The sequence below is a fragment of the Nyctibius grandis genome, chromosome 8 (assembly GCF_013368605.1).
Source record: "Nyctibius grandis isolate bNycGra1 chromosome 8, bNycGra1.pri, whole genome shotgun sequence".
Classification (NCBI taxonomy): domain Eukaryota; kingdom Metazoa; phylum Chordata; class Aves; order Nyctibiiformes; family Nyctibiidae; genus Nyctibius; species Nyctibius grandis.
The window spans coordinates 46,924,117-47,151,281 of record NC_090665.1 but is presented as its reverse complement, the minus strand read 5'-3'; the positions used below and the strand labels follow the sequence as shown (position 1 = coordinate 47,151,281).

General features: G+C 44.3%; 5 protein-coding genes and 1 long non-coding RNA gene across 23 annotated transcripts; 3 read left to right on the top strand and 3 right to left on the bottom strand.

The window, feature by feature from the left end:
• Positions 1-23,690: 23,690 nt before the first annotated feature.
• ATG4C (autophagy related 4C cysteine peptidase) lies at positions 23,691-49,995 on the bottom strand. 3 transcript variants are annotated; one of them, XM_068406756.1, is made up of 11 exons: positions 49,915-49,995; positions 46,183-46,313; positions 44,810-44,893; positions 43,924-44,157; positions 40,659-40,989; positions 38,662-38,732; positions 37,051-37,187; positions 33,478-33,556; positions 32,737-32,813; positions 28,361-28,480; positions 23,691-24,959 (listed from the first exon to the last, which is right to left on the bottom strand). In XM_068406756.1, the coding sequence occupies exons 2-11, from the start codon at positions 46,256-46,258 to the stop codon at positions 24,789-24,791; spliced, it is 1,380 nt and encodes a 459-aa protein (XP_068262857.1). In that variant the 5' UTR covers positions 46,259-46,313; positions 49,915-49,995; the 3' UTR covers positions 23,691-24,788. The 3 variants fall into 3 exon arrangements, with proteins under 3 accessions (XP_068262857.1, XP_068262858.1, XP_068262859.1); XM_068406757.1 differs by lacking the exon at positions 49,915-49,995 and adding an exon at positions 49,741-49,816; XM_068406758.1 differs by lacking the exon at positions 28,361-28,480.
• Positions 49,996-50,193: 198 nt separating this feature from the next.
• Positions 50,194-54,942, top strand: LOC137666630 (uncharacterized). The gene is made up of 3 exons (XR_011048674.1): positions 50,194-50,544; positions 52,155-52,282; positions 53,835-54,942. It is a non-coding gene; the product is annotated as an uncharacterized lncRNA (long non-coding RNA).
• Positions 54,943-59,554: 4,612 nt separating this feature from the next.
• Positions 59,555-165,675, top strand: DOCK7 (dedicator of cytokinesis 7). 14 transcript variants are annotated; one of them, XM_068405849.1, is made up of 50 exons: positions 59,555-59,606; positions 69,885-69,990; positions 84,965-85,140; positions 85,339-85,407; positions 88,081-88,210; positions 88,317-88,529; positions 89,377-89,462; positions 91,605-91,671; positions 92,741-92,890; positions 94,925-95,005; positions 97,671-97,836; positions 98,504-98,646; positions 100,972-101,065; positions 102,681-102,843; positions 119,443-119,560; positions 120,153-120,223; positions 121,023-121,161; positions 121,354-121,455; positions 121,727-121,813; positions 122,568-122,799; positions 124,107-124,271; positions 125,175-125,344; positions 130,424-130,513; positions 131,519-131,614; positions 131,718-131,858; positions 132,014-132,127; positions 133,148-133,318; positions 134,098-134,237; positions 137,817-137,986; positions 139,089-139,243; positions 140,130-140,312; positions 140,791-140,926; positions 142,104-142,200; positions 142,636-142,653; positions 144,595-144,691; positions 145,440-145,574; positions 146,272-146,424; positions 147,601-147,759; positions 148,027-148,127; positions 149,091-149,283; positions 149,860-150,003; positions 150,971-151,102; positions 152,117-152,131; positions 157,437-157,562; positions 158,999-159,088; positions 159,746-159,982; positions 160,946-161,089; positions 161,976-162,082; positions 163,626-163,793; positions 165,213-165,675. In XM_068405849.1, the coding sequence occupies exons 1-50, from the start codon at positions 59,569-59,571 to the stop codon at positions 165,253-165,255; spliced, it is 6,321 nt and encodes a 2,106-aa protein (XP_068261950.1). In that variant the 5' UTR covers positions 59,555-59,568; the 3' UTR covers positions 165,256-165,675. The 14 variants fall into 14 exon arrangements, with proteins under 14 accessions (XP_068261950.1, XP_068261949.1, XP_068261956.1 ...); XM_068405848.1 differs by having other exon boundaries at positions 157,428-157,562; XM_068405855.1 differs by lacking the exon at positions 130,424-130,513 and having other exon boundaries at positions 157,428-157,562.
• ANGPTL3 (angiopoietin like 3) lies at positions 104,984-112,911 on the bottom strand. 2 transcript variants are annotated; one of them, XM_068407047.1, is made up of 7 exons: positions 112,414-112,911; positions 111,450-111,560; positions 110,472-110,589; positions 109,654-109,767; positions 108,275-108,370; positions 106,130-106,402; positions 104,984-105,165 (listed from the first exon to the last, which is right to left on the bottom strand). In XM_068407047.1, exons 1-7 carry the CDS (start codon positions 112,909-112,911, stop codon positions 104,984-104,986), a joined length of 1,392 nt encoding a protein of 463 aa, XP_068263148.1. The 2 variants fall into 2 exon arrangements, with proteins under 2 accessions (XP_068263148.1, XP_068263147.1); XM_068407046.1 differs by lacking the exon at positions 110,472-110,589 and having other exon boundaries at positions 111,323-111,560.
• A 2,677-nt stretch (positions 165,676-168,352) lies between the features above and the next one.
• Positions 168,353-181,367, bottom strand: USP1 (ubiquitin specific peptidase 1). Its single transcript, XM_068406196.1, has 9 exons — positions 181,237-181,367; positions 180,678-180,916; positions 179,461-179,584; positions 179,024-179,131; positions 178,277-178,437; positions 177,083-177,798; positions 176,159-176,329; positions 174,815-175,016; positions 168,353-169,950 (listed from the first exon to the last, which is right to left on the bottom strand). The coding sequence occupies exons 2-9, from the start codon at positions 180,845-180,847 to the stop codon at positions 169,218-169,220; spliced, it is 2,385 nt and encodes a 794-aa protein (XP_068262297.1). The 5' UTR covers positions 180,848-180,916; positions 181,237-181,367; the 3' UTR covers positions 168,353-169,217.
• A 13,960-nt stretch (positions 181,368-195,327) lies between these two features.
• On the top strand, positions 195,328-219,024 carry KANK4 (KN motif and ankyrin repeat domains 4). 2 transcript variants are annotated; one of them, XM_068406973.1, is made up of 10 exons: positions 195,328-195,389; positions 206,338-206,422; positions 207,683-209,638; positions 210,594-210,705; positions 212,072-212,302; positions 212,897-212,984; positions 213,396-213,615; positions 214,990-215,132; positions 216,252-216,452; positions 217,458-219,024. In XM_068406973.1, the coding sequence occupies exons 2-10, from the start codon at positions 206,407-206,409 to the stop codon at positions 217,557-217,559; spliced, it is 3,069 nt and encodes a 1,022-aa protein (XP_068263074.1). In that variant the 5' UTR covers positions 195,328-195,389; positions 206,338-206,406; the 3' UTR covers positions 217,560-219,024. The 2 variants fall into 2 exon arrangements, with proteins under 2 accessions (XP_068263074.1, XP_068263073.1); XM_068406972.1 differs by having other exon boundaries at positions 207,680-209,638.
• The last annotated feature ends 8,141 nt before the right edge of the window (positions 219,025-227,165 follow it).

Here is a 227,165-nt window from a genome sequence, read left to right as displayed (position 1 = left end):
TCATAACCCAAACATGTCCCCACCAAAGGCAGCACCAGGGGAAGCCGGAGGCAATGCTCAGGGTCTTCCCAGAACACTGTTCTCCTGGGTTCTCCTTCTAGGAGGTGAATCCACAGATCAGTTTGGAGGGTTTTTTACAAACATTCAGTTCTCCCTTCATTCATCAACCACGTTTCATTCATCTGGACCAAAGTGTTTCCCTCAGAGTGATTAATTCAGGAAAAAAAAATCCAGTGGGACAGTGGATGAACTCTGAGCCTCCCAAAGCTCACTGAAGGTCATCCTCAGCACCCGGGAATTTTGCCTTGCCACAGGACTATTACCTTCCACCACAGTACAATTAAAAATGGAAACTGAAGACCTTACTGATTTGTCACATTACATGTTACCATAGTACATGTCATGGTAAATATAAAATCAGACAATTCTATTATTCTTTAAAAAAACAACTGATCCGAACTAGTTCTTTTTAAAGAATCCGCTTCACTTTACATTGTTTTGTTTTATAGGAATCTTCATTTTCCCATTTGCCATCTTACACTGGCAAGAGAAGCTGAAACCCCTTGAAATTCAAAATGCTGAGAAGTGAATGTGAGGCAGACTATTCTGTTTTCATTTCCCAAGGTGAGAGAACAACAGAAAGTAAGTAACTTAAAGAAATGTTGCAACATATTTTTAGTCTGGTAGAATTCTTACAGTTCAAGGGCTGTTGATCATACCGGGCAAGAAAATTTGCTTTTGAAGATAATACATATCATTTTTCAACCTGATAGTGACCACTCAGTAAACACATAAATCTTAAATAGCTAACAGCATTTTAAAAGGAATGAACACGCTGCCATTTAGTATAAACACAGACAAAAATATCTTCTGTCATATTTTGGAAACCCATTTTGCAAACAGGCTATTTTGGGTGATACATATATATTTGTGAGAAGTACCTACAGCCATGTATATTTGAATGGGAGGAGGAGAAGGGAGGACCCACCGACGAGGAGCTGGGACGATCCCTGTCTGTCCAGCTACCTCAGTACGAGAGGAAATACTGTCAGTCCCATTTTACAGATGGAAAAGTGAGATTTAGATTAAGTGTCTTGCTCAAATTCACAAAGGCAATCTTTGATACCACTTTGGGTCCTGCATCCTATTTCAGCCTCTTAATGTAACTACCCTTCCCTGCAGTTATTACAAGTCCTTCATCCATTTATTTGATTTTTCTGAATATTGCAAAATTACTCGCTTCGCAACTGAAGGGAATTCCTGGGGTTAAATGGCCCCAGCACCTTCTGCTATTCCAACATCAAAACTAAAAAAATACATCTCTTCACACTCATCAAATATTTTGTTATGATATTATGTATTTGATCCAAGAAATGTCAGAATACAGTGAATACACTGGTGATCTCAGTGGGCATGCTCATCTCAGATGCATAATTCCAAAATCTTTTTGAGTAGCATGGTCAGGTAATGTTTTTGCAGTGTAATTCTTTTAGTGATGCAGCAATCTATAAAATGACATTAAAGCAAAAATATCCCAGAGTGGAAAAAAAGAGAAAATACTGATGCGTGACCAAGGTGTGCTTTGCTGGAAAATACAGAGCTTTTCTGCTGTGAAGAAATAGGTACAACTATTCCATATTTTTCTAGATTTTTATCCATAATCAGGTCTGTTGAACCTGAAATTTCTTTTTTTATTGAAGGATCAGCTTCAAAGGACACTCAAGTGAATTCAAGGTAAACATTTATATTTTTCTTTTTATAAAAAGAGTTGTTATAAAATCTGTTATTTTGTATTTATTTCAATAATTTTGTCATTTAAATAACCATCAAAGTATGATAATGCTTTACAGACTACTATGAGTACAGGACTTTTCTCTGAGGTTTACATTTTACACATGAGGTCTAGGATGAATGATACTGTTCTCACGACATTTAAAAAAATCAAAATCAGTGAAATGTCTGCTCTGAGTGTATGAGAAAGATACAGAGACTAAGACATTACTCTGCATCATTTTAAAGCTAAACAGGAAAGTGTCCGTCCTAGTACTCCAGAGCCAGAAATAAAAATAAGCAGAAATAAAGGCAGAGCTGATCAGTGTCATTTAGCTGCCTAAAATTAGCGAAATGCAAACAATAAATTAGATTCAGGGTTTAAAGGAAAGTGTATTTTCACAATTCTATTCAGTGCCAAAAACTATGGGTTATTAGTAATAAAACAAGCAAGATAATAAATTTTTTCAGCATAACTTAAAACCACACTGTTAGCCTTAGACCCAAGGAGGAAAATACAAATAATCTACCCAGCTTCATATGTTGTTTAAGCAAATGAAACCCCCTAACTGGACTGTTTATTTTTGTACAGAGATTCACACGATGTACACATTCTTTGTGATCCCTTCACATCTCAGTGCTGCTCTCTTGACTAGGAAAAAAGCAGTAACAAGTCGTACTGCTGATCTTCTTCTCTTTTTTTTTTATAACACCTAAATGTTTTAGCAAATGTTACAACTGAGTATTCTGTGACCAAGAAAAAAAAAAGGCACAGTCAAGTCCGTATTGCTTCCACGTTAATTTGTGTTTCTGTGGTTGGTTTACATATTATTAAAGCCACCCATCTGATCTCTAATGGCAGCCCTGCTGACACTGCCTGACCCAGTCTGACAATCTGGATAGAAATTGTAGGGCTGGCTGTTCAGTGTCTGTGACTTTAACAGCATCGCTTTGGGCCTGGAATCAATTCTCTCTGTTTACAGACCATTTCACAGCCCTTTACCTGCAACATCACTTGTGTCAGTCCCATAAATACTTTGGTGTATATAATGCTTGAATTAGCATAATGGTTTAGGCACAGAGCTTTAAGCACAAAGAAGGACATGTCAACATGTTCTCTTCACTTAAGCAATTAAGAGCCATTATGCTGCTTCAGTGGAAATATCATCAAGGTTAAAGACAATCCCAGACACCCCTCTAACCTTTTTATTCTAAGTCTAATAAATGAGGCATAGAAATTGAAATGTTAGTAAACAGTGCTACTTGCAAGCTCTTTTTGTATCATGTTTAATCAGACCTCTCATTCACCGCTTGTGAAGTGTGAGGAAATGGGCACCTTAACCATGGTCGGGAGTTAAAAGGGTTATTTGTCTTTTTGCAAAAGCTCACCTCTCTGCAAAGGTTTGGTTTATGTCCAGTGTCAAGTTCTAGATGCTCTGACATGGCAGTGTAAAAAAAATAAAGTAAATGTGTGCACAGGTAACACACTGACTGGGTCACACATCATAATTCTTGCCAAAATCTTTCTCTGTATGTGTCGGTGGGTATTGGCTGATTTTTTTGGTGTTTACTCGAGGCTTTGTATTTTTCTCTGCATTTTACTTAGGAAAATGATCCAGTGGAAATTCTTTATTATAATGGCTTTATTTTTATTGTAAGCTGGCAAGATTCAGGCAAGCCCAGAACTAAGCTGCAGTTGCTCATGTGCAATCCTGGTGAGATGCAGCACGGAGGAACCTCAGCACTGAATTTTCATTTTGGTGTGTGTGGTGGTTTGTTTGAGGTTTTTTTTAAAAATTCATTCATAATACTCAGTCGCTTGATTCTGAAGGCTTTGAAAAGTCTTAGGAAAAAGTGGGGGAGAAAGCGAACAGCTGTAGCAGAGAGAGAGAGAGAAAAACCTTTGGTAGGGAAAGGCCCTGCGAGCGCAGAGGACAGAAGCCCAGCGACACTCCTACAGAGGACCCAGCAGCACCCTGCCTGCAGCCAGCCGAGCAGCCTGGCAGAGCATTCGTGCCAGAAGACAACAGAATAACCGCCTCAAAGTCTGGTGGAACTGAGGGAACCCCTAAAGCATCGTGATTCAAAGGGGAAGAATTGCTTCCCTTGGAAAGGTTGACTGGCACGGCAGACCCCAAAGTCCGTATCCCCCCTCCTGCAGCAGCACGTGCAGCCCACAGTGTGTCATTATATCAGCGAGGCAGCCCAGCACCAGCTTTTGCACCTCACAAGCCTCACCTTTAACCAAAAGGGACTACTTTGGTGGTCAAAAGAGCCACTAAGTCTCCAAGCTCAGTAGTCTTGAGTTGATAACACCCAGGATGGAGTTACCTCAGTGCTTTCCTGGACTATATCTATCTACCAAGCAGCCTCCTAAGCTAAATCCTTCGTTTCCTACTGAAGTATTTGAAGTATTTCATGTTTGGGAAATACTTGAGCTCTGTTGTAGGTTAACATAAATGTTGGAGATGAAACAACTTTTATTAATGCTTTGATTAATTTTTAATTTTTTTATTAATGCTTTTATTACAATTTTAACTAATATTTTGAGTCCCTTCCCCAAATCTTTTGGAAAAAGAGAGGGAGTGGGCAGCGTGAGCTACCTCAGTTGTGTAAAGGCTGTAACAGTTCTATGGCAAGTGCATGTGGTGGCTAAAATCCAGGCTTCTCAGGCTTTCATTGCAGTAGTGGCTCTCTAACAAGTACATGCCTCCTACTAGCACCTCTGTAGGCTGTACGTGTGTTAGCTTTCCTACCAGGAATCTTGCTGGGCAACTTGGCTACCAGAAGTCTCACCTCCATTCTTAGACCCTTTTTTTTCTCTCTTTTTTTTTTAAACACATGGTTTTTATATGCTCCAAAGAGGTCAGTTTGAATGACTCTAATTTCAGTTTTCAAGGAGCTCACCATTCTCCAGGAGAACATGCTGAAGTTTTGTATGGATCATCTCATCCCACCTGCACCTAAACTCCATTCCCCCTCCCTGCTGCCACTCCACGCTGAGATATGACAGCAGATGGAAATGGCTGTTTCACTCCAGAACAGGTTTAAACAAATCTCACCTTCATTTCAATACCATCAGATGAAGCTGCAAACCCAGAAGTCTGATGGAAGTGAATCGCCTTCTTATTTTATGCTACCCCCTCAGGACCATCCTGAGAAGATTGCCAAATTACGGCAGAGGTTTCCTCAGAACGAGGCAGAGCTGAAATTAAGTTAGGCTCACTTCTAAAGAGAGCCAGCTATGGTAACTTTATAATTGAGCCATTCTGTTCTGCTTTCCATCAGCTTTAAATCGAAGGACAAATTGCTCAGAGATAGCATAGGTTGCAGTTTGAAAACTGACAATAATAAGCAAACATTACAGTCTGATTTGATGTGCTCTCACTCCAGTGCAATAACATTCTTTGAAGGTTGGTTTGAGATACGTGGAGGCCAAGAGCTTGATTTTGTTCTTCTTACAAGTTCTGGGCGCTGCAATCTCTGTGCTATATATCAGAGGATGCTCGGCAGCTTCTGTTGACTAACCATGAGTGTCCTCCACATTCTTCAGGTGAGAGAACCACAGAGCATAGCCAAGCTGCGCTGAGGCATCAGTGCGTAGCCACCCATATTTCATAAATCATATGGTTTGATAAAAAGCTGCAGATTGCACATCCAAAGGGTGCAGGAGCACCAGGGAAGCTCCTGCAACAGGATTTCTGTCCCGTGTTCAGATCTCATGAGGCAAATTGTGTTCCTTCCCATGAAGTGATGTTCGTCTTCCATTGCAAGTGTGCTCCCCAGTTTCCCGAAGAAAATAGGCTGGAGGAGAGTCATTTGGTAGTGTTTGGAGCTTGGATGGGAAAACTGTTTTACAGAGATGAGAGTTGTACAGAAGGGTCATTGCAGAAAGGTCTCTGCTTTCAGGAATCGAGGTGGTACATTATACACTCACCCTGTACGCTTCGTACAGCCCCTTCCAAACTGACAGCTAGTTAACAGTCCCTTTTCTCTTCTATGTTTAGAGCTACAAAGATTGTTTTTAGTATATAGTAACACTTTAGCACCTTTTGAGGATCTCAAAGCGGATATTAATTAAGCTTCCTAGCACCTATGGGAAGGGAGTAAATAGCCCAATTGCCACTTTATAGAAAGGAAATGACTAGCCAAGGTCATCCACTGAGGCAGAGCCAGGAGTAGCGTGGAGGCGATAAAACAAGAATTACACAGCTGCCTTTTCTCCAAAGACGGCCCAAAATAAGATCTCACCTGAACTTTTACTCAAATTTGGGAGAAAAAATGTGCAAAACAAATTCATAAGAATTTTCCCATCTACACCACAAAATCTCTGTTACATTTTCCAGCCCTAAATCTGAATGCTCACACTCCATCTGAGACAGGATCTGTGCTTGATGAATGAATACAGCAGATATTATACTCCTCGTAGGAGTCTTTGATAAGTAATTTTATTTTTTTCTTTTAGCCCGATTTCCTAAACATATGGATGCATGAATATAATATTAATTCTGATATGTTTTCTGTGGCTAAGTATATCTCATTTATCTATTACAACAGCCTGCAATAGATCCAAAATTATGAATCTGCAAAATACCTAGGAATTTCCTAAAGAAAAAGAAGTCAATCGCAAAGGATTGTGACTACAACTGAGGATAAATGAAAAGAAGGACTTGTGAAATGTATGATGTTGCAAGCCCTTTTGGGACCCAGTGCTGACCCATCCCCTAGAAGTTACAGAGATACAGCTATATTTGCTTCCAGCCAGCTGCTAGGATCCAAACTCCTGGGTAGAAATAAGAATCAGAGCAGCCCCTGCAACACTGCGGGAACTGTTTCTTCTGTTGTCTTGGGCCGAAGTAGTTCGGTAGTTTCTTTTCAGGGTTGTTCTCAGCAATGGAAATTGAGAACTAGAAACAGAATCCAGAAAACATTGTGAGCAACACAGCAGATCTTTGGCCATTTGAAACTTTCTCGTTAGAGCTCCATAAGAGCAGTTGTGACTGAGATGGTGTCTTCATCTTCTGAAGCCTAAATACCTGCTGCTTGCATTCAGGTAGATTTACCATCTTCTCTTGACAGTGTGGGACCTACAGCAAGAAGTCATTCCACCCAGAAGGAAAAAGCAGGCATAGCCACTAACATTCTCATAATTTAATATCTCTCGTTTCTCATTCAAACATCCCTGTCCACTTTCACCCTGTAAAAGAAATAGTAACTGAAAGCACGTTTGTACGTTTTGAGACTAGAGCGACTCTGTGATCATTTAGCTTTATCCAGGCTTTAACAAATGCTGCCACAGATGCTTATTCCACTTTTTTCTGCATGAAGAAATAAAGAGCACTTGTACAAATGACATGTATGTCAATCTTTAGGTCACAATACTTCCTGCAGATGTATCCCAAATAGGAGACATCAAGCTAAAGGCATTTAAGAATTAACAGTCTGTACCCAAGACAGGAAATGGAGTTTATAAAACAGGTGGATGACGACCAGTATTCACTTGCATCACATTAAAGCAAATCCATTTATATTTTATTTCCTCTATGCTGACTTGAATGTGCATTTTTAGAATAATGAGACTCTGCATTTTCTGCAGGATATGTGGTATTTGCAGGTGGACTGGTATGGCCTGGTAGACCTTCCATGTAAGAAATGGTCCATCAGAGGAGAAGAGGGAGACACTGTCCAGACAATTCTGTAGCGATCCACTAACTGTACCAGGCCAAGGGTTTGGCTTTCCACCCTGAATCCACACATAGATCACAGGGTTCTTCTGTAATGCCGTAAGTTGTACTTAAATCCAGGGAAAAGTTAGCACCCAGTGCTCCAGGCAGCGACAGTTCTCCAGATCTTTGTACAACTGCTCGCTTATATTGGTATTGCTATCCTGGGTGCATATTAACCATGATTGAAACAACGCCCATTGGAAGCCTTAAAACCTTAACCACCAGTTTTACTTCTAAAATAAAGTAAACTGCCAAAAGTTCTGATAAAAGTGACAATTTATATTTTTAAGTAGTACATCCAGAATTTTCCTATAGCTGTAGACAAAGGAATTCTTACCCAGATAAGTATAAGAGCACCAATAAATTTAAGGTAGCTTATGCAAGTTAGGCACTAATGAATGTCATCTTCTGTTTTGTCATGAAAAAAGATCTTTCTGCTGCTAAAGGAGACTGATTTAGATTATGAATAGCTGTAGTGATTTGCAAAAATGGTTCCAGAGAGATAGACTGAGATTCCATATACTCATGGCACTTGAGGTTTCTGCCCTTTTTGTTGAAAATTAATTTGTCCTGTGGGTTATTGGATTCTAGCTCAGCCAATGTATATTGCTCAGTCATCACAAATTTATTTAAAATTTAGTGTAGCTGAAGTTCATTCAACAAGACAAAAGTCTACAGCTGAAAGCTTCTAAAAATCTTTTTAAAAAACTGGCTAACAGCGTAATTGAAAGCGCTGGAATCAAAGTAGATTTACAAAACGTTTTGCAGGTATCAATATATGGTTTATTATATTAAAGAGTTTCCTCTTGTGATGGTGAAAACAAATGGGTGGTTTATTGTCCCCTTGAGGCAAGGGGCCTTCAGTGCTTAGCCCCATGCCTTGAACCCAAAACTTACATTCCTAAAATAAGAAAAAAGCACATTGTAACATATCCTACAGCTTCCTACACTACTTTAATTTGACACATATTCTTTTTTATGGAACAGGGAGAGAAACTCTGGTTATAAAATGTCAAATGCCTCCCCTTACATACTATCTCTTTTCTTTTTTCTTTCCCTTTTTTCCCCATTCTTTTCTTTGTTTACCTCTGATGCATGAGTAGAAATTTTGTTTGTATTCTTGGAATCCCCATCTAGTTAGTGCACTTAGTTCTTAGGATTAAACACTGCTGATGCTTGTAAATTCGATGTCCCAAAGACATTAAGATTAAAAACAAAAATTCTAATTCTGTTCAAATCAGCAAGCTTCTTGTTTAAGTTAAAAGGCTGTAACTAATTTGATTGATGGGTCCAAGTCATCTGTTAGGCTCCGTGTTGGTGAATCTGGCTACTGAGCCATCGCCACCAGGGATCCGGAGGTGAGGGTTATCAGCAATACACCACACCGAGGTAGCTGTGGCCAAACACTAACAGGGCAACGATCTAAGGAGGGATGATTAAAGAATAAGCAGATCTTAAACGTTCACAGGAGAGTGGTTTTTCATTAACTATAAAGGATAAAAATCTTCTTGAAGAGAAATAATTCTCCTTATCTTAAGCTTTATCGGAAACAGTTTCATGTCTCATTTAAATGATGGGGATTTTTAAAAAGGAAAATATAAAGGCAAATAGAATGGATGGTATACGGGAAAAGCTCATTTTGTGCACAGCTACTGCGGCTGGTTCCCAAGTAGGAAGTCTATAAACAGTTTGTTTGTGTTCTTTCTACCAGGAATTATGCTTTAAAAAGACAAACAAGAATTTAAAATTCAGTTTAAATTTAATAATAAAATCACTTCATACACATCTCAGTAAAAGAAGAGGAAACATTCTGAATAAAAATTCGTGCACGGTCCAAATCTCTGCTCAGCTGGCTATTTTTTATGTTTCAATTTAATATTTTTTTTTTGTTCCTAGCTCTAGTGATATATCTGAATACAACTGATCAAGTTTAAGCTATGAGTCTCTCATCTCTTTGCTTGATACACAAGGCTTATACAATTGCAAGAAATGAGATACAGTGCGATAACCAAATCATGACACAATGGACTGGAAATTTTAGATTAATAAACCTCTTTCGGAAGAGAACTAAATAACTTTTACAGTTTTATCTATGGCTATTTGTTTCTTTGAAGATTTATGGTCCTTGCAACCGATATGCATCTTATCTTTCACTCTTCAGATTAAAGGAAGATGATTTTAAACAGGCTTCTGACTGGCGTAATCTGGAATTGCAGATGATCTTCCTTTAAAAAAATGCTAAAAGTGAACTTGCAAGTCAAATAGGAATATCATTACCTATGTCAGGGGGTCTGAGAAAAAAATCTGCATACAGCCAAACAGGATCTAATCCTTATTATCGCGACCCAGTGTCATCAGGCAGCGCTTTACCAGCAAGGTGCTGTCCCTAATGCTTAACAAGGAATTAAAACTTTTCGTGCTGCCGCTGCTTTAATTGATTGACGCTAAAAGTTTAGAAAGGAAAATCTAACCAGCTATTACAAAGCTCCTTTAACCAAGCCTTCTCCTTTGAAAGCGGGATCCTCAATTGAAACTGGCAGCCCACATTTTTAGGTTTCAAGCAGCTCTGTCATTCTAGGAGGAATGTGTCTGCCACTTCACACGATAGCTTGAGCTGAAAGACATGTACTTTGGACCAGGGAATCAATAGAACACTTAATGGACAATTAGGAGAACAGCTGTAGGACTGTCAAAGGCCCATCTGTACGCAGCTCCAGCAGCCTCGCCTGGACAGGGCCCGGCGAGCACAGCTCGCTGCCCCGGGGCGCCCGCTCCCATTACAAAATCCCCCTTTCAGTTCACATTTCATGTTAATATAGTATTCTTTTTTTTTCATTACAAATTTGAACACGTGTAGAAAATTATGAAAATTGCTCGGGCCATTTGTCAACTTATATCATGTGAATTGATCAATAAATTTCACCGCTTTGTTGTTAATGTAGATAAATTTTGGCATTTAATTAAGCTCCAGCGAAAATGTGGCCACTTTTAATTTCAGCAGATGCTACCTTTTCATCTGTAATACAGGAATACATTGGCAAATACAATCCAGTCGCTAAATATTTATAGACAACGTGACAATTCCTAAAAGAGTTATCATCGATGATTTTGGTTCTGAAACAATTAACATTGTTTAAAAGAGCTCATGTGGAAAGCTGAAATAAATTCTGAACAGCAGATGAAGTTAAGGCTACGCAGGTATGTTGCATATATATAAAGCACATAAATCTACACATATTATAAACACATATACCCACACTGATTATTATAGGAATACTGTCTCTGGCATATATGTGCACAAACATATGTAAATTCCGATAAACCAAGGTACAAATTACCGTATGCATAAGTACTCATGCACTACACATACATCTTCACAGATATCTCTATAAATTAGATCTGTATAGTGATATTTATCTTTAATGGCACTGCTTTGCAAAAATGTAATGAGAGAGTTTGATCTCGGGAAGTAACATCACAGAAGGAAACATTTCATATATAAACAATTTGTGTAGAATAACTAAGAGTTGACAAAAGCATTGCTGTTAATAATAATAATAAATTAATTTAACTTCTTAAAATACCGAGTAAATTTCTAAACCACAATAATCAGGGATTAGCCTGTAAACTTCTGGATATTTTTAAAGCACACACAGATTTGGCCAGACAATAAGAAACATAAATGAACATTTTAGGCTTTCTATATGGCCCTAGGGACCCCGGGATGAAATCCTGCCTCTGACAGCCAGAGGCCCCAGACGCAGCACTCAGCAGCAAGGCTTGACATGATGAACTGCTGTATCTCATTTGAGTGGGTAGGGGGAGGAGGGTGCCTGGTGGGGATATTACCAGTGCCTCTGGGGTAGGAAAAGCCTTGAAATCCCATTGCTGGGTTTGCTATAATCCCCCTGACCAAGCAGGCTCCCACCCTGACCTGCAATTTTTGCTAAAGAACTTGCTTATCCTTTAGAGGACAACCGTGCTGGCAGCATGGACTTGTGTACAGGAGAAACCACAAAACAGGGAAATCAGTGGTGGTCACACACACCTGATCCTTATGGTGGACTCTCAGTAACTTGAGCAGACAGATTCAGCATCTTCCCCACACTCAGGCAACGAAACAATCCTATATTCAAGCACCAGGTAGATGGGCAGACATCCAGCATCCCGTAGGTAAAATTCCTTCTGGTAGACTTTGTTGTGAATTTCTCAGTTTTCACTGGTAGGTAAAATCATCTAAGTTGATAAGAAAAAAAAGAAAAAAAGACCCACTCAGACACACCAATCATTTTTAAAGTGGAGTTTCTGGATTTGTGGATTTGTCACCCCTGCAGCATGTTTTATTTTCACGTTTTCAGAGAAACTGGTCAGCAGATTTCTTGAAGTTGTTGGGGAGCGCAGGGAAGAGGACTGGAATACTGTTCAAACTGAGACTAACTGGCTTTTAGCCGAGGATTTGCAGTTCACACAGAGAGAACATGGAATCCAAACGCAGTAACTGTGGTTTATGTACGGTATTTGAAGCCCAGGGAAATGTCTGGACAGTACAGAATATACTCAATAAATATGGAACATTCTAACCAAATCTTGAGTCATTGAAATTATCTCATCGGCCTTTCCTCTCAAAGAGAAAGCTGTGTCTCAGCTTACCAAGGCTTTTTTTGCACTTCACAGCAGAGGCGTGTACTCCTCCTGGACTGGATCAACAGAGTTCCCCAGCGCATGCCTGCGGCTCCTGTTCCTGCTGGCACTGCGATGCAGAACCTCCTGCATCATGACAGTGTCACGACATGACACTGGTGAGTGGAGAGAGGCCTGTCGAGGTGGTATGTGAGAGTTATTTTTTTATCTTTTTTTGTGGCACGGCACGATGGCCCATGCATTTCATGACATTTTTTTTCTGGTGAAATTAGAACAACTTTGCAAAAAAAGCTAGCTTAAAGGTCTAAAAAAGTCTCAGTGCCACCCACTGCAGTTAAATATCATGTGAACCCATAGTGGATCGATGGTGATACCCACTGCTGAGCTGTTTTAACGCTCACCCTTTCTCCCCATTTCTGTAGCAGAAGCTGAGGCAGTGAGCAGTGTGTGAGGACCCAGCCCAGCCAGCAGCACAGCACCAAATCCCGGGACCCCGACCTGGCAACTACAGCTCCTACATCGTGCAAGTCAGCCATGCCATAGTGTCTTCTTCAGTGAAGTGAAAAATGCTTGACAGTCTGAGACAGCAGCGCTTGTTCCTCAGCCTGATGGCGTTATGAGGAATATTTACTAAGGTTTTAATGGTGAACACCTAAACTCTGGATCGGAGGGGATTAGAGTAGAATGGACAAGAAAAAAGTGCATTAAACAATCTTTGTTTTAAGATCTCAATAACAACAAATCCATTTTATTTATCTGATTTATTAGAAATGCTCCATTGAGACACAAAGCATTTTTCTAATAAACCTAGAGGTTAGCACTATTGTTTTCAGTACAGCTGACCCTTGGATTTGCTGTAAAACCAGAATCATTAGAAATGCTCCATTGGTTATATTGGAGCATTTCTAATGAATCAGAGGGTCAGCTCTATTGAAATAATGTAAAATATCTAGATTCATGAGAAAAACTCCATTGAAATGCATGGAGCGTTGCTAATAAATCCAGATTTTAGTGGAGCTCAACCCTGAATCCATTAAAACGTTATGAAAAAATAGTTACTGAGCATGCACCTTAAGGACTTTTTTCTGTGTTAATCTCTCATTTATTTTAAAATGCGTTGTAAAAATAGCAAAAGGCATCAGTGAAAATTTGTTATTTAAAGTCTGTCGTTTCCCCTACTTACATACGAGCAGAGAGCCACTGTTGCCACCAGAAGGACCTGGTACCTCATAGCATGTGCTTGGCTCATACTCAAGCACCTTCCAGGAAGGGGGATGCACAGACACAGCACATCACACCCCCCGGGTGCGTGCACAGCTCTGGGTTTACAGCAATCTTGTCTCCCCCACATTAGCCACGTACCAAATGGGAGTGAGTGTTGTGGGAGTTACAGAGCTTCAGGCTGCAACTGTCCAGAGAGGAGCTGTTTTGGAGTCACCATCTCTGGATGTGTTTAAGAAAAGACTGGACATGGCACTTAGTGCCATGGTCTAGTTGCCATGGTGGTGTCAGGGCAATGGTTGGACTCGATGATCCCAGAGGGCTCTTCCAACCTGGTTGATTCTGTTTGTTGAGAGCTCTCAGGTATCTCCATCCCCATCCTTTAGCTGGATATTTAAATGCCAATTGGCTATGGCAGCTGAAGGCAGTTAGTGATCATAAGCACCAGGTTCTTGGGCATTCTCCTCCCACAAGTATGTTGTTCCTGACTTCGCAAAGGGCCAGCTCACCAAGAGTAAGAGAAACGCAGGTATGATGGAGGGCAGGTCAGAAGTGTTTGGCTCGTGTATCCTACAGAAAAAGCTGATATTGAAGTGCCTTATCCTTTACTGAATAATGGATGTAGAAGAGGATCTCTCTACAGCTTCAGGAAGAGGCATCTTAAATAAAAGCCTCGGCACCAGATACAGGTGTGATATACTTAGGGCACACGTCCTGGGATGAGTTGCCAGGTACCTTGAGGGTCCCACAGTTTACTGGTGTAGTTACTGGTGGAAAGGTTATGTATGTTGCCTATACTTAAAGAGAAATCACAGCCTGCCTTCCCCTGCAAGTTAGATGTTTATTCTTAATTTACAATCACAAGGCCAGCAATAGAATGAGATTTTTTTATTACTGCCAAGCTGAATTGGGTTTTTCTACCATTTTTACTGTACAGCACTATTCAAAGCCTGGCAGACTTTCAAGTTTACTTTAAGGCAGATTCAACAGCTGTAATCTTGTAAGAGTGTGTGTCCTAAAGATGAGATGGTTTTGGCTTAATGCAATTTCAGACCTTGCTCTTGCCATACAGCTAAATTACATATCCATGGCAGGTGACGTCTTTAACCAATTTGTCTGTTCAACAGTGTCAGCTTGATAACTCCCTGCCAACTGAGGCCTATGGTAATAAAAATTAGTTATTAACAGTAGCATGTTATGGGCCAGAACATGAAAAAACAAACAAGAAGTCTTTCTAATTTATTGTTTCACAACATAACAAGAAGAAGTAAACACTGGCAAATTTATTTTAAGGGTGTGCATGGGTCAGTCCCTCAGTGCCTTTCTTGGATGGTCAAACCTCTACTCAGAGCAGAGTTGAAGCTAATTTTGTCAATTTTGCAGATGAACTTCTTGCTGTGGCAAGTTTTCATGATGATGACGATGATAATACCCACTTCTCTTTTTTTAAAGCTAATGCTTTATTATTGCACCTCTTATCTTCCAGAATACTACTGCTGAAATGCACCTGCTACAGGCACGGTGCTGCATGTACCAGCCGGGTACAACACCGGGGAAGAGTTCTGAGAAGGGTTTGGATCAGCGACCCTCTGGCAACCCCCTGATCTCAGGTAACACCTCTCAAAAGCTCTGAAAACACGGGCAAAAGGATTGCTTGTATTTATGGGCTCAGCCAATGGCCCCTGAGTGAGTGGCATGGGGTTCAGTGTACCTGCTGCAGTAGGTGAAAGAGCTGGGTTGATCATGGTGGAATTGATTAGACCAGTGGTACGTTAGGCTACTTCTTCCTGGTGTTTATGGTGACTGTCTGAAGAGAGCACCTGGAGGTTTGGCCATGGCTGCTCTGTAATCCTTGGAGCTTTCTAGCCCCGGTCCCAGTTTCAAAGCAATTGGAAGACATTGTAAGAAGCTTCTTTTTAGTTCAAGGGCAAGTCACGTGCCACTGAAAACCAGCAAAGCCGTTTTGGACAAAGGAGGATCTCCTCTATGCTGTGTAACACTGGAACCTCCAATACTGCATATTCATTGTCAAGGGGTCACGGCGGTAGCCACACCAGGGCAGTGGGCACCAGGGCTGTGAAGTCCTGCAGCAGCTTCTCACTTTTGCAGCTTTACAGCCTGCCTTAAATGTATTTCAGAATAGTTTGCTAAAAATTGAGCATAGAAAGACAATCCATTCAGCACACCCCCTTTACAAGGCTGTTCAAGGAACTGGGCTTGTGTGTGTCGTAGCGTTTTATAGCAACGGTCTTTCTATAGGTCCCCACGCTTTCAGCAAGTAACAGAGAAGCCTCAGAGGCAGACTAGGTTCTGTTTATGTTATGAATACACACAGTCAGCGTATCTGCAGCTTCTCAGCTTATGGAGCTGTTCATTTAGCTGCTTTGCACCTGTACACACACACACATATATAAAATGTATATGAAAAGTACATTAATATCATTCTATCTCAACAGATTTAATTCTTAAATGCTACATATACTTGTTTAATCTCTCATTTTAGAAGTAGGAAAGGTTAGATTATAACATCAGGTTAGCTCTCTTTGAAGCAGGTAATAATTAAGTTGATTCACTGTTGCAATTACTGTCAAATCCCCCTTAATTACCACGGATTTTATAGCAGCTTCATTATACGTCTGCTGTAATGCATTGTGGCCCAAAGGAGAAGTGTTGCAGGAAATTCTGCATAGCATGTATAATTCTAACCTGCAGTTAAAGCTTCTAGTGAAAGCCTCTGCACTAAATTTATCTTTTTTTGACATTTTTCCCCCTATTATTTAAAGCAGTTGAACTGAAGTAACACCACTAAAATATACACCTAACTTCATAAGCGAAAATTGATCTCTTCACAGGTATTAGGAATAAAAATGGACAAATTATGAGATTAGCAGTGAGTTATTCTTGGGAAACTGCTCAGCAAAAATGAAGGACACTTCTGGTCTGGTGTCACGGGGGGCAGAAAACTTCTGCCCCCATCCTGCAAATCATATACCCCTGAACAACCTTTCCTCGCTGGAGTAGTCCCACTGCACACAGTTTTTAAGGCAGTAAGAATTTGCCAGATAGGTCTGCTGTACATCAATATTTTCATCCATTGTTCATTTTACATTTTATAAACTGCATTATACAAACATAAGGCACATGTACAACCAATAGCTTTGAAGGTTTTTATTTCACCTGCATATTGAATATGCTGTTACGGTATATTATAAAAATATTTGATGAAAATAGCAATTTGGACAATAGTTAACACCTATTTTATTATCAATCACGCAAGAATTTTTAAAGCAACTCTTCTTTAGAACTGACCTTCCAGCTAACTTTCGTAAAAACGTTGCCTCATGGAACTTCTGCCTTATGGCTCACGTGCCACTGCTTGTTTCCATTGGAAAAATCTTTGCAAATCAGGGTCTGTAAATTGAGCCTGCAACAGTTCAAACCAGATAACTGAATAATGTGTCCCATGGATTCTCTTGTAACGAAGGAATCTACTCCACAGAATATATTAGATGTAGAAAGGGCTTCAGTGTCAGTGACACTATTGGCAGCTGTGTTAACAGTTAAGGAGCTGGCTTTGTACAGCAGTACAGTTATTAAATTTCTCCAGAGACCATGACTCATTAATCAAATATTCATACATCTCTGTAAATACACACTGAACAGAGAATACCCTCAGAGCTGAGCATCCCAGCACAAGTGCTCTTTCATGTGACACTGACAAAATCCTGAGAACATGCGGTCATGTTTTGCATTTCTAATGCTCTATGTACTCTTTAGTACCCCAACTCCTAAAAACAGAACACAAATGATCTTACTGATCGCAAGTGTTGCACAGTCACAATTAAAATTGCTTCACTATTGCTTCATACCATCTTTTTAAAAGTGAAGACAGTGAATCAATTCTTCTGTTCTTTGTTTACCATCAGACAAGTAACTTTTTCCCATACGGATGGAGAAACCCAAGGCCATGCTCGTATTAATACAAGAATTTGTATTAGCATGAAAACAACAAACCACTGGTTGAACTGTGAAGGCCAAAGAACTTCATATATTTGCAAAGACATGAGCTGGTTGTATTTAACAACTACTGCATTTTGGGTTTCCACACTGCCATAAGCCAGCACATCTTCTCACCTGCCCCAGGGGAAGCACAAGCACCTCTGAACTGAAGTTCTGACCTCGGTCACGCTGAGATCACGGTTCGGAGCTGAAGCATCTCTCTGTGATCAGCTGAAGCTCTTTGTAACCCTTTGAAAAAATTCAGTTTTCTCTTTGAACTCCCCATCCTAATGCATTCAGATCTAGGTTTTGACGTTACGAGTTCTGATTTATACTTCTGATTCAGGCTCTCTGCGGGTTGGAGTAGTCAGATGCCTTTATATAGGGTTATTTGTAAATGGGGATTATCATATTGCTGAAGTAGATTTTTAAAACTCTCTACTATTGTGCTCTGCTGAACTCAAGGGACCAAGGGAATGGAAGGGAATGACCTGGCTCTTCAAGTCCAGCTCCTGAAAGTGTGGCCAGCACAAAATCCCACGTGACCTTGATAAGAGAAGGGAGATTTACAGATAAATCCTGGGAAGAGGTGAGTCTCAGATTGTATTCCTTTATAGTTTTTAGAGGCTAGGACATAGAATTCACCCCTGGAACCAATCCCTAACTGCAGGTTTTGAAGGGAAATTTGTAAACTTGCATAATATCCTTACATTCTGTAAGTCAGTTGCAAATGGCCCAGTTTAAGGATTGAACTCTGATCAGAAAATACTTCCTTTTTTAGTTCCCTTTCTAATAAATATACTCTAGCTTAAGCACCTCCACAGTTCCTACCACATGAATTTCAGTGCATTTTAATTTTCTTTAACAAGGCTTGACATTTACATTTTAAAAAAGAAAATCCTCTCCTATATTTAATTAGGGCACTGATTGAGACGGGATGGCAATAACCTCCTTCTTCTGTGTAAGACAAAACCCGTGCCAACAAAGCAGTCGTGGGCATCTGCTGTGTGCCATGCAGAAAACAGCATGAGGCTGCAACTGCAACCCCCCTTGTCCAGCTAAGTACAGGGCCCCAGTCCTGCGCACCCTACAAGCGATCCCACTACCCTGCGTGACCTTATTCACTGACCCAGCAAGCTGCTGGATGTGGATAAATACCTAAAACATTGACTTTAATAACGTTCCCTTGGGGAACAGGATTCACTGGCAGGATCAGAGTGTAGGAAAGGAGGAGGTGGAAAATAAGAATAACGTGTGAATGCTGAGTGAAGAGCCCACAAAGCCTTGGTTTTAACACATGCCTAAACACCCACTAGAGCTAGGCGAAAACAGCAAACATTTATTTGCACATCTTCTAGCATAAATAAAACCCTGCTGATTTGCTTTGATGGCATTTACGACCACATTTATTCATAAACATTAGAGTGAGCAATTTTTTATTTGCAGGAGCGTTCATAGAAAACAAAAGCGTCGTGAAGTCTGGTGTGAATAAATACCAGAGAGCTCTCACACGAGAAGGGCTTCTGCAGTCATTAAGTAAAGCTCTTTTTACTATTCACACCGTGGATTCAAACGATTACAGCTGCCCGTGAACTGCTTACAAACAGGGAAGGGAACTGTTTATAAAGCTCAGTTCATCCAATTAGCCAACAGAAACCATCTCATGAAGATACCCAATCTCAGGGCCAAACGATGGTTACGCAGGGCTCAATCCTGACTCCCTCCAACGCCTCTTTATGCCTTCCTGTCAATGTAAATAAGTTACCAGCATTGTAAGACCCCTTTACATAATGTAGGCATGGCCTAGCCAAGGTGGTGGGAGGCTGTAGCACCTTCATGCTGCCAGAAAGCCTCTATAGGAGCGTTAGGCTGAAATACTGCTGGGTGTTGTACCTGACTGTGCTCCACAGCCTTCTGCGCAGGGCTAGGGAAATGTGCCCCACACACTGGGAAGGAGAAATGCACCCATACTCCCATAGTAACCAACTGCAGGGTGGTAAAGGACTGTAACGTGACCTGGTATATTCTACCCTCTCGGAGGATCCCGGTAGCACAAGAAGGGCTGGTGCTCCAGCCTCCCCAAAAAGCCGTATCACCTTGGATGAAAATGTTTCATAAACAGAATGTGAGGTGGGCTGGCTTTCAAATATGCTGTTTGTGTTCATTTGTGGCATTATTGACCTTTCATAACTCACTGACAGTTGCTTTTCATTCCGTCATTCCAGTTAAGAGCTTGTCAATAACTCCAGAAATAAATCAGATCTCCAGAGTGATTCCACTTCCTTACTGTAATCAATGGCAAACAGGAGATGCCTTCCCTGCCTCCCCGAATACCCTGCTGCGTCCTTCTGGCTGCATCGTGCCTAACTGAACTGCTTACCAATGCTTCTGGGTTCAGAGGGGTAAGTTAAAGACTTTCCTTAAAGTAAAAAATTTGTAAGCCAAGGGCAAGGGCAAAACCCAAGACTGGGGCCTGTTGTTGCCTCTCTAGCACAGCCGGGCGGTGGCAGATTCTGCTTGTGGCCACTGCCCAGCCAGGCAGTGCTCAGGGGAGGAGCAGGAGTCCTTCTTTCACATCCACACTCCCTATTTTCCAACTGCATTTTCGTGCCGATTGCAGATAAATGAACCTGTTGTTTAAGTGGCAGTTAATGTACATAGAGCAATGACTTGTTTGCTGTTACTGCAAGGAGCATCTCACCATGCTAAATGTCAACCAGGTGTATTACCACATTGTTTTAAAAGTGCAAGGTCATGTGGACTCCTCTGGGAGCCAGTGGAGTCACCACGAACAGATCCAGACTCACACCATCTTGCCTTGTACAGGAACTGGGGAAGAGCAGGTTTTGTTCAGAACATGAGGCCAGTGTTGGCTTTGAAAAATCAGGCGAGGAGATGCGTGGTGTCACCTCCACAGCAGTTGCCACCGCACCTGTAAGGAAATACAGCATCTGCTTTTATGTAGTTATAACTGTTGCCTGCTCGTGTTCTTGTTGTTTAGGGGTGTCTCATTAATACCGTGGGGAAAACGCAACTGCCAAGGGAGAGGTGCTTGGGGGACTCCCACCTAGCTGTTCTCCCAGGAGCAGAGCTGCTTGGAGACCTTCAGTAACAAACAAGGGCAGCATCAGTTTTACAGCTCTGCTGAAGCACAGGGGACTGGCGAGAGGGAAAACAGGTCTTCAAGGAAAGCCATCACAAACAAGCAATTCTGCTGGTAGCCACAGATGGGCACTAACTTAGTAACGGTCTTGAATATCTTTCTGTTTCTAGGCCTTCTGGAAGCTGGTCTACAATCCTCCAGGCTCTCTTTCTCTCTGAGGTCAGTTGTCCCCTCTCCTAAATGGCCGCTTTAGAAATTTCCATTTCAGGAGTCATTATGGGGCAAAACCAGCCTTCCAGCCTCATCTTTCCCGAGAGCCATCCCCGAAGGTCTGCTGGCTTCTTCCCTGTGGAGTTAAACCAGGGTTTCTCCACCAGTCTCCAGCCCAGTCTAAGACTTCAGGTTGGAAAGTTGTCAGAAATCAGCCGCTGCCTTTCATGATTGCCTGCAGGGAAGGTGGGTACTGGCCAAAGGCGTTTTTAAAGGTCGTGAGTTTGGCTTGAGATGCCAGTGGCTGCAGAGCCACAGGGAAAGGGATGTGGTGGCTGGTGGGTTTTTCCCATGGAGGAGCTGCACAGCCAGGTCACAGGGAGAGGCCCTTCACCTTACACCAGAAGGGCTGCCCGAGCTCCCAGTCCCAGCTACAGCGCTGCTTGGGGAGGGACCAACACTTTCACCATCAGCTCTGAGGGTGATGGGCTTTTGGTCCCTGGTCAGGTAGAGGCAGGTCAAAGAGGACCCTGAGGTCTCACATCAGTTTGAAAAGTGAGGCCAAGATCTTTACTAGAAGGGGAAGGCAGAGTCCCAGCTAATCGAGAGTCCCGAGGTTGTGTCAAGCTAATATTAGGTATTACATGCACACAAAGAAATGTTCCTTCTAAGGAAAAATGAAATGGCAGAAAAGAAAAAATAAAAGGTTATTAGGTGATTAAAAGCTCAGAGTTTGAAAAGAGCTACTATTGGCCACCTTCTGTGGTACGTGCAGTCTGGTTCCATCAGGCAAGTGAGTAATCAGCCAGTGATTTGTGGAAGTCCTTTAAGAAAATAGGCCACTGCTGGGTGTGTGAGTAACTAATGCTCATTCGGTTTGTGTTTGAAGGCAGCAGCAGCAACAGTGATGACACAAATTAATTGCACAGTTTTCAGGAGCTAATGCAGATGAGGTAAAGAGAATTACTATGCGATTAACATAGTTTCCAATTAAAGTCCCCTGTAGTTACCAAAAAACATTAATTTCTACTAACTTGGTCATTTAACTTGTGTCACCACTGTACATGAGTGCACCAGGGCAACGTATGGGCTTGTCTGTGCTTAAGCCTTGTATGAAAAACATGAAAAAAAGAATCTGAAAATGGCCATTAGTTTTTAACAACTATTTGTGGCAGACTTCAAATAAAACACCACTGTGGTAAACCAAAGGACTTGCTAACAGATTAAAGGACCAAAACCCAGCTGCTGTTCCAGCACTGAAGTCTTTCTTGCCCTTAGTCAAAAAGGGAAAAAAAAAATCCACCATTGAAATACACTCAGCAAAGGTGTTTCAACCATTAACTTTCTTTATCAACAAGTTGCAAAAAGACTGAGACGAAAACTATCTCACCCTTCCAGAGAAGTTTGCTGTTGGGATGGCAGCACTAGAGTTTTCTTTTTAACACTTATGTACTATACCTCTTATATTTCCATTTGAGCATTTCTGTTACAAGGATCACAGAATCACAGAATCAATCAGGTTGGAAGAGCCCTCTGGGATCATCGAGTCCAACCATTGCCCTCACACCACCATGGCAACTAGACCAGGGCACTAAGTGCCATGTCCAGGCTTTTCTTAAACACATCCAGAGATGGTGACTCCACCACCTCCCTGGGCAGCCCCTTCCAATGGCTAATGACCCTTGCTGAGAAGAAATGCTTCCTAATGTCCAACCTGAACCTCCCCTGGCCAAGCTTGAGGCTGTGTCCTCTTGTCCTATTGCTAGTTGCCTGGGAGAAGAGGCCGACTCCCACTCCACTACAACCTCCCTTCAGGTAGTTGTAGACTTCAATAAGGTCACCTCTGAGCCTCCTCTTCTCCAGGCTGTCACCCTGCCTGTCCCAAACTGTCAGTGTACTTGGCGAGCAGCATGGGAAGAGCCATTCCTCTGACGCCTTCCCAATGGCCAGGCTTGTTCCCAGTAACAACAGGAAGGCTGAAGACTGCAGTGGGGTAGGATGGATAGTCTTTCAAAAGAGATGTGCGTCTTTGTTTCTATGACTTGAGACATACATTAGTGTTGTACAGTAACTTTCATTTAAAAAAATAAAAACACCACATAATCAGGAAAATAGTCCACTGTACAACTATATATTTTTCTTAGTTTCACGTAACTCAGCATCACTTTCAACTTCATCACAAATATTGCGGACTCGTGTGCATTAAAGCCTCTGAAGCTTATTACGTTTTGTTATTAACTACAACAACAGAAGCTGTAAATGGAAAAGACGTTATTGATTCAGTTTTTTTTCAAAAGCAAAGTACAACTTCACGTCTAATTTCCTGTCCCCTGTTACCCAAAGGAACCACTCAACGGTTTTGCATTATTTCTGCTAAAGCTGCATTAACTTGTGCTTCACTAAACAGGCATCTTCTCTTTTCTAGCTCTCACTGACATTCACAATTCTCCTCATTTTGACATCTAAATTCCATAAATATGTTGTTTACTCCCTCTTCTGGGCTATTAATGAAAAATATTAAATAAGATCAAGCCAAACATCCTCACATACATGCAGCATCTAGAAGTAATATTATGCCAATTATTAGTAGGAATCAGCAGTGCAGAGGTTACTAATTTAGACAAATGATGTGTGGGGTTTTTTTTTCCTGAAAACAAGTGAACACAATCTCATTCTGACTTTTCGGCATATTAATTAACACATGCAAGTGCACACTCCGGCCCTGACACGTATCCATACTTGATCTAGTTCTGCCTGCAATCTATTAGTCACTTCTTCCTCATAAAAGGAAAAAAAGGTGCTTTAATGAATACACGTGATGCTTATTATTTGGATCGGCAACATTTGTGCCTTCTGTGCCTGAACGGCACTTAGAATAGGTTAACATTTGGTTTACAACACAACAATAAAATCTGCCTTTATTGCAAATAAACATAGTATTCACACCTTACAATATTGTTTTAGATGCAGGATTATATTCACTCTTAGAGGATCTAATAGTAATATAAAAGGCACATGCATTTAATGTTTTCACACCTTTTTTATTTCCCAAGCAGCGTTAATACGTATTTTAAATACTGCATTTACTTTGTTAAAACATGAAACTATTTATGTACATTTGTTTGCAATCTGAGAACACACACCATCAAGTCATCATTTGTACAGTAATAACATGTATCAAAAAAAAAAAATCACAGCCCAGAATTTTGGACATCCACTCCTCCCTTTGCTTTGATTTAAAAGCTGCACTACCAGGAGAGAAGCCTCAACATTATAGTAGTTGAAACAGGAAACAAACACTGCTCTCTTCTAATAATTGTCTTAAGCTGCTTTGATTGGTTGCAGTTAATATTAATAGTATAACCTTTAAAAATTGTGGGGAAAGGTAATACTTTATCTTCACTCCTCATATTACGGCTCCAAAGCAAGCTTAATGAGAAACCATTATAAAATCATACTGCTAAATAGTATCTTAACTCACAATTCAGCCTATATAATTATATCAGTATTGCAACTGACAATTACTGCTGATATATCAAACTCACCTTTCTCACACTGTGCTGCTCAGGGTGGGTGTCACAGGTACAGCACTCACTATTATTTGGGCTTACGTAGCAAGACAGACGAGTTCTACCCTCACTGCACAAATAGAGAACTCAAATTTTGCTTACAAACAGAAATATTATGGTCTCAAAACCTATGGATATGCATCCATAACAGAAACCCCACATGTATCTGGCCGCCTCTGCTCCAGATTTGTCCTGGACTAACACATGAGGGTCACAAGTTGGGCTTTAGGGACTCGCCAAGCTTTCCAAGAGGGCAAGACCAGGACGTAGGCAATTTCAGCGTACCTGGCTCCAAACAACGCCTTCTGTATTCACCAGCACAACGTAACATTAAACTCAACCAACAAGTAGAGAACAAAAATAATTAGTAACTACATTTATAAATGACATTTCAAAGACTATTAACATATAAAACATTATCGTCTTTACGAAAATAGACCGATTTCAGCACAGCTTGCCTTTTTGGGGGAGGATGACACATACATTTTTTATTTTTTAAAAAGCAAGTGTTCTCCTGGACAGCTGCCAATAATCTTGTGTAAAACGTCCTTAAAGCAAGACAAACTCCTCTGTACTAAATCTTTTTAATCTTTTCTTTTCATCCTCAGAGAAAAGGTCATGTTCTTCATGGAGTGGACTGGAAGCAAAGTCATAGTCTCTAGAATGACCCTTTACAAAAGTAAACACAGGATATTTCTCCTTAGATGAAGACTGCAGCATCTACAATGTAAAACACATACCAGATAAAACGTTAACTGGAACAGAAGAAATACAGTAAGTAGTGATATTTATCTGATGGTGACTGCAAAGTAAAAAATGCATTTTTAATTTTTATTATCATCATATTAAAACAAAAGCACAGTACAAGTTAAACATCCCCTTCTCCCATTAAACATTTACTTCCATTTCTTCTTCAGGTAGCTGCTAATTTTATGCCTAACCCTGCATCTTGTTCCACACAGATCACCTCTATGTGCTGTTTCAGTGCAGCTGGAGCTCTTGTAGGAAGATAAAAAATTCTGCAGAATAGTTGATGGCCATAACGCTTTCCTCAAGCACAGGTATGAATTCTGTGGCAACTAAGCATCTCAGGGAGATATTGTTATTGTAGAATCAGCATGTAGAATAATAAATGTTTTTATTAAAAGTTTAAACACATACACCTATGTAAATAAGCCAATCAAGAGCACATGGCTAAGAACAGATTGATGACGGTAACAGACTGTGGTGACTAGGGTGCCAAAAATCTCCATTTATAAATAAGAAAACTGAGCATGTAGAAAGCGGTTGGTGGGGAATGAAAAATACTAAGGAAGGAGAGGAAGAGTAACAAATGAGCATTAGGGAAAAAAAGTTTGTAAGACGTACAAATGCTTTGTTTCTTGAGCAGACTAGATAATTGGATCCAAACCTTTTCATCTCTAGGGGCTGAACACAAGCTGGCTGAGCAGGAACAGGAATTGATAGCCATGTGAAGGCTGTTTGCTGGTCTGTGGACGGGTGGACTTAGGCCAGCTCCTACTTGCAAGTTTGCAACAGAAAACTCACCCGACTACTGCATCTTGGGGAATGCACGGTGAGCAACCAGCCAACGCACCTTTAAAGATGGTCCCTCCAAGACAGGACAGAAACACACCTGCAGTCCCACTGCCGTTGTCTGTGTTCAACTCTCCCTGAAACTTCCTTCCCTACAGGTACATGTAACACCTCTCTCTGTGTGCTGAGGGAGGTGATGAAACACTAACTACAGGACACGAGCTGGACAGACAAATGCCTACACAAGAGTCGAGCTGAACTTGGTTAAGATTAGTGCAATTATTATCAACCTGCCTTTCACTCAGTGATTACAGGTAACTGGAAACTAAAGAACCTGCAAGTTCTTTAGATACCGCTGTGATGATTTCTACAGAGAAGTTTATTGATAAACATCAATATTTTTTAGCATTTCGGTGTTAGACTGCCACTGTTGTCACTGCAATAATTAATTCTTTGTGCTGAACCACGTCCAAGTTCAGCACTCATCCAGTCCAGTTCTTCAGAGAACTTTTAATTTCTGCTAAGAAGCTGGGCCACAAACAGGCAGATGCAGTTGTAGCCCAAGGGGATTATTTATTGGCCGTCATGGGTTTTGATAGGGAAACAATTCCCTGCATTAACAGAAAGACAAGCCTGGTACCAGTTAAGTAACAATGTAAAGTAGCAGCAGAGGCTGCGGCCAGGAAAAGGCAAAGCCATTTCAGGTGCTATGCAAGGCCAGAGCTTCTTTCTAACCTCTTGGATCTGCCACATGGTGTTGAGAAGCCGGACAGAAACTGCCGTGCCTGCTCGGTACGTGTGCTGGAAGCGCAAGACCTAAGTTGGTAAATCCAGCCTTCTCAAGTCTAGATGTGTTTCCAGGTCTCCTTAATCCATCAGCTATTTAATTCTCAATATTATTAAACTACTTAACAATAGCTGCCTAACTAGCAAGTACAGCAAGAAAGGGTAACTTGAATGTGATTTGGATGGAGTTTCACCAGTTGCTCCATTCGGGCCTTTGACTTCAATGCCCTAATTTCTCTGTCACCGAACATACGGCTCATAAGGTTTATTCTCAAATAATAAAAGCTAAATCTTTCCTCCCACCTCTTATTGCCCACAACAGCAGCGAGGGCCTGAATTTTTTAGTCTAGCCTACACAGGGCACACTGGGAGTATACTGTGCTTTATAGTTCAAGAGTTATCGCACTCAAATTGCAAACAAAGGGAAAAATAATGGAAGAGCAGGAAAAAACAAAGGATGTGAAGGAAGGATTGAAAGATCATAGAATGTTTCTCACATTGTACTTGTATCCAAACTTTTCTCTCCTTTCAAACTTACTGTGCCTGAAACATATTTATATAAAATAATGTCACTAATACTAAAGAACTTCTGTCTAAAATACCAGGATAACAGGCCCAAGACTTAGATCAGCCATGAGTATTTTCACAATATATGTTCGGAAAAAGAAATGTACTTAATCCCAAACTTGAAAGAAAAGAAAGAAGGAAAAAAGAGAAAGAGAACTTCCAAGAAAACTGATTTTGTAATTAGATTTTTTTTTTTACCATGTTATTACACTCTTTCTCATACATGATAGAACAGGAAAACATGGAAGAAGAATAGAAACTTCACTATTTAAACTTTCCATATATCTGTTGCTTAGGAACTTCTATTTCTTCAGATCTGTTTTCTACCTCTCTGTGTAAGAATCAGAAACGACTTCAGATCAATCAATATCTACTGAAGAACATATACAGTATTAAGTTTAAAAATGCTTTTTTGGCTATAATACTAATACCACTTAACAGGACATTCAAAATGCTGTACAAACGTTAATTCTTTGCGCTGTTGTGATAACTACACTGTTAGAATATTAATATTGTGACCACCTTCTGCTGCCACTGCATCCTTTCATAGGCTATTTGGTAAAATCACAACACACAGGTATTTGCTACCACGTCGAATACAACATATTAATAATGCTGCATTTCATACACTCACATGCTGTAATAATCAAGGGGAAAAAAGTCAGTTACATTTGAACTTAAATGAACCTATACCAGTGTTTTTAAAGTGGAAGGACACGATCAGACAGATTTGCTGGGTGATACCTGCTCTGTAGACTTCAAAACCTTGTTCCCAAATCACACACACAGCTTTACACAGAAATGCCACCTGAGAAAGCACTTACGCTAACAAGAGAAAATACACAATTTTGGCTTGATCAAATACTTCCATTTAAGAAAAAAACAAAATCCCTCCCGAGGGCCTGACTGCCCGCTCACCACCCCCTGGGGCAGGGGCCAGGGCTGGCTGTGGAAATATTCCCACTTCACGAGTGCCACCTCGTGGGCCCGCCCCGGCCCCGCTCCATCGCCTGCTCCACGGGAGACGCCCCTCCCAACGCAACCCTGCTTCTCCCGGGTTTTACGTATTGGTTCAATGGGATGAAATGAAAAAAACCCTAGATTGCTCATGATTACAAAAGCAGCAAGAAATATCAAGAGAAGAACGATGCCTGGAAGAGCGAAGCCGACTGTCTCCCCTTATCCGTACACTGTTCTGGCTGAGGAATCGACTCGGTAACTCCGACACCCACCTTCGTGATTTCTTCAGAAGCCTTCTCAAAGTCCTGCACAGTCCTACAATAAAATCCTATCGTGCAGCTCGGGTCCATTTTTTTGAATGACATCTTTTTGGGAGAAGGACAGTGGAATGACTGCAAGTTTCAAGATTAAAAAACATGAAATACGTAGTTAAGGCTGAGAATGGTACAGATCAATGCACCTACTTTTTTTTCCACCAACAGCTCTAACATACAATCCCCTGGATCACTTGAATTAAAACCCAGCACATGCTTTTGAAGTTATTTCTTCCACCCCCCCCCAAAACGTTCAAGTAATTCCACTCTTCTCCACACGTATAAAACCTCCTGCTGTTTACCCTGCGTTCACCAAACTTGCACACACCACCGTGTTAGTTTGAAATCTGCCAAAGCTCTGCCGCTCCGAGCGGTACTTTATGAATATTCCCAAGGCAGAGGAGGGGAATGCTTTTCTGCAAATTGAATTTGTAACAGCTTTTGCACTATCCTACAATTACCGCTTTCCTACCACCGCCCATTGCCCCTTTCCCTCCTCCAGCCTCTATAAAAGAGACATAATGGAATAAACCAACCTCATGCATTTTCCTTTAGTAAATGAAATGGGTTAAAACACCCACAAAAGCCACAAAAGCAAAACCATATTACAATAATCCACAAGTAGGAAAAAAACCAAACAACACACCCTGCTTTATAAATGTGGGTTTTTTTCCCTAACCTGAAATCTCTTTTCATGACAGATGATGCTCGGGCAGTGCTGTGAACTGCTACTATCAGCAGCCATGCTATAAGGAAAAACAAACAACTACAGAAAAGCCTTCCCCACACTCCTCATTCACAGCCCATGAGAGAAAAGGTATGTATATGCTATTTACCCTGATTATGTGTTGATTTACTACAGGAACTGTAGCTTTGGTGAAGCTCATTGTCTAATAACTGAAATTATTTCGTCACCACTGACTGTCTCTCAAAGGTAGTCCTCTTTATTCTGCTTCTAACATACAGGACTACCCTGTCATCCTACCTCTATTAAATCACGAGCAATCCTGCTACAGCACCACGTCTGCACCACACTGCAACGGAGACACCACTGCACGAAAACGCAGATGCGGTTTTTCATGAACTTCCCCCAGTGATCAATATTCTCCAGTGAACATTCTGTGCTATTTCCCTTCACATTTACATCTAAGCTGTGCACAGCCCACAGCTCTGCCGGCACAGGACCAGGACAGCTCAGTAACACAACAGTAACACCAGGACAGAGCAACACGGGAGATCTCTTACCCACACCGGTGTGTTTCCTCTACAGAGGGTAACTCACAACTGCTACAATCTAATTTGACTATAGCAACAGCATCCCCTGAGAGCTAACATCAAGCAGTCTGTATATTAGAAACCCATTTTATCTTTTTTTTTTAATTTTTTTTTTTTACCAGTCAGAAAAGTCAATCTACAGAAGACGACAGCGCTAATTACCTAATCTGAGAGTATCTGTCAGTGTAATAGTTTTACATATTAAAGTATATTGTTCTTTACTTGTGATTATAAACCTAAGAGAGGTATTTCTGTTAAAGCTGCTAAAAAAATATAAGCAAAGATGAGAAGTACTATTTCTACAAGACTGATTTCAGTCACTGCTTTTTCTCCTAATTATGTTCAAATCTTATATGCAGAAATTGTACGTTGAATATTCATTCCTGAGTCATCAAGTACATAAATTGAACCCTGCCTTGCATATCACATTGCAGCAACAACGTTGTAACTCCAGTCGTGCTGTGCTGGTCAGGGCAGTAGAACGCTACACAAATCACTCCACAACAAAGAGAAGTGGGTAGGCATGGGGATTTTTTTCCCCACTCCTCCAAACAAATGGATTCTGGAAGCCAATAGAGAGTGGATTGATTTCCAACCTATTCTGGACAATTTGTCAATTTTGAAAATACTCCCTACAGATAAATCTAACAAGCAACTATCCACACTAAGAAAGCAATTTCTGTTTACTTTTGACATTTCTGGACAAAGATATAATACTATTAAATGCACTAAGCATTAAATTGCAATATATTTTCCGTCTGCAGAAAAGCATTAGGATGTGATCAAGCCAAGCTAGCAGCTTGCATACTTTCAAAATACATTTTAAAACCTTATTATTATTTGGAAATTCATGTTAATGCCAGCCTGCAGCATCTGGAGGATTAGTCATGGGAACAGAAACCAAAAAGATGTGTATTTTTTGTAGTTTGGTCACTGAGCTATAGTGTGACCTTAAGGAAGTCACTTCAGCTCTGCATCTCTGTGCCCTTCCCACCTTTTGTCTGTCTTACCCAATTAAACTGTAAAATCTTCAGAGAAGGCACTGTATTTTACTACAGTTATTAGCATAAAGCAGCAAGGATCTTGGTTATAATCTCTGGCTGCTGCCACAATAGGAATAGGTAGAGCTGGAACTCACCAACTCTTCTTCCAAATACCTCAGCAGGGTAAATCCAAAGGTGTCTCTAAAAATAATGAGAGTTTCTGTCTACGATATTTTTTGATAAGTTTTGCTGCTATGTTCTTTTTTTTTTTAATTCAGAACCCTCTCATTTTCTAGATAATCTTATACTTCTATATTATGTGTCACGCTAATTAAAGCACCCTGTTAAGCATAAATATTGAAAAATATGTAGTGTTTGCTTGAAGTCAGCCCTAGGATTTAACATTAGTCCTTTGATATATATAAGCACTTTTCCTAAATACTATTTGATGGTATTTTGATTAAGGTATTGTGATCAATGTATGTTAACAGATCTTTCTTTTAATGATAACAATAGATAGGACCATTGCAGCTCACTGTTCTCAGTTTAAGTTAACTCTTAGCTGCTGTACAAAACAGAAGCCATGAAGATACAGAACTTCGTTACACACCCTTTGACTTGGAATGTTAAGAGTAAAGAGTCAATTTAAGATCACCTACTCAGTCCTCAGGTGTGAGTTTGAGAGTTGCATATGACTCACTTCCACTGTTTATAGGACTTTACTGCAAAACTTTAAAAATTCCCCATTAAGTAACTATCATTTCAGGGGTGGTGGAGATAAATACATATTCCTCTTCCTTATTTACATGCAATATGTTTTTTCCAAAGCTGTGTTTCCACATTTAGGAGTACTTAACTTCACAGAACACAGTGGCGTGAGGAACCACTACTAATAACCAACTCTGTTCTAGAGCAGCCGATGCTGTCCTAAGCAGTGGATGCACCCAGAGAGTGTTTCTACACTGAATGAAGAGTTGCTCCGAGGAGGCTGGAAGTTCATGTGGCAGGTGGACACAAGATCAAGAAGGAGAGTTTGTATGGATGGCACTGAGTACCTCTACTGTGAGTACTGTGGCCACTGAACACTTCTACAACTGATAATGTTTTCCCATGGTACTTGTAAATCGAGTTCTTTAATAACCTCTATTTATTTTCAATGCAAGTTATTTGGCAAGAGGTTAAAGAAAAGGAAAAACACTATTATAAAAAAAAAAATCATGCTTGTTAAGACCTAGGCATAGCCTGAAAAGATGCATTCACTACATCTAGATGCACCCAGAAAGTCATGGCCTAGAAAGGGGTGGAGGGGAAAGAAAGAACAAATGCAGCATGTACATTTCAGCCCTGTCAGTTTCTTGGAAACTGCTTCCATAAAAATAGCTTGATTAAAAATAATAATAAAACTCGTTAAAAAGAAACAGTTCAGGAGACTTGAGTAAAATTCATCTAGTCAACCACAAACCTCACTGACAAGCCGCAAAAATGTCCACTTGTGTGAAGCTATAAAAGTGACCTGCAAAGTTGGTAGGAGCAGAAGTTACCTTTAAAATGATAACCACCTACTCCAGTATAGAAATCTCACGCATTCCTGGATAAAGAAGCAGCAGGTAAACCTATAGGAACTCTGATTCCAAACTGACAACAGGCTCCTACTATTGAATACTACAGTAATTCCCTCCATGATGTTGACTGCAAGTTGAATTTAAAATAAAATAAAAAATTACCAAAAAGACAAACTAACAAAACCAAATCCAAATAACTCAGGTTTAAGATCTCCAAATATTCTCTATTTTCTTCGATGGAAAGTTACTTAAATGAAGTGATCATCAGTTTTTGAGGCTTTCTGATCATTAAAAAGAAACAAACAAAGATTAATGGAGTAAAAATTAAAACCTCATATTGAGTTTTTAACCTCTGGTCATTTTTGTTGATTATGGGCCTATAAAGAAGGGCAGAACTTGGATAAATAACATGTAACTGTAAACCCATAAAGATGCAGCTAGCCAGAACATCTCTAAATAATTAGTGTTTGATTCATATGGGAAGAAAACAGTGCCAGGTCTATATCCATACTACCTCAAGAGGGAAATCCTTTATGCTGACATCTACAAAAGATTGGCAGTAATGAGGATCCATGTAAATCAAACTGTCATCTACAAGGACAAAACAGAAGACAAGTAATTCAAAAAACACCTTATTATTACACTGCTTACAATCCAATTTCTATGCAGAACAGCTGAAAAAAAAAAGCCAGCAAGTAACTGCTTGCCAGGCTGATATTCATTGACTGAAGCATAGGTTTTTGCAGGACAGATTAACTTTTGCATAATCAAATATGCTTGTATAAGCAGAATTTTTATAAAGTGATGAGACTGTCATTTAATTTTTGGTGATAAAATTACTTTTACAAACACACAATTATATTCTGGAGTTTGCATATGAAAAATGTATTGTGCTACTTCATCCTGACAGGAAGAATATATTGCTTGTCATTTCAGCATCAACTAACACCACTTAAACTAGTAAAAAGTAAATACATAAATAAGAACTGCCAGATAGGAACAGCAAAGGCTCCTGAAGTTTGGTGAAACAGATAAATTATGCCTTGTTTATGCAACAACGGAAATTAAATGTACATTTTACAGAATCCAATTACTATATGGGGTAAATGACAAATGACTGGACTTGGGTAGATATGATGAATTAATAAGGTACTCATTTTGCTATTTTAATCATGCTATTTCCCACTGGTTCGATATTAACTTCCTAACTCTTAAAGAAAAATATTGAAGAGACGTAACATATTAAAACACCAACCTTGAAATCCAGCAAAGTAATACGACTGCTTGGGTTTGCCACCAATAATACCAACACAATACTCAAGGCTTAGAACTCCCTATAAGCAGAACATCAAATAATTAGGACAGTGTTAAACAGAACAAGTATTAAACTGAATTAAAATCTTTGCTCTTTCTTTACTGTTTTTAGGCAAATAACTTTTTTTTTTTTTTAAAGACTGGCTTAATGATTTTCTGGGGCTTGACTCAGTTTTTAGAAGCTTACAACTGATCAAAGTGAAAACATACCACCAGATATTCCAGAGAAAGTCCTCCCTTTTCATGGGATGCCCATACAGTGAGAGAATTGGCAGTGTCATTTTCAGGGAGGAGACAAAACATAATGTCATACAAGTTGAGCACAGGTTGCTTAGTCAAAAGACACAAAAGTATTCAGATTTACTGAGTTCACATACATTTACATTCTGTGGCCCTGGGGCCTCTCTTCTTTTTGCCTTCAAATGCAGAAGTCTGTCTAGAGTATGAACTTTTACACCATAGGGAGAAATGCCAGTTGAAGCAAAAGTAATTACAAGATACAGCTCTAAAAACAGCAGCCCAAAACATGGGAGGAGAGAGAGACACACAACAGACAAGCCCCATAAATCTTACTGGAGTTTGACTGTGAGGGTAATCAGAGCCATCAGGATGTAGCAACTTTGAGAGAGACATTGCAAATACACCGAAGGGCATTTAAAGAGGGACGTGGGGTGAAATACAGGGATCTTGTCAGTCTGGAGGTGTAAAGGAAGAAATATACTCCTCCAGCCACTGCAAAGCTGGAGCCACCAAGGACAGGCAGACTTGGGTTATCAACCACACCAGTGCTGCCAGTGTATTTCTGCTCATTCAGGTTGTGAAGAGCTGGGTTCTGTAATCCACGTGTCTGTGTTAGCACACAGACCTAGCAGACTTACCACTACATAACAAAATGTTGATTTTATGGATATACCTTCTAGTGCCAGGGAGAAGGATTTACCTGTATACACACAATTTTGCCAAGGTAAGAACATTTCAGTAGCATAATTCACTGAAATGCCTCCATCACCCACAAGCTCTGGGTGCAGTCAGACAATGGACACCAAAGAAAGCAACTGTGTTCATTTCTCTATTAAAAGAAGCACCTGGCAAAGGAATGGAAGAAGGCAAGGAGGACTTTCCTCCTTCTCTCCCTTCTTGCTTTCACGAGGTTCTGTTTCTTAACAGGGCTCATTAAGATTTTTGTGAGTATTCAGTCTTGGCTTACCGTGGTTCTCCATTAGTTACCCACCAGCTCCAGTGGGAGCTGAATTTTGCCAACATTGAGCACTTCAGAAAGCTGAGCCCAACTGTGCTAATGCAACTGAAGTCCAAGACCATTAAATACTCCGAAAACTGAACAGCCTTTAAACAGCCATAAATCACAGTGGTTTTCTTGTGGCACTAGACAAGTGCTGGGTCCAAAAATTTGGACGCTGGCCCAAACTGAGACAGCAATCCAGAAGACTATCAGCTGAGCTAGGCTGAAATCTCCATCAGCTGGCAGTCATATCTATATCCTCTCATCTGAGAGATCAACCATTAAAAGTATAACCATTACATTATCGTTGTATAAGTAGGGAAAATTTCTCTCAACAAAATGATTGATATTTCACATATTAATAAGACCAAAGCTTCTCATTGAGATAAGATTTTCTCTGCTTAGACAACGTTAAAGTAATGTAACATAACAAAAACTGCTGTACCCCTAACCTGACATGCTAACAGTCAGCTTTGGCATGTTTTATGCAGGTTAAGAGAAAATGCTGCTTATTTAAACTCTGAATAAGAAGGCTTTTTTAGAAAATGCTCCTCGATGGCTGAGCATTACAGAACTTTTAGGCAGGTCAGAGGCAAAGGCTGAAACAGCCAAGGAGGACAGATCCTCTGCCAGTGAAACAGAAAGGGAACAAAGCTACTTAGAGTAATGAATAACTGTTTAATCTATGGGAATTTTCTTGTAAAAGTGAATTATAAAAAATTTATCAATTTTCATCCATAAATATAAAATCCTTTGTAAAAATTACCTCTCGTACTACAGTCTAAAATCTGCATTTTTAACTTAAATCCAGACCCCAAGAAATTTAGTCACTTCTTGTGAACAGTCAAGACAAGAGATTGGAGTGACTAATATAGGCAATTGAAAGCCCTCTTATCACAGTCTCCATTACACCAGACTGCAAAAGGCAGCACCCGCCTTGGTAAAGGAGAGGCAGAAATCACCTCGGCAAAGCCAGCTGTATGAGAAAGCCTCTGCAGGGTAGAACTAGCCATGGATATCTGTCAATAATAAAAGCCAGTATTAAAGAACTGGAGTCACTTCTCTTTCGCTGAGAAAGCCTTATGAAAGCTGCAGAAGCAGCTGTTTGTCAGCTCACAACCGAAGGCACCGTGTGTTTGCCTGGACCTCACTGGTTCAAAGGCTTTTTTGAAGTTAACATTGAAAGGAAAGTAAGGTGGCTGTAGACCACATCTGCAACCACAGGCTTATCTTAGCTGTGTCAGAATTAATCAGAAAAGAAATAAAACTTTTCCAAAGACAACTGTCTGAAAATAGAAGGAAAAGAATTAGGAAAGAAAAACAATTTAATAGTTCATCACTTAAATAAAAAGCTTCATCACTCTGTCTCCCCATGCCATTAAAAAACAAAAATATTTTCCTAAAATTTTATAGAGTCACAAAAAAAAAAAGGTGTAAGACTCAGATCTTGTTCATGCTACAACATTGTGGTATTTTAAAAATTAAAACAAGAATTTGAAGACAGATAAACAGCAGCGTGGAGAATGATGAAGGAGCAGGGCTAAGAGAACAATGTCTTCACTGAAAGAAGTACTCTTGTGCTCAAGAGGTGGGATTACAGCACACCTGCAGGTGTTAGCACCATATGCAGAACCTCTGCTGAAAAAAGAGGACAGCTTAGACCTTCCTCCCCTTCGCTTTCTCCTTGAGTTTTACTTTTTTCCAGTTCATTTTTATTTGTGGTAACTGCTTGCTACTGTCCTTACTGTCCTTAGAAACATTCATCCTAATGTCCAGAGAGCGAAGAAACACCTGAAGTAGTGACTAAAGATATGAAAAAATTCTATCCCCTCTCTGAAGGGGAAGAAAAAGGCAAAAGAAAATGGGAAGAACAGACAAGTAACAACCTTAAACCATAAGGCATTTAAGAAATTAAGAAACAGAATTTGGTATATTTATATTTTAAAATGCTGACTGATACTTAAAATAGCACAACTCTAACAGCATATGTAACTAAATTACCATTTGTAATTTGAGCCACTGCATTAATATCTTTTCAGGTAGCTACTTCAGGAGTAGGACAGTTATCACTGCTTTACCAAGGGACATCATGTGCTCTGCAATTATGTCTGATCTTGTAATAGGGAAATTTAAAATCTGTAAAGTCAAACTTTACAACCTTCAACTGTAAAATCACCACCACACATTTAATAGGTAGAAGATTACCATCATGAAGTCGCTTTTCGTATCACCTAGTGCTACTATTTGAAAAATGATTGAACGGTCATTTCATACCTTTACAAACTCTAAGTAGTCCATGTTTGTTCTCTCTCCACCAAGTCTCACTGGAACTAATATAATTACAGCTTTTGTGTCTGCTTTTCCAGAATCCATAAGAGAACACTGTCTGTCAATAACATCTGAACTGTAGACTGAAAGGAGACACACGGAAATATTAATATTTAAAATACATCCGCTAGCTTTTACAAAGACACACCTACAACATGTCATCACTTAGTCTGACAAACTAAAACTGCAGTCCTTCAAAATATCACTGTCCTCCTGAAACAGAACTCCTGAGGGACTCTGATGACAAACAGTGTTATGCCTCCTTATTTTCAGCAGTGTTTTGTAGAACGGTAATCTGCTGCTGCTGAGCTAAGACACATTGCCCAGGAAATGCAGAAGGGGTAGGCTAAGAGAAGGCCAACAAATATTTATTCACTTCATATAAACTTCTTCTAAAATAAATAATTTAAAACTTGAAAGCCCACAACTAACAGAAACGTCTACATGTTAAAGGAAAAAATATAATAATCGATTTTAATAAATACTAAATTTCACTGTCTAAAGTTAACACAACACAGTCACTGAAAATGAGTGAAAAAACTTAATGTAGTATTATTGCTTATTGCCTCCAAACTAAGAGATGAGAAAATCATCACCAGAACAAAAAAGTGAAAAATTAATAGAATTTTAAGTTTCCACTGTCACTGTAAGTCAGATAAAACTGGTTTCTGGTGTATGATTAAACAGTGCCTCTTTAAAACCAGTTTGATTGATTACCCAGGGATGTTGGTCTCGTCTGTCCTCTCGTCTACCCCAAGATCAGTTATGACATAACTAAAATTTCTGGCCGCTAAACATGGCTACTGAGGTAACACATTGTGCTCAGATTGGAAAGACTAATCATTAGTGTAAACGTTCACCACACGTTTAGTTTAGTTCATCTTGTCATTGTTTTCTGCTCCTGAATATCCAGAGCTCTAAGCTGCTCTGCCTGTTATTGATTATTTATTCGAGCAGAAGAAAGGTTACCACTGACTCTGGTTCACGATCCTGCTTGCATCTTTGAACTCCAAGTGAAAATGGCTTCTTACTATTCTAAGAGACTCATGCAGTGTTTTTTTTCCCCACTAGAAAAATGGGTAAAAGAATCCTGTGATGCAAAAGGCAAATAAAATGTAACAAACAAACCCAACTGAAGTATTTTTCAGTTGTTTGGTTGTTTTTTGGGGGTTATTGTTAGTAAGATACGTAATTTCTTACTAGCTTATTGCTAAAACAACACTGAAGCAAGTATAAAACAGATTATTAACTGATTTAAATCCAAAATAAAAAGTTACAACAGGCAGACTGTAAGGAAAAGTTATCTTGCTGGACTTGGAATTTTACTATAAGATACCAAAAAAGCAATGTATGAAGCTTTCAGGTTGTGATGTCTCATTCTCAAAGAGAACAAACATCTGCATATATCAAGAACCCCTTTGTCTACATAATCTCAGTTTTGTGGACCCATTTTTGAGTTTATTTTTTTCTCTTAGAGCTCTATTGTTAGGTGAAAAGTGAAAGGCATAAAAAGCATCTAAAAATGTTTGCAAAAATCTATGTAATCACAACATTTACCTGTACAATCCTGAGCAACATAGACTGTTACTCCTTGTAGCTCAGGGTCTCTTGCTTCTTCAACAGCTTTTCTAAGTACAAACACAAAACTATTTAACTCATCTCAGATTTTAAAGAAATTAAGAGTAAAGAAACAGAAATTATTTGATTTTTAGAAACAGGTTGGGTTTAATTGTTTGTTGTTGGTTTGGGTTTTTGTGGTTTTGTTTTTTTTTATTCAAGACACCTTCTACTCCTGATAAATACAGATGGGGGAGAGGTGGGTGGTTTTTTGTTTGTTTGTAAACACTGGGTACTAAGATCCAGTGTATATGGCAATATGTTTTTCCCAAGCAAAGATGACAATGTCTGGCTATTTAGAAGAAATAATGAAAACCACAAAAAAAAACCCTGAAGAAACACATTAACTTACAATTAAATTCATATTAACTACCTCGTTTCTTCCTGTTTATAACAATTTTCTGTCACGTATATTGGGATAAGGAGGGCTAAATTTGCTGACGTAAAATATTATTTTCAACTTGACAGATCTCTTTAGTTGACCTCAGTTCATACAACTAGCCACAAATTAGCACCTCATGTCTATGGAAATAAAGGCTGGCACATAAAAAAGCTGTAAGGTTTCACCAAAACTTTCAAAAAGATAATTGCAATATTAGGTTAGCCTCAAAAGAGTAAGAGTAATGGATCTAAAAACTAAAAAGAAAATATATGTCGATAGTCTGAAGCATGAACATCAATCAAGGACAACATTTGTAAAGAAATTAAACTGTTCAAAACAGAAGATTAGCCTTTGACTTCATGACACACTTGCATTAAATGGTCACTATCCCTTTATTTCACAATATATTTTGAGGAATGGTTTAACGCAGTCGTTCTCAAGTTATGAGAGAGCTATACATTGTTAGTGCTGCTGTAAGAGAGAAAGGAGATCTAGGAATGGAAACCTTTGCAGCGTTGGAAATCACCAGTGGGTTTGTGTCAAATGGAGCTCTGGACCAAATCCCCCCCTGCTCCCATTAGGTAAACAGGCTACTGCAATTTACAGCAAGGAAAAAAGACTTCTGACAGTTTTCATCTTCAGAAAAAATAGAAGAAAACATGTAAATAATGCTAACCTCTCACATCACTGCATGCATTTGCTTGTATGCACACATACACACCTGATTGTTGCAGCACAGGTTCACTTAAGATTAATATACTTTTATACTAAATACCAAATTCTTCTATTCACATATATATAGATAAACATATGAACTTTGGCTTCTGCTGCTTAAATGACTTATTATTGATTCAGTTCATAGGTAAACTGGAATTCACTAAGAACATAAGCACATAAGGCTAGAAAACAAAAGCAAACAAAAAATTGGTAATATTCAAAGAAATGCCATATAAGGGCTCATAGTATGGAGAAATTTGACTTTCGATTTTTTTTTTTAACCACACTGAATGTCACAGACCCTTTACTTTTACTGTGATATAATTATAATATTAATAGTCCCATACATTTACAGTTTCACAAGAATTTGATGTGTGCAAAGAAATGCTGAAAACATCAATTTTAGCTCTGACATTTCATTACACTATCAGTACATTACAGCCCCCAGGTTACAGTAAAAAAAAAAAAAAAATCTATAATGTTATGCATGTTCCAAGGTTGAAAGACTGGTTAGTTTTTAGAACATTTCATTAAATGCAGCTCTACTTAAAAGCCCAGGTTTGGGAGAGGTACTTGGGCCTTCTACTGCCCAAAGTACAGGAAAACAGGAATGTTGGTTTTTTTTCCCTGAAAGAAGATGGAACAAAGAGTTCAGTTCCTGCCCCTACTGCTGTTTCCCTTCCTGCGTCTGAAAAGAATTGCTACTACTATGGACACTTCACAAAGCCAATAATGAAGTTAGATGCTCAATTAAGCTGAAGTAATCTCATGACACTCTGAAATGCTTCTCCTGTAACGTGTAAGGCACGGTAACAACAAAGACTAAAGGTATTTTTACCTTAAAATGTGTGCAACGACTGCAGGCCCGTACCAGTCGCCAGCAATTTTCCCAGACTTCTTTCCATGCTCTATCAGCTGATGTAAGCCAAAAGCTGCCAGCGGAGAGTCGGCAAACCAAGAAATTATTTTTCTATGATAAACTTCATTTCTCCTTTCGTTGTCATCACAGTTTCTCTTTAATGGTCCCCGATGATGATTTGACAGGATCTTGGGTTCTCTCTCTGCTGTAAGCGATGCTTCGAATGATGCTGTCAGCTTTTTCACTGTGTGGGCTGTCCATGATTCAGAATCTGAATTGTCAATGTCCAACGCATCTGGCCAGACCCAGGCTGCAGCAAGAGATTTTAAGACATGTATTAGGCTTAATATTAACTTGGTATAATTAGCAAAGCACATCCCTTTCTCCCCCATGCTCCCCAAGCCAGTAATGTATACTTCACATACCGAGATGCAAACGTCAGTGTTAAAACATAAAACAAAGAATTGAAGTGGAATATGATTTGTTTTTATTTTCTGCTGTATGATAGGTGAAATGAAAGACTACCAACAGTACATTTGTTAGCAATTTATGCTGACATAGTAGGTCAGACTCCATGATCCCAGTCAGTTAAGATATACAAGGCACAGGTCAGAACTACCTTATCTATTAAACGTTTGAAAATTAGCTATTAAGGACCATCTAAAAAGTTTTATCCAAGTCAAACAAGAAGTTCCAAAAGCTGTTTTTAAATTCTTCTGGTTTGTGACGTTATTAAACAATAGACAAACCTGAGGAATCATTCATGTAAAAACAAACACTTCTTCCTGCAAAATGTCAAAGCAGATGAGCAGAAAAAAAGACAAGATTTCTTTATTCACTAAATTTGTGAATTCTTTGCCTGGATTACAAGACAAACTTGTTTAAATATTATTCAGCTCAGTATCTGCAGTCTGCATTTCACAGAATCACAGAATCAACCACGTTGGAAGAGACCTCTGGGATCGAGTCCAACCATTGCCCTGACACCACCATGGCAACTAGACCAGGGCACTAAGTGCCATGTCCAGGCTTTCCTTAAACCCCTCCAGAGATGGTGACTCCACCACCTCCCTGGGCAGCCCCTTCCAATGGCTAATGACCCTTGCTGAGAAGAAATGCTTCCTAATGTCCAACCTGAACCTCCCCTGGCCAAGCTTGAGGCTGTGTCCTCTTGTCCTATCGCTGGTTGCCTGGGAGAAGAGGTCGACTCCCACTCTGCTACAACCTCCCTTCAGGTAGTTGTAGACTGCACTAAGGTCACCTCTGAGCCTCCTCTTCTCCAGGTTAAACACCCCCAGCTCCCTCAGCCGTTCCTCGGAGGTCAGACCCTCCAGACCCTTCACCAGCTTGGTCGCCCTCCTCTGGACTCGCTCCAACACCTCAACACCCAGGCAACAACACAGGCCTTGCTATTCCTGTGAGTGACTTTCAAATTTAAGTCGATGCCTTAAGCACAGGCCTTTCAAAGTAAAACTTACCAGTATCTTAATATTTCAAATAAAAACTAATTTACAACATCATTCAGCAATATCTGGAACGTTCTACATAGCAGTGGAAGTGTAAGTATTCCAGCTAGTAACTGCAGTCAAGTTTTGCTTCGTAACAGAAACAATACTATTAAACTGTAATGAAAACATCTCTGGGAAAAGAGCAAACAGCGATGAAAAACTTCATGTAAACACTTAAATATGTTTCAAAAGCTACCCAGACCTCATAAAAAGCTTTTCAAGAGATAATTCACCAGCTGTCAGAAGACTAGGTGATGAGAAAAGTAGCCCAGCAAGACCATACATATTCCATTTTCCTACACATTTGGATTGCCACAGAAACACTAGCACTCCGGAATCACCAAATCACCTTCCAATTTAGGATGCATGGGGGACAGCGCAAGGAATTCTTTGTAACCGTGGATTTTAAAGATATAAACCTGGGGCTTTTTTGTTTCAGGTTACTTCAGAACAAGCCGTTATGCATTCCTACTCATAAGCAGTCGTCTGATCAGATTTTTTTTTTTTATTTCTTTAAATGTACATATAACAAAAGTTATATTTAAGGGATTTGTATTCTCAGCAGAAGTATTTTCATACGTTTTGATATGTGCAGTCAGTTGAAAGGTATAATGAATGTTTTATGACTTAAATATCTACAGCAAAAGGAACATTCAGTAAGCCAAGCTGACAGTTCAGTCATGACACTGCCAAGAAAGAAGACTTTGTGATGCAGCTTGTTTGGGACTATGTTCACAGCTTACATCATATTTGCACAGTAACTACAAATTATTATCAAAACAGGCTTTCAGAACTATCGTCTGCTGAAGTATTCCTGGGATCCAACAAATGGCTGAGCAAACAATACACTGTATTCTCTCTAACATGCCTGGGTGGCTTCAGGCCATGTCTTGGATCATTTTGACAACAAGCAGTGGTGACAAAGGACAGGACCAATTGTTTGAAAGGAGCAATGTGGTAGATTACGAAAAGGATTGAGAAGAGGGTGAAAAGAAAAGGAGGTTAACAGTGAGAACCAAAAATACCTCTATGCAGGACATGGCTCAGCTTGGAAGAGTGGGAAGGACATGCAGGCTCAGCCTTTGAAACCTGTTCCAAGTCTCCTAAAGTTACTTTTTGAAACAACTGTGACTGAGGGAGTATTTGAGATAGACAATGGCAAGAACAAAAGGGAAGTTCCTCTGTAAGTACATGAGGGGGAAGGGAGGAAATGAAATAGTGAAAATTTCAACACAAAGAATGATGTATTGAAGTTAGATGAGATTCCTTCTATTAACTCAATATATTAATACTAGAAGAATTGAATAATGTACAACTTTAAAACTGATAAAAGAACATCACTTTTGCCATAGCCCACAGCTATGGGCTGTGGAACTCAGTTCCACACCTTGAGTTCAAGAAGTGAGGCAGATTAAAGAGAACTGGATGCTTGCATGGATAATAACAATACCCAGGTATGGGATCACAAATTTTTGTGGTATTTTACTTCACAGTTAGCTTCTGTGGAGTTTCCAGTATCTTCCTTTGACACACCTTGGTATTCCCTTTTTCAGAAATGGAAGAGTAAGACAGCTAGATCACTGCTCTGATGCAACGTAACATTTCCAATATCAATGAGGAGTCCAGAACCAAAATCAGCTTGCACTTTAGATCTGGGCTACATAAAGACCATCACACTCCCTACAGAACACTCAGGCTTATCATGCTGAACACAGAGATCTTCTCTTGTAACTTACCTCTACCGAGAAAATGAAGCATAAGACCTTGAGCCAGCAGCATTTGACCAGTTCTCAGTGTGCAACCCCAGCCACAGTCTGTTGTTAGTGCAGACCCCTTTATCTGAGGAAATTCCTCTCTGTAAGTCAGCCATATTCTAGAAATAAAATCTTTACGGAACTCCTCAACATTTCCTGAAATCTCCACGTTGATTTTATCAAAATTGGACCCATCTGTAGAGAGTTCACCGGATTCTGCAAAGCACAAATTTCAGTTAAAACGTGGTATGGCACTTCTGTTATTAGAAGGAAAGTAACACTGTAGAAGGAAAATACAACTGTTCTATTAGAAAGACAGGGCAAACTTGCAAAAAGTAACAATCACTTCAAATACAAGAAAGCAAAATTGGAAGGCAAACACCATAGAAATGGGCCAGCTGAAAAAAAAAAGAGCAATGCAGCCAACTGTGCCAATGGAATTGCTGACTTGCAAGTAAGCGACTGCTTATTTCACCTAAAAGTAAATGGTCAAATAGAGAAAAGATTCTTAGAACACCAGAAAATGATAACAAAGGTGTTGGTGTAGTGACTCTCTGTACAGCTATTGCCACTATTTCATTTAGGAGGTTTTAGAAAGAAAATCTCAAATTGATAGGTAAATAAAGTGCAAATTACAGCACTAATATTTACAGAAAGAACAAGACTTCAGTGTAGAATCTGAATGAAGCAGGTTAGGATGGGTTGCATTAGTGGTGGTGTTGGACATTTAAATTAGTACTTTCTAAGCTTTTCATATTTACATTTTGAATTTGGTAATTGTTAATGAGGGTCTTTCTAGAAGATTAAAAATATATCCACAGAGCTCCTGCTGAACAAGATTGGAATGAATTAAGTGGTATGTACGTACCATCAGTTTTGAAGTGGTAACATTTTCCCAGCAGAAAGACTGGAGAGTTTCTACTGAAGTAAGTTTTTGTTTTCAACACCCAACCTAAAATAGATGCAAAAAAATACAACTTTGTGACCGAAGTATCCCAAAAAGGAATTTCTAATAGCATCTGGTTAAGCCAAAAGTAACCCATGGAAGAGGAATACAGAGAGAATGTACTGAAATTGGGGTTTGCTTTCATAAATAACAAGAAGTTTAATAGTTCTACAAACACAATTAAGAGTTATGGTTTAAAAGTAACGATATTACCCATAGATGAATGTTTAATGTTAATACTGGTACTACTGTGTAGAAATTGTTAGGACACAGAAATGCTAAAGCTGAGCTTAAGTTTCTTTGTCTCTACTGTGCATTCATTACCACATAGTTTGATTCTGTGAGGTTTCCAACCCCTATAATAACATACAATAAGCTTCACATACGACCAGTGAAAATGCATGAAGAGTACTGCTTTTCCCATAGGATTAATTAAACATAGCTTATCACAAAATTTAATTGCAGATTTCAGACACAAAAAAGGGTAGTATATGCTGTACAAATTCAAAGGGCCAGAATTCAGTTTTTAGGTTTTGACAGTGTCCCAGACCTTAGCTTTTTCACTTAAGTCTAAATCCTGTGGTGTTTTATATCTTAAGTCCATAGAGTTTCTTGAACTCTTCCTATCACATATAGGGTGTAGCGACTACTATTCCCCTTCGGCCACATGGTAGCCTTAAAGAAAGCAGAAGAAAACTATCTTTTCATCTTGCCAGACATCTCCAAGGCTCAGTTATGAGAATTAACAAAATTTATCAGAAACCTGGTGCTAAATCTGAGCAACCTCAGTCCTAGAGGGAAAGTAGAGAAATTAAGGTTAAGAACAGATTAGTAAAGGGCACACTTGAAAATTTGGTTGCTTATAAACAAATTAGTGATGTTCAACTGTGGAGAAGTATGTTACTCAAGTATGTGAAGTAGATTCTTCAGTGGAGTTTGTATTTCACACACCATCCTATTTTTTCCAGAAAAGTACATATAAAGATAAAAAAATCTTTGCACAGATGATTCCATATTCTCCCCATTTAAAGGTCTATGCAAATCTAGTGTCATTGACATAATGTATTTACTCTTTTCAAAATAGGAAATTTTAGAAGAAATTATGCAAATTTATTTGAAAAATGAACAACTAAAGTTTGTTTACTCTGGCTGTTTATTATACAAAAGTAAAAATGGCTTCAAGGGCCATATTGCATTTTTATTATTAATATGAATCGTGATCCCACTCATGACAACAAGAAACATTCCACTCATTTCAATGGAGACAGGATCTTACCATCCACTGTTTCACTTACTGTATTTCATGTTGTGCCATGCAGACATAAACTTCGATTTTATCTTCTCTACTTCATCTGTCCCTGTGGCCTCCATATTCAAATTCTAGGGAAAAAGCCATCGCTGTCTTGTAAGACGTTCAATTCTGCTACTGTAAAAACAGAAATATAAACACATCCATGGACACTGAGAACACAGGGTAGACTATCACCACCAGCCCACTTAGGTACTTAAGCCTAACATGACCAGAAACAACAATAAACTTGCAGAATCCTCCACTACCAGGGACTGAGAAGCAATCACATGTTCCATGAATAAGTAATAAAACCATTTAATTCCAAATATACACCAATAAAATTACTATACAAAGCTAAATAAAATATAATGTTCTCCAACAGCTCTCTATTGCACAACAAACTGATCTAGAGCATATAACCTGTGCTGGCAGACGAGCACACTCGTTCTAACTGGCAGTGAAATAAAGAGCTACAATGCATTCACTAAATAGAATAGATGCTGTTCTTTTCTGATGAGTAGAATACAAGCAGCACTTTTTCCCCCCCCCATCAGGGGTTCTGAGCACCAATAAACAAATCTGGATTTTAAAACCAGCATTAGTTTCAGATTTCTAATCAAGAATTTTCTAAGCCAAAGTTTACAGGCGTTGGAGGAACTGGAAGACAAAGTGCAACACGTTTTGCTCTACGTGTGCAAGGCAGAAAATGCGTAGTACTGAAAATGTGTGTAGTAATAGTGACATAATTTTGTATAGAATTAACTTGCTAGACATCAAAACATCAAAAGATGAGTAGAATACTGTCATAAAAATCAGTGTTTACTTCATCTCTTCTAATTAGTGCTCGCAGTGCAATAAAGGCTCTCTTCTCAACTGTATCACAAGAGTGAGAGTGGTAAAACGGTGGTAAAAACCGCTACAGTGCAAACTAATTTTGTAACAACTGCTTATAAATTTTCCAAGGGGGAAGGTGGGAGGGAATGCACTTCTACCGACTCTTTCTGAACTGCAAGATGAACATCACCTTAAAAGCAACCTAAACTGGTAACAATACAGCAAGAATCTATATACTACCTTTATCCCTAAGAAATACGAGGAAATGGGACAGAACTCCCTTTGCAGTCCACCTGTACCATTTAGTAACGGGAAGTTTGTTATTAATTAATAGACCTTCCTTCACTGCATGTATTCTGTCAATGGTTCACTTTAAAATAGTTGATATAGGAGGTTTTCTGGATGACACTTGGTAGCCCAAACCCTTGCAGAGATAGCTGAAAAATTAAGAGCTCCCGCTTCAACAGCTCTTGTGTGACATCAAAAGTTGATCAATAGTGGCACATCACTGCAACCTGCACTGAATTTTTAGCTCAGTTCTGATAACACCAGATGATGCTGTGAACAAGTGAGCTATCTCATTTAGTGAATAAACTTGGACCAGGAGCACACACCACCACTGATGCTGTACATAACCTCCTTACTTTAATAGAACTGTATTTACCTTTCCATGTGTTATTCTCCATTGAACGGGCATAAAAAGCGGGACAAAGACTAAACCATGTTCCTTCTCTCCCCTGGGAGCATATTTTAAGTAAAACCTAACCCCTGAGAGTGTCACTGAAGAGAGTGTGAAGATCTTGGGGTGCCAATGTCTTCAGAGCCTGAGGGTACCTGCACAGATGCCCTGGTTCTGGGACCTGCAGGTAGGGCAAGGAAAACATCCCTCTACTGCCCGAGCCAACCCTAGCACGGTTCTACGCTGTTCCATTGTATTATTTCATAAAAGTCTGTCAACAACTTTTCGACAGAACAAGAGGTAACTCAAGCTCTCAAACATGGGGGAAGACTGATGGTTTCTTTGCTAGTGAAAATAACAAATGGCTACAACCCTGCTATGATTAGCCTCATCTTAAGCTGGGGTTTTGTAGGGGAAGGAAGAGAAAGACGATTTAAGGTTGCGGTTTAATTTCCTGCCTTTTTTCTCCTCTTTTCTTCTTTAGGAAAAAAAAGGAAAGACTGACTGTATCACTGACTCTAGCTGGCAAAGCTGGTAAGATGGACTTCTTCAGGAGGTGTGTTTGGACCAGTCTGTCCCCATGTGATCAATCAGCCACAGTCAAATGCAGAGGCCACTGATTGCCTTAAAAGCCAATACCTATAAAAGCTCCCTCTGGCTAAAATTAGCAATGAAACAAACTCTACTGTTCCAAAAGGGCCTGAAGGAAAAAATATTGAAATGAGAAAGCAGCTCATTTTCCTTTAAAAGACAATGGTCATCGCAGCACATTTTTCTTTCATCCAGTTACATTTCTTCCCTAGCATTATGTTAAAGACGTGAAAAGGACTTCTAAGAAGAATGCTGACACAAAAGAGGCACATTTATTCCACTGGAAAAACGCAGGCTCTTCCCATCAGTGTTAAGAAGGCATCAGTAATAGTTCCACTGAAATTAATGGAACAGCATCAGGAGAAGGTCACAGCGAATACAGATTCAAGCCCAACAGGCACGATGCAACCCTCATTATTAAATCTAAAGCTAATGGTTTTATACTGAAGTTGTCTCATTTAAGAAGTTATCTAGAACATACATTACTAGGACGATGTTACTTCACAGAGCGGCAGGACACACCGCTCAATGAAAAACGACGTCTTGTCCACTCCGAGCCCCGTTACCCAGTCTCTGAGAGGGGACAATTGCAGCGAGGTGGCTGTTTGTTAACAGTGATGGGAAAAAACCTCCCTAACAAGAAAACTTGTTTTCATCAAGAACAGAAAAGCAACCTAACCTGCCAATGCAACCGCAGCGAAAGGGACGAATGAAGTCTAAATGTGACTATCTTTATTAATTAATTTAAGAATGAAGACCCTCTTCACTTTTTTCTACCTGGAAAGACACTGAACTAGCAGCGATGACAGCCAGCAAAACCCACGCAGAAGTCCCTGACAGACAACAATGCCAAGAGGTCGTTTTTAAGGAGTCACCCCTTTCCAGCTGTAAACACACACTAAGACAGTTAGAAATAACACTCTGTAAAGGGCAGGTAAAGAAAAACAGATTTTTTTTTTTAAACCTGTAGCAGAGACCGAACATTTTACCCATCCAGGATTCGCAGCCCAGCGAGCGCTGTTCGCAGAGAAGCCGCCTCTCCGCTCGCTCCTCCGGCTCCCCGCAGCCGGGGCTTTGTACCCCCGCACAAGGGCTCCCGCGGGCTTTGTGCGCAGGCGGCCGGGGGGGACCCGAACCGCCTCCCGCCGCGAAGCGCCAGCGGCCCCGGTTATGCCGTGACCCGCCGCCGCAGCGCCGTTACCGCAGCCGCCCGCCGGCGGTACGGGCACAGGCCGCCACACCCGCCCCGGGACGGGGCTCGGGGGAAGCGGGAGAGCCCCGAGCGCGCTCCCGGCCCTACGGGACACACACGGACGGGCCGGCCGGCAGCGCAGCCCCGGGCCGGACCGCCGCCCGCGGGTACGCCCGGCAGCGCCCGCCTCTTCGCCGCCACCATTGAGGCGTTTCATCCCGCCCGGCGCCGCGGGCCGCGCTCCCCCGCCCCGCGTCCCTCCTCACCCCTCACGGAGCCGCCGCCGGTGCGGGGCGGCGGGCGCTTAACGCTGCCCCGCTCGCGCCATCGCCGCGGCCCTCCGCGGCCGCCGTAAAGGGGGCGGAGGAGCCGCTCGCACGGCGACTCGCTGCGAGACCACCGCCCGCAGGCGGAAGGCGGGGGGGGGGGCCGCCGCTTACCCGCCCGGTGAGCTCCGTGGCGCAGCCGGCCGGGGAGCGGCCTCCCGGGGCTCCAGCCGTGCGGGAACCGCGCGGGACTACAACTCCCGGCGGGCGCCGCTGCGGGAGCGGGCCGGGCCGGGCGGCGGCCCCGCGCGGGGTGTGCTGGGAGCGGGAGGGCGGTGGGTGTTGGGCCTGCGGAGGAGGGAGGAAGGGGCGCAGCGGGAGGCGGAGGCGATGGGGCTGGGCCGAGGCGGGCCGGCTGCCCCGGGCGGGCCGGGATGCGGCCAGAGGCGAGCCCCCGGCGGGGCGGGCGCAGGGCGGCGAGCCCGAGGCTTGGCGCGGGGGGTGAGGCCGCGCCGTTAGGCCTCGGCCCCGCCGTCAGGGGCGGCCGCAGCGCCTCACGGAGCCTCCGGCTGTCGGTTCAAGGTGTTCGGGGTTTTGTTCGTTTCTTTCTTTGTTTTTTAATTTTTTTACCTTTTTAACTCTACCACAGCAAAATGGTTCCCAAATCTCCAGCTTCTCTGGAGGCCGGTAGTATTTAAATCCCCAGGTGTTTGTTCACATGCCAGCAGCGTTTTCCGGTTCAACTTGCTGCTTTATTTCTTTTCTAAAAGTACATCAGAGCAACTGCATCTCCTCTTTTGTAAAGTAGGTTCATCATTAATCTGTTTGTCTTAAGCTGCTTAAAAATAATCATTGGCTGTATCAGGAGCCAAGGGTTTAAAAAAAAAAAGTGCAGGATTTGGGAAGGATGTGACTTTTCTTGAATGTCTGGAACTGGCATTACTGGTTAACATCCTATAGAAGGACGATGTCCCTGTGTTCTGTGTGTACTTGGGACTCAACAGCACAAGTTTGGGTTCATGAAGAAAGTTAGGTGTTTTTTCCCATTTTGTGATTTTACTGCCTTCTGCTGGTCAAAGATGATCAGACCGAGTTTAATTTTTTATAATCGGCACATGATTATAGCATGTGATCGAAAATTAAGCTTCAGTACAAATACCAACAGTAGATGTTTCATGTATTTCATGTTTTTTGTTATGTAATCTCATGGATATAATATATTTCACGTAGTAGGGTCGATCAGTAAAGAGGATCATAGGTATTACGAAGGTGCAAAGCAGATGACGTCTTGTTTCAAAGGTCTAGCTATTGGCTTGAAGTGGGAATGTAGGAGATCGCCTTTCTAATCCTGCCTCTGCCTTTCAGCTCACTGTTTGCCCTTGCTAACAGCAGTTCACTTCTGTGTTCCTATAAATCAGTGATCACAGTCCTGATCTCTTTTAGGAATCCTTCAAACTCTAGCAGCAAGCATCTCTGCACAGCAGAGTTACAGTAATAACACTACCATGATAGAATTTAAAAAATCCAGAGGAATGGTCACATGTAGTTACTGTTCCTTTTCAAAACTGGAAAGGAGAGGTAATACACAGAAAGGGGCAGGTACAACATATATGTCTTTATATTCCAAGCAAATATAAAGATTTAAAAATAAACATTTGCTGTTGGTACTAAACTCATGAAAGACCATGGCCCCACGATAGCGGGTAATCTGTCAGTGCAGAAGGAAACAGTCCCCCTGCCTTCAGAATTTTATGATCTGTTTTAGGAATAATAGTTCTCTGAAGTTTCATCTTTGCTTTTTTTCTCAAAGGCAGAGATGAATGCGCTTGTCTGTGTATGGTCTCAGATATTGAGAGCTGAGTAGCTAACATGGATTTGGCCAAATGTTGAACACAGAATTATTCAGTTGATCAAATGAAATGACTATTCCCTTGCCTGAAATCAGTTGCCTTCACCTTCCTGCTCTGAAATTTAATAACCATGCCTTGATTTGACAGGCCACACAATATGCCATCTGGATATACATTGTAAATCCCTCAGGCAATCAGGTTATGAGAATGAAGATATTTATTTTCTGCTTTTCGCATCAGTCAGATCATGCAAAACAAAGCTTTGATTGCAAAATAATTACTCAGGCAACCATAAATAACTATCTGTAAAGAGAGAATTTTCTTCGCATTCACTAATTCCTATTTCTGTAGGCAAGATTTGCAGAGGGAGTGGGAGAGAACATATTGCATTCAACAAACTTCTAACAAATGTCACAGAGTTTACACTTCCAACACTTTAATGGCATAAAGGCCATGCAAACCGCCTTTGAGCTCTATTGGTGCTAAATTAGTATAGTACTAGTAAGGAAATATTTAAAATCTGTGTTCATGGAAAATATAATTTATCTTTTTTTTTTTTAATAGATAAACCAAGTGGGTAACAGCAAGTGGCAACGCCAAGAAGACTAAAAATTAGAGAAGACACTCGCTGCTTTATGGATCTTAGAGATACGACGGTTACACAACATTTACCCACCAAATACTGCAGAATGGTAAGATAACACAGAATTGCTGGGCAGTCAGGGGGATGAAGCTTCTACTCCTGTACCTGCCACTAGCCTTCTAGCTCACCTCTGGGAAGTCATCTAAGCATTCATCAATAATCTGCAATATATTTGGAAAAGCCCATTAAACATTTAGCCAACAGTATGTGCTTTCCAAAACACCCGTTTGTCTGTTGTCTAAAGAGAGCAGACCGTGGGTCAAGGAGCTATAGAGAAGGGAATTTTTCCTCATTTATTTTTAGTTTCATTTCCTAGGGAAGTAAGCCATCCGTGGCCTGTTTCCCTCTGGGAAGTTTTGAAACCGCTCTGCGATTTGATCAAGTTTGCAGAGCCTCAGAGATACTAAATACCTCCAGTTTTTGTGGAAATAGCTGCTCAGGTAAAAAGAGACCCTGGAATAGGATAAAGGGAGAACGCTGGAATCCAGGCTGTGTTAATTCTGCTGCTCACAGAACTACTTGTTAAAATAGGTTACAACAAGGTTGCTCCCACCCATTTAAGAACAGAAAACCTCATATGTGCTTGTGGAAGGGTTGCTTGCGCTTAGCAACACTACTGGAAATAGAATGGTTAGATAAATGATACAGAGCTTTATAAAGATGAGAAGGATTATTAATTGAAAACTAAAAGCTATGACAACTATTTTGTCTCTGAAGGAAACCCGTTACTTCAGAATGTCACGGGTTTCGCAAAGAAATCGGCATCTCCAAGGTTAATAGTCAATGCATGCACACTGTAAAGCAACAAAGCAGCATGTACGCTTGAGAGATACTTTCAGGGAACAGTGGATTCTCCCAAGCTGCTTCTTGAGATGTTCCCACCTGCATGCACAGACTCTGACTACACTGTCTGTGAAGGTGGCCCCGAGGTCCTTCTCCATAGACTCACCTATCTACCAAAGTGCCAGTCTGCTCACGTGTGCCTGGTGTGTCAGTCTGCCTGTGGAAGGCATCCTGGCAGTAATTTGTGCATCATCCTTTCAAGCAGTAATGCAGGATAAAAGGGACAGAGTGAGCACTAGTTGCTGTTGAGGTGTTTGTCTCCACTGATTTAGCCAGCATGCTTCTGCTCGTACCACTCACTCCATCCAAAACTGGATTTTCTTACTCTGCCCCAGGATTAGGCTAGGGAAGAGGGGCCTCCAGTAGGATACATGTAAGAATCTGTGCCAACGCTACCCTTAATTTAAGAACTTAGTTAAATATCTGGAAGAGAAAATAAAGAGCACATTAGTGACATTTACAGAGTATTAAACTGGGAAAGATTGAAAGCTGTATTCAGGGTAGAAACATAAACTACCTGAAAATTATAAACGTGAGCAGAAATTAATGGAAGCTCAGTTGGGAAGACTGCGAGTCCTTATTTGAGGAGATTTAAGTTCAAGAGCCTATCTGTCAAAATGAAGAAATCTGAAAGTAATAATGCCAGGAGACAAAGAATAAAGGCAAAAATGAAGCAGACATCAAATACTGCCATAAGAAGAAGGCTGCAGAAAGGCTAGTACATTTGAGGATTCAAATTTCCATTTCTTCCTCAAAAGGAACTTTTCCTGCTGTAGAAGTATGAGCCTGGCCACCATTGCTGCCGCAGCATCTGCTGGTCTACCCAGCTGCTCCACCTGAAGTAGTGGAGGTAAGTTCAAGAGAAAGGAGGAACCAGACACCACTGCTGCTTCCCCATCTTCAGAGAGCCCGGAACTGCGTGCTTCTCCCTGGGAGAGGAAGCGTGATCCTGCTGTGAGTCAGGCTCTCAGGCTGGGAGATTTTGCTGTAGGCACAATGTTTTACACACAGCTTCATGCAGTAGCTGATACGATTTGATTTGGTATCCAGAACTACAAAGTATCTCCCTTCCTTGCTGTGAGGATCCTTTGTGATCTTCTGATGTCTGGGATGACGAATACCATTCCCTATAAAACTGGTCTTTGAAATGCCGTGCTCAGGGCACCTTGACTCTGCTTCCAGCTCTGCTGCCATTAGCTTTTGCTCTGCCTGGCTTGAGCCATCTATAACAGAAATAACGTGGATGTGAGGGATGTAGTGAAGGCTGCAGGCACTTGGAGAGCACTCGCTCCTCCTTTACTCTCCCAGTTTCTCATCTGCCCAGCAGAACCTGGGCACTGGGCAAACGAGGCTGCTCCTTCTTGCTCTGAGAAAAACAGCATCTTCACTCTTGCCATACAAGTCTTGAGAAGATAATTATGCTTGTACAGTTCACGTTACCCATGTGTAGTTCCTTATCTTTAAAGAAATTATTTGCAGAGAGGCAGAAGAGATTTGGCCCATAATGAATTTAATTCGTTTCACTTAGGTGCCAGTAGATGGCTCTCTGAATTTGCAGTCCCTTATTTACTACATTGTTTATTGAATTACGTTGGACACATTTTCAGTGGAAAATGTTTTCAGTGTGTTTGCTTTGAGGAAGTTTACGTCAGAAGAACAAGGAAGCAATGGACTGAGTAAATAGACTGCTAACAAACAAGGCACAGGATTGGTTCGCTTTTTGCAGGATGTTTTGGGGCTACAATCCAAAAGATTTTTCTTGTGCAGGACCTAATCTTATAATTATTGGCCTCAATGAGTTATGTCTGTGTTTGCAGGATGCATTTACTAATTTTTATTATAATCGAGTAAAATTCACTCTCAATAAAAAAGCATTTTAAGTCACGTATTTTAAAGGATGCATGTGGTTCATGGACAGGTACCCTGGTGAATTGGTTGAAATGCTTCTTCATTCACACCCCTTCAGTGTGAGAGATGTTGTTTCATGGATACACACGTGTTGATAGAGCCTTGTGTCTAGGCCATGAACTTCAGACAGGTGCTTAGCCCAAACACAGCTCACAGATGTAGACTCAGCTGTTGATTCCTCACCTTTTTGTTACACGGTTTATCAAAGACTAACAGGTGACTTTCAACATGACAGTCCATGTTTTGATAAATTGCTGGGCTTTTCCCCCACCCCCCAAATCAGCAAGGGAACTAGAAGTGAAATGCAGCAGCCACAGTGGAGACTCATCACCTTTCACAGTGTCCCTCAACTCCCACTGTAGTATATGCTCAGTCTTTGTCGTGCTGGAGTACTAATGCGTGCAGGACAAGTGAGGATCACCCCCCAGCTTCTCAGAGACCACTTACCCAGAGCAGCAGATGCTTACTGATGATGGCTGCGTAGATGGGCTAACTCCTTTTTGGAGCAGTGATGTCTTTCAAAGGCTGATGCATTCTACCGTTGGAATCCGGTGTAGAACAAGCTGGGTTCCTTCTTTGCTTTCTAAAATATGAAGAATTACAATGTGTTAAAGCAGAGTAACTGTTGAGTATCCTCATAATGCTGATAAAGTTCCAGGTTTTAAATTGGTTACTAGGAATATGTAACCTCTATCCAAACATTAATTTAAATTAAGTTGGGCTGTATGGAGGTATTAATTGCAGTGTGCACAGTCCCTCCGCTGAAGTTAGTCTTGATTTGTCCTCACCCTCATTCTGAGATACCAGTCACCCTTGAGGACAATACATATGCACAAACAACGTTATGAAAAACGAGCTTAACACTCCAAATATATCATCAGTTGCATACAATTTCGCCCTAATTTAAAAGAAAATAGTTCTCTTTTCTACTGCAAGTAAAATTTTCCAAACAACAGTTGTTTTTGAATCAGAGGAAGCTGCTAGTTCCCAAACAGATGCCTAGAGAAAAGTATTTTGCAGACTGAAATTCCACGTAACAGGCCTCTCTGTCCAATTGGCCACATTCTCCTCTTTGCAAAGCATGAGTTAGTTTCTTCAGACAAAACGTTTCCTTCAATTAATTCACTTTGAAGATGAGAAAACAAGAGGCAGGAAGGTTATGTGACTCAGTGCCTGTCAGTGGCAGTGCTCACTTTAGTACTCAAAATAATACAGCGACACCACGTCAGTCCTACTGACCTGCCAGCGATATGGAGGCAGGGTTTGGTGACACCATGAACTTTAGTGTTCGGCATTATTGGATTTATAATGATAAAAGACTGCATTTTTTTCCTTGTATTTCTTCACTTTTTCCTTGACTTCTTTTGGTTAATGCTCCACGCACTGCAAAATTTAGAGTCAATCTACAGAAGCTCTTGCTTCTCTTTACAAGGTCATGTGTACATTTCTGCCAGCCTCAGTGATCTCTTACTAGTTAAAGTCATTGGCACTGACTTAGGAGACTTTTGCTGAGCTGTTACTATCTGAAAAGTAATGGGGAATCTTTGTTATTTTTCTGAAATTCACTTGCTGATGTTGACTCTGAAATGAATTGAGGGATTTTGTTCATATTTAGACCAAATATATAGAGAAAGCCTATTTATTTGCAAAGTGATACCCTCCCATTGAGGGCATGTAATATACACTGTATTTGACCGAGATCTATTTTGTATCTTTGAATTGGAAATACGTATATTTTTAATTTTTGTACATAGATGTTCCACATTAGATAGGGTGGAGTTAGGGTTTTTTTTTCATCTCTGTTGATACTTCTGTACATTTATATGCTTCAAGAAGATGAATAACAAATCATTCACAGAGAGGTGGGCTCCTGTCCCCTGCTCCATTTTAGCTCTGTAGCCTACTGCAGAGATGACCTACAAGTAGTCCAAAGGCCCTTCACTGGCAAGGAGAGACTATTGCGGTGGTTTAAAGCCCGCTTGCTCCCAGCTGTCCTGCTCTTCCAGTGAGGCTATGGCTCTCTGGCAAGGGTGGCAGAGCAGGATGCGTGTCCCCACCTCAGCTAGCGGTTTCAGACTCTGGTATCCGTGCACTTCCTCGCAGTTTCAGATGTCAGAGCACATCTGTCAGGCGCGGCCGAGGTGCAGGCACGTCTCATCCGACTGCCCTTCCGTCGGTCGCCTCCAGCACAGCGGTGGGTGGGCGCCTGGGATCAAGTCTGCCAGAGCTCTAAGCTGCAGAAAAAGTCAGTGGAGAGCAGGGCACTGACAGATGAGCAAAGGTGACATCAAAACTCAGCCACTAGTCACCTCAAGGCCCTGCACTGTAGACTTTGGAGCTGTAGGAAGCAGCTGACGTACAGCCAGGGCGCCTGTGCAGGGCGAGGCAGGCAGTAGGGGTGGTGGGTGGCTGTTTCAGGCTAAGCCATTCCTGCTCATCAGACAGAGACCTAAAGTCACCCGTGTCATTACTGCGGTTTGAAGTGTACCCTTGCCTTTGAACAGCCCACGCTAACAAATACCCTTGCAGAAGGCTGTTAAATAAGCTGTACATAGATTGTGGAGGTAATACTGAGCTGACTTTACGTGTCCCACAACTCAATCAAGTTCTTCCATCTGTGGTAGTAACTGACAGGAGGGGAAAATGAAACCTAAAATCCAAGAGGTCTCTTGATCGACTTTGGATACTCTGTGCTCTCTATGTCAGGGCTTCTGGGGCTGGACTGCTCTTTGCACCTTCGGGCAGCGATAAGAATTTCGCTTTTCAGACATACAGGATTGCCAGTTGCGGTATAAAAGAGTTGGGCAGTGACGTTTTCCCTTAAGGCAGGACTAAATTAGTCCTCCTGCATCTCAGACTGATGCTGTTTTGGAAAGGAACTTCCATATGGGATGGGGGATGGGAAAGAGGAAACCTTTCTGGTGGTCCCTCATGCTTAGGTCTGTTCTTATAAGCAGACACACTATGAATTTATTCATTGAATCATAGAATGGTTTGGGTTGGAAGGGACCTTTTAAAGATCACCTTGTCCAACTCCATGTTAGGGGCAGGGACACCTTCCACTAGACCAGGCTGCTCAGAGCCCCATCCAGCCTGGCCTTGAACACTGCCAGTGATGGAGCATCCACAACTTATGTGGGTGTATGAGCATAAACAGCTCGTTGGCTTATCCCGTCCACTCCATGTGATACAGTCTCATGCACATGAGATTCGCTTTATGTACGCGCAGAGTCCGATTCAGCCCGGTGGGATTACTCACACATGTATATATTTGCAGATTTTGGGGTCTGACATTCCCTGATGTAAACACATACAAACAGAAGAGCGGAATAATTATGTGCAGCTGGAAATCAGTGGCTTCTGCTAGTGGAAAAATGGGCGTGCTCAGATTGCAGTCGCAGTGTGGTAGAAACATTCACACAATGCAAACAGATGGAATCGGATGAATTAACGCTCGCTACTTTTGGACACTTCCTGGATTACTATTAATAGTTCTCAGGTTTAGATTAATGCACAGCATATGCCGTGTAATATTGAATTATCTGCTAGAATGTGTCCTAGGCTCAATCTTTTTTCGAAGTCGCAAAATAGCTTGTTTTTTACCTCCCCACCCTCTACCTCCTCTTCCAGTTAGGATGACCTCCTCAAGTGCAACACATCTGTGGAGGGACTGGTAGTAATGACCACTTTGGATGGCAAGATGGTTGTTACACTATTCCAGCCATCTTCTAAATCACCGTTAGGGAGGATTTTTAGCCTTTCTGAGGGAAAAGTCGGTACCATACAGGGTATGATAGACGGAGAGCCCAGTCCCGTCCCTGCAGGCCCATCCAGCGTACCGGAGCACGGGAATCAGTGGCGTCCCTCGGTGCCATGATGCCTGGGGATGTGGGTGCCCAGGGGACCGGGCCATGCCGTGCAGACCCGTGACAGCCTGGAGCTGTACAGCAGCCCAGCGAGGCGCTTCCAAGGGCTGGCACACACGAGACCCCGGCAGCGGGTCTGAGCCGAGGCCACCGCTGCCCACACCTCCCAGCTGAACTCTGCGAGTCTCGCTCGACGCCGGGGTGAGATGCTGGGTGGTGTGGGCCGGGTGAAGAGCCATTTCCCCTAACCGCGAGTGGATCTCAAGTATTTGCAAGTAATAACCCCAACCCACCCCGTTTTTAAATGGGAATAAAGCGGCGTGGCAGCAGCGAGGGCGAGCTGAGCCCACGGCGCGCTCAGCCTGCACCACGGCGGTGACGGGACGCGCTCGGTGCAGCCTGTCCGAGCCCTGCGGGATGCAGGCGGCTGCCGGTGCGGGTCCCGGGCCGGCTGCCCCAGCCCGTCCCGAGGGCCGAGGGCCCGGCACCGGCGGCGGTCACCCCTCGCCGCGCCGCGGCCGCCCGCCCCGCCGTATGTCTGCGAGGAGCGGCCCCCGCGCGGCCAGGGGGAGGAGGCGCGCGGGCGCGGCGAGCGTTGAGGGTGGGAGCGGGGCCGGCTGCGCCGTGCGCGCCTCCGCGGAGCATTACGGCGCCCGCTCCCGGCTCCCCGGCTCCGGCAGCGCTGAGGAGCGGCCGCGCGGAGCCCCGCAGCGCGGCCATGGCCGAGCGCCGCGCCTTCGCCCAGAAGATCAGCAGGTAGCGCGGCCGCGGAGCGCAGCGGCGCGGGGCGGGGGGGGCGCGCCCGGTACCGGCCCCCGGCGACGGCTGTGGGGAGGGGCGGGCTGCCGGGCCCGGCCGGCGCGGGGGGCACCGCTGCGCCCCTGGGGGGGGGGCGAACGGGCCCGGCGCGGCCTTCGGGCTGCTGAGAGGGCGGCGGGCCGGGCCGGGCCGGGGCCGTGGCGCTGGGCCTGCCGTGAGCAGCCCCCGGCCGGGCCGCCGGGCAGGGTCCGCCCAGGCCGGCGCCGCGGGGCTGCGGTTCCCCAACAAAGGGGTGGGGGGTGTGCGCCGTGCCCGCCCCGCGCGGTGCCGCTTCCCCGGGGAACGGCAGGGGAGGAAAGAAAGGAGGAAAAGAGCTGTTTAACTGAGCTCCCTGCGAACAAAGGCCGGCCGGGCGCTTCGGGCAGCCCCCTCTCGCCGCACAATGGGCGGCCCAACGCTCCCGGCAGCGCGGCGAGCGTTTTCCTGCCGGTGCGGGGCTGCTGGAGCCTGGCCCCGGCCCCGGCCCCTGCCCCGGCCGAGCCGGCGGCGGGGAGCGCCGGGGAGGGGCGGCCGGAGCCCTGCCCGTGCGCTGCACCCGCACCTGGGAGCAGCGAACCCGCCTGCTCGCTTCCCTGCTGCCTGCAAAATGGAGAAAATAGTGCCCTTCCTTTTGTGTGTAAGGTTAGTGTTAGCACAGCTCCTTGGACGGGCAAAGCTGTTTGATACTCGCAGTGTTAAACACCCAAGTTTTGGGTTTGTGGTTGTTTTTTTTTTAAGAGGAATATTTATAGGAAATTGCCTGCTAAGTACAGGTTTCTGCAGATCTGTATTCCAAGTTAGGCATGTGGTTCCAGGTAGGAACAATTTTTCTGTTTGCAGGTCTGCCTGTGGTACCTCTCCTAGCTGTATCTAGCAGCAGAGTGGAAGTGGGAGCCACCAGTGGAAATTAGTGTCATTTTCATGCCATTGATTGAGAAAGCTGTAGGTACAAATAGTTGCTGTTATGGAAGCTGTGATGGAGAAGAGCCGTGGTCAAAGGAAAAAGGTGAGGTAGGAGGTAGAGGAGTGGCATCAATCGCACCCCACTGAAGATGGGTGAAAACATTGCTCCTCACTCATGGTCCTCTGCAAACTTCGATGTGAACCAGCCAGGGGTTAATGTGACAGATCAAGGTTTCAGGAATGGAGAGAGCTGGATTTGCTGCCAGACCATTTTTCCTGGTTCTTGATTGTAGTCATAGAAATAGTCACATGCGAGACAAGTACTAGAAGTAAGAGCGTAAGAGTTCTGCAGCCTTGGCAGGACGTTAAACAGGATGGTCCTGGTGTGACCACTGTGGAAGTTAAATGGAATGGCCCTGGGGTGACCACCGTGGGTGCTCCCAACGTTTCTGCCTGCGTCAGGCACTAGCTCGGTGCAGTAAGTTCATCAGGTGGTAGCACAGACATGCCACCTTTGTGTACCTTTTGATCTAACCCACTCGTATTTTTACACGAAGCAAGCGGCAGCAGTGTGTGTGTGTGGGCAGAGGTGGTCTTTTTGACCTGTCAGATTAATTTGTGGAGCATACTGTTCATGCAGGCACCCGGGTGGTCTGCCATGAGGTCAGCTCCTCCTGGAGCAGGGCTGTTGCATCTCCAACTTTTTCTTTTACTCTCATTTATAAGACTGACGTATTTCTGTCTGGGATTTCCCATATTGTAGTGTTGTCTTCTGAGAAATGTAAAGTTCCTGGTTCATGAGCTGCACATCCAGTGCATGTGAAGGCAAAAACTTGTGGGCAGGAGAGATGGTGTACCCAGAGGTGCCCAGACAGAGCTGTAGCCCTTCTTGTGCAGACACAGAATGCTGCTGCGAATGTTACTCTCTTCAGAGGATGAGAGATTCAAGCAAGCAGCACACGGAAGTCCCAAGAGCTGTGTTGGTGTCTGCTGGAAGCCCTCCCCAGTCCCATTGTTTAAAGAAGAATAGATCCATCGCATTTTCACACTCTGCCCTCCGGTTTGGCTTACTCATCGAGGTGGGATTTGTCTTATTCACAGGAAATAGCCACGCTGCTCTTGGTTTGGCCGATAGCGTGTAATCCAAATGGGATGTAATTCAGATCCACGGAGGTAAATTACTTTAAGGCCTACCTACCAAGCAGGTGCAAGCTTCTAAGCTGGTTGTTACAGTAGTGGCAAGAAAAATAACCGTGAGGTCAGCTGTTCTGTTTCTTAGAAAGACCACAGATGTGGGCTTCACAGCCCTGATTTACTGCCCGTGCTTTCGTCAGCCATTGCGGTGAACCTCAAGGGTACACACAGAACTCCAGTGCTACGTGGTGTCTCTTTATTGCTACTGGAGCCTTTAAATACTAGGGATAGCAGCTATCAGTGACTGCTGCAGCGGTTTCAAAACATCTTTTTAAGACTGTCTGTTACAAGGTATCCTTCTGATTAGGTCATGCTGCGTCTTGTTGGAAGCCTTTAAACTAGAACAGATTTTTAGCCTGAACTTTGACCATCACATGTACTTACTAATTCTCCTTAACTCCATCACAAGAAACTCCTGAGTTAAACTTACTTTAGTGGGTTAATAATACCTGAAATCTTGCCTGAACTTGTTAATTTTTAATTGGAAATATATTGGTAATAATTTTTTAATGAAACTGCATTGGAACGCGTCCTTCTGCAGCATCATAATACTTCTGTAGCTGCATGTACGTTATTGTTTCCATCTCAGTGTGAGAACAGATGTACTTCTATTTAGTACTTCTTTTCAGCTCGTATGGTATTTGGGGGACTAGAGGAGAGTTAGCAGAAGGCAAGATCCACACTGGCAGAGATGAAGTTCACTCATTAAGATGTCTCGATAAAAACCAAACAATCACTATGTTTTTGTGCAGGAACCAGCTGAGCTGCCTGTTCGCTCTCAGCAGGGGCTGGGTGTTCAGTACCGACCAGGCTGAGTGCCATGTCTGGCCCCTCTGGGGCAGTGCTGCGCTGTCCCCACCGAGCACTCACCCCTTCACCCTTGTGCACTTCAGATTCCCAGTTGCATTATCCCAGTACATTTTCTGGGTACGGGGCAGCTTGGCAGAGAAGCAGGACCACCAAAAGGGTCAGTTCCGAGTTCCTGGATGTCCCAGTAACTGAAGTGTGTTGTATCCCACACTGCAGTCTTTCCGGGGAGGCAGAGGAAAAGGTGGGCAGGTTTTTTAGAGTTCAAATACAGAAAAAGAAAAAATCACCCTTTAAACATCACGCAATGTGCACAGTTCAGGCAAACTCATGTAGCCTTTCACGTGAGCGCCTGTCTCAGTGCCTCGTCATTGCTCTTGGACCATCCTGAGTTATCTAGTGAATCCAGAACTGCTTCTTTGATCAGACCATCACCATTTGGAAGGTGTTTTTCCTTGGAAAGAGTTTTGCTTTTCCTTTACTGCTCCCACAGTTAAAGAGGATCCTTCTGACTTGGGATAACATACCTGCCTTACCCTCTGTTTCGATGTGCATTTCAGCCTCACACAAAGCCTAGAGTGTGATTTTTCCCACTGGTCTTTATTCTCTTGCTGAGAATTTTCAGTTTTCCTGTCCCCAGCTCTCGATGGAGTCTGGAGAAAATTGTTTTCACCCTCGTGGGTCCAGTCCCTTCCAAGGTGCTTCCGTGTGAACAGGAACGTCATGGTGCCACGAGGCGCCGCTGCCTGGGGCTGGGGGTCTTCAGCAGAGCCCTGGCTGAAAGGGGCTGACCCTGCTCTCAGACATTCAGTGATTTGGAAATTTCCCATCATCCAGGGCTCTTGTGTTGTATATGGACAGATTTCTGGAGTAATCACAGCTTGTTGTCTTTATGGGTTTGAATTGAGGGGAAAATACTTCTGTTCACTAAATACAGAGCTAGCATCTTATTTCTGCTGAAGCTTCCTTTACGCTGATGGGGTACTGTAAAAGGTGACTTGGGAAGACTAAATTTACATTTGTGTTCATTTAGAGCCCTTTTACGTTGCCTGAACTATGTGTCAGGGAGACTGACAGCCGCCTTTGCCCTGCCTCAGGGGAAAGAGGGATGGTGTGAAACCTGCGCCCACTGAAACCGATAGCAAAGCTGTCACTGGCTTCCACGAGCACCGACTCAGGCCAGAAATGTAGCGGTCGCAGCAGGATATTCATCGCAGTTTATTCCCTTCTCACATCCAAATGCCGTTTGCATTGTCAAAACATTATCGTGGATAATTGAAAGTATTTTTAACAAAACTTCAGAGCGGCTTTTTCCCATTCTCCAAGAGTCTTGTTGTCTGTCCCTGTTCAGCCATCGTGGATGCCTCGTGCGGGAGCTGGCAGTGCTCTGGGAAGCCTAAGAAGATCTCTGACTGCTCAAAGCAAGCGAGAAGGCAGAACAGCTCATCTCTAGGGCTCCTCTGCAGAGCTGCTTCTTTGTACAAGGCTTCCCTGTTTGGTTGGGTTCTTTTTAATGTGAGATGTGACTTTGATCTCTCCTGAAGAATCCAATCCTGTGGTGATTTGCACAGTAAGGTGTCTTAGTAGCTCATTCCCTTCGTGGCAGCCTGGGGGCAACACTTCCAGCCTTAATAATCAAGTATTATCAGAAGAGCTCCACAGGTAGCGTTGGTGTTTTCTGTTTTAATCAATGGTAAGGAAAAAGGGAACATGTTGTTGCTCATCTTCTGTGTTAAGAACCCACACTTACCCCGCAGCAGTCAGGATCAGGCTGGGTATTTCCTCGGCTTCGGGTTGTAAATCCAACCCATTTCACTCAAAGGGGAAGAAGTTCACTCTGAAGGAATCAGGACTCAGGTTTAGAAGGAAGGCTGCGTCCAGGGCACGGCTGAGCTGGCAGGGCAGCTCAAGGCCAGAGCTCCCATGGAGCAGGTTCCCTCACCCACCAGGCCGCATACCTGGTGACTCACACCGTGGGTCAAGCCTGGATGGAGCCATCTGTTCCGCAGGCAGGAGAGCCCAAGCAGAGCCTGTAGGGACAGAGGGACAGGTCATCTCAACTGTGGCGGCAAGACAGACACAACCGGCCAGTGCCGTTTGGCTTTGGGGCTTCAAACCCTAGTGACTAAAGGAGGATAGATGCCTCCAGCCATGTGCAGAGCTGTACACGAGTGAGCTGGCTGAGCAAAGGGCGATGCTTTCCCTTTAAAAAGTGAACTGTGTAAGTACAGTTTTCTCTGTGCCGAGAGAGAACAAGCAGCTTTGCTATGGATGGTGCAGATGCCTCACTGTACCAGGCTGTCCTTCTCAAGAGGCAAAGGCTCGCTGAATGTAGTCACTGCATGTGACACGCAAGATGAAGAACAGGCAGGAGCAACTGTTTTGTAATTAGCGGGGTGGGGAGAAACAATTTGCATTGCTCTTTCAGAATGGGGAGGGCTGTGGAAAAGAGAGACTTCCTCAAATCACTGCAGCAGATGATCCAGATGACTGTGTCCTGACCCACCTTTTCTGTGGAAGGGAAGAGTCCATAACCTTGCTTGGCACAACTGCGCAGGTCTTGGTGAGCCTTTTTTTGCGAAGGCAAAAAGAAGAACTGAAAAAAAAAAAAAAGGAACAATTTTTGGTTTTGACTGGGTAGAAACAGACGTGATCTTGGCGTGTAGTAAACATGGAAGTGCAAACAAATGGTTTCGTTTTGTTATTTACAGCTCAGAGTACTGTGAGAATGACCCGTCTTGTTTTGCTTTAGAAGCCAGCTCCAAGGGGATTTTTTTTCCTCTCCTTTGTCTTTTTTTTTTTCCCTCCCTGTGTGAACCACGAGCACACGCAATAATTAACCAGTGAAGAAGGTCAGAAAGGAAGTGACTGGGGAAGATGTACTTTAAACACCGACATTCATGAGGCTGTGGGCTGTAATTAACTGGAGTGTTTGTCTAAGGATCCCAGGTTACATGTTGAATATAAGATAGTTATTAAAGAGGCAGTTTTTTATTTGTCCTTTTAATTATCAAGAGCTTTAATGGCTCTTCTGTTCTGCCAAATGGATTTTTTTTTTCATTTGGAGACTATTTTGAGGTTTATTTCTCTTTTCTTGTTGGGTTTGGTGTAATACACTTTTTTAACCTAAGTTGGCTTAGGAAGCATAGCTTCTCGTTACAAATAGTGTTCAGGGTTCTACTATAACATGAAGTTACTAATCATGAATAGATGACATTTGTCATGGACAAAGAGCTTTTGGAAATGGAGGAGGAGGAGGCAAGTGTGTTATCAGTTGTAGGGAAGCTGTGAACCTCTGTGATGAAGCAGTGAGAAAGCAGTCCTAAAAGTAGTCAGCCAAGGGGTTTTCTCAGTAGGAAAATCCTCGTTTGGTTCTACAAAGCCCCGGTCAGGCTTTATCTGGAGTGAGGGATCAGGATGAAACACAGTGTGTTAAAAGGTGTGATTGCCAATGGGGGCAAGTGTGGAGAAGAGCTGTCAGGGTGGTCAAGGGAGCAGAGAGCCTGTTGCAGGATCTGGCCTTGCTTAGCCTTGCAGAAGGAGGGCTGGGAGGGGATACGACTGGGTTTTGTGAGTACCTTGCAAGTAGGAAGGAGTGGGAGGAGGGCTGTTGAACCTGACTGATGATGTGGGCACAAAACCAAATGGGTGTAGATGACCCATAAATACATTTGGAGATCGGATTATGTTAGAAGATGGTTTCTAAATGCCAGAAGCGTGATGCTTTCCAGTAGGGGCAATGGTGTTCGGTACATTTGTGAATGCAGCGATACAGAAGGGGAGCCAACAAGACCTGTGGGTTAGACTGCAGGAGTAAGTAGCAGTAAGTCCTGCAGACTCCACTCAGGCATTTTGAGGTGTAGACAGTAGCCAGTTACTTTGTGTGAGGAGAGGTTTGGGTGGTAGTTGTGAAAGCTGGAGAGGAAGGACCACTTAAGACTTGAAAGTAATGATGGTGTCTTGGTCAAACCGATTGGAGGTTGTTCTGTTCTGACTTTCTGTGATCATGCTTCAGGGGAATTTTTAATATCCAGTGAGGTTATTAATGGGACAGCAACATGGGGCAGCCATCGATGCAACATGGGACAGCAACATGGGGCAGCCATCAGAAACCGTGCTGATCAGTGCCACCCTTTTGTTTTACCATGCTCCTTCCCCTATTGCATCAAATGACCTTTTCAGCAGGGATGATGTTGGGCAGCTTAACAGCATCCATGCAAACTCATAGCGCTCCTAAGCAATGCTATAATTACAGCCGAGCTTGCTTCTGCTTCAAGTTGGGGCAAAGCACAATCGTAGCTGGAGTTAAGGGTGTATTAACAGGCTGTGCTCCGAATACAGCACAGCTCCCAGCCGCCGCAGGGCTGCCCAGCTGAGGCCAACGCGCAGAAGGAAGGGCTGAGAACCCCTCTGGGGTCTATCACAGAGCGTGTCTCAGCTTCATAAGGAGCTACCGCACGCAGGAGGAGCAGCGATGGGTAACGTGATGACAGAATCACAGAATCAGTCAGGTTGGAAGAGCCCTCTGGGATCATCGAGTCCAACCATTGCCCTGACACCACCATGGCAACTAGACCATGGCACTAAGTGCCATGTCCAGTCTTTTCTTAAACCCCTCCAGAGATGGTGACTCCACCACCTCCCTGGGCAGCCCCTTCCAATGGCTAATGACCCTTGAACGTGGCGAGGCATCGGCTGTGGTTTCACAGCTGAGGATGGGTTTCCTCTGGCTATACTTTCTACCTGGAAACAGTGTGTATCTCTCGAAAATGGGGAAAGATTTTTAGTTTTTCCTGTGTTGTGCTGCATGGTAAAATGTGGGTTCTGGTGTTTCCTGCCAGCCATGCAGTGAAGGGCTCCCTGCTGTGTATCGTCAGGAATTACACAAAACGCACCGAGTAAGAGACTGGGGTTAAAGCAGAGATCGTCTGCAACCCGGGGGCAAGTGTTTAAATCTCATCAGCCAGAGATGCGCAGTGTTTTCTGTGCCAAGCAGCCATTTTAATACATTCCCAATTCTCCTATAACGCTTGCAGCACGCGTGGTTCGTTCTCACGTGTGCGTGTCTGTGAGCGCGTGCGTATGCGTGGTGGGAGCGGGGAAGATGGTTTTTCCGAGGGCAATCAGACAGCCTGAATGTTGTCTGTCCCCAGCAGGAGCTGTTTGGTCTGCTTTCAGAAGCCACCCTCCAGAAGTGAAAACATAGTCCCCTGTGGATAAACGCAAAAGCAAACATGAAGCAAATGGCAGAGTAGAGGGGGAGGAGAACCTCTCGTGACCTGCTAACCACACCCCTTCTAATACACCCCAGGATGCCATTGGCCTTCTTGGCCACAAGGGCACACTCCTGGCTCATGGTCATCCTGTTGTCCACTAGGACCTCCAGGTCCCTTTCCCCTACGCTGGTCTCCAACAGGTCTGCCCCCAACTTGTACTGGTACATGGGGTTGTTCTTGCCCAGATGCAGGACTCTACACTTACCCTTATTATATTTCATTAAATTTCTCCCCGCCCAACTCTCCAGCCTGTCCAGGTCCCTCTGAATGGCTGCGCAGCCTTCCGTTGTGTCAGCCACTCCTCCCAGTTTTGTGTCATCAGCGAACTTGCTGACAGTGCACTCTATTCCCTCATCCAAGTCATTAATGAATATATTGAATAGTACTGGTCCCAGTACCGACCCTTGAGGGACTCCGCTAGACACAGACCTCCAACTGGACTCAGTCCGGCTGCATCTGGAATATTGTGTCCAGTTCTGGGCCCCTCAGTTCAAGAAGGACAGGGAACTGCTAGAGAGAGTCCAGCGCAGAGCCACGAAGATGATTAAGGGGGTGGAACATCTCCCTTATGAGGAGAGGCTGAGGGAGCTGGGTCTCTTTAGCTTGGAGAAGAGGAGACTGAGGGGTGACCTCATTAATGTTTATAAATATGTCAAGGGCAAGTGTCATGAGGATGGAGCCAGGCTCTTCTCAGTGACATCCCTTGACAGGACAAGGGGCAATGGGTGCAAGCTGGAACACAGGAGGTTCCACATAAATATGAGGAAAAACTTCTTTACGGTGAGGGTGACTGAACACTGGAAGAGGCTGCCCAGAGAGGTTGTGGAGTCTCCTTCTCTGGAGACATTCAAAACCCACCTGGACACGTTCCTGTGTGATATGGTCTAGGTAATCCTGCTCCGGCAGGGGGATTGGACTAGATGATCTTTCGAGGTCCCTTCCAATCCCTGACATTCTGTGATTCTGTGATTCTGTGACTTCTTGGAGCCGGAATATGTAAACCTTTTTTTTCCCCTTCTACAGTCCACTTTTCTAAAAGACAAAATAACGCTTCCTCTAGCTAATCTTACTCCCATCCCCTGGCCTGAGGAAACATCTGCTCTCCACGGTAGGCTTCGTTGTCCCAGCTAGTTCCCTTTTAGAGTTCCCTTCTCTTCCATTGACATCAGTTGCCTCCACATGCCCCCATTCCTGCCCACCAGCGTTCACTACCACAGCGGTCCCGAAGCGAGGAGCCCACCCTGACGTCAAGGTTTTGCTCAGGGCAGGTTTAACCATCTTTACTTGACCGGGTTTTAGCAGCTTGTGCACCATGCTGGTACGCAGCACGTTCCCCTGAGTGAGATCAGGAGCGAGTCTGTTAGCCACGACGCTGTTCCCACAACGATCGCTGATACAGCTGAAAAAAAGTCACCAGTGTCCTTGCAGCCTCTTCATCTGTCTTGTGCGCTACTTAGCATCTCTTTGGAGCTGGGACTTTGTTCTGGGGGACAGAGCGGACTGCAGTGGGGTAAATGACAGTTGGGAGAGGGTTTGTCACTAATGAATCGGTCATTGACTCCTAGCCAGTGTGTTGCATGTCCCCTCTGCTAGTTACCATAGTCCCACCTCTACCTTTCCTATGTGAAAGGGGAAACAGGTTTGTGTTCTGCCCCAGCTGGTTGTTTCCCGTGTGTCGTCCCCTGGACATTTCAACCCACCCTGTGTGGGACTGCTTTTCTGCCCCTGAGCTGGGTGTTGAAGGGGTTGGCTGTTGGGTGGAAGGTGTTTGCCCGTCCTCATCTCTGTGACTGAGAAAACCAAAAATAGGCAAGGGATGAAAATGAGGGAGCATTTGTAATTGCTGTTAAGAATGTGTATATGCAGCCTTGCGAGAACTTTGTGATTCTCCAGGAATTTAGTATATGAGGTCTGTTCTCACTGGCCAGTGACACCCTTATTCCAAGCAGCACACTAAGAGTTTGGTTTCATTCCAACAGCAGTGTAAAGCGTGTTTGACGTATCATCTTCGTTGTGATTCTTTTACAGAGATAATGTTGTCCCTGTCTCGTTTCAGAACTGTAGCTGCTGAAGTCAGGAAGCAGATCTCAGGGCAGTATGGAGGCTCTCCCCAGCTTCTCAAAAACCTCAATATTGGAGGCAGCGTCTCTCATCATACAACTGTAAGTAATGTTGGGAACATGGAAGACTGAAGGTGTGCATAGTTACTCTGATTACCATTTGGAAAGAAATTGCAGTGCTGACAGGTTGGTGACCTAAGTGTCCCTGATAATGCTGAGGAAAATAATTCCATGCAAAACCCGCTAATTTTGGAGATCTCTATCTTGCAGATCAGTTGGTGTGGCTGGGAATTTGTTTCTGCAGAATCTTTGTAGGACAAGGGGCTCTCTTGACCAGATGTTAGTTGTTTTATCCCAGAACAGCTTGGATTGGGCATTAAATTCCACATGCATGCGTGGTTCTCTCCATGGAGAGCTCTTTACAAGCTCATCCACTTCAGGTAGCTGTTTTCTTGTGTTTCTTGTCACTCTTGAGAGTGGCTGATCCACTCTTCAGAGGTGTTTTAAATGTTATTGTGAAAGTTGAATGTGGTTGTTCCTCAGGAATGTATATTTACTTACAACTTTACAGTCCACTTTCAAGAGCGGCTGAAATGTAGGCCACGTTGTCAGAATCACCCTTTCTGAAGTCAGATTTTCTTGCGCGGCCTACCAATAACCTTCAAAACTCATTGTGCGTGGTGGTAAAAATGTCAAGAGTTCAGCTTTTCAGGCTGGAATTGTATTTTTTGGAAGCATTGCTTTGATTTGGGTTATTGCTCTGGGTCATAGCAGTTTCTTTTGCAGCAGTCAACTCAGAAACCAACTACTATAGCATCTTGTTTTCTTTGAAGAGGGTTGATTAGGTCAGGCAGTACTGAAATGTGCCCTGAATTTGATGGTCTGTACAAGTGTTCGGGGTTTACAAGAGTTCTTCTCTTGTTTTGGAATAGGATCCTGTAGAGTTTCCTCAGTTCATGTGCTGTTTGGTGTCCAACGTAATGCGTTAAAGCTTTCCCATACAGAGCACAAATGTGTCCTTGGAGCCAGTATCATCTCAAAAGGGATCTCCAAGACTTAAGTTGACCCCTAGCTTAGAAGAATGACTTCCCTGCAGGCTGGAAGTTCATCTTTAAGGAGATCCGGCTGTGCCAGAGTCACTGGGGATTGGAGAGGGCTGGAATTCCTGTCATTTCCCTCTGCATGAGCTGTGTGAGTACAAGGAGACCAGAAGGCTGGCTGTGTCAGCGGTGTGCCCAGCCTTAATGGTGAGGGAGCAGAAGGAGGAGGGGTTGATGAGAGCGGTGTGTCCAGGGCTAATGCTTTATCGCAGCAATCTCTGTAGGGGTGTGGAATGATAATGCAAAGCCCTGACTTGGCAGTTCTGTATGGTCTTTTGCATAATCCTGTATTAGGTAATAGGGAGGGACCCCTGCTATTAGCACTCAGGGTCATTGAATCCTCCTCCCTGCAGCAATAGATAGCTGAGGAATAGACATCTACTTCTGAAAGACCCATTGGATGTCCACCCCACAAGCTTCTGTGCCTCACTTGTCTCACATGTGGTTTCACCTTGGAACAAGTTGGCTGAACTGCCTTTCTGCTGCCATTGCTTTCATAAAGCAAGATCTCTTCTGTGTACCTCTCCCAGCTGTTCCTCAGCCAGCCATGTTTTTGATAACTGTTTTTCCTTGTATCACCTCCTTTCGCTCTGAATTGTCTCTTCCACTTTTTCTTCCTGTTTCTAAGGTTCCTCCATTCTGCCATGATCAAAGTGTGCATGCTCAAAGCTTCAGTCCTGTTGGTGTTCAGATGTAATTCTTAATGCAGGATCAGATTTGTTGGTCACAGTATTGTCAGCCCTGTCTTCAGTTCTGGTATCTGTCATTATTGTGGTTTTTAGTAAATATATGCAAGAATCTATAAAAATCCTGGAAAAGGTCATGCTACCTGGAAGCAGGCTCTGAGCCTTCCCTATCAAACTGCATTGTGACAGTTGATGTGATAAGCTCCTCATTTGTCATATTAAATTCTGTGCTGAGCAGAGATGCTCTTCAGAAGCACGATTAACATGGAGTGATAGTTTGTAGGAGGTTGTCTGTAGGAAAGGTACATTTAGTTAAGTCCTAAGTCTGTATCCTGAGGCTACGTAATATGACAGAGGTTTGCTTGTACTGAATCTTGGGTTAATTTCTATCCCTTTGGCATCAGAATCTGCTGTGCCTGCCTGTCCTGGTTTGATAACAAACATTATGCAGAGAGAAAGCATTGCTGCTGTGAAGCTGAAATAGTTATTTGCTCTGGAAAAGTTCAGAAGTTTGTGTGTTGTTACACTTCTACAGAGAAGAAACAGAAGGGCCTGAATCTGCATGGCAGTTTTGTGTAGCCATGCTGGTTTGGAAGCCTAGAGTAGGGCGCGTAGTGTGGGTTTAAATAGGAAATTTATGCTAAAATGCATGGATATTTTAATACTGCTGTGTGATGGAGGTTCGTGTGAGCATCTCCACAATGGCAGCAAGTTGCACTGTGGAGTGTGCAGCGTGGAACTGGAGGACATTTAATGATAGTGCAGATGTGTTCTCTCCTATCCGGTGCATCTTGCTCATCGTGTTGAGTGCTTCCATAGATAGTTATGATCCAGATAAGGCCAGCACTGATTCTCTGTTGGCAGTTGACAACAGTAGCTGCTTATGGTAATTCGTCTGAGAGTCTCAGCACACGTGGCCCAATGGAGACATTTTTATGGAGAGTGTTTTTGTGAATGAAGGACCCTCAGCTCTGTGCTTGGTTGGGCCTTTTGTTTCTTGTTGACTGAAACCGGTGCAGGGACTTTTCACACTCGGCAGACTTGCGTGTGGTTGAACTTGGGATAAATGCAAAGACCCGTCAGCTGAATGTTAGCAAGTCTCTTCCCTTTTGCTTCACGAGCAGCAGGCAAAATGCTGCCAGAACTGTTTCTAATTTGGTATCTGGTAGAGCTGGGGAGAAGACGCTGCTTTCAAATGACTGTACAGGAGCTTGCGGTTTATTATTGTCGGCCTCCACCCTCTGCTGCTTTAGGAGCAGCTGATTTTAATTGCGCATCCCTCAAACCACAGATGCAGGTCCAAAGCCTTCAGAGGCTTTGCCTGTGGAACCTAACGCGCTGACTGGGACTCCTGGCAGGGTGCAGTCCTTGCAGCACTGAGCTTTTATTTTTGAAACCCAGAAGGCACTGACAATTTGTTACTGAGAAATAGGAGCTGGTAAGGCCTTAGAGTTAGGGGAAGGAGATTTTATTTTTTGAAGTTACTTTTGCAAGTCTCTCTAAATCCACTGGTGAATTGAGCGTGCGTTTGCACCTTGCTGTTTGCATCCTGGCCTCTATTAGGAACAGTGTACCCAGCCGGTCTGGGGAAGTGATCGTCCCTCTGTACTCGGCACTGGTGAGGCCGCACCTTGAATCCTGTGTCCAGTTCTGGGCCCCGCACTTCAAGAAAGATGTTGAGGTGTTGGAGCGAGTCCAGAGGAGGGCGACCAAGCTGGTGAAGGGTCTGGAGGGTCTGACCTACGAGGAACAGCTGAGGGAGCTGGGGATGTTTAGCCTGGAGAAGAGGAGGCTCAGAGGTGACCTTAGTGCAGTCTACAACTACCTGAAGGGAGGTTGTGTAGCAGAGTGGGAGTTGGCCTCTTCTCCCAAGCAACTAGCAATAGGACAAGAGGACACAGCCTCAAGGTTCGCCAGGGGAGGTTCAGGTTGGACATTAGGAAGCATTTCTTCTCAGCAAGGGTCATTAGCCATTGGAAGGGGCTGCCCAGGGAGGTGGTGGAGTCACCATCTCTGGAGGTGTTTAAGAAAAGGCTGGACATGGCCCTTAGGGCCCTGGTCTAGTTGCCATGGTGGTGTGAGGGCAATGGTTGGACTCGATGATCCCAGAGGGCTCTTCCAACCAGACTGATTCTGTGATTCTGTGATTCTGTCCTGGGTTGTAAAGCACGTGCTGTGCTCGTCTTTGGTGCATCAGGAGGTTCAATATTCCCTCATGGGAGCTGGGGCTTCTCACCACCAAACTCACTGGTGAATGCACTGGGAACAGAGAGCTTGCACTTCCTTCCACAGAATTCCCCAGCATCTTGCAGGACGGAGTATTCGCTTTGTTTATTTGATGAACTGGACTGTTTACTATGGGCTATTATAACCCCTCGTGACTAACCACTTTCTTTTCTTTCCAAATTTATTTTTGCTGTTGAGCAACTCCTTGTGCTGTGGTGGTTGTTAACTCTGTCTGCTCAAGCCGGTCTCTGCTCATTGCTGCGTGCTGCATTTCTGCATTTCTGCAGCAGCTTTACCTGGGTGAAGCTGGGCTGTGGGTTGTCAGAGAGAGCATGAGTTACTGCTGGAACGACCCAAGCTTTCTCTCAATCTTGGTGTGTGTGCCTTGGTTTGCTGTTTAGTGGTTCCTTGTTACACTGCTGTGGTGTAGGAAGAGCAGAGTTTTGGTTTGTATCTGCAAATGGACTCGTAGTCTGTTTTTTCCCTGTGTGTGCTCTCCTTTTATGGGGGCAGATGATGTTATCAAAGGACAGAAAATAATCACTGGGTGTCTGGACCTGGTGATATTTAAATATAAATAATGATATTTATATTTTTCAAGTTAGATAAAGACTTAAAAAATCTTGGATTTCTGAATGCTTCATTTTTGAGTGCCAAAGATAGTCATTGAAATGTTCTTGGTTGTTGTCCAAAACTTGATTTTTTTTTTTTCTAAGAAAATAAAATTTTCTGCAATTTTTTCTTTTAAACTTTAGAGGTGTATTTTAATTAGAAGAGCAGCATTTCATTGAACTTGCAAATAATCAGAATAATGTATACTCAGTTGTTTTACAGAAAAATCACAGCTGTTTCCAAAGGGTGAGGGGTAATATTTCCTGTTTGTTGGTGGATGTTACAGCATAGTTGAGCGTTAGTTTGAGGAGGAACATTGTTATAAGAAGTACTAATTAGTCTGGGAATAAAGGGGTCTGGGTTCTTGGGCATGATGTGATCTGACCATGTCTGCTTTCAGCGCTCCTTTTTCTCCATGTAAAATAAAGGTGCTGACATTTGCATATCTTTGTGAAGCACTGCTGGGTTTATGGGCATTATCTGGGCTAATTGAAGCCTTGTCTTGGATTTATTGGATGTCAGGCTTTGGTTGTGTATTCAAAGATAGTATCTAATTATTGAATAAGAGAATATAGGTTCCTTTGTATATTTTCATTGTTTCTTTTAGCATCATTTAAAAGAAGAAGAAAAGATAATTTGTGCAAATGAATGGAAAACACTGCAAGGGAAAACATGACAGCATCCTGTGTGGCCTAGAAAAGGGCGTGTTGAAGTGTTCAGAGCCAAGTAATTTTATCATGAAAATCACTAAAATGAAAAGGAAAATGAGCCAAGTCTTAATGCTCTCTCAAAGCTGATTAAGGCTTTATAGTGACTCCCATTATATGTGTTTCCTGGAGGTTTTGCCCTGCCTGGCTGAATGGTCTGTCCTCATCAGGAGGGAGGATGGGAGAGGCATCCACATCCTCTTCCCTGCCTCCTCCCATTAGGGATTACTCACAGTTAACTCTGCTCTGGTGCAAGCACTTGCTGTAGTAAATTAAAACTTCCACATACTATTTCTAAAATGAGCAGTGAATCCTGTTGCAGAGGTCACGAGCATTTCAAATGTTAAGTTGGTGAGTCTGGTGTCCATTGAAAGGTTGCTGAGTCTCATTGATTTGCCATAACTTAAACAGTTTATACGTTAGCAGAAATAACTAATCTTAACTAAATGTTATTATACCAAGTAAATTCAGTTCCTTAAATGAAGCATTCATGACAAGCCTGTTAATAAATACTCAGAATCTAAAAATGCCATTAAAACATACTCTTTATTAATTGTGACACGTCTTTTTTGGGAATAAAATGCATAAACAAACTGATCTTTAGTGGAAATGCAGCTAATACCCTAAACTGCAAAAAATTCTTGATACTGGATTCAAATTGCAATGTAAAATTTTCCAGTCTAAGCCCCCCTTGGTCTGCTTGCAGTCTTTCGTGCCAATGCTGCCACAGTCCCAGCAAGCAGCGATGGGTTGGAAGACCTTTGCTTCACGATGCTAAATTACAGGGCTGTGAGAGTGCACCAAGGAGTAAGCCTGTGTCAGAGGACACATGAGCGTGTAAGGTGTAGATGTGCTGCTGCAACAGTTCCTTTGTGCTTATGCACTTGCAGTCTTGTGCAGTTGTGAGGCAGCTGAGTCCCTTTTAGCCTTTTTAGCGCTGAGCCAACTTGAATGAGACCCAGGTCTCTTGTTACCTGGGCTAGCAGGGCTGGGTGGATGTGCCCAGGTTTTGCACCAGTGGCCAATGCTGTCACCGTGCAGGGGCACTCAGGTGGCTCTGCAGAGCCAGCTCTGAACGGCAGGCAAGGAGTCTCGAGGCTGGAGGTCCACTGTGGTCCCCAGAGCTTCGGTCGATGGGCTGAGCCTTGCTGCGTGATGGCTGTGCTGCTGCAGGGCTTAGCTGTGTGCTGGGGCTCAGTGCTGGCGTCTCCAGGCAGGGCTGCTCAGCTGCACAGAGCTGAGACATTGGGAGTGTCTGTGCCTGAAGCTGGCTCGGACGTGCGTGGTTTGTTAGGTGAAGCTTTGCTCCCCGTGAACGTGGCACAGTAATTTCTTCACCTGGGCACGTACACAAACCACTTCAGCTGTCCTGTAGTGCTGCTCCTGAGCTAATAGCATAGGCAGCTCCACAAGACGCCAGCTCTGGCGTCTTCGTGTGTCTGGTGGTTAATCCATACCCTGGATAAATTGTCCACTGATAATTGAGACGTGACTGTGGCAAGTATTTTCCACTCAGAAGAGCATGCACGTCCGTGGTTACCACGGTTCAGCTTGCACAGTTCAGAGCCTCCTTGGTTTGCCTGTGTGAACCCTGAGGGTCCGGAGGGATCCATCTCCGCTGATCTGGTGTGGTGTTTATGCCAAAAGTGGGAAGTCTGTGATTTTTCTGCAGTCTCTGGTCAAACTGTTTGGCTTTTTCATTTATTTAATAATGGAGCTTTGATGTTTTCGTTGTCTCAGTCTCTGCGCTCTCCGTTTTGGCGCAGTTTAACAGAGGGAAGCTCGCTCAGATCCGTCTCAGCACTTGCATTTTCTATATCAAAGTCTTAGTGTTCTTGGAATACTCTCTTCATGAAATTACATGATTCTCAGTCATCAAAGAAGATACTGTCTTTCTTCTTACCCATCCTTGGAGGCATAACTCGTGTCTTTCTGGGTTTGGTAAGAAATTGCTTTAGTATTCCCAGATAACTAATTAATCTCTGTTTAATATTAATATTTCTATACCCAGATGGCTTCTTACATTAGCAACCAGTTATAATAGTAAATAACCTAGCAATATTTGTACATAAAACATCTCACTGATTTTGTGACTGGCTACTACTTGTTATATGTAGGATCCCTCTTTAGGTGGATATACTTACAAATATTTCCCTTCATTAGACAGGCTTTTTCCATTTCAAGCATTGTGATATTACATGAATTTGACACACATTACAGATCATTGGGCTTGTCTGTAAAAAGAATCCAGAACTTAATGCTAAATATTTTCAGACTGTAAAAATGGAGGCTTCAAGACTATTTCTAAAACATTGTCTTAACAGAGAATGCTTACAGAAAGTTTTGAGGCACATTTACAGTTTGAAATGAAGGACTTCTATGAGCCATTGTCTATAGTAATTACATCTTTCAAAACACCATGCAAAAGAAATAATAAGAACCAGAGCAAAGCAGAAGATATGGAACTACATTCCAGAGGCAGTGCGCATGTATGTGGAGGTAATGACTGCACTTTATGGCTGGGGAGGTGTCATCCTCCTTGAGGGCTGGTAGCTGTCTGTGGTTGATGAAAAGCAGAGATTGCCTAGGAATCCCCTTGGTTCATTTGAATATTTCCATGTATTATAAATGCAACCAGAAAATTAAATGCAGGAGTTCTCTGTGCTCACCAGTCATTAGGCATATGAAATTAGGGGTATGGGTTTTCTGAAGTGCAGTAATGGTAGTAGACAAATATGTGATTCTTAGAGTTTGGATCCAGTGATGACCATTTTTGGACTAAGTGTTTAAGTGAAAGAAAATGTAATTTATGCAAGTAAACCATTTTTTAATACTTGAGCATTGTCAGTGGTTAATATGGTGCTGCTCGTGTTTCAGAACCTCTTAGAGTGACTATGGCCTACAGTTCAGGCTTAGGAATATATCTGATGCCTCTGTTTAGCAAATATATTTCTTTAAACCGTTACCTTCTTTAACTTGCCTGAAAATTTTGTATTTGTTTTAGTGTGTTACATTTCCTGTATTCTCAGATTTACACTGAGTCCTTCCTACAGTACATCAGATTTGACTCCTGTCACGGTTCCCTGAGACACCAGTATCCCTTTAAGGGATTTTGCCACCACAAGAACAGGCCATCTGCATTCCTGAATGCTCAACAAGGGAAGTGACTGTTTGCCCTGGAGACCTAGCGATAGCTGAGAGGAGGCTGGGGCTCAGCTTTGAAATGTTAATCTGCTGCTTCTGTCCTTCCAAGATTTTGCCCAGGGAGGCAGTGGGTGGGAAGCTGGTATTAATTTAGAATTTGAAGCTTTGGTGCAATCTGTTGCAGTTTTAGCACATTATAAATTGTTTAATATTTAAGGAGGTATTGAAGTTAAGATGGAACTTCGTCCTACTTTCAAAATTGGCAAGAAATAATCACCCTGATTTTGAAGAAGCGCCTAGCCGCCAGGTAAAAACAGTAGTCAGGGTCCTCCCTGTGATGAGGAGCTCTGCAAGGTTAATTTTTCAAGGTCCCTTATCATATCCTCACAGGGGATTTTACTCCCACGCAGGAGGCAGGAGGCATGAGGCATAACCTTCCAATCTTTGCCACTGTAATTTTTACAGGGCCCCAAATTGTACTGTGGACCTCACAGAGACTGGGTCCCTGCCCTTGGGAATTATGCATCTCATTTTAGATAGAAGGAAAATTGGTCTGGGTTGGGCCATGAGCAGCTTGGGTTCACATCCCTGTTCTGCCAGATGCATCCTGCCAAACCATCACATTGCAACCATTTAAAATGCCGTTGTGTGTCCCTCCTGCCCGCCGTGAGAGTAAGCATCTTGGGAGGGAGGAGGAAGTGTGAGGGACACGGTGCTTTTCATGGCTGCGTTGACATGTGCTACCTGGAAGAGTCTGCAAAATCATAGCTGGGATCAGTGTGTTGCTTAGAGGGAGTCCCACAAGACTACTCGTGATGCTCTTGGTACAACACGTGTGAGTTAGGCAACAAAATTCTGGAACAGGATCTAGAAATGTCCCCTCTGCCCAGCTGTTTGTGTAGGGAAAGGATAGGTTAAAGTCCTTCAGGCAAATATCTGAATGCCTGTGGGCATCAGAGTACACAGCAATGATCTACACAGGACTTCTTCTGTGCTTCAATCAGTATCTGTGAGATGGAGAGAATAATTGTCCCTTTTTCTGCTCTAGTTGCTACTGTGATCCCTTACTGACCTTCTGTACCGTGCCCAGGAGAGCAGACCTTTAGTCTGTAGGTACTAGTGTAGGTGTAATTGGTTCGGTAAGGCAGCAAACCGGAGGGGGAGGCTGTTCAGGCAAGGGCATGTAATGATGGCTAATTAAATGGCATGCTAATTAAATGCTTACCCTTTGGTCATTTCTTGAGCGTGATGGAAAAGTGCATCTGTGGCAAGTATGCTCGTTGCCTTTGTTGGTGAGCCATCGCTGCTGCCTTTTGAACCGCCTTGCCCTGCACGCTTCTGCTTGCTGAGCTCCCTCTGAGCTGCTGCTGCTGCCTTCCGTGGCAGTTGTACATGGCCAACACCACTGCTTGGCAAACCTCCGGTCGCTGGGGCACGCGGGAGGTCCTGCTTGTCAGAGGAGTCTGCTCCCTGCATGAGGGAGCTTGTTGCGGTCGTCTATTCTCAGGAACGCCGCAACAGAGCAAGACTAATACAAACCTGCGCTTTGCATTTTGTTTTTTCTTCCTTGGTGGGGTGGAACAAGCCATGAGCTTTGCGTCGTGGTGCCCCAGGTGTAGCTTTCCCTCCGTGTCAGCCCTTTGCTCCTGTAGTCCTTGAGGGAGATGCTTGGCTAAAGTAAATGGGGGTTTGTGTTGCCCTCCATTTGTGTTCCCTAGCAGAGGCTTCTGCCCCTGTCGCCAGATTTGTGCAGGTGCTGCTTCTGTAACTGATGATGATGACACAGGTAGGTGATCAAAAGAAGGACATAAATAGGACGGAGACATGTTTCAGCTAGCAGGGAACTAAAACTACAGCAAAATACAATGTTTGCTGTCTAGAGAAGGACAAAGTCGATAGGAAACGAAATTTTATTTTCAAGCTTTTAAGGGGATATAACAGTGAGGAATAACACACCCTTAAAGAAGAAAGCTTGACTGTCCCTGTTGCAGGAGAGTTGTAAACCTTTGAAATAGGGTTTCGAAATGCAACTTCTGAGAGCCATAACTGCAACACTGCAGATGCACCTATGGAACGTGTGCGTTAAATAGTTTGTATAAGCCGAATCAATCAGGCTGGTGTCTTAGTTAAGCTGACAGAGCGTGTGTCTACAGTCAGGTTAAAGACATACACAGAATGGTTATTTGCAAATGATGTGTTTGATTCGAGGTAATTGGGCTGTGTAAGTCTGAAAAAGAGAGTCCTATTTGATTTCTTCTGTACTTTTGGTTTATCAGTATGTTTTATTTGGTGTTTATGTTGGCAGGGAGCAGGTTATACCCCTCTTACTCATACCCAGCGGCCTCTTTCTCCCTGAGTAGTCCTGTTCATTTTAATAGCACCAGAATCGTGCTTGCCCCGAGTGAGGTGGCTCACCTCTTTATCCTGGGATAAAGACTGAGTGAAAACTGTGTTAAGGAATTGTCTGAAAGGTTATCCAAATTTTGGTCTGTATTTACAGGCTGTACAAGGTCAAGGAGTGTGTTTTAAAAGAGCAGTAATTGTGATTATGGGAGCAGGTTTTTCTTTGCATATTTTTAGTGTTTATTTGCTGTTGATTTAGACTATTCCATGTCCTGACTGGGAAGATGGTCAGAGCTCTATACAGCTGTTTCCAGAGGGCCTTAATAAACTCTTATTGGAAGAAACAAACACCTTTTCAATGACTTCTTACAGTAACGCTCCAGTATCCCCCCATTAGGTTTATTAGCCGGTTGGTAGGTGGACTGCATGTTTGCAAATACTTGACAGAAATTGTCCTTCTGCCTTTGGAAGTCTGCTAAAGGAAAACTGGCTGCATTTCATGGAGGATTCACCTATTGTGGCGTCCTGGGAGCTGTCGGGAGGAATCAGAAAGGCCTTTCCTGGAAGCGGGATGAGGATTGCATTGAAGATTGCTGTCTGTAGCCTGCCAGCAAGCAGGGCTGTGGGAGAGGACAGCTTTATAGCTCCTCAGCTGTTCTTCCATTTCTGCTGCAGCAGATTTCAAAACCTTTTAATATGCAGCTGAAAGCGGGCCTTGCTGTTCTTGTGGTCGTCTGGAGATCAGCTGTACATCAGTGGTGCACAAGGATAAGGGCAAAACTTCTGTAAACTAAGAAAGTATCACAATCCTAATAGGCTGGGGGAGTCGGCTGTTGGGTGCCTCGTTATTTTTCCTGGTGCCATGAGGAGGTGAGCTGGGCCTGGAGACTCGGAGGTGAGGTGATAGAGCAGGTTCCGCTCCTCAGCCAGCGGTGGGGCTGGGATGATGAGGTTGGGTGAACCTGAACTCATCCGACTCTTTCAGTGTGTGCGTTTGATCTGATGGGCTCGTTTGACAATTTCAAGTGACTGATGCTTTGGCCAGGTAACACAGGAATAGCCCCATGTATACTGTGTCTGTTCTTGGTCTCATCCACAACTTCAGAGGATTGCAGGAGCATAAAGCAGGATGGAGGAAAGGTTAAGCCATCAGCAGTGAGAGCCATGAGAGGAGCTCTTGTGGTTCAGTTCAGACACGGGGACACCATTTGGGTTCACTTTCCTTTCAATGGGTTTGTTCATCCTTGTTTCCTCCTCCTCTTTCATCACTTCTTCCCCCACAAATATCTAAAGCTTAAAATAATGCACTTGCCTTTTATCTGCCAATACTCTGACACGAAGTAGTTCCTCTTCATAACCATGAATTTATGTGTGGCCTGTTTACTCAGGTGCTAGACAGTATTTCTGGCTGCACAGATGGTGAGTCTAATACAGGCTTCTGGGTTTGACTTTTATGTTTGTTTACATCTTCATGGTACAATAGTTATCTGAAGAGACAAACTGGAAAATTGTGAAGTGCAGCCTTGGGCCTAATCCTGAGATGTATGAAGGGCTTGGAAGCCCCCGGAGCGCAGGCCTGGGACCTGGCGTTGGGTAGCCCTAAGCACAGCCGGCCTTTTGGGGTCAGGGCTTTACTAGCAAAGCCAGTTCATTCATCTTTTGTCCAATACATTACAGTGCTCTTGTTGGATAAGTGAAATATGAGATGTAAAATGCCCAGGAATGGGTGAACATGGTGCATTTGGGGCAGTGGCAGCCTCTGCCCTGTGTCTGGTCCTGCGTGTCCCCCTCAGCTCTGCGTTAATACAGAGTTTTTTCCTTGAGTGTTGTAATTTTCTAATGTTTATCAGGATGAAGGGATTAGGAAGATCGGAGGGAATGAGGGAACGGTTTCTCTTTGTTCACCTGGGGAGATGCACCGGCAAATGAGTTCGTGCAGACTGAAACATGGCACTTGCGTGGTCAGCTCAGTCCTGCTGGGCAAGTGTGCTGGAAGGTGCCTCAGCTTTGGAGCTGCCAGTGTGGAAGGAAGGTCAGCAGGAGGAGTAAAAGTACATCTTAAAATGTTAGGGCTTAAAAACAGGGTCAGTTCAGCAGCTTTAAGTCAGTTCAGCAGCTTTAAGTCACCCTCCGAGGCTCCCTTAACCCTCGGGCCTTCTCCCGGGGAGGGTGCTATCAGTGTCTAGGCCAGAGCTGCACTGCTGCGTGATGGGGCTGGGCTGGCAATGAGAGGCCCTGAGGGGACCTTTTCCCAGCACTGCTGCAGCTTTTGCCCAGTGATTTTGTTATTTTTATCTTCATTTGCAAGGAGTCTCCGTTTCTGGGTTCTTACTCTTCTTTGGGTTTGAGGTTTATCGCAAGCAAAATAGTATCGTGCGGCAGCTCTTCTGAAAAAACAGGCACTTTTAGCAATTCCTCAATAATAAACTGTCACATTTCACTGCTGTACGTCCCGTCGGTTATCCAGTGCCAAATGGAGCTGGTGTAGCTGTATGTAAGAAACAGTGTGAGGTGATGACGTGTTAAGTGTCATGTGGGAAAGAGCAAGGACAAGTTCTGCTCATTGTGAGTTTTGCAGTGATGAAAACAGTTAAAAGTATCTGGTTTGTATTTTCAAAAATTCTCCAAATCACATATTTCAAGTTCATTTCAGGAGCTCAGGATTAGAAGGGGAAAAAAGGTTGTGGGGTCAGAGTTCATCATCATCATCATCATAGATAGAAATTATTTGTATCTTTTACCTAAATTGCAGAACTAAATACTGAGTTTCTAGACATCATATTTTTTTGGTGGACCAGATTCTTATCTGGCATAAAGTCATCTGGTCCAACTCACCTGACTTCATTGGAGTCACGCCATTTTCTGCTGAAGGATTTGCCTTCTGTATTTTAAGAAAATTGTCGTATTCATTGAAGTTGGCTGCGGTAGGAGAGATTCTTTCAACACCCTCTGTGTTAGCCAAGTCTTCCTTGAATAAAAAGTTGATTCATTTCAGAACTTTTGGACAATAGAAGTTTAAAAACTGGAATTTGGGATTGGTATAGCAATGTTTTTGAGAAGCACATTTAAAACTTAAGTAGTAAGTGTTCTTTTTAAAGTCATCTCCAACAGAAGACAAGCTACAGGGTAGTTCCCTGTCCCACAGAAATCGTCTGGATGACAGGAAAGAAAAAGTAGTAGAGAAAAAATGCTGAATTTTGATGTGTTTTTGTGACTCTCACTAAACCACACAGCCTCACAGGGATGTGCCAGGGGATTCTAGGAGACGTCAGGTGCTGTAGAGACTGGTTCCTCAAAACTTGTTTTTGGTGTTTCATCTTCTTAACGTCTATGTTTATGTACAGCCTCATAGCATAATCATCTCATATAAGAATACGTGTGTATTTATATAATATGTAAAAATACACAGTTATGCAATGTGAATATGTATCCAGTTTATGCAATTTTTTTTTCATGTATCTAAAAAAAGCTCACTTTTTTCATGGTGAGATCAGTACTGCCAGCGAACTCTACTGTTTTCCTGCACGTGTGTTTGTTCAGTCATTCCTTGTACTTCAGGTGCCAGCTTTGTGCCCAGTAAAGATGCTTTTCAAGCATCCATTTTATTTAGAACAGTGTCCCTTCCTGGCGTGGGCAGAGTCATCGTGGCACTAAAGGCCCTAATATCAGGGAGAAGAGGTGGTTAAACTTGTACCTCTGGTAGAGAGCACATTGTGTTTTGTGTTCCCCAGAGAAGTGGTTTAATTCAAAATAATGTTAGTCTTTAGAGTTCTGTGGCTTGCTGGTAAATCAGCCCCTGCTCTGGATTCCTGTCTGGGGGCCGTGCCTGAGGGTGAAAGGGTTCTTGCATCTTGGATCAGGGTGAAGGTTCCCTTTGTGATCAGAGCATGCTAAAAACAAATCCAAAGTCATACACAGGGGAAATAAATTGCAAAATTTTCTTTTGATGCAAACTGGTGAATTTCTTGAAAATAGATGAAAATCCTTTTTTTTTTTTGTGTTTTTTTAGATGATGATGGTATGCATCATAGAAATATCCAGAGAAATATCACATAAAAGATAAGACATGAAAAATAGCTTTGTGATGTGGATTAGCTAAGGTTAACACCGCCAGGGTTAATTGTCATCTGATGTTAGATCAAGTTTGCTGAACAATGCAGAAGAGCTGGTTTAAAAAACAAAGTAAAATATATGCATGTGATTTTTCTTTTTGCTTTCACCTTGTTTTAAGACCCTTCCATTGCTTGTCTTTTCCCAGGTACCTCTTACAGAAGCAGTGGACCCGGTGGAGTTGGAGGACTACCTTATTACACACCCGATCGCGGTGGAGTCCGGACCCCTGCGAGACTTGCTTGAGTTTCCTCCCGATGACATCGAGGTCGTGTACACCCCCAGAGAATGTCGAACGCTTGTGTCGGCCGTGCCTGAAGAGAGGTAGGAGGTGACAGGATGACACCTCGCTCAAGGGAATTAATTGTTCTGGATTTGAGTATCCGCGAGTCTGAAGCCTGGAATTTTTGTCTGTAAATGCCTGAAAGAGTAAATATAAACTGAAGTGTGGAGGCGTGTGTGTTTAAGAAGTCATTATCATGTCTGTGATTTTGAAGGTGTTTGTTTTTATTCTTTTAACAGTGAGATGGACCCTCATGTGAGGGACTGTGTAAGGAGTTACACGGAAGACTGGGCGATTGTGAACAGAAAGTGAGTTCCCCCGTGATATTTGTCAGCTTGATTTCATATTTAAATTTTTGCAGGATGGCTAGCTGGTATGAGGAGGCTCAAAAATTATTGTCCTGGCTACTGATTCCATGTGCCCTGGCTTTTACTTGCCCAGCTCAGCTGAAATGATGCTTTGTGTTTAGCTGAAACGATTCTTTGTGTTTGAAAATTAGATCTCGGACGTCAAAACCCCTTGGGGCATTTTTGAAAATCTGGGCCATTTTAGTCAACAGTTGCTCCTTTAGAATGGTGGAGAAATTACGGAATGCGAACAAGTAAAATTACTTTCAGCATTTATTTCTTTCTTTGTTCCATGTGTTTTTAGCTCTTTTTATAGAGAAGTTGCATTAATTTTGTAATGATGCAAGATTCACCTGCAGACACAACCACCTACTAGATAAGGTGCCCTCTGCAGCATTCACTTGTTCCCGAAGAGACTTTGAGAAAGTACCTAATTTAAACAAATAATTGTTAATATTTGGACTGGCACAACATTTACCTAATGAGTTAACAGTTTAGAGAGGTGCATGCATTGATTAATTTATACAAATTAGCAGGAATGTTTCTGAGTAGCTTTACTTGGAACATACACTCTCTCGGATGATTGAAAGTCTGATGACTTCAAGAGCTACTGTCAAGGAGTAAGTGATCCATGTGATGTGCATCACCTACAAATGACTGGACTACAGCTACAGCTCTGCCCTTGTGGCACTTGCTACAATTCACTGGTTTAACGTTGTCCTGAGAACCACTTCAGGGGATGCTGAAGATATGTTTTGCAGTGCTAAGATGACCTAATAAAAATGTGGTTTGTAATCTCAACCAAAAAAAAAAAAACAGAAAGAAACCCGAGAGAGAGAGAGAGATGCTTTATTAACTCCCAGCCTTTGTGGGCAGAGTCTAGAATGCTCCATAGGCTTGGACAATGTGACCACCCAGGCCGCACACCTCTTGGTTTCTCAGTGACTTTCACTGGTATCTGCAATACCTGGCTGTGATTCCTGCACTTAGGAGGTTTAGTTGGAGGCAGTGGAGCTGTCTGTCCTGGGCAGACCAGCTGCAGGTTGTGTTCTGTGTCAGGGAAGGCATGAAGCTGAAGACATCAGAGTTGCCTGAGTGGGTTGAAGGTGTGCTGAGTGATTGTGGAACTACAGTCAAAGGTTTTCTTGCCCCTTCAGAGGAGGAGAGGCACTTCCGTAAACATTAATAGCAGTTTTTACTTGGATAAAATCATGGCAGTGGACTGGGCAGAAACAGAAGGATTACTGCTGGAGCAGGGGAAGAGCCTGAAAGCCTGGCTGGGAAGCATTGAATTGTTTTTCAAGTAAGGATGGTAACAGATTTCTCTTAATCCATCCAACTGGATGATTACAAGTGCTTTGGGTAGCTCTCAGGCCACAAAATCCAGCTCTTCTAGCTTTAGAAGGACATGGCTTCTGATGTGCCATCCTTCCCTCTACCCCAACCCAGGGGAAATAATCTTTATTTCAATCTCTGTCTACAGTTCTTTGTAACCAAAATGTTTTTGGAGGCAGACAAGTCCATCCATTCAGTGATTACTTTAATGGTATTGGAAAAGGTAAATAAGTTTTCTTCACTGGCCTGAGAAAACCAATAGCATGTTCTTATTTCAACCTTATGGCGTACCTTCAGTATGCTCGACTGATGGTGGCAACAATCACAGACATCTCTGAAGTCAGGTCTGATTTAGAATGAATTTATGCTTGTTGGTGGGGCTGTGATTGAAATGCAGACATCCAGGTGAGGATTATACAGATAGTTCAGCTCCCAGGAATTATAACCTAGCAAGGACAAGGCTTTCCTCCTTTTTCTCCTCCCTTTCGTTACTCACTGCTAACACATCCATAGTTTTCACATGTCTGTGCATCCTTTTGTGGTAACTTTAGTAACAGGGCAGAATAAGAACAATTAATTCTAGATGTGATCCCAGCATTACTTTGGGTACTGACTTAGAGTGTGTAGTGTGAGGCTGTGGCTCTGGCCATATGTGTGTGTGAATATAGACATAGTGCCATTTGGTACCCAAAACTTTGTTAGTCAAAGAGATCTGATCTTGTCAGCAACAGTAGACAGACTGTTTACTAGCAAGTGCTCTTACACACTGGAAAGTTCTGAAGGACCTGATTCTGCTTATAAAGATGCTCTAGGAAGATGCTCACTTTAGTTGGGGTTGGAAAGTCATATCTTTTCCAGAGGTGCTCAGGACTCCTGCACTTCATACAGTCCTACCTGAAATTGGTGGTTTGGTTTTAAAGGTATTAATACTGTCTGCTCCAAGTCAGTTCTCGCTCCAGCAGAACCACTGGCCTTCCACCCCCATGTTCTTGGCCTGTTTTAAGCTTGGCATCACAATCACACATTTTATGATGACCTTAACTGGCCATTGATAATCCTTCTTTTGACATCACCCAGGGTTGCTTTAGAGTTGAACAGAGTCACATTGTATTACTGGAATACTGGTTGTTGGATTGTTACCCAGCTACAGTGGAGGATGACTGGAAATACTGTTTGCAGAGAGCAGTTTATGCTTTGAGAGGACCCACACTGATAATACTGGGTTTGTTCTGTAATTTTGCTTCTGGGTTTGAGGTCAAAAAGGATGCTAAGAACGCATTTGAAATACTTTGTTTTCAGATATCACAAGCTGGGAACTGGATTTAATCCCAACACCTTAGACAAACAGAAGGAGAGGCAAAAGGGGCTCCCCAAACAGATCTTTGAGTCTGACGAAGCTCCAGATGGCAACAGTTACCAGGATGAACAAGTAATGTACCTTTAAAACCTTGCTACATAAAACCTAATTTATAGTCGCATTTTAAAAGTGCAGTCCCTTTCCCGTTATAAGTTGCTTTTAATTTGTTGAATCTCAGGATGACCTCAAACGCCGTTCAATGTCGATTGACGATACTCCCCGGGGCAGCTGGGCCTGCAGTATTTTTGACCTGAAGAACTCCCTTCCAGACGCCCTTCTCCCAAACCTCCTGGACCGAACCCCAAATGAAGAGATTGACCACCACAATGAAGATCAGAGGAAGTCCAGTAGGCATAAGGAGCTTTTTGCACTACATCCAGCACCAGATGAGGTATTTTTATATACATGTGGGTGAGACTAAAAAGTGAAGGATGTAGGGAATGTGAAAATTGTCAGTCTGCCACGGGTTTAAAGGAGTTAAGGTCACATACGTTTAATATCCATGAGAACCTTAACTATTTTTCACAGAATCACAGAATGAACCAGGTTGGAAGAGACCTCAGGGATCATCGAGTCCAACCGTTGCCCTGACACCACCCTGTCGACTAGGCCATGGCACTAAGTGCCATGTCCAGGCTTTTCTTAAACCCCTCCAGAGATGGTGACTCCACCACCTCCCTGGGCAGCTCCTTCCAATGGCTAATGACCCTTGCTGAAAAGAAATTCTTCCTAATGTCCAACCTGAACCTCCCCTGGCCAAACTTGAGTCTGTGTCCTCTTGTCCTATTGCTAGTTGCCTGGGAGAAGAGGCCGACTCCCACTGCGCTACAACCTCCCTTCAGGTAGTTGTAGACTGCACTAAGGTCACCTCTGAGCCTCCTCTTCTCCAGGCTAAACACCCCCAGCTCCCTCAGCCGTTCCTCGTAGGTCAGACCCTCCAGACCCTTCACCAGCTTGGTTCAGGTTGCATGTTTTTTAGCATATTGTCTTGCTATAGATATTACTTTCTGAAGACTGGTTTTCCTTTATGGTTATCCAATCCCATATAATGTAGAAACATTAGAGGGATTTAATTTCACATATTTATAGCTGCTGAATGCAAGATGCTGGTAAGCCTCGGATTAAGTTGGTGTTAGTGTCTTAGAAAAAAAAGTGATACATGTGTTTGCTTCATAATAGTATTAGTGGTTTGTACAAGTGTCTTGTCTCTAAATGGCTATTCCTGTGATGGATTTCAGGAGGAGCCTATAGAAAGACTTAGCGTCCCTGAAGTACCCAAAGAACACTTTGGCCAAAGACTCCTGGTGAAGTGCTTGTCCCTTAAGTAAGTATCCCTCCAACAGACAGCTGCTTTACAGAAACTGAGAATTTAAATCTGTTGTTGTGTCCACGTGCATCTGGAATAACTCTGCTGCCTTGTTTGTTACCCTTGAAGGGATGTAACATTGTTTGGTTGGTCGTAGGCTTAAAGGTTAGTTCTACAAAGGGTAAGTTACACAGTACTGTGCCTCAGACAGTTTTATCTTCAAGACTTTCTTTAGTGCTGTGATACAGAAAGTGTTCACCTTCCTTGGCTTCTCTCTGCGTTGCTTTTCAGCCAGTCTGTAGCTATACCTGTTCCCTGTTACTAGCACGCGTGCTTCACTGCACTCGTTCGGGGTTAGCCAGTCATTGGTGTTCAGCTCTGTAACAAGGATGTTTAAGAGGGGAAAAAAAAAAGATTAAAAATGCTTAAGCCTTAAAACATAAGACAACCAAAGATCTGCCGAAGTTTAGGCTCAACAACCTTGACTGTGTCCCTTTAAGAGTGAAGACTTTATATACTTAGCAAGCATTAACTGGAGGAATAGAAACCTGTTAAACAAGTTTAATGAAGTGGAGCTCCTGAATATAGGGTTACCTGCAGCTGGTTCATTGCCTATAACTCTTCTCTAATAACACAAGGTAAAATTTTACTGTTATTCCCTTGGAGAAATAAAGTACAAAACTGATTTTCCACACTGCTGTATTCATCTTCTATGTCCTCAGTTAGGTCAACCCTTCTTATTAGAGACCTCCAGTTAGACTACATTGTGGCTCATAACTGAGATATATGTGTGGGACATATCTCCTGCTCGTAGAGTACTCCAGCACCTGATATAGCCATAGAGATGAACTGATTTTGCAGCCTTTTATGAACTGGAACAACATAATATGCAGTAGCAGTGGAGCTTCCTCTCCATAGGATGGTGTCTTTAGCATAAATAAGTTGGATGCTGGAAATTAATGATTTCTGCTATTTAAGCATCTCTTGCTGACTGTAAATTTATAGCAAATCTGCCCAAGTACATGCTTGTTTGTGTACCACAGTGATCTCTGAAACTGTACTTGCAGTTGTAACAGCAAGCATCCAAGATCATGCTGTCTTAGTGGCACAAAAAGAAGTACATAGTCTCTTCCCCAGGGAGACAGCTAAGATGACCTAAGCAGGATCGTTTTCAGGTTAATCTCACCTTTGTTGCAAAACCAGAGAAAACACCTGTTTGATGATGCAGTCCTGTATATTGTTCTCCCTGTTGGCAGAAGGAGTTCCAGGCTGAAAAGCTGAGAGCTCTGTGCAAGGACTGGGTGCATGGGGGTATCCCACCGTGGACTGGGCATTAATTTTATCGAGAGGCTGTGCAGTCACGAGAATGGCATTTCAGCCCCTGCTTACTTTGGTGTAGGGACAGGTTTTGAATGTTTTTTAATTTCTTTAACTTCCCAGGTGATTTTAACAATAAGTTTAGCTCTATTTGGTAGGTTAGTGTTCAGTTAGCTAAATACTTGATAATGGTTACTCTGAAAAACTGACACCTTTCTTGGAGAGTTTTTGAGCTATTGGTATTTTCTGACAAAAGTTAAATGTTGAAAATTGCCCGAATAGCAGTCCCCAGTTCTCCACAGGAAGGAGCTTTCTGGCCAGTAATGCTGGTAGGAGGGGTTGGCCGTTTAGCTGTATCAACAGGTCAGCATAGTAAATTAGCACATAGGGCAGCTTCTCAAGGTAGTCGGAGGAGCTAAGGGGTCCACCTATCCCAATTAATAGGTCCTCGCCCTTTAAAGAAGCTTTTGGGTTGCTTTGCATAGCTTTCAAATGACACTTGAAGAAGATAAAAGCATTTGTAGAAGTATGTTTTATGTCCTGTGACCCTAATCCCAACCTTTCTGCTGGGTCGATGAGTGGAAATGGCTTTTAGAAGGTCCGGGGAGCACCAGCGTGTGTCCTGGTGGAAGGAAGCAGGGCAGTAGAGGAGTTGGGGGAAAACTGGGGAGCAAGATCCCTTTCCAGCAGGAGCAAGCCCTTAGGTTGGCTCAGCTGTTCCTGACATCTCAGCTTAACAGCGGTCAGCTATCACCTTGCACAGGAAGGATTGGGAAAGGGGGGGAGGTTATTCTTTCTTAGAAAGTGCAAGTCAACTGATTTTTTGTGTTTCTTTCTTTCAAGATTTGAAATAGAAATTGAGCCCATTTTTGCAAGCTTGGCTTTGTATGATGTTAAAGAAAAGAAAAAGGTAGGTTTTTAATTATTTGATGATGATATTTCCACCGAAACATTACAAACCTTTATTTTTAAAAAAAAAAAAGGATTAATTAATTCTGGAAACAAACCTTTGTAAAGACAGTGACATACTAGTGGTTGGAAGAGTGATGAAGGCTTTTCATGAACCATCTTGTGTGTTCTGCTTAGTAAAACAGTTGAAGTATAACCACTTTTCTAAAAATATTATCTAATATGTGAGTGCCTGAAATCAGAATATATATATATTGTCCAATCTTGGATTTCAAAAATCTTCTCCCCAGAGAGAACTTAAGTAACTGAAACCTTTTATTTAGATTAAGTTTTTGTGACTTTCTTAATCTTTTTTGTGATTCAGCATGGTATGTGTCCAAGTAATGTTTTAATAATGCACAAGAAAGTCATACATGCTAAAATTGCTAAAATCAAAACAGAACTGAGGAGTCTTTTCAATATCTGAGTTATAGGAAATGCAAAATACATTTATTCCCCTATTTGTGTTCTGTATTTAATATTTGAAGAGTCTCTTAGTTTTCCTAATTCAAGATATTAGCAGTAGTAGAGAGAAAAATGTTAAAAATATGCATTTTGACATTTATCTCTTTAAGACTTGAATTTAATGCATTGAGATTTAAGTTATGTAGATGAGAGTATGTGGAATATTATGTGAACTTTGTTTAATATTTAAATCACATTTCATAAGCCAATTTTATCATCTCATTACTTCATTTTTTTTTTCTAACGTAGTAAGTTCTTTAGTGACCTCTGGTGTTGATAACCAGCTCACATTCGTTTTGGCTTTGAAGCCTTGATACATACCTTACAGGAGCTAGAGGAAATTTTATAGGTAGTGTGTGTTTGCTCCAATTACTCTCTCCTTTCCCACTGTCCTGCCTTGATTTCTTAATGAAATGGCCTTTTTTTTCCTTTTTATACATGGTTTGAAAGGAGGCACTGTTGGTTGTTTTTTAGTTCTGTTTTGAAATTGTCTGCTCTGTTTGTGAAGAGTTTACCAAAAATAAAAAGTAAAACTAATGCTTGAAGCTACTAAACTTCTTCCTTAGATTTCAGAAAATTTCTACTTCGATTTAAACTCTGAACAAATGAAGGGAATGCTTCGTCCACATGTCCCCCCTGCTGCTATATCCACGCTGGCCAGATCTGCCATTTTTTCTATCACTTATCCCTCTCAAGATGTCTTTCTGGTGATAAAGGTAAGAAATGCCAGGGAAATTCAAATTATTGTTGTCTCTTGTTTTCTATTTAAAATAAAATATAAACAAGTCTGACTTTATATATTTTTTTAAAATAAATTTATTTAAAATAAAATATAAACAAGTCTGTCTGACTAGTTGACTTCTTACTTACATTGGGAGAGCAGAATTCTATTCTCAAAAGCTTAAACACCGGCACCACAGGATTCTGTTTCATTTCAGATATTCTCACTTAGTACATTAAGTTCCTTTGTAACAGAAACAGTTCGGTGGAGATATGCATTGTTGTATTATTGAAAAACTGGAAAGAGCACAAAGGTTTGCTTGATATAGAGCAGCTTTTTGGGGCTTGACCTTGGTTTTCATATGAAACAATGTGCTGACTCCTTAAGATGATAGGTAAGTGAGTGATTTAAAAATATATATTGATGTGAATCTCATTTCAAAAATGATATATGCCCTTAAGCCAGATTTTCAAATGTCTTTAAGAATGGAAATTGCTCAGAGAGTGAGATCCATAACTGAAATAAAATGCCACATTGGTCACTCCTGGAATAAAGCATACAAAGATAAAAGTTATTTTCTCGTCTTTCATTTGATTCAATGAGTGCACAAATGTTACTGGTTCAGATGGGCATTTGAATCAGTTTTTTTTTGGCTGGTCTCTGCATAAAAATCGTCCTATTGTGAAAAGGGGAGTTCAGTACATGCTTTCAGTTCACAGGCAGTGGTTACACTGCCTGCTAGCTGAGTGCTGTGTTTTGAGAACCCTGTTGACTGAGGTTTTTGCAAGTTGTTCGTGAACTGCTTCTTACATGAGGAATAAGCTTTTGAAAATTAATTAAGGCTTCGTGGCATAACAAAACAGTCCCAGGTGAGAATAAGGCTTTCAGTAGTGTTGGAGCATATTCTGATCTCCAATTTTTGGTATATTGTCTGAATTCCTTCTAAAAATCATGTTCTGCCTGTGCACACATATTCACTCTTCTGATTTTTACAAGATATGAGGAAGAGAGGACCCCATATTTATGAGACAGGGATCTGTCCAAAAGAGCTTGTGACTGCACGTTAGTGCTTGTAAAACCAGTGATCCAAGAGGAGCTGGTGGCTTAGGTGATTTTTTGTTTTGATGATGAAAATGATATAGTCAGGGATCAATAAGAGAGATGCATAGCATGCCTTATTGGGTGAATTTTCACATGGGCCTTACTGGGAAACCACTTTTCAGCTGGGATTGCTGGCATTAACTCACCAGGGAGTGCAAGAGTTGATGGGAAGTAGTTTTGTGCTTTATGTTGTGGTACCCTCTTGGCGTTCTATTATAGACAAGTATGAATGGCACTTTGTAAGCATGGGAGGAGTTTAAAGATATTCTAATCTAGTAAACAGCATGTGCACAGTAGCGGGTGTGGGAGGGAGGGCCAGGATGCTTCTGAAAGAAACAGTCTGCACACATGGGATAGGGAAGATATTTCTGTCAGAATCTGAGTGTTAAGCAGTTTTGTGTTCAAGAGGCATTGACTGACTTGGAGACTTCAGAAGCAAACATCTACTCTTTGGCTAATTTTAATTATTTGATTATTTCATTATTTGATTTGAAAACACACTGATTTAGAATAGTGCTTGTTTTAGCTGAGTGCATCTGAGGCACCTTTTTGCGCTGCTGCAATAGGTCCTTAATATGGAGAACAGAAATAAGAACAGAACTCTGAGAATGATGATGCTGAAGACAGTTAGTGTAAGCTGTCTTTAAGACCTTAAAAATGAGCTGAAAGTGGCTCTAGAACAGATCAAACCAAAGCGAAGTGGTATATGTTCCCTTTGAACCTATATTTTAGACGTGTGAATCCGTTATAGCTGGAGATTTGGGAACTTAATGGCTCTGGTAACTTGAGTGCAGTGCTTGTTCCCTGACTCACAAAGGGAAATCAGCTTTAACTCTTTTGAAAGAATGTTTTTGCTTCCTAGTGTTTGTTTAATTTAACAGTCCTTGCTGGATACATGTCCTTATAATGGTTCATTTTCCCTTCTCAGCTGGAAAAAGTATTACAGCAGGGAGATATTGGGGAGTGTGCAGAGCCTTATATGATTTTTAAAGAATCTGATGCAGCAAAGGTAAGATTTTTTTTGATGTTTTCATTAAATTCGGCTACAAGCCCTTTAAGGCACTTTGTTACTAACAAATTAAACATACATTATTTTCTTTTACCTTGGACTTAATATCCATTGATACTGTTCCTGTTGTTAAAAGGATCCATTTTTAATTAAGAATCTAGTCAAATTCTAAAGGCCAAAGAAGAGTCAAAGACCCTTGAATCTTGATGCCTTATTGGGGTAGAGTAGTTAAAGGTCATCAGGTTTTGTAGCTGACAGGGGAGATGTGTGGTTACCATCAAGCTCAGTCATCTGTGATTCCCTGTCCCGAAGGGTCAGCTGTGTGCTTATAGCTGGGTCAAGTGAAGGCAGCCTTTAATGTGAATTTGCAGTAAAATTTCAACTTTTCTGTTGCTTCTGCAGCTTAACCCCATCACAGTACCTGTCCCTTCCTCTAGAAGGATTATAAAGTGGGTGAAATATGTTAACAGAAGGTTCTCCATCAGGCCTGGGTTTGAATTGCAGTGCATTTCTCGTTCTTTTATTCTGCTGTTTTCCACTGATTTTTCTTTTTGCTCATATTCTAAAGAAGGGCCACACTCAACAGCAGGATGAAGCTGTCCTATTTGCATATAGTATGGGTAGATTTAAAATTTTATACTTTAGTGGTTGTTTTTTCCATTCACAATTCCCCTTTAATTCCTGCCTTCAGCAGTTTGGACATTCTCCTCTGAAGGGCAATGGATGGCGTGGACAGTTGGAGTGTACCAGAGTCCCAGGTGTATCAAACCTGGGAACTGCAGGTTTGGTAGGGTGAGGAGCAAACAGGGATGCTGGCAGCACCTGCAGAATTCAGCAGCACCTGGACTATAATCTTTCCTCAGTCTCTTCCCCCACAGGCTGCTATTTGTTTTTCTCCAACACATCGTGGCTATAGAATAGCAAATCACTGATGTCATTGTTACTTGAGCTAAGTATGTTATTTTACAACTCCAGTTTGTAAGATGTACAAGAGAGCTTGAAAAGGAAACCTTCTGTATGTAGAGTGTGAAACAATGCATTTGAGCCTCCAAAGTGCTTCCTAATTTAATGTAAAATTGGGTTGAGCCAAGTGAACATTAAAAGGTAATAGTGAGGGCTGAATGAAAAACACCCAAGAGATGTCAGCCGTTCCTGTGATTAAAAGGCTTCTTTCCGTTATGCCTTTTTCAAAGGAGCTGGGCTGTTCATTTGTTAATTTTGATCCAACTCTAACGAAGTTTTGCCTTCCTAAGGTTCTAATACATTTTTAGCTGAAGTTCACATTTTTTGTCTATCTCTATATCGGTGCAGCACAATATGAAAAATGGATCTCTCTCACTGCAGGTATAGAGATAGCAAAAGTAAAAGACGACATTTCTTATGGTCAGTAAGTTGACACGTGCCTAAGTGAAATTTTGGAATTGGATTTGCAGGACGATTGGGAATGTAGGTGAAAAGGTGATTTTTCAAGGTTTCCTTCCCAGCAAGGCGCTGCTGCCCTGCTGTCACCAGGGCCTCTACTCTGCCCTGGTGAGGCCACATCTGGAATATTGTGTCCAGTTCTGGGCCCCTCAGTTCAAGAAGGACAGGGAACTGCTAGAGAGAGTCCAGCGCAGAGCCACGAAGATGATTAAGGGAGTGGAACATCTCCCTTATGAGGAGAGGCTGAGGGAGCTGGGTCTCTTTAGCTTAGAGAAGAGGAGACTGAGGGGTGACCTCATTAATGTTTATAAATATGTAAAGGGCAAGTGTCATGAGGATGGAGCCAGGCTCTTCTCAGTGACATCCCTTGACAGGACAAGGGGCAATGGGTGCAAGCTGGAACACAGGAGGTTCCACATAAATATGAGGAAAAACTTCTTTACTGTAAGGGTGACTGAACACTGGAAGAGGCTGCCCAGAGAGGTTGTGGAGTCTCCTTCTCTGGAGACATTCAAAACCCGCCTGGACGCGTTCCTGTGTGATATGGTCTAGGCAATCCTGCCCCGGCAGGGGGATTGGACTAGATGATCTTTCGAGGTCCCTTCCAATCCCTAACATTCTGTGATTCTGTGATAAGCATGTCCTGAACTAGAAGAATGTGAGCAACACAGCTCTCTGTTGTCATCCAGCCACCCGTCTGGGGACTTCTTTAAAGGCCTGTAAGGAACAACCTTTCTAAAGCACAAAGTTGCTCTTTAATATGCAGAATTATGGAAAAGTCCTCTCTTACTCCTTCTTTTGCTCAATAAAATGAGTCTGACACTGCTTGTTTGAGGAATGTTTTCAGTTTCGCATGCAACTCCAGATGATCTGAGCACCTGCTGCATAAAATCACATTAAGAAAGGCCATTTCAGATTTCATAGAGTAAAATTCAGCTTTTCTTGAAAGGGCAATAGGCAGATGAGCTCACTGGGATTTGACAGGCTATTCAGGAGGCTGAAGAGCATGAAGTCAGCTGCTCTGGCTGTCAGGCTGTTCTGTGTCTGGTGCCGTTGGCCTGATGGCAGGTACGTGAAGCAGAAATCTGCCTACCCTTAGTGATCCTCCTCTAGAAGGTGCTATTGAAGCACAAAATCATCGCAAGTTAGAAAAGGTACCATTGTTACTTAGTGATTTTGCTAAATGAACCTTTGTTCCTGTTCCTCTGCTTTTAATCTCTTGGATTGAATATTTTCTTCACAGAATAAGGAAAAGCTGGAAAAACTGAAATGCCAGGCGGAACAGTTCTGCCAAAGACTAGGCAAGTATCGAATGCCTTTTGCCTGGACAGCCATTCATTTAATGAACATCGTGAGCAGCGCTGGAAGTTTGGAAAGGGATTCCACAGAAGTAGAAGTTGGCACAGGAGGTACAGTATCTGGCACCTGCATGAGGGAATGGGGACAAATCCAGAGTTTACTGAAGCCTTGATTCATGCCCTCTATCTGCCATTGTTCCTTTCATTGCTTTCCTCCCCCTGCCCTAGGCCTTTTGATAGTCTTGGGTCATGGTTGAAATAAAACAGAAAAGTCCATGATTACAAATAGTTTTATCTTTCAAGGATTTTACAAGCAAACCATCTGTTATATTATTTAAAACCAGGCTTCTAAGACTGAGAGTGTGTTACAGGCTGATGAACATTTTCCAAAGGAGTGGATTAATCTTTGTGAAACACAGAGCTCATCTGAAACTGCTCTTCAGCATCCCCAAAACTGCCAACTTCATCATCTTTCAGAGCAAGAGAAATACATAAATCTCCACACGATAGAGACTTTTATAATAGCAGTAAGGCACTGGGGTGAGGTTGCTGTGAGAGGAGCAGAAGTAGTCAGCTGTGCTTCACAGCCTCCTGATGCCTCAGGAGTGTGATTGTCTTAGCGTAACCACCTCTTCTATCACACTTATTGCATAATTTCCAAAAGGAGCAGCTATCTTCTCGTGTAGAAAATCCTGGTTGGAACGAAAGTTGGCTCTTGGGCAATTGTTTTTCTTCTTTTTTTTAATTCCTCCCCCTTTTTATTTTTTATTTTTTGAAGAACGTAAAGGATCGTGGTCGGAGAGGCGGAATTCCAGTATTGTCGGGAGGCGTTCGTTAGAGAGGACCACAAGTGGGGATGAGGCTTGCAATTTGACCAGCTTTAGACCAGCTACTCTGACAGTGACAAACTTCTTTAAACAGGTACTGTGTGAAGCCATCTAATTAAGGAGTTGCTCCTTGGACAGAGTGATTTGATCATGTGAAGTCAGTTTAGACCCGAATGATTAATTTGAGGTGCTTTCAGTGCATGTGATGTCTGTTTCCTGATCACGGGATAGCTTTGAACAGCATGCAATGGCTTTATTATATCATGTGCTTAATTCTGCCAGCAGTGGGTCCATAGTTGATTGGTAGATTCTTTCAGCAAGTTTACTGTGAATAATTACGTTATGGAATATGAAATTATTAGCTGGTTTTCACTAAAATGATGAAGTTTTGTTATGGTGTAGTGACTTAACTACTCTAACTAATAGAGCTGGGTCTCCCCAGGAGAATATAAGTTTATTCTGCTCCAGATTTTTCTAACATGCATTGGAAAAATCACTGGTCAACATATTTAGAAAAATGCTCGTAGAAGCAAGTTCACAAAAACTGAGGGTAACTTCTTTGGGTTGGTATGTGCCAAAAAGTATTCCAGATATTTGTCCTAGTCTAGGAGTTGTATAGTCCTTATTACGATGGTCGGTTGACTCCTTTGGTTTCGTTGGGTGGTTGAAACATCAGCAGGCTCAGAACCAGAACAGAATAACAGAACAGAATCAACCAGGTTGGAAGAGCCCTCTGGGATCATCGAGTCCAACCATTGCCCTGACACCACCATGTCAACTAGACCATGGCACTAAATGTAAACTAGACCAGGTTCATCAATGTGATTTGAGGTTGGCATCAGTTCCCTGGACGCATCCAGGGATGCCTGAGAAAACAAGCATTTAACTTCTGATGCTGCTTTACTGAGTGACAGCTCTTAGGCAGAGTTTGGGATTTTCCTGAGAAGCAGTAGAAAACATGATTAAACAGAACAAAAATTTTTAGTTAAGCTTAGAAAATGGTTTCAGTTCATTAATTTTTGCTAAGATTTGCTTAATGCCACGTCTGGTTCAGGAAAAGTGTTATTTGAATGTCACCTTTGTGTATAAAAAGGGATTTAACAGTGAGCAACCAGATATTTTTTTTGACTGATTTCTTGATTATTGGGAAATACAAAGATTTAGATACTCTATATTGAAGTTGGTTAAGCTCTTTTTTTTTCCTGATTGTTTTGGTTGCGTGCCACTTTCGCTGTGGGTAGCCATCCAAAGTCTGCTCTTAAATATACAGTAGGGTAAATAAGGAGAAATGTCATCAAGGGCATGAAGTTATCATAGTGCAAACCATGTAAGTGGAGCGTGACTCAGGCCGCTGGTGCTCCGTGCTGTCATGAAACTCAGGATGACTTTAACTGGGCTCTGGGAATGGTATCTCTGGGGTCTCAGTGACACGGAGCAGAGCGGTAAGTTCCTTTTACCTGGAGTGTTAACAAAATCCAGTTCTGTAACATATTCACCCGAGATGTACAAAGTAAGAAAACAAATGTATTAAAACACTGCTAATGCAGCCATTCCACTGACCCTGTTCTGCAGCCCTCTTTGTAATATGCACCAGTTCACTGTTAGTAATGATTTACAGAAGCATATATTTATTTACTTTGTCAAGGTTATTTTCACTTGACGACTTTGAAACAACTTATTTTATTAATTTATCCTTTAAAAATTGCCAAACATTGATTTAAGATTTTAAGTTTCTAATTCTTCTGTATCTTTTATTTTTTCTCTTCCCTTCCTTTTGTCCTGTTGAGTACAATTAATTGAATACGTTTTTCTCGTTGAATTTACTTCTTTTTTCATATTGTGATTTATTACCTTTTTATTGGGTATCTTCTGCTTTTGGATAGTTAGAGGGTGGCAGAGTCACATTTTCTATAATATTTCTGAAATTAATAAAATTCTGAGCTACTAGAATGTGGCATAAGGAAGACTGACAACAGACTCCTTCCACTTCCCACTGTTTAACACTTCTCAAAAGTAAAACTCTTTTAGACTCATACCAAAGAGAAGGCAGAGGAGAAGGGATGAGGATCGCTACCTGAATGACGGATACTTTTTCAAACTATTATACTTGCTAAAAATTGGATATTTTTGGGAAATCTTTTAACAGCCATTCTCAGTTTTGAAAAAGATAATATTGATGGGGAGAGAAAAGGTTTTCAATGAGAAGTTCCTGCAGCTGTCATGATGATTAATAAGGGAAAAAGGAAGGGAAAAGGATGGAGAAATGAACTGTAATTTAGCATGTTAATGTTAACACCTCGTTCTGGGAAGGTACATTTTGATATCAGAGGAAAGAGACTATAGTATTAGATGGTTCATTCATTCTCTCACGGTCCTGAAGGGTTGTGTAGGTAACAGTTGTCTTCCCAACATCCAACAGGAGGGTGATCGCCTGAGCGATGAGGATTTGTACAAGTTCCTTGCTGACATGAGACGGCCGTCGTCAGTGTTACGGAGACTGAGACCTATCACAGGTATCGAACGAGATCTTTTTGGCTCACGGGTGTTAAGGTATTTGGTCAGTCTTTCCCAGTTGCCAGCCAGTTCTTAGAAGTGAGCAGATGAAAACACCCTAAGAAGTCATCGACAGCAATCCCTGGTAGACCATGAGCACTAAAGATGGCATTTTGGCAGGTTTTTCACTGATATGTGTGCACGTGCAGCTGGTGTCACACTGAGAGTAGTATCTGTGAGAAGAGGATGGAGACCTCAAAGCCCTAAACCCAGCAGGGATTGAGGAGCCTCTGTTTACCTGAGTAAAATACCACACTCTAGCTGAGAGGAGATCTCTCTCCTGGCTCCCACTTGGTTAACAGGAACAGAATCCACCTCTGTTTGAGAAAGGGAAATAAAAACGCTGGCACACCAGCAGTGAAACATCACTGGTCCTTGACCTGTGCTATTCCTGACAATATTTACTTAACCTGTTCTAAAAATCTCCAGTGACAGCAATCCTACCGCTTCCTCAGATCATTTCTCCCAGCATTCAGCTGTCCTTGTAGTGAGGTTAGGTATTAAGAAAACTTTGCAAAATTATCTTACTGCAAATTAATCTGATTATGGTCTGTCATGCCCTCAGGGCAGTCATCACAACCTTTCAAGTACTTGAATACTGTTAGTTCACTCTTATTCGCCTCTGTTTTGTAGCCTAACCAATATGAGGTTTTTTTCAACCTTTCCTCAAAGGTTGTGATTTTAAAATTGCCTCTTACTCTCTGCTAGAGTTTCTTTAACCTGTCCAAGTTTTCCTTCAAGCACGCTGCTCTAAACTGGTTGTGCTGCTCCTCCCAAGACCTCATGCCAGGCAAAGCAGATGAATTTGTCTCCAGTGTTTTACATGTGACACTGCACTAATATATCTCTATATAAGCTACTATATAGTAGCTTTATAGTACATTTTCTAATGTGGCTTTCTTCTGGGCATTGGCTTATTGTCACCACTGTCACCCAGCCCTTTTCTACAGAGTTGATCCACGCCAATAATTTTTTTTTTCGTGTTTGTATGTTTGGCTTCTCCTTCTTAATGCAAGTCCTTTGCTTTTTCTTATGTTTCACCTTAGTCTTTTGATGCCATTTCTCCAGCTCTCCTGTCTTCCAAATTTTTGCAGTCATCACTCCAGCCTCAGTGCCATCCACCAACAAAAAGTGTGCTGTCAGTGCTATCAGATGACTGGCTAAGGAAAATATTAAATGATCTTGGTGCAGATTAGCTTTCAGCAGCTCCTGAAGTATCCTTCCAGTTTGATAGGCAAGATTCCTGATGAGACTTTGAGTATTGTTTTTAACAATAGTTGGGCCTCACAGTAGCATTATCTAGACTGTATTTCCCCAACTTGCCTATGAGAACAGCATTTGGGACTTGTTAAGGTACATCTTTTCTGTTGATTCTTATTATCTTGTACCCTAATTGCCCTAGATACCAGTTTGATTCACTGTTATTTGTTTTTAACAAACATTGGCAGTAATTTATGATTTGTTTATTTAGCAAATTAATATATAGGCTATTAACTTGAAGAGACAAAGCATGACTATGCTTTTTGATTTAAATTAACTTCTATTTATTGTAACAAAATCATTTTCTTCTCACAGCTCAATTAAAGATAGACATATCTCCAGCTCCAGAGAATCCCCATTACTGTCTAACTCCAGAGTTGCTGCAAGTCAAACTTTACCCAGACAGCAGAGTTAGACCTACAAGAGAAATCCTGGAGTTTCCTGCCAGGGATGTCTACGTTCCAAATACCACATACAGGTTAGTTTTGAAATACCTTTCACATTTCAGGGCCTGAGAGTGGCAAGTCTAGAAATTCCTACCTTATCAGCTGGTTCATTGCAAAACTTGCTGTATCAGTAGATCTGCTGTGCCAGAGGCATAAAAAGGTCCAGACTGACACAGCAGAAAGTACACAGTTGTGAAGGGACAAATATTTGCATAAAACTTGGCTGTGAGCAGGACCATGAGAGAGGTTTCTCCACTTCCCAAAACTGACAGTGAAATTTAGTTGAATTCTTTTCATTTTTATGTAGGTTTTTTTCTTTGTCTGTCTTCTGAAGTCATCATTCTCTTACTGTTTTTACTACTTCCTGACACTTTCAGTGACTTACTTTTTTTCTTTAAAGTGGGGCATAAAAATGAATAAAATGCATCATCCCTTTGTTCATATTTCCATTTTGATTGAAAAGCAATTTCTTTGTTTACAATGCTTGAAAAAAAATCTCCCGAAGATCTGGAAGATAAGAAATTTTTCTGAAGCATCTTGGAAAACAATAATGTTTGTATAACTAAGCCCAGGCAGGGAACAGATTTCTTTTCATTATGTACCACTATTCATTTAAAGCTTTTTCAGAGTATCTTTGAAGACATTACACATCCGAGTGGCATTGTCTTCTTCAGCTGAGTAATTTCACCAGCTTACTTACCAAATCTGTTACTTCTTGTTGTAAAAGTTAGATAAATACAAACCAGGTTTTTATAAACCAAAGCTTACAAGAAAGAGTTTAGTCAAGTTCCATGTCTCATGTCTTTTCAAAAGTTTAATTAATCAATTAATCCATTTATTTTTAGAGGTTGGACAGGTAATTAAACATTACAATACACCAGTACAAATAAGCAGCACTGTGTGATCTCTTCTGTGTAATAAATCCATGAGAAGTAAAAGTATTTTTGCAGTTTTTCTGTAATTAGCACATTCTGTTCACAGTTGTTTCACTCTGACAAATTACAATTTAAAACCATTCTCTGTGTGGTTGCAAATGTTGAGATAAAAAATCCGTACTGTACAAGGGTTAGGTAAGGTATACAAGTCAATATGACTCAATGTAACTGCAGAATTGGGCTCTTTGTCAGTCAACACTTCCACGGTTGGCCATCCACAAGCATGGCAATAGTCCTTCTGCCTTACAGTATTCTGCAGGTGAAGTTAAACAAGAGTGAATGTGTTCTCAGGAGCAGGATCAACATCATCACATAGGTTGTGCCTACAGGGTTTGCCATTAACAGCATTGGAGTTGCTCCACAGGCAACTGTTCTCTGTTTGAAAGGCGTTTTGTTGTGTGCTCGCTTGGTCTTTCATTTAATTTCTTAGTTAGGTGTACTCAGAGGTCACAAAGGGCTGGCTCTGATTCCGTTTCAAACGAGAAGAAAAGAGCTCTTACTCATTTCAGTAAGCTTTGAAGCTTAGCTCTTAACTTTCAGTAAGAAAGCGTAGTTCTTAAGTTATTCTTCAAAGCGTGGTATCTAAAAGATTAGGGCTGTGCTCTGGCTTACTTGCTGTGTGTGTACACATCTATAGCTGTGTGAGTACAATGCTTCAGCGAAGGTTGGCCTGAGCTACACTGCTGAAAATTTGTCCGGAAATACACAGAACCCTAGAATGGGGAATTACCCATCTCATTTGCTCATAGAAACATTCCACAATAACATGAACCAAACATCACATTAGTTACTTTATGAAACAATTTTTTTTTTCCCCTATAGATTAATACCTAAATGTCTTCCACAGCATTTTGCCAGCCCTCTGTTTACTGAAACACTCCTTGTGTTCCCTACTACACAACCCAGAAATGAACGGAACAGCCTGAAAACCAATTCCCCCAAGCAATATCATCTAATACATGAGTAGGTGGTTGATTCCTAGGCAGTAGAGTTTCATCCTGGGGAGGTAAAAGCTCCATGAAAGGTACAGCATGTTGACCTTGGGGCTAGGTGGAATGAGAATACTCACCAAACATACTGTAAGACCATTGCAAATGCCTCAGGTTTATGTATTGGAGAATACACCATACAGTGTATGGATTTACACATGCATCTGTTACTAAACATAACATGAACTTCTTTGATGTAGTAATGTTCAATGTGTATGTTCTGAATTAAAATACATCAGGTTGAGCATTCAGTCAAAACTTTTTAAATCTGTTGGATGTATCATTATTTTGGTTGACTTGAGCAAGTAGTACCTTCCTTTCTTAGGCTTCCAGTATAAGCCTTTTCTTCTGTCTAGTCTTCCTCTTGACCTTGGTGTGACGTATTTCCCATTCAGATTGGTTTCCTCACATTCACTGTGCCACCAGCCTCCTAAGGAAAAATATTGTAATGTCAGTTACTATCAGTTGTACCCTAACATATTTAGTGGTGTCCTTAACCACGAGCTGAAATTGTAAGCCCAGTTCTGCTTGCAAAGGACTGGCAGTGCCCCTGTGCTAAAAATGGAAGTTTAGCACTTTGGAAGTCATGGGCCATCTGCTTTATGGTCGCTAGAGCAGAGTAACACTCAGCATTGTTTCAGACATTACCAATTTCAAGCCTAGAATGACGTACAAAATGTTGCTTGCATGAAGCAGGTGTCTTGAGAGCAATTCTGTATCCTGTGGTTTAATCATTAATTGCTTTTTCAGTTGTTTACTTTTTGCTATAAACTGGCAAAACATAAAAACTTACATTAAATCAAAGAATTAGAAATCCGTTAACCAAATGATCTTTAAGGAGAAATACGTCTTCAGCCTCACATCTCTTGCTCTTTTGAGAGTGTTATAGCACGTATACTTGACAAACAGCTAAAATCTGCCTTTGAATGGAAACTCACCATCACACAAACTTTTGGTTTGTAATCAAAATGGAGTTAAGAGTCAGTTTGTCTTCTGTTTTTTTTTGCAAGGAGGCATTAAACAACCCGTCCTAGGGCTGCCACACCAGACCAGGCATCGGAGGAAGAGCTGCCCTTTACTTCATAGCTCAGAGTCTCATCCTGGGATTTTATTTCAACCTGTGCTGCTAGTTCTGTTTCTGCTGTTGGTTGATGGCGCAGCCTCACTGTGCTTTAGTTTTACCTATCTATAAAATAGAAAGGTGGTGCCTCATTGTAGGTCCCTGCTATCTGCCAACAAAAAACATCTTCTACCCTTTCCTGCAAGCGGAAAGGTGCTGCTACCCTCCCTTTTCTGTACCTAAAGCCAGGCTGATATCAGTAACTGCCTACTAAAGCACGCTACCATCCTTCCTGTGACAAACTCCCACGTTAATATACCCAGCACAGCGATACCTAGGTAGTTTTCTGGGCAGTTGAAGTCATTTCCTACGTCCACGTCACGGTCTGCCGTTGAGAAGCGCAGTTCTGTCTGCTCGGGCAGGGCGTTGGGGATGCTCCCGGAGATCCGTGAAAGCTGGAGGGTGTAGTCTGTTCCGGGGCCGCCCAAGCTGAACGCGTACTCGATGTACCGTTTGTTCTCCTTCCAGTCCTGCAGCTCAATCCGTAAGATGTAGTCCCCTTGTTTAGTGATGGAATAGGTCTTGTTCAGGCCTAGCCAGAATTCCGCTGCAAAGTCGTAGGAAATAGATGCTGTTAAGATGGAACTAGGCATGAACACACTTACCGTGTTTTTCAGGTCTCTAACCCGTACCTCAGATAGCCCATTCACCTTTAAAACACCAATATTTGAAAATATGTGTTCAAATAAGTGTCAGAATCAAGAGGTGTCAGAGGTGAGGATTAGGGGACAGAAGTCACCGGGCAGAGAGTTAGTGGGGAAGGGGTTATGTGATAAACTTTCCCTAAAACCCCATATCACTCGCACCACTGTTGAATTTGTTTTTACAGATAAGCTGTGGGTAGTATGTGTGCAAATATAGAATTTAAAAGGATTTATTCATTGCTTTAATTAAATCAATAATACGAGTCTTGGGGACTGTTGATCTTTTCAGAGGTCTCCTGCTACATTCTTTTTGTTTACCTCTTCTTAATTGCACACTGGTGATCAATAAAAGCAAGAGATATAAATGAACTGGAGCTTCTTTCTTAACTTTCCCACCTCTTGTGAAACTCTGAGAGGGAGCTCAGGACGTTTAAAACATGCATAATTGGAACTGTGTGACAAATGAAGCAAATGACATACATAAAACCTAATAGCAATTGTTGTATTTTTTAAGGGAAGAGCTGCAGAACTAAACTGAGGTTTCGATACCCTTGTGTGCAAAGTGAATTTAACTTGGGCATTTTTCTTTTGCTAGAATTCTTGATAATTAGTTTAATTAGTTTCATAAATTATATTCATTAAGTAGCTTATTATCAGTACTGCTGGTATCAGTGCACAATGGGTAATTTGCCACATGTAGAAATAGTGTAGCTGAATGTGAGAGCCATACATGCAGGTGGCATTTAAAGCAATAGAAGACAAGATGGTTGAGTAAAATACTCCCACAATTTACAGGTGAGGAGCAGTAGACTGTTGTATTTTATCACCTTAGAATATGCAGCACAGAACTGAGTAGGACATAGCTGAGAGTGATGCAATCCTCTGCAAAATCTTTCTGACCCTGAAAAGATGTGGCTTCGTGTTGGTGTAGTATATGGGAATTGGAGACAAATCAAGGATCGATTATAGCCTTCAATATGATCAGACGAACTTTACAGGTAAAAGTCTGCCTCAGTTGTGAGCTACTGTCCCAAAATGTGGGAAAGGTTGAGATACAGCAGCTCTTTATTGTAAAAGAGGTGGAAATAAGTCAATATTGCTGCCCATGTTGGTGAGGTTTTGGTCTGTGCTGTGCCTGGAGAGTCAAAATATTTTCTAAACAAAACTAGATTCATCTCCTTGTAGAGGAAAAATAGGGAAAATATTCTGGATGGGGCTGCTGTTGGGCAGCACTTGGTGCTACCAGTTCTTTGGAGTTGATGATTAACAAGGGAACGTGGGTGTTTCCTCACCCTGTCCAGCCGTGGAGGGGATTGGCCACTGCACAGAGAAGCCAGAGGTGTTTGTGCAGGGGAGCACACGTACCCTCAGGCTCTCCTGAGGTTGGAAAAATTGGTGTGGTGGTTTTAAGGGAAACAGGATTGCAGAGAGAGTTTGTGAGGAAGCAGTGTCAGGAACTTGGCTTTGCATTTGTGCATATTTTAAAGGCTTTGGGGGGTGCTTTTATAAATAGTAAAATCTCAATAATTAAAATAGCATTTAAAGCATTCTGGCCTTGATTCAGCACAAGTTCCTAAACACACATTTGAAGGTGTGTCTTTCAGAATTTTACTGAGTTACATTTCCTGGTAAGTAGTTTCTGGTGTTAATTAGGTAAGCTGTTCAGATTTGATTGCAGGTTTTGTCTGCTCTCATGTTGAACGCTTTTCATTAAGAAGATTCACCTTCTCGAATCAACTGATACAAAGAAAAGACACAAAAAAAGGCATTTTTACCATTGAGGTCACCAAAACCACTTGTATAGGCATCCCAGGTTTGGTTGAAATCTAGTGATCCATCCACTCTGTTCTGGATTACAGTCCAGGAACTGCCTGTGAATGCAAAGGGGAAATAAGTCACAAGCTGGCTTAAGTGTTTAAAGCACTAGAGAGAAGATGGAAAGTAACTGAGACCATCAGCTGCTGATCTACAGGCTGCAGTGCTGTGGCTGCCCTCGTACGAGCTCGCTCTACCACAGTGAAGATGAAAATGGGTTTGCATTGAAGGTGGCTCTGTATGAATCCCACTTACTCTTCATTTTGCAACAGACCTGAGTGCACACATACTGAGCTGTACAGAGAGCAGATGCTCGACTCATCTTGGCCTTGGCCTTATTAACCATGAGTGTGCTCTTGGGTGCTCCAATTTTGAGGTAGAATGAGTTAGCTTGAATCTTCATGAAAGAAATTCAAGTGAGCACAGCTGAACAGAACGCAGGGCCGTTGGAGTGTCCTCTGCCACGCTTCTGGTGACTCAGCTCACTGGACTTATTTTGTGAAGCTGCCTTAACTGGGTTTCATTTGTTTATGAGGGCAGAGGAACACAAATGTAGAGAAAATGATAAAAGATTGAGAGATGAAATGTTCCAGACGTTTGATCAGATTGCCAGACTCCCTCTACTGGTAGTGCCTGACTGCTGGGAACCACCTCCACAGAAGGCATGAAGTGTTGGAGGCCGTGTCCGTGCTGGGGCTGCAGTGAGGTCTTTCTCCTGACCAGGTCATGACACCCTCGTTTTACCAATTACAGGAAATGTAAGCAAAGGAGGTTTTTGCACAGGGCAGCGCCATGCCATTCTGTTTACACATCCAAACGAGTGACATGGCCCTGCAATGTCTGCATCAGCTACATAGCTACAGACTCGTCCAAACATGATACAGGAATCCTGTCTCCAGGACTCGCCTCTTTGGGTTGGTTTGGTATATCTACGTCTCAAGCAATAACCCTTGTTAATGAAACAAAATTTGTTTAAGGTATTTACTGTTTGCTTTTATTTGGAAAAGCTATTCATGGTTGCAATATAATGGTATTTATAATTGCCATTTTCATTATCTATAGCTGAAGGGGCTTGTTTTTTTAATATACTTAATTTATGTCACATGCTTGAAAGTCCTTTCCTCAGTATAAACAAGAGGTGAGTGAAGAATGAAAGCACTGTTAAGGAGATTTCAGCATATGGGAAATTGAGTTCAGAGCACAGATAGGCCAGTAAGAAAAGTCAAGAGGATACATAAATCGTGATAAGTTTTTGTCTACTTTGGGATGAGACACAGTTTTTGGGTTATAAGAAGCTACTTATGTGAAAATGAGCCTGTTGCTAGCACAACTGTCTTACCAAATTTCATTTCACAATAGACATCGAAAGCTTCTGAGCCATTGGGTTTAATAGTGTAGACCCCACTGGACCGCATGCCGCTGTGATAAAGTGCAGTGCAGTCAGGGGCAGCACCTAGGAAAGCAAACAGCAGACGATTACAAATCCTGGTTTGGATGTGGTAAGTTTTAGTCCAGTTCTAACTTGAATTTCTATATGAGACAGAGCCAAAACAAAAACTAGAACAATCTTTTTGGTAATATTGTTTTACAATAAATGTCATTAAATGGACAAACTACTTTGGGCTTGGTAGTACAGCTGCCAAGTTGTACATCAGTTGGACCAGTTATATTTTTTAAGTTAGGCAAGGCTTCAATTTAGATAATTTTGGAAAGTTTGTAAGACCTAAGACTAGACTCTGGCAAATGGACTTTCCTACCCCTTGTAAAGTTCCCAATAAATACCCTTCCCATTGCTGCAGTTTAAAAATGCCTCTTAACTTTAAAGAAAGCTCTTCCAAATCTTAGAATTAGCCAGCATGAAGTAAATTAGTTCTCTGTTCTTACTCTCAAAGACAGGCATTGGCAACGCCAGAAGTGGCAGTAAAAGGATGGTCATAGCACGTGTTTACACGGGGTGAATGGAGGCTGAAGGGGGACAGGGGGCTGAGCAGATGATGACATTTTCCAAAGCAGGAAATCCAGCTCCTTCCCACAGTGCTGCATATAACTTTAGAGTCTGTTGCTTTTGGTCTGTATTAAAACCCAGTGCAAAACTTTCACAGAGAATACTGTGAATGCAGTGTGTTGTGTAGTCACGTCTAAGAGAGAAGGTCTCACCATCAGAGTTGTATGTCCCAGCCGTGGCGTTGTGCACAGGGAAGGGGGTGGCCTCTGGCTCTGTTTGCTCCCCCATGAAGGAGTTCTCTGCGAGCTCCTGGAGCTCTATGTGGTTTAGCTGAAAGAACCGTAATTACAGCCTGTTAATTTCCCAAGGCTCTGAGATGATGAGATTCATGTATCAAGCCGAACAATGTCATGCAGAGAATAATTCTTCTTGTGGATGTAATCCTTTAGAATACCCCATTTACAACATAAAAATAACTTCAGAGCTGCACTGGTGGATTTCAGTTGCATGAACGTCAGCTGTGCCACTGCTCAAACAAGGTAGGATTCATGAGGCGAGTAAATGACCTGTTCTCACGAGGTGCACCTTAATGGGCAAACATATTTAACTTATTTCCTCAGGTGACGTCACTTAGACAAATAATACCAACACCTAAAGAGCACAGAACCCACAGTTCCTTATGCTGAAATGCATTTTCCTTTTAGAGCCTTCTCTTAGGAATAAATTAAATACGAGCATATCGGTTATACCCAGCGTTATAGTGACACATGTTGAACTGCAGAACATGGCAGTGAGTCGGAGTGAATATTGGAACAGAAGAAAGAGGTAGAAAGTAATGATACTTAGAAGACCAGTGGAAGAACAATAATGTGATAGGTAAGAACAGAGAGAAAAAAAAAAAAAAGAACATTAGCAATCAGAAAATACAGCCGCCTGGTATTGATAGACAGTAGTCCAAAGCTGTGTTCTAGGTCATTGTGTGCCCTGGCCATAGGCCCCTGCCTGGCACCAGAGCCGTCTCTCACCCAAAAAGGTACCTGTTTGCAGTCAAAATTGTTTGTACCCTCCTCTACACCTCCAAACTGTGAACAAAGGGATGTCTGACCCAAATGAGTAGTTAGGCCGTTAACTTCTGCAGTGTTATGAGTGATGACAAATTCTGAAAGGAGAAACAGCGATGGTTCCTGTACCTTGTCCTCCAGCTCCATTATTTGATTGTGCTGTCTGTCGAGTTGGACATGCTGGTCCTCTACGATTTTGAGAAGTTGCTTGATGTGGTTGTCCTGCTCCTCCACAAAAGCCTGAGGAGAGGGAGGGAGCGAGGGTTGTGGTTAGAAGCAGCAGAAGACCTTCACAACCTTTTGTTGTTATTTTCCTTCCATTTTCATGCCCAGAACAATTATATTCTGTGAAATTGGCCCTTGATTCAAACTAAATGTGTGCCACTAGTCAAAAAAGGGAATGACTGCCAGCATTTGGGGTATTAGCTTGGGATTTGGGAGATCTGGATTCATCTTTCTGCTTTGAAATGAATATCCAGTACTTTCTCACACAAGGTGCTTAGCCTTATTATGCTTCTGCATAATCCGGTTAATACTTCCTTTTCCATAGGAAACCTTATACCCACCTAAATACTTGCATGTATTGATGTTAAGTCTACTAACACTTGCAAGGTTCTTTGGTCCTGGAGGACATACAGGTACTATAGATGTCTCTCTTTAAAGGTATAAACTTCTGGTTTTATACTGAGCAGACAGTTCTTAGTGCATTGATTTGTCATGAGCTGATGACATACAAACCCATGGGCTTGGTAATCACATCACTTTCCTGATTGCAATTTTTTTTATCATTATTATTATTATTACAGAATTTCTTAAAAGTAATTTGCAAAAAAATACTGAAAAAGATACGGAACCTTCTAATTTCATGATTTTTTCACTGATTTCACTGGAGAATGTTACTGCAAAATAAACAATATGTCAGATTAAGGCACTGTTTCCTTTAAGATTATCACACTGATTTATTTCTCAAAATACATGGTAGTACTACAGTGAAGATGAAGGGAAAACATGGGCTTCTGTTGCATAACTACCAATAATAGCATTACAATTTACTTTGGCTTTGCGTGTCAGGGGCTTTCACAAGTCTACTTACTTTGAGTGAAGAAATTTCTTTTGTCTCTTGCATTGAAGGCTGGATAATGGCCAGTTTAGTGACTTTGTCTTCCAGTCCCCATACTTTCTCTTGCAGCTGGATTTTGTTTTGTATGAGGTCTTCAATCTTCGAATTCATCTCCTGTGAGAGATTCTTTATCTCTTCATTGTTGATTTGCAGTCTTGCTGTGGTTTGTCTGAGCTGTTCTTCTTCTTCTTTGATTTCACTAGTTTGCAGCGAGAGCTCATAAAAGGACCTATCAAAAATGTAAAGTTTTTGAAAGATGTCATTCATCTGCCCCTTGGTCTTGTGGACAAAGTCTTTAAGACCGTGCCCAAGCTGGAGGAGTCCATTGGCTAAGATTCGTACATCATCTAACATGGCAAATCTTGATTTTGTCTCAGGAGATGCACCAGAATCAATGGAGGAATAATCCTTCTCAGCTCTAGCTGAAAGAGCAAGCAGGGCAATGAATAGAAATACTAGAATGCTTTTCATGTTTTCTGCTCCTGATACTCTTTGGCTGTTCAGGATGCAGAGACTTTTCCTGCTAACAGTTTTTGCTGTGTGACTGTTCGGAGTTGAAGAATTTGATCTATTTATACTCCTCTTCATTTTAGAAGAGGCAGACTGACGAGTTGATCATTAAACTGTGTGTATTTGAACGAACATAACCCCTCTTGAATGTAGGTTGATATGTAGGAAGATAAAACTGAGAGACGGGCACGTTGCTGATTAAACTGGTTCTGAACTTTTCCATCTGCCAGACCTTCTGTTATAAAATGTTATTGATGCCATAGTGTTTTTCACACAGTGCTTTTTAATAGATTAATTTTGGGTCATAATCTTGATAAGGGCCTAAATTGCTTCTTGTTTGTGTTGTACGATTCCTTTTATAGCCTCAGGAGTGTTAAAGGGTTTACCATACTTAAGAGCACTGGACGCTGTATTTCAGGTTGTGCAGCTCCTTGATGAGCTATGGAGGGGCAAAATATTCCCAAGTGATTCACACAACTTGATTCTCATCTTGTACCATTTTCTGATGTAACTCATTGTGCTGCAGTGGATTTACTTGTCATCTAGTTCAGATTAAGTGAGAAAGAGGGAATTAGGTGCAGAGATTGCCTGGATGTGATTCTGCTATGTTAAGGTTTGTGCAGTAGTTTACACCATATAAAACTTAGTTTTTAAGAGCTGCTTTCCAGAGGTGGGCGAGATAAATAATACCTCGCTTACATTTCTCACCTTACCATTCTTCTTACTGTTTAAGATTCACACTACATAAAGCGAGTCTACAAGTACTCTGAAATAAATGTCCTGTTCTGCAGTGGGTCTCTGCATGGAAGCATGTAGGTTTTTTTGAGTAGTATTGCAGTATGAATGAAAGGTATTTTTCTTTCTGGAATCACTCATAGCAATCCAAGAAATCCAAATTAATCCATGCATAATATAGTCTGTACTTTGAGAGTGTTTTAAGGTTTTTGCTAGATTCTTGTATGTTTAGTAACTCTTACCCTGGACGTTTTGTTGTTGTTGTTCATGTACATATGCATATATGATATGAAGCATGAACAGAAAAATTATTTTAAAAATGAAGTTGTTATCTCATAGGTTGAACTTACTTGAAGAGTCTGGAGGGTCTGACCTATGAGGAACAGCTGAGGGAGCTGGGGGTGTTTAGCCTGGAGAAGAGGAGGCTCAGAGGTGACCTTATTGCAGTCTACAACTACCTGAAGGGAGTTTGTAGTGAAGTGGGAGTCGGCCTCCTCTCCCGGGCAACTAGTGATAGGACAAGAGGACACAGCCTCAAGCTTTGCCAGGGGAGGTTCAGGTTGGACATTAGGAAGCATTTCTTCTCAGCAAGGGTCATTAGCCATTGGAAGGGGCTGCCCAGGGAGGTGGTGGAGTCACCATCTCTGGAGGGGTTTAAGAAAAGCCTGGACATGGCACTTAGTGCCATGGTCTAGTTGCCATGGTGGTGTCAGGGCAATGGTTGGACTCGATGATCCCAGAGGGCTCTTCCAACCTGGTTGATTCTGTGATTCTGTGATACGGTGTGATGAAGGGTTGATAATATGCAGGTAACCTCCCCACCCATAATTAAATAACATGAAAGTATTTTAGATCTCCGGTTAATCGGTGGAGAATACTTTGTACCAGTATGATTTGGATCAGACTTACTGGAGTATAGAAAACGGAGTATAGAAAAACTTACAAAGTATAGAAAAACAGCAGGAACATGTAGATCATCAGGCCTGGCACTGGGAAGAGTGGGAATTCATTCAAAGAGAATCTGCTGGTGTAGAGTGGAAGCAAATGTAGGAATTATCCTTAAATACAAACAATAGTCACTATTCTACACTGGGAAGCAGCACTGCATTTTCACCACCCAAGGGTGCAGTTCTGTCCCATTAAAAAAAAACCAACCCAGTAATTTCTGGTCTTGCAAGGTGTCCCACTGCAGCAGACAGTCTTGAAGTTGATTGCTTTCACAAGGGATGTCCATGAGGTTCTAGTCCATGAGAAGCTGTTCAGTGGATGGCTGTCATGCCCTATTAAAATCTGCATTTTTTTCAGGTTAGTTTCTAAAGAAATGCATCAAATCAGTATTTACTCAACCCTACTAAAATTCTGTTCAAAAAAAGTGTTAAAACAGTTAGAATTATTCATGGGACAGTGATCAGCCTGAAGGATTGGCATTGAGTCCTCGTTCCTGCAGCATTTTCTATTTGGTGATATCAGTGGAAATGTACAAAAAACTGTTCAAATGAGTGAAAAAAAAAAAAGCACGTGCAGTCCCTGATCTGGACTGCTCTTATGTTTCACCTTTGTGGGAAATCCTTAGGGCTCTTAACCCTTTAACTCTGAAAGGTTTGATAGTTTTTGCTTTGAATGGTAGACTAAGATACATAGCACCTGGTAATACTATTTAAACACTTCCAATATTTAAAAAGTAAAATCAGCGTGTGATTTTGAAGGATTTGTATTTTCTGTAGGGAAACTCGTTGGATTGTCACTTATGTAGATGAAGTTTAGGTATGGTTTTTATCTGGGCCTGACACTGCTCTGTAATAGGGAACAAAGTCCAGCCTCTGGCATCTGACACAGGGATTTTGGGCTGCAAAACTTGAAGAACTGGTTGCAAAACTAAAAAAAAAAAGAAATGTACTTTCTACAGTCTACTTCAAAGTATTTCAGTGGCTTTGGTTTTACAGGGTTTCAGTCAAGAAGAGATGTATGTAACAAACATGATCCTGAAGATCTTTCAGGCACCTGAGTGACCCTTGTTAAATGGGCTTTAAATGATTTTTATAGTAGGAATAAAGCAAAGAAAAAGGTCTCTGTGTTTTACTGAAAAGGGAAATTTTAATAATAGTTAGACATTCCCTCTAAGAGTTAGGATCACCTCTTAATGTTTTAATACCTTTATGAAGGATTTTGCAAAATGCCTGCAATCACATAGTATAAATATTTAGAGGAGTGCCTGGTGCCGTTATTTCCATGGCTTGGGAAGCCTTTGCACTTTAGCAGTTTATTTTATGGAGGTAAAGGTACTTTTGAGATCTGTTTGAGATAATAATATAAGCTTTGCATACATTTTGCATAGCAATAAAAGCTCCAGACACAAGTCCTTGGGTTTAGAGCTTCTGGCTGAAACTTTTGTTGATAGATACGTGTGAATGGTACCATCAAGAAGTAGCTGTTACCTGGAAGCATAAGGACTAGCGATCCTTTTGTTTAATCAGTGTATGCTTAGCATCGTTGTTGGTGTTGCAGTGTTATTTTCATGGCCAGTCCCTTCTCCTCCCTTTATCCCTTCTGTAGAGAATTGAACACTGTGGTATGAGACCTCCCCATGATGCCTGGCCCACCAGAAAGTTGCTCTCTCCTCTTGCTTCGCGCTGCGTGCGTATAATACAGGGTTGGGACTGTCCTCGCTTGGTTTATGAAGACCACATCCAGTCCTGTGCCACTTACTTTGCCTTTAAAAGCCCAGCAGCTGTGATGCTTATCATCTCACCTCTGCAGTGAGGCAGCTTCTACCATCGCTTTGCACAGAAGTCTTGTTTCACTTTTTTCAGAGGATAGTGGCTACACCTCTGATGTCCTATGGAGTCTACGGAGTCCTGGTATTTGTGCACACAAATAATAAGATGAAAACTTGAGATGTAATGAACCAAAGGAAAGAGGGTGACGAGGCAGAAGCTGAGAAGTCAGCCTCCCAGGGTGGCTGTTAGACAGGGGCATCAGTTCCTTGACAAGATTTATAATGTTCCAATTGGTTTTTCAGCCACCAGTCTCTTTCCATGGCTCCTGTAGCTGTGCTTATAGCAGACAGCAAGATCTGTGGCTTTTACCTTAGTAGGGTAAGGTAAAATGGGATTTTTCATGTGGGGTCACATTCTGATGTGTGAATGGGGGAATTTTTTCCCCTCTCTGTATGTAAATTGTCAACAAAAGGGTGATGCCTGTCATGGGAAACCCTCTGGAGAGAAGCTGCCTGAACAGGAGGGAGCATCCAGCTCTCCCCTGTCTTATAGTGGGATCTGTGCATCTGAACTCCCTGTAAGCAACACGAGCTTCTTCCTAATGAAATGCAACATAACACTTGTCCTCTGAGCCTTTCACGTGACAAGGGCTTGAAAGGCAGTGGATGGGGGGACAACCTGTACATTTCCTCCAGCGCTGGGTGTACGAGTGCAGCTAAAGCCCTGCCTGGCACGTAACATCAGCTGTAATGTCTGCTCGTAGGTCTCTAGCACCCTCTTTCTAGAGTGGCGTCTAATTGCTGAAATGTCCCCTTTGCTCCCAGCAGGCCAAGCCCTAGCAGAAGAGGTGGTGGGAGAACTGCAAGCTTGGTTTAGGCTCATCTCTGCTATTCAGCATAAATCAGTCCTAAGCATAAAACTGCCTGTAATACAGGGATCCTGTAGCCTGGCTTCACAAATACATTAAATCCTTCTCTTAAGCGCTAATAATACTTAATAAAAGTTTTATGAGCAATGTACATTTTAGAGTAAATTTTCATATCCATTTTCATTTTAAAAAGAACATCAAGGAGCAAATGTATTCATGCCAGAACAAAGTAATTTAGTAGAGTCACAAAAAAGGCACAGGCCCCCTCTGAAATAGTCAGAGAGCATTGATTAGGCAAAGCGACCAATGGGGATGGGATTCAAAAACTTAATTCACCATGAAGGACTTGAAAGGGAAGAAGTTCCCATGTGCCAGCTAAGCATATTCCTCTGCCTGGAGGGGTGAGAAAGAGCCTGGCTTCATACTGCTGCCCCGTGTAGCCTTCTGGAGCTGTACAGCAGGACTGCTCTGTGTACGTGCTGACCTGGAGGAGGTACCTTGTTCTTCAGAGGCTCTTAGAGAATTTCTTAGGACCAGCATTAGCCTGTGTCTGTGTAGCTGGGAGTACCCGTGGGTATCAGGGAGCAACTGGAGTTGCCATCAGAACCGAGTCCTTGGGTGGGATTCATTTGCCAAAACATTGACATCCAGCACAATTTCAGACAGCCTGGGGCAGCCCACCTTCCCAGCTGGTCCTGCAGGAGTGACCCACTGCTAGCCCAGTGTGGGTGCTGTGGATACCCGTGGCATCTAAAAAGGCACCAGGTACCTTCACTGAGCGACCAAATCGCTGCCCTCCTGACAAGCCAAAAAAGGGTCTCTTTGTTTCCAGTCTGCTGTTGCCAGCGCTCTGCAGCGACTGCTTTATCATGCTTAAAATGTGTCCTGCTGTGCTCCTCACTGCAGTTTTCTGTGCCCATCTGTTGTCTCTTGTCTCTCTGGGACAAGGACCAGTTGGAAACTACTTACAAATTGTGTTCAGATTCACTGAATAGTTCCCAGAGGGGGACAGAGGGGAAGGGAACCTCTTTCACCTCCTGCCTTACAAGGCAGGGCTTGTTACAGAATTGGTTGCTTCAGTGTTTGGGTAAAATGTAACATGCCAGTCTTTTATCGCTAGCAGATAGATGCGAGGCAGGCAGAGGAGGGCGACCAAGCTGGGGAAGGGTCTGGAGGGTCTGACCTACGAGGAACGGCTGAGGGAGCTGGGGGTGTTTAGCCTGGAGAAGAGGAGGCTCAGAGGTGACCTTAGTGCAGTCTACAACTACCTGAAGGGAGGTTGTAGCAGAGTGGGAGTCGGCCTCTTCTCCCAGGCAGCTAGTGATAGGACAAGAGGACACAGCCTCAAACTTCACCAGGGGAGGTTCAGGTTGGACATTAGGAAGCATTTCTTCTCAGCAAGGGTCATTAGCCATTGGAAGGGGCTGCCCAGGGAGGTGGTGGAGTCACCATCTCTGGATGGGTTTAAGAAAAGCCTGGACATGGCACTTAGTGCCCTGGTCTAGTTGCCATGGTGGTGTCAGGGCAATGGTTGGACTCGATGATCCCAGAGGGCTCTTCCAACCTGGCTGATTCTGTGATTCTGTGATTCTGTATTTCAAAGTATGGTGGCAGTTTAAAAAACTGTGTCTTTTGATGTCTAAAATAAGGAGTCATTATCAAATCGCTTGTATGGGCGTGCACTTATGTTGAAGAGAAGACCACCTGGCTAATGGAAAACGTCAAACCCTTCACTTTGACTCTCTCTGTGTTTCTGTAGAGGTTTAAATAACAGCATTAATAAGGGTGTGAACCCTCTCATTCTCACACGGAGATCACAGAATCACAGAATGTCAGGGATTGGAAGGGACCTCTGGAGATCATCTAGTCCAATCCCCCTGCTGGAGCAGGATTACCTAGACCATATCACACAGGAACGTGTCCAGGCAGGTTTTGAATGTCTCCAGAGAAGGAGACTCCACACCCTCTCTGGGCAGCCTGTGCCAGTGTTCGGTCACCCTCACTGTAAAGAAGTTTTTCCTCCTATTTATGTGGAACCTCCTGTGTTCCAGCTTGCACCCGTTGGCCCTTGTCCTGTCAATGGATGTCACTGAGAAGAGCCTGGCTCCATCCTCATGACACTTGCCCTTTACATATTTATAAACATTAATGAGATGTCTTTGTCTCTTGCAGGAATCTTCTTTACGTCTATCCTCAGAGCCTTAACTTCGCCAACCGCCAAGGATCTGCCAGGAATATCACTGTAAAAGTCCAGTTCATGTATGGAGAGGACCCAAGCAATGCTATGCCGGTGAGGGGAGTGCTTTGTGCTCCGTGCGAGTGCTGTGTGCCGTAAGGGAGAGTACACGTCGCAGTCGTAAAATCCCTGTGTTAAAGAAAACCTCGCTGAAACACATTTCAAAATAACAAGTTCAGGGGAATATAAAATTACAGTATTTCAGAACAAAGAGTACATTTGTTTAGAGTTTGCAAAGTAACAAGGTAGTAGGTAGTATTTTAACCTGAGATGTTTGCAGTGGACACCCTTGTGTTTGGAATAGCATCTTTGCTTCCATGGCAAAAAAATTAAAGGTGGTAGTTATAGTTGTGTTCAGGGCCCGAAGTGATCAGCACTTGGTGAAGATCTGTGTAGGGGTGGTTACATTCATCAGTTCTTCAGCCATATCTGCGTGCGTGTGTAACTGGGATTATTGCAATTGTGAACTCTTCAGTGATGAAGTAAAACATTGCACGTAAGTGAAGGGGCATGTAACTAGCAGATGTAACTACACAGCTGCACAGGCTTGTGAACGGAGCTGTAAATGCCTCTGCAGGATTATAGAACAAATTCTTGGCCCAGTTTTATAGGGGATTTCTGTGATTTTTTTTTTCTTTTTTTGCAGGTCATCTTTGGCAAATCTAGCTGTCCTGAATTTTCCAAAGAAGCATACACAGCTGTGGTATATCACAACAGGTAAAACACACAACAGCTTATGAAAGGACATGGCCCCACATGGATAGTGTGATTCCACTCAAAGGAAGTTTTACCAGTATGAAAGTGGAGTAACTCCCCAGTGACTGTCTCAGTGTTAATTATTTAACAATGACTATCTGCATGGCACTCACAACAACTGCAGTGTCAGTTGATACTGTCATTAGAGTTTTGCGATGACTGGGAGCCCGAGTCTTTGTTTGCTCCAGTACAAATCAAGAGCCTTGTGTCAGGGCTGTGATCCTGAGCACGTAGCCCAGCTCAACAGATGCTCTAAGTACAAGCTTCAAGTTAGTAGTCAGCAAGATTTACGTTATAAACTCATGTTCGCGTGTGCTTCGTTCTTTTGCTGGAGTGTTTTAGACTTTAGTTACAAATTGGAAGTGCTTGGTCTTGAAAATCATTTCATTGCAGCTGGGGTAAGGAGTGCTGAGTCTGACTGTAACATGTCCATAGTCTTTGTAGCTGTACCAGGGAGAGAGGTACCGGGGAGAGAACCCCCTCCTGCAGGTTGGGGGTTGTGGCAGTCTCCATGTTGAGACAAGAGTTCATGCTCATGGCGAGCAGTGCCTGTGTGATGAGGGGGCTGCTGCATTCATTTTTGGTGGACTGTAAATGCATACCTAAAGTTTTTCCAGTCCTTGGTGATCAGAAAGTGAAGCTTTCATGCCTTGGGATAGTCCATATACTTTGTTCTCTTCACGTATTTGGTCTCGAGCATAAGATAGTAAACCACACTGTTTGTATTGATGACTCAGTTGAGGGTCTGGTCTCTGCACAGATCGCCTGATTTTCATGAGGAAATCAAGATTAAGCTTCCAGCCACTTTAACCGATCATCACCACCTGCTTTTTACTTTCTACCACGTCAGTTGCCAACAAAAGCAAAACACTCCCCTGGAGACTCCAGTTGGATACACTGTGAGTGTCTTTCAGTCTTTACTTTTTCCAGCACAGGAGGCATTGTATTTGTTTGCAATTTGTTTAGCATCACTGTCAACTCATACACCACTGCAGAGTTTGAGAATTTGACAGTCAAGCCTGCAAAATTCAAGAAAACCTTAAAAAGTGTGTGTGTTTTTAATTTCTTTTGTTAATTCCTTCTCGTTGAAGTGGATACCCATGCTTCAGAATGGACGGTTAAAGACTGGTCAGTTCTGCCTACCTGTTTCATTGGAAAAACCACCACAGGCTTATTCAGTGCTTTCTCCAGAGGTGAGTTGTTCTTCATGCTGAAAATCAGCAGGAGAATACTTCTCTTAAAAAGTGAGAGAGTGCATGTGTACATATAAATCTGTGTGTGTGTGTGTGCATGTGTATTTTTAATTCTTAGGTTATTTATTTCTTAAATACTGTTCAGACAGAGGTGTGTGTGTTTGTGTGTGGGTCATCTGACAATAAAATGAAAAGAAAGGGCAGTTGTAATTAGAAGTGCCTTAGCTCTGCTTTCTGTCACATGCTCACACATCCTTCTGTGAACCTGCAGGTTCCACTCCCTGGAATGAAGTGGGTGGATAACCACAAAGGGGTTTTCAATGTAGAAGTTGTTGCTGTATCATCCCTCCACACTCAGGTAAATGTTAAGAGCAGTCCTTGTCATAAAAAGAGTTTGATAGTCTTTTGACAGTTGAAACACTGTCAAAGTTGGTACTGTAAGAGTATAATAATTACTTGTGGTGAATTTACAATCTCATTTTCAGTTCTGAGCCAGCAGACCTGTTATTCCACGTTCTGCTATGAGTATATTTGAGAAGTTCTGCTTAAAAATAGGAGCAGTTTGACCTTTATTCACAGGGGGTGAATGGCCAACAGTGTTTTCAGACCTCACACTGTTGTGTTTAATACAACAGGTCTAACATCCAGTCCAGGCGTATGATGTTTTCTTGTTTTTCCTTTTCCCCTCAGCCTCTTTTGTTTCTCCATGTATTTTTCATCTGTCTGTCTTTGATCTGAAAAGAAAGATGACAATTGTTTTGACTAATCATTTCAACTTTTGTTTTATTAATTCCCAGTATGTCATTTTGTGTATTTTATTTGTGCTGTAAATAGTAACACGATTTTAGTGCATTTTGTCTGTTTTTCTAAGAATACACAGTCTGTGGGTCCTCTAGTTTTGCCCTGACAACTTCTGAACTGATTTCAGTTGAATTAGACATATGGGCAGAGCTCTCAAAGATATTGAGTTTCTGCTAATTTTGTAGGATTAAATGGTCAGATAGAAGAATGAGGGAGAGAATCCATCCATGAGGTACAAATCCATAGAAATTGGAGTTACTTTTGGACCTTTTTGCTGATTACTGGGTTGTTTTTTTTTTGCTTGTGTGTAGGACCCTTATCTTGACAAGTTCTTTGCACTTGTCCATGCTCTGGATGAGCACATGTTCCCTGTGCGAATAGGAGACATGAGAATTATGGAAAACAACTTGGAAAATGAACTGAAGAGCAGCATTTCAGCTTTAAATTCCTCTCAACTGGAGCCGGTAGTGCGATTTCTTCATCTCCTGCTTGACAAACTGATTCTCCTGGTAGTAAGACCTCCTGTCATTGCAGGCCAAATAGGTATTCTATTTAAGTTTTATAGAGAATTACATAGCTGAAAGTTTGACACTTCCAATTTTATCATATTTATGTAGAAATAAAAAAGTCAATTTTTATGCTTTATTTTAGTGCCACTAATATGCCATGTATCTTCAAAATAAAACATTCTGCCTTCAGATCAGTGGTGATACACACAGGAGCAATATTTAATGCAAAGGTTTTCTAGAATGACTTGTAATTTGCTGTCCAAGTTGAGACACCAGAAAGGCGCCTGATTTTCATGAGTTAGATGCTCAGCATTTTGTTAGTACTGGAGCCTGTTAAGGTGTCTCCATACTGACATTCAGAAACTAAGAATTTCAACCTTACTAATCACCTTGGAAAATCTTGAAGTAGGTAAGATAAGAGGATACAGATGCTGTATGTTTCTGTAGCTGTTGTGGATCTGATACTGTCAGCATGAATAATCCCTCCTTTTGCTCCCTGTTATGGGCTATGCTCTGTCAGTACAAAAAAAATCTCAAGTGGAAGTCAGGATTAGATCCTTAGTATTTAAAATAGCAGTTGGGATTTTTTGTAGGAGACTTGAGTTTGGACATGATGGAATATAGGTATCTAAGAGTACTTTTAAAATATCAATCATTTATTTCAGAAAGGTTATTTTTTGGGGGAAGAATTTTGCTTGAATTTTTATTTTATATTTTAAAGCTCTTTCACTCTTTAAGTGTTCTGTATTGGTTTAGTTTGTCTGTATGGACCATTGAGGACATTAGCATCTAGTTTTTAAAAAAATAAGATTTACAGTCTCCAGCCACTCTCTGATTCACCCCTAATTTGTTTAGAATATTTGCCTCAGTCTGTGTAGATTTTTGTGCTCATTTTTGGAACAGATATTTTTCCCAAAACAGAATGGAATTGTTCTTTTTGATACAGTTTGTATTTTGGCTAAGGCTTAAATGGAGGAAACAATTAACTGAGAAAAGTATGATAAATATCCAAAGGATATTACCCATCAATTAAACAAGGACTTTGATCTTGTTGCCATTGCAGTTGATGACCAAAGTTGGGCTAATTCCAGAAATCAGGCCTAAATTCATTAAATTTGTTATTAATAAAAGTGGAAGCTTGTCACTGCAACACCTGTCTTCCTGTCAAGCTGTTTATTAGACCTAGTTCAAATGCCAGGTTCAGTTGCTTGTGAGAAATGCTTGCTATGCTCTTAACAAGCTTCACCATCTACCCTTTAGAAGGTGGATGAAATGCACATTTAGGATTTGCTCAGGGGTACTGCTGCAGTCTAAACCAAACTCCTCACTTACTCCTTGCAGTTAACCTGGGCCAGGCATCTTTTGAAGCGATGGCATCAATCATAAACAGACTTCACAAGAACTTGGATGGAAACCAGGACCAGCATGGCAGGAACAGCCTTCTTGCTTCCTATATTTATTACGTTTTTCGCCTACCAAATACCTATCCCAACTCACCATCACCAGGTAGCTCTTTTTTCATTTTATTTCAAGTCACAGTTTGTTAAAAACAAGCAGAAATTGCTTGCTGGCAGGTGCTCTTGAGCTCCAACTGCACGGCTGGTTCCCTGCCAAGCCCTGTTATTAACTTTCTCTGTGATACAGCGTGGCCATTTACAAGATGAGTTTAATTACAGTTAGCCACGTCAGTGTTTTAACTATTTGGTGATCTTAAATAAGGGTAACTGCTGAAAGACTAAATTATGGCAAAAAACTGTTTTTTAAGGGTTTTTTTATGTAGCAAGTTAGACAGACGTGGTACCCTCTTGGCCTGTCATGTTTCCCAGTCCCCTTCACTAGTACATTTGTGCTTTTATCCAGTTCCAGCAAAAGTTGAAACATGGGCAAAGGAGTGTGAAATAGTTGAGAAACACATGTCTGTGTACAGGAGGGAAACAAATTTATTCCACCTCTGCTGAGAACAAGGGATGTATCTGCATGGGGGAAGAGATGGTGTGAATGACAGCCACAGAAAACTAGGCTTTGGAAGGACTTGCTTCTTGTATGGAGCGGAAAACCTCTGAGAGGTGTTGGGAAGGTTGAGTACTTCAAACTGTGCCCAGTGCTGTGGTGGTTTTCGAGTGAGGTCTGGAAAATATCCCTTTAGCTAAAGACATACCTCACACTGGCTGCCTAAACCCACAGGGAGCTTCCTGCTTCCCACAGATCAGTGGATAAAATAGCTTTTTAGTCCCATCCCTTTCTCCCTGCCTTGGGGAACCAGGCAGGGGAAGGTGTAGGGAAGATTTCCCTATGGGACAGACCTACTGGTTATCCAAAGGGTTTGCTGCATCAGGCTGGTATAAAGCAGCGTGGGATCAAGGCTCTGACTGATGGTCTAACAGGATGTTCTTTCATACACCACCGTAGGTCCCGGTGGCTTAGGGGGATCAGTGCATTATGCCACCATGGCTCGATCTGCTGTCCGACCGGCAAGCCTTAACTTGAACCGCTCACGGAGCCTCAGCAACAGCAACCCAGATATATCTGGGACCCCCACCTCACCGGATGATGAAGTTCGCTCAATCATTGGCAGTAAGGTACCTATGCACTGCTGAGGGTCTTAGAGGAACCTCAGCATCCTTTAGTTAATCTTTAAAGAAATAACAGGGAAGTTTTTGTGATTTTTTTCCTATGAAAAGATGTCCTTACTAACGGCCCCTTCTCAGACTTTTTCTGTCAGTTGCTGGTAGCACTACTAAAACTCCACTCCTTGAAAATAGTTGCTGACCTCTCCAACTTATTGGAGACCAGCCCAGCAGTGTTACTTCCACAAGTGTGGTGGCTAGGAGTAAGAGTCCTTCTGGACTTGTCTCCCCAAGACTAGTAGGACAAGAATGGTTTTACTGTCTCACTTTTCACATGGCCAGCAGCCGTATCCTCTGACCAGCTCTGTTATGTCTCCCCAAACCTTGCATCCCCTACCTTGCCACCCTGTGATCCTGCTCTTACCCGCCAAACCAGAACTTTCTCTTCTCCTCTGCATTCAGCACTAATGGCTGCTCAGGTGCTTTCTCTGCTACTTGTGTCCAGAGCAGGTATCTTGCACACAGCAGGAATATTCCTAGTCCCTGCATGGGCCAGAGGGGATTTGGGATGGTTAGTGAGTGAGCCATTGTCTGGCCAGCTGAGCTGCAGTGTGAGTTTATGGTGTGCTAACTCTGCACCCACACTGACTCCCCACACCTACAAGTGACTTTCCAGTGTGGACACACGAGTGCAGAGCATCTGTCATGGTCTTACTTTGGCTCTTAAGGGCTCAGTATATGCATCTCCTGCAGCAGGGCCTGTCCCTCTCTGGTGACTTCCAAATACATAAGTCTGTTACAGTGCTAATTTGAGCACGTCAGTTTTGTGACTGAAGTAAGTGGGATGAGCCAGGGCAGATCTGCTGTGTTGGTAATTCCCTTCCCTGAGAGGGGTGTCTTAGCTTGTTTGGGGTTCTCTTTTTTCAATCTTCAAAGTGTGGTAACTTAGACCGAGACGAGACGCTTTCCCATCTGTGACCCTTCACTCTTCCAGCACAGATGAATTCCTGAGCCCTCTCAGACAGCTGTTATGTTTGATCCTTTCAGTGAGCGAGTTAATAAAGCCGTCAGCCTGACCAGACAGGCTTGACGCTCGTTGGTCCTGGGTTTTATAAGAGCAAGGAAAACATAGCTTCAGAAAGAGGTTACCAATTTTAAATTAATTACAACATGATTTGCCGACCAAATAAGAGGCTGAAGAAGTGTGGGCAGGCAAATCGTTATTTTTTACATCAAGATTTGGACTTAGAAGTCTTAAATTGTTTTAAAGACCACTTCAGTATCTTGCTAATTAAACAACCCTGACCTTTTGTGAAATGCCATGGGCACTAATGTGCATTTGGAATTTACACAGGCTATCAGAAATTGAACACGTGCTGGCTTAGTGAATAATGTCACAGTACAAAATGAAAAGAGATTTTCTTCTAGAGATATACTTCAGGCTTTAAAGAAAAACCTATTCTGCGAATAATTGTTAAAGGAAAAGTTTCCTTTAGGGTAGTCTGAGGATCAGAAATTAAGCTCAGTCTGACTATACAGAATCGTGGTTGAATATAATTATTTTTGCTTGTTAGTATCAATAGACAAAAATGAGACACTTCTTGAGATGCTGAAATGGGTAAAAGGGTGCAAAAAATCCTATTCTGTTTCTCCAAGTAATGGCTTAAGCACATATACCCAAACAGGGAACCTGCACTTCAAATTAGGGTGTGTTATGGGAGGCTTTCTGCTTTAAAAAAAAACATATAGTGTTTTGCTGTTTGATGGAAGTCTTTGGAGTCCAGTCTTCTCTCGTTTTTTATTGTAATATAAGATATTTGATAGGTTTGGTAAATATGCTTTAGGTCTCTCCTATATCAGCTTCTTTCTTAATTCTGAACACTCAAATATCACCCCCTTTACAGGATTTGGAAGATTTCTGTGTATTTGCACAAGAGAGGAGGTTTTAGGTCTGTGACTTATTTTGCCTTCATTTGTGCGTGGAGGCCATGTAAATTTTATTCCATACTAAAGCAAATTTATTAAGTGTCTAGGAAGACCTATGATGAGATTTTACACTTCAAGTGTTCCTGAAATGTTGGAGATGTGCTGGCAGGAAACAGAAAAGATGGTGGAGTTTCATTGTTCCAACAGTGGATTTTCACAAACGTGTGTTAAGTTCCTGCACAGATCCAGCTGCAGGTAGAACCCCAGAGATAGAAAATAATTTAATAGCAGTTTTGTGAACTCTGGAGTGACTCTGCCAAGCAAGAAGAAGCTCTTACACTCCTGTTTTCCAGAGAGGGAAGAATCTTTCCCTTTTCAGATTTTTACAAAATGATTTCTGCGTCTGCAAACACAGTATATGTTTAACTTTATCTTCAGAATCACAGTGTGACATGATCAGAAGTGTGAGTGTGATAAAGGCATTTTCAAAATTAGACCTGATTTTGCAAAACATGAGCTTAGTTCAGCATTCTGCAAAGTCCTTTCGACTTTAATTCACTGTGAGCAAAATAAAGCATGTTTATGGGTCTGAGCAGGGCAGAGAGCTTTGATTTATTTCTTCCAAAAAAGTAATTGAGATTAAAACACTCTCCTTATGTGTGTTCAGTATTTTTTTTATGTGGCATCTTAAGCAAAATTACAGCATTGCTGTACTCTGCATAGAGGATAGCTCAGTGGATTAATGGTTCGAATCCCAGGTTACAGCTCTCACGCTGGGTTCAACCTTGAGGTGGGTTTTTCTTTGCTGAGAGAAATAGATTATTAGGCTTGGTGGACTTTGCAGCTGATGTTAGCTGCTGTGATGAAATGGGCTGCACCTTTGCTTCATGTATTGGGAAAAAGCCCTAAATTGGCACAGAAACTGGGATGAAAGCTCTTGCTCAGGTGAGGGTCAAAACTGATGTGTGGAATTTATAAAGAACCCCTATTTGGTTGTGGCATTGCAAAATTACCTCCATTAGAGCTGGTTCCAGGGACCCAGGAAAGTCCACCACATCCCACTGCATGTTCCTGACTTGGGAAACACAAGTTTAAATTTTTCCTTTTCTTCTTCTGAGTGCCTTGAGAGAAGGGAACGGAGGGAGAGGAGGGATCTACAGTAATTTTGCCAATATGAGCCATTGCAGGAGTAGAATTTGGAGTACAAACTAGATTGAGCTTTTAAAAAGCAGGATGATTTTTCAGATATTTTGCTTAGCAAACCAGATTGGTTCCAGAAAAGGTATGTGTTCTTTCCTCTCCTTGCCACACTGCCCAGAGAAAGTACCCAGGTGTCCATGTGAAATCCTGTTCACGGGGTGACTCTACCAGCAGTGCTGGATTTTTATTCCATGAGTAGGAAACCCTGTGAGAGCTGAAAGTCTTTTCAAAGTTTCTCAGCATTTCCCTAAGAGTTGTAGAGCTTTTAAACTGTGGGCTAACAAGCAGTCTGCCCTAAAAGTGCTGGACACCTCAGTGTGTTCATCCTTTGTGGTTTTGACATCTGTGCACCAACTTTCCTCTGTCACGCTGTAAATCTGGGCCGGCTCCATCTATTGCAGCGAATGGGTTTAAACTGATCAAATTAAGAGTGGGATTTTTCCAGAGGAGGATAGTTTTTGAATGTCAAGCATTACAGAGAGGACAGGTTGGACCAGAGCTGTTGACAGCATTAATGTGGTGTATGTGTGTGATGAGATATAAAATAATCCTCTGGACTAAAATGTCTCAACAGACACCTGAGCATTCAGGCAGCTTTAACAGTGCTAACTGGTGATGTGTTTGCAGTGTACCCAGTTTGATTGCTTTTAAGGACTAAACTTTGACTACTGTATGTAATATTTCTTTCCTTTCCCAACTGCTTTCTATTACATGCCCAGGGTTTAGACCGCTCCAATTCCTGGGTAAACACTGGTGGTCCAAAAGCAGCCCCATGGGGATCCAACCCCAGCCCAAGTGCAGAGTCAACACAGGTGGTGTCTTCGGTAGAGGTTTTTCTGGCTTTGTTTTCCCTGATGTTTCCCTGTAGAATATCTGCCTTTCGGTGTATACTCCAATTTCGGTGGTTTGTTTTTTTTTTATTATTTATTTATTCCTTGAAAACTTTATGAGTTTTATTTTATAAATTAGCATCTTCTCCCCCACCACCTCACCACACTGCATGAAAAACCTCAAAATCCGTGAATGTGTCCCCTTCTTTCATTTCAGTGGTTGCTGGTCTGTGAAATGTAAATGCTGTGATTGCTTTCCTTTTCTTTTCTCTCTCATTCTAACACGAGTTTCAGCTTCAGGTGGAGCACATTTCTAAGTGGGAACATTAATCACAGCTTCATAGTTTTGTCCATGTTTGCCATTTCTTTTGCCGTTGTGAACCATTTTGCCATTTTCATCGAGCATTTAGTATTCATTGTCGAGTAATCCTTCATGACTGTTTGAGTGGAGTAAAATTCTCTCTTAAAACATGTAAATTTGAGTGCTGGAAGCAGTGACTTGCTAGGGCCGGTTGTATCTGTTCTGTGTTGCAAAGTATGAAAACTTTATAGCAGCTTCAGTCAGAAAGAGTTAACTTATTTAGCCCCCATTGCCTGCTGCTTCCCACTGCATGGTTGCCTTGAACGTACCTCTCAACTGTACCTCCTTTCGAGTTTATTTAGTCTGAGTTCACATGCACTCATGGCAAATTGTTTCCATCAGAAACAGAACTTCAGTAATTTTCTCATTCCCTGTGCCAGTAGCAGCATCGCTGTGGGGTTCATCCCCACGTGCTTGGTCTCAGGTAGATTGAGAGGTATGGACTGAGTTTACAAGTATGACCTCCTCGATGTATGCATGTTGATAAATAATGATGAAAAAGTTTCATGCTTTGCAGCATAAAGTGTCTTTGTGCATAAGAACATGCAGTTATTTAAATAGCCTGTATGTCTTAAAACAATAAAAAGTACTGTCATTTTGTTTAACCCAGATCTGTAAATGAATAAGAGTTTGAGAATGCATAAAAAGTGTAAAGACAGTAAAAGGCTACAGTTGGAACAGTATTTTTGTAAACGTGCATTGTCCTTGAGCTGCAAACCCCATCCACAGCAAACTTTAATGTCCTGTCATCATTCATTCATCTCCACTCCGTAGGCTACGGATCGAAGTTGTAATCGTATGTCTTCGCACACTGAGACGTCAAGTTTCTTACAAACATTAACAGGACGATTACCAACTAAAAAGGTAGATTTCAGTGAAGACAATTGATATTGTGGGGCAGGGAGATCAAGTCATTCTGCAAACGTGATGCAATCTATTCTTTTATTTACAGCCTGATTTTTTCCGAGGTCATTAGGAACTGCTGTTGCTTGGCACCTCTGAATATCCAGGCTGTAGTGGATATGAAGTATTCTGACAGAGTTGAATTGGGAAGAATGAAGTGATCAGGAGTAGCCTGTCTGATTTCATGTCCATACTGTTTGGAGCCAGTTTATTACTGGCTTTCAAAAAATATCAGTAGCGCTGTCTAGACATGTAAATGATACATTCTTGTGTGCACAATTATAATGTGCTAGATGGCTAGCATTACAGATGTGTGCTGAGCTCAGTTATGGAGGTGTTAATCCAAAGTGACTCCAGATAGTGAATGGGAGTTACTGGGAAAGTGCACTCCCTTAGAGGAGACGAGGTCCTACTAAACGATGTCTGACTTTGTGTGTAATGACAATGTGATCCCTGACAACGTCCAGTCTGTGGGTTCGTCCTCCCGAGAAAGAAATCAAAAGCTGTTTCTTAGCCCCATGTTTCTTTCTTACTGTTTTAAGTCCTTTCTCACAGTAAATATACCTCTGTGTACAAATCGCTTTATGTGTCCACTTTTTACTCCTTTTTCCTGCAAAAATCAGACCAGGCAGAAAGGTAGACTTTTAAACTAAACTAATTTGAGCACCAAACCTTTTCTTTTTTTTTTGGGGGGGTGGGTGGAGAATTCTTTTGACACTTGAAATTCAATTTTGGAGCAAGGTGCTGTGAAGCGTTTCTCACATCACACGTCATAACATCATCCTTCATTGTTAGTTGGGGATTTCTTTAAGGGGTGCCACCACTGCTGTCATGTTCCCAGTTGTTTATTTTGCTTAACCTCATTGTTTGCCATACTTTTCACGGACCGTGGTACCATTTCTCACGCGGACTGTTCTGTGAGCTGATCCTGAGGCTCGGGCTAACTCTGGATTTGAATCTGTGTAGCTTTTTCATGAAGAGCTGGCCTTACAGTGGGTTGTGTGCAGCGGGAGCGTGCGGGAGGCAGCCCTACAGCAGGCCTGGTTCTTCTTCGAGCTGATGGTGAGCAAACTGGAAACACCTTGTTTATTGTCTTACAGTTTGTAGTTTAAAACATGAACAGCAACAACTGCAAGTGACTCTGTTGTAATTTATATTCCTGTAGGTGAAGAGCATGGTGCATCATTTGTATTTTGCTGACAAACTGGATGCACCAAGAAAAAATCGTTTTCCTGAGCGTTTCATGGATGATGTAACTGCTTTGGTCAGCACAATTGCCGGTGATATAGTCTCTCGGTTTCAGAAGGTAATGGCAAACAATTAAACTGAACCCCAGTCAAAGCTCAGGCACCAGACCTTCTGCATGCTGTTTGCTGGTGCCTGGACCAGGAATTGTTGTTTGAAAACATACAGCGTGCTCGTCTTCATTTTCTTTCCCCTTTTTTTCTTCCCTCTCTCTAGGATACAGAAATGGTTGAAAGGCTCAACACCAGTCTTGCATTTTTCCTCAATGACCTGTTGTCTATCATGGACAGAGGATTTGTTTTTGCCCTTATTAAGACCTGCTACAAACAGGTAAATGCAGATAAATATTATGACTTAACTGTGAACCATAGCATAGCCTATTACTCTATCTTTCTTTGGACAGACAGTGAAGTATGGACACAGAATTCTGCTATTCAGGTCTTTTTAGAGCAAGCAAGGCATTCTCAGTGGTAATTTAGAGTTTACACCCTTCTGATTACACTGTTAAATGTGAGTTGGGAGTAACTCCTTTGAGCGAATGGACATGCAGCAGAAAGGAAGAATTATTCCCTCTGCTCACAACATTCAGAGTAATTGAATAAAAAATTAGTAGGAGATTTTGTCAGGGAGCTCAGACTATCATAGTTTGTCAGCAGGTCTCTCAAGGACACATTGACCCTGTATGATCATCTTGATCACCGAGCTCCCCTTCCATCCTTCTGAGGGTGCAAGGTCTCCTCCCCCATAAGGAGGGTTCCTACGTTATGCATTGGGAAGATTATTCACAATGTTGTGGCAGGGAAATCACCTTGAACCACAATGTTTTGTTTGACTACAAACATCCATGCTGACACTGTGTACAAAGGAGATGACGAAGTATCAGGAGCTTGGGCTTAGACTAATTTTTGCTGCAGAGTCTAAAACATTTTATATAAGGAGCAAGAACAGCATTTGAGCTTTGTTGCCTACCATGTATTAGCCAGCCTGCATCTTTGACCTGCTAATGCATCACACTGTGGTCCTGCTTCTCACAACTTTCTGCTGAAATCAATAGGATGTGGCTATCATCTGTGAAGTACATAGTTCTTCATTTGCTTATATAAATATTGCTGTTATATATGTCTTGTACTGATATACGTGCCGTTGGCTGGGATATGTATGGCTCCTGCACACCAGAAGTTTAATCTGTAGCACCAAGAAGTGATGTGCATGTGACCATTTAATGATATCAAGCTCTTCAGTTATTGCTTTGGAAGTGTTTTTGGGGAGCAGTGGTGGGACAGAGGGGTTGGTGCTGCATTTGTACTCTCTTTTGGTGCTAACTGCAATCTTATGGGCTAAACTTGCCAGGTGTCTTCAAAGCTGTATTCCTTATCAAATCCAAGTAACCTGGCGTCTTTGAGGCTGGACTTCCTTCGCATCATTTGCAGCCATGAACACTACGTCACCTTGAATTTACCCTGCAGCTTGCTCACACCACCTGCATCTCCATCACCATCTGTGTCTTCAGCAACTTCTCAGGTACACTGTGAAAAGGATCCTGTGTGGAAATGCAAGCTGAGCTTTGTTCTGAGGCTTAAATCATACGAGGCAGTTGTATCACCTGCATTTTCAGGCTCTGCTTGCTACTATTTTTTGGAAGTGTTTATTTAGAAATTAGTTTTTCCTGCCACATAGGTTTTGACTTCTTTTGATCTTATACTATTGAAAAAACAATGCCCATGTCCCTGTCCTTGTAGTGACCACACATATTTCTGTCCTTAGGGACCTAGTCCCCTCCTATATTGGACAAACATGTGAACATAAATGAGCCATTAAAGAAAACTCTTTGTCCAGTGTCACCCTTTTATTACAAAACAAGGGTCTTTGTAGCACACTGTAGCTTAGTCCTAGCCTGCTCAGGAAAAGTAATTCAAATTAGCAAGTGTGTCATTCAAGTGGATTAATTAGTTGCAAAATTAGTGACCTAAATCAAATTAAAGCCTTGTTAAGCCTGAATAAGAGCATCCATACCTGAGTTCAAAGTGTAACTAATCCACTTCTAAAGGTTATTTGGCTTAACTTCCCTAAGGCCTGCCCTGTAGGTGGGAAGGCAATAACAACAAACAGAATTAATAGAAGAGTTAGTGAGCTTGCATGTAATGTAAGTAGCTGTGCCTAGATCCGAACAAAAAAGGGAAAGGGTAGTTTATATGAGATTGTCTTTAATTCTGAAAACTGCTTCAATGTGTGTCGTAAGCTTTGACTCTGTGTTCCAAGGGGCCTCATTATGCAACTTCTGAAACTTGATTTCTTCACAGAGTTCTGGGTTCTCCACAAATGTCCAAGACCAGAAGATTGCAAATATGTTTGAATTGTCTGTGCCTTTCCGCCAACAGCATTACTTGGCCGGGCTTGTGTTAACAGAACTGGCTGTCATTCTAGATCCTGATGCAGAAGGGTAAATCTTTACAATTTTTTTTTCCCAAGACTTTTCCGTAATTCCAAGGAAATGGTGGATGCAAAGCAAGTTCTGGCATGACCAGAATTGGTTTAAATTTATGAACTGAAAAGATAAGAAGCCAGTTCTTTAAGAATCCTCTTCTTTCTCCCTACCCCTCATATTTCTTACTTCCCTAGCCCTGACTCTGTAAACATGATTTCAGTCACGTTTTTCCAGCTGAGACAAAGGGAAAGAGGTTCCTGCTGGACCCCCACCTGCCACAGAGGCACTGCTGGAGCTCTAAGAGGAAAATAGGTTTTCTCAATTGTAACAAGAAAATAATTTTCAACGTTTAGGAAGTCTCTGTTGCTGGTGGTTTTAAATGTTACAATGTATTTTGCCTGTGGTCCTCCCAGCTCTTTTTAAAAATAAATTCTGCATTGATGAGGCCCCTGTGGGTCACATAAATAGATGAATAGAGTCAAGCATGCAGAGTTTGTCGGTGACTTGCCTGGCTTGTGCAGCAAATAATTTTCTGAAGTGAGAGTGTAGCCTGTAGTCCTGACATCCAGTCTGTTACTTGTGTTATTTAGGGCTGTATTCTGCCTTGCCTCTTTAAAATGGGTTTCAATGGAAATTATTGATTGCTTCCATAGTCCTAAGTTCTCTCGCAGGCATTTTTCTCAAGGTGGACTCAGAAATATCAGCCGAGTCGACAAATGCTGGTGATTCATGGTTAATTCTGCCCCTTTACCAAGAGGTCTCAGGAGTTAAACATTCATTCTGTTTCTGTTGGAGAAGAAAACGAGGCCATAAATTGGAATATTTTCTTGTATATGTACGTAACACACTGCAGTCCCATTTGTTTGGCCTGAAATGGAAAAAGCAGCGAATCTTTACCCATATACACTGTCTGCAGAAATCCTTTTGTAGCATAGGAACATCCAGCTCACTGGTTAGAAATCAGGTCCTGTCTCTGCCCATATTTGCCCTTGTTCTTCTCAGACTTTCTCTTCTCACCTACCTGCCTCTTGAGCTCTCTCACCTTGCTATTCTCAGCACTTAAGCTTGGACCAGGACGGTAGTCTCTGCCCAGTTGCATAAAGGAACTATCAGCATGATCTTGCTGGTGTTCACTGGGGAGACAGCTCCTCTCTCAAACCTTGTCTAGACAGAAAAAGCCCACTGATACCAGTTCAGCTCTGGAGATGCATTTTGATCAAAGCTCCTGAATTTTGGTGATGTATACCAGTAATATATTTGGGGTTTATTGTTTTCCAGAATGACTTGTAGTTTGCAGCTTGTTAGCTGTTCTTAGGCTTCAATCTTCTGCATTTGCCCTGGTAGATCCACTGTATAAAGTAAACCAGTCTGTTCAGATCTGCTCTTTGCTTGCCTGTGAAGACTTTTAACAGTCATACAGTATCATCAGCAGGCTATTAGTAGAGGGTTCAGACATGCCTACTGTTAAAATGTTTTGGCCACCATTGGGAAAAGCTCAGAATTGTTCCCAGTTGCATTATCCTGCAGCAGGAGTGGAGAGGGATGTCCACCTAGTTGCTTATTGTCTTAGAGCTTTGCCTTAGGTCTTGATAGGTGATACAGAGCCTTAATTTTGTCCTGTCCTTGCTCTTTTTGCTCCATTAGCAAAATATGTTCAATTTTAGCTCACCCACTTTATAAGAGCGCTTTGGGTTGAGTTGGACAGAAAAGGCTGCAGTACGCTGGTGCCCGAAGGTGCTGCGTTAGGTGGATCCCTCTGTGCTAGGTGCTGTACAGTAGCATGACACATCACAGTCCTCCTCCAGAGCACTTGCAGTCTAAAAGACAAGACCACACGCAGATGAAACAAGCCAGCTGAAGCTGACAGTTGCAGAAGTGGAGAACAGAGAGTGAGTCCGAGCAGCTAGACCCTGAACAGATTGTCTCTGCAAACAGTTCTGTGGTGCTTTGGTTATTAACTCCTATTGCTCGTTTCGTAGTGCCCATGTTGCCCATATTGACTGATGTTACAGAAGTGAGAAAATCAGAATTTGGCCCTCAGTATTCAGTGACAAAAATCAGTTTCTCGAAAGCGTGTGGTGTTGACACAAATTTAGGCCAGGGCTGAGATAACAGAGGGGACGGTCGGAGCATGGCAAGATCAGTTCATTGCATTATCAGCCAGTAACATTAGTGGGCTGTATTTCCTCCTCTTCAGTGTGGATCGATCAACCACGGTACCTGCTCTGTTCTGGAAAAATGAAAAAGAAATCCGTGTACCCCAGGTTTGAATTATGCTGCTTTATTTGGATGTGTTTTCCAGTTCTATGGCCTGCAGGATTGTTTCCCTTGAACTGTTAGAAACACAACTTGGGTGCCACTCCTTCAAAACAATACAGACTTTTCTTTAACTGAAGGAACCAGTCACTTAAATAAGCATTTCCTTCCTAGTTGTTAATGATCTCACTAATCACACAAACAAGCAATTGTAGACTCTCATTACGGCTTGATTAAAAAACACAGGAGAGATGTGTAGCTACAACTAGCTAATGTCCTCCTAACCTGTGCTGGTGTCTTTTTAATCATTTTAAACCCCCAACAATCCAGTCAAAGCCTCTCGTCTTTTTTAACCAGAACTCAACTCTACTTTTCAGGTAAAGTGGATACTGCCTGAAATTCAGCACTTGTTTTAATACCTCAGGTCTGAACATTGAAGCTTATGTTTTGCTAATGCATAATGTATGAGCTTCCTTGGCTGCTTCGTGCATGGGGTAGAGTTGTCTTCTTGGCCTGGTTTGCCTACAGAAGCAAATAGCTGCAGAGATACCTGCTATTTGCTCTGAGAGAGTTTTGCCTCTGTGTGGTGGTGGCTGAGGGAATTGAAAGGAGCAGAGCGAGGTCTTGAGAGATTCGGGGGAGTCTGTGTTTCCAAGGCATGAGCACCGAGTAGGCTGGTGCAGGGTGCCCTGCAAAAGGGCATCGTTGGCATCTTCATAACGAACAAGGCCATTTTTTGCTGGTTTTCCTTCTACCCCTCCATTTCTTTGACCCTTTTTATTCAGAATTATGGATCTGTAGTCTACTGTTTTGGTGAAATAATTGCATGGGGGGGTCGGGGAACAGAAGCAGAAACATCCTGATCATTTGATAAAAGCAATGTTCTGTTTTAGGAGGGCTTTACTCTCTGTAAATTGTGTTAAATAGAAACAAAAAAAAGAACACAATGAACAGTTTCACTAAACCCACTGTCCTCTCAAGTTTCTCTCCCTGTTTTCCGTATTCCCCAAGTTCTCCTAACGGTCCTTAGCAGACTCCTAACGGTACTTTAGCATAGCAGTAGCTGGGGCTTTGTTTTTATATGGAAAGTACGAGGGTGTTCACATTATATTGGGTGTGCACCTCAGCAAGATAATTTTGTACATTTTATGTGGCGTAGTCAAAAGCAATGCCATTTGTAAAATCCATGGGAGATGAAAAATACGTGTAATGACAGTTTATGTGAAGTTAAAAATAAAAACCAGGATTTTTTTTTCTTTTTTGAAGCCACTTAGTTACAAAGTATAGTTTGCTTTGAAGATATTAACTAATATGCATGACCCAACTCTCTTTTAACAGTTTATTTGGATTGCATAAGAAGGTCATCAATATGGTACACAATTTACTGTCCAGTCACGACTCGGATCCGCGGTACGCTGACCCACAGGTGAAGGCCCGGGTGGCAATGCTGTATCTACCTCTGATTGGCGTGATCATGGAAACCGTGCCCCAGCTTTATGACTTTACAGGTATTTATATTCTGTGCTTTGAATATACGTTCATCTGCTCACACGACTTCACAGAATCACAGAATCACAGAATCAATGAGGTTGGAAGAGCCCTCTGGGATCATCGAGTCCAACCATTGCCCTGACACCACCATGGCAACTAGACCATGGCACTAAGTGCCATGTCCAGGCTTTTCTTTAACCCCTCCAGAGATGGTGACTCCACCACCTCCCTGGGCAGCCCCTTCCAATGGCTAATGACCCTTGCTGAGAAGAAATGCTTCCTAATGTCCAACCTGAACCTCCCCTGGTGAAGCTTGAGGCTGTGTCCTCTTGTCCTATCGCTAGTTGCCTGGGAGAAGAGGCCGACTCCCACTCCGCTACAACCTCCCTTCAGGTAGTTGTAGACTGCAATAAGGTCACCTCTGAGCCTCCTCTTCTCCAGGCTAAACAACTCCAGCTCTCCCAGCCGTTCCTCGTAGGTCAGACCCTCCAGACCCTTCCCCAGCTTGGTTGCATGAAGCAAAAAACTAGCAATCCGTTTTAGTTTACATCTGGCTTGCTACTCTATATGCGTAGCCAGCCCCCCTCTGTGTCTCTGACCGGCTTAAAAAGCCACCCCACGTACTGTACAATTCTCATAACAGTTCCAAAGGATAAGCAGAGTTCCTCCTCTTCCTCTTAGCATGTGCTCTGTCAGCAGTTCGTTTCAGGGGTGCTTTGCAAAGTGTCCTGAACAGCAGCAGAGGTGGGTTATTTCAAATCAGGGCAGGGAGTCCAATCTGGAATAGGTTGGAATTTGGAGCCCTCTTCTACATCCTTTGAGTTTAATGACACAACAACGCTGCAAGTAAGGATTTGGAGTGAAGTATTCAAAGGGACAAAAGATCTGTTTTCAGAAGGGTTCTAGATACTGAGGCTGTGTAGGTTGCATTTGAAAATTGTTGTTTTCTTTGCTTTGCATGGCCTCAAATAGTAATCCTGTTTACTTGCAGGACCCCATGAGTGTGTTGATTTTCAGTTTGCGTTCCCAGGCTGTTCAATGAAACTAGCACTGCGGAGGGAGGCTGGGGAAAGAAACTTTGACTTTGGGAATTAACTAGCTGCACGTCTTTCTCTGCAGAGAGTCACAATCAGCGAGGGAGGCCAAGCTGCGTCGCTGTTGATGATTACGAAAGCGAGGGTGGAAGCATGATAAGCCAGACAGTTGCCATGGCCATCGCAGGAACATCGGTCCCTCAGCTCACCCGGCCCAGCAGTTTTCTACTCGCCTCATCGGTACAAAGCCATCTCTCCCTCTTCCTTGACCCTCAATCTGTGTCAATAAGCAAATATTTAGGATGCAGGCCCTGTGGTAGGGACTCTCATCGGTTTGCAGCTGGGTGTTACACAGGGAGGCAGAGGGTGAAAGACAAGGGGGAACAAATCACGTTGCTGTGCCTGTCTCAGAGAGGGTGTAATAAAATGCCAATCAGGGATAAAAATCAACAAACCTCAGAAAAGGGAAGAATTCTCTTTTTCTGATAAAGGTACTCTTTTTCTGAAACAATTTGATGAAAGCTCTGTGAAGTGCAATGGTCATTATAAGCTCTAAGCCCTAAGCAAAAGTTCCTACCACATCTAAATCCCACCTAGCTGAAGGCATAAATGGGCTATTTTCGCTGTTCTCTGCACAGGGAGGGAATCCTCCTGATTGCAGTAGCAGGCAGGCTCTTCCATTTCTCCCTCCTCCTCCCTTTACTCCTGCATCAGGGCCCCATTTTGCTGGGTTTTATGTGTACTCAAAATGAGACACTGGTACATACATGAGAATGAATGGAGCCCCTCTGCCTAAGTGTTATCCTTCTGGAGGTTATTAAAGGCATCTTGAGGGAAGTGGGTATTTGCTGCCTGAACAGAAAGTCATTCATATAACGTGATTATTTTGGTTCAAACTGCTGCTTCACTCTTGTGGCTTGACTATCTGTGGGCTCCACTGAACTGTTGGGTTGAGAAACAGAAATGTGTATCTCCTGGTTATTAGTAAAAAATGTCTGTTCACCTTCTGTTCCTATTTGGTAATTATTTAGGCTGGGATGGTAGCTGGTGCAGATCCTTTTAGCGATGATTGAAGTGTTTGGACATGAAATACAGCATGGCAAATGTCTTGACCTGTCTCTTTTAGAGTGGCAGGCAGCACTCCACCTTCTCCACAGAGTCCAGCCGCAGCCTGCTGATCTGTCTCCTGTGGGTGCTCAAGAACGCGGATGAAAGTGTCTTGCAGAAATGGTTCACAGACCTGTCAGTGTTGCAGCTCAATCGCCTGCTGGATTTGCTTTATCTTTGCGTATCCTGCTTTGAATACAAGGTACTGCTGGATTGTTTAAACCTCCTGAAGTTCCTCCTAGGTTCTCGCCAAGGAACTTTACACTCCTATCCTTTACACGACTCCAGAAAGGCATTTCCTGCTCTCTCCTAAGTATTTCCTGTACTCAAAATCCCAAGGCTGAGCATGTCTCTGTGCAACCTCTAACCTTTTTCCATGTTTACTTTTCAACCATGTAACTGCCTGTGCCTTGTTTCACTTCTTAAGCAGTTTGTGCTGCTTGCCACTCATCTGGGAACTGCTGCAGGGAAAGGGGGTAGCTCTTGGTCATTTTGCTTACTGTCAACAAGAAGAGTTTTCTGTAGCGATGCTGGAGTCTGGGTAGATTAGCTAGCTAGCAACCAAACCTGTATTCCTTTCTTGCTCTATGTCTTTAAACAGGAAAGATACTTTGAGTTGTTAATGCTTAGAAAATATCCCAGATAGAATCTTCCCTCATGGTCTCATTTGAAACTTGCAGGGCAAGAAAGTGTTTGAAAGAATGAACAGTCTGACGTTCAAGAAGTCGAAAGACATGAGAGCGAAACTTGAAGAAGCTATTTTGGGAAGCATAGGGGCAAGGCAGGAAATGGTCCGAAGAAGCAGAGGACAGCTAGGTAAGTAAAGGTGTCTTCTGTGCTGTCCCCTTTTTCCAAAAACTGCTACTCCCATCCCCAACAATCACTTGCACCCATCTGTGGCATGGGGTGCTACCCATCGAGATCTTCAGACAAAGGGGCCCCTAGAAAATGCTGTCAGCAGTTTGCAGCGTGCTTCACTGGGTCTGCAAAATCTCCACACCTTTCCTAAGTTCCATCTACAGGCAGTTTATTTGTTACTTGATTGCTTTTGTGTACACGTGATCACGTCTCATTATGGAGTGTTCTTGCCTGAACTTCTTCCAGCGTAGCATCTTTCAGAGCCACCTTCTGGTATGACCTGTGCAAGGATCAGAGTGGAAAACAAACTGCCTGATCTTGCTTTGATAGCTCTGAAAATGCCTGCATATTTCTGCTGGCTTACTGAGGCTTGAAATAGCCAGTAGTTTGGGTAACAGACACCTTCTGAGGACTTGTGCTGTTTATGTTGTTTGGGAGGAAGGGTGGCCCAGGGGTTAGGACAAGAATCAGAACTGTCCTGCTCTGCCACAGGCATCCTGGTACATGTGAGCCAGTTATTGTGGGCTAAGTTGAATAACTGTTTTAGAGCCTTAATTAATGAATCACATCAGAGGGATAGGGACCTTTGTATTTTTTTTCTTAATCTGGCCTGATTGCCTTTGTTACTTGAAATTCCTCTGCCCTCCCAGCAGTGAGAGTAAAGACATAAAAGACTGTGAGGAGGGAAAGGTGGTCTTGGCACCATCCTGAGAACATTACTATGTGCCAGTTGAGGGCAGCAATATCTGACTGCTGAGGATTGCCACACTCAGGCTCCTTATGCAGTCCAAGGAAGGTGTTTCTCTTAGCACCTGATAGCTGCCTCCCTGATTTGAGTATCTCAGCTGCCTCCCTCCCTTAGCTCTGCAGTGAGCTGGCAGGTGGCAGCACACAGAGGTCTGCATTGCTCATTGCCCTCTTGCATACAAAGCTGCTGCAAGTGAAGTTGCCTCTCGTGCCACTCAGCAGTGACAGAATTAGGGGCCATGTAAACATCTTGGGTGAGTGCCGCAGCCTTGGGCTCTAAGAAGTCATAGTTTGCTGTCATTTGTCACTGGTGAACAAATCTAGAGATGCTACCCATGCAAAAAAATCAGCATTAGATGACTGCTGTTGTTTTAATATTGTCCTGCAGAGAGAAGTCCTTCTGGGAGCGCGTTTGGAAGTCAAGAGAATTTGAGATGGAGAAAAGATATGACTCACTGGCGTCAGAACACAGAAAAGCTTGACAAGTAACTCTGCCTTATCCTTCTCCATTAACAATGTGACAGTGCCTGTGAGAATGCAGGGTCTCTCTCCCCGTAGGTCAATGGCAGCAATCACTTAGCCCTCGTGTGAACAGGTTGGGGCCCTCAGTCAGAACAGTGTGCACGTAGCTTTTAGTCCAACACTGCCCTGTCTACCTCTTTGCTTTTATACTGTCCCTTGCTCTCTTGGATTGTAAAATGAGATTTAAAGAGACCGATACAATCCATTACCTTCTTAAAACCCTGTAGGAAGCTGTAATTCAGCGAGAAGATCCATTAACAGTTTTCACAGATAGCATATATATCTCTCATCATATTTCCTTTATTCCATAAGAGCATTCTGGAGTTGTCAAAGCTCGCTTTCCTTTCCTGTCTTAATCCATCACTTTGATTGTTTTTCCACATGTGCTGTGCTTTTAGAAGCCACAAACCAGCCAGGTACTGTAGCATTGGTGTGCAGTTCTTACAAATTACCATTTTGTGCATCTGCAGACTCAATCATCACAGCGTTGTTTGTGATGCTTGGCAGAAGTTTCCAGTGTGTGTGTGCAACTGATTGGAATGAGCTCTTTTTGCTTATTAATTACACCCATTTCCTTTAAAATTGCCTCTCTCGGTGTGGTTTAATCTGGAGGGCTCAGGAGTTGTGTTTGAGCTTCGCTGTGCACGTTTTCTGTTTCCTCAAATTGCAACCTGCAGTCTCCCTCCTCCCAGCAAAAGAATTGTTCCTAGTCCTAGGAAAGCAATCTCAGCCCAAGTGAAGCTCTTGAGAAACTGAGGAATGAGGTCCTCAGAGCCCAGATGGAGATCAGGCCAAATTTTACCCTTGAAGACATTGACGCTTCATGGAATAGAAAGTACATCTTCACAGCTTCTAATTGCTTGGTCCAACACAAAAATGTGATCTCTTGTTATGTCAAGTAGTGGCTTTTTGTCCAAGACTCCAGTCCTGTTGAGGCATTGGGAAAGCCAAATGACCAGTGTGTTTCCACCTGCTAATGAAGTGACGTAGATATAAATTCCACCATGGCACAACTCCAGAGCTGTAGACAGAGTTATGCCAGATTAAAATTTGGCCTGAAGAACTCATCAGTTCACTGCCAGCACTGGGTCTGAGCCTTCTCCTCTTCCCAGAAGGACCTCACATACGTGTTAAACAGCTGTGGAATACCTTGATGGTCAAAGGATGGTATCTCACCCCCCAAAATAATCTGTTTACATAACTCTGCAAACCTGCTTTTTAACCTATACTTGCTCACTGTGACCTGGGTCCATCGCACTCCACTCCTATGGCACTGCAAGCGTGTCCTGCATGCGTAGGTAGGGTCTGGCCCCTTGAAATCTAATAAGCAAGACTCTTCACACCAGGAATTGTGCACAGCTAATTGCAGGCGGTATTACTTTATGCAGATGGTGTTATTTTATATAGTCCCAGGCCCTAAACCTTCATATTCTAGAGCCTGAAGAGTAGATAATGAGCGTATGACCCAGCTCCCAGGGGAAGCAGAGTGTGGCAGGGGAGGGTTGCTGCAATACAGGTCCCAGAGCTGAGTCAGCTGCTGTCCCCTTTGGTGTGTATTTTGCTTGGATTTTGTCAGTTCCCGTGTGTCACACTCCTGCTGTGATCTGGCCTGGCATGAGTCTGTTGGAGATGGTACCTGTAGCAGGACAGGCTGTAGTCCGGCTCTTTCAATATCCTACTGGATCTTTGCCAAATGCAGCTTGTGCCACTGAAATTAGGCGGTTACCACTGAGTTCCACCAGTGTGAGTGGGTGTATGAACTTTGTAAACCTTACCAGGAAAGTAACTGCCTGGCAAAGAACAGCAAAATTGTGTAGTTTTTCTTGGAGAGGAAGATACTCTTCAAGAACTGTAATATAACGTAGCATGAACAGGCAAAGTTCGCCCCCTCACAGTGTGCACTCTGTGCTACAACCAGTTTAGCTGCTGGGATCACCAGTGCAGATACACCAGCTCGTGTAGCACCACCGTGTGTCCATAGCCTATAACATGAACCCATGTGTTCTGTTCCTGGTTGTGCTGTTGCATGCCTAACGATGCTACTAAAGGTTGGACTTTGACTCTAAACTGCTGCTGTGTTCCTGGGAGAGTAACCAAGTGTCAGGAAGTCGTGTGATCTCTCCTGAGCATGACGAATGTAAATCTTGTGTAAGTTGTATATGTAAAAAAAAAATCAAGTCTTTCTTCCTGTCCTCTTGATGGATGCATTAAAATATCCTTGTTGTGTTGTCCAGTAATAAATATATGCATTGTGACCAGGGGTTTTCTGCTAATGTGAAAATATTTTTTGACCAGAAAATATGTAGTTCTACTTCTTAAACAGAAAGTAATTTTATTGCTTTCTTTTCTCTGATTAGATCAAGGGCAGAGATAGAACATGAGGCACTTATCGATGGGAATCTTGCAACGGAAGCAAATCTGATTATTTTGGATACACTGGAGATAGTTGTACAGGTAAGGATGGTAAGAAAATAGAGGTGTGATAGCATTACGATCACCTGGCCAAGCAGCAGCTTGTTAAACAAAACCTTCCTGCTGCCTGAATGCTGTCAGAAGTGTTCAACTCCCCTGCTGCAGCGGGAAGGGTGGTAATGCCTCTCCTAATCCTCAGCCATAACAATCTGGTTTAAAATGTCAATACCTTCCTTCAGTCTTTTCAAAAGTTGTTCCCTATCGTAGTATAAGAAGCAGTTGTTCATAAAACTCAATAATGGACTGTAAACATTTCCAAGTTCTGCCCTATTCTGATTCATCTAGTTCCTTCCCAAATCTGCCTCAAGTCCTTGGGTTCCAGGTCAGCCTCCTGTATTCATACTTAATTTGCACGGTGCAGGGAAGCTTCCAGGCTCCTTGGTCTGTGCGCACAGCCTGACTGTCTCCTCCCTTCCCGCAGATGAGCGTGGACACATGGCAGTTTTGTCCCCTGCTTTCTGTGCAAGGGGAAGTAGAACAAGTAGAACTAGTAGAACAAGGTCCCAAGAGGTCAGAGCCTCATCGTGTGGAAAGCACCATCATTCCACTGGCGTTAGTGCGTGGGTCAGGTTTTCATTCCCTGGGGGTTGATTCAGAAATGTGACTGTTACGCAGGCCCAGCTAAGTGGGTGATTTCTCCATGCCAAAGGGCTTTTCAGCAGTTATTCTCCCCATACACACGGGAAGGTCATTTTTGCTCATGCAATTCTTGGTTTACTTTTGACTGCAGACTGTTTCTGTGACGGAGTCCAAAGAGAGTATCCTCGGCGGGGTGCTGAAAGTGCTTCTGCACAGCATGGCCTGCAACCAAAGTGCACTTTATCTCCAACACTGCTTCGCCACGCAGAGGGCTTTGGTTTCAAAGGTGAATTCTCTGCAGATGCCATAATATATCCCGAGCAGCACTGATGGAGGATGGGGCCATTTTCTTCCTTTGCATTGGGGTCACTTCACCAAGCATTTATTATTTTGTGCAATATTAATTTTTCAGAAAGTGGGGTCTGGGGGTTGATAAAACCTGAGTGGTTTTCATGATTGGTATTTATGCACTTTGGGGTTGACGGCTGCACGCAAAGGTACAGTTTGCACAGCCCGAGTGTGGTGTGGGTTCCAACTGGCTGGTGGTGAGTGGGCAGAGGCACCTAGCCAGTAGGGACCACAAAGCACAGGTGGAATTTAAGCTGTGTGAATCTCACTTAAAATGGATTTGTTTTACTGGGCCCATAATTTAAACAATTTCCCAGTTTCTGTAGGCGTAGTGGGAAAAGCTCAAAGTTTTAAGCCCTGAGTTTTTGAAACTGGTGTAAATGGGTCTAAGGGTGTAGATGTAGGAGCAAGTTGTGGGGATAGGTAAAATGAGTTGCCTTCCCGTGCTGCCAGTGAGTCTGCTTTTGCCTTACCATAAAAGTGATTAAAATTAGCATCATTCCCCTCAAAACAGAGGGATTGAACTTCCTCTAACGCCAGTGTGTGCTCATTGCTGAGGATTGCCCTGGCCTTTTTGTCCAAGTGCTTGTTCCTATCTGTCCAAGCACTAATTTTCTCATGTGCTGTTTTTCCAGTTCCCTGAGCTGCTGTTTGAAGAAGAGACTGAGCAGTGTGCAGATCTGTGCCTGAGGCTCCTGAGACACTGTAGCAGCAGTATCAGCACGATACGGTCACATGCGAGTGCCTCTCTTTACCTTCTGATGAGGCAAAACTTTGAAATTGGGAACGTGAGTATCCTGCTGCACTTCATCGGGTAATGTAAACTGGTTAGGGACTTGCTGGACGGAGCTCTGGGTATTCCTGTGGGAGAAAGGCTGTTGGAGGTCTTACCATCTAAACGAGCAGGACATGCGAACGGAGAAGAGGCATGCAGCAGGGACATGACTCTGCCCAGCTCCTGATCTTGCAGTACCTCACAGTGCTGGTTGGTGCATAGCAGGAGTGTCCGGTCTCCAGTGTGAGAGTCTGAACTGTATGCCCAGAATCTCTTTGCAGACAAGCTGCCTCTCATGCTGGTTTGTAGAGAGTTGCAGAGCCCTGCCTGGAATATCCACTGCAAGAGTTTCCAAACCTGAAGGTTTGCATACTCCTCAGATTGGACAGTTTGCACTTGAGGGGCTGTTTGGAGGAACTCCCCCTCTGCCTTGCTTTTGCACACCTCTAGGTGAGAGCAGAAGCAGCCATGCAGCCCTTTCTGGGGCACAGCTAGTATGTGTGTCCTTTTTGAGAGGGCTGTGTTAGTGCAAGTGAGTTAGCAATGCTGGGATTTTGTTTTCATTCAGCTCTTACTTGCCTCTAATTACATCTTAGCTTGGCTCACCCATGTGCACTTTAAATTGTCAAGAAAATTCCCAGCCTGAACTCTTCCAGTTGGTATTTTTCAGGCATACGTGTAGCTATGTATCACAAACTGCTCCTCCAGACATCTTTGTTTACACTGCTTTGGTTACAGTCCCCACGGTGAGTAGCAGAACTGGAGGGACCTACTGGTTTTGGGCCCAAGGACTGGTAGTGGATTGATAGCAGTGAGTTAACAGTGACCCCAGTTTTTAGGCTAGACCAAACAAAAAGCAAGTGTCTGTACTGAAGGCTGTATCACGAGGGGGAGTTGAGCATCATCCTCTTCAGGGTATGTGAGAGGAGAGCATGCAGAAGGAGTTCTCTTTTGCAGGAGAACCTTCACCTGGAACTAAATTATTCTGTCATCAGATTATGAAGTTTGGCAGGACCAGAGGTTTATTGTCATCACTGCTCTGAGACAGCCTTTTTGCAAAACCTGAGTTTTCTTTTTTGTATCAGGTATCTGTCAGGAGGAGGGTACAATGACAAGAGCACTGCTGTTGCAGCAGGCCATTGCAGTATCTCCAGGTTGTTGAAATACCATAACATTATCTCTGTTGCAGAACTTTGCCAGAGTGAAAATGCAGGTGACCATGTCTCTCTCATCCCTGGTGGGGACATCCCAGAACTTCAATGAAGAATTTTTGCGACGTTCTCTGAAGACTATTCTGACATATGCTGAAGAAGATCTGGAACTTAGGGAGACAACATTTCCTGATCAGGTAAAAGAAATACCACAAGAGAAGTAATGCATAGTTCATTAACAGGCTGTGCTTAAACCTCCATCTAGAGCTGGGATTTGCATGCATTCCCTGAAGGAGGTACCTTTTTTTTTTTTTAAATCACCTAAGTACATAAAACCCAGGTCCTTGGTTAATTCTGACAACAGGGTACAAACACACAAAGGTTCAGAGTGACTGTGGTCCTAACATAGCAGTGTGTAGCTCGATTCCCATTGCCAGTTGATTACAGCAGGATATTTTTTACAGGTCCAGGATCTAGTGTTCAACCTCCATATGATCCTCTCTGACACAGTTAAAATGAAGGAGCACCAGGAAGATCCAGAAATGCTGATTGACCTGATGTACAGGTAGAGTATATAACCATTGCACCGTAGGGACAGCAGATGCCAGTGCTCCACATGGTGTTTGAACAAAGCTTTGTACCTACTGCACTTCCTCTGTTTAGAGCATGAGGTGGTGTATTGCTGTGAACTTTGGTTACGTGGTTTTTATTAGCAATTATTTTACTTTGAACTTAATCCTGTTTTAAACTGCTTGCCATGATTCACATTTCACCTGAAAACACCACAGCTACTTGCTGTTTGGTTTTGGACTCGGGTGTTACACATTTGAGCCCTTATAGAGCTTGTTTTTGCAACAGTTCCAGGTCTCAGTGCTCATGGACCAATACGTACCTGTCTGTTGTGTTTGAATGGGATGTTGATAGGTTTTGGTTGGCATTTATGTAGGTTATCTTGGATAAAAGTAGTTTCCATTCCCCAGCAGTTTCTGGCAATCTCATCCTCCACCTGAGTAAAAACAACTCGCCCTGCTTGCATCAGGGAAGACTTAAGGATCTTCCAGGACCTGCTTGCACAAAGGGCTTTTTGGTGGTGGTACATGTGATGGTCTCCATATGCAAAAGATAATTCCAGAGCCATGTTAAGATCCCGACTACCAAACTGCATGGTGTTGTCTGCACAAATGGTCCAGAAAGCTTCTTAGAAGGTGGCAGAGATTTTATCGTAAGCAACCAGGCAGGTCTGCTCTGATTGTCCCACATCTTTGGCTTACTACCAGTCTCCAAGTGAAATATGAGCTTTGGTCAAGAGCTTCAGCAGTCACTCATAAAAGCATTCTGCCATCAAGGGGTAGCTGCCGTTGGTTTCCCACCGCTAACTGGCTCAGAAGTCTATAAAGTAATTTAGGGTAACTTTCCATCTATGTAGCTTTTTATCTCATGTATTTCTAGATAGCCTAGCACTGGGGGGGTTGTTATTTAAGCAGAAGTAACTAAATACTAATCACAAAGGGTTTTTTTTTTCAATTAGGATTGCAAAGGGCTATCAGAATTCCCCTGACCTGCGCCTGACGTGGCTGCAGAACATGGCTGGCAAGCACTCCGAGAGGAGCAACCACGCCGAATCAGCCCAGTGCCTGGTCCACTCTGCAGCCTTGGTGGCTGAATACCTAAGCATGCTGGAAGATCGAAAATACCTCCCCGTAGGGTGTGTTACATTTCAGGTAGGAATTATCCTCCGTAATGTATTTTTGGGTTTTGTCATCTGCTGCTGTGATACGGAGTATCTCCATGTGCCAGGTATTACTGTGCCTGCACACTCATACTGCACTTACTCTGTGTGTTTTGGGGAGAATGCATCCCAGCAACTTCTGAAAATCTTTATTATGCTTGAAGACTGTCTTGGTTCCCCTAAGTCTTTACATCCTTAGCGCTGTGTGAATCCAGTTCTTTGTATTGCTCCACTTAAGTCATGGGGTTTTACCCTCTTTGATCTAACCATTTTGTAGTGGGTGCAGCTGATGGAAGTGGTTCCTGTGACTAGTAATGTTAAGCAGGACAATACTGAGGAGAGCAAACAAGCACATAGCTTTGAATATGTAGGTGTCCAGTCCAGTTAGTTTAAGCATGTGCTGAAGTACCATGCTTGTTTACAAGGAAATTAAGCAAAATGCATATGAAAGCTGCCTCTTCAAAAATTTTAGGATTTGATTGAAAATCATCTGGCTTTCAAAGTATTGAGAGTTTTGAACGTTGTTTAAATTGAGTAAAAATATTTTATCTACATTCTATCTCCTTAGAACATATCTTCTAATGTTTTGGAAGAGTCAGCAGTTTCTGATGATGTTGTATCACCAGATGAAGAAGGTATCTGTTCTGGGAAGTATTTCACAGAAGCTGGTCTGGTGGGATTGCTGGAACAGGCTGCAGCATCTTTCTCCATGGTAGATGACTTTGATTTCTTTACCTATCTTCTTCAGTGATCTTATACTGCTGGGCTATATGAAGGAAAATGTTTTCTCAGTGTATAGCTCTATTGTAACCACTTAATTTGCATGGAGCATTGGGAGTTTTAGTAGTTCAAGACAGCTCAGTTTTCCCTCTGGAGTAAACTGTGCAAAGAACGGGATCTGAGACCAAGAGGCCTTTGTGTGTTTCCAGTGTCTTTCCCTTCAACACTGCACATTTGGGAGTTCACAACAGTAAAGAAAGGCCTTAATGTTTCTCCTCCTCTTCAAAAAGAGTGGGCCGAGAGCTTTATGTGAGCAGTGTGAATGAGCTGGGAGTCGTGTATCCATCAGAAACCGAGGAAAGCAAGTGAATTATTTCCCACAACACAGTATGAAACATCATTCAGTGGGTTTAAGTACAAGCAGCAGTAACTCCAGAGCAAAGATCTGGAACCCCTGCTGTGGACTGGCTAAGCCATGCAGTGCAGTGTCTCTGCCTGCGGTGGGCTGGACCCCTCCATCAGACACATCCCAAGGAAACTTCACAAAGCTCATCTCATGGAGTGCCAAAAATTGGAGGTAGAAGTCAATTAGGTTGAAGATGCACTGAATAGAACGAGCTGTACTGTGCCTTTAAGCTTCCATATTTCATTCCTGTAGATTTGGTTAGGATCCTACTCAACTTGTTGTTCTCTTGTGCATATATCCATCCAAAATATCTCGGTTTTGATTCTGTTAATAATCTCATTTATTAGTAGCAATGTGTAATGCAGTAGGCTTTTGATTCCAAAGGTGACTGGGGATTTTATTCCATTCATGTATGGGTATATTTTAAGAAAATGTGCTGATTACATCACAGTGCCACCTTCTCATTTTGCAGTTTTATAATTTAAATGCTGGTAGTGTGTATCATTCTTGCTGTTGAATTGATGGAGCAATCTGATGGACCTTATTTTTGTAGGCTGGCATGTATGAAGCAGTTAATGAGGTTTACAAAGTCCTTATTCCTATTCACGAAGCTAATAGAGATGCCAAGAAGCTATCTACTATTCATGGTAAACTCCAAGAAGCATTCAGCAAGATTGTTCACCAGGTAATGATTTGAATTCTCAGCTGAGATGTGAATTGTGAAGAAACTTCAAATGCTCAGTGCAAATAAAAACTACCTGTTAAGGAAAAAGATTATGTGAGAATTGTCCAATGGGGATCCACAGTAAATGCAAGGATCACCAACAGGATTTTTTCTCTCTGGACATTTAACATGAGAAACATGAGAGACATCACATACCAAGTTTCATTGTAACTTTAGAAATATGCAAGAGTTAAAAATTCCAATCATCTGTCAGTTTATCCTCTCAGATGTTATTTTAACCTGTGTTTTGCATGCTGTATTTCTGGGAAAAACACTGTATCTTGCCTTTAGTCTGGTAGGTAACGTTCAGAAATGTTGGGGTTTTATTTGTCTATTCATATGGTGGATAAATAATTGAAGGAACCTTTCTAAACTTAGATGGTGCAAAACCCACCAGCTTAGGTGCTGAGCATTTGATGAGAGACATCAGAAGTTATCAACCCTCACAAAGCTCAACCGACCTCAGCTAAATTGGAGACGAGAGCACTTGGCAGCGCTCAAGAAGCACATTATCTTCCAGGAGAGGCCCGTTGGTGCATGCCTTTCTGTCAGGGCAGGCAAGCACTCGGCAGACCCTCCTCCAGTACATACCAGTGCTACTCTGGGCCCCCCACCCCAACCAGCTTTCTGGGCATGGGCTGCTGGGTACCTCCTTTGGCTGTTGGCGTAGTTACCTTACGCTGCCATCAGCTGCTCAGTAGGTGTCGATCAATGCATCGATTTCGTAGGATCCAGCTGAGAGTTTGGTGGTTTTCTCCGTGCTCTGGCGTTGCTGGATTCCCGAGGTTGCGTACCAGTAGAGGACAATCATTGAGTGTCCTTCTAGGCCAGAGAAGGCCATTTGGGGTGCATGATGACTTATAATCATTGAAACCATTTCAGGTTTATGATACCTTACATTGGTGGTCATGTTTTGGCCTTTGAAACTTTTTTTTTGGTTTCTGTGACATGCGCTTTTTACTTTTTATTACACAGAGTACTGGCTGGGAGGTAGGTAACTCCATTTTAGTTAGTAAAGAACACTAATAGATTTTTCAGATGACTCACGCCAATGCTTGCCCACATGTGCTAGTTGTGGGTATTTCTGTTGCTGTCTGCTGTTAAAACAATTCATTAACCAAAGAAATACCAATAAACCGATTGTGGTTTAGTAGGAAATTCTTCATAAGAAGCTGTAGGTAGTGCATGGATGCTGATGTGTTCCACTAATGAGGTTCTTTGGTGAATGAGCCACTGTATCATCACTAGTTTGTTTTTATAATTTGTTTATATTTCTTTTCATCAGCATTGACACAGAATATCATCCCTTCATACCATATTTTCACCCCACCCACAGGGGTCGATTTAAGCAATAATGCTCAGAGGTACTGCAACACAAAGCTGGTTTACTGCACGTGCAGACCACGTCTCAGAGAATAGGCTGCTTCATTCGGTCCGTTTAAGAACAATCAATTTGTTATGTAGCTGTTTATGTGGCAGTAAAATGGCTTGGTTGTGTTAACTGGAGTCAGTTTTGCTGCTTTTGTTTTCATAGAGGCTGTTTGCTCACGTTTCTACAACATACACCATGAGAACCACACATTTGGATTAAAAATAGACAAAGCAGTCGCACACAGCACAGCGAGTTTGGTAACTCGGGCCCTAGTCCAGTTGCCACAGTGGGTACATGAGCGTCGAGCAGTCTCAGAAGACACTTGAAATGTTTTGTGATCATGATGTTACATTATTTGCTTAGTCTTCAGCTGTCCAGTTAGTCTCTGCTTTTCTGTGAATCAGGCAACTCAGTATGGGCCATCTCACTCCATGTTTCCACCACAGGAGAGCATTTAAGCCCGCATTTCCCAAACTGGGGCCAAGAACAAAGTTCTTTTGCATTGTGTGACACAGAGAATTTGGGCTGATGATGTCTGAATGTCAGTTTTAATTCCGACCTGAGCAAGAAAGGAAATTCAGTAGCTTAAAAGAAACTGCTGACACATAAGGGCTGGCCCTGTAAATGGTTTGCTTGTTCCTGCAAAGAGTCCTGGCAGACGAGGCAGCGCAGCAGCCCGGAGTACCTGCCGTAGGGGTGTAAGTGATCTGTGTTCAATAGCCAACAAACATGAAGGCCTGTGAGCATCTGTTTTGATTAGTCTGCCCCTAAATCGACCCCTGAAGAAAATCTTGTCATTGGTTATGATTCTAACCTCACTCAGTCATGTTTTACTGCATGGTAAAAGACACCCATGGTTTCTGTTCTCGTCTGTCATCGTGCTCCTTCATTGCCACACTTTTTCTGATCTTTGTGCTTTGTAGCTTTCAGATTTGTTGCATGTTTTGCCCTTTTTCCTTGTGTTAAATACTTTAATTGATGCTCACCCTTTTTTTATTTTAAAGTTTATTTGCTGCCAATTTGCCGCTTGTTTGTTTTTTGGAATTTCCCTAATTAAATACTTTCTGTTTTCTCCTCTATCGCCCTGGTTGCTGACCCTCCTCCCCACTCTTACTATTGTCTGTTGTGGTAAGTTCCTACTTGTGGAATTTTTTTTCCCCCCTTCCTTTCTCTTGTTTTTCCCCTTTTTGTTTTTTGTTTTACACTGTGGAAACCGCAATTTCATTTGACCAAAGAGCTATGCCAACAGCAGGACCCCCGCCTTGTGCCACAAGGAAAGTAGTATTGCCAACTACAAGCGCTGCAGTATCCTGAGTCTGGCACCAGTGCATTTCTGAGACCTGCTTAAACATACCAAGTGGTGGGTTTTTCTGCTTGTGTGTTTGTACATTGAATAAATGTTGAATTAATTCTTTTTATTTACTTTCCAGTTAGGAAAGTTGTTAGGAAAAATCTTTTCATGCTATGCCATGAGAATGCAAAAATGCTTTTTAAAGTATGCAGGGTGAGGTTGCCATTGAATAACGGGGCTCCAGGAGCTGGTACTTTCACAAAATCAATATTGGAAGACTTGTAATAGTTGGCAACACTGCAAAGGACCTTGGGTTAAAATTGAGCAAGAAAATAACAATGCTCAGTTTGGTAAAGACGGTTGGATTTTGCATTCTGCACAGTGTGTATGGAGGAGTTACCTCTATTCCTACATGCTTTGGGCTGACTCTGCTTTCAGGCAGCTGCTGCTGTGTTGGTCTGGGTGAAGAAAGCAGATGATCGCTCTTGCATCTGATTTTTCAAATACTGTTGGCAAAGCTTTTTGTGTACGTGCAAGAGATAACTCTCAAACTTTATTCCCAGCAATTTTGAAAGGTATTTACCATGCATAATAACAAATCATGAACCTTCATAAATCATGATGGCTGTTATCTGCTCTGCCAGTTCTGTAATGGCTATTCAGTGTTCACCTTCATTCTCTTCTCCTCCCAAAGACCTATTATTTTTTATAAAATAATAGGAGATAAAATGCTTTTAATAATTTCTCCCTCATATCTGCATTTTTAGCTCTTTCCAGAAACAAGACCATGGAGTATTTTTAAGTTATTTTTTTTTTGTTTTCAGTACTGTGATTAGATAGACTTTGGAATTGGCTAAATTTCAATTAAAAGACCCTAGTACAGACCAATCCCCTATCTTTAACACCAGGCAAGCAATCGAGCTCTCCTAATCTCAGGGGGCTGGTAGCTCCTGGATGTCTGTGGGAGGGAAGGAACAGCCCGTAGGTGTTTGCTTTCCTGGAGGAGTGTGTTTCCAGCCCCTTGCTTCCAGGTACAGATCCCCCAACGTGAGTCACACGTGTTTCATGGCTGATGGATCCAGGGCTTTGTGGGGAGATGCTTCTGCCACACTGGGGGCTAACCAGTGCTCCTCACTGATGGCTTTTCTCCCTGGGATCCTTATGATAACTGAATTTCAGCAACTGGATTTATCAGGAGAAGCCAGTGCAGCTGGTCTTCATGACGATGGAACAAGTACATAAGTTGGGAGCTGCATTCACACAAGGACACTGAATCTCACCGGGCTTCCCTGCTGCTACCACTCCTGGGACTTCCTAATGCCTCATTACTCTTATTTTATGCATTTAATAAATGCCACCAGAACTCCTTGTTAATTTATGCTGATCAACAGACAGCATTTTCTTCCTCACTCGCTGTTATTTTTACAGCAACATCAGTGTACACTGTCTGTAACAAATAGGTGTCTGGGCAGATGTCCACGTGGCAGATACCTTGTGGGCACCAGGTTCTGCAAACACTTCTTATTCTGAAAGTCACTCACCAAGGAGGTAGGAAAAACCACATGAGTTATAAGAGTAGCAGTGTGTCCTCCATCGCTGGGGCCTGCCCTGTGCTCACGGGTTGGGGCAGGATCCCACCAGCTTCCACGTGGAGCATGCCCAGGCCCCGTGCAAGGTTTGGGGAGATGTTTGGTATGGCAGTTCCCAGTAGGCAGACATGGTGCTACTTTGGGAAGTGCTTTGAGGAGGGAGCCCTGGAATCAACAGTCTTCTGCCTATAACGTTGGGATTGAATTGCAAAAAATAGCACAGGAAGCTGGTGATGCTGGGTGTTGAGGGATTTTAGCGTGGGCAATATTGTCCAAAACTGTGGCTTTGAAAAGGTAGTGATGAGTAAATTACGGGTTCAGTAGGCTGCTCATACCTGTATGGGTACAGAGGGACGGGCACAGGGGAAAGACAGGGAGTCCAGGGAGACAGCAATCAGATGTTGCCAGATGGTACTTCCAATAAAAGAGTGATGGCTTTGCACCGTGGAGGTGCTTCTGGGGATGGCTGTGGTGTGACAAAACCCCGTAGCCTGTGCTGGCAGGTGGAGCTGGATGCAAGCCCCTCTCTGGAGGAGGGATGCTCGGAGAGACGGGCTAGAGCAGGGGTCCAAGGAGCCGCCCGTGCCACATTAAGCATATGAGCAATTCTTGGTGCAACTCCTTGTTTTGTTAAATTGGAGCAGTGCCTGTGCTCTTGCCAGAGCAGAGCCAATGAATTTGTGTCTGTCGATGTCCCGTAGCAAAGCCAAGACATGGCCTGCGTGTATTAAGCAAGGCTGCTGCTGGCCCTGGTCATTCCAGGCCAGAGCTGGGCATCGGTGAGCTTTGCCCTCACCCCAAAAAGGCAACACCGTGTCCTCCTCGGCGAGAGGAGCCTGGGCAGCTCCGGCCCCAGGGATGCCTCCGGGCCAGGAGAAGGCAGTGGCTTGCCATGACAGTGCTTTTTCCACTGTCTGGAGTCTGCCTGAGGGTTGATTTTTTTTTTTAAATTTTAGTTTGTCTTATTTATCCTCTTTTCCTTCCATAGATCATGTTCACACCATCACCATAAGAGATCAGTTTTGCCATAGCAAAATACTATAAAAATCATACACGGCAGCCAGGACATCCGTAGGTGCTGTCTGAAACCAAGCACTAGCCCACATTCAGAAATGTTGAGTGTTATGTACCACATCACACTTTCTCATGAGAGTAAAGGTGAACATCTTAGAGTTTCTCGCTGAAAGACATTTCTGGTTTGTGCATGCAGCGTGAGGTGTTTTTAACCAAATCAACGGCGTGATTTATTTTTAAAGCATTTTTCTTCTCTCTCTCTCTTAATCAGATTTTCTCCGTTACTTTTCCAGCAAAAATCTTTCTCGTTTCTCTACTTTTGTTGCATTTCTGGGCCAAATTCACCACTGGCTCAAATGGAAGCAGGTACATGATAGAGTGGATTGCATCTGCTTTCACCAGGAGTGACTTTGGCCCTCTGTACTAGACATTAGTGACTAGAAGAGACCGTAACACCTTCCAGTCGACACGCTACTTAAAAAGCACTTGTGTGTGTGTGTGTGAGTGAACTGGACATTGACTTCAGCCCAATCCTGCAATTACTTGAGAGTGGGTTATGGGGGCTCTGGTGCGGGTCATTTTTAGGGGTGTCTGTGTGCAGGCTCTTGGCAACTGGACTTCCCTGTGCCTGTGCCTACAGGCTACAGACCTGGCTAAGGGGGGGTCTGCCTAGGATTTGGGGAGCCTGAAAGAATTACCCAAATGAAGGGACTTGCCTTTGACTGTTCCTCAGGGACGTCTGACACTCCCAAACTCCTCCTGGGGTGGGAAGAGTCATTGCAGGGTTGGGCTAATGGTCGTAACTGATCCATATAATTTCATGTTAGTTTATAATTCCATTTGCTGCTAAATGCATTCATGCTGAGTTCCAGGTGTGTTTTTCTTTCCCTTCTTTCTATTTTTTCTCCTTGTTTTTTAATTTCTTTTTTATTTTGCATAAATTCAGGAGCCTGCCTGCAGCCATGCTTGGGGGTATGCACGTCTCCACACTGAAATAACCTTTTGTTTCTCCAAACTTAGGATGGAAAGAGGATGTTTGGCACCTACTTCCGGGTTGGTTTTTATGGAACTAAATTTGGAGACCTGGATGAGCAAGAGTTTGTTTACAAGGAACCCGCGATAACAAAGTTAGCTGAAATTTCCCATAGGCTCGAGGTGAGATGATTGTGGCTGACCTCAAATTCTGTCTGTGAGTTGGAGTGTGAACTATTTTGCATCAGTTATTTAAAAGCTGCGTTGCCAAATTGCGGGAAGTGGTGGAAATGATGAAAATCGTTGGGCAAAACCAGCGCTGTGGCTCTTGGAGCCTGATCCAAGGCTGAGCTTAGAGAAACAATCACCTGGCAAAGCAGTTTGCAGAGCCCCATGCAGTGACCCAGAGCCAGGCCTGATGTCTCCTGTCCTCTTGCCAGTGCCACTTCTGCAGGAGGCAGGAGGGATGCAGGGAGAGGAGTCCCACAGGTTTTCCCTGATCTTGCAGCGAAAGCTGCAGACCTGCTATGATCATTCAAGAGTTTGTGGTGTATCATACTGTGTGTGCATGTTTCTTCAGCCACCTGGTGTAAATGGGATGACCTGGGCTTGAAAAAAGGTTGAGATGCCTTTCAGGATCTGACTTTCAGAAAGTATTGTGTTTTGCTGTCATTTTGTTGCCTTCACATCATGTTCCTCTCCCCTAGAGGCTGAACCCTCTTAAGGTGGCTGAGTTTCAGAGCCCCTGAAGTGGGACATCACAGGTCTGAAGTTTGTTTCAGCTGTGAACAAGCAAAGGCAACTCTGATTAATCTAACTGGGGCTTGGGTGCCGCTCCAGGTACCACCCAGTGCTTGTCTGTACCATGTAGTGGTTAGTCTGGCCTGGTTTTGTGCCAATTAACCTGTGTCTAGATAATGTCTTAGCACAGTTTGGGGGACAGCGTGGGTCAGAGACTGTTCCCAGTAAGCACCGTGGGCAGATGAGCCCTCCCCAGTGGGAGAGGAAGAGCATGTAGCAGCGTGGCTCTGGGCCGTGCCGTGCTAAGCGTGGCTCTGGGCCGTGCCGTGCTACTTGTGCGTAGGGCCAGAGGGCAGACCCGGCCCTGTTTTATTTGCTGGAATAGATCTGATGTCACGTTGTTGCTCACAGCAATTCAGCCGCTGTCACGTTGCGCTGAAAGCAGCAGCGTTGTTTGAGGTTTAAGCACATGAAGCTGAGTTCAGAACCCGGCCATTCACCCAGCCCAGCAAAGCCGAGCTCTGATGCGGCATCTGATTTCCAGGCAGATCCCGTACTGACCCCAGTTTTCAGTTGAGCTCACAGACACACAGCGAGCTCAAATGGCCTGTTCAGAACCACGCAGCGTGTGTGCGCACAGTTGGAAGGCTCCCGAGTTCTCCTGCCTTCCAGGGCCTTAGGCTTGTTTTTTCCTGTTGCCCCTGCAATGCGACTGATTTAATTCTCCTGGGTTCAGCAGATCACATTCAGCCCCGGCACAGCTACTGTTGAAGGCCTGTGGAGCTTCACCTCCCCTGAACATGCCTTTGTCTCTCCAACCCCCATCTCTGCTGGCTGCATTTGATGGTTTCTTTCAATGTGTTTGCTCTTGGTTGTAGGGATTTTATGGAGAACGGTTTGGTGAAGATGTGCTTGAAGTGATTAAGGACTCAAACCCTGTGGACAAATGTAAACTAGATCCTAACAAGGTAAGAACATAAGCACAGGTTTAGAAGCAGAACTGGTCCTGAATGTGTGCAAACGCAACGGAACAAATCCTGCCCTGAACTTCACCAAGCAGGCAATGAAATCCATGTACAGAGCGTCTTGTGGCTGCTGGGGATGAGAGTTGGGGAAAATCATCCCAGCAAAGGATGCAGAATTAGCCATTTTGTTCCCTGCCCTTATAGTTGTTGGTGGGAAGGGAGGAGGCGAAGGGACAGCAGAGGCCCAGGCTGCGTTTCGCTTGCGCTGTAGCCCTGCTGAGTGCAGGGCAGGCAGGGAGTTTGCCATTCACTGGCCTCTGGCTTTTTTGCACCTGCAGCATTTTGTCATTCTTGTGCCATGTCCTTTAAGCATAGCAGAAATCACAGGAGCATGCTGAGGAAACGGGACCGTGGCTTAGGGCAGGGCATTATCTGCAAGGGAAGGAAGAGCATGAGAGGGGCAGCTGAGCAGCTGCCAGCACCCCGAGTCCGTGTCAGTGTGAGTGTGGTTCTCCTGAGTAAAGGCAAAAACCAGTCCTAGTTCTTCCAGAGGTGACTTCAAGAGGAAAGAAAGCAAACTGGGTTATTGCACTGCTAAAAGGCAGGGCATAGGAGTCAGCTCTTCTCTGGCACTGTACACACACGGGTTCCTTCCTGCAGGCCTACATTCAGATAACCTACGTGGAGCCGTACTTCGACACGTACGAGATGAAGGACAGGATCACTTACTTCGACAAGAACTACAACTTGCGGCGTTTCATGTACTGCACGCCCTTCACGCTGGACGGGCGGGCTCACGGCGAGCTGCACGAGCAGTTCAAGCGCAAAACCATCCTGACGACGTCCCACGCTTTCCCTTACATCAAAACCAGGATAAACGTCATCCACAAAGAGGAGGTGAGGCCTGCGCTCTCGGGGGCTTCCCATGTTTGAAGGGAAATATCATACGAGACCGAGGGAAGTGGATGTTGCTGAAACTCATGCGTAATGTACTGTTTTGACAGCACGGCCACGTCCCTTCACACCATCACATTAACACAGATGCACCCTCCTGGCCATCACTGTCTACCTTCCCCCTCTCTGTTGAAGATGCAGAAATCAGCAGAGCGCGAGAGCAGACAGCGCTGTCGTGAGCTGCTCTGGCTGTTCACTGCAGGGACTGAGCATGAGGCCCCTTTATTTTAATTTTAAGAATGGCCTGTTCCTATTCGACCTAAACTAAACCCAGACCAATGCGCTATGTCCTGCCACCTCTTTCACCAGTGTACCCAGCTCACAGCAGCTGGTATACACAAGGGCCTTAGGTGACCTTTGTAGTAACACAGGTTGCTCCCTTCCATTCTGCTCCAACAACATGTCCTGTTGCTCTGTGTTACAGCTCACCTGCATGGCCTCAATGGACCCGGGCCAGGGGGGTCCTGAGGCCTTAGAGAGAGGTTTGTCCCAAAGCTCTGTTAATTTTTCAGGGGTAGATAGGAACTGATGTGGTGGCTGGGACACAATGGAAAATGCATTTTCATGCAAGGCAGGGAACCTGCAGGTGTTTAGGCACTGACATAGTGCTGTAACCGTGGGTAGTTGGTTGCAGTGCCCACGAAGGGATGCAAGCCTGCCTCCTCAGAAAGCTCTTGAGTGCCCAGATGTAGAAACACATTTAAAAATCAAACTTTTTCTTGATGTTCCTAAACCAAGACTAAGAGGATGTGTTTTAGAAACGCTTCTGTCCAGACTGTCAGTCCTAGTGATGTCCTCCACCACTTCAGTGTACCACCCCAACGTGCCCTTGGTGTTTCTGAAAGAATGTGTCTGGTTGACAGTCTCTGCCGTAACAAGCGTCCTCTATTCTGGCTACTTGCTTAGATCATTTTGACGCCCATCGAAGTTGCCATAGAGGACATGCAGAAGAAAACACAGGAATTAGCTTTTGCAACCCACCAAGACCCTGCGGACCCAAAGATGCTGCAGATGGTGCTGCAAGGATCAGTAGGTACCACAGTAAATCAGGTGAGGATCATTGTCCAAGCTGGAGACACTGGGGTAGTGCCTGTCACTCAGTGCAGTTGATGCTCAGCGTTGGGCCTTATTTCTAAATTACCTTGGATTTTTTCCCCGTTCAGTCTGTGGGATGTGTTTTAAGGTCACTGGTGGATCTAGACCAGCTGCTCTCAGTGACTTTGCCATTTGAGTAAGAGTCCTGAAAATGCAGTTAGTTCTGGAAAGTGGCTGAGAGGAGACAGCCTTCCTTCCCCAGTTACCTGCTCCTTCCTGGCATTCACAGTTGTTTCTGCCTGCTTCTCCTTCTCCCTTAAAAAAGGAAAAAAATGTTTTATTACTTTCCCTTTGGTTAGCCAGGCTCTGGTGGGTGGAAGTAGGATTGTGTCCTGCAGTGGTTTTTAAACAAAATGGAAAGCAAAACTAGTGAATGGAGAAAAACTGAGGAAAAAATGAGGGGCTGTGAGTAAAGCTCTACTAATGCACAAGCTGGAAAAAAAAACAGCTGGAGTTTCAAGTCCTCAGTTGAGTTTGTAGTGCTGGCAAACACTTCCTTGGTTCCATCTGCATTGTTTAAACTTTGTCTTAGTTGTGAGTTGAGCAAACTTTGTCAAGAGTCCTTATAAGAGAAAACAAATGTAGAATCTGTGTATTTTCTCACACCATTTCCCAAAAGCAGAGTTCTATTTTAAGAAAAGAAAAAAACCTAAAAGAGATTCAGTTGTCCTGATGTTTGGTGGTTTATGCCAGATTTACCAGCTGCAATTCTTCAAGACAGATGCATTCTGTAAGGAAATGTTGCATTTTACGAATGTTTCTGTGTGCAAGAAGTTTCTCCAGCGATTGGATATGACAGATGGTTCTGAGAAACTTAACTTTTTCTCTTCTGCTCTTAAAGGGACCATTAGAAGTCGCACAGGTTTTCTTGTCTGAAATACCCAATGATCCAAAGCTCTTCAGACATCATAACAAACTACGGCTCTGTTTCAAAGACTTCACAAAAAGGTATGGAGTATTGTCTTCAGACTGCCTGGTGCAGTTGTTACTGCCACATCAGGCAGGAACACGTACAGTAACACAGGGGGTATCCAGAGTTACAACTCATGTTGTAACTCCATCTGTCCAGTTCCCATATGCAGCTGTATTCCTCAGCTACCCGCTTGGTTCCCTGTTTCTCTGGTGCTGCGGGTCCATGACTAAGTCAGATCAAGTGGCTGAAGTCATTTGGCTTTGCTGTCTATCAGGAATGAATTAGTGGTCATAGTTCAGTTGTGAACAAGTGCTCCTGTTTCAGCAAACACAACTAGCCGTGTTGGCACAAATGAACTCACAGCTTGGCAGGGTCAGGAGAAACTGCTGAACTGGCCAGGAGATTTAATTTCCTTCTGAAGTGAGTTTCTCCTAACGGAGTGGAAGCACGCTGGCAGAATTCTCTCAAGAAATGTGCTGGCTGCTCTGCTTTCCTCTTGAGTAGTGCAAACTGCAGTCTCAGTCCAGCATCTTTTGCAAGGAATGTCCAGTTCTGGGCCCCGCACTTCAAGAAAGATGTTGAGGTGTTGGAGCGAGTCCAGAGGAGGGCGACCAAGCTGGGGAAGGGTCTGGAGGGTCTGACCTCCGAGGAACGGCTGAGGGAGCTGGGGGTGTTTAGCCTGGAGAAGAGGAGGCTCAGAGGTGACCTTAGTGCAGCCTACAACTACCTGAAGGGAGGTTGTAGCGGAGTGGGAGTCGTCCTCTACTCCCAGGCAACTAGCGATAGGACAAGAGGACACAGCCTCAAGCTTCGCCAGGGGAGGTTCAGGTTGGACATTAGGAAGCATTTCTTCTCAGCAAGGGTCATTAGCCATTGGAAGGGTCTGCCCAGGGAGGTGGTGGAGTCCCCATCTCTGGATGTGTTTAAGAAAAGACTGGACATGGTACTTAGTGCCCTGGTCTAGTTGCCATGGTGGTGTCAGGGCAATGGTTGGACTCGATGATCCCAGAGGGTTCTTCTAACCTGATTGATTCTGTCATTCTGTGAATTAAAAAAAAATAATTGAAATACAAATGTTCCAAGCAAATAGATCCAGTGGCAATGTAGTTTTCCCATATGTAGTAAATGGCATTGATGATATAGTTCTTTCCATACCCTTTTGTTTAAATTACATCTTCGTAAGTAGAAGAGTTCCTGATGAACATCTCATAGTCTGCTATTTATTCATCTTTTGTGGGGAGAGCAGTAGATCTATCCATCTTTAAATCCTCTTGGACTGGAAGTGGCTGTGTGGAGATCAGCTTTTCATTTCTCTTCAGAGAGGATAAATTAAAATAAAAAAGGAGTTGTCACTCTGGAAGTGAAATGGAAATTGGAAAGATGACGCCCTCTCCTTTCCCTATGGACACCAACCGATTTAGCTGAGTCTGTATTACCCAAAAGACAAGCTAGAGGAAGGTATTATGTGTCATCCCAGAGGAAGAGAGTGAATTTTTTTTTGGTACTATTAGATTAACAAGTCTGTAGCAAGCAAATCCTTTTTCATGTGCCTGAGTTTCACAGGCTTTTGTTTTCTAGATGCGAAGATGCTCTGCGCAAGAACAAGAGCCTGATCGGTCCAGACCAGAAGGAGTATCAGCGAGAACTTGAAAGGAATTATCACCGACTAAAGGAAGCTCTCCAACCTTTGATAAACAGAAAGATCCCACAGTTGTATAAGGCAGTGCTGCCAGTCACTTGCCACAGGTGGATATTTGATTTTACTCTTTCAGCAGACATAAGGAGGGTGTAAAACTGGGGACTGGGGTGTCTGATCTTCCTGGTGAACCTCTGACATCTATTTGTTTTCAATTATGGCTCTTTTGGCTGGGTCCATCCCTTTCCCCTTCTGTCCTGACTTCAGAGCACATCCCCTTCCCAGCAGTTATGGTAGGTGGTGTTTGCCATCGTCCCTTTTGTTCCCGATCTATGACAATTTTTATTTTTCATCCTACATCCCATTCTTTTTAGATTCAAAACCACTCTTAGTGTGGCAGGACTTTGACGCTTGTTTGTTCCCAGTGAAACTGGGATGAGAAGCTCCACGGTCAGGCAGGGTGGAAAAACAGTTGGTGTCTTCCATGCTGGAAGAGCAGCAAGCTGGAGTCTGGGCTTTTTGTTCGTCTGCAATGAGACTGAACATAAAAGCCCCACTGGGAAGGTATGAAGCAGGTCAGAGCCCACAGCACTGTAATCTGCTGGCACCAGCTGCGGCTGAGCAGGACTTTGGGTGCATAAAGTTTCTAACAAGGCTCTGGCACCAGAACAGGGGCAGAAGTGTTTCCCTGCAGGTGCCCTCCACGTAATCTTTGGCTTGACAAGCCCCGTTGTGCCCCTGTCAGCCAGGCAGGCTAACGCAGTCCAGCAAGGCTGCCCTGGCATGGTGGGCTCACACCGGTGAGTGGGTGGGGGGTATTTTTTTGGAGGAGCATCGTTAGCACTGAGCAGGACAGCGACGGTGCTTTTAGTGACAGACCCTTTAGGAGATGGGTGTGAATGTAGGCTTCAGCTCATCCATGCTGTTGGTTTAGGAGAATACAGGTTTTGAACCTCTCCTCTTGTAAGTGGTGTTCGGAGGTACAGAGCAGTGGGGGACATAAAAGTGTTGTGAAAAGAGAAACTCGGCAAAATTACATTATAGCCATGTCCGGGCTGTTCTCTGCTGGAGTCAGTTTTCACTGGCTGGGGATGGGTGGGAGGAACAGTGCTTCCCTCCCCACCCAGCTGGGAACCTCACAAGCACTTTAGTCCTGGTAATTATTTTCTAATCTTGTGAAATTCAGCCTGTGCAGGGAGTCTAATCCAGGCAAATTCCACTTGAGAGATTTATTTGTAAGATTTAAACAAGATTTCAGTAGTGCAGATGGTTTGTGCTGCTTCTCGACGTGCACATGGATATAACTTTGTCAGCTTTCACATCAGTAAACCTTGGGCAGTTAAATGATCCCACATACAGACCTAAAACCAATTCATTTGAAAAGCAACGAGTTAATGTCAGTGGACTTAATTTTTGTAGTAGCCAGCTGTAGAAAATACTGGAAATCAAGTACAGAATCATTCATCTGACGAGGCTTCTTATTTCATCATGGAAAATATGAGCTCATCATTGTATTTTCTCTCCCTCAGAGACTCCTTCAGCAGGATGAGCCTTCGCAAAATGGATATCTAAACGAGTTAAAAACCAAAATAAAAAAGCACTTAAAATTAAGGTTTTGAAAAGAAAGAGCCTTGTTATCAGCGCTGGGAATCAAAGAAGTTTTATTGTGAAATAAAACTTGGACTTCATCCTGGACATCCCACACACCTCTTCCTCCATCAAAAAGTGTTCAGTGGCCAAAAATCATTCTGAATTGTCAAATGTAGACTTATCAATGTTTGAAAAAATTCATGGCAGTGGTATCCAGAGTATTGGTGATAAGCTGTAAACTTACCTGTTTTTTAAGGCATTTTTATGACTCAAAGGTACACTAAACGCATTTACCTTTATTTATAGCATTACCTAATGTTAAATTTATTTACTTTTAGTTCATATATTTAATTTATATTAGGACCATACGCAAATGCATTTTTGAAGTTTTTAATGTAGTGATGATGGTTATTTTGATGGTACTATTAAATATGTGAATGTTTACACTTTAATTCCCTGTGCATTGGACTTCAGAGCTCGCCATCCTTGGGAAAAAGGTTCAGAGAAAGGTAAGTCTTACAGTAACACTTCTTAACCAAGTGGTGATTTTTCTTTTACTATCCCTGTCCTTTTTTCCTTTGTAACTCTGAATACAAATTGTTGCAAAGAAAAATAATTCCATCTGTAGCCACCAGAAGAATCGAGGCACACCTTGTTACCGCTTTACCTCCTTCAGTACCAGTGAAGCGGTGTTTCAGCAGGGACTGCTGTGTGTCCGTGGTCATTTCCACCAGCTAGGAAGGCCAAACAGCACAGTAATCTCATCAGAACTTTAATTCAGCTTAGCAGTGTACATGCAACTAGACTGCTTTTTTTTGTGTCCCTTTTTTTCAATTTAAAAACTAATTTCATGGGGAAAAGAGAACAGAAAATGCTATCACAGTTTAGGTTAAAAAGCATTCTTTGCATCGTTATTTATGTGAAGAAAACCATCTGTTTTACAGCAGTTATTTTGGTGGCTAACACAGCACTTCAAGGAAACATCAGAGCTGGAGCTGAGGACACAACTCGTAAATCTAGTCCTTTATGTTTTTCCTCTATGTATTGAACAAGGTTCGTTAGAAGAGATGGAATGTGATTAAACACGAGCTTCTCCTCTCTCTATAAATACCTAATACATATTTATATGTATATATAAACCCCCATATTTGATAAATGTATTTTTATAGATATAAAAATAGAAGAAAAAAAAATTGGTTTTATACATGAGCAGGGCTGGAGGGGCAGCGTGTCTCGGAGCCACCCTCGAACACAAGTAACCCTGAACTAGTTCTGTGTTACGGGTTATAACACAGGAAAGCCTGCACGGGGTTTTGTGCATAAAGGAAAACTGCTCCTCTAACCTAAGCCTTTGTTTTCTCCCCTCTGAGATGTTTCAAAGGCCTGTTGCAAAGCCCAGGGGTGTTGACAAGGCTTTGGAAACTGTATGGGAGTCATGGACTCTCATAATGGAAAATATTAAGGCAGGATAGAGGTAGCTTTGCAAGAGATTTATACAAAGAGGCACGCAGAATATTTACAAAGTGAAGAAGGGGAAGCAAGTCCCAATAGCCATGAAAGAATGAGACCTTGATTTACAGTTTCTTCAGCTAGGGAAGTGTCTATTTTAACGCAAATCTTGGACAAATATCCTTTGATTTTACTGGATGGCAGTCGTGTAAAACTCAAGTGCAGTAAGATGGACAGCTGAGATTGGACAGCCATGTTCTGTTTTCAAGCCCTGTGCAATGTAGGCCTCTAGGTACTGGGGCAAGTGACTCATTCAGGAAGGGCAGCAAGTGCTTTACTTGATTAATTCTCCAAAACCCCACCCCATACACACATCCTTATGCCAGAGGAGTGTTTTTCATTCAGCATATCCCTGCCCATTGTGTTTCCTGTTCAGCTGCCCCCAAAGAATGTTTCTCAAGCTGTTCAGTGTGATGGAAGACAGCTGGGTCTGCCTTGGATTACCCTGTAGCCAATATTTTGTTGAATATAATGGTATTTTTGTTTCCTTGGAACATTTCCTGTTCCTGCACTTGAATGAAAAAGCGAGATCCTGGGTCAAGGGTGGAAAAATAAACTTTCATTTGCAGGCTCAAATTCAGCAAACCCCATACTGCAGGCAGTAAAAAAATAGCATTTTGTAATGTGACTTGGCTCCCCTTGCAAGGTAAGATTGCAGTTACTTTTTTCATGTAACTGTTTCTTGGTTTAGACTATATGAAATTATTATGGTGACACTGCTTTGGAAAAGGGCAGGGCCTTAGTGTATGTGTAATTCTAGATTTTTCTTCTCTGCAGATTATCACTACAGACAGCAATAAGCAACTCTGTTTAGTCCAGCCTTTCTTACACTGTTTTCTGGTGACAGTACAAGCTTTCTAGACTGAAACATATTTTATTAGTACAGCAGCATCTAGGCTATACTGCAAAATCAAGGCCTGTACCAAAGTCAGAGGTCCATCGTAACATGGAAAATACACTAAAGGTGTTTTTCATGAGCTACCTCAGTGTTTGTACTACATTAGAATAAAAGATTGTAAAAAAACCCAAGTATTGCAGCATAAACTAGAGGTTTCTAGAGCTTTTCCTGTAAATAAATTAATTTGTATATGAAAAAGTTTAAATATATCCAGAAAAGTAGGGCATACACAAGATGTATCTTTCCTTGTCTCTTCCTCTGCAGCAGCCCTTCATGTCACTCCATCCATCCTATGACAGCAGCAGTAACACTCAAAAATATGAGCCAAATAGGATAAGATTTTAATTGTCTGCAGTTTATAGGATTCATTTTAGCATCTAAGAGATTATTTGGGATTTTTTTCTCTAGTGTTTAGTGCCAAACTTTATTGTAAAAACAAGTGAATCTTAATTTCCCTTTCCCCCTGCATCTGAACCTTACCTCTAGTCATCAAGTGCCTTCAAATTAGGATACACTGTACAAGAACCAGTTAAAACAGAGAATGTTATTTTTTAAAGCACGTTAAATCTTCCATTTCTCTAAGATAGAGTTTCCCAACCTCTCTGTAACAGTCCCCAGCCACTTTCACCTCCCGCTTTTCCCTCTCCAACACAAAAGTCTGATCGAGTCGTCTTAGATGCGTATCATAAATTTTTTATTTCATATATACATTCTTAACAAAGCATCAAAGCCAAATGCTTTCATTTTCCCACACTTCAGTGAGCTCCAAAGTACAAATTAACTGTTAGACCACCACTAAGTTCCAAACCCACCCAAACAGATATGCATATTAGAGGGCTTTACTCTTAAAAGTACAAAATTATTTTAATTACACTACACGCTCCCCCTGAAGTATTAATCACACCTATTTACACTTTGTCCATTTAACACCTATGCAAACAAGATGCAAATTAGACCATTCAAACATTTCTATTAAGTTCAGTTCCTTCCAATACACTAAACAAGGTTACAAGACCCTTTTCTTGTGCTTCAAGTTGCACCGAGCAGTAGAGAACTGGATAAGAATAAACCACGTCGATTACCCAAAGACTAAATATGAAGTATTACTTCCCAAGTTACAAAAATACACAACTTCTGATGAAATTTCCTAGTTAATATACATTTACTCCAGAATATGAATACAAATAACTTTTATTTAAAAAAAAAAAAAAGCTAATAATACAAGAGGCATGTCTGAGACCTAGCGTTGTGTTAAAACCACTACCGTGTACTGTAGGCATCATTTAGGAACTATACAAATCGGTATTTCTAAAAGGTAATATCACTATTCTCCAGCAGAAAAGTTATGTGAGTTAAGTAAGTTCTATGTCATAGCTTATTAGTTCAAGTTGAGCCACTTAACACCGAACAGAAAGACCAGAAACATTATGATCCAGTAGCTTCAAAAACAAAACAGCTGCTTCTTCCAGGTAGTTTTGATGCAAATCAGACCAAGAGGTGTATGCAAATGCCTAATATTTACAGTCAAAATACAGCATCACTCTACAATTTTCTTATAAAACAGTAGGTAAGGAGTTGATGTAGACGACGACGTCGGAGAAAGAGAATTCAGGAAGTCCTTTTCTTCTGTCACCTTCACTTCAGAATCATCGAAGAGCAACCACTTCCCCTCATACTCTTTCAGGCTCTGCAGCACGCACAGAGCTTTGTTTTCCAGTCCACTGGCAGCGACACCACTTTGCTCTCGGGGGTCTGTGCTGCCCTCCGTGCTCCCGTTGCTGCTGCTTGACTCGGGGTTTCTGTTTTCGGTAACTACGTTAAGGAACTTCTCGGGGTTAGCCGGTTTGTTGTTGTACAGGTCACAGTCAGACTTGCTCTTCTGCCCCCCAAGAAGTCCGACAGCTTCCATGTTCTTTTTGTTCAGGACTTTACCCGGCTGCGTGGTTCCGTTGACTCTAAAGGAGACTTCACCATCGTCATAGTCTTCAGCGACAGTTCTTGCCTCCTCCTCGTTCAGTGGTTCTGGCTTAATCATCTCGTGCGTTTGGTCAGTGATGAAATTCCCCTTATCTAACTCCAGGCTCTTCAGATCTGTAATTTTGACAGACGCTGTGTAGTGTCCGCTGCTAATTGTAATGCCGCTGTGCATCACCACTGCAAATAATCCGTAGGTGTCGTTGGTCGGCTTCGTGCTCCATTCTTCCAGTGACAGTTTGAGAGGCGTCAGCAAGGGAGTGTTTATCTTGGATAGGCCACCATAGCAATCAAACCTTTAGAAGAAAAACAAAGTTAAGACCTCTTGGCACACCAGCTCACAATAAATACTGCTTTAAGTGGCCCGTATATTGTATCTATATTCTTTTATTAAAAAGCCATGGGTGAGCTGAATGTGAGGAGCTGCTCACTTCTCCACGTGCTCATCATGAGCATCTGTCCCAGGCACCCCCGTTCACTGAAGACGTTTTTACAACTACGTACAATGTTCAATCTTACAGCCTAGAAACTATTTTAACTACTGAAGAAATTCCCCTTTTCTGAAGTATCAGCTAAAGTTACATTTTAAATAGTGATGATAAAAGGGAGTTTTCCTACTTCTTCAGTTATCATTCATGCTTCAATGCACAAATACCTGCACCTCTTCCCAGACACCCTCCTGCTTTCCAAATGGAAATAACAAACTCTTCAACATCCAAGGCTGAAGTAAGCAGGGTTGAGGGTTTTCTCCCCAAACCTTTGAAAGAGTCATTTACTAAATAAAGGAATACAAATCCATTTTACTTTCAAGCAGCTTTAATGTCACTCAGGAAAACTGAGTTCTTGCTATAGTAATAATTTTTTCTCAGATCATCTGCCAATGGTAATGCAATGGTTATCTAAGGATGGGTAAATTACTAACACTTTCTTATTACTGATAAGAAAGTGTTAGTAACTAACTAACACTTACTACTGATTCTTCGTTAACTGTCCTATGCTATTCAGTCTTTTTAAACAATGACCTAGCTGATTTACTTTGGAAAAGCACCCAGGATTTCATAAATATTTAGCATTTTGTTCATAGTGCACAAGTTTACAAGGAGAAAAGTTTAAATTCTCTCATTACAATAAGGATCTTCTAAAGAGTCTCAAAAGCAAGTGTTGGGCCTTCTACATTATTGGGTATCAGCCTCCTTGGGTGCGTCTGATCTTACAGGGTGTACATATTGCATCAGCCCACTTTAATTATCCCCTTTATTTAACAATATGTTATGATGTCCTAATAGATTTCAGTGATGATTCAGTCTTGCTCAACTGTTAGGGTGTTGTAGGGAAAAATATTGGGGAATATAGACAAACCCTGCAAAACTCAGGTTCCAACAAGCTAACTACTATTATTCAACTTGCATTTTATCATAAGAAAGAAGAACTGTCTTTAACCCAAGGAAACTGTAGATATGGCATAGCAGGATAAGCAGAATTGCAGTTACAGGTTATTAATTTTGTTTTACTGGGTTTAGTTTTGATTCTGCTGCGCTTCGAAACATTTTGCTAATATTCACAGCCATAAACCCTTATAAACATGAATACATTTGCACACACACAGATATCCTCAGTCGCTCAAGTCTAATTAATTGAAATCTCATTTTAGACCTAGGCTTACCATAAACATTTTGACTGCACCAAAACACAAAAGAGCATATAATCAGAAATAATAAACCTTCTGAAAATCCCTATTATTGGCAGCCAGAAATAGAGATATTCAGAAGAGCGTCTAGAAACAGAGCAACTGCTTGCTGCTACTCTAGGTCAGAAATCCAGCTCCACTCAAGCACACTGTGACAATCATATTGACATAAAACATTAAAAAAACAGGCTCTACCTTTTTTTCTGAATGAGATCCAGCATCAGAAAGATTTGGAGAGGAGGAAATAAGAGAGGAAATCTTTTCCTATTAGCTTTTTGTTCTTCTTAATGATAAGAATCTGAAGACAGAAAAATTGCATGCCAAGTACTCTGCCTCCTCTGACTGATGCACAGCAGTTCATACACAACAAACTTGATTTCTGCAGCTGCACCTTTTGAGGCCATAAATTAGTGGAACTTTACCCACTGTACTGAATTAATTAATACCTCAAATTATTACAGACCTTTAAAGACTTACGCTACTTTACTGCAACGCTTTTAACACATAAGGGTGTGAAATACTACAAATAAAGATGTCCAATGGCATAAGAACAGCTTTCACTAATTAACAAATGTGACTATTACAAAACCTTATCAGTCACATTTTAAAAATCACCTGCTTTTACCTGATACCATTTCACAAGACAAAAATCTTAATTTTCTCACCAATTGTTAAATTTATATAGTGGAAATGCTTAATTAGATGTTACCAGTGACACATTTCTTCTTAATAGCTTCCCAGTCTGAGCTCATATGGCCTAGCATTTTTTTCCCCACACATACACTTGCCAAAGAGAATTACTCATCCCCAGGCAAGTAGATTTTCACACTGGCTGCTTTATTTAAAAAAAAAAAAAACAACACTTTGCAAGCCAGCATCTAGAAAGGAAGCAAATCCCTACTAACTGCAAATATTTACATTACTGTTCCCCTCTGCTTCATTTATCTTCATTTATTTATAACTCAGTAGTCAGAAAACTCAGTAGAGCACAACTGAGAAGCAGACAAGACTTCAAAAGTTTTTATTGGAGCCAAGAGAAGTTGTATGAAGATTCTTAGCTTAAAAATCATAGTTTAAGACCAGCAAAACGGTCTGGTATTGCTTTTAGGCAAACCACTGCCATCTCATCTGTGAAGAGAGTAGTAGTTTTACAATAAATATTCTAAGTCAACTGGGGGAAGCTCCATCAAAGCTCATTGTTCAAAAACCACCACGAGTGACTCTGGGTACTATGGAATAAGCCAGTGCTCTGGTGTACTAGCCTTGGCTCTGCCCCATTTGATTTGCAGCTGTGCTTTATTATTCCAACTCAAGATGTTTAGAAATTACAGGTTTTGTCCAAGATAAAATGCCCAAGCCAAAAACTGGGAAACAACCTTCTAAGCAGTTTCAGCTTCATCACTGACTCCAGTTCTACATCTGATTTTTCCACTTAATCTCTGGCTGTTAGCACTTGGCAGAAAGTGTACGGCATGGTTCAGAGGACACATGAGGAACACCACAAGAGGCTGGATTCAGTCTGACCCAGATATGGGTCTGAGTATTTTGGAGCAAGCACCTGAAGACTGCCAGGACAGAAGAAGAGGTAAGTGATTCAGGAGGTGGCTGGTTAACCTGCAAGCTGCAAGTACTTCCTCATGGACACAAAAAAGAAAATGTAGGAGCAAAACGAAGATTATATTCAGGTTTCCTTTCAGGTGGACATCTTGGGTTGTATTTTTTTATAATCAGGATACCATCTCACATCAAGGGCTGCTCAACAACAGCACTACGATTTCTTAAAGAACATGCAGCTTTTCCTCTGCCTTGTTGGGACAGTGAAATATTACGTAGAATAATGAAAAGACAATTTTGTACACTACGATCCTAGACTTGTGTGAAGAGAACATTGCTGAGACAGAGGAAGTTCCCTTTCTACTTTGTCAGAAACCTAGATACTCCTAAAACCAAATAACTAAACACAGGCAGAGTGAGAATTCTAGTTTTAACAATCTTAGCAAACTACCTGTCAAGGATTATATTAAGATACTTTTACAATAGTTATTTTACGAATCTGACTTATGCTGACCACAATTATCACTTGTTCATAACTTGTTCATCGACAAATCATCTGTCAACTTACATTTTGTATCTGTAGAGAGCCAAAGGTGCTATAATGCTTCAAGTTCCAAAATATACTGGTGACACCAATGTTATAAACTAAATTCCATGGAAGACTTCACTCATTAGACTTCCTGCTGGCAAGGTGGTTCTGACAGTCGAAAACCAACCAACGGGGAAATGCAAAGCGCAGGGAACTGGGTGGATAAAAGGCCAAACTAATTTGTGCCTAAATACCTTCCTGCACATCACAAAGCAGCTCGGTGTCAAGTCTCAGGACCACGCCTGGCCAGCACGTTGCAAAGCGCACAGGCTGCAGCAGAGAACCGGTCTGGAACAGATGCCAGCTGGGGGGATGCTGACACGAACACCAGTTTATCTTCTTTTGCTGCATCCAGCAAAGTTAATGCAGACAGCAAAAGTTATGCTTTAGTGACTACCAGAAGTTGAAAATACAGGCCAAGTCTGCAAGTGTTGCTAAAATTGTACAGTCACTCTCAAAAATTCAGTTAATGGTGTATAACAATTTTCTAAAGGATCTGGGGGAATATTTTATGGTGAAGAAGTTTCTCCTGGTGAAGCCTTCTGTCACTTTTCAGTATTTGAATCTCAGTGGAGAAACAGATTTTACTGCAAAATGCTGTGTCTAAAGCGTCATGGCATTGCTTCATTTGTGTACAGGACTGTAGGGACAGCTTTTCCTTTTGTTTTTCCCCCTCCCAAAGAAAATCCCTAAATTCCTAAGTATGAAAAAAAGGTAAAGAACACTCCTGTAGGAATAATCTCTTTCAAAAAATAAGGATTTCTACAGCACATAGCATCAAACTGCTCAGCAGTTGAACACCAATAACACTGATATTAGTGTATTTTTTAAAGGAATTGATTGATTTTTTGGTAATGTGTGTTAGCTCTTTAAAATGTTTATCTCCTGATTTTTTCCCCTGAATTTTAGCACTCACATTGAGTTAGAGACCAAAGTACTACTAGCTACAACCACAACATTCAGATTTGTTCTGATTACTTGTTCTGCTAAAGTACTTAAACCTGCCTCTAAACTCACACAGACAAGTGATATTAAACACGAATGTTTTAAGAAACATCAGGATATCAGGTTGTTGTAAAAATACAGATAAAACAACTTTTGCTAAGACGACTCCTGGAAGTGTAATTTTCCTGGAGGTAATTTTTGCCACTACTTGTAACAACAGAAAGCCTTTATGAAACTGGGGGCTACGTCCCACTGATTTAAGTTAATTTCAGTCTAGAAATCTGCTTTGGCTTTCAGAAACGTTACAGAACGCTTTCATCTCTTCTGATAAGATTTCCCTTCCAACGGCACGCTGTTTCGTAACATAGTCAATCTGCATACTCACTCTAAGCCACTAGCAGCAAAGCACTTCAAATGAATTGTTATAACTTCGGGCATTTTATCGAATAAGAGGCTGCGTTCTGCTTCCGTGTAATGATGGCAGTTTTCGCAGAAGTATTTATCCTCTCCCACAATCCTTTCCACTGAGGCAAACTGTGAAATTGCCCATTTAAGTGTCTTCATTTCTGTTTTTGGCTCTGGAGAAACTATAAAAGAGAATCATTACATTCACAGATAATGCAAGTATTTACATTTCCAAGGCATCCCACCAGAATAGCAACAAAACAAAATATGTAAGTTAAGACAGGTCCAAAAAACTACTGTCACCACTGGAAAGAACACTCAATGAGTATGAAATAGATATATTCAAATCTTTGAATCATTTCAGGAAGTGAGGCAAATATCACTTAATTAATATTATTACTTAAAATCTACGGTCTTCCCAAAGCTTGCCTTCAGATGGCACCTACTAATTCTGCTGCCACGTCTGGAAATTGGGGGCATGTATTTGACACCAGAGTTTCACTCCTTAAGGCAAACCTCCAAAATAACCAAAAAGTTCCCTTAGGTTTTGCCTCCCCTGACAGCTTCACACTGCTGATAAGGTCACCAGCGCTCTCACTGGCATTTTACCTATGAACACTACCACATGCACTTCACTCTAAGGTCCTTCAGCAAAATGGGGAGGGCAAAAATAAGAAAAGCTGCTCCAAATTAAGTCCATGGGAACTAAAATTAATTTCTTTAAAATTTGGAATTTCAAAATGTATCGTTGCCGTGCTTACTTCTGAAAATAGCTAAACACTAAGTATAAATCACTAAAATTTGTGAAAGATACCAGAGGACTAACATTTACAAATATAAAACAAATGCTATTAAGGTAATGACAGTCTAAAATACTGAAAAAATATTTTTTTACAGTAAATTAACAGAAAAAAAAGCTGGTTTCTCATTTCTTTTATTTTTGAGAATAAAAAAATGCAGAGATTTCTTATAAAATGAAGAAAAAGCAGAAGAATTTCTTATCCAGGAAGAAAGGGAAGACCCAAATCAAAGAAAGGAATAATAAAATAAGCAGGAAAACCTGTGCCTAAGTGAAGGACTGTCAGCAGTCTGTGTTATGTGTTAAGACCTGAAACAATTTCAATACTGTCCGGATCTGTCTACATTATCAGCGCTGTGTTTCCAAAGTCTAAAGTTAATCAGGACAAGAGATAACAGAACAGCCTCTAATTTTAACCAGCACAAACAGGAGCAACATTCCTTGATAACTACTGCACCGTCCTTCACTCAGTGGCTGGCTGAAGCAGAAACGTAACATCCAGAAGCTTTTTCAATAATTACTTACTTTCAGAACTCTCTTCAGTTTTAGAAAGTTCATCTTCTTGCACTGGGACACTGATGTCCTGGAAATCTTCTCTTCTTTCAGTAAAGCACTCGCATTCCAGGCATCTTGTTCTCAGTACTAACTGGCCCTGGAACAGTTTCTCCACCAGTTCAAAAACAGCCAGCTCGGTACCTAGAGAAGGTATATTATATGCTAGATCACTTATCAAGATGCATTTTATTCCAAAGACCCTTCAGAACCTGGCTAGTCTTCTGCCAAAATCACCGTGTTACAGGCATGGCCTTTTAGCGATTCCAGATAGGAATAAAGAAAGAAAAAAGAGCTGCTTATCACATGCAATTTTCACAGTATCATCTACTTGTAACTAAATAGGGAGCCTCTTTCTCTTGGCCCTCAAACTTTAATTTCTCTTTTAAGATTAGGTTCTTGTTCTTGACAGTGTCACATTCTGGAAAATCTGGGTTTGTCAGATCTGCCTTCCTAGTATAGACCATCAGCCTTCTCAAGGAACATCCCACTTGTGGTTTCACCTGGTTTCTCAGTCCTCTCCTCCAATACTTTCTAAACTTGTTGGCCAATTTTAGTCAAACCTGCTGAAGAAATGCAGATCTCAAAGGATTCTGCAGTCTTTCAAATTTTTAGGAAAACTGGTGGGGGTATCTTGTTTCATTGATACAAACAAAATCCATACCTGCCAGCCAATTGTATTAGAGAAATACCTCTTAAGCTAAACAGGTCAAGTTATTTAAAAAAAAAAAAAAAAAAATCAAACATGTATAAAAATAAATTCTCTTTCATAAAAAATTTTTTCAGTTCCTGAAGATGTAATTTTGTATTTAGAGAGCTCTGCTGGCTATGCAGTCTAAACGCTGACTTCCCACGCATAGTAATTTCTTAATCATACTAATTTTCAGGTTCACCAACCTTCCTTTTTTGGTTCTTTCTCAGTCCCTTCGTCATTATGGCTTTCCACAGGAGACGCTGGTTCATGATCATCTTCTTTACTATTGTTACCATTTTCACACTTCACAAACTCTTCAGGCTCACAGTCATCATATTCCTTCCCTGCATCTTTGGATCCCAAGTTTGTAGTTAACTTTCCCAGACTATAAAATTTAGACAGAATGCTGGGCTGCTTGCAGGAAGATTTTAACCAGTTTAATCTAAGCCGTGACTTCTTCTGCGTTGGCTTCATGCTCTCATTTTCACTGGAACACTTGGCAATGGCATCAGTTTGATTTTCTAGCTTTTCTCCTGTTGCTTTCCTCTTTGACCTGGTTTGTCTTTGATTTTCTTCTGCTGCAGCTTGCTCTTTTGATACTTTGGATTTTTTCTTTGCGTTGCCACCCTCAGCATCACTTTTTCTTTTCCCATTTCCTTTGAGCAGCTTGTCTTCAGCTGTCTCTCCAACGTGGCTACTTGGTACGTTATCCTCCTCCTCAGCAGGGCTGCCAATTCCATTGCTCTCAGTATTTTGATTAAGTTTTTCCTCCAGTTTAGCTGCAGGCTCTTCCACAGGCAGTTTGTTCAGTTCTTCCTTCTTCAGCAGCTGACATGTTTCTTGAATGTTACCCAGGATACACTGCAGAACTTCCTGGGCATCATGCTGCAAGTAGCCTTCATACATAGGGTTGAGCTCTCTATTACAAGTAAATGAGAAAAGCAATGAAGACTAGTTATTCTTTACTGACTAGCTAACATGATTTGAGATTTAAATTAAGGAGTTTAGATATAAAAGCAGGGGAGGATCCTCTCCAGGCCTAGAGAGAAGTCCTCTCTGCCACAGAGAGCTGTGGGAAGGTAGCTACAGCCTTATGCATTTAAACACATATTCAATTGCAACCCAGTAGTGGTCTTAGGTCCACGAGAATACTTACATACGTAAGGTTAAGTATTGCTTTAAATCCACAGCTGGATTTAAATTATATTATTACAAAATGAACATTTACTTTCAAATTTATGATATCACAGGGCTAACAATAAACACGAAAAACTTATTTCCTATAATGATGCCCCAAATTTAAGACCATCTACCTCCCGCCAGTCTCTAATGCTGTGCTGAACAGTGACCTCAAAACTTCAGGTGAAAATTCTAAATGTGTTTAAGGCAGTTTGTACCTAAGGGTATTTAGTAGCCTTCGTGGCTGAGTAGCAAGTTCATCTGTGTATTTTTCTGGATTTAAGAGAAAGCTGGCTTGAAGCTGCTCAACTGAAAGAATCAATGAGTGCAAACTGCAGATGAGTTCATAACTTGCCAGTGGATCTTCTTTGCAATTTCCCTGCAATAACAATATAAAAAGAATAAAAATACTCACAGTTTTGTCTGTAACAACAAGTTAAAACTTTTTCTCTTCTGCCCTCACTTAGTTTTTTAACAGACATTTGACAGATTTTCTGTCACCTGCTATGGGAAGCAGGTGAGTTTCAGACAAAATATTGCTCTTTTGCCAGCAGAAAACAAATACAAAGACCGACTATCCATTATTTCAAAAACCCAAACCATCTTTGCCCAAACTCCAACTTCCATCCACTCAAGGTACTACATCATAATCTACATCAAAGTACTACATCTGTGATTCTGTGATAATTATCTTAATGTCAGAAACATGGTGAGATACCTTCTCAAATTTCTTCTGTTAAACTTAAGACTTGTGCTTACAAGTTTACAGACACTCTGGACACTCAACTTTGAACACAAGTTCAAAACAACTCTAATGTATCTTTACCTGAAATAGGGCTGTAGAAAACAATACTGCAAAGCTTCTTACAAACAGAAGAAATCACAGTTAAATTTTCATTACACTCCAGGCATGCAGCCTCATTTGCAAAGTTACAAGCTAAGGAACGTGTGGTGAGATACGTTACCTTTTCTGCTTTTTGCTCTCCTTCATCCTTCACAGATTCTTTCTTCTTTGAAATGATATTATATAAATGTTTTACTCCAGTTTTAAAACCAGGACAAAAATATAATACCTGAAAGCAACAGTTGAAAACAAAAGAATAACTAGTAAAGTAAGAGGTCACTCAACGTACATATCCACATTTACGATCAAACTAGCTTTGCACCTTCCGAGGCAGCTGCACAGCACGCAAAGCTGCAGGATTATTCATAGCAGGGAGGTGCCCAGAGTATGTAAACTGAAAAATCACCCAATCAAGGCGACCTACAGTGCACACATTCCCTGAAGTATCATCTTTTTTTACCCACTGTAATTAGATACCCTTCATACTACATCCAGACACCTTCTATGTAGTATCAACCAAAGGAAAATCATCTTTGAGGCCCCTGAACACGATCTTACCTGAAGCACACTGTTAAGGTAACAAGTGTTACCCAGGTTGTTCAAGCCCACAAAAGGCAGCATGTTGTCTTTCTTCTCACAGCTAACAAGTGAGGGAGGCTGTGCTGCAGGAACAACCTGATCACTATTAAACAGAGAAAACAGCGTGTAAGAGAGAGTTTTTGACAATGACTCCTCCTGGTATGCATGCACATCTCTCTCCTGGCCATCAACCACCTTGGGGCTAGCTCTTAGAATTAATGAATAATATATAGAGATGAAAATCATGCCAAAGTGTTTCCAAGAGTGTCCATATGGCTACTCTGGGCAATCAAACACAGGCCGCTCAGCTGTAACGCTGCTTTTCAGTAACCTGCACTAAAATAAACAGGTTTACAAGCAGGCAAATCTGCTCTTAGTTCCAACATGTATTTTCAAAAAATATCAGGAGATCGATTTAAGGAACAAAAGTATTTTAAAGAGAACATTTTTGGTATGTTCTTAGTTCATTCCTAAGGCAGTGCTAAGAAAAACATATCTAGCACATATTTTCTATTACTGTCCCCTGCTCCTGATTCACATCACTTCATTTCTGGATGCAAACCAAAAGGATAAAACCAGGAGAAAAAAAAAAAGGAACCAAGGAACCTGGCACAGTAATAATGCACTGTACTGACACAACGGAACCAAAGTCTCCAACACATTTGTAATTGACCATGATCAAGCAATTTTTCTCATCTAAATCCCTCACTAGCTGCAAGGAAACGAGCTGACAGATTTGTGCAGGGCTTGAAACACCTGAACAAACGACAGTAAGCAGCGCAATCAATCCTTGCAGCAGAAATAACCTTTAAAAAACAATATTCTTTATTAAAACTCACTTTGCAAACCCCTACATTTTAATATACTTTAAATAATTCAGCATCAGAATAACTACCTTAGATTGACTTAAAATGAGCTAACTTCTTGAAGTTATTAAAAAGTTTATGCCAGCCAGCTACACATCCATAGTACGGCATGTAAAAGTAAATAGTTATGGAAATTCATTATAGTGATTAGCTGGTTCAGTTTGATTAACGTGGCTTAAGGGTTTATTTAGTCCACGTTAAGGCACATACTTATGCAGGAATATACAACTTAATAAGGTGAATGGAGCAGCGTTGTTTATCCGTTACATCAAACCTAACTCTGGACTACTTTCACGCTATAACCAGAAACATTCAGAGTGAAACTCTTACATCTCAGAGCCTCTGAACTCCGAGCCCTTTTGTTCATTTTCCTGGGACTCCGTGAAATCCAGCGCTCTTTTCGCTTCCTTTTTTTGGAAGAGCTTCAGCGAAAGCCTGTTCTTCTTCGAGGGGCTCCCTCTGGCAGGCCCGGTGCTGTCACTCGGCAAGACCCCGGGCATCTTTCCTGGCGGGCAGGGGAGCGGGGGAGGCGGCCGGCCCGGCCGGGAAGCTGCGCTCGCCGCTCACACCTGGCACACACACGCGCGTCGACATTTAGTTGTGGTGCGGGAAGCAGCAACGGACGCTGGAGCAGAGCGCGGCCCCCCGAGCCCCCCGCCCCGCACTCTGACAGCCGCCTCCCCTCCTCGGCACCACCGCCCGCCCGGCCCGCCGCCCCGCACCGCCCGCACCTCCCGCTGCCCCGCACCGCCCGCCCTCACGGTCCCGCCCGCCCGGGAGGCCGCTCGCCCGCCGGCGGAGACTGCGCGGCGGGCCGGGCCCGGCCCCCGGGAGCGGGCCCGGGGCCCACGGGAGCGTCGGACGGCGGCGCGGAGCCGCCTCTCCTCACCTCTACATGCTGACGGGGCGCGGGCCGCCGCCGCCGCCCGCCGGTTGCCATGGAGACCGCGGGGCGCCCCGGCGCCGCTCTCCCCACCACGGGAAACTTGGCGCGTTTTCCGCGCCGCCAGGACCCGCACCCGCACCCCTCCTCGCGCCCAGGCGCTCGCGGCCGCCCCGCTCAAACGCCGGAGCGGGAGCCGCCACCGCCGCCCGCCAGGACCGAAAGGCCATGGTGGCCCCCGTCGGTCTGCCTCCCAGCAGCTTGAGGCGACCGAGCGACACCTCCGCACGGGCCCGCCGAGCAGCGCCGGCTCCGCGCCTCCGCCGTGGCCGTCAGGCAATTGCAGCGGGCAGCCCGCGGGGTCCTGCCGGAGCGCGCGCGGGCGCTGGTAACGGCCTGGCCAAAGGGCTCGGGCTCGCGAGGGGGGAGGGGAGGCGGCTGGGCTGAACCATTCCTCCGAGACACCCCCCTCCGGCGGCAGTGGATTGGTCCCGCTCTAGCCCCGCCCCTCCCCACCTCCACCAATCACAGCGAGAGGCGCGCAGCCCGTGGCGCAGCCGTTCGGGCGGGCCTGAGGTGGCGGCGGGGCGGGGCGGGGCGGGGCGCGGCCCCCCCCGGGCCTTCACGGCGGCGGCGACCGGGCCCGCGGGCGTCGGCGGGCCGGCACAGCCAGCCTGAGGGCGCCTGACGGCGAACGACACACGGGGCGGGGCCGCAGCCGCCCCGCAGGCCGTAGCCGCCCCGCGGCCCTCGCCAGTCTCGGCGCCGCCCGTTCGCACCGTGTTTCTGGCCGTCCCCCGCTTGGTTCCGACGCTCGTACGCCCGCCTCGCGGTGCGTGGTGCGGCGGAAGGGGCATCGCTCGCCCTGGCTCGGAGGGGAACGGGGGAAGGTCTGCCATTGCGGCCTCCAGAGCTTCCCTCCGCCCCTGGGCGTGCGCAGAGGCCCCGGGCCCGCGGCTCCCGGGCCGTGCAGAGCTCGCCCAGCCCGTTGCAGGATCCAGCCCCATTCTCTAAATACATAAACCAGCTGTATCGCACACTTTCTGCTTTTTTTTTTCACTCATAAACCAAGGATTTCACTCGTAACTCCTATGAGACCTATGCTAAAAAGCTTTACCAGCACAGCTATGAAGAATGCAATAAATCAGAGTTTTCATTGAGGCTACGAAAAATCCTGGTGTAGAAATCAGTCCACCAACAAAAGATGGTGTTTGGGAAAATACTGTAGTGATTACTCTGTTCTGCTCTTTAAACTGGCCCCTATGGAGAAGGTTTGCTGACGGGGCTGTACCAGAAGGTCTGCGGAAACCTTTATGTATAAACAATGAGTGACCAAGTCTAGCGATGGTTGGGAGTAAATACATTTATTGTCTGTTACGTGTATGCGGTAGCCATAGATTCATCACATGGTTTACAAAGGCCCCTTTCTACCAAAAAGCTCAGACTTTTTTTTCCCCCAGGCTAACTATGTTTTAAAGAAAAATCTGTCAATCAAACTACAGAAAGATTGTAGAAAATATTTAATTACCTCTGGAAATGTTGCAAAGTAAGTTTTAGCCCCTATGACTCCATCAGTAGATGTTCTCTGTGAACAGAAACCGTTCTGCTTCACCTAAAAAGAAGTGCACTTAGGTTTTTTTAACAAAAAGAATGAAATATTTTCAGTCTAATGTCAGTCTTGCAACAAAGCGAACATCTACGGAACACACACTTGTTTATTTACGATGAAAGGCCTCAATAATTCGTTTGTGGCTTCACTTGCTGTGAATTTCGAGGTCTTATCTTTACATACACAATGGCTTCCATATTTCACGAACTCATCTGGCTCTGAAAATTGCTCTTTCTTTATGCCATATAAGGTCTTACATTTTTCACAGCTGTCCTCTGGCAGGACTGGAACAGTGCGAGACGGGAGAAACGCGATGGAGGCGTTGCTGTAGTCAATATTTCTTACAAAACATGAATTGGCTACATTAAGTGTGTGTACTATGATGGTATGTAATTTACTATTGCCCCAAAAGGTCAGAAATCTTGTAAAGATTCATCTTTTATCTTGAGAACTAAGGAGCTCTGTGTGGCAGTCACACTGTTTAGGCACTGATGTTAACAGTTCTATTAAAAGAAAAGCCTGCTAAGCCAAAACATGGTTGTGGTTTAACTTTTTGTAAAAGTTTTCAAAGTTCTTCAGTAAGATATTTTACAGGATGAGTTTCCTAAGCGACTTTACACCATGCCCAGACCTAGGCTTTAGCATCCCTTCACCTTGGGCAGAGTTACCCCCGAATTTGAGCACTCTTAGTGCTGAAGGACCCCAGGACAAACTCCTGCTGCCTTCCCCACGTGTGCTGTCTGCTACATGCTAAAGCAAAGTAGACAGCCACCAAATCATGCACGGTTGCCACAGATCCACACTGTTTTTCACAAGGTATTAGTACTGATAGTGTCCTATCCACGTCCGTGGGTATTTTGCTCCCTTCAGGCAGTTCCCTCATCACTCCTGGATGCTTTTTTTTTCATATTTCCTGTACAGAAATGTATAACTTTGCCGTTTGCTGAGTAAAATCTGTTAGTGCTAGAACAAAATCAGAAGCCTAGCACGTTTTTAAAGCAATTTCATTTTGAAAAGTTCTTTACAATCTTTTTGGATGTTTTTACATTGCTACATGAATTAATTATTACTGTAGATCAATATCCCTAAATATACATTTGAATTATGGCAGAAATTATGTATACTCTGGCAGTTATATACATGCTTACTGCACATATTTTGCTTTCTTTTACGGGGTAAAATATCTTTGTACGCCTGCACACAGACAGGCCCATCACCCAGGGAGCCAAGTTTCGGCTTCTCAAGGTATATATTGACCTAAAGATTTATTTACATGGCTAGTGGGATTTACAAAGCTCTGGAGTTGGCTAGATACTGAGCTCCCGTTGAAAGTCGCTGGATATCCTGACCAGAGTTCTGCAGTATGATATCTAGCTCCACTTAGCAAACATTGCCTTAACTTCACTGCAGTTAATAGACACTCAGGACCACAGAGGCTCTTTTGTGTGAGACAACAGGCGTGTGTAAGGAAGCCTTATCCAGGTGGGTGGTGCTCAATAGTCGTGTAACTGCTCGGTTGCTTAATAATGTGTTTCATTAAATCTGCTTTCCGCTGCCAGCTTGAGTGGCCAGCTGAGGAGTCGCTTCACGGAGAGCTGGAAGGTGCTGGGCAATTAACACCGTGGTAGCAACAGAGTGGTGTAACGAGGATGAAATCTCTAAGTGTTTGGACCTTGAATCAATAACAGACTAGAATAAACTCCAAGGGCAGGAGTCCAGTTGCTCCAGGGAGGCTGGTGTTCAACAAGGCAGCACGTCCTGACAGATCTCAAGTCAAATGGCATGACTAAGGCCGTTTGTTACTTATTGTTCTTGCATTTCAATAAAAGTTTACCCTGTCAAGTGCGTGGTTTGCAATCTGCTTTAACAAACATGATAAAAGACTATTTATGTCCAAGAATTTTACACTCTGAGAATCTAATTCCACAAGTGTTGGGTAAGCTTCAGGTGTACTTGTGCCTAGGAGCACCATCCGTGACTTCAGAAGGCCTCGCTTTGGGTTTGGAGTTGGGCTTGTGAATATTTACAGGCTCAGGGTTTAGCTTTCAGGTGCTGTAATGTAGTGAAAGAGGGAAGGGAGACGTTAGCAGAGAGTATTTTTGCAGAGACTGGAAGCATACACAGCTTTTCACATGGTAGTTATGGGTCTTTCTTCTGTGTATTATATTTTATTTGGCTAATGAAGTAGTCAGGTTTAATATGTATAATGATTATTTTAATCAACAAATGCATCTGCCACACAACCAATACATCAAGTAAGTACAAGACAGTAAAGTACGTCTCAGAATACTTAGTCAGCACCCCTTTGGAACAAACTTTGCCTGCCCTTTTTTTCCACAGTGTGGGGTCTGTTTCCAAATGCTGCCCTTCAGAGAGGCTTCTGTGTCACGCTGTGATAAGTCTCTTGTGCAGCCCAGTGGATCTCAGTGTCAGGTCTTCTTCCTGGATGTGTTTTACTTTTTCTACTGGTAATTTTGTCTGATTACGTATAACCCTTATCCTGCTCTAAATAGTTTCTCTCCCTTAGCATACTCACAAATTGCTTCCTAATTCCCCATCATCATTATTTTGACCAAACCATACATACTTCATCTTTACTTGTAAATTAGTTCTGTCTGGCTTCTAAAGACAAAGTCAGTATAATTATAAAAGACATTCCGGTTGAGTGGTCTTAAGTTTCCCCTCTGTCCTATCTATGGAACACTGTTCACAATATACAGAGCGTGATATTATTTTAACTAAATTTTATATTAATTAAAGCATTAGTTGCTGTTGTTTTTAGTGTACTTAATTTTAATTCTGTGCCGTCAAAGGGTGGTTTTGAGGTTAGTGCAGTTACAGCATTTTAGAATTTGGTTCTTTAATCTTGTCCTAATTTTTTTTCAACCCTTGAAAAGGACAGGGGAATTTTCAGATGGTTCTTGAGTAGAAATCAGCAAGATGCAGAGGGGTGATGTCAAGGAGATGAGGTTGTGTGGGTGGGAAGGCACAGGACAAGAACTCAAGGACATGGCAGAGATGGGCTGCTCACACCAGGTCATCAGACTGACTTTCTAATACAGGTGGCAGCAAGACTCAAACTGCCTGTGAAGTGTAAGAACTACAACAGCAGTCAGGATTCATTCTTGGTATTTACTCTGCATTCCTGGAGGCGATTTCAAGTTAAATGACACAAGATAATGTTTGGAGCGTGAAATGAGGCCTTATAATTAGCTCATTTGAACAAACCCTCCTAGGAGACCTGTTTTGTTAATGGGTGGAGTGAAATCTTAGCTGCAATTCCATCAACTATTTGTTTTTTTAAATTTGGCAGTACAGTCACACCCCTGCCTTGCTTCCTCACCTAGATATACACGCACACATCAACTGCAATTACAGTCCAGGTAATCAGTGCACTTTCAGGTTTATGGCACACGAAGCTCTCCAGGCAATGTCACCACTCGGCATACCCAGGACAGCTTGGTCACAGAATCACAGAATCAATCAGGTTGGAAGAACCCTCTGGGATCATCGAGTCCAACCATTGCCCTGACACCACCATGTCAGCTAGACCAGGGCACTAAGTGCCATGTCCAGTCTTTTCTTAAAGACATCCAGAGATGGTGACTCCACCACCTCCCTGGGCAGCCCCTTCCAATGGCTAATGACCCTTGCTGAGAAGAAATGCTTCCTAATGTCCAACCTGAACCTCCCCTGGCAAAGCTTGAGGCTGTGTCCTCTTGTCCTATCACTAGTTGCCTGGGAGAAGAGGCCGACTCCCACTGTGCTACAACCTCCCTTCAGGTAGTTGTAGACTGCAATAAGGTCACCTCTGAGCCTCCTCTTCTCCAGGCTAAACAACCCCAGCTCCCTCAGCCATTCCTCGTAGGTCAGACCCTCCAGACCCTTCCCCAGCTTGGTCACCCTCCTCTGGACTCGCTCCAACACCTCAGCATCTTTCTTGAAGTGCGGGGCCCAGAACTGGACACAGGATTCAAGGTGTGGCCTCACCAGTGCCGAGTACAGAGGGACGATCAGCCACTTCGTGACTCAGCATTAAAAACTACCCGTGAAGCCATGATTTATTTTTAGAGAGTAAATCCAGGAGCATCAGAAGCTCCCCTCGTTGGGAAGCAGCTGCACCCACTGGCCCAGCATGGTGCCACGCTGCCTGAAAGGCCCCTGCACAGCTCCATCTCAAACCCAGACATCCGACAGCCTCCCTTCACACCTAGAGAACTACAGCAGAGAACCCTCAGCTTAGGGAAATCTCCTCTTTACCAGCCTTTCACCCTCTCAAATTTTTATGCACCCTCTTAAAATATGGCTCCCCGTCACTAGTTAATGCAGGGAAATTTTTCCAGCAGGAAAATGTTCTGTTTAAATGTAAGGAAATACGGATTATTTTTTTTCTGTATCTCTCCAAAAATAGAGCAACACCTAATTAAATATTTATGGGGGCTTAGCACGCTCAATAAAGGAACTGTTGTCTAGAAGCCTCCGAAGCTTCAGCTTCTTACAGTAAAGGAGTGTTTCAAATACAGGCCAAGGAGGGAGCAGGTGCAAGAGGCAGTAATTGCATACGTACGGTCCTGAGACACTCAAACATGAAGATTAAATTATGTCTAATACTGTAGACTTCACAGCCATATGTTATAAAAATGGCTGCACTGGGAAAGTAGAAACCTCCACAGACCTAGCCAAAAATAACCGTATGAAATGCCTGGAAAGAGCAGATTCCCTAGAGGTGGGATTTCTGGACTCATATAGGAAGTCTCCAGTACAGAGCACCATCCCCTGCAGGAAAAACCTTCCACAACCTCTAGCTGTTGCTGAATCACATAAATCATAGCAGCTTCCAAACCCTGCAGCCATATCAGCCGTAGGCCTATAAATCTGTCAGGGTTCCCGTATCGTCGGAATTATTCTGTGAATGTTGTGAACATTGTGCAAGTTGTACGCAGACAATGTGCTCTTTCAGTGGGCTCGGATCACCCAGGGACCTCCGCACAGGACGGTCTGTACCCTGCCCTGGGCTCTCCTCTCTTCGTATTAGCAAAACCTATTTCATTCCCAAGGAATACGATTTTCAAACACCCTGAGGCAGGGAAGGTAAGAAACGATTCACAAAAATGAGAATATTGACTATAAAATATCAAGACAGGACTGGCTTTAGGTAGAAGGAATGAAGTGAATATTTAGGGCTCTTACTGCTTGGTGATCCACAGTTCGTGCCAGCTCTGCGCCCTTTCACAGCCAGAAACAGAGGAACAAATTGTCCAACTCGCTTTTCTCCACTGGAAAGGGAGTCTGACTCTTCCCACAGCAAGCAGCCTGGGACCTTCACAAACCCTAAATGATTCCTGCTTGACGAGCTACATCTGCTTTCAGAGGATCTCAAATCATTTCATAACCCATTATTTAACTTCGATACTGTTATGTCAGGACATGTGGGAACAGTGTGACCACCATAGAGACACCGTCCCTTTGAGAGAGGTACCTCACCAGGGCTTTGCCTGGTTTCTAGCAACTCAACAGGAGGAGTTTGTGCGATTTGACGTCAGACCGAGGGGGTGAGGCAGCAGCAGAGCTACTGTCTCATATCAGGGGTGGGATCTTCTTCATCAGATCTTGCTAACGTGGGTCACAGAGCAACTGCTTCCCATTCGGGAGGGACTCAGAGAGTTACAGCAGCTCCAGTCTCTCCCATGTAAAACCTAGCCCAAAAGCTTGACCTGTGTGGCTGGGTTTTGTCTAAAAACCTTTAGATGAGGCATCCTTAAAGATGCAGACTTTAGGAAAAGCAGGAAGTAATAAATTGGAAATTGCTACGGTTCTGTGACTCCATGGTAAATCCTGCAGTGAGCTCCTTTTCGTTTCAGCTTCCAAAAGGCAAACGTCAGCTTGGAGGCCTGAGCCACAAACCATGAGCGTGCCAGTGCACAAACCATGATGTGCTCCTCCGTGCTGGAGAGTTTACCAGTTTTGAGATCGAGATGTGTAGCTCCTGATACCCCAGGCAGTATGCAGCCTTAGCTCTCACTTATCTCTTAGTGTAGGAGAAAACACAGTTGGTTGTGATCTGTGAACTTCTGGAGCTACACATGCATCTGTTGTACCTAAGAAAATAGCAATAATTACACCCATAATGTAGAGATAAAGCAGATTAATTCATAACAATATAAGCATGTGGTTCTGTACACTGCAGTTCTGCCAAAGGCAAGATGGTTCAGTGGATGGGTCTGAAACAGAATATTTCTCCTCAAATCTCTTTGAAAGCGAAGTTTTGTACTGCTGAAAAAAAGTGATGTTGTGGAAGTGGTCCCGTTGCATCCTTAGGGGTGTTTCCCCCATATTTTGTCAGTCGATGCATATTTGCTTTCACAACTCACAGCCTGCTGCTCAGTTTAATATAACACGTGGATCCACAGCTTCACTGGTAGCAGAGGCAATGGAGTTTTCCATTATGGGCTGGAATCCAACCGAGAAGCCAGGTGCTATATTGCAAACCATAATTAAAATCAAATAAAAAGCACATCTCTCCCCATCTCTGTTCTGAGGTCGGAACAGCATCTCCCAGAGCTGTAACTCGCTTCTGGAAGCAAAGACAGGAGGAAACACAACCTGCACATTCTTGCACCACCTGCTGGTAACTTCTCTGTCGCCAGACACACCTAGAACAGATTCCATAATTCCTCTCAAACCTGGATGCACGTGTCCACATCTAGAGACAGGAGACCACTGTTAGAAAGAGTCAAGATTCAGGTGAGGCTTTTTTTTTTTTTTTTAAAAAAAATCAAACTACAAACACTCAGCTCTCCATAGCAGAGCCTTTTCTGCCAGATTTTTAAGGAATTACATAGCAAGACCTTGTCACGGAGTGTTTAGATAAAGGTGCAACTTAACAGAGTTCGATGACAAGGTTCACTCTATTACTTACTACATGGAGGAAACATACAGAGGGGAAATTGGGTTAGAATCGATTTAGAATGATTGACACAGGGACTGGAGGTGCAGAAAGGTAAGGGGGACCCTCCCATTGAGTCCTGAGGTTCGGAAAGGACCCCCTTGCTTTCTAAACTCCTCCTCAGAGAGGAGTCTAGGTGCAGCTGGATCCAAACTTAGTCCCAGACTTGGTCAATGGTTTATATCTGAGAGATACAAAGGGTAAGGGATTATATGTGTTCATAGCTAAAGGGTTATATGGGCACACTGGATTCTCTCTATTACTTAGCTGAGATTTCAAAGTTCCATCGTGCTTATTCCCACTTCACTTACCTTCCGTCTGGGTGTCCGGTGTTAGTTCACCCCGAAGTTTGAACCCTAGGTTTCCCGAAGCAGACTCTCAGGCATCGGATTTTATAACATAAATAATTTAATAGAGTGGTGTAGCAGCATGGTCAGCTCGTGTCTCTGGAGAGAGGCCGAAGGGGGACAAAGAAATCCCTGGGCAGTTACACCCTTACAGACTATTCACCCGCCCCTCACGTGATGGTTTGGTCCAGTAGTTTGTGTCTGGGGTCATCTTGTTCCTCATTGGATTCCTTCAGTGTCTTCAGACAGGCTGTTATCTTGTCTAGTTGCAGCTGCTGTTGATGGTTTGTAGCCCTGAAGGCTCCGTATCTTCTGATTTACACTGGCTTGGGAGGCCCTGTTGTGACTAAGTAGGTACACGTTCGGTAAACCTAGATGGAAGTTTACAGCTGGCAGCCTAAGGCTTCAGCAAATCCAGCTACTCGTGCTGAGTAAGTAAAGCTAAGGAAACAGCACACTGAATCACACAACATCATAACTGTAAGTGATTCATTATATTGAAAACTTACTTATTTAAGCTAAACAACTCATCTCTTAACATTGAGAGGCGTCCCTGCCCAAGGGGAGAGTCGCCTGGCGCTCAGTCCAGTTGCCATCCAAGGAGAACTCAAATTGGGCTCATCCAGTGATCTGTCATTGGTAAAAGGTCTCGTTGCCTTGAGGAGCGACCTTGAGAGGCGTCCCAGCTCAAGGGCAGATCACCACTGTGCAGCCACGCTGCCCAGCAGGGAGAGCTCAGAGAAGGCTCACTGAGGCTGTCATGTTTATGGGATAAAGTGGTTGGCTCGTAGACAACGGAAAATGGTCTTCTCTAGGTGCGGCTCATCGAGAGTATTACAGATAAATCATCTCTGAGCACTAAACCACTACTAAAGCACAGAAACTCCCAGTGTGGTGGGTCAGTGTGAATTAGTCAGACCATCGCTTGGACCAGAGTGACAAATCCCATATGACAGAAAGTCCGGAAAACCAAAGCTAAGGCAGAGAACGACTGAGCATCTCTCTGTTAGGTGTGTATGTATGCTCTCTCCTGCAGCTCATCACCCTTCAGTCCTTCATTCCTTTCCTCTAAAATCAAAATATTCCATGTTCCTGGCACACACAGAAAGCCAACGCCCAGACACAGAGCCGAGGTGCTGAACGAAGGCGCTCGTCTTCATTGTGACCTTGGGTTGCTTTTAGAAAGTATGGCAAGAAAACAGCCGCTCTTTAAGAGACACCAAGAGAAGCCAATCGGCCATACATACAGCACGTAGGGATATACACCCCATGTGTGTTGCAGAGTGGTGCCGAACAGAGCTCTCCTCCGCTGAGTAACCCTCTCGTTTGGGCAACCTTCAAGAAAGATGTTGAGGTGTTGGAGCGAGTCCAGAGGAGGGCGACCAAGCTGGGGAAGGGTCTGGAGGGTCTGACCTATGAGGAACGGCTGAGGGAGCTGGGGTTGTTTAGCCTGGAGAAGAGGAGGCTCAGAGGTGACCTTAGTGCAGTCTACAACTACCTGAAGGGAGGTTGTAGCGGAGTGGGAGTTGGCCTCTTCTCCCAGGCAACTAGTGATAGGACAAGAGGACACAGCCTCAAGCTGTGCCAGGGGAGGTTCAGGTTGGACATTAGGAAGCATTTCTTCTCAGCAAGGGTCATTAGCCATTGGAATGGGCTGCCCAGGGAGGTGGTGGAGTCCCCATCTCTGGATGTGTTTAAGAAAAGACTGGACGTGGCACTTAGTGCCCTGGTCTAGTTGACATGGTGGTGTCAGGGCAATGGTTGGACTCGATAATCCCAGAGGGCTCTTCCAACCTGGTTGATTCTGTGATTCTGTGATTCACGCCACCAACCAAGCAGTGACCGTGGGAGGCCACAGCCATGCCAGCCACCCACGGGTGGACAGGGCAGGATTTCAGCATTCACAGACTGTACAAGGCAGCTCCTGCGAGCACAGCAAAGCGGGAGCAGTTCACAGAGAGTCTACAAAAATGGATGTTGGCACAAGCGTAACATCATATAGAACAATAGTGATTTTGTTCTGCATTTCCAAAAGGACTCGATCACATCAGCCCCTGGCCCCGTCACTGCAGGCTCTGAACACTACATCGGCTTTGCCTTCCTCCCAGCCTGGGGCAGGAGCCTCACCCCACTCCTGACTGTCTGCTCTCGGGAGCTGCAGGGAGAAACCCCACTGCAGAGCGGGTGAGGGCAGTGTCTCCGGCAGGAATTAATCCCACCACCGGAGGGAAACCTGCTTCCCCAGGGAGTCCCTTCGCCACCCAAACCGCCATCCGCCCTCCGAGGGAGTACAGCCAACTAGGAAGGTCCGGTCCCTGTCTTGAAAAACACACATAAGAAAAGCTAAATCAGGTGGTGAAAGGCTGTAGGAAGCCACGTTCCTCTTGTTGTTCTTTTCCCCTCTTGTATTGACCTTGGAAAATGAGACCATTTCAAACCCGAACTGGTGGCAGCCCTTGGGTGGGATCCGCCTCGCAGCGTTTCAGGCGGCAGGGCTGATTTCTTGCCATGGAATTTCACCTAGTGATTTCTGCGGCAGAAAGAAATCCTCCGAGAGGGTAGTCTGGCTTCAGAAGGAAATTTAAGTGCCTGTGGCTTGATAAATAAACATTCTGAAAGCGCTTAATGACTCACAACCTCGCCTAAGAATAGCTGAACTTTGCAAGACCGAAACACGTAGCGGAGGATACGGGGCCCGAACGTGGAGGTGAAGGACGCGGTGGGAGAAGGGGAGGGAGAGGCTGTGGCTGCATTCCTGCCATCCCCTCACGCATCTTGGAGGCATCTTCAACTGTTGTGTGCAATAGCCACCTCGGAGCTCTCCTCCACAAATTCACCTAATCCGTTTTTAAACAATTTATCGCGTTTCATTTATACACATGGCAAAGCCCCCCTCGTTCATCCTGCTTGTTTGAAAGCGCTGTTGTTCTCTCGGATTGAAGAGGGGTTGCAGAAGTTTTGTGCATATACATGTTACCATTCTGAGTGCCTTTGTAGAAGAGAGATTCTTTGTCTTCAAGTTATAGAGCAAGTAAAACCTCAGTGACTGAAAAGGGGAACTGATTTTGATTCTGTTTGCTCAAAAGTGGGTTTTTTTGGCAGTTGGTGCTTGCTTTTCTGGGGCACACTTGCAGAAGTGTGTGCTGTGAACTGCCACCACTGTGCTTCTTACCCCCCCACGCACACTTCTTTAATGTAACCCCAGGGAAAACAGAACAAAACACGAGTTCAGCTGAATGTCTGCGGCCACAAGAGCTTCCTGTAGGTGCCCGCAGTTTCTGAGGCAAAAGCCTCGTTGTTGTCATTAAGACTCAGGGTTCGTCATGGCTTTGGGCTTGAGCCTAAGGGAGGGGTAATCGTTTAGCTGCGCTGTCCTGGGAGCAGCAGGAGAGCCATGACTGCACATCAAAGTAGGTTTGTTGTTCAGGAACAGGAGAAGAAAATAACGTAGGAGTCATCTCCCACCCCCACCAGCCAGTGATGCCAGAAAAAAAAATCTTTCTGATATCACGGTCTCTCTCTTTTGGGCCCTGCCAAAATAACCTGAGCAGCAGGGGCAGGGGTTGTCCTCACGGCGCTGCTCCACTCACAGCCCCCCACGTTTTTCAGCCTGGAGATGAAAACCCAAGAGGTGCAAACTGCAGTGTCGGTGGGACCGTGGGAGCCTGGAGACGGATTTACAGCATTTCCCTCTCAGAGGTGAAAGGTATTTGGGCTCCTCTCAAGGGAAGGGGGGATCCCAGCGGGCCTCATCCGTCCCCAGCGGATGCTGGGTTTGTAGTCCAGGTGGAGGCCACGCCGCTGCCCCGCATCACCGGAGCCGCAGCTCTCCCACACTCCCGACCAGCTGGGAGCAGGGCCCGGGTTTGCCTCCGCGTCTCAACACGAGCGAAACCAAAAGCTTCACCTCGAGCTGACGGTATCATTGCAGATCACTGAACTGCTGATTCCTGCCTGTCCCCAGAGCCTAGATAAGGGCTGTCCTTACAGCAACATGCTGCAGCCGGGCAGGTGACGAGCGTGTGAATCGCACAGGTTGAGGCACACAGGGAGGCGCAAACCCTAAAACTCAAGAGTGCGTTTTTCTTTACGTTTTCCACACAGTCACACGAGGGTGTAGAATCATAGAATCACAGGCTGGTTTGGGTTGGAAGGGACCTTAAAGACCATCTAGTTCCAACCCCCCTGCCATGGGCAGGGACACCTTCCACCAGACCAGGTTGCTCCAAGCCCCATCCAACCTGGCCTTGAACACTGCCAGGGAGGGGGCAGCCACAGCTTCTCTGGGCAACCTGGGCCAGGGTCTCACCACCCTCACAGCAAAGAATTTCTTCCTAATATTCAATCTAAATCTCCCCTCTTTCAGTTTAAAACGATTCCCCCTTGTCCTGTCACTCCATGCCCTTGTCAAAAGCCCCTCTCCCGCTTTCCTGTATCCCCTTCAGGCACTGGAAGGTGCTAGAAGGTTTCCCCAGAGCCTTCTCTTCTCCAGGCTGAACAGCCCCAACTCTCTCAGCCTGTCTCCATAGCAGAGGTGCTCCAGCCCTCTGAGCACCTTCGTGGCCTCCTCTGGACTCGCTCCAACAGCTCCGTGTCCTTCTTCTGTTGGTGCCCCCAGAGCTGGACACAGCACTGCAGGGGGGGTCTCCCGAGAGCGGAGCAGAGGGGCAGAATCCCTTCCCTCGCCCTGCTGGCCACGCTGCTGGGGATGCAGCCCAGGACACGGTTGGCTTTGAGGGCTGCAAGCGCACATTGCCGGCTCATGGTGAGCTTCTCATCAACCATCACCCCCAAGTCCTTCTCCTCAGGGCTGCTCTCGATCCACTCTCCGCCCAGCCTGCGTTTGTGCTCGGGATTGCCCCGACCCGCGGGCAGGACCTTGTACTTGGAAAGTACGAGGGACCGATGTAAACCGGCCCGCACAGAAGGGCTGAGCCGGGGACCAGCTGGGGCGAACTCAGCGCGAGTCCCGCACCCGCGGCCCGTCCCGCACGTTTCCCCTCCGGGACGAGCCGGGAGAGCACCCAGAACGCGGGGCGTGAGTAAAGGACAGAAACACCCCAAAAAAGCGGATTTCTGCCCCCCGCAGCAGCCGCCCCCTCGGGCTCCCGCTGACCCTCCCGCAGCCCATCCCCGCTGCCCCGGGCCCCCGCCCGGCCCCGCCCCTGGCCCCGCCCCGCTCCGGTCCCCCCCCCGCAGGAGGCAGCGGGGCCGCCGGCACCGCCGCGCTGCGCCCGCCGCGCTCCGCCGCTCCCAGGTACGGCCGCGCCGGGGCGGGGGGGGGGGGATCGCCGGGAACCCGGGCGGGGACAGCGGATCCCAGCAGCGGGGGAGGCCGGGGGACCGTCCCCGCCCCGGGGGTTGCTCCGGCGGGGCGCTGCGGGGAGGTGCTGGCGGGATGCTCCGGGGATGCCTTGGGGATGCTTGGGGGGGTGCGGCGGTGGGTGCTTCAGAAGTGCTCGGAGGTGGTTGGGGCTGCTCCAGGGATGCGCTGGAGGAGGCTCTTGGGGATGTCTCAAAGGGTGCTGTGCGGGGTGCTCGGGGGGGGCTTTAAAAGCACTCGGGGATGTGCCAGAGTGTGCTCAGCTCTGGGGGTGCTCGGGGGGTACTTGGGAGCACTCTGAAGGGTGCTCCGGGGGGTGCCCAGAGCATGCTCTGGGGGTGCTCGGGGGTGCCTGGCCCTCGGAGTGGCTGCCTGGGGCAGCAGCAGTCCCCACTCACCAGGACGGGAGCACTTCCAGGGCACCTCTGGGTGCGGGACAGAGGCGCAGAGCGTGGCTGGGCGGTGGGGAGAGGGCAGGAAGGCTCCAAGCCCTGACAGGACCCCTGGACTTAACGGTGCGAGGGCTGGGAAGGGCGCCCAGGCCCCAGGCAATGTGGCAGAAGTCACCAGGATCCCAGAGCAGCCAGAGTTGCGTTTAGCCTCAAAGCCCAACTGTAAAACCCTCCCCAGCCGTGAAGATGTGGTTCAGACAAGCCCCAGCCCAGCCTCCATGGCCGAGCACGGTCGCCAGCGCCTGCCTCCAGCCTCTCCCCGTTTCCTTGCCGGCTTTCCAGCCATCCGGACGCAGAAACTCTTGGCACTGTAACTAGTGTCTGTCTCTAGCGAGGCTCATGCTCGGGTTCCCTGAGCCGCGTGTCCCGCGGGGCTCGGCCGCAGGTCTGGGCCGGCTGCGGAGCGGGGCCAGGCCGAGCTCTGGGTTTCTGCATCCTCGGGGGCCGAAAGAGGGGCCGCTCCAGCAGCGCGTCTGGCAGCGAGCGGAGGGCCGGGCAGTGCCTCTCCCTCGCAGGCCGCTGCCAGGGCCTTGCTGAGCAGCCCAGCTCCGCCGGGACCAGGCGTTGCCCCCTGCAAGCACTTTCGTCAGCTCCCGCTGTTCGGCTCGGGATTCTCGCAGGCCTCAGGCAAGGATGTGCCGGGCTCTGACTCTGCTCCGGGAGAAATCGGAGCGAGTGTGGACAGGGAGCTGCTGCACCGGGTGTACACCATCGCCTGAGATCTGTAGAAGTGTCTGGAGAGTCCGTGAGAAGATGGGTGATGGCAGAAAGTGGGTTAAATAATCTCAAATGCAAGTTCAAATAAGTTCAGGTCAGAGGCAGCTGTGGTCTGGATGCTCTGGGTACGATGTTCACCATCCGGAGATGGAAGCAGGACTGTGCTGTACAGGGTTATCTCATTTTCCTCACAGCTCTGGGATTCAATGCTGTCGGGAATGGTTTCCTTTGTCTGGAGGCTAAACCAGAAATTAAATATTTTAGCTGCGTGCCCCAAATGAAGGCGGTGAACAGCTGAAAACATTGCACATGCAGGGGAAGGACAGCGACCGCAGCAAAGGGTCAAAAGTCAGCATTTGCCTTCGTACCTGTTTTGCAATATTCCTGGTGTTTTGTGTTTGATTCGGGACGGACTTACTGGAAATGCTGATCTCTTAAATGATTCCTGAAATGGTAGATCAGAGGAGGGAGCCCATAACCTTGGGTTTGTGATTGATTATTTGTCACTTCGACTATAATATTTCAAAAATAAATATATGTGCCGAAATGAGCCAGCCTGGCCGGGGAATCTGTGGTTGAGGAGGGATGAGTTAATGGCTTTGTTAAAATAACCCTGCAGCTGGAAGGTGAGATGGGGGAGAGCCTGTTGCTGCTGTGGGCTCTGCCGGTCTCCTGGTGTAGTTTCCAAACCACTTGTGAATAGGAAAACCAGGGCCATGTTTGGCATCTTTCCAGAAAGTCTGGTTATGGAGAAGGTTTTGTCTCCCAGGTGCAGAAATCATCCCCCTTGTGCGGTGCTGGGGTGTCCCATTCCCGGAGGAGCCATCCAATTCGTATCACAAAGTCTCCCTTCGTCCTTGGCTAACTGAGATAACCCCCCGCATATTTATTTGCTGCCAATTTGACGTTGCTTCCCATCAAACAGCCTCTGCATCCCTCGGCGTTGGGGTGTTTCGGGAGGGAGAGGTTTGGTCTCAAAACCTCCTTCGCATCAGGAGCAGTTTTGAGATTCTGCGAGGTGACTGGTGTTAGAGGAACACAAGCTCGTTCACAAGCTCGTTGCCGATTCAGGTCCCTCCTTCTGTGGTTTTACAGCTGCCAAATATTCTGAAAGTCACATTTTTATCACCGGGTGTTACACGTCAAACCTTGGGCCTTTTCGAGGAAGATTTGGGAGCAGCACCAGGATGAACGTGGCCCCACTTGTTAGAGAAAAAAATAAATATCATAAGTTACTGTATTTTGCATTCAGTGTGGTGGGGAGGAACAGGCTGCAGAGAGCTCCTTCTTCAATCCGTATTTATTTTAGACCTCGGTGGAATTCACATTTCCGGCGTTGTGCTTCGGGAAGCCTCGAGTCCTGCACATCCCAGGGTCTAAACAGCACATGAAAAAGCAGTTATTGTCATTATGATGGTAATATACTGCCAAAGTGGATGATTTGGTGGAGAGAGAAACATGAAAGACGGTGAAAAACCCACCCACACGCAGTGGCTCCTGTCTTCCAGATGTGGTTATCTTCAAGTCATCATCGCAACCAGTTCCTCTGTCCATCAGGGATGAATGTGTGGAAAATCACGAGCAGAGGAGGAAGGCAGCACGTCCATCCCCTCTGTAGCCCTGATCAACGTGGAGAGTGATTTCAGGTGGCCTAAAAACCACGTATTCCTGTTTGAAGAGGTTTTTAAACCTGTCGTGAGTGTGATCAATTCGAGTCTTGTTGGCTTAGGCCAGAAATCGAAATCAAATGGCCCCATGTCTCCATGGGGGACTGCAGTGGTTGCCCAGGGAAGAGGAGAAAAATAGGCATGCAGAGAATAGGGCTTTCCTAAAAACACCTGGAAGCCCCACTTTCAGTGGGAGAGGACGTGTGTTGGTGACAGGACCTTTACTGGGGTGAGACAGGATGGACACCGGATCGGCAGTCAGCTTTCACAACCACAAAGGCACTTTTTGGAGATTTCTCAGGCTGGTGGGTTTAGGAAGCCCTGTTTGTGTGTTGGGGTGGGTTTCTCCAGTGCCACAAACTCTGGTGTTTCATCTCTTGGTCAGCACCGAGGGGATTGGACACGGCACAACACCCTTCCTTCCCTGCGCTGCCCCATCCATCTCGTGTCTCAGCAAGCAGCTGAGCAAGAGCAAGGTGGAAGAGCCTTTCCCAGCAAGCAGGAGCACCTTAGTTTGATGGTTCTCCTCTACACCGAGCTTCTGAAAACACCCAAAGGATCCTGTTTTTCCTGAGGAAACAGAGGCATTTCCAGCCCAGCTTGGGCCAAAGCTCAGGCTCTTGAGTGGGATGAGCAAAGAAGCCCCAAGGATGAACCAGGCCCTGGCCAAGGCAAGGACAACCCTGTGGTCATAAAGTTGCTACCAGCTTCTTTGACCACATGGAAGTTATTCAGCATCATGGCAGCAAAGCTTGACCTGTCCCAAGGTCAAGGAGATGGAAAACAGCAGCTTGGAAGAGACCAGAAGCCAAAGGAGGGCTTCCTTGGGTTCCCCCCCACTAAACTTGTGGGATTGAGGCAAAAAGAGTAAACATTAGAAATGACGCACCCAAGATTTTTGTCTGATGTCTGACTGTGGAGCGCTTTCGATTCATGGCTTCAGGTGGTTTTTCTGATCACCTGGCTCTGGGAAAGGAGACTTTAGGAGGAATGCCACAGTTTTCAAGGCACGGGATAAAATCATAAGAATCGACCAAAGCTTTTCTAAGACTGTGGCTGGAATGAGCTGAAGGTCAGTTGGAAAAGAGGTTATCAGAGGAGGGGATGAACGTGGTTGTTTTCCCCTCCCAGCGAGCCAAAAAAGAGGGCGAGAGTTTGGATATCTGATAGCTCCAGGTCCCCTCCTGACCCGTCTCTAATGGAAATGCTGGCAGGAAGCTCGCGACATTTATTAAACAGCAATAAGCAGCTTTAATAAAATCAGCGTTCACACAACTTTATTACGGCCGTTTGAAAAGATGCCTGAAATGGCTGTTTAACCTCCGCCGGCCGCCAAGGGTTGCACACTTACGCTGACAGCGATCGTCTTCTTTATTAAGTGGCGCTGGGTTAATTATTCAGATTTCTCGTGAGCCCGCCGCTCTCTCCAACACCCGCGAGGCTCCGCACGCCTCCAGGATGTTTTCCATGGGAGCAGCCCCCGGCCCCAGCCCCATCCAGCCCCCTCCGTTGCTTTGGGTACGTGATTTTGCAGAGAGGGCGGTGGCTGGCGGTGGGGGGGAGGCCAGCCTGGACCTCTCTGAGCTGAGGGGTTGCTGAGGGAGCTCGTCCCCCTCGAGCACTCACAAACTGCTTCCAGCTCCCAGCTCTCCTCTTGAGAAGCCCTGGGCAGCAGCAGCCGAGGGAGCTTCAGCCTGGGGTGCAATAAAATGGGAGTGTCGATCTGCTGGAGGGTAGGAAGGCCCTACAGAGGGATCTGGACAGGTTAGATAGATGGGCCAAGACCAGTGGCGTGAGGTTCAACAAGAACAAGTGCCGGGTCTTACACTTGGGCCACAACAACCCCACGCAGCGCTACAGGCTGGGGGAAGAGTGGTTAGGGAGCGGCCCGGTGGAAAGAGACCTGGGCTGGGTTTATAGCAGCGGGCTTCCCAGGGCTAAGGCTTCATCTGGTCTCCCCACTTGAATTTTGGGGCTGCTCAGTTGCCTCCTGCCCCCCTACAGACAGCACAGACCAGTCCAGCGTGTGCCCACACCCGCTCCGGTCCCAGGTGCCATGTCCGAGAGATGCCGTGGGGCAGGGGACCGTTGGCAGCAACAGTTGCACAATTCCACATGCACCCGGGAAGGCAGCTGATGGGCTCCCGCGATGCAGATCTCTTACAGCTGAAACCCTCTTTGCTCTCACTTTGGAAAGCCTCATGACAACTCCCTGCAATGCAATCCAGGACTTCAAACTGCTTTTGCTTACTTATTTATTTATTTAATCCCACAAAGTTTTCAAGCTTCTCTTTTGCTCCTGGAAGGAAACTCCTTCCCGGTGCCTACGCCAGCCGATCACAGCCCACTGCTGCTCAACGGAGATCCCACCCGCGTGGATGTCCCCAGCAGACTGGAAAGGGGTTATTTTTCTTCCTTTGCAGTGAAAACAGAATTGAAAAAATCCGTACAACAAATATTCCCTGAGAGGCTATATTTATTCCTGGTATGTCCACTTGCAATAATAGCTTGGCTGGTTGTTGTGCAATCAAGCAGACCGCCTGGATGGAGCAGGTTTGGGTGTAACCCTTTGGGTACCGAGGGTGAGCTCCATCCGTGGGTCTGTGTGGGTCCATGCGGCGGAGGGGAGCGGGGGGTGGCGTGTGAAGCCCAAACCTGCCCCCCTGCAGCGATTCTGCCTGGGGAGAGGAAGGAAGGAAGGATGGCAGCAGCTTTGCCCATCAGCCCTGCGAGCATCCAAGAAGGTGGCGGTGGCCGTGGTGGGGATGGACAGGGACCGACGGGATGGCTTTTGAGCTGTTTCGTGGCCGTCTGGTTCCTGTCATCCAGGGGAGCAGCCTGCAAAGCAAATTCATCCCCGACAGCTGTGGTGCAAAATGTAAAGCAGCAGCGATTTTAGGCCATGACCCCAGTCCTTGCGCTCGCGGGACAGTCTCGGGCCATGCCCAGGTGAAACCCTTCCCCATCTCCCACCCTGCGCCGGCCCCGTTGGGCTAACTATCAGAAGCCGGTCGTAGCTCCATCAAGCAGCAGCCCATGATTAATTAATTTGCATGTTTTGACTCCATCCATTCATAGTTCCTAATTAGAAGCTTATTTAGGGGCACACAAACTTGAAGACCTTCTTCAGGCCCCCCAGGGATTACATCTGGGAAAAACTGTACGTCTTATGTGTGTAATTGCAATAAGGAAATGCTCCAAATAAAAGCTTCCTGCTGGGCCTCTCCAGTGGGAAAATGGAACAATTACTTTAGGCTTACTTTAAGATCAGTGCCATATAGAAATATGTGTATTTTTTTCCATTGTGCTGCTTTGTCTAGAGAGCACAAGCAACAGAATACGCTCAGAAAGGATGCACAAGCGTAACTAAACCAGAAAAATTCGACAGAAAATAAGCCAACGTGCTCTTAGGTTTGTTTTTGAACCCCGAGCTCGGTAATTGCTTGTGAAAGCAGAAAGCCGTCGACGCGGAGTCGCGGCCCTGCGCGGTGTGGGATGCTGGAGCCGCGTGGGAAAGGCGGCATGTAACCGGCTGCTGAAATGAGGGGGTTATTTTTCATTCCTCGGGTAAGGAGTTAACCCATCCGTGCCTTGGGGAGCGTGGGCAAGGACAAATTGCTGCTGTTTCTGTATGTGTCAGGGCTATTTTGCTTCCTGCAAAGGCAAAACTTTTCTGCTTTTCTTCAAACAATCTGTTAAGGTTACGTTCAGTGGTTGCAGGGGTGCCAGCAGCTCGGCTCTGCAGGCAGAGAGTCAGGAAGTGGGGGTTTTCCTGCTAACACCAGTGTTGGGGTTGTGCCGCTTGTTAAGTGATGGGAGAGGTGCTGGCGATGGTCCATGATGCGAGTCCCTGGTGAAAGCCACCAGCAGAGCCCCCGGGTCCCGGTGGGATGTCTCCGCTTCTCCGCATGTTCTTTCCCTGCCCTGGAAGAGGTCCAGAGCCAGGCTGTGGGGAGCCGGGCACTGTCTGAACCCCTCAGCCTTTGCAAGCGTGAAGTTGATGCAAGTTCAGTGCAGAGACTGAGGGTTTTTTCCCAGTTGCCAGCCTGAGGGTGCAGCAGTCCCTCTGTACTCGGCACTGGTGAGGCCGCACCTGGAATACTGTGTCCAGTTCTGGGCCCCGCACTTCAAGAGAGATGTTGAGGTGTTGGAGCGAGTCCAGAGGAGGGCGACCAAGCTGGGGAAGGGTCTGGAGGGTCTGACCTACAAGGAACGGCTGAGGGAGCTGGGGGTGTTTAGCCTGGAGAAGAGGAGGCTCAGAGGTGACCTTATTGCAGTCTACAACTACCTGAAGGGAGGTTGTAGCGGAGTGGGAGTCGGCCTCTTCTCCCGGGCAACTAGCGATAGGACAAGAGGACACAGCCTCAAGCTTCACCAGGGGAGGTTCAGGTTGGACATTAGGAAGCATTTCTTCTCAGCACGGGTCATTAGCCATTGGAAGGGGCTGCCCAGGGAGGTGGTGGAGTCACCATCTCTGGAGGTGTTTAAGAAAAGACTGGACATGGCACTTAGTGCCTTGGTCTAGTTGCCATGGTGGTGTCAGGGCAATGGTTGGACTCGATGATCCCAGAGGGCTCTTCCAACCTGATTGATTCTGTGTGATTCTGTGTGAATCGAGGCTGCCCGACAGGGACGCGGGCGCTGGGGCTTGGGACGGGCGCTCTGCCCATCACCGAGCTGTGTGCCATGAATACCCTGCCCCAAAACCACGCTGTGTCGGCTCTGCGAGCTGCCCCCTCCCTCGCCTGCCTGCAGTTTGAACTTTGCATCCATAACCCCACTGCAAAGGGCTGGAGTGTTTCATTTGGAGAGTCCTATGGGTTGAAGAGCCCAGTGGGTGCCCACCCCTCCCACGGCACAGCCGGTCAGGCGTCCTCCACCGGCGCCGCGGTCACGCACGGCCGCGTGCCCGCCGTCACCCCGTCCTGTCCAGCATCTCCTGGGGACGGCGGATGGATGGACGCACCGCAAGGGGCTGGAGCTGCGGGGAGAAGGGTGATCAGCCGAGGGGCTGCGCGTGGGAACGGGGCTCGGCGGGATTAATTACGGACGTTGAGACCTTCCGTGGCTCCTAATGAAGATGCTGCCGCCTTTTAATCGTGGCGGCTGCTCGCGGGAGAGGTGCTCAGCAGCATAACTAATGCGCTGAGCCTGGGCGGTGCAGCGCGCGGAGGGCGAGCTCCGGCTGCAGCCTGCAGCATCAGGTACGATGAGAACCGTGTCGTTAATAATTGACTGTCTTTTCAATAATCTTCCCTGATAAGGGAGGCAGCCCGGGGACAGCCCAAGCAGCGTTTTGTGCTTTATGGAAAAGGTAATTAAGCTGTGAAAAGTAACTGATTTTATACAGCAGGCGTGGACTGTCCTCAGAAAGGTCATAGGAGATCGATGGGCTGCTTTGTTAGAAAATTAATCCCTCTTTTGTGCTTCTTGTTTTAAACTTGTGTTTGCTTTCTGAACAAGGTCACTGCTCAGCTGACCAACTTTTTAACAACTGGAAAAGCCGTGTTTGCTGCTCCGAACCCTTCGCTGCCGGCTCTCGGCATGGGAGAAGGTGCTTTTGAGGGAGGGAAGCGCTCCTGCTCCCCGATGGGAGGGTGAGAAGGTACCATGACAAGCTGCTTTTCTAAGGATAGTTTTGCCTTTCGCCGCTAAAGCCGTTGCTGCAGTGCAGGAGGACACGACAGGCAGGGCTCAGAAGAATGTTGTGTTATTGCTAATGAGGCTGTGCTAACGTGCTGCTCAGCAGGGATGAATTATCTGCTTATTTATAGGCACAGAGTTAAATGTTTCCAGTTCAAAATTACTAGCAAGATGCTCTCGGAGAATGAAATTAATGTGTATTTGTCTTTGTGGCTGAGTTAACTTGTTCTTTAAATCTTCTGGGGTGTAATGCTGCCCTCCTTTCTGCTAGCTGGGGAGTGGGCAGGCACTCACATTGCCTGGCAAGTGGGACAGAGTAAAAGAGGGGTTAAATGTGTCTGTAAAGAGCCAGCGTTTGAGACAGGGCTATTTAAAAAGACAGTACATTGTCCTTGCAAATGGGCACCCCGGGGGGATAAAACCACTTCACTCTGTGCTGTTGCCTTCTTGATTTCCATTTCTGTACGTATTTATTCCTGCCTTGAGAAAAGCAATGCAATTTCATTCAAGGTCAAAATCAGTGATGCTCTGGGCACGCTGATGGGGATGTTGCCGGCCAGGAGAGATGTTTCAGAAGCTCCCATGGTGTTGGGCGGGCATCAGTGTTGCCCAGCCACACGAGCATCTAGGAGGTACCAACCCTGGAGGTGCTTTTGAGAGTTTTGATGTTCTCCTTGGGTTGGGACCCTCCCAACTTTCCATCAGGGCTATATATTGACAACAAACTTGAATGCCAGACCTGTTTCATTAAATGGTTTGGATCTTTCAAAGTATCCATCCTACGATACAGCAGGATTTGACTTCGTTTCCCCACTGGTCTTTGTTGTAGTGAAACCATGTCATTTCAGTGCTTCTAGAAGAGAATAACAGCAGCACCACTATACTCTACGTATCCTTATCCATACTGCATATCCAGTTATCTTGCCATTGCCACAAGAAGAAAGATGGGTTACACAATACAAAAATAATTACAGGAGAAAAAGAGAATATGGAAGATCAACAAGACAGAGCTTCTCCTGGGATGGTAAATGAGCCAGAGATCTCCAGAAACAGTTCTGCTGGTGAATGCTGCAGAAGAGAAAACAGAAAGGTCAACAAGACCAGTGCTGCATAAGTATGGTGTCAGGCGAAGCGAGGGGTAAAGGTTGGCTGGAGCCTGTTCATAGGGAGCTCTGGAAGTGTGGTCAAGTGCTAAAGTCCTCACTCAGGCAAAATACTGGAAGCAGAAGAGGCATTCAGTCTCTGATGGTTTGATCAATGATGAGATGAATGTAAGCTGGATTCTGGATGTCCCAGTGACATCCCCAGCTTCTTGGGCTGGCTCGGTGCAGGCCTTGTGCTGCTTGGTCCTACACCTGAAAATCTTGCATAGCTCAGGGATGCACTGGAGAAGCAGGGATGGACTTCCAAACTGCTGTTGGACCATCTCTGGTCAGGAACAAAATTAGATACTTGAATGAAAATCCTAAACAAGCAACCTGCCTTCCAAGAAACCCCCAGATTTTCACCCATAGCAGGAATTAAAAGACAGACCTTCTCACTCTGAGCAATGTTGTCCTTCCCACGCAAGTCAGGAAGCCTCCTACAGTGGTGTCCAACTGCTTCAACCTCCTTTGCCCTTGCCTGCTTCCTCCCTGTGTCTTTCTAAAGGGCAAGGAGGGGAGAAGCTTCACCCAGGGCTTTTCTTGGTTGTTCCCAGCCTTAATCTCTTCTTGTACCCCAGAAGGGTCTCACCCATGTCAGCATGATAGGAAAAAGCTAGAAGGCAATACAGATGGGGCTGGATGTGAAGTTCATGATGTAGATCTCCACCTGAAGATCCTCCCTGATTTGAAAGCAATTTGTCTGTATTGTAGTGCAATTTGGTGAAGGTTCTTTATAACAGTATGGACGTGCTCTGAAATGATGGGGTTTGTTTGAACAAGGTTTCACATAGATTTTGAATCTTTGGTTATTATGGATTAAAAAAAAAAAAGGTGAGAACCAGTCATTTCTCTGTATAGTTTATATCCCTTGCTGTTTTCAGAGGTGGTATATTATGTTGGATATATCCAGCTTACAGGAGTCAATGAAGAGTCCCTGTGCCATCTATCTCAAGCCCACCAGAAATTCTCTAAACATCTCTCCTTTCTCTTTTGCAGTCAAAACTATCTGTAATGCAGAGATGTTTTATAAGAACTGACTACCTGGGATGTGTCTATGAAGCACGAGTTGTTGCCACTGGAAAAGGAGCTATTGATTTACGCAGCTCTAAAGTGCTTAGCAGGCACGGTCGGGCTGCAGAATATGGGAAATGAGAGAGGGGTGGCTTGTGAAGAGGTGTAAGGCTTTAAGGAGAGATTAAGTTCAAATGATTGAGATTTTTTTTTTTAAATTAAAAGTATCTCTTTCTTTTTTTCCAAGGGTGAAGTGACTCGTCTGCCCTATAGCTTGTCAGAGGATGTTTAACTGACGGCCCGATCAGACTGCACCATGGAGAAGACAGATGGTACGGAGGCTTCGGGATGTTTGTTTGCTCATTTGTTTCTTAAAAAAAAAAACGCAGCCAACCCCTGGAGTAATTTCCTTACCAGAACTACTGTAAATAAACAGTTTTCTATAGATACGCACTAGGGCCAGGGGATGAAAAAAATGCGTGATTTGTGTATTACGCAGACTTCCTAAACCACAGCAAAACCATGGTCACAGCACCCAGTTCAGCACGTCCTTGTCCTCCCATCCTCTGCGGTGTGTAGGCAGGACACATCTCCCCTGCTCCCACCGGCCGGGCTTTCCTCTCGTGCCGTGTTACCCCGTGTGCTGTTTTCCCTTCATCGCTCCTCTGACTTCCACATGCTGCTTCCCATCACGTGCCAAATCCTCTCCGTTCCCACGCAGGATGGAGACAGAGGGAGCAGCCACGAAACCTGGTTTCTCCTGGTCGAGATGCTCCTCCTCATCCTCACAGAGCACGGCTTGTTTGCTGCCAAGCAGCCCAAACCACGGTGGTTTCAGGGACTTGCTGTATAAAGAAAAATGAGCAGTGATAGAGGGGTTTAACTATTTAGACCCTCAAGGCTGGAATTTGGGGGCTGTGAAGTTTTGCAGGCTGGATCTGACTGTATTAAGCTGTATTAAACCAGGAGCCTCGCTGCCGGAGCCGTGCTGTTGGGTGGGTGAACACACTGTCAGGCATTTCATGGTGATTTTCCCCAATTCCAAGCCGTGCTCGGTGCCGTGCAGCCGGTCACCTTGGCCAGCACCGTGCTCATTTTCAAGGAGTAATTTGGGACCTGGTGTTTGCCGATGAAATGACACAATGATTTTCCTGCTTGGTGTGCACAGCACTCCTTACACCACTGAGAAGTTAAACCAAACCAAACGCCTTGAAAAATGTAATTGTCACAGATTGGTTCCACCTTCTATTTTTGAGCTGGGTTTATTATACATCGGGCAGCTTTATATACTCACACAGACACGTGGCACTGCCTGCAAAACCTGCTGTTTGCTTAATTGCCAATTAGAACCATGATTTCAGCAAATTTTTAGCTTCCTCAGTGCAACAATTAAACTGATTCACCTCCGGAAAACTGGATCAGACCTTTGCATGTGTTACTGCGTCTCTGCGCATCACCACGTACCTGCCTGAAACTGAGATGAAAAAAGCAGTAACATTCTCCTCCTGCTCTAGACGTGTTTTTTTGTTAAGTTTTTTAGTTGTCTTTGAAATTCAATCTTTTTTTTTTCTTTTTCTGGGTTGTTTCAGCAGACAACCAGCCACCCAAACCCAATGGGGAGAGGGAGCAGCCCCGCAGCCTGCCCTACTCCGTGGAGACGCCGTACGGCTTTCACTTGGACCTGGACTTCCTGAAGTACGTGGACGACATCGAGAAAGGAAACACCATCAGAAGGGTCCACATCCACCGGAAAGCCAAACAGCCCAAATTCAGCACCCTGCCCCGAAACTTCAGCCTGCCCGAGAATGGCTCCCGTGGGTGCACGTCTGCTCCCAGCAAGAGCTGGACGGCGACCTGCTCCTTCCCCCAGCGAAAGGCGTCCCTGGGGGCGGAGGAGGCCCCCCGTCCCCTCCCGCCCGACGAGGCACCCCTGCCTGCGGCCGATGAGCCGAGTTACCGGAGAAAAGCCCTTTTGGTGGAGACGCGGCGGCAGGCGGAGCTGGGGCGGCAGGAGGGTGAGCTGCGGGGGCGGCCGCAGCTGCTGCGAGCCTCCAGCCTGCCCGCTGCGCTGCCCCCCGGCCAGTCCCCGCCGGGGGATGGGAGGGTGCCCTCGCCCCTCCGGCCACCCCCCCAGCCCTGCCACGACCAGAGTGGCTCCGAAAGCACGTTTCACCCCGTGCCGCGTTCACCCGGCTCCGATGGTGTTGTGTTAAATCTCCCCTGGGAGATGAGCTTGGAGCAAGACGTGTCCTTGGGGCAGAAGGAGCACCTGGGTGGAGGCAGCCCGGGGCTGGCACAGATGCAGCCCCCGTGGCAGAGCCAGCATCCCGCGGCACCGCAGCTGCAGGTGGTGATGGAGAGTGGAGGCGAGGAGGGCGATGGCGCCGACGCCAGTGGTCGCTCTGCCTTGGCTGGGGGTGAACCAGCCTCACCAGGTACCCCCCAGCTCACAGCGGAGAATACAAACGCTGGGGAAGGGGAGTTAAGCGTGAGTGAAACTGCTCCGAACGTGCTGAAGAAAGCTGAGGAGGGGAGTGTCCGGGCTGGAGAGGACAAGGAGAGCTGTGGTCCTCAGCCTCGTGACGCAGGAGAGCCCGGCGGTGTGGCCGTGCTGAAGCAGCAGATTGCTGTTCTGGAGGAGCAGCTGAGCGAGAAGAAGGAGGAGCTCGAGCAGATCAGGGCAGTGTTGGAGCAGCAGGATCATGAGATCAAGGAGAAGGAGAAGAGCATTAAGTTACTGGCCAGCTCCAAAGCTCAGCTGGAAGAGAAGCTGTGCCAGGAAAACACCAAAGAGGCCAAGCTGCTGTCCAGGCGGAGCAGTGGGGCTCTGCAGTGCTACGATGCTGCGGTGAACACTGACCTCTCGCAGGTAACTGGGGCTAAACAAGCCCATGATAAAGGCATCAACGTAAATATCCCAGTCTCCACCAAATCCATAGGATGCAGCATCCACAGAGCAGACAACGTGAATGCACAGGCAACGGAGCTGGGTGCTCGGAGAGGTCAGGGACTGGCAGACGCCTGCACTGGTGTTGGTGGAGAAGGACCTGGACATTTTGGTGAAGCCGGCATCAAGGCTGGCCTTCATGCACCATGCTTCACCCAGCTGAAGATTGATGAGCACCTCAGCGATGACAATCAAAATCACAGGAATAACTATGACACCCAGAGCCTCGCTGCTCACGCGGTGACCGCAGAAAGCTGTCGAGGAACAAGAATTGGCTCAAACACAGGAGAAAACAAGGCAGGCTTTGGCGAAGATAAACCTGGAGATGGGCTGGAAGAGGAAGGTCCCCCTGACCAGGAGGATCTCCGTGCTGTTGACCCCATCGGCCAATACGTAAAAAAAATCCAGGAGCTTTTGCAGGAGCAGTGGCTGTGTTTGGAGCACGGCTACCCCGAGTTAGCAAGCGCTATCAAACAGCCGGCCTCCAAGCTCAGCTCTATCCAGAACCAATTAGTTAATTCCTTAAACTCGTTGCTGTCTGCCTACTCAACGCAAGGGCCCGCGGATAAGGAGAATTCGAACACACACTATCAACAGTTGGGTAAATAATATTGGCATAGGTTTCAACGTGTTTGGGCCAACTCTCTTCCCACTTATTCAAGCGTTGAGCAGGGGTGATGTAGCGGAGCTCGGTGCTATAATTAGCATCAGTTAGATCATAAATAGCCCCTCCTGATGTATGAGAAAGGCAAATCTCTGCACATCATAAGCTATGCGATCTAAAAAAAAAAAAAAGGCAAACAAAACCATGTAGGAGCTGATAAAGCTGTGGCTCAGATATACACAGGATCAGCTTCCAAAAGCGGCCGTACCTGTGGCTATTCCATCAAATAACCATTCTTCTTAATTGGATTTGCAAGAATATGGGACTCAGATGCTCATCTGGGGTAAATGAGCATGGAGCTCACCAGAACCAAACCCAATTCAAGCTCACTGAGCAGCTAGGCTGGGAAAAGACCTGTCCCCACTCACAGCCATTCATCACAAATAATTTTAGCTTTTATGAAGATGAGAATCCAAGACTGAAGGCTGCCTGTTCACTGTTGGGGAGGGGCTTGCAAATAGCTAAAAGTGACCTATTACTTACAAGCAATACGTAGTGAGACTACTCAGACTCCGATGGACTCACCCATATAGTAGTATAGGACATTTATATAGGAGCTTTCCAGTACATTACTATTGAAAAAAATAAAAAAGAAAACATTATTACAAAAGTAAAACCTACTTATATTCATAGGACAAATATATAATTCCCAGTCACTTCCCTTCTATTCCCAGTCACATGGAGATGTTTGAGACCCATGGTTTAAAGGTGGCAGGGCAGGTTCAGGTTGTGGCCAGGTGCATCCGTAGCTTTGCAAGACGCAAAAAGAATCTCTTAAGATGAAGTAAGATGCTTACGGTTATGGTTTGCATTTTGTTGCTAGAGGTTGGGAATAATCATTGATAACTATGACACATCTGCTTAATTAATCTATTATTTTGTATTTTGCTAGAAATCTCTCCAACCACAAGTCTTAAATCTATCATGAAAAAGAAAGGTTATGGTTTCCATGCAGGAGGCAATGGGACCAAAAAGAATCTTCAGTTTGTTGGGGTCAATGGTGGGTAAGCATCCATTCAGAAGATAAAACTGCCTTTTACCATGTAACGTCCTCTGTATCACTGAAGAAGTCATTCTTTTTATTCCCTCTTTTCCCCTCTAAACCTCTTGATTAAAAGGCCATTTGAAATGGAGCCTCTTTTCTCCCTTCTTTAATCCAACACTGATAACCTGTAAGTAACCCTGTAGAAAAGATGTTGGTGTTTTCAGCACAGCGAGGGACACCCTGGGGACTGACACTCTCTGCACCCCCATCTTTTGGGGCTTCATCCAAAACCCAGCTGGGTCGGTGGGAAGATTCCCACTAACTTTGGTGGGTTTCGGAGGTCAGCATTGCCTGGGTGGGCACGCTGCCACTAACCTGCCTCCACGCTCCAGTGATGGCCAACAGAAGTTGGTTCAGGGACTGAGAAAGGACTATTTCGGTGAATGAGGAATTACCTTGGGGTGAAGGAGACCCGTATTTTAGATTGTGCTCCAACACTCAGTTCCCTGTGTATCCAATATTTAACGCTCTTCGGCCTTTGAGCTAGCTAGATACAAGAATGTGTGAAGTAGATGCATCTCTAAGAGCAGCACTGGCACATCTTCTACCAAGGAGTACGTGTGCTGGCATGAAGAGGGCAGGACACATTTCACTGGCCCTTTGCTGGGCAAACAGCTATGTGTCAAGTTTGGATGCTGGTTTCTGCTGCCATATGCTTCCCTGACTTCCCATCTCTCTGGCTTCTGCTGTTGGCTTCATCAGGTGTTACTCACTCTTGTTGTGTAGAGCTTTTTCTACCAACAGTCGCTGAAACAGGTACAACTTGTAGAGAGTAGAGGAATCTCGCCTAGTTTGAGAAAAGTTTTGGGATCCCTCAGAGTGAAATGTTCTGTCTCACAGAAGATGTTATTAATAATTTTGGACAACCAGGAGAGAGGTCTCTCTAGCAGGGCTGCTCGAATGGTGGACTCAGGTCCGTGCTGGAGCTGCAACCATGGTTTTTGTCTAGTGGTCCTCAAGGTTGTCAACATGCCGCCTGTCCCACCTTGCCACAGGGTCTGTGTCTCTTGCAGCTCCCTGTCAGCGTGCTGGCGGCTGGGGCTTGTGCGATGGACATCCCTCCAAACCAACCGAGTAGTCCCTGACGTAACCTTGCCTGCTGCTAATTAACTGCTTCTATCACACTCCTGCTGGCTTAAGAAGCCAAAAAAAAAGACTAACCCCAAGTTTGGCTGTGGCTCTAACCTTCATAACCTTCACCATGCATATCACTCCGGGCTTCATCCAAGGCCCATTGGAGTCAGTGAGTGTCTTCAATGAGTCTTGGTCAGGCCCTGCGGTTGCGGATGGGGAAGGAGTGAATAACATGTGGTGTCCTCAAATAGCTACGAAACGACGTCAAGCGAAGACACAAGTTGTGAAGACAGCCCATCAGACGGGGACGTGGAGAGCGAGACGGAAAGAAGAGCTGATGATTTGGAGCCCACGCAGGCAAAAGATGGAGGTGAAAACGAGGGGGCTTTGTCAGGGACCTCCTCCCAGGAGACATATGAAGATGACGACCCACAGGAGCCATCGGCAGAAGCAGCACCTTGCACTGAGCACAAGGCTGACAGGTAACCAGAAAACCAGACAGCGTTCATGATTTCCATCTCATTTCTGAGGCCACGGGTTGCACGGCGCTGCGTTCAGTTGCTGCCACGGGGCTGGGGTCGGTGCTTCATCTGCTCGGTGGAAGGGCAGCTGCTGACCTCTGTAGACATGGGAAAAGGCTTTAAAGAGAGAAATATTTTTTGAGTTACTACAGAATCTAATGGGGATTGATTCAGGCCCTACGATTCACTGTGGAAAAGGCAGAATGAGTCATATTTGGTGAGAATTAGCTCATTTCTCCCCTCTCAAGTAAAGTTTCTAAGTAAAGTTCTTTGCAGATTCAGGAATAAGAATATTTTTTTCCCACTTTTAAGAATTCTTGTAAAAGATGAAGTTGACCATACAGATCTGTGACTCTGGACTTAAATACTTATTTAAATACTTAACTTTGTACCTAAAATCCGTGTCAAGTCAATGGGACAACTTGTGTTCATAAAGTTAAGCCCTTAAATAAGCATTTAATATATCCTGACCTAAACTGCATGTTCTCCTTCCTGCTTCAGTCCCTCCTGCAAGTTCTGTCCCATGATGGATTTACAAAAGTATTTTCCCTTTAGATGCAAACCCTCTGAAGATTTCCTCGCCGACTGCCAGCTACTCAGCAAGCACCTCGCAGAAATCAGGACCACAAGCGACAAGCATCTGGTACAGATATTTTTCAATCCCATTTCAGATGCAGTTCCCACTCTCTGTCACGTTTAATGGATAAGATTATCCTGCCGGCACATTACAGGCTGTGCCCTACCATGCTATAGACAGCTTTATGAGGAGAGGGGGACGAGATGACCTCTGAGTCAGTTTTAGAATAGCCGAAAAGAAAGGAAAAGGGAAAAAAAAAAAAAAGAAGATGAAGGCTTGCTTTGCTTACTCATTCAAGTCACCACAGGAAATTCTTTTCCCCCTTAAATTATAGCAGTAATCCCAAAACCACAAGCTAAATACCAGCTGGGCGATGCCAGAGCACAGGATGAAGTGGCACGGGGTGAGGAGCCGGGGCAGTGACCGGTTTGCAGGATGATTACCCCAGGAGTAACGGTGAGACCTTGGTGTTTTCAGCGACACGTCCTGAGCACCGTCTGCCAGGAGTGGTTCCGGGTGTCGAGCCGCAAGTCTTCCAGCCCAGAGGTGGTCGCAGCGTATCTCAAGGCATTGGGGGCCATCCAGCCCCAGCTCCTGGCCATGGTGGTGAACTTGGCTGACAGGAACGGCAACACGGCTCTTCACTACAGCGTTTCCCACTCCAACTTCCCGATTGCAAAACTCCTGCTAGACACAGGTAGGAACAGCCACTCTGCTCAGCCATGGCTTTTGTTGGGTGTGGGTGTGGAAGTTACTCTATGTTGCTCTTGCCAATGTGGCATAGTCTCACAGGGGATGACCACGGAGTGAGAGCCAGGTAACAAGGGTCCAACAACAGTCCCAGGCATGGCAAACAGTGAGTGAGGTCCAGGGTCCTCCCAAGGAGTTCAGTCAGGAGCAAAAGGAGAAGGGACAGAGGTGGGGCTGGGGACCAGCTACAACCTACATGCAAGGGAGCCATCCAGTAGACAAGTGTGGGGCCACGGTCCATCCAGGAGACAAATGTGGGGCCAAGGTCCATCCAAGATACAAGCATGGGGCCAAGGTCCACCCAGGCGACATGGTTGATCTGAAGACCAGCATCCTCCCCCATAGCTTGGCCCTGGGCCCATGAGTGTGAGCAGGGGTCCCAGCTGAGGCTCCTCGGGGACATCCTGAGGGCTTTGCAATGTGACTTTGGGGATGGCTCAGGGTCCCTGTGGCCAAGAGATGTCTCTCATGGTCCCAGTCCAGGTGGGGTGGGGTGGCTCCCCCAGCTTCTTGTAGCAGCAAAGGCCATGTCATGGCTTGGAGCAGGAGGATCAGACCCCTGAGAGTAATAAACCTCCCAGTGCTGCAGAAAAACTCAATTATAAACTATTGAACTTGCAGCTCATGTTGCAAAGAAAGAAAAATCTCAGCTGAGATTGTATGAGGGAAAAACGCACGCGCGCTCAGCAAGAGTGAAGGCACTTTGGCCTTTTCTCATGGGCCAGACAATCTGCTGAATGTTTGGGAAATGGCAGATTATCATACGCCTCTATAGCCCAATTGTTGCTGCAGCCACGCGGGGAGCTGGGGCGGTTTGTCCCCTTCTGCTTCTGAGTGCCTGAGGTGGCCGGGTCACCGGGACAAGGCTGGACCTGAGCCGTTGCCCATTAGACACGACTCGTTCCTCGTGGTGGAGCTGGAAATAGGCTCTTTGAGGTGAAAAGTGAGTGAAATGGGGCCGGGACGGCGTTACAGCACGCGTTAGGTGACGGTCAGCTTTCTGCTGCTCCCTTGCTGCAGGAGTCGAAGCAAACATCCCACAGCTCCACAACTGGTGTGTGCCCAAGGCATTAATTATCCCCCCTCCCTTTTTCTTTGGTTATGGTCTTCAAAGTTAATTGAGTTGACCTCAGCCATTGTCATTAACTGTCATTATCTCTCATTGACTAGATATTTAACACAGATAAATCTCAATCCTGTACAATTATGGAAACTCCTCTTTCTGACAATATCAGATGCCACACATGTTGTAACTAACTCCCTCTTTGCTTCCCATTCCCTCCGGCTAATTCACCGTGGGGCTGAACCCTTCCCCCGGCAGGCGTGTGCCGCCTGGACCTGCCCAACCGCGCCGGCTACACGGCGGTGATGCTCACCCCGCTGTCGGCCGCCGAGACGGCCGAGGACATGGAGGTGGTGATGAGGCTGCTGAAGGAAGGGGACGTCAACCTGCGAGCCACCCAGGTGCGTCCCCGGAGGTCTGCTGTTCCTTTGAACACCGAGTGTGGCCCCATGTGGGATCGTGCCCCTGCCGAGCTCATGGCCTCCTATTTCACAGAATCACAGAATCAATCAGGTTGGAAGAGCCCTCTGGGATCCTCAAGTCCATCCATTGCCCTGACACCACCATGTCAACTAGACCAGGGCACTAAGTGCCATGTCCAGGCTTTTCTTAAACACCTCCAGAGATGGTGACTCCACCACCTCCCTGGGCAGCCCCTTCCAATGGCTAATGACCCTTTCTGAGAAGAAATTCTTCCTAATGTCCAACCTGAACCTCCCCTGGCGTATGACCGTTGCTGTGCGATGTCAGTTCAGGCTGTGGCTGAGCAGAAGGGAATAGGCTCCCTCAGCATCGTGTCCCCACAGTGATCTCGAGTCGGGGATGTAATTCGAGTTCCTCACACTGCATGTGCAGCGCCAGGCTGAGACTCAGCAGTAGGCGTTGGGTTGGCGTTGCTGTTTCCCAAAAGTTACGAAAGCATCCGCAGCTAAATTGCAGCGTGGCCACCCACCAGCTCCCTGTGAAGGGACGCGAGAGCTGGATAAAAAATGAAAAAACAAAAGCAAGGCTGAAAATTTTGCAAAATTATTTTTCTGAGCTAAAATATTAGAAGTGATACCAGGGAGGAGCAGTGCAGGGTGGACCCCGAGGTAGTCGTTTCATCAGAGTCACGTATTTTAGCCTCAGACGTGACAGTGCCCTCATCCAGCTCTTCTTCCAAACAGCTGTAAAAGTTAGTCTAGACCTAAGTTAAGCTGCCAAGGAGGGTCAGGGGGGCCCGTGTTCGGGAGCAGCTGGGAGCCGGGCGGTTTGGCCATGCTGCTGCAAAGATGGTCTGCTTGGCCGTGGTGTAAGTGAGCAGGTACCTCTGCAATACCTGCTGAAGATCCCCAGTGCTACTTAATAATAATAATATGCAATAATATGCAATAATAAGGTGAATTATATGTACTATGCAATAATAATATGCAATCTTATTATATATATGCAATGGTAACCTTCATTATTATTATATGTAACAGCCTGAATGAGCGGGACTGTGGGTACAGGGTGTTCAGCCTTTCCCTGTGCGGTTGCAGGGGGGCCAGACCGCCCTGATGCTGGGGGTGAGCCACGAGCGGGATGACATGGTGCGAGCCCTCCTCTCCTGCCAGGCCGACGTCAACCTGCAGGATGAGGAGGGGACAACGGCCCTGATGGTGGCCTGCCGGCAGGGCAACGCCGACATCGTCAGGCTCCTCTTGGCCCAGCCCGGCTGCCAGCTCGCGCTGACGGACAAGGTGAGGCTCCATCCCGTACACAACCTCACACAGAATCACACAGAATCAATGAGGTTGGAAGAGCCCTCTGGGATCATCGAGTCCAACCATTGCCCTGACACCACCATGTCAACTAGACCATGGCAGTAAGTGCCATGTCCAGTCTTTTCTTAAACCCCTCCAGAGATGGTGACTCCACCACCTCGCATGCACCAGGAAGGGGAAGCTCATGTGGGATCATGCTTTACAGGCAGCAATCCCTGAGTGGTGGTTTTTAAGTGAAGAAGTACAATTTTGGTCCACTTTCTAATCAGGGGACCACTTTTAGGAGCGTACCCATGTTTTTGGTGCTTGTTGCACAGCGGACAGGGTGGCTGTGGCAGCATCCCGCATCCCAGCTGTAGTCTGGGCAGGAACACCAGGGGGAAGAGCCCAACCTGGTGTAAGCCTAAAAAAAAAAAAAAAAAAAAGATGAAATTCTGGACATGTGAAATCAGCAGAGCTTCAGCTCCAAGAAATTAGCAGCAATTAACTTTCCCCTGAGAATGGGTGGCTCTCCGGGGGGATGCATGGCATGGGTCTGGGCTGGGAGCAGCACAGTCAGCCAGTGGATACCTCCTCCTGCGTGGGCTCATGGTGATGGGCCACATGGCTGCGTTTATAGTTATGCAACTATTTTCTAATTAAACTACAATTTTGTCCAAGACATGCGGGAGAGAACCAGGACCAGGGGAAGGCATGGCCGGGATGTGCTTTGTGTGGTTGAGGTTAAGCCCCAAAACACCGTGGGGAGGTTTGCAGGATGGTGATTCATTTTAAACGAGGGAGGAACTGTGGGGAAGGAAGTTTTGGGGTGAATAGGTGGGTGTGAAGCTGCTGGGAGAGCCTCGTCGTGCAAACAGCCTCTGTTAGCAGTGACGGGGCAGAGCGGAGGCGGTTGAGGATGGAGCTGGGAGGGTTCCGGGGGTGGCCGGGGAGAGGTGCGGGGGGTCCGGCGGTAACGTCTCGGCCTCCTCCCTCCCGCAGGGCGGTAACTCGGCCCTGTCGCTGGCCCAGCGCGCTGCCCGCGGGGACATCACGGCCCTCCTGCGAGCCCACGCCGAGCACGGCCCGTCCCTCTCTGCATGACCGAGGCGGGGGAAGAAACCGGGACGGGGAGCGGGGAACAAACAGCTCCTCCGTGTACCGGCCCCGCTGCCAGGGCCAACGCCGCGGGTCTCCATACGCACAGGGGGATGAACCCTGGCAGTTATCTGTGTACATTCCCGTGTCTAACGCTCCTCATTCAGCCTGCTTACACCCCCTCATCTATGCCCGTTGCCACGCATCACACCAAGCTCTCCTGCACGCTCCCACCGTATCGATTTGGCAGGCGAGCGACCGAAACGAAGGAGAAAAGCACATTAGAAAAGCAATACTTAGTGTTTTGTAACCTTAGATTACGGTTGTCCTTCTAATCGACTACTTAACTGCATCTCATTTAACTTGTAAGTTTGTGTCCTAATATTTATTATTAGCTCCTCTGTAGGTAGTGGCAGGCAGTGATTGTTCAGTGTATGTAACAACACACACAGGCCGGATGGATTATGTAAAGTATAAAATCCTATTTATGTTTGCTTATGTGGGTCTGATGTAAGAATTAAAAATTAATGCTCTCGGAAAATATTTGAGTATACCAGACCCAAGCACACAGACATCGTTTTGCCTCTATTCAGGATTACCACATGGCTCCTATTTTTTCTAATTAAGTTGGAGCTAACGGGGAAGCGTAGCCCAGTGACATGCACCATGCTCGGGCACAGCAGGGCTGATCAGGTTATCGCCAGCACGGCACAGGGAGATCACAACCGATTCCCATCCCAGGATGCGTTAGTGGTGTCCAAGCGCTCTGTGGAGCAGCTTTGCTGACAGATGCTGACACTGCTCATCCTTCAGATGCCCAAAGCATTCCCGTGTGAAGCCACGTCCTGATTTAGCTGCTGGAAGCGGCCCATGACAGGGCCCCCCCACCACAGGACACCCACAGGGCTGGTCCAGCATCACCACAGATCACACACAGGGGCAGGGCTGTTTCCCCTCTGCTGCTGACAAAGAGAGGGGGAGAGCTTGGGCTCCACTTTTCCAAACATCTTTACACAGTCACTATGTACTGGGAAATGCCATTTCATGGGGCTGTGCTGCGTCACAACCCGGTGGATGCTCTCCGTAGGCTTTGGTGGACCTGGATGCCACCACCAGTTGAGCTGGTGTGTAGTACAACATCATAAACCCAGATCTACTCACCATCACTAAGAGCAAATCTCCCTAGCTAGCTAATTGCTTTTAGTTTTTTGTTACTAAGCAGAAGTTAATCCTGGGCTGCTTTGGTAGCTGCCTTTTCCCCTGCCCTTGCATTGCAAAGCCAGTGCAGAGAGCCCCGTCCTCACGCCGGTAACTTGCAGGGAGGGGAGGACAGCCCCTGCCCTCTCTTCTCCACTGACATCTGCCCTCTGCTCCGTTTTCTTTGCTTTCTTCATGTTTTTGGTCAGAAGCATTCACTGCCTCAAATGTCTATCCACCTTTTTTTTTTAACTCTATCCCAAAATGCAGTTACCTCCTTTATGTATCAATAAACTCGAGTTAAGCCTTTACTGGTGTTTGCTGCTGTGCCTGTCCCCATCGCCGCGGTGGCGCGAGGCAGCAGGGATGCTCTGATGGTCAGACAGAGCCCTAAGTGCAACGGGGTGGAGAAGGACAGCCCGTGGCGCTTGGCAATCCCAAGCACAAATCCAGGCTGGGAGGAGAATGGGTGGAGAGCAGCCCTGAGGAGAAGGACTTGGGGGTGATGGGTGACGAGAAGCTCACCATGAGCCGGCAACGTGCGCTGGCAGCCCAGAAAGCCAACCGTGTCCTGGGCTGCATCCCCAGCAGCGTGGCCAGCAGGGCGAGGGAGGGGATTCTGCCCCTCTGCTCCGCTCTTGTGAGACCCCCCCTGCAGTGCTGCGTCCAGCTCTGGGGGCCCAACATAAGAAGGACATGGAGCTGTTGGAGCGAGTCCAGAGGAGGCCACGAAGATGCTCAGAGGGCTGGAGCCCCTCTGCCCTGGAGACAGGCTGAGAGAGCTGGGGCTGTTCAGCCTGGAGAAGAGAAGGCTCCGGGGAGACCTTCTAGCACCTTCCAGTGCCTGAAGGGGCTACAGGAAAGCAGGAGGGGGGCTTTTTACAAGGGCATGGAGTGATGGGATGAGGGGAAAATGGTTTTGAACTGAAAGAGGGGAGATTGAGATTAGATATTAGGAAGAAATTCTTTGCTGTGAGGGTGGTGAGACACTGGCCCAGGTTGCCCAGAGAAGCTGTGGCTGCCCCCTCCCTGGCAGTGTTCAAGGCCAGGTTGGATGGGGCTTGGAGCAACCTGGTCTGGTGGAAGGTGTCCCCTGCCTGTGGCAGGGGGGGTTGGAACTAGATGATCTTTAAGGTCCCTTCCAACCCAAACCATTCTGTGATTCTATAATTCTATGACTGCACGTACCTGCACATCATTAAATCAGTCAGTTTTGAGGCATTCCTTCAGATCTGTGACCCTCCCCGGAAGGTCTTGGAGCCCCAGGTCACTGCACAGACATGGTGGGCTGGGTTTTTTTTGCAAGAATCACTCTGAATTGCATTCCTGGGTGCTGAGCACTGAGCACCCAGCACCCAGCGCCAGCATGAGCACCCATTGCATCTCCACCAGGCCCCAGCTGCAAACAAGAAGAGCCATAATACCATTTTATGACAATTTTCACAGAATTTTTTCCCCAGCAGCTCTGGAACCACGCTTGCAGAGAGGAATTGCACTCTGACCCTCGCTGCCTCCCCGAGGGAGGTGAACTTTCTGGCTTCAACATACTAAATGTGGGAGATTTTCTGCTAAGGATTGGGGTGGCTTTGGGAAGCTCCTGCCTCCTCCTGCCTGCGGGATCCCTTGGGACACGGAGCTCACCATAGTGCGGTTCAGGGACAGGGCACGTTATTGTGGGGCCGTGCTGCAGCTCCGCAGACTTTGCTGCCTTCCCCCCGCCTCCCTCCTCGTGTTCCCAGCCCTGCAGCCCAGGCTGGTTAACTACATCCCCAGAATGTTTATTTTCATTCCTTTGCCTCATATTTCCTCTTTTCCCCTCAAACCACTTCCCCAGGGAGGAGCAGCTCCCACGGGGGTGACCCCCCGGAGCTTCTCTGCTCATGCAAGGGACCGTGGATGGTTCAGCGCTGCCCTCAGCACCTCCCAGTGCCCAGCATCCCTCTACCAAAGTACCAGATTGCACAAAACCAACAGAAAATCGCCTGCGGGATCTCAGTGCCACGCAGTGCCCAAGAGCCAGCCTTAATTTATATATTTCGATATCATGTTAGAGATCCAACTAAATATAGGCAAGCAAAAATACATCCCCAGTGCGAGCTCTGTACAATACAAATGGAGACAATTAAGTCACAGAAAGGAAAGAAATTAATCTAATGATCTTTACGGGCTCACCATCTAGGGGCTGATGAGCTGTGAAGGGAAAGAATGACGGGAAACTCAGCTGAGCATGATTTTTCCACTCTCCTTATGGCCATTTCTAGCGTGTCCCTTTCTTTTGCTGCAAGGAGGGGAGCAGGGACTCTGAGGGGCTGATCCAAAGCACCTCCATGGTCATGGGGAACCACGTTGCTCTGCATAGCCCTGAGCATCCATACTGGGACTGAAAATGGGGTGACTTCCAGTGATTCTCTGGGTTTTCCCTCTAATTTACTGAAAACCTTCAGAGAAAGCCCTCCGCCACACAGACGTTGTCCCCTGACCCACATGCACGTGAGCCCGTTGGGTGTCCCGGGGATGCTGGGACTGCCTGAGCCCGATGCTGGACACCGAGTGCTTCGGTGACGGAACAGGGATGAGAAGGGGGGATGGTGGTGCCAAAGGGGAGACGCCAGAGGAACAGCAGCCAACTCCACCCAAGGTCCATCCTGGGGAGAAGGGGACCCTAGATGCCTGGAAACATTCAAGGTAGGGGACCCTAGATGCCTGGAAACATTCAAGGTCAGGTTGGACCTGAGCAACCCGATGTAGTTGAAGATGTCCCTGCTCATTGCAGGGGGGTTGGACTAGATGGCCTTTAAAGGTCCTTCCAACTCAAACCATTCTGTGATTCTGTGCCCCATGCCTGGAGACGTCACCTCCAGCTCCACGGCAAACGCTGATTTTGAAGCGACTGTATGAACACGTGGTGTGTGACCATGTAGGGGCCACCCTGGGGCCGTGCCTCTCCCCACAGGCCACCGCTCTGCCCCCAGCTGTGCCCTGGCAGACCTCGCTGGTTGCTGGACCCAACCAGACCCACGTGAGACCCTCTCACCCCAGCCAGCTGCCCTCTGCGCGTGGTTTGGTGGCAGTACCCACGCCAGATACAACACAGAAAAGAAACAGCCGGCAGCTTCCCCCCTCTTTGCTGAAAACCAGATGCTCCCAAATTGTTCCTCCCACCGCTCACGAGCTGCCAAGGCGTGGGAGCGATGCCTCCCCGGGGGCACTGGCGTTGGGAGGCAGCATCCAGAAATTTTGGGAGGGGGACACACATAGAGCTGGGGCCACACTGTGCCCCCCCGGCGCAGGAGGGCCCCTGCGGCCGCCCCCGCGCCGTCCTGACATCAGCTGCGAGATATGTGAGGAATGAAAACGGTGGGTCCGTGGCTGAACCTGCGATGCCCGTGATGTGGCAGGCCCTGACAAAAGGCTGCCTTGTGCTCAGCGCCTGCATCGTGGGGTGGGAAAAACAACCCGGGTCTTGCGGGAGGGGTGTCCGGCTGGGGGGGGATCGGCAAAGCGGGCTCCATCCCTGCTGCAGGGATGCAGAGGGCTCCTGGCATTGGCTTGAGAGCATATAAAGCAGAAAAGGGGATGAAATAATTGTAGTAATTTGCTGATGTTGTCCAGGCTGCTTTAAATGTCGCAGCTAGCTTTTGCTGAAGGTTAACTCATTCCCTGCGCTGTAAATACCAGGTACCCTCAGCCCGCGGCACAAGAAATGTCCGTCGGCCTCTGAAACGGGGCTGTGGCCGCACTCAAAGCACAAGGAGAGAGCAGCCCACCTCAAGCCCTGTGCAGCTGGTGAATGCAGCCTCCGCGGGTAATTAAATTAACGGGCCGTTCCCAGGCGGTGGGGATGTGCCTTGGCTGAGCTCCTCAGACAGCTGTGGGCAGCTCCTGCCCACTGCCTTCCCATGTGGGGTGATGACTGGGTGCTGGGATGAGCCTCCTGAGGCTTAAACACTGTGGGAGAGACAAAAAACGGTGACTGACAGCTTTCTCGGGTCCGAGTCGAAGCACAGGGTATGAAACACAATAAATTCATAGAATTACAGAATGGTTTGGGTTAGAAGGGACTTTAAAGATCATCCAGTTCCAAGCCCCCTGCCATAGGCAGGGACACCTTCCACCAGACCAGGTTGCTCCAAGCCCCATCCAGCCTGGCCTTGAACACTGCCAGGGAGGGGGCAGCCACAGCTTCTCTGGGCAACCTGGGCCAGTGTCTCACCACCCTCACAGCAAAGAATTTCTTCCTAATATCTCATCTCAGTCTCCCCTCTTTCAGTTTAGAACCGTTCCCCCTTGTCCTGTCACTCCACACCCTTGTAAAAAGCCCCTCTCCTGCTTTCCTGTAGCCCCTTCAGGTACTGGAAGGTGCTAGAAGGTCTCCCTGGAGCCTTCTCTTCTCCAGGCTGAACAGCCCCAACTCTTTGAGCCTGTCTTCCTGCTTTCTCTTTCCTCCCCGAGTCTTGCCCATGCAGGTGAAAGAGATCAGCACCTCTTGGTTTATCACCCCGAAACTGCCCCGTCAGCGGCTTAGATGGTGTCAGCTCAGCACCTATCAGCAGAATTTAATATTCTCAGGAGAGGTGAACGTCTCGGCAGCAAAGGCAGATTTATTTGCTGCTGGGGAATGAGCTGCCGCAGGGGCAGCGCGTCGGGCACACCGACAGCATCTCCCCTTTGGGGTCTGTGGGGCCCAGCACCCCGTCCTGCCCCCACAGCTCAGCGTGGAGGGGCCGCTCAGCCCCGCTTTTGCCAGGGAGGAGGGCAGGTAGCAGCAGGGGTGAGCTGGGCCATGATTTCTTTTCCTAGAAATCTCTCATCGCAGTACCCAGGCGTCTCCTGCTCGTAGCACCCACCTCTCTGCAGGGGAAAAAGCCAGCTCAGGGGGTTGGGAGTTGGGCTGAGGGGACGGAGCATCCTCAGAGCATCCCTTGGGGCAGCCCCTCTGGCAGGGCCACCAGCCCCGGCCTGAAGGCAGGAGAAATACAATATTTTGTCAATTGCTCCATCTAGTGCCATTCCAGCAGAAAAAGCGGCTGGAGCACAGCGCTGGGAGCCCGTGCGGCCGCCATGGCTGGGGCCTGCACGGCTTCCCCGGAGGGGGCTGCAGCCGTGGGGTGAGGATGCGCCAGGTCCCTGACCTGGTCCAGCGCCGGTGACACCCCCTGGTCCAGCGCTGGTGACATCCATCAGGCGACGGCAGCCGTGCGCAAGGGGCTCAGGAACGCGCTGCCTCCGCCATATGCTGCTTGGTGGGATGAGAAGAAGAGTAACAGAAGTACTAAGTGATTTCTTAACAGTTGAAAATGCTGATAGGGCATCTTATGTTTTCAAGGGCAGATGTTTCCATGGAAGTGTTCACAGCCCCATTTTGAGAGAGATGAGAGAACTATAATGGCCAGCAGGTCGAGGGAGGGGATTCTGCCCCTCTGCTCTGCTCTTGTGAGACCCCCCCTGCAGTGCTGCGTCCAGCTGTGGAGGCCTCAACATGAGAAGGACACGGAGCTGTTGGAGCGAGTCCAGAGGAGGGCCACAAAGATGCTCAGAGGGCTGGAGCACCTCTGCTATGTAGACAGGCTGAGAGAGCTGGGGCTGTTGAGAGTTGGGATTGTGCGTGTTAGAGAAGAACGTGTCCACTGCTGCTAAAAGGGAAAACAATGGCCGTGACAGCGTTTAACCAGAATGTAAATACAGCTGCATTATGGAGGTAGAAGCGTGAAATCGTGGAGAAAGATGATAATGGAATTATATATCAATGCTCAGCACAACTGTAAAAACTGATGTTTTATACATTAAATTCATTCATGCCAGTTCTTTCAGGCGAAGGTACATTAACTGCTCCATCTCGGCATAATCATATTACCTCAACAGGCTCTATATATGTCATACATCCAGGGTGGTAATCACCATTTGATTAATTACACGGAATTTAGAGGCATTACAGCGACTCCTTACGCAGCAGTGTGATGTGACGGAGTCCCCTCATCCCTCCGGGCTGACCTGCTGTCCGCACCGGCCTGCCCTCCACGGCCCACTGCAAAGAGCAGGTTATTCCCTGTCTCTCCAGGTGAGGAAGCTGATGGAGGGACTGTGAACAGCTTGTGGCCCTTCTAAAAGAAAAGGCTCTGACAGCTGAATCCTCAAACCAAGGACAGAACCCTTCCCACCAGCACCTATGAGCTGAAATGGTGGTGAGTGGCACCTCTGAAGGGCTGCGAGATGCCTACGGTACAGATGCTCCTCCTGCAAGCATCCTTTGTGTTGAGTTTGATTCCTCCTGGCACAATAACGATCACTTGGCATCTTTGTCTTCACCTCCTGGCTTTGCTGCCTGTGCACCTGATTCTCGGTCTCTCAACTGAGACACTTCTGTTGGTGTTCCCCTGATTAAAAAGTACTTACCAGGCTAGAGCCACCTCGATGGGTGGCTGTGGCTTTCTGATAGAGGGCAGAGGGGCACGGGATGGCTCCCTGCGACCGTCTCACCTGGGAGCAATCCTGTTACCTGGAGGCAGAGCCTTGGCTGGCTGTCCCCACAGCTGGCTGTCCCCACGGCCTTCCATCACGCTCCTGCTCCCCGAGAAGGTCAATCACAAGCACTACTTGGAACAGCAAACAAAGACATCTCATGCAATAGATTTTAACAGTGACTTAAATTAAAAAAAAAGCACAACTACTTACGTAACTGAGCTTTATTTAGAATCTTTGAAGTCATAAAATGCCTCATTTTACTGATATACATAAACATACAATCAGGAGGTTTAATTGCTTTTTTTCCCTTGCACAGAAATAAAGTTTTAAACAAACCAGAACACCTCAACCCAGACAAGCGTAATGCAGATTTAATTATCTAAGTTGGTCCTGTACATACAGCACACGCTTCTCCACGTGGTCACTGGTCTATCAATTAGTTGCAATATAATTTTTGGCAGTAATATATTCAACACACAAAGTGCAAATTACAAGAAGCAGAAAATGTTCTCTCTCATTCTGAGCAATGAGAAGTGCAAAATATCTCAGCCCATAAATTCTATTCTTTATGTATACGAACAGTATGTGCATAAGAGGCTAATAAATAGCCGTGTAAAACTTCATAGATTAAATGTGGCAACATCTTACAGGAGGAATGCAACGGTTATAAAAACGTAATCAGAGGAATCATTACATTCTGTTTATAAATCCCATACGCTATTTCTGAGGGTACCTCTTCACTTGTCACCTACCTGCCTTTCACTCCTGCGTACCTTGGATGCTTCGGCAACCAAAGGCAGATAGTTAAAAACTCCCATTTGCTACATCTGAATATTTCTGTGCATCTACAATCAAGGTTCCCCTAACGCTTCACTTGGCAAATCAAACAGCACAGTGGGAATCCACTGAAGACGTGAGGTCTCTTCCAGGCACTATGAAGGGAATACCCACTAATGGCTCCACCAGGCTAAATGCACTTTGTGATTACCTAAAGTGAAAGAAAACTTTTCAATTAAATAAGGAAAACCGTTTCAATGAGAGCTAATCAGAGCTTGCTTGTTTCAGTGCAGTTCATCTGGCTTCAGTACCTGTTCTGTTACGTAAAATGGGGGAATACCCGCCCTAGCTAAACCACACTGAACAACAAACAGTACCTTTAACACTGACCCTGCACTACTCAGTTATTATACTACAGATTTTGAATATTCTTTCCATTTAATTTAATTTTTCACATAAAATGAGCAGCCAATTTTGACCCCTCCCCACCCTTTCATTTCTCCCAGCTACATCATCATTATAAATTACACCAAACAGTCCAAATCAGACTGGGCTGCTTCCTCTAAAACCCTACTGCTCCTCTGGATAGGAAGATTAAACCATTAATCTGCCTGCCAAATTCATTTGCTAAATCACTAAGGCTACGGTCATATAATCACTGCAGGAACGGCTGCGACACGTAACGAAGTTGCTAACTTTTGGCTGAACGTTCCTGCATCCCACCACGCAGAGCGGGACAGGCCTTGGGAAGGCTCCTCGTGGGCTTCAGCGTGCTCTCATCTGGCTTAGCTTAAACCAAAAAAATAGTTGGTTGCTTCAACTGAGCCGTCTGAGGGGGCTGAGGAACCCCTGGGCAGGACGGGCACGGCAGCCAGCCCCAGGAGGACGTGGTCTCTGTGGTGATCATCTCACCACCGCCCGGTATGATTTGGTATTATCCAGAATGGAACTCCAGCAGCCCCAGGGAGAAGCATCCTCTGTGATCCAGGAAAGCCTCTTCCTGCACTATCTGATCCTGGGGAGACTCTTGGAAACGTAAAACGGTTTGTTGGTTTGGATTAACTTCATCTATCCTTAATAACGACGTGCAGAGGGACTGCTCACCATCGTTACTAGAATCACAGGATCACGTTGCCGAAGCAAACTTTTGTCTTCATTAAAGTTGCAGGATGAACA

Bases quoted from the DNA above. Each gene is read 5' to 3' on its own strand.
- KANK4 (XM_068406972.1), top strand. The intron at 210,706-212,071 runs GTAAGCATCCAT...GTCCTCAAATAG, and splicing joins TTTGTTGGGGTCAATGGTGG to CTACGAAACGACGTCAAGCG. The intron at 215,133-216,251 runs GTGCGTCCCCGG...GTGCGGTTGCAG, and splicing joins TCAACCTGCGAGCCACCCAG to GGGGGCCAGACCGCCCTGAT.
- USP1 (XM_068406196.1), bottom strand. From the start codon at position 180,847: ATGCCCGGGGTCTTGCCGAGTGACAGCACCGGGCCTGCCAGAGGGAGC. The intron at 178,438-179,023 runs GTAACGTATCTC...TTGTTATTGCAG, and splicing joins GAGAGCAAAAAGCAGAAAAG to GGAAATTGCAAAGAAGATCC. The intron at 175,017-176,158 runs GTAAGTAATTAT...TCTCTTTTATAG, and splicing joins AACTGAAGAGAGTTCTGAAA to TTTCTCCAGAGCCAAAAACA.
- ANGPTL3 (XM_068407046.1), bottom strand. From the start codon at position 112,911: ATGAAAAGCATTCTAGTATTTCTATTCATTGCCCTGCTTGCTCTTTCA. The intron at 106,403-108,274 runs GTAAAAATGCCT...ACGACTTTGCAG, and splicing joins TGGTTTTGGTGACCTCAATG to CGGAATTCTGGCTAGGCCTG. The intron at 105,166-106,129 runs GTATCGCTGTGC...ATTTTTCCTTAG, and splicing joins CTGCCCAGAAAACTACCTAG to GAGGCTGGTGGCACAGTGAA.
- DOCK7 (XM_068405848.1), top strand. From the start codon at position 59,569: ATGGCCGAGCGCCGCGCCTTCGCCCAGAAGATCAGCAG. The intron at 88,211-88,316 runs GTAATGTACCTT...GTTGAATCTCAG, and splicing joins ACAGTTACCAGGATGAACAA to GATGACCTCAAACGCCGTTC. The intron at 157,563-158,998 runs GTGAGATGATTG...TCTTGGTTGTAG, and splicing joins AAATTTCCCATAGGCTCGAG to GGATTTTATGGAGAACGGTT.
- ATG4C (XM_068406756.1), bottom strand. From the start codon at position 46,258: ATGGAGGCCACAGGGACAGATGAAGTAGAGAAGATAAAATCGAAGTTT. The intron at 38,733-40,658 runs GTAAAAATACCT...GTTTGTACTTAG, and splicing joins GTCGTTGCACACATTTTAAG to AAAAGCTGTTGAAGAAGCAA. The intron at 28,481-32,736 runs GTAGTATGGATA...TGAAACTTGCAG, and splicing joins TAAAGGATTTCCCTCTTGAG to TCATTCCACTGTCCTTCTCC.